Genomic DNA, 254,335 nt, shown 5'->3' with positions numbered 1-254,335 from the left:
TAGCTACACTCAACCAGGCAGTGATGCATCATTCTTCCACCTTTTTCTATCTGAATTAGCCCCTAATGTAAAGATGTCCACTGCAATGTAAAGATGTAAAGATGTCCACTGACACTAAAATTAGTCAGTAAGGCCCCCAATGTAAAGATGTCCACTGACACTAAAATTAGTCAGTAAGGCCCCCAATGTAAAGATGTCCACTGCTGTGAAAAAGACACCAGTCCGGTGCTTTTACCATGTGCTCTTTGGTACAAACACCAGAAAGTGCTGACCATCTTGCATCTTTGACAGTGCCAGCTCATTGGGACATCAGAGGTCTGTGAACACCGTGGGTTCCAGCTGCCCAGGTTATCCAGTGATGAAAAGGCAGAGTACCAGAACCTCACTGGAGGCTGCCAATGGCAGCAAGATACAGACCTGCAGGACACGACAGGTAATGTTCTGCTTACGTGAGCAACGTTGCACATGGAGACTTCATGGCTGAAGTGGCCCGACCTCTGCTTGGTGCAGATTTCCTGTGTGCCCAAGGGCTTTGTGTCATTACCCAGCAAGTTCCCCATGACTTTGGCAAGCGCATGCACCAGTGCATGCAAGTTTACTCGACTGCAGGGGGAATTCCCAGACCCCTCTAAGCCCACATTTCCCACTACAGACACGAACCATGAGGTTGAGCACCACATTCCCACAGAAGGTGCAAAACCCCCTCCCATGGAAAGTAACTGCTATTAGGGATTTCCTCTGCCCCACACTACAAAAAGATACTACAGGAGTTCTTGGGTATGGTAAATTTGTCTCACGTCTTTGTTCTACAAGCTGCTGAACTTCTGCTCCCCTGAGTAGTATGCTGAAAGCCGATACCCCTAATCAGGTGCTAGACTGGTCAGCAGACATGACCAGGGCAGCTGATGATACCAAATGAGCTGTTTCTAACGTGACCCTACTGGCGCACCCATAAGCATTACTGTTGCTTCAGACTATGCTGTGGGTGCTGTTCATGAACAGTTCAGCAGAGGCGTGTGGCAGCCAGCAGCTCTGACACCCGAAAGGAAGTACAGCAAGTTTGACCATGAGTTTCTAGGTCTCTGTTTGTCACCATTTTTGTTTTCTTCCAGATGGTTGGCATTTCACAGTGCTCATTGACCACAAACCCCTCGTGCACGCGATGGCCAAGATATCAGACCATTGGTCTGCATGGCAGCAATGTTAACTGGCCTTCCTATCAGAATTCACAACTGATATACCATGTATCATAGGGAGATGTAATGCCAGTGCCCTGGCCAATGGCCTTTTGCAGCCAACCATTGAGGCCATACACATAGGGGTTGACTATGCTGGCATGACAGCCAACCAAGTTACAGGCTCACCAAACAACAGTCATGGGCCTGTGGCTGACTGATATTAAGTTCGGGGAAGCTAGGGTTTCTCTCCTGTGCAATGTCTCAACCGATCACCCTTGCCCCATCATACCCGCATACTGGAGACGGACTGTTTTTGACTCCATAAATGATCTTGCATCCAGGCCAAAAGGCCTCAAGAAACTGTTTGCTCTAATGTTTGGCATGGCCTCAGAAAGGATGGGTATAATTGGACTGCAGTTTGTGTGGAGCGCCTACAGGCAAAAATTAACTCTCACGTTCAGGTGCCATTGGCACTTTTTGAGGTCCCTGACTGGGTCAATGTGGACCTTGTTGGTCCTCTTTCTAACCCCCCCCCCCCCCCCCACAGTTTCACGCAACTCCTTACCATGGTGGACCATACCACCAGGCGGCCAGAGGTCATCCCTCTGGCATCAACAGCCACAGACGTGACTCGGGTGTTCATCAGCACCTGGGTTGCTCAGTTTGGCACCCCATCTGATATTTCCTCTGACCACGGTCCCCAATGAATTTCAGACCTCTGGGCTGTGATGACCCAAAACCTCAGCGTAAGACTACATCACATCACAGTGTATCACACTCAATCCAACGGCCTATGAGAGCAGTTTAACCACTTCATAAAGGTTGCTCTGAGAGCTTCCCTGACCAATAAGTATTGGCATAATGATTTCCCATGGATTCTGGGGCTCAGAACTGCTCCAGAAGAGGACCTGCAGGCATCCACGGCTGAGTTGGTTTATGGGCAGCCGTTATGAGTGCTAGGTGATCTCATTCCTGATGCCACAATCACCTGGTCGGCCTCTCAACAGCGTTCCACCCTCAGTAAATTCAATTCCTTTCCACCTATTCCTACCTCCCATCTTGGCATACAGCACTCTAGGGTTCCTGTTGACCCACATTCTGCCTCGTTTGTTTTCTTCTGCCATGACGCACATCAACATCCCCTTGGGGCCCTTTCTGCGTTTCGGCATGGGGAGAAAAGGTTTTTATGATGAGAGGGTAAGCCTTAATGTATTTTGGTTGATCACCTGAATACAGAACACCAAGATTTGAAGTATTCTACTGCCATGCCCCTGGCGTCACAACATGACCAAGAACGTGTCAATACAACTGTAGATGAGTCAGAGGCACCTGCTCCACCCATGGAACACAGGAGCTGGGCCAGGCAACTTGTCCAAGCTCCGGGCAGGCTCACAATGATGGTTTTAGTGAATTCTGGGGATCCTATGTGGAGTAATACAATTGGGGGAAAAAAGTACATAATTCACAACCACCGACATTGAGTTGGGGTTTCGCTCGAAGAGGCTGGTCGGGTGTGATTACATTGTTATGCACAGGTTTTCAGGTCATTTTTGTGTTTAGGTTTTGGAGTTCAGTAAAATGTGTTGCAGGTTTTATTAAACATAAAATGCCTCACTTTGTTTCATCTGCGAAAACTTACAAGCGTATTAGAATGGTAACTTTCATTGGGTGTATTTCAGTGGAGGTTGATAGGTTCTCGATTAGTAAGAGTATCAAAGATTGTGGAGAGAAGGCAGGAGAATGGGGTGGTGGGGATGATAAATCAGCCATGATGGAATGGTAGAGCAGACTCAATGGGTCTACTATGTCTTATGGTCTAATATTTTATCTTTTTAAAAAAATTATTTAGAGATACAGCACAGTAATAGGTTCCTCAGCCTAACTGCATGCATGACTAACTAACCTACTAACCCATACATCTTTGAAATGTGGGAGGAAACTGGAGCACCCAGAGGAAACCCACATGGCCATGGGGAGAATGTAGAAACTCCTTACAGAGACCTATGGAATTGAACCCTGGTTGCTGGCACCATAATAATGTTACACTAGCTGCTATGTTACTGCACCACCCACAAAGTTTTGATTCCCACCTTTGTAAAATGCACGGTTGAAGAAGTGTTAATGTCAAGTCACACAGATGTTGACAACTATTCTCCAACTGAAGCCCTTATTATTACTAATACATGGTGCTTCATAAAGCATAGCAGTTCAGGATGGACTGGATGGGCCAAGGGGCTTGTTTCTGTGCCGTAGTGGTGTGAACATTGAACATTACAGCACAGTACAGCTCTTTGGTTCGTGATGTTGTGCTGACCTTTAACCTACTCCAAGATCAACCTAACTCCTCCCTCCTATGTAGCTCTCCATTGTTCTTTCATCCAGGTGCCTGTCTTTTTTTTTAACCTCTCCCTAATGTATCTATTTCTCCTACTAGCCCTGGCACGGACTCACCACTCTCTGGGTAAAATAAAATAAGTTGCCTCTGACATTTTCCCTCTCTACCTCCTTATTCTTTCAATCCCCCCTGTACTTCAATTATATTAAAATTATGCTCCCTCGTATTAACCATTTTGACCCTGGGAAATATGTCTCTGGCTATGCACTTGAACTATTTTCCAATTATCCTGTAGATCTCTATCGAGTCACCTCTCATCCTCTTTCACTCTAAAGGGAAAAGTCCTAGCTCATACAACCTAAAGATAAACACAAAGTACACTGCAGATGCTGTGGTCAAATCAACACGTACAAACAAGCTGGATGAACTCAGCAGGTCGGGCAGCATCCATTGAAAGAAGCAGTCAACGTTTTGGGTCGAGACCCTTCGTCAGGACTCAGATAAAGATTTCCAGAGGACAAGGTACCTGGTCCAGATGGGATACATGCTAGGTTCCTATAGAATGTGAGGAAGAGAATTAGAGATTGTCTGGCCGTAAACTTTTGAATATTTAAATATACCTGTGTTTTGGAAAATTGCAATATCTATCCCTTATTTAATATGTTGAATTAATCAATTTTTATTTTACCAGTTAGTTTGACATCTTGTGTATTAAAACCTAGACACAATCAAGACAGTTTTAATAGTCGCTTGAATGGGTATGTAACACACACAAAATGGGAGGAATTTCTTTAATCAGAGGGTGGTGAATCTGTAGAATTGATATCCCCAAATCATCGGGTATATTTAAAGTGATCTTTGATAGGGTCTTGCTTTGGGGAGGTAGGGCTCATCAGCCTTGGACGGCAGCCTGCCTAGAAGAAGCAAAACTCTGATTTTAAACCTCCACTGCCTTGCGGCCATAAACCACCCATGGGAAAGGCTTCGGGAGTAAACCCCGAGGAAGAAATCTGGAGCCGGGGTCCCTAAGGCAGTTTGATGTTGTTTACAACTTCACTCTGGCAACCTCTGCAACAACACTGGTGCCAAGCTGTATCGGCACTTGCCCTTCCCTTGGACTACATCAGTGACGTGGAGAGGGGGAACCCGCTGCATGGGCAGCAGTCCGTTCTTCAAATCTTCCCGCCCAGGCTTGTGCCCTAGAGAGGACACAGTCCACCAGAGGCGCAAACCCATGAACCCCTGCTATTGACGGCTGCCTACTACATGACAGGTTCTTGTAAGAGTGTCAAAGGTTATGGGGAGAAGGCAGGAGATTAGGGTTGAGAGGGATAATAAATCAGCCATGATAGAATGGTGGAGCTGACTCAATGGGGCAAATGGCCTAATTTAGCTCCTATGCCTCATGGTTCTTTGGTCTAAAATGCTGGAGGAACTCAACAGGTCAGGCAGCACCTATGGAGGGGAATAAACAGTTGAAGTTTCAGGCCCAAGTCCTTTATCAGGTCCCTGGCCCAAAATATTGACTGTTTATTCCCCTCCACAGATGCTACCCATCTTGTTGAGTTCCTCCAGCATTTTGTGTTGTTGCTTAAGATTTCCAGCGTCTCTTGTGTTCTCAGACAGGTGTGGATTGTGTGAGAAAGCTACGGTCTGAGTATGTTCCATAGATTTGTCCAAAGGTAAATCATTAAATGTAAGCTGAGCCAGATTAATAAGGCAATTATTTAATGAGGCAATGGAGGGAATCAATGAAGGAAACGTCGTTGAAAGGATATTCGATAAGCTGCCACATAATTGGTATCTTATTAAAATTGAAGGAACTGGAATGTAAGGGACTCTAACAGCAAGGATGGCAAATTAGCTCAGCAGTGGAAGAAACTAAGATTAGTCATGGAAGATAGATTTTCAGACCACAGAAGAGTACAGTGGTCTCTAGGGATCAGTAACTATATCCTTTTACCTATAAAGGCAAGGATATAATGCTGAAGCTTCCTATGATACTGGTCAGACTACACTTGGAGTATAGTGAGCAGTTTGGTGCCCCTTGTCTAAGAAAGGCATTGGAGCTGGTCCAGAGGAGCTTTATGAAAGTGATCCCAGGGATGATAGGGTTAACATATGCGACGTGTTTGATGGCCCTGGGCCTATACTTGCTGGAGTTTAGAAGAATGAGGGGTTGTTCTCATTGAAGCCTATCAAATATTGAAAAGCCTAGTTAGAGTGAACATGGAGAGGGTGTTTCCTATAGTGGGGGAGTCTAGGACCAGAGAGCCCAGAAGAGAAGGGAACAGAGATGATGAGGAATTTCTTTAGCCAGAAGGAGGTGAATCTGTGGAATTCATTGCCACAGATTGCTGTGGAGGCTGTCACTGAGTGTACTTAAGGCGGTGTTTGATAGGTCCTTAATTAGTAAGGGCATCAAAAATTACGAGGGAAGGTGGGAAAAGGGGTTGAGAGGGATAATAAATCAGCCATGATAGAACGGTGGAGCTGACTCAATGGGGCATATGGCCTAATTTGCTTCTATGTCCATGTTCTATGTCCTAATGTAAACTGGGCCCACCTTAGTGCGAGGGGTTTAGATGGGGCAAAAATTGTTCAGTGTATCCAGCAGGAAGGTTACATAAATCAATATGTGAATGGTCCAGCGAGAAGAGGGGCTGTACTGGACTTGGTGTTGGGTAATGAGCCTGGCCAGGTGCCTGATCTTTCAGTGGGTGAACAGTTAGGGAAGAGTCACCACACCTCCTTACCTTTCAGGATAGCTATAGCTAAGGACAGGTATGGTCCTTGTGGGCAAGTTTTGAGATATTAGGCAGGTATCAAAATGGTGGTTGTGTTGTGTCCAGTGTGGTGGTGTAGTGGGTCGTGCTTGTCACTCTCACTTTTGGCTTTCACCACTAGCTAGCAGTCTCGTGAAAAGGAGAGCTGAATGTGCGTCTCTCCCTGTCAGTGCAGAGCCCCTCCAACAGGAAGCCTCATGTAGTGCCTCCTCGCTGGTGACACGCAGAAACTGAACTCCTTTCGGACTCGAGCTGAACTATGGAGGATGGGGAGGAGGTCCGGCCCCTGCATACATAGCACACAGGCCCACCCAGAACATGTGACGCCCTGATGCTTGTGAATCAGATCCCCAGCTATGTGTAAGTAACCCCACTGCCTTCTGGGCAGCCTCTGGAGAGACAAAGGCTACAGTAGTAAACCAACAGCAAATCTGGAGTGGAGCCCCTAAGGCGGCTGGACGTCATTGAACATCCTTCTGGCAGCCCCTGCAGTCAAGCTGATGCCAAATGTATTGCTTCATAAGCTTTCCTTTGGACTACACTGGTGAGGCTGAGAGGAGAATCTTTACGACTGGGCATCTCAGGATCTCCATACCTTCTGCCCAGGCTTGTGATGATGATCATCACCCATTGTCTTTCAAGACAAACAAGTGCCAACCAGGCAGGATTAAGAAGATTCATTTGGGAGCATAATTTTTTCTGGCAAGTCCACATCAGACATGTGAACGGTGTTTCCAGATCAATTTCACAGAGTACAGGAAGGGTATGGTCCTTTTAGAAGGAAGGACAGGGATGGAAAGGTAAGAGAACCTTGGATGTCCAAAGAGGTGATGAATTTAGTCACGATAAAGGAGAACTATGTAAAGTTTTTGAAATTAGGATCAAACAAAGTATATGAGGAGTATAAAGAAGCCAGAAAGAACTAAAGAAGGGAATTGGGAAAGCTGGAGTGGGGGGCAAGAAAAGTCCTTGGCAAGTAGGGTTAAGGTGAATTCTATGGCATTCTATACATACACCAAGAATAAGAGGATAACGTGGGAGAGGCTGGGACCACTCAAGGATAAAGAAGGAGGCATATGCTTGGATGTGGAGAATGTGAGTGAGGTACTTAATGAGTACTTTGCTTCAGTATTTACCTAGGAAAGGATATGGAGGACCAGGAGATCGGTGTTGAGTGTATAAATACGTCGGGCGTTTTGAGGTCAAGGAGGAGGAAGTGTTGGGCTCCTAATGAGTATTAAGGTGGATAAATCTCCAGGGCCTGATGAGATTTACCCCAGGTTACTGAAGGAGGCAAGAGATGAGATTGCTAACAAAATATAGCAGCTGGTGTGCCTTTGTAACTGCATCAGTATGTTCGGCCCAGGGTACGTCTTCAGAAATGTTGGCACCTAGGAATTTGAAGCTGCTCAGTCACTTCAATGAAAACTACTGTGTGTTCCCTTGACTTCCTCTTCCTGAAGTCCACAATTTGGTCCTTTGTCCTGCTGATGTTCAGTGCAAGGTTGTTGTTGCAACACCACTTGACCAGCCAGTCAACTGTATCTCACTCCCGTATGCCTTCTTGCCTCCATCTGAGATACTGCCAACAACAATGTATTATCAGTGAACCTGTAAATTCATGGGTAACTAAGCCATAATGATATTTTACAAAACACTGTATGGAGAACTGTATTAATTTCTGGGTACCACGCTTTGGAGAGGGTGCAGAAGAATCTTACCAAAGTATTCTAGGGAGGAGAAAATTTAGTTCTGTGGAGAAGGTTGTCTTGGAACAGAGGAGTTGGTAAAGGATTTAAGCCCATGAAGAGTGTGGACAGTGAAGAGAGAGAGAGGGAGAAAAGCTATTCCCACAGAGGAGGCAGGAATCAGGGGACAGAACATGAAGGTGAGAACTCCATGTGACATAAAGAAATATTTGTTTTTACTGAGTGGTTATTCATGTCCAGGGATGATATTAGAGTAACATGCACAAAATGTTGGAGGGACTCAGCATGTCAGGCAGTATCTATGGAGGGGAATAGACAATCAACATTTCAGGCCAAGAACCTTGGAAGATTTAATTGTAGCATTCAAAAGAAAGCTGGATGTATCTGAAGGGAAGGGATGGATGTGAATGTGCAGGGATGTGGGAGAGGGCAGTGGAGTGGAATTTTGCCCGTGCAAATTAAGAGTAAGGATGTGATGGCCCAATGGCCTCTTTAGGATGGCCACTCAGTGATTCTGTGTCTGAAATCATTCACAGGATCTCCATGTTCTGATGATCTATATGATCATCAGAATATTCATTAGATGATCCATACTATCTTCTAGTCGGTGGTGAACTCCCACGCAGTTGATATTGATGGATATCTCCCATTTGGTGATGGAGATGGAAACTTCCCAAAATATTGATGGAGATGGACATCTCCCGGGTCATTGATGGTGATTGAACTGGTAACCTGACAGAATGTTGATGGTGATGTATACATCCCAGGGAGTTGATAGAGATCGAAAGAGAGGCCTTACAGAATTTACAGACATGCACTCAGTGGCCACATTATACAACAGTGGTGTGCAGAAAAACACCTCTGAACACTCAACACATTGAACCTTGAAGTGGATGGGCTATAGCGGCAGGAGACGGTAGATATGCACTCAGTGGCCACATTATTCAGTACAGGAGGTAACTTAGTCACTGTTGAATGTACAGTGGCTTGCAAAAGCTTGGGCACCCTGGTCAAAATTTCTGTTGGTGTGAATAGCTATGCAAGTAAAAGATTACCTGATTTCCAAAAGGCATAAAGTTAAAGATGACACTTTTTAAAATATTTTAAGTAAGATTACTTTTTTATTCTCATCTTTTACAGTTTCGAAATAACAAAAAAGGAAAAGGGCCCGAAGCAAAAGTTAGGGCAACTTGCATGGTCAGTACTTAGAAACACCCCCTTTGGCAAGTATCACAGCTTGTAAACACTTTCTGTAGCAAGCTAAGTCTTTCAATTCTTGTTTGGGGGATTTTCACCCATTCTTCCTTGCAAAAGGCTTCTAGTTCTGTGAGATTCTTGGGCCGTCTTGCATGCACTGCTCTTTTGAGGTCTATCCACAGATTTTCGATGATGTTTAGGTCAGGGGACTGTGAGGGCCATGGGAAAACCTTCAGCTTGTGCCTCTTGAGGTAGTCCATTGTGGATTTTGAGGTGTGTTTAGGATCATTATCCTGTTGTAGAAGCCATCCTCTTTTCATCTTCAGCTTTTTCACAGACAGTGCTTCCAAAATTTGCTGGTATTTAATTGAATTCATTCTTCCCTCTACCAGTGAAATGTTCCCTGTGCCACTGGCTGCAACACAAGCCCAAAGCATGATTGATCTTGTTTAACAGTTGGAGAGGTGTTCTTTTCATGAAATTCTGCACCCTTTTTTCTCCAAACATACCTTTGCTCATTGCGGCCAAAAAGTTCTATTTCAACTTCATCAGTCCACAGGACTTGTTTCCAAAATGCATCAGGCTTGTTTAGATGTTCCTTTGCAAACTTCTGACACTGAATTTTGTGGTGACGACGCAGGAAAGGTTTTCTTCTGATGACTCTTCCATGAAGGTCATATTCGTGCAGGTGTCACTGCACAGTGGAACAGTACACCACCACTCCAGAGTCTGCTAAATCTTCCTGAAGGTCTTTTGCAGTCAAACGGGGGTTTTGATTTGCCTCTAGCAATCCTATAAGCAGTTCTCTCGGAAAGTTTTCTTGGTCTTCCAGACCTCAGCTTGACCTCCACCATTCCTGTTAACTGCCATTTCTTAATTATATTACAAACTGAAGAAACGGCTACTTGGAAACACTTTGCTATCTTATAGCCTTCTCCTGCTTTGTGGGCATCATTTATTTTAATTTTCAGAGTGCTAGGCAGCTGCTTAGAGGAACCAATGGCTACTGATTGTTGGGACAAGGTTTGAGGAGTCAGGGTATTTATAAAGCTTTGAAATTTGCATCACCTGGCCTTTTCTGATGATGACTGTGAACAAGCCATAGCCCTAACAAGCTAATTAAGGTCTGACACCTCGATAAAAGTTATCTAAGAGCTCAACTCTCTTGGAGTGCCCAAACTTTTGCATGGTGCTCCTTTCCTTTTTTCACTCTAAAATTGTACAAAACAAAAATAATACACTAATCTTGCTTAAAATGTTGAAAAGAATGTTTCATCTTTAACTTTATGACTTTTGCAGATCAGTTCATCTTCTACTCACTTAACTATTCACAGTAACAGAAATTTTGACTAGGGGTGCCCAAACTTTTGCATGCCACTGTATATCACCATACACCCCATTGAAATTCATTTTCTTGCAGGCATTTACAGGAAAATAAAATACAATAGAGTTTACGAAAAACTATACAGAAGTAAAGACTGACAATCATTGTGCAAAGGAAGACAGACTGTGCAGATTATGCAGTTATTACATTATTACATTCTTAGTATTATAAATTATACTGAGAATGTGAATTGTAGTGTTTTTGAAAGTGAATCTGTAGGTTGTAGAATCAGATTCGGCATGCTATCTAAAACTTTGACAAATTTCTATAGATGTGTGGTGGAGAGTATATTGACTGGTTTCATCACAGCCTGGTAAGGAAACACCGATGTCCTTGCATGGAAAAGCCTACAGAAGTAGTAGATACTCGCTGGTCCATCACAGGTAAAGCCCTCCCCACCATTGAGCACACCTACATGGAGTGTTGTCACAGGAAAGTAACATTCATCATTAAGGACCTCCTGCCATCTAGGCCATGCTTTCTTGCTGCTGCCAGCGTGAAGAGGGTAAGAGAGCCTCAGGACCTGCACCACCAGGTTCAGGAACATTTATTACCCTTCAACCGTCAAGCTCTTGAAGCAGAAGGGATAGCATCACTCAACTTCACTCGCCCCAACACTGAACTGTTCCCACAACCTATGAACTCACTTTTAAGGACTCTTCATCTCATGTTCTCAGTATTTATTGCTTATTTTTTCTTACCTTTTGTATCAGCAAACTTTGTTTTTTTTTGCACATTGGTTGTCCAGCCTGTTGGGTGTAGACTTTCATGGATTCTCAAGTCAAGTCAACTTATATTGTCATTTCAAGCATAACTGCTGGTACAGTGCATAGTAAAAATGAGACAACGTTTTTCAGGACCATGGTGTTACATGACACAGTACAAAAAACTAGACTGAACTACATAATAAAAAAACACAGAGAAAGCTATACTAGACTACAGACCGACACTGGACTGCATAAAGTGCACAAAAACAGTACCGGCATTACAATAAATAATAAACAGGACATTAGGGCAAGGTGTCAGTCCAGGCTTCAGGTATTGATGAGTCTGATAGCTTGGGGGAAGAAACTGTTACATAGTCTGGTCGTAAGAGCCCGAATGCTTCAGAGCCTTTTCCCAGATGGCAGGAGGGAGAAGAGATTGTATGATGGGTGCATGGGGTCCTTCATAATGCTGTTTCCTTTGCGGATGCAGCGTGTAGTGTAAATGTCCGTGATGGCGGGAAGAGAGACCCCGATGATCTTCTCAGCTGACCTCACTATCTGCTGCAGGGTCTTGCGATCCAAGATGGTACAATTTCCGAACCAGGCAGTGATGCAGCTGCTCAGGATGCTCTCAATGCAACCCCTGTAGAATGTGATGAGGATGGGGGGGTGGGAGATGGACTTCCCTCAGCCTTCGCAAAAAGTAGAGACGCTTCTGGGCTTTCTTTGCTATGGAGCTGGTTTTGAGGGACCAGGTGAGATTCTCCGTCAGGTGAACACCAAGAAATTTGGTGCTACAGAGGAGCCGTCGATGTTCAGCGGGAAGTGGTCGCTCCGTGCCCTCCTGAAGTCAACAACCATCTCTTTTCTTTTGTTCACATTAAGAGACAGGTTGTTGGCTCTGCACCAGTCTGTTAGACGCTGCACCTCCTCTCTGTAAGCTGACTCGTCGTTCTTGCTGATGAGACCCACCACGGTGGTGTCATCGGCGAACTTGATGATATGGTTCGAGCAGTGTGTTGCAGTACAGTCGTGGGTCAGCAGAGTGAACAGCAGTGGACTGAGCACACAACCCTGGGGAGCCCCCATACTCAGTGAGATGCTGCTCCCGATCCGGACTGACTGAGATCTCCCAGTCAGGAAGTCTAGGATCCAGTTGCAGAGGGAGGTGTTCAGGCCCAGTAGGCTCAGCTTTCCAATCAGTTTCTGAGGGATGATTGTGTTGAATGCTGAACTGAAGTCTATGAACAGCATCCAAACGTATGTGTCTTTTTTGTTCAGGTGGGTTAGGGCCAGGTGGAGGGTGGTGGCAATGGCATCATCTGTTGAGCGGTTGGGACGGTACACAAACTGCAGGGGGTCCAGTGAGGGGGGCAGCAGGGTCTTGATGTGCCTCATGATGAGCCTCTCGAAACACTTCATGATGATGGATGTAAGTGCAACGGGACAGTAGTCATTTAGGCAGGACACTGAAGGCTTCTTTGGCACAGGGACGATGGTGGCGGCCTTGAAGCACGTTGGAATGGTGGCGCTGCTCAGGGAGATGTTGAAGATGTCAGGGAGAACATCTGCTAGCTGGTCTGCACATCCTCTGAGCACTCTACCAGGGATGTTGTCTGGTCCAGCAGTCTTCCGTGGGTTGACCCTGCACAGGGTTCTTCTCACGTCGGCCACGGAGAGACACAGCACCTGGTCATTCGCAGGAGGGGTGGATTTCCTCGCCGCCACATCTGGGAGGGAGGCATCACCTGCACAGTCAGGTGATGGTGATGTCCTGGATGCCCTTCCACATGTGCCGCGTGTTACCGCTGTCCTGGAAGTAACTGTGTATTAGCTGGGCATGTGCACGCTTTGCCCCTCTGATGGCTCGGGACAGTTTGGCCCTTGCTGTTGTTAGAGCTGCCTTGTCACCTGCTCTGAAGGCGGAGTCGCGGGTCCTCAGCAGCGCACGCACCTCTGCGGTCATCCATGGCTTCTGGTTGGCACGTATAGTGATGGTCTTGGACACAATGACATCATCGATGCACTTGCTGATGTAGCTGGTCACTGATGCTGTGTACTCTTCGAAGTTGGCAGAGTCGCCATCGGTTGCAGCCTCCCTGAACATGTGCCAGTCAGTGTTCTCAAAGCAGTCTTGAAGAGCAGAGATGGCTGCTGCTGGCCAGGTTTTCACCTGCTTCTGAACTGGTCTGGAGCGCCTGACGAGCGGTCTGTATGCTGGGATTAGTGTAACAGAGATGTGGTCTGAGTATCCGAGGTGGGGGCGGGGCTCTGCCCCGTAGGCGTCGGGAATGTTTGTGTAAACCAGGTCCAATGCGTTCTCCCCTCTCGTTTCAAAGTCCACATACTGATGGAATTTGGGGAACACTGACTTACGGTTCGCGTGGTTAAAATCACCGGCGACAATAAACACCATCAGAGTGTGCGTTCTGCAGTTCGCTAATAGCCCCGTACAGTTCACAGAGCGCCTCCTTGGCATTAGCGCTGGGGGGAATGTAGACACCGAATATCAGGACAGAATGGTCTGCATCGAACTGCCACAAACTCCACTAACGATGAGCAGTGTCTGGAAACCAGCACAGAGTTCTTACACCATTCCGTGTCGATATAAACACAGACACCGCCACCGCGGACCTTACCGGAGACAGCTGCATCTCTGTCCGAACGAAACAAAGCTAGCCCGTCTAGCTGGATGGCAGCGTCCGAAATCCCATCAGTGAGCCATGTCTCTGTGAAGACGTACGCGGAGCAAACTCTGTACTCCCGCCGAGTATTACTTTGGAGTTGGATGTAGTCCATTTTATTGTCCAGGGAGCGGACATTGGAGAGCAGAATGGACGGGAGAGCCGGCCGGCTAGGGCTTGCTTTTAGCCTGGCACGGACCCCTGCCCGTTTGCCTCGCTTCTGCTTTCTCGCACATCGCTTTCGACATCTCCATCTCCATCTCCGGCTCCCAACATCAGGCAAGTCCGAGGATTGTAGGCCCGTTCCCCTCAGCAAGCCGACGTCGCGTAATTCAGCCAGCAGATCTTTGTGGAGGTTTGTTTTTGGGCGATCTCTGTATTGTAGTATCTGGCGATGGTAGATAGCCGCTCTGTTATCTTTGTGCCCTAATCGAAAATTGTGTATCAAACTTAAAATAGAAAATTAAAGTAACACCAGGTCTGAAAGGCCGCCGCTGCCACGCCGCCTCATGTTTCTGTTGTGTTTCTTGAGTTTACTGTAATCTGCAAGAACCCAATATCACAGGATGCTGGTCGATTGGGGGATAGCTAACATTGTTCCATTGTTTAGGAGTGGCTCTAAGAATAAGCCAGGAAGTTATAGGCTGGGGAGCCTAATGTCAGTAGTGGAGAAAATTATTGGAAGGTATTCTAAGGGATTGGATATATAAGTATTTGAATAGATAGTGACTGATTAGGGATAATCAGCAAGACCTTGTGCATAGTAAGTTGTGTCTAACCAATCTTGTAGAATTTTTCAAGGAAGTTACCAGGAAAGTTGATGAAGGCAAGGCATCAAAGAAAACAGAAGGCAAGAATGTTGTCTACATGTATTTAGCAAGGACTTTGACAGAGTCCTGCATGGGAGATTAGTCAAGAAGATTTAATCGCTTGGCATTCAAGATGACGTGGTAAATTAGATTAGACATTGGTTTCACGGAAGAATCCAGAGAGTGATTGTACATGGTTGCCTCTCTGACTGGAGGTTTGTGACGAGTGCAGTGCCACAGGGATCGGTGCTGGGCGACGGGTGTGGAAAAAGGGCCCAAAGGATCATTGGGGACCCGAATCACCCCAACCACAAACTGTTCCAGCTGCTACCATCTGGGAAACGGTACCACAGCATAAAAACCAGGACCAACAGGCTCTGGGACAGCTTCTTCCACCAGGCCACCAGACTGCTTAATTCATAATGGCACAACAGTATTTCTATGTTATATTGACTGTCCTGTTGTGCATACTATTTATTATAAATTGCTATACATTGCACATTTAGATGGAGGTGTAATGTAAAGATTTTTCTCCTCATGCATGTGAAGGATGTAAGTAATAAAGTCAATTCATTCATTCATTCAATTCATCCATTGTTGTTTGTCATCTATATCAGCAATCTGGATGATAACGTAGTAAACTGGATCAGCAAATTTGAAGATGACAACAGGATTGGTGGTGTCGTGGACAGCGAGGAAGACTATCAAAGCTTGCAGTAGTATCTGGACCGGCTGGGAAAATGGACTGAAAAATGGCAGATTAAATTTAATGCAGACAAGTGTGACGTGTACTCTGTGAGGACCAATCAGGGTAGCTCTTGCACAGTGAGCGGTAGAGCACTGAAGAGTGTGGTAGAACAGAGAGATCTGGGAATACAGATCTATAATTCCTTGAGGGTGGCATCACAGGTCGATAGGTTCATGAAGAAAGCTTTTGGTACATAGGCCTTCATAAATCAAAGTATTGAGTACAGGAGTTGGGATGTTATGTTGAAGTTGTACAAGGTATTGGTAAGACCTAATTTGGAGTGTTATGTCCAGTTTTGGTCACCTACCTACAGGAAAGATGTAAATAAGATTGAAAGAGTGCAGAGAAAATATACAAGGATGTTGCTGAAACTTGAGGACCTGAGTTATAGGGAAAGGTTGAATAGGTTAGGACTTTATTCCCTAAGATGTAGAGGTATTCAAAATTATTGGGGGTATACTGTAGATAGCATAACTGCAAGAAGTCTTCTTTCACTGAGGTTAGGTTAGACTACAACTAGAGGTCATGGGTTAAGGGTTGAAGGTGAAATGTTTAAGGAGAACATAAGGGGGAACTTCTTCACTCAGAAGGTGGTGAGAGTGTGGAATGAGCTGCCAGTGGAAGTAGTGAATGCGGGGTTGATTTCAACATTTAAGAGGAATTTGGATAGATACATGGATGGGAGAGGTAAGGAGGGCTGTGGCCATGCCTGGATTGTGGGGATCCTTGATGACAGATGCTGCCTTCTTGTGGCAGCACTCCTTGTAGTGTGCTCAATGTTGGGGAGGGCTTTGCAAGTGAGAGACCGTGCTTATCCACCACTTTCTCTAGACTTTTCTGTTCCTGGGCATTGGTGTTTGCACACCAGGCCATGGTGCAACTGCTGAAGACACTCTTCAATGTAATAGATAGAAGTTTGTTCAAAGAATTGTCAAAGGATGGGAGAAAGGCAGAGAGAATCCATAAAAGGTTCACAGGAATGATGCCTGTACTGGAAGGCCTGTGTTGTAAGGAGAGACTCTTTTCCCTGAAGCATAGGAGGTTGAGGGATGTAGAATCAGGAGGAACATAGATAGGGTGGATGGTCACAGTCCATTCCCCAGGGTAAGGGAATCTAAAACCAAACACATGGATTTAAGAAGAGAGATTAAAGATTTTCTTTAATTGTCACATATACATCGAACCATGGAGGGAAATGTGTCATTTGCATCAATGACCAACACAGTACAAGGCTGTGCTGGGTGCAGCCCTCAAGTGCTGCCACACCGGATCACCCAGAGGAACTCCACTCAGACAGAGGGAGAATGTACAAAATCACGACTGACAGCAGTGGGAATTGAACCCCAATCAGCGATCACTGAAAAGCATCGAACTAACCACTACAATGTCAAAGATCACTGCAGCACAGAAACAGACTCTTCCACCCATGCGGTTCATGCCAACCCGATCTTCTTCCGAGTCCTATCTACCTGCACCTGGACCATATCACTATGAACCCCGCCCGGACATGTACCTACCCAAACTTCTCTCAGCTGGAATCTCGTTCCGCATTCACAACACCCTCTGAGTGAAGAAGTTCCCTCTTAGATTATCCTTGAGTGTTTCACCCTAAACTTACGACCTCTAGTTCTATTTTCACCCAAACTGAGGGGAAAAAACTCTGGGGAGCTGATGGGCAAGTTTTTCACACAGAGGGTAGTGAGTACATTTCTCAGTTTGTTGAGGTGCAGAGGCTTGTGAGCTCCTGAGAGCGATGCCATTTGGAGTTTAACTCCCGGTACGGTCACCCATGGCAGTACGATGAAGGGGCAGGATCCGGACAAAGAGTGATCCAAACAAGACCTCAGAGTCGGAGCTGGCAGAGGATGACACATCGCAATGGCAGTGAAAGTGGAGGAAGGCTGCAGTAGTGACGGGTCCCCAGTCATCTTGCATTCAGTGCCACTGGGCCCTGACCCAGACTGGTCATAGAACATGTAGTGGCTGCCCATGCATCAGCCTCCCCACGTTAAAGAGAATCACACACAGGCATTCTCCATTTTGATAATATCTTGTCAATAGAGCATCATACTCAACTGGAGTGATTGCACTATATGGTCTGTATATGGAATGAGCCCCCAGAGAAAGTAGCAAAGATGGGTACAATTACAATGTTTAAAAACCATTTGGGCAGGTACATGGTTAGGAAAAGTATGTGGATAAAAAGAGGCAAATGGAATTAGTATAGGCAAGTAGGACCTGTTTACTTGCTGAAAAACTTTATGAATCTGTTATCTGGAGGTTGGATCAATTTCTGAGTTTAACTTGAAGTTGAGTTGATTAGATAGATGTGTACAGGATGATAAGAGGCATACTGTAGATTAAGCTGTTAGAGGCTTTTTCCCATAGCAGAAGTGGCTAATACAAGGGGGCATAATTTTAAAGAGATTGGAGGAAAGTGGGGGAAGGATGTCAGAGATGGGGATTTGACACAAAGAATGGTTTTAAACATTGATGTACCATGGAGAGCATTCTAAATGGTTGCATCACCATCTGGTGTGGAGGGGCCATTGCACAAGATTGGAAAAAGCTGCCGAAAGCTATAAACTCAGCCAGCTCCATCGCGGGCTCCCCAGCATCCAGGATACCTTCAAAAGGTGATAACTCAAAAAAGTTGGCATCCATCATAAAGGACCCCCATCGCCCAGGACATGCCCTCTTCTCATTGTTACCATCAAGGAGGGGGTACAGGAGCCCGAAGACACACACTCCATATTCCAGGAACAGCTTCTTCCCCTCCACCATCAGAATTATTAATGACAATGAATCGACCAACACTACAGCACTACTTTTTCCCTCTCTTTGCAGTGCTTATTTAATTTATTTTTTATGTGCTTACTGTAATTTATAGTTTTATGACTATGTATTGCAATGTTCAGCTGCCACAGAACAACAGATTTCATGACTTATGCCAGTGATATTGAATGTGGTTTTGATTCCGGGTCTGAGGAATGCTCTGCCATGGGCGCTGCCAGAGGTAGGTACATCAGGGATGTTTAAAAATAAAAGATTGCCTTTATTTGTCACATGCACATCGAAACATACAGAGAAATATGTAGTTTGTATCAGTGACCAACAGCCTAAACACGAGCTGGCGGCAGCCCGCAAGTGTTGCCCTGCTTCTGGTGCCAACGTAGCATGCCCACAACCCCCTGACCCTAACGCGTATGTCTTTGGGATGTGGGAGGAAACCGGAGCAGCCGGAGGAAACCACGCGGTCATAGGGAGAACCTGACAGACAACAGTGGGAACTGAACCCTGATTCCTGATGCTGTAAGGTGTTACACTACCCTGCCCTCCTCTACATACATAGCACATGGACAATAGGAAAATGGAGGGCAATGGGAGAGGGAAGAGTTGGATTAACCTTAAAGTCGGTTAAAAGGTCAGCACAACGTTATGGACCGAATGGCCTGCACCATGCTGCATTGTGCTATGTTCTTTTGCAACTACGGGTGCATGCTATAGCATAATTAATCAGGGTTATGAGGTGTTAAGAGGGGTAGATATAGCCAGAGACCTTTTCTCCCTCAGGGCAGAAATAGCTACTAGCAGAGGGCATAACTTTAAGGTGATTGGAGGAAAGTATAGGGGTAAGGGGAAAGTCAGATGTAGGTTTTTTACACACGGGGAGTGGTGGGTGCGTGGAACACGCTGCCAGGGGTGGTGGTGGAGGCAGATACATTAGGGACAGTTAAGATACATGGGTGCTAGAGAAATGGAGGGTTGTGTGAGAGAGAAGGGTTAGGCTGATCTTAGAGTAGGTTAAAAGGTCGGCACAACGGTGTGGGCCGAAGGGCCTGTGCTGTGCCCTGGTGTTCTATGTTTAATCGCAGGTGTAGGAGAATTGAAATGAAATCAAAAGGAGCTGGCGCTAATTCAGGCGGAAGACCTTTATTCAGCAGCTCTCGTACCTCAGCTTTTGCATAAATATGATTGTTTTTCCCTGTCGGGAGAACACGGAAGGTAATTCACGTACAAACGAAACAACGTTCCTCTGGACCAAGGCGCGCAACACAGTACATACAGCTCACACACAACACATAAAGTAATATTACCGCAAATAAATTAACAACTAATAAAATATATCCCCGAAGATTGACACTGAGCATAAGGTGCATTTATGACAAAAGTTCAAAAGTAAACTGTATAACAGTACTGGCGCTTCATAAGTGATGAGACTTGGGTGTGCCAGGGAGTTCAGTTGTCTCACGGCCTGGGAGAGAAACCGTTTCCCATCCTAACCGTCCTTGCTACGGTACCTCGTGCCTGATGGTAGGGGGTCAAAAAGATTTGCGTTCATGCAATTATATATAAATGCCATTTAAGCAAACATTTCAGTTTTGTAAATTGAATATATAGAATATGCACTATGATATATAATCAAATATGCATTCACTAAACGGTTCAATGCAGAGTTTGAGATTCAAGATCTTAATTCTGAATTCAAGGTCTGTTATTTTCACGTTTGCACTTTATCCCATTGTAAAGCATTTTGAACCACATCGCCTTTGAATGAAAAGTGCTCCATAAATGGGCGATTATTATTAAGATTGTTTATTGTCATTCTTCGGTACACGAGTGTAAAGGAGAACGAAATGATTGTTACTCTGGGTAAGATGCAGCATAAAAGCGCAATAACTATAAATATCACTCAATAATGCATCTCTGTAATGAATTAGGTGGTTATATAAATGCAGAAAACGCGGCTTTTCGCAGCAAGCAGGGTTCGTCTGCGATCAAATTGTTTGCGAAGGGGGTGTTGGTGTTTGATGTAATGCGCGCCCCCGGTTGACGTCAGGCCGCGTGCACGCGCGCCGCCGGTGGACCACTCGCTGCTGCTGTGGCAGCGGAGGGCGGCTGAGCGCAGCCGGGAGCGGGCCGGAGATGTGAGCGGCTGAAGGTCACCCCCGCGGTCCTGCCTTCCCTCTTTTCCTCACTCCGTCCCGCCCGTCAGACCGAGGATGAAGGCGCCGAGGAGCGAGCTCCGTGCCCTGCTCTCTCTGCACCTGCTGCTGCTCGCTCCGGGCACGGCCGAAGCCGCCGCCCGTAGCCACGGTAAGGCTGAAAGAGAGCCGCGGAGGGACAACACGCGTAGCTCCATGTCAGGGAGAGGGAACGGGGCTGGACAATATATATACAAGGATTGTGCTGGTGCGAGGTGGGGGGTAGGTTAACTTCTATATTTATAGGAATGAATAGGGTTAATGTCTATCTACAGGTACTGAGGGGGCTTAACATCTGTATCAACGGGGAATGAGGGGGGTTAACATCTATACAGTCATGGAGGGCTGGTAATGACTGTATCTACAAGAACTGAGGGGGGTGTTAACATTCTTGCCAACAGGGAGTGAGCGGATTAACCTCTGTATCTGTAGGAACTGAGGGGGGGTTAATGTCTGTACCTATGGAGAGGGTTAACATCCATATCAATGGGGACTGAGGGGGTTAACGTCTGTGTCTACAGTCGGGGATAACATTTGTATCTATAGGAGTGAGGGAGTTAACATCTCTATCTACTGGGAGTGAGGTGGGTTAATGTCTGTATCTACAGAAGTGGGGTGGTTTAACATGGGTATCTACTGGGAGTGAGGGGTTAATGTCTGTATCAACTGGAGTGAGGGGTTAATGTCTGTATCAACTGGAGTGAGGGAGTTAACATCTGTACTGGGAATGAGGGAGTTAACATCTGTATTTACTAGGAATGAAGGGGTTAATGCCTGTATTTACTGCGAGTGAGGGAGTTAACGTCTGTATCTACTGGGAGTGAGGGAGTTAATGTCTGTATCTACTGGGAGTGAGAGAGTTAACATCTGTATCTACTGGGAGTGAGGGGGTTAATGCCTGTATCTACTAGGAGTGAGGGAGTTAATGTCTGTACTGGAGTGAGGGAGTTAACATCTGTATTTACAGAAAATGAGGGGGTTAATGCCTGTATCTACTGGGAGTGAGGGAGTTAACATCTGTATTTACTGGGAGTGAGGTGGGTTAATGTCTCTATCAACTGGAGTGAGGGGGTTAATGTCTGTATCAACTGGAGTGAGGGGGTTAATGTCTGTATTTACTGGGAGTGAGGGAGTTAATGTCTGTATCTACTGGGAGTGAGGAAGTTAACATCTGTATCTACTGGGAATGGGGGGGCTAATGTCTGTATCTACAGGAGTGAGGGGGTTAATGTCTGTATCAACTGGAGTGAGGGGGTTAATGTCTGTATCTACTGGGAATGAGGGGGCTAATGCCTGTATCTACTGGAGTGAGGGGGGTATGTCTGTATCTACAGGAGTGAGGTGGGTTAATGTCTGTATCAAGGGGAGTGAGGGGGTTAATGTCTGTATCTACTGGAGTGAGGAGAGTTAATGTCTGTATCTACAGGAACTGAGGCGGTATTTATGTCTGTGTCTATGGGGAGTGAGTCTGTGTTAACATTGGTATGTATAGGGATGAAGGGGGTTAATGTCTATATAGGGGTGAGGAGATGTTTACATCTGTATCTACAGGGACTGAGTGAGTGGGGTTAAGGTTTGTATTTAAGGGTGTGAGGTGGTAATGTCTGATTCTTCAGCGCCTGTGGTGTAGTTTATTGTCTGTACCTACAGGGATTGAGGGGGTTTGAAAGTCTGTATCTACTGGGACTGAGGCTGTGGTTATCATATGTATCCACAGGAAGTGAGGCTGAGTTAATGTCTGTATCCACAGAGGATGGGGTCAGTTAATGAATATATCTGCAGGTGACGAGATATGTATTTACAGGGGATATGGGGTGGGTGGGTGTTTAATGTCCGCGGGGACAATCTGGGCTCAGGATGTTAGAAGGTCGCCAGCAATCATTTACTATTGGAAGTGAATTTGTGTTGAGAATTTTTCTGAATGTTTGCATGGAGTGGAATTGTTGGCCATGTCTTGCACTGGTCGAGGCATGAGAAGGCTATTCGGAGCAGTTTGGTCTATTGAATTTGACTCGGTTGTGAAGGGGAAAGATTAAATTTGTTGAGGAGATGGCCGGTCAGTAGAGTTTTGGTGTCCCTCAGCAGCTCTGAAGCTTAATGGTCAAGGGTGCTTCGGTAGTATAGCAGTTAGCGTAATGCTTTGTAGCAGTAGTGACTCCGGTTCAATTCCCGCTGTTGTCTGTAAGGGCAATACTTTCCTCACAATGGGTGGGTTTCTTTTGGCGCTCCAGTTTCCTCTCACATACTAAGGGTGTAATTGGGCAGTGTGGGCTGATCGGGCTGCAAGGGCCTGTTCCTGAGCTGCATCTTTAAATAAAAACAAATAAATATATAACTAATATTGTTTGAGCGAGCTAGGGCTTTTCTGTTCAGGCATACAGATGATAGAAAAATGGAGGGCTATGTGGGAGGGAAGGGTGACATTAATCTTAAAGTAGAATAAAGGGTTGGCACAACATTGTGGGCCGAAAGGCCTGTACTGTGCTGTTTTTAAAGTTCCAAAGAAAGATGATGCAGCCACTTAGAAACATAGAAAATAGGTGCAGGAGTAGGCCATTCGGCCCTTTGAGCCTGCACCGCCATTCAGTATGATCATGGCTGATCATCCAACTCAGAACCCTGTACCTGCTTTCTCTCCATACCCCCTGATCCCTTTAGCCACAAGGGCCATATCTAACTTACTGTGTTGTTGCTGTGTTGTTGGAATGATTAAGAATAAATCTCTATGAAGTATACAAAATTATTGAAAGGTTGAACGTAGTACGTATGGAGTTGTCTATAGGATCTCTAGTGCAAAGGGTTAGCCAGTGCTATATAAATGTAATCCCTCTGAAATACACTCTGCTGCATTATACGAGAATTAGAAGTGGTGGGTGTTTATTGGGGCCCTTGGAACTACTGCTGGGAATAATTCTGGTTCATCTTTTGCCTACCCAGTCTTATTAGAACCAGGTTGGCACTGATAGGCACTGAGTGGCCAGTTGATTAGGTACTCCCTATACCTAATAATCTTGCCACTGAGTGGATGTTATTGGTCTTCTGCTGCTACAGCACATCCACTTCAGGGTTTGATGTGTTGTGCGTTCAGAGATGTTCTTCTGCACGTTGCTGTTGTAACACGTGGTTATTTGAGTTACTGTCACCTTCTCTTCAACTTGAACCAGGCTGGCTATTCTCCTCTGACCTCTCTCATTAACAAGGCCATTCAGTAGATTTTTGTTTTGTTTATTGCACCATTCTTTGTAATCTCTACAGACTGGTGTGCATGAAAATCCCAGAAGATCAGCAGTTTCTGAGATACTCAAACCACCCTGTCTGGCACCATCAATCCTTCCACGGTCAAAGTCACTTAGATCATATTTCTTCCGCATTCTGATGTTTGGTCTGGACATCAACTGAACCTCTTGACCATGTCTGCATGCCATGTTGCTGCCATGTGATTGGCTGATTAGATATTTGCATTGATGAGCAGGTGTACAGGTGTACCTAATAAAGTGGTGGATGTGTTGGGCCCAGGATGGGTCCTGAGAGATGTTGACATCCAAGAACTTAAAGCTGCCAGCCTTTCCTCTGCTGACCACTAATAGAATTTAGGATCAAGCTCGGACAGCTACATCTGTGTGGTAGTGACCCTGTGTTGCTCTGCTGTCCAGTCTTCATTTATTGGTGGTGCCATTATTCCTTGAGAAGACTCCCTTCATCCACTTCAGTCCTTCTGTGGGTGGGTTGTTGTTGACAGTGGGTTAGGATGGGGTAGACCCTGGAGGTGTCAATTGAGATGGATGGTTTATATTGTGGTCGAACATCAGAATCAGAACCTCTGTGAGAAAAGCCTGTGTACGTTCTCGCTGCCTAATCTCCCTGCTAATTTTCTACACGTCTACTATATAAGGTCACCCCTTTTGCTCCTATGTTCCAAGGAATAAAGACCTATCCTGAATTGGAATCTGTTTTATTATCAGAATCAGATTTATTATCACTGATATATGTCATGAGATTTGTTGTTTTGCAGCAGCAGGTCAGTACAATACAAAAAAAATTACTGTAAGTTACCATAAGAAATATATAAAGTAGTGTAAGAAGAGAGCAAAATCATGAGGTAGTGTCCATGGGTTCATTGTCCGTTCAGAAATCTGAAGTCCAAGAGGAAGAAGCTGTTCCTTAAACATTGTGAGTGTGTGCTTCAGGCTTGTGCACCTCCCTGATGGTAGCAATGAGAAGAGGGTGGATGGTTGGGGTTATTAATGATAATAAAGGAGCATCCCCTTTTGAAGCTGTTCTCGGCAGTGGTGTGGCTAGTGCCCAGGATGGAGTTAGCCGAGTTTACAATCCTCAGCATCGGATCTGTTATTGATCCTGTGCACTGGGGTATTCGTCCAATGTCTTGTGCGCCTGAGTCTCTGAGTGTGTAACAATCCATACATCTTTGAAGTTAGGAATTTTTTTTTCATCAGACTCTGCATGACATGTGGGGCACACTGTCTTGATCTCCCATTCTACCTCATCGTGCCCCTTGCATTTTGTCAGCCTGAACTACATTCTCTGTAGCTGCAGCTCTACATTCTCTTCGCTGTTCCGTGGATGCTGCCTTGCCTGCTGAGTTCCTCCAGCATTTTGTTTTGGATTTCTAGCACCTGCAGAATTTCTTCCAATCCAGATCGTGAACATAAAACAGAATATAGCATGAGGGCTTTGAGGCCAAGTTTGTGGAAGATAAAGGATAGGTGGAGGGGCAGGTAGTGTTGAGGAGGTAGGAAGTCTGTAGAAGGATGTGGAATGATTAGTAGAATGGGTGAAGAAGTGGCAGAAGGAATACAGTGTCGGGAAGTGTATGGTCATGCACTTTGGAAGAAGGATAAAGGCGTGAACTATTTTCTAAATTGAAAGCAAACTCGGAAATCAGAGGAGCAGAGGGGCCTGGGAGTCCTCGTGCAGGATTCCCAAAAGGCTAACTCGCAGGTTGAGTCAGTGGTAAGGAAGGTAAATGCAATGTCAGCATTGATTTCAGAAAGACTAAAATATAAAAGCAAGGATGTGATGCTGAGGCTATTCAGGGCACTGGTCAGATGACATTTGGAGCATTGTGAGCAGTTTTGGGCCCCTTATCAAAGAAAGGAGGTACTAGTATTGGAGAAGGTCCAGAGGACATTGATGAGAATTAGCGTATGAGGAGCGTGTGATGGCTCTGAATTTATTGTAGAAGAATAAGGGGAGATCTCATCGAAACCTATCGAATATTGACAGAGTAGAAAGGGAAAATATATTTCCAGTAGTGGGAGAGTCTAGGACCAGAGAGCACAACCTCATAATAGAGGACAACCCTTTAGAACAGAGATGAAAAGGAATTTATTTAGCCAGAGGGCAGTGAATCTATGGAATTCACTGCCAAGGTATCAGGAATATTTAAAGTGGAGGTTGATAGTTTCTGGATTTGTAAGGGTGTCAAAGGTTACAGGGCGAAGGCAGGAGAATGGGGTTGAGAGGGATAATAAATCAGCCATGATGGATGGTGGAACTGACTTGATGGGTTATGTGGCCTAATTCTGCTCAATATCTTATGGCTTTATAATAAACCAATTAACGCTGGAATTACTAAATTATCAGGGTTACAGAAGGAGGACAGTTAGGCTGGGTAATAGCTTCTTCCCCCAGGCTCTGAGACTTCAGAATACCCTGCTACCACCCAGTATGCATTGTTTATGACTGTGTCAACAGCATTATAGTTACATACTCAACTATATGTCACATATGCACTTTATGTCAATTTGTACATCTACAAAATACTTTTTATTGGCTAATATTATTGTGTTCATATGATTTTATGTGCTGTATGAAATGTATATATATACACTGTGTTTTGCGCCTTGGACCCTGAGGGATGTTGTTCTGTTTAGCTGTATATACGTATATGGTTGAATGAGAATTAACTTGAAGTGCTGGTGAACAGGATTGAAGTATATAGGTATTTGAAGATTGGCATGCAAAAGGGACTGTCCCTTCTCCGTATGACTCTACAACTGTGAGCATACACAGTGTCTGAGCCCTTACAGACTTCTCCATCATTCAGTGAGTCACCTGCAGGTAAGGAAATCTCACTCTCAGAGCCGCATTGCTGACTCCCTATTCTGAGGCAGAACGCTTCACAAGGATGTGACCAGCATTGGAGAGCTTGCCGCTGTCAGGGAATATTAAATATTCTGGATGTGGTAATCTTCTTCAGGTGCCGTCCTGCCAATGCCACCTTCTCACAACTGCCACTGAGCAGGAAGCTCCACACCATCAGGTTCAAGAACAGCTACTTCCCTTCAACCGTTTGGGTTTTGAACCAACCTGCATAGCACATTTAGTAGCACTATGACTACTTTTAACAATTTTGCACTACAATAGACATTGTTTTCATTCTAATTGTGTTCTTTCTTATAATTGTATGTACCCGCCAATTATGAAGAAGGCACGCTAACAGTTATATTTCATTAGGAGTTTGAGATTTGGTATGTCACCTCCTCAGTATTTAAAGGTCTAGCTAGAGTGAACATGGAGGTGATGTTTCCAACAGAGGGAAAGTCTCGGACCAGAGGGCTCAGCCTCAGAATAGAACAGAGATGTTGAGGAATTTCTCTCGCCAGAGGATGATGAATCTGTGGAATTCATTATCACAGAGGCCAAATCATTGGATATATTTAAAGTGTAGATTGATAGGTTCTTGATTAGGCAACAAAGGCAGGAGAATGGGGATGAGAGGGATAATAAATCAGCCATGATGAAATGGCAGAGCAGACTTGATAGGCCAAACCGCTTAATCCTACTCCTATGTCTTATGGTCTCACCAAAGACTCTAGTGAATTTCTACAGATGTAGAAATTTGTGTACTGCACTGTACTGCTGCAAAACAACAAATTGCATGACATATTTCGGTGATAATAAACCTGATTCTGATTCATCCGGGCCCTGCTATCTTCCCTCAGCTATCACTGGGCAGGAGGTACAGAAGCCTGAAGTCCCACACCACCAGGTTCAAGAACAGCGACTTTCCTTCAACCACTCAGTTCTTGAACCAACTGGCACAATCCTAATCTCTACAGTTTAGCAACATTGTGACTACTTTGACCTCTTTATACTAAAATTGACTTTTTTTGTTCTAATTGTGTCCTTTCTTGTAAAAAAATGTGTATAATTTATATTTAATTTATGTTTTTTCTCTTATGAATGCTAGTTATCTGATGCTTTGTGTGTCTGTGAAGCAAGTAAATTTTCATGGATGGAATCCCTGGCTGCCTTCTCTGTCATAGGGAAGCATTTATTAACACAGGACACTTGCAGATGCTGGAAATCCAGAGCAACATACACACAAAATGCTTGAGGAACCCAGCAAGGCAGGCAGCATCTGTGGAGGGGAATAAATAGACAATGTTTTGGGCTGAGACGTTTCACCAGCATGTTATTTATAAGCAGTTGTGGAGCTGATTTTTTTGAAGGGCGGATCATGATGTCATAGAGTGATAGCATAGTGATACAGGCCCCTCGGCCCATTTAGGCTGTGCCAACATGGTCTTCTATCTACCTACTCCTGGACCATCCCCTCCCTAAGGTGTTGGGTGTCTCTAGGGAAAGGAGCAGGGCATGGGAAGGAAGAGTCAGACCAGTAGAGTACTGGTGTGGAATGCTGGCAGGTATTCTACATTCTCAAGTTAGTCGGGGGATCGAGTTCAAAGTTGCTGTGCAAATTGATAGGGTGGTTAAGAAGGCGTGTGGTGTGTTGGGGATTGAGTTCAAAAGTCGTTATGTAATGCTACAGCTTTATAAAACAGTGGTTAGACCACACTTGGATTATTGTCTTCATTTCTGGTCTGTCTCATTATAGGAAGGATGTGGACATTTTAGGGTGCAGAGGTGATTTACCAGGCTGCTGCCTGGATTAGAGACCATGTCTTATGAGGGTTGGTTGAGTGAGCCAGGGCTTTTTGGAGTGAAGGAGAATGAGAGATGACCTGATAGAGGTGTAAAAATGATATGAGGCATTGATAGTGGACTGCCATTTTCCCAGGGTGGAAATGGCAAATATAATGGGGCACAATTTTAAATTGATTGGAGGAAAGTACAGGGGGGATGTCAGAGATTTTATTTTTACACAGAGTGGTGGGTGAGTGGATCATGTTGCCTGGGGTGGTGGTAGAAAGATACATTAAGAGACTCTTAGATAAACACATGGATGAAAGCAAATTGCAGGACTAGGTAGGACAGAAGGGTTGAATTGATCTTGGAGTAGGCTAAAGGGTCGGCACAAAGTCGTGGACCCATACTCTGCTGTAGTGTTCTGTATTCTCTGTTGTAAGTGTGAAGGAGCCCAGGCTGTTCAAAGGGAGTTGGAGTCATATAGTGTAACAGCACGGGAACAGGCCTTTCAAGCTGACCTCAATCGTGTTACCTACACCTGGACCACAGCCCTCCATCCCCCCCCCCCCCCCCCAACTTTGTACATATCCAAACTTCTCTTAAATCAAGGGCCTCTCTGGTGTGGTAATGTTCTATGTCCGATGTAGTTGTTATCCTCCACGAGGACTGGCAGCTTGTTCACTCTTGCATCACCCTTTGAGTGCAGAAGTTCCCCGTTAAATATTTCTCCTTCCATCCTAGCCGTCTGACTTCTAGTTCTTGTTTCATGTAAACTGTGAGTGAGGGTGAGACTCTTGTCTGGTGTTCTGTGCCACCGTGTGTCTGGGCAGGGGCGCTGCCTCCGAATCCATTCTGACCGCACCTCTGACTGTTCCTGATTTCCGTGCTTGGGAACACACTTAGCTGGATATTCCTCAGCCCATCACAGTAAAGTCCTCACCAGCAATGAGCAGATCTGCAAGGAACACTGCCACACTGTCCATCATCCAGGCCCTGCTCTCTTCTCACTACTACCATCAGACAAGAGGTACAGGAGCCTAGGGTCTCACACCTTCAGCTTTAGGAGCCATTACTACCCCTCAACCATCAGGTTCCAGAACCGGCATGGATAACTTCATTCAGTTCAGTTCTGAACTTCATTCCACAACCTATGGACTCGCTTTCAAGGACTCTTTACAACTCATGTTCTCAGTATTATTTATTTACTTTTTCATTTGCACACTTTGTCTTGTACATTTTTTTGTACACTGGTTGTTTGCCAGTCTTTGTATGTATCCCTGCCAGAAAACTACTCTCAAGGTAATATCTGTTGACATGTGCGTTCTTTGATAATAAATTTACTTTGAACTGTGGATTCTGTTTGGAAACCTGGCACCAGGCTGTAAATTCATAGGAGGGCACGTCTGTCCCTTCCAGAAAGGGTCCTTGTCCATATCCAGCAACTTTAATCCATTATTAAATGGACCAGGGGCATTTTACTGAATCAGAAGCAGGTTCACTGGAATATGTCATGAAATTTGTTGATTTGTGGCAGCAGTACAGTGCAAGACATAAATTTACAAGTTACAATAAAAAAGTAAATATTGCATTAGAGGAGTCCATTCAGAAATCTGATGGCAAAGGGGAAGAAATTGTTTCTAAAACATTGAGTGTGGCTCTTCAGGTTCCTGTACCTCCTCCTCGATGGTGGTAGTGAGAAGGGGGCAAGGCTCCTTAAGGATGGATGCCATCTTGAGGCATTGGTTTTTGAAGGTGTTCTTGATGGTAGGGAGGGTTGTGCCCTTGATGGAGCTGGCTGAGTTTACGATGCTCTGCAGCCTGCTGTGATCCTGTGCATTGTGACCTCCTTGCCAGGCTGTGGTGCAAGCTGTCAGAATGGTCCACTGTACATATAGAGAAATCTGTAGGAGTTCTTGGTGACATACCAACTCCTCAAACTCCCAGTGGAGTTGATATATTGCCTTTTTCATGATTACATCAATGTGCTAGGCACAGGATTGATTCTTTAAAACCTTAGTCACACCACACTTGGAGTACTGGGTGCAGTTCTGGCTGCCCCATTATAGGAAGGATGTGGAAGCTTTGGGGTGCTGCCTGGATCAGACAATATGAGCTACAAGGAAAGGTTGCACAAATCTGAGTTGCCTCCTTGGGGTGTAAGAGGCTGAGGGAAGACCTGACAGAGCTTTTTTTTTTTAATTATGAGAGGCATAGATCAACAGTAAGTATCTTTACCCCAGGCAGAGACTCCCGTAACATTTCAGGGGCATCTCAAAGTTCAAACTAAGTTTGTTTGCAAAGTACATAGATGTCACCGTATACCACCCTGAGATTTATTTTCTTATAGGCATTTACAGGCAAAGAGAAATACAATAGAATTTTACTAAAAAAAAAATTATAGATAAGTGGACAAAGGCTGACAGACAGCCAATGTGAAAAAGAAGACAAATTGTGCAAATAACATTAAATAACACTGAGATCATGAGTTGCAGAGTCCTTGAAAATGAGTCTTAGGTTGTGGAGTCAGTTCAGAGGTGAGGTGAGTGAAGTTATCCACACTGGTTCAGGAGCCTGGTTGCAGAGTAGTAACTGTTCCTGAACCTGGTGGGGTGGGACCCAGGGTTTCTGTAACCCCTGCCTAATGATAATGGTGTGAGGGGATCATGGTCTGGATGGTGGGGGAGCTTCCAGTAAGACGGCAGTAAGATTGGTCACAGCAGCCACTCTGGCTCCAACAAATGGTCTTGAATGTTTGTTCTTGTGATCGCAAGACCCTGTTGGACATCGGTAACATGAAATACTGTGAGTTGGTTCATTGGCAAGACCAGTGGGTGGGGGAACTGTGTGGCCTCAGCTGTTGCACAGACTAGGCCCTCGTGCCACCCAGGGGAGCAGGCAGTGTGGGAGAGAGTAGAGGTGCAGAGGGCACCCAGGAATCCATGCTTGGCTGAGTGTTGACCCTGCAGGCCGGCTCTCGAACACTCGCTCCCTGGAAGGCAAGCTGGGTTGCCTTCATCTGTGGCTGACCCAGTGCGAGATGAGGAACTGCTGTGTGCCTGTTCTTGCAGAAATATGGCTCCAGGCCAACATCCCATGCACCCTCAATGCTCAGGCCATGCCACTCTGGAACTTACTGATGTTATTTTGTGACTATCATAATTATGTGCTGTGTGTGAATATATGTACTGTGTGTTTACACCTTGGCTCCAGAGAAACACGGTTTCATTTAGCTGTATACATGTGTATAGTTGAAAGACAACAATCTTGAACTTGAGTACTTGAAACACCAAGGCAGAAAGGGCTCTGGACCAAATGCTGGTCAGTGGGATTGGCGTAGTTGGTCAGCGTGGACACATTGGGTCAAAGGGCATGCTTCCACACTGTGTGGCACCTACTTCAGAACAACAAAATTGCATTTCATTAGGTGAGTTAGTAGCTGGCATTGTTTCCGATCGCACACTGTATCAGGATGGTATTTAGTTGCGGTACTGTTCAGTCCCCTGTTGTGGGCAGCTAAAAATAACTGAACAAGGATGGTGTTGACTGTAGTGGTAGGAGAGGAGGCTTCAGCTGGTAGATGCATCGGGCTTCATGTAAGAGGTGAATATAAGACATGGTGAGTCGTGGGGCACTGAGAAGTGTGGTAGAACAGAGGCATCTGGGAATACAGGTCCATAATTACTTGAAAATGGCATCACAGGTAGATAGGACCTTAAAGAGAGCTTTTGGCACACTGGCCTTCACAAGTCAGAGTACTGAATACTGGAGTTGGGGGTGTTATGTTGAAGTTGTTTAAGATATTAACGGGGCATAATTTGGAGTATTGTGTGCAGTTTTGGTCACCTACCTACAGGAAAGATCAAAGGTTCATTATCAAAGTATGCATGCAGTATACAACTCTGAGATTCGTCTTCTCCAGAAAGCCATGAAACAAAGAAAACCATGAAAGTAATTCAAAGAAAAGCACCATCCCCCACACAAATCTCGCAAACGGCAACATGATCAATTCCCCACTTCACGCAGAAAAACTGACAGTTTGCATCAAATGGCAACCAGAATGTCAAACCCCTCCCTTGCAAAAAAACTTACAAATCACACCCAACGGCAGCAAGAACATCAAAACCCAAACCCCTCCCTTGCACAAAAACCGAACAGATTGCACCCAATGGCAACAAGAATATCAAACCCCAAATCCCCAACCCCTCCCTCACACAAAAAAAACTTACAAATGGCGGCAGACAGCAACAAGAAAGAACAGGCAAAACACAGAATCCAAAAAAAAACTGAAAGTGATCACTTTGAACTGCCGTTAGTTTGAACTATAGTCCACAGTCCAATCCATAGACCACAGAACTTTGCTAACAATCTCTAACAGCATCGAGGGAGATAGACCTTCTCAGATCATCCAGCAGCAGTGAAAAGTCCATCACAGTAGTGAGCACGAGGCAGGTAGTCAGTGCTGAACACTTGCTCATCTCCGCATTCACCTCGATGTTTCAATCTTCCTAATAAAAAGGGCAGAAAGAGTGCAGAGAAAATTTACAAGGATGTTGCTGGGACTTCAGGACCTGAGTTATAGGGAAAGGTTGAATAGGTTAGGATTTTATTCCCTGGAGCATAGGAGAATGAGGGGAGATTGGATAGAGGTATACAAAATTTTGAGGGGTATAGATAAGGTAAGTACAAGCAGGCTTTTTCCACTGAGGTTGGGGGAGACGACAACTAGAGGTCATTGGTTAAGGGTGAAAGGCGAAATGTTTAAGGGAAACCTAAGGGGAAACTTTTTCACTCAGAGGATGGTGAGAGTGTGGAATGAGCTGCCAGCGGAAATGGTGCATGCAGGTTTGATTTCAACATTTAAGAGAAGTTTGGATAAATACACGGACAGGAGGGGTATGGAGAGCTGTGGTCCAGGTGTGGGTCGATTGGACCAGACAGAATAACAGTTCGACACAGAAGGGCCTGATTCTATGCTGTAGTACTCTGTGATTCTAGATAAGTGCATGGACAGGAGAGTTTTAAAGGATATGGGCCAAATGCAAGCAGATGAGTCTAATTTACTGGGTTAGCATAGAGGAGTTGGGCTGAGGTTTCCATGCTGTTTGTCTCTGTGATCCTATGGCCCTATAAACATTGACCTGTCCTGGGCCCTCCACATTAATGCAATCACAAGGAAGATGGACCAGCATTTTTACTTTCTTACAAGGTTAAGGAGATTCATCTTGTCACAAAAGACTCTAATAAGCTTCTACAGATGTACTGTTCAAAGTATCCTGACTGCATCATGGTCTGGTATGGGAATTCAAATACACAGGAATATAAGAAGCTGAAGAGAGTAGTGGACTCAGCCCAAGATATTACGGACACACCCCTCCCCACCTCAAGAAGGCAACGTACATCAATCACCGTGCCATCTTCTCGCAGCTGCCATTTGGCAGGAGGTACAGAAACCTGAAGTCCCGCACCACAAGGTTCAGGAACAGCTACTTCCCTTCAACCATTCAGTTCTTGAGCCGACCTGTACAATCTCTACAGTGTACTAACACTGTGACCACTTTGAACACTTGGCACTAACATGGACTTTGTTTCTATTTTGTTTTAATTGTGTTTTTACTTGTAAAAATTTATGTTTTTCGCTATTGTTGTGAATGGTGCTCATATAATGTTGTACCTGCAGTACCTGTGTATACACATACATATATACTCACTTTCAAGGACTCTTCACTATTTTTATTTGCACAGTTTGTCTTCTTTTTCACATTGTTTTGCACATAGAAATCTATGGCATTTCTTTATTTTCCTGTACACGCCTGCAAGAAAATGTATCTTGAGGTAATATACAGTGACATATACGGTAGGTACTTTGATAATGAATTTACTTTGAACTTTATAGTAATCTTGACTTTGACATTAAGGGAATCATGGATACTGGGATAATGCTGGAAAATGATGCTGTGTAGAAAGTCAGCCATGATGCGGTACAGTAGCATCGGGTCAGCAAGGTCGCAAAGCGGTTAGCACAGTGCTTTACAGCACCAGCAATCAGGGTTCAATTCCCACCGCTGTCTGTAAGAAGTTCGTATGTTCTTTCTGTGACCGTGCAACTTTCTCCTGTTGTGCTCCAATTTCCTCTCACATTCCAAAGATATATGGGCTAGGGTTAGTAAGTTGTGAGCATGCTGTGTTGGCGGCAGAAGCAGTGCTTGCACGGCGCCTCTCCCCCTCCCCAGCACAGTCTTCACATTTGATTTCACCCAAATGATGCGCTTCCCCATACATTTTAATGTACATGTGACAAATAAAGCTAATCTTCAACCTTCCAACCTTTTATGTTCTTTGATCTTGTATGTGCTCTGAGAATTCAGTTTTCATGTTTGTTGGTAAGATGGGGGAGAATTAGTGTTGTGTAGAGCAGAGAGGAGCCTCGTGCATGGGGAGGTACAGGTACAATGAAAATCTTGCTTGCAGCAGCATCACAGGCACGTAGGTACAGACAGTACACAGGATATAAATTAAACATAAATTGTGCAAAACCATGAAGAGAGAATAAAACGACCATGCAAAACTAAGGCCTTAAAAAAATGTAACCTTATGGGGAAAAGGCAAAAGAGTAGGTTTGAGAGTGAGAATAAATTAGCCATGGTTGAATGGCGGACCAGACTTGAAGGCTAAATAGCCTAATTCCACTCCTATGTCTATAAGACCATAAGACATACGAGCACAATTAGGCCATTCAGCCCATCAAGTCTGCTCTGCCATTCCATTATGGCTGATCCCTGATCCCTCTCAACCCCATACACCTGCCTTCTCACCATATCCTTTGATGCCCTGACCAATTAGGAAACTATCAACTTCTGCATTAAATACACCCACGGACTTGGCCTCCATTACAGTCTGTAGCAGAGCATTTCACAGATTCACTATACTGTGGTTAAAGAATTTCTCCTTACATCTGTTCTAAAAGGCCACCACTCAATTTTGAGACTGTGTCCTCTAATTCTGGATACCTCCACCACAGGAAACATCCTCTCCACATCCACCTTATATAGTCCTTCCAACATTTGGTAGATTTCAATGAGATTCTGCGCCCCCCCCACATTCCTCTGAATTCCAGTAAGTACAGGCCCAAAGCTGCCAAATGCTCCTTATATGTTAACTCCTTCGTTCTTGGAATCATCCTCATGAACCTCCTCTGGACTCTCTCCAATGACAACACATTCTTTCTGAGATATGGGGCCCAAAATTGTTGACAATACTCCAAGTATGGCCTGACTAGTGCCTTATAAAGACTCCGCATAATCCCCTTGCTTGTGTATTCTATTCCCCTTGAAATAAGTGCCAAATTGCATTTGCCGCCTTTACCACAGGCTCAACCTGTAAATTAACCTTTTGGGAGTCTTGTACGAGGATTCTTCACAAGGCAAAGGAGCAGAAGTAAGACATTTGGCCCATCGAGTCTGCTCCGCCACTCCACCATGAGCTAAACTATTCTCCCATCTAGTTCCAATTTCTGGCTTTTTTCCCAAATCCCTTGATACCCTGACTAATTAGATACCTGTCAATCTCCTCCTTAAAAACCCTCAATGATTGGGCCTCCACAGCTGTATGTGGCAACGAATTCCATAAATCCATGACCCTCTGGCTGAAAAAATTTCTCCTCATCTCTGTTTTAAATGGGTACCCCCTAATTCTAAGACTGTGACCCCTTGTCCTGGACTCACCCACCAAGGGAAACAGCCTTTCCACATCTGGATTCATCTGCACCTCTGATGTTTGAACCTTCTCCCCAATAGTCTGCACTATTGCCCCTTTTACCAAAATGCATTATTGTACATTTTCCAACACTGTGTTCTATCTGCCATATTTTTGCCCATTCATCCAGTTTGTCCAAGCCCTGATGCAATTGCGTTGTTTCCTCAGCACTGCCTATCCCGCCATCTATTTTCGTATCATCTGTAAACTTTGCCACAAAGCCATCAATTCCGTTAAATAAATCATTGACAAACAATCTGAAAAGAAGTGGTCCCAATACTGAAGTGGTCTTGACGAAGGGTCTCGGTCCAAAACGCCGACTGTACTCCTTCCTATAGATGCTGCCTGGCCTGCTGCGTTCCACCAGCAAATTTGTGTGTGTTGCTTGAATTTCCAGCGTCTGCAGATTTCCTCGTGTTTGCAGTCCCAATTCTGACCCCTGAGGCACACCACTAGTCACTGGCAGCCAACCAGAGAAGGCCCCCTTTATTCCCACTCATTGTCTCCTGCCTGTCCACTGTTCCTCCTATCTATGCCAGTATCTTTCCTGTAACGCCACAGGATTTTATCTTGTTAAGCAGCCTCATGTGTGGCACCTTATCAAATGCCTTCTGAAAATCCAAGTAAATGACACCCAGTCATATCGTCTTAATGTTAGAAAGCGAAGGGCATGGTAGTGCAAGAGGAGATCTGCCCTGTTCCGTTGTTAGGGTAGAGGGAGAGAGTTGTGCAGGTTGTTCCTGAACCTGTTGTTGTGGGACTTGCATTCTGAGATTTTAAGAAATGGAACAAAAGGGTTTGGGTCTCAGGTCAACATGATGGCACTGTACATTGTGGCAGGATATTGATTTTAATCTGCGAGATGTGTTCATTACTGTAAAGAAGGGCATAAAATCAGTCAGGTTTGATGCAGGTAGTGGTAAGAAACTGTGGCCTACTTTCTCTCTCTCTCTCACTCTCTGTCTCTGTGTGTCTCTCTATCTAGCTCTTTTTTTTCTCTGTGTATGTCTCCCCTCTTTCTCTCTTTCCCCATCTCTCTCTCTCCCTCCCCCCTATGTCTCCCCATCTACCACACTCCCTTCTACCCCACCCATCTACGCCACCCTACATCCACTCCACCTCACCCATCCACTCTACCCCACATCCACGCTACCCAACCCTCTCTTCCCCATGCACACACACTCTCTGTCCTGACCCCCCTCTGTCCCCCCTCACCCTGCCCCCTCTTCCCCTCCCTCTCTCTGCTTCTTCCTCCCCTTCCCTTCTTCCTCCCCCTCTTCCCCTCCTTCCTCTCTTCCCCCTCTTCCCCTTTCCTCTTCCCCCTTCCCCACACCCCCTCTCCCACTTCTCCCCCTCTTCCCCAACCCCTCCCCCTCCTTTCTCCTCCCCAATCTCCCTCTCCCCCTTTCCTCTGCCCCTCTCTCCCACACACCCTGTCCTCCACACACCCCCTCTCTTGCCCCTTCTCCCCTCTTTCCCCTTCCTCCCCATCTTCCCCCTCCCCTTCCCTCTTTCTCCTCTCCCCCGCTCTTCGACACACACCCTCTCTTCCCCCTTCCCACTCACTTCCCCCTTTTCCTCCTCACTTCCCCCTTCCATCCCTCTCTCTTCACCAATCCCCCATCCCCCTTCTCAACTCTTTCCACCCCACCTCTTTCTGCCCCCCCACTTCTTCCCACGTCCCTTTTCCCCTCATTAGGCTCTATAATGAGTCAACCTATAGCTTGGGAAGTGATGACGCCCTCCTGTTAGACCGTTAAGAAAAAATAAAAAATTGTTACCTCAAACAGTGACACAGTAGCGTTACAAGTGAACAAATATACAAATATTAGAAGAGAAGTAAGAAAGAATAAAAAGTAAGTTACCTCAACTTCTCTTCTGATTGTATATCTGTGCACTAGTAATGCTACTGTGGCACTGTAATTTCCTTTGGAATCAATGAAGTATCTATCTCTATCTACAGTGGACAAGGAGAGGGTGCTTCTAATAGTGGGGTAGTCTTGGACCAAAGGGCACAAACGCAGAACAGGACAGAGATGAGAAGACATTTCTTTAGCCAGACGGTGATAGATCTTGCGGAATTTGTTGCCACATATGGCTGTGGAGGCAAAGACATTGGGTGTATTTGAAACGGAGGCTGATAGGTTGTTGATTAGTGAGGGCATCAAAGATTATGGAGGAAGACAGGAAGATGGGGTTGAGAGTCAGCCATAATGGTATGGTGGAGCAGAATAAACGGGTTGCATGGCCTAATCCTCCTCCTATATTTAATGCCCTTATGGATCTCGACCTGAAATATCAGCTGTCCATTCCCCCTCCACCCCACTTCCCAATAGATGCTGCCTGAATCACTGAGTTCCTTCTGTCATTTGCATTTTGTTCCTTATATAGTACAACTCTGGGGACGCCCCAAAGTATGTCATAGCCTTGGAAGAGCCCACTAGTTATAAAAGGCGCTGTAGAGATTAAAATTTCATACCAATATTCTGGTTGCTGGAGGAAGGACCAGTTAGTGGGTTAGTTACAAAACACTGCCCTGTGCTGAAAATAACTTCGGGCTGCTGGGAATGGGGAGGTTCCGTAGCAGAGTGATCCAGCGCTGGAGCTACCAGAAAGTCTTGCCGTGATCACAAAGTACACAGGAGATGCTGAGGGATTTGAAAATGGGCAATACGATCACCTGCTTCAAAGTGGGGGGAGGCAGTGGGGTAAGAAGATTTCTAGCAGAGGGCTAGATCATTTTAACCTGGTCAGGCAGCATCTGTGGAGAGGAATAAGCTGTTAATGTTGTAGTCAACGTCTGTCATCAGGAATGGAAAAGAAAGGAGGAAGAAACCCGGAGAAGGTGAGAGGGGCAGGAGAAGGACATGCTGGCAGGTGATCGGTGAGGGGGAAGGTGGGTGGGGAAAGATGGTGAAGCTGGGACAGCAGATGTGGAAATGGCTGAAGAGGAATGAATCTAATAAGAAAGGAGAGTGGATAACGTGAGAACCTCAGTAAGGATGGAAACCAGAGGGAGACGATGGGTATGCAATGTCCATGCGTAAATCTGTTCTTATCAATGATAACTCCCTCACCTAACCAGATTCAATTATTTTGTAGAATAAACAGAGAACTCCTCCCAACAGGGCCCTTACTTCCTCCTTCACATTTCCAATGGCCCACTTACCATCCCCTCTCTTGTTCTCACCTATCACTAACCAGACGGTCTCCTACCCCTCCCTCATCCCCAGCTCCCCACCTCTGCCCCTCTCCCTCCCACACTCCCACTTCACACACCTCTGCCCCTCTCATTTTCTTTTCGCCACCACACTCTCTCTTGCCCACACAATCTAGTTTGTTTCCTATTCCATTCCTCCTTCCTTCCTCTCCACCTCCTTCACTTCCATTTCTTTGTTCCCCCTCCCACTTCCCCTCTACACAATTTCCAAATGCTCCCCACACCCTACCCTCCCCACCTCCTTTCCCCCTCTTCCTTCTCCTTCCCCAACCCCCTCCCTCTCTACCCCCACTGACCCCTCTCTCTACCCCACCACACCTTCTGTCTACCCCACCGCCCCGTCTCTCTTGCACTCCGCCCCACCACCCTCCTTCGCTCCTAACACCCCTGTCTCCCTCCCACCCCACCTTGATCCCAGCCTTCTCCCTATCTCTCCTGGCCCTCCCTCTCTCTTGGACCTCTCAGACCTCTCACTCTCCCGGCTCCCACTTCTCTCTCCCGGCTCCCACTTCTCTCTCCTGGCTCGCACCCTCTCCTGGCTCTCCCCCTCTCTCTCCCAGACCCCGCTCTTTCTCCCATCCCCCTCTCTCCCAGCCAACCCACCCTCTCTCTCTCCCAGCCGTCACTGTCTGTCTGTCTGTCTCCTCTAGCCCTCACCCTCTCTCTCTCCCCCAGCCGTTACTCTCTGCCCCGCACCGCCCCACTCTGCCCACACCCCCTGCCCCACCCCCTCTCTCTCCCAGCCCCCCTCTCCCCAGACGCCCCTCCCTCCCCCCCAGCCACCCGTCTCTCTCCCCCAGCCCTCACTCTGTGCCCCATGCCGACCCTCTCTGCTCCCCACTCTCTCCCAGCCCACTCAGTCTCCCAGCCTCCCCGTCTTTCTCCCAAGCTCCTAGTCTCTGTACCAGCCCTCCTCTCTCTCAGCACCCCCCATGTCTCTCTCCCAGGCCTCACTCTCAGCTCCACACCACCCCACTCTACCCTGCCCTCTCTCTCTATCCCAGCCACCTCTCTCTCGCAGCCCTCTCTCACTCTCCCTGTTTATCTCCCAGCAGTCACTCTTTCAGTCTCTTAGCCATCAATCTCTCTCTCTCTCTCCCAGCCCTCACTCGGTGCCCCACACTGAACCACTCTGCCTGCACCCCCCTGCCCTGTACCCCCTCTCCCTCTACCAGCCCGTCTCTCTTTCCCAGCCACCCTTCTCCCTCTCCCAGTGCACCTACTCTCTCGCAGCCCTCCCTGTCTCTCCCCAGCACTGTCTCCTGCACTGCCTCTCTCTGCCCCCCAACCCCCTGAGCCCCTCTCTCTTAGCCCCTGCCTCTCCCAGGCACCCTCTCTCTATCCCAACCCCCTTCTCTATCAAAGCCCCCACTCTCTATCCCAGCCACCCCTCTCTCTCTCCTAGCCATCATTCCCTCTTTCAGCCCTCACTCATTTTCTCGCAGCCGTCACTCTTTTCTCTCTCCGTCCTCACTCTCACTCTCTCTCCCAGCTCTTCACTGCCCCACTCTGCCCCACACCCCCTCCCTCTCTCCCAAACCCCCCCTCTCTCTCCCAAACCCCCTCTCTCAACACCCCCTCTCTCTCCCAACACCCCTCCCTCTCTCCCAACACCCCTCCCTCTCTCCCAAAACCCCCTCTCTCTCCCAAACCCCCCTCTCTCAACACCCCTTCTCTCTCCCAACACCCCTCCCTTTCTCCCAACACCCCTCCCTCTCTCCCAAACCCCACCTCTCTCTCCCAACCCCCCCTCTCCCAAACCCCCCCTCCCAAACCCCCCCTCTCTCTCCCAAACCCCCCTCTCTCCAACACCCCTCCCTCTCTCCAACACCCCTCCCTCTCTCCCAACACCCCTCCCTCTCTCCCAACACCCCTCCCTCTCTCCCAACACATCTCCCTCTCTCCCAAACCCCCCCTCTCTCTCCCAAACCCCCCTCTCTCAACACCCCCTCTCTCTCCCAACACCTTCTCTTTGTCTCCCAGCCACCCCAATCTCTCTCCCAGTCACCCCCTCTCTCTCTCACAACCCCTACCTCTCTCCCAGCCCTCACTATCTCTCTCTTTTCCAGCACTTACTGTCTGCCCCACAGTGCCCAACTCTGCCTCATCCAAATCTGCCCCGTACCCCTCTGTCTGCTCTCCCAGCCAGCCCCCTCTCTCCCAGACCGTATCTCTATCCCAGCCCCCCTACCCCTGCCCCCCCTTTCTACCCCAGCCCCTCCTCTCTCTATTCTAGCCTTCCCTCTCTCTATCCCAGACCCCCTTCTCTATCTCCCAGCCCCTTTTTTCTCTCTCTCCCAGCCAACCCTATTTGTCTCCCAGTCCTCACTCTCACTCTCTCTCTCTTTTCCAGCCTTCACTCTCCGCCCCGCACTGCCCCCTCTGCCCCTCCCTTTCCCACACTGCTCCTCACCCCCTTCCTCGCACCCCGCACCCCCTCCCACCCTGCCCCCTCCTCTTCTCCCTCTTCTCCCCTTACCCCCTCCTCCCCTTCCGTCTCCCTCTCTCTCCAAATATCTCACTCTCCCGCCCCCTCGCTCACATTTTTCCTACACCCTCTACCTCTCTCCAACTTCCCCTCGCTCTCCCAATCCCCCTCCACCTCCCCCTTGCCCCCTCCCCCTCTGCCACTCTCACCCTTCCCCTCCTGTTCATTCTCTCTCTTCAAACCTCTCACCTTCCCACTCACCCTCTCTCTCCCTCCCTCTCTCACTCCCCACTCTCCTGCACCCACTCTCTCTCCCACCTCCCCTTCCCTCTCTCCTCTCCCTCCTCTCCTCCCTCTCTTCCTCCCCTCTCTCTTCCCCTCCTCCCTCTCTTCCTCCCCCTCTTTCTCCCCCTCCTCCTTCTCTTCCTCCCCCTCCCTCTCCCCACCTGTTTTTCCTCTGTCACACCCTGCTCATTGGATGACTAGTTTGCATCTTTACTATGTTTCATGCTTTTTCGTCATTGCGTATGTGGGTGTAAATCATTTTTCCAGTTATTATTTCAAGCCAAAAATAAATCCTCCTTTTATAACAAGAGAAAGCTAAATCAATGTCACTTGTTAATTTAAGTTACTTCTGACCTGATAGTGCAATCAAAGGAAAAAATCTAATTCTTAACCATTTGTGGCTCTCTCTGTGTTTTTCCTGAAGTAATTTCCTTTCTCAGCATTATGAATGTTGTGATTTCCAATCTCTCACACAAGTTTTGGCACTGAGGCATATATAGGATAGATAAATATGATGTTATTCTCAGGAGCTGCTGAGAATAAAGAGAGAGTCGGCAGAAGTGTTTAAAATTATGAGGGCTATAGATAGTGTAGATGCAAGCAGTCTTTTTCCATCGAGGTTGGGTGAGAGTAGAGGTGAAAATTGAACTATTTAAAGGGGGATCTGAGGGGGAGCTTCTTCACTCGGAGAGTGGTGAGCGTGTGGAATGAGCTGCCTGCAGAAGTGGTGGACATGGATTTCGTTGTAACATTTCAGAGAAGTTTGGATCTGTAATGGGAGGGAGGAGTGTAGTCCACGTGCAGGTCAATGGGGTTAGGCAGAGTAACAGCTCGGCTTGGATTAGATGGGCTGAAAGCCGTTTCTGTGCTGTCGTGTTTTAGGACTCTATAAACAAAGGCTTAGTTAGAGAGGAAACTTCTGAATTCTCATTAAGACTTACCAGTCACAAACAATTTGGAATTGGTAATTATTGTCCCATGTAGCAAGACAAATTTGCATGCGAGATCATCGAGGCAGTAAGATGAAAACTGAATGCAGAATGAAGCGTTACCGTTATGAGGAAAGTGCAGTGCAGTGCAGGTCGACAAATAAAGTGCAAGGGCAACAATGAGATAGACCAGGAAGGCAAGAGTTTGTCTCTCCAAGTAGCAGAGATCTGTTCAGATGTTCAATAACAGTGGGATTGAAACTGTCCTTGAGCCGGGTGGTATGTGCTTTTACTCTTTGATATCTTCTGCTCGAAAGGGGAGGAGAGAAGGAGGATGTTTGGGATGGTACAAGTCCTCGATTATGTTGGCTGCTTTACCGAGGTAGTGGGAAGTGTAGACAGTCGGTGGAGGAGAGGCCAGTGTGTGTGGAAGTCCAGGCTGTGTACACAACTCTTGTTTTCTTGAGCAGAGCAGTTTCCATACCAAGCTGTGAAGCATTCTGTTACACTCTATTCTGCACTGTTAGTGGTTTAGCTTGTTCTACCTCAATGTACTGTGTAATGTATGAACAGTACACAAGATTTTCACTGTATTTTGGGTTAATGTGATAATATTGAGCCAATTTCAGTTCCAGCCTGGATAGAATGCTTTCTGAAATACACCTGTAAATCTCGGTGAGGGCCGGTGGGAACATGCCAGATTTCCTTCACCTTCGAAGGAAGAAGAGGCACGGGTGAGCTTTCTTGGCTGTGGAGTCCACGTGATTTAAAGAACAGCTGTAGGTTTTGAAAGATGCATGCAGGGTCATTCAAGAGAAATACAGGAGATGGAGATCAGGGGGCTTTAGTTCAGAGCGTGGGGAATCAGGGACATACAGTGCCTATGAAAGGAATCACCCCCTTGGAAGTTTTCGTGGTTTATTGTTTTACAACATTGATGGATTTAATTTGGCTTTTTTGACAGTGATTAACAGGAAAAGACTTTTGTGTCAAAGTGAAAACAACTCTACAAAGTAATCTAAATTAATTACAAATATAGAACAAAATAATGGATTGCATAAGTATTTACCCCTTCAAGCCAGTATTTAGTAGATGCACCTTTGGCAGCAATTACAACCTTGAGTCTGTGTGGATGGGTCTCTATCAACTTTGCATATCTGGACACTGAAGTTTTCCCCCATTCTTCTTTACAAAACTGCTCAAGATCTGTCAGGTTGCATGGGGATCATGAGTGAACAGCTCTTTTCAAGTCCAGCCACAAATTCTTAATTGAATTGAGGTCTGGACTCTAACTTGGTCACTCCAGGACATTAACTTCGTTGTTTTTAAGCCATTCCTGTGTAGCTTTGGCGTTATGCTTGGGGTCATTGTCTCGCTGGAAAACAAATCTTCTCCCAAGTTGCTGTTCTTTTGCAGACTGCATCAAGTTTTCCTCCAGGATTTCCCTGTATTTTGCTGCACTCATTTTACCCTCTCCCTTCACAAGCCTTCCAGGGTCTGCTGCAGTGAAGCATCCCCACAGCATGATGCAGCCACCACCATGCTTCATGGTAGGGATGGTGTGTTTTTGATGATGTGCAGTGTTTGGCTTACACCAAATATAGCATTTAGTCTGGTGGCCAAGAAGTTTGATTTTGGTTTCATCAGACCATAGAATCTTCTTCCAGCTGACTTCAGTCTCCCACATGCCTTCTGGCAAACTCTAGCTGAGATTTCATTAGGCTTCCTCTTTGCCACTCTCCCATAAAGCTGCAACTAGTGAAGCACCCGGGCAACAGTTGTTGTATGCACAGTCTCTCCCATCTCAGCCACTGAAGCTTGTAACTCCTCCACATATATCACAGGTCTCATCCTCATTTCTTGCATGGTCACTTAGTTTTTGAGGATGGCCCACTCTAGGCAGAAATACAGCTGTAACCAAATTCTTTACATTTCTTGCTGATTGACGTAACTGTACTCCAAGGGATATTCAGTGACTTGGAAATTTTCTTGTGTCCATCTCCTGACTTGTGCTTTTCAATGACCTTTTCGCAGAGTTACTTGGAGTGTTTTCTTTTTGTCTTCATGGTGTAGTTTTTGCCAGGATACAGACTTACTAGCAGTTGGGCCTTCCATATATAGGTATATTGTTACTACTATCAATTGGAACACTATGACTGCACACAGGTAATCTCCATTGAACTAATTATGTGACTTCTGAAACAAATTGCCTGCACCAGTGATGATTTGGTGTGTCATATTAAAGGGGTGAATACTTACGCAATCAATTATTCTGTGCCTTCTATTTGTAATTAATTTAGATGATTTTGTAGAGATCTGTTTGCACTTTGACATGAAAGTCTTCTTCTGTTGATCAGTGTCAAAAAAGCCAATTTGAACCCACTGTGATTCAGTGTTGTAAAACAATAAAACATGAAAACTTCCAGGAGGGGTGGGCGAATACTTGTTATAGGCTCTGTAATAAGGAGTCAAGATACCAGCATCATCTTGCATGTGAAAATACATAAAACTACAGAAGCTGGAAACTTGGAACAAAAACAGAAAATGCTGGAAACACTCAGCATGTTAGGCAGCATCTGTGTAGAGCAAAACAGTTAATGTTTCAGGGGCCTGGAATGATCTGCCTGGAGTGGTGGTGGAGGCAAGTACAATAAGAGGCATTCAAGAGGCTTGTCACCAAAGGCTTCTGCAAATTCCCATTTGTGTATGGTTGAGAGCATTCTGCCTGGCTGCATCACAGCCTGGTGTAGGCTCCAACATCGCTGCAGAGGATTGTAGGCTCAACCAGTTCCATCACAGGCACAGGACTCCCCACTACTGAGGACAACTTCAAGATGTAGTGCCTCAAGAAGGCAGTATCCATCATTAAGGACCTTCACCATCTGGGATTTGGTCTCTCCTCATTGCTACCATCAGGAAGGAGGTACAGAAGCCTCCATTCAATGATTCGGGGACAGCTTCTTCCCCACTGGTTTCTGAATGGTCCATAAACCACAAACACTACCTGTTGTTCCTTTTAGCACTGTTTGTAATTTACAGTAGCTTTATGCCTTTGAGCTGTACCACTGCCACAAAAGAACACATTTCATGCCTTATAAGATGTGAAATTAAATCTGATTCTGATAATGTGCAGGAAATGGAAGGTATGGACATTATACAGGCAAAAGGGATTAGTTGAGTTGGGCATTTGATTAGTCTGGCACAGTATTGTTGTGTACCAGCCTCCCCTCTGTGAACTCAGTCACTCAGTCTATACTTCTCACCGCCTCAGTAAAGCGACCAGCAAAATCAAACCCACCCAGCCCAGACATTCCCTCTTCTCCCCCCTCCCATCGGGCAGAAGATGCAAAGCCTGAAAACACGTCCATCCAGGCTCAAGGACAGCTTCTATCTCAATGATCAAATTCTTGTACTGACCTCTAGTACAGTAAGATCAAGAATGAAGAATCAAGTTAATGTGTTTGCATTTATTTTACATTCCATATACATCTACATGGAGTAAGAATTCACTGCGGTGTGCTGGTCAGGGTGCAAAATGCAACAACGTTCATCAACTATAAAGGATAAAGAATTATATATAAATAAAGTTGGAGGTTTAAGTACAGATATTGAATAAAATGTGCATAAATACATAAATGTCAGCATATATTTACAATGTAAACAGCATGATAAAAAAGTGGTTTAAATTATTTACAGTGGAGTGCAGTGACTGAGGTAATAGATAGAGGGGGTGTGGAGGTTACTAACTAGAATGGTTAATCAGATTGTTTGTCTAGCATAAGAAACTTTTAAGATGGAGTGATAGACTCTTGATCTCACAATCTACCTCATTCTGATATTGTACTTTACGGTTAACTGCACTGTAATTTTTAGTAGCTTTTACATGTTAGATTCTGTTTCAGATTTATTTATCACATGTCCATTGAAACATACGGTGAAATGCGCCATTTGATTTAACCACCAAGGATGTGCTGGGGACAGCCCACAAGTGGCGCCACACTTTCTGGCACCAACTTGGCTTGCCCACCAGGTTCAGCAGAGCTACACAGGGCACAGCAAACAGCAAAACAACCCCTCCTCCCATCCATCCACCCACCCACCCACGTACACAGTCCTCTAACCTGCTCCTTTCTCTTGTGACAGTCTTGTTCACAGTCTTAGAATTAGAGGGTACCCATTTAAAACAGAGATGAGGAGAAATTTTTTTTAGCCAGAGGCTCATGGATTTATGGAATTCGTTGCCACATTCAGCTGTGGAGGCCCAATCATTGAGGGTGTTTAAGGAAGAGATTGATAGGTATCTAATTAGTCGGGGTGTCAAGGGATATGGGGAAAAAGCTGGAAATTGGAACTAGATGGGAGAATAGTTTAGCTCATGATGGAGTGGTAGAGCAGACTCGATGGGCCGAATGGCCTACTTCTGCTCCTTTGTCTTGTGATCTTGTGAACCCCAGGACAGGCTGCCTTCTTTGGCCTCCATCCTCCAGTGGACTTATGGATTTGAAGATATTAGGCCTACGACTTTATTCTGCCTTGTTATTGTTTTATCTTATTCTTAGTCAATGTATTGTATAACCATTTGATCTGTCTGAACAGTACTCAAGACAAGCTTTTCACTGTATCTTGGTACATGTGACAATTATAAACCAGTATCATTGTGGGCAGAAGACTCTGTTATTGTGCTGTATGTTTTAGGCCCAAGACTCCCTGTCAGAGAAGGGGAAAGGGTAGGGAGAGATTGCCTGTGGTGCCTGAACAGGACCAGAGTTGGTAGTTCTTCCAGTGAGAGAGGAATCGGGGCATTGCTACATGCTGATTGAGTCGTCACAGGGGTGATGGGTGAATGCTTGAGCCTGGGTAGACACTGGTCCACTGAAGGAGTTTGAGCTAAATGGTTGCTATGATCCTGTTGCTATGACACTGTTGCTAAGCTGCTGGAGGCCTTGAGGCCTATAGTGCACACAGAGGCTCAAAAGCTGTGCATATCTGAAAGGAAACCCAATATTCCTGCTGCCTTCCTCATTCCCTTTCCTTTTTTGAAACGAGAGGGCAGGAAAGGGTCAAAGTCAAATTTATTCAAAGTAAAATTTTCATCAATTTATCACCACATCCTACTCTGAGATTCATTTTCTTACAGGAAAATAAAGAAATACAATAGAATTTATGAAAAACTATACTTAAACACTGACAAACAGCCAATGTAGAAAAGAAGATAAATTGTGCAAATGAAAAGAATAAAAATATAAATAACATGAATTGTAGAGAGTCTGTTAGGTTGTAGGAGTTTATTGACGTACATGTGCAATGAAATACTTGCAGCAGCATCTTTGGCACATAGCTTTCACAAGTTAAATATAAATTAACATAAATTTTGCAATCAGCTATATATTATGATATGAGTTATAGAAAATATAAGTATAAAGATATTGAAAATATAAATAGTTTATATTATAATTTTCTATATATAAATTATAGAATGCTATTAGTACAAAATGCTGCAAAGTAGTGCAAAGTGGTCTTAGTGTTGCAATATTGAGGTAGTGATTAGGCTTCCGCTGGTTGATTCAAAAACAGAACGGTTGCAGGGAAGTAGCTGTTCTTGAGTCTGTTGGTGTGGGACTTCAAGCTTCTGTATCTCCTTCCAGATGGTGGCTGGGAGAAGAAGGCATTGCCTGGATGGTGGGGTCTTACTTTATGTAGATACCTTGTGTAGATACTGCCAATGGTGAGGAGGGATCTGCCCTTGATGATTTGGGCTGAGTCCACTCTCTCTGCAGCTCCTTGCATCCTCACGCATTCAGCTTGCTGTAGAAGACCGCAATACAATCAGTAGGGATGCTTTCAACTGTACATTTCTAGAAGCTGGTCAGTATCAGAATTAGAATCACATTTATTATCACTGACATGTAATATGAAGTGAGTTGTTTTGCAGTATTACTGCAATGCAAAGACATAAAGTTCTATCAATTGCAAAAATAGTGTTCAAAAAGAAAATAATGAAGGTGTGTTAATCAGTTACATAATGTCACAATAAGAAACATATAAAACATAAACACTGCAAAAACAGAGTAAAAAAGTGAGGTAGTGTTCCTGGCTCCATGGATCATACAGAAATCTGATGGCAGAGGAGAAGAGCTGTTCCTAAAATGTTCAGTGTGCATCTTCAGGCTCCTCCACCTGATGATAATAAGATAATAAGAAGAGGACATATCCCAAATAGATGCCACATCCTTAAGTCACTGCCTTCCAAATAAGACTTGATGATGGGGAGAGCTATGCCCAAATCCCCTGCAATAGAGTCAACTGAAAGGTACTGGATGATGCCATTCCAGTGTTCAGGGATGGCATTGGAAAACTCAAACTTATTAAGGGTAAAATAATGTTAAATGAAAATGCCACACCCAAGTTTTACAAAGCTCGTCCGGTTCCTTATACCATCTGTGATAAAGTAGTCAGTGAGCTCGATCGCATTGAGGCTGAAGGAATTCTTTCCAAGGTTGAGTGGAGCTCATGGACAAGCCCAGTGGTCCCAGTAGCCAAGAAGAATGGATCTCTGTCAGTCAGGATCTCTGGTGATTTCAAGGTCACTATTAGCCTAGGACTGAAAGTAGATCAAGACCCTCTGCCCAGGATAGAGAGTATCTTTGCAAACCTTTCTAGAGGGAATAACTTCATCAAAGTGGACTTAGCTGAGGCAGATCTAGTGATGGAGATAGAAGAAGAGTCCAAAGTGTTTCTCACTATAATCACTCACAAAGGGTTTTATCACTATAATAGGCTTGTTTTGGAGTAGTATCTGCCCCTGCACTCTTGGCAGAAAGCTGTCACCGGGTGCTACAAGGCTGCCAAACACCCAGTGTTACCTGGATGACATCATTATTAGTGGTGAGGAGGATGACAAAGAAATCTCCCAAAGCTCAAGACAGTGTTAAAATGATTAGAAGATCATGGACTCAGAGCACAGATCACCAAGTGTGAATTCTTCATACCAAGCATCACATCATTGATACACAAAAATTATACAAGTGTACTGGGAAAATTCAGGCTGTGGTGGATTCCCCAAGACCAAAGGACGTGTTGTAGTTGTGATTCTTTTTAGGATTTGTCAATTACAATAACAGGTTCCTGTCAGACAAGGCTACTGTGCTCCACCCCTTGAACTCAATACAACAGATCAGGAAGAAATTGTAATGGATGAAGCAGTGTGATGTAGTTTTCCAAAAAGGCAAAGGAAATGGTGACATCAGACATTCTACTCGCACATTACAATTCACATTGCCTAGTGAGGCTTGCCTGCGGCACCTCACTTTATGGTGTAGCTGCAGTCATGACACATGTTATGAGTGATGGAAGTAAACACCCCGTAGACTGTGAATCATGTTCCCTTATCATTGCTAGAAAAACTACACACAGTTTGGCAGAGAGGCCTTGAGTCTCGTTTGGGGTGTAAAACGTTTCAACCAGTACCTGTATGAGAGAGAGAGTTTACCTTTGTTACTGATCATCAACCACGAGTGTCCATTTGAATCCACCGAAGGGTGTTTGACTAACAGCAGCAGCACAAGTGCAGAGATGGGTTCTGATACTTGGAGGACACAGTTACAAGATGGAATTCAAGAGGACAATGAATCATGGAACTTCTAACGGATTGAAAAGGAAATACTAGAAAAATTTTCAAAATAGGTCACTCCTCTTGATGTATTCTCCCCGATGCAAATTGATAATCTCCCTATTACAGCAGAGATAATCCAAAGGGAAACCGGAAAAGACCTCACTTGTCAGGAAAGACATCCCACAAGAGTAAGAAATCCTCCAAAGGATTAAATCTTTAAGCCTGAATGGGACAACTGAAAAATTTACTATGTTGTGGATGTCTATATAGTAGTTGTATGATATAGTATTCTGGAGATATAGTATATGTTAAATATTCGAGTTGAGATGTATTCTACACTGAGCTGGAGTTTATAGCCAAGCAGGGAAGAGTGTAGTATATACAATATTTCAATAAATATAGAAATTGGATTGGAACCAGAGTGATGGGGCTGAGGATGGGGTGGCTGGTTTACAAAAAGAGACTGTGTATAGTGAGACTGCTAGCAAGGAGAGGCTGATGAAAGGGCAAAATTGCAGTCAACAGGATGAGTTGCAGTGGTGGAGTTTGTCTGAAGGTGGACAAAATTGAAAAGGTGATGATTACAGGGCTGATGTTATATTTGAATGTATGCAGCATACGAAATAAGGTAGATGATCTTGTAGTACAGTCATAGATTGGCATGTATGATGTTGTAGGTATCACTACACTGAAAGAAGACTATAGCTGGGAGCTTAATGTCCAAGGATATGCATTGTATCAAAAGGACAGGCGGTTAGGCAGAGAGGGTGGTGTGGCTCTGTTGGTAAAAAATGAAATCAAATCATGAGAAAGAGGTTACATAGGATCAGAACGTGTACAGTTGTTGTAGGTAGAGCTAATGGACTGCAAGGGTAAAAAGACCCTGATGGGAGGTTCATACAGGTCCTCAAATAGTAATAAAGATATGGACTGCAAATTACCACGGAAGAGAGAAAGTACAGGGTTACGATAGTCATGGGGGATTTCAATGTGCAGGTAGATTGGGAAAATCAGGTTGGTGCTGTATCCCAAGAGGGGGACTTTCTAGAATGCCTATGAGATAGCTTTTCAGAGCAGCTCATGGTTGAGCCCAATAGGGGATCAGCTATTCTGCATTAGGTGTTGTGCAATAAATTGGAATTGATTAGAGAGCTTAAGGTAAAGGAACCCTTAGGATCACTGTGATCATAATATGAAATAATTCACCCTCCAATTTGAGAAGGAGAAGCTAAAGTCAGATATATCAGTATTACAGTGGAGTAAAGGGAATTACAGAGGCGTAAGAGAGGAGCTGGCCAAAATTGACTGGAAAGGAACATAAGCAAGGATGTGGCAAAGCAGCAACGGTTGGAATTTCTAGGAGCAATTCAGAAGGCGCAGGATATATACATCTCAAAGAGAAAAAAGTATTCTAAAGGCAGGATGACACAACCGTGCCTGATAAGAGAAGTTAAAGCTGAGGTAAAAGTGAAAATCCCGAGAGGCAGGATTTATGAACATTTGGAGAGGCATAATATGATTAGGACTAGTCAGCATGGCTTTGTCAAAGCAGGTCGTGCCTTACGAGCCTGATTGAATTTTTTGAGGATGTGACTAAACACATTGATGGAGGTAGAGTAGTAGATGTAGTGTATATGGATTTCAGCAAGGCATTTGATAAGGTACCTATTGAGAAAGTAAGGAGGCATGGGATCCAAGGGTATATTGCTTTGTGGATCCAGAACTGGCTTGCCCACAGAAGCCAAAGAGTGGTTGTAGACGGGTCATATTCTGCGTGGAGATCAGTGACCAGTGGTGTGCTTCAGAGATCTGTTCTGGGACCCCTACTCTTTGTGATTTTTATAAATGACCTGGATGAGGAAATGGAGGGATGGGTTAATAAGTTTGCTGATGACACAAAGGTTGGGGGTGTTGTGGATAGTGTGGAGGACTGTCAGAGGTTACAGCAGGACATTGATAGGATACAAAACTGGGCTGAGAAGTGGCAGATGGAATTCAACCCAGATAAGTGTGAAGTGGTTCATTTTGGCAGGTTAAATATGATGGCAGAATATAGTATTAATGGTAAGATCCTTGGCAGTATGGAGGATCAGAGGGATCTTGGGGTCCGAGTCCATAGGACACTCAAAGCTGCTGCGCAGATTGATTCTGTGGTTAAGAAGACATACGGTGCATTGTCCTTCATCAACCGTGGGATTGTGTTTAGGAGTCAAGAGGTAATGTTGCAGCTATATAGGACCCTGGTCAGACCCCACTTGGAGTACTGTGCTCAGTTCTGGTCGCCTCACTACAGGAAGGATGTGGAAGCCATAGAAAGGGTGCAGAGGAGATTTACAAGGATGTTGCCTGGGTTGGGGGGCATGTCTTATGAGAATAGGTTGAGTGAACTCGGCCTTTTCTCCTTGGAGTGACAGAGGATGAGAAGTGACCTGATAGAGATGTACAAGATGATGAGAGGCATTGATCATGTGGATAGTCAGAGGCTTTTTTCCAGGGCTGAAGTGGCTAGCATGAGATGACACCATGTTAAGGTGCTTGGAAATAGGTACAGAGGAGATGTCAGGGGTAAGTTTTTTATGCAGAGAGTGGTAAGTGTGTGGAATGGGCTGCCGGCGACAGTGGTGGATGCAGATACGATACGATACGATACATTACCCGGATGGCTATGTGGAGCTTGGAAAAATAGAGGGCTATGGGTAACCCTAGGTAATTTCTAAGGTAAGGACATGTTCGGCACAGCTTTGTGGGCCAAAGGGCCTGTATTGTGCTGTAGGTTTTCTATGTTTCTACGAAAAAGAGGGCATATAGTAGAGCAAATGTAAGTGGGAAATTAGAGGATTGGGAAGCTTTTAAAAACCAACAGAAGTCAACTTAAAAATTCATAAAGAAGGAAAAAATGTAATACAAGGGAAGCTAGCCAATAATATTACAGAGGATAACAAAAGTTTCTTCAGATATATAAAAATGTAAAAGAGAAGCAAGAGTAGATATTGGACTGCTGGAAAATGATGCTAGAGAGGTAGAATTGGGGACAAGGTGGAAAAATTGGATAAGTATTTTGTATCAGTCTTCACTGTGGAGCCACTAGCAGTATGCCAGATGTTCACGAGTGTTAGAAGGCGAAAGAATGTCACTCTATTCTTTAAGAGAGGCAGAAGAAAGGAAACTATAGCCCAGTTAGTGTGACCTCTGTTGTTGGAATGATGTTGGAGTCGATTATAAGGATGTGGTTTTGGGGTACTTGGAGGCACATGACAAAATAAGTTGTTAGCATAGTTTCCTTAAGGGACATCTTACCTGACAAACCTGTTGGAATTCTTTGAAGAAAGAACAAGCAAGATAGACAAAGGAGAATTGTTAATACTGTGTACTTTGCAAGGTGACAAGGTGCCACACATGAGCTTAAGAGCCCATGGTATTACAGGAAAGATACTAGCATGGATAGAGCAGTGGCTGACTGGCAGGAGGCAAAGAGTGGGAATAAAGGGAGCCTTTCTGGATTGGCTGCAGGTGACTGGTGGTGTTCCAAAGGTCTGTGTTGGGACCGATTCTTTTTTACATTATATGTCAATGATTTGGACATTGAAATTGATGACTTTGTTGAAAAGTTTGCAGACGAATTTAAGATAGGTGAAGAGGCAGGTAGTTTTGAGGAAGTAGAGAAGCTACAGAAGGACTTAAACAGATTAAGAGAATGGGCAAGGAAATGGCAGATGAAATACAGTGTCAAGAAATGTATGGTCATGCACTTTGGTAGCAGAAATGAAAGAGGTGACTAAATAGAGAGAAAATACAAACAACTGGGTTGCAAAGGGACTTGGGGCTCCTTGTGTAGGATTCCCTAAAGGTTAATTTGCAGGTTGACTCTGTGGTGAGGAAGGCAAATGCAATGTTAGCATTTAATTCAAGAGGACTAGAATATAAAAGCAAGGATGTAATGTTGAGACTTTATAAAGCACTGGTATGACCTCATTTGGAGTATTGTGAGCAGGTTTGGGCCCCTTATCTTAGAAAGGATGAGCTGAAACTGGAGAGGGTTCAAAGGAGGTTCACAAATAAGATTCCAGGATTGAAAGGCTTGTCACATGAAGAGCACTTGATGGCTCTGAGCCTGTATTCACTGGAATTCAGAAGAATGAAGGGTGACCTCATTAAAAGGCCTTGATAGCCTGGATGTGGAGAGGATGTTTCCTACGGTGGGAAAGTCTAAGATCAGAGGACACAGCCTTAGAATAGAAGGGTGTCCTTTTAGAATGGAGATGAGGAGGAATTTCTTTAGCCAGAGAGTGATGAATCTGTGAAATTCTTTGCCACAGGCAGCTGTGGAGGCCAAGTCATTACATATATTTAAGGCAGAGGTTGATAGATTCTTGATTGGTCAGGGCACGAAGGGATACGGGGAGAAGACAGGTGATTGAGGCTGAGAGGGAAAATGGATCAGCCATGATGAAATGGTGGAGCCAGCTTGATGGGCCAAATGGCCTAATTCTGCTCTTATATCTGATGGTCTTATAATATTTATGTAATATTGTTTAGTTAAGCGTAGTTTGTTTACATAATTCACGATGGGTTTTATATCAGAAGTACATGAATGTCATTACACCACCACACCGTATGTGAACATTTCACTAAAGGAAACCTACGAGGACAAGTTACGGTATCCTGGGCCCTTTTGTTTTTCTTTCGATTAGATTCTGGAGTTACAAAACCATCCTGTGTGTCTTTGAAATGTGGAAGGAAACCGAAGTACCATGTGGTTTTAGGAAGAAAGTACAAACTCTTTCAACTCAGGTTGCTGGCTGGGTGTTAGCATTATGCTAACTGCCATGCTAGAGTGCTGCCCAGAAGCAGGCATTGCATTGGCCATTCAGTCCCATTCTGTGGCTGGTTCTTGAACTCAGTCCCGTTTCCTGTGTTCACTCCCCATAGCAGTTCCTGAAGGACTTGTGTAAGACCAAAAGATATAGGAGCAGAATGAGGCCATTGAGTCCATCAAGTCTGCTCTGCAATTCAATCATGGCTGATGTATTTTCCCTCTCTAATCAATTCTCCTGCCTTCTCCTCTTAAACTTTGACACATTGACTAATAAAGATCCTGTGAATATCTGCTTTAAATATACCCAGTGACTTGGCCTTCACAGCCATCTGTGACAGTGAATTCCATAGATATGCCACCCTCCGGTAATGACATGTAAGCCGTTGTTCAGTCATTTTGATATTTTTCTCTCTCTTTTGCAGGGTGCCTGTTTGACGAGAGCCTCTGCTCACATCAGGAGCGCTGTGTGACTGGTCAGTTTTCTTCCTGTTCCGATACAATTAAAATTTGCCGTTGTTACTGTTTTAATGTTTTTATGTTAATAGGGCAATAGGGCAATCAGACATTCCTAAGTTCTTTGTATAAGCCCTTCTACACTTCCCAAAACGCACTCCAAGGGTCAGATGTCTCTACACCATCTTATCACATACTCAAGGTCACGCACAGATTGAAACTCCCACTAACTTGTCCCATCACACACTCCCGGGGTCAGACACAGAGTGAAACTCCTTTCACACTGTCCCATCACACACTCCTGGGGTTAGACACAGTGAATCTCCCTCCACACTGTCCCATCACACACTCCTGGGGTCAGACACAGAGTGAAGCTCCCTCTACACTCTGATCTGGAATAAAATGTGCGTAAGTACATAAATTCCAGTTTTTTTTTGCACATTTATTCCATGTCGTGCTTTAACTCTAACTCACATTTCTTTATAATTGTTGAATATTGTTGTGTTCTGTTGCTTGTTGTGCCCTGACCAACACACCACAGCAAATTCCTAATACATGTAAATGTATATAGTGAATAAAGTTGATCCTTGATCCCTTGTGTTGTGACCTCTGTTCAGTGGCCAGCGGTTCAAGCCTTGTCATGATGCAGTTTACTGTGTGTGGGAGATATTCATAGTGACTGACACACTCTGCTCCTATATGCCCTCCCAGTCAGAGCTTCTCAAGGCTCTGTGTGGGTCGCTGTGCTGTAAAGGCAGCCCCCACTGATTCCACTTTACTTCAATTAATTCGCTGTAATAGACTTTTAAAGAGCACATCTCCTGGGGAGTGATTTCAAAAGAACGTGAAGGACACAGCACATGGTGGCAGGTTGCTGAGATTTATAGCATAGCAAAAACATCGAACGTGGAACAGTTAACACTGGGCAGGCTGCTCAGCCCAGAATGTTGTGCTGGTCTTGATCCCTATTAGTACTAAACTTCCTTCTCCTGTGTCCATATCCCTCCATTCCCTTCATATCCATAAGTCTACTTAAAAGCCTGTTAACCTCAGGCTTCCACTACTACCCCAGTAACTCACCACTCCACGCAAAAAAAAAAGCCCCTCATGTTTCCTTTAAACTCCCTTGGGGCAGGGGCCTTCAACCTTAAAAGAATGTCCTTTGTTGTTTGATATTTCTATCAGGGGAGGAGATTCTACTCTATCTATGCCCCTCAGGGTTTTAAAAACCTCTGTTAGGTCTCTCCTCAGCCTCCAATGCTTTTGGGAGAAGAACCCAAGTTTATCCTACCTTTCATTTTAGCTCATGCCTAATCCAGGCAGCATCCTCTTGACCCTCACCACAGTCTCCACATCCTCCACATCCTTCGTATAATGTGGTGACCAGAACTGCACACAATACTGCTCGTGTGGTCTGACTGAAATTTTGTACAGATTTCCTTGCTCTTATATTCAACACCATGACCCGTGGAGGCAAACATCCTGTACACCTACTTTCTTTACCAACTTATCTTCTTGCACAGCCACTTTCAGTGAACTATGGACCTGGACCCCAAGATCCCTCTGTACCTCAGTGTTATTAAGGGGTCTACAACCAACAGTATATCTTTTCAAAGGTTTCAAAGGTACATTTAATGTCAGAGAAATGTGTACAATATACATCCTGAAATTCTTTTTCTTCGCAACCATCCACTAAAACAGAGGATTGCCCCCAAAGAATGAATGACAGTTAAATGCTAGAACCCCAAAGTCCCCCCAGCTCCCCCTACCATGCAGCAGCAAAGTGACATACCCCCCACCAGCAAATAAGCATTTGCACCCTCCACTGAGCACTCAAGCGTGCAGCAAAGCAAAAATAAAGACACAGACTTCATTGCAGTACCCCAAAGTCTACTCATTCACCCGGTAATTCGACATACCACAGGCTCTCTGCTCCCTAATAAGAGGAAAAGAGGTGTCTCCGTTTCACCTTTTCCTTTCATTTGATTTTTCAATGTGTAACACGTCACGTTTGCCCAGATTAAACTCCATCTTCCACTTCTCTGCATTCTGCTGTGTTCTTTGATGGTCCTTCGCAGTGGTTTGCAGCTCCACCAAACTTGGTGTCTTCCACAAACTGGCACACAGGCAGAGGCATCTCCAGAGACCCATAACATGAAGCTTGCATGATGTACAAGGCAGAGGCACAGCTTATTGAGAAAAGGGGGCACATTGGAATAACTTTACCAAATCCTCTCCTGTTTATTCCTGGCATACAAACTTCCAAATGCCTCCTCCCACTTACTCCTAATATACAGATCCCCGTCCTATCCAATCTCAATGAACAGATTTTCAAAGGCACTGTGTCTAATCTGTGTTGTCCATCTAAACACAGAGTAGTGGGGACTTGTACTGCACTGATGGACATAGATACGAAAGAGACATTTACGAGGCAGAGAACAGATGGATGTGGACCATGGGCAGGCAGAAGGGATTCGGTGTCATTAGTTTAAATGGTGTGGCACAACAATGTGGGCCGAAAGGCCTGTTCAGTATCCTGTATTGTTCCATGTTCCTATTCTCCCCCAATATATTGCATCACAGTGGACCAAGCCCCATTCACGCCCAACGCTGAAACTCCAAAAATCACCTTTGCCATCTACTCTCAATGTACAGAATTTCAAGTGCTCTTTTCCATTCACTCCAAGTATAAAGAATAATTCATAAGTCATAGGAGCAGAATGAGGCCATTTGGCCCATCGTGTTTGCCTTGCCACTCTATGGCCGATTTATTGCACCTCTCAGCCCCATTCTTCTGTTTCTCCCTGTAACCTTTGACACCCTTACTAATCAAGAACCTATCAACTTCTGCTTTGAATGTATCCAATGACTTGGCCTATGCAGCTGTCCTTGGCAATGAATTCCACAGATTCACCACACTCTGGCTAAAGAAATTTCTCCTCATCTCTGTTCTTAATGAACGTCCCTCTATTCTGAGACTGTGCCTCTGGTCCTAAGTTCCCCCACTACAGTAAAACACCCTCTCCACATCCACTCTGTCTAGGCCTTTCAATATTTGATAGGTTTCAGTGAAATACACCCCCCCCCCACTCATTCTTCTAAACTCTAGCACGTACAGGTCCAGAGACATCGAGCGCTCCTCAGATGTTAACTCTTTAATTCCTGGGATCATTCTCGTCAATCTAATATAAAAGAATGTCTCATGAATGTCAGTAGATTAAACCCCTGCCCATTGATTGGACCTCAAATAGACCAAACATACTCATTAAGTCCCTACATCTGCTGTACACCTAATAATACTGACTGTGCTTTCCCACAATTCCTACTAAATGGGAGGTGAGGATCAATGTTCCCAATAACTTGTAATGAACAGTGTGTGCAAAAAACGTGTGCACACTGAATAATTTCTTCAATAAAAACAGTATAAATAAGCCAATCACAAACAAGAGAAAACCTGCTGATACTGGAAATCCAAACAACACACACACAAAATGCTGGAGGAGCTCAGCAGGCCAGGCAGCATCCATGGAAAAGAGTAGAGTCAATGTTTCAGGCCAAAACCCTTTTGCAGTATGAGTAAGCCAATTCTAAAATGAGTAGACAAGTCATCACAAACTCCATGTTGTCAACACCGTCTGCATCAGAAACTGGAAAAGGAAATGTGATTGTCTACAATTGTGAAATATGCTTAGCATGCAATGAGGTAGAGGGTGACAACCTTTTGTGTGTGGTTTAAATTCCTTCGTGCACTAGTAGCAAAAGATACGTGTGCATGCACAGCCCTTTTCAAAAAAGCTGGAATAGGCTCGATGGGTGGAATGGCCTTCTGAATCATGCCAACAGGTAATGTGAGAGGGGTGAATCGCTGGTGGAGGAGAGAGCTGTGTGTGATGAAAATCATCTTATACTGGAGCCTCACTGGTTAACACAGGAGTAGCCACCCTCTCCATGGATGTGACGTGATTGGAGGCGCCCTGTGGAGTCTCTCAGCCTAACCGGTCCCCCGAATGTGCGTCTGATGATGCCGGGGAGGGGACGGGATGGGCCTTTGTGATGTCAGGCTCCTATTTCTAGGGTGGCTGCCATTGGTTGGCAGCGGTGACGTGGATCTCGGCTACGTCACTGAGGCTGAGTCACCTTGCAGTGGCGAGAGGGAGAGGGGGAAGGGGAGGTGTGGAGGGATTAGTGGGGGAGGAGGCAGTTGATGCTATGTGTTAAGCCAGCTCCCAGGAGGTGGGGATGGAGAGCAAGCAGAGCGTTCCCTTGCGTGAGATGGGAAAAGGATTTAATTTAGCCTCATGGATTCAGTGATGATGAAGATGCGGGCTGAGGTTATATGTGGGCTGTGTCTCCATGACAACAGCCAAGAAACTAGTTGGCAGATTTGTCATCAGTGGGCCTGCCTTGAGCGTGAATTGAGAGATTCAGCCGTCACTAGATGTGTCTCCGTTCTTGCATCAATCATATGATTCAAATCACTTGCCTTTTCATTCATTACTGAAGAAGTTTCATTAAAAAAGAAGCAAAGCACATTTATTGCAAATATTAACAGTGAGCAAATGACAAATTAGAACATAGAACTGTACAGCACAGGAACAGGCCATTCGGCCCACAATGTCTGTGTTGACCATTATGAGAAGTTCAGCTCATCCCGTCTGCCTACACATCATAAGGCTATAAGACAGGAGCAGAGTGAGGCCATTGGCCAATCGAGTCTGTTCCACCATTCCATCATGGCTGATTTATTATCCCTCTGAACTGCATTCTCCTGCCTTTTCCCTGTAACCTTTGACTCCATTACTAATCAAAAGCCCACCAACCTCCGCACTATATGTACCCAATGACTTTGCCTCCACTGAATTCCACAGATTCACCACCCTCTAGCTGAAGAAATTCCTCCTCACCTCTGTTCTAAAGGGACATACTTCTATTTGGAGGCTGTACTCTCTGGTTCTAGACTCCTAAACTTCAGTGAGTGCATGCCCAGGGCCATCAAATGTCCCTCATACTCTTTCATTCTCACAAGTCTCCTATTGACCCTCTCCAGTGACTTGCCCTCCTTTCTGTGGAGGCCAAGTCATTGCTTTATTGGAAGTGGAGGTTATTAGGCTCTTGTTTAGTCGGGGCATCAGAGGTTATGGGGACAAGGCAAGGCAATGAGGTTGAGAGGGATAATAAATCAGCCATGATGGAATGCAGTACACTCAATGGGCCAAATGGCCTAATTATGGTTTTATGGTCTAACAGTACAACACAGTACAGGCACTCTGGCCCATGATGTTGTGCCAATATTTTACTCCCTCTAAGATCAATCTAACCCTTCCCTTACATGTAGCCCTCCATTTATCTTTCATCCATGTGCCTATCCGAGAGTTTCTTAAGTGCCCCTGTTGTATCTGCCTCTACCATCACTCCCTGGAAGGGTGTTTCACACCCTCACATTCTCTGTGTAAATAAACTTGCCTCTGATATCCCCCCTCCATACTTCCCTCCAATCACCTTAAAATTATAGCCTCTCATGTTAGTCATTTTCACTCTGGGAAAAAGTTTCTGGCTCACCACTCTATCTATGCCTCTTATCAAGTCACCTCTTGTCCACCTTTGCTCCAAAGAGAAAAACCCTAGCTTGCTCAACCTATCCTCATAAGACATGCTCTCTAATCCAGGCATCCTGATAAACCTTCCTACACTCCCTTTAAAGCTTCCACATCTTTCCTATGTGGTGACCAGCACTGAACTCCAAGTACAGCAGAGGGAGCGGTCATCCACCCAGTGGTCAGTGCTGTGTTCAATTCCTGTGCCTCCTGTCCAAGACTTTGGCATGGCTGCACTTTGAATATTGTATTTAGCTTTGGTCACTCTGCAACAGGAAGGATACCATTAAGCTAGTGAGAGAGCTATGAAGGTTTATGATGATTTTTCCAAGACTCGAGCAACTCAGTAATAGAGAGAGATTGAGCGGGTCGAGACTTAATTCATTGTAAGAGAGTGAGGTATATAAAATCATGAGGGGCATAAATAGGGTGGATGGGCAGACTTTTTCCTAGAGTTGGGGTATAAAGAACCAGGTGGCGTAGGTATAGAATGAGAACAGGAAGATTTTAATGCAACCCGAGGAACAAATTTTTCACAGAGAGGGAGTCTGTAATGGTCACCTACCTGCAGGAAAGATATCAATAATTGGGGTGCCACTGTAACGTAGGGGTTAGTGCAACACTATGACAGCTCAGGGCGTTCTGGAGTTTGGAGTTCAATTCTGGCACTGTCTGTAAGGAGTTTGTACGTCCTCCCCGTGATCTGGGTGCTCCAGTTTCCTCCCACATTTCAAAGACATTTCATTACGACTCTGTTAGTAGGTTAATTGGTCATTGTAAATTCCCCTGTGTTTAGACTAGGGTTAAATGGTCAGGTTTCTGGGCAGTGTGGCTCACTGGGCCAGAAAGGCCTGTTGTGCACTGAGTAAGTGAATAAATATGGAACAAGCTGCCAGATATGTATGTACAATAACAACAAACAAGAAACATTAATTAAGTATTTGGCTTGGAGATGTTTCGAGGGCAAACACAGGCAGCAGGGTAGTTGTGTGGCGTGGAATTTTAGCGGTTATCATAGTTGCCTTACAGTGAGATTGTGGTTCAACTCCCACTGCTCTGTAGATAGATAGATAGATAGATAGATACTTTATTCATCCCCAAGGGGAAATTCAATGTTCCTCCAGTATGATATCACATAAACACAAGACAGACCAAGACTAACTGACCAAAAAACCACATAATTATAACATACAGTTACAACAGTGCAAAGCAATACCATAATTTGATAAGAGCAGACCATGGGCACGGTAAAAAAAAGTCTCAAAGTCCCAGATAGCCCATCATCTCACGCAGATGGCAGAAGGAAGAAACCTCCAACGTGGCAAAACTTCCCGATGCAGCCTCTGGAAGCACCCGAGCACAGCCAACTGTGAGTCCGTCCGAAAACTTCCGACAACTTCGTGCCTCCGACCAGCCCTCCGACACCGAGCACCGAGCACCATCTCTGCCGAGTGCTTCAACCCCGGCTCCGGCCACCAAGCAACAGGCAAAGCCGAGGATTCGGGGCCTTCCTCTCTGGAGATCTCTCCGATCGCTCAGTAGCAGCGTCAGCAGCACAGGCATGTCAGAAGTTTCGCCAGATGTTCCTCCGTGCTTCACACATCCGTCTCAATCAAATCAGGATTGTGCATGGCCCCTACTTACAGATAACGGATATTCCTTACTGGAGTGGCCGCTGCGCCCTGCGTCGTCGCGCCGCCATCTGTATGCTCTCCTTATGACTGTGTGGCTTTCCTCCAGGTGCCCCGGTATACTTCCACTTTCCAAAAGGGCCTATGGTTAGGGTTTGTGAATTGTGGACATGCCTTGTTGGTGTTGGAAGTATAGCAACCCTTGTGGGTATTCAGAACAACCCTCACTGGTTTGATTTGAGGCAAATGACTCATTTCACTGTATTTTTCAATGTACATGCGACAAGTAAAGCTCCTCTTTTATCTTTAAATGGGACTAAGCTGGTTGGCACCATGTTTGGCATGAATGAGATGACAGTAATGAGAAGAGGGCACGTCCCAGATGGGAGGGTCATTCATGCTGGATGCTGCCTCTTTGAGGCATGACCTTTTGAAGATGTCCTCGATGGTGGGGAGACTAGTGCCCATGATGGAGCTGGCTGAGTTTACAACTCTCTGCAGTTTTTTCCAATCCTGTGCATTGGTGCCATGTATTGGGTCTGTGCATTACGACTCTGTAAATTATCCTTGTTCACAGATTCCTCAGGAGGGAGATTTGCCTGATTACACATTCTGGACCAGATGCACCAAACACTAGGTTGAATTAAACTAAATCTCTTCTGTCTGCACATGATCCACATCTCTCAATTCCCTGCATATTCACAGCTTTAACAGCCTCTTAAACAGCTCTATCATATTTGCTTCCACCACCACCTCTGAAAGCCCATTCTATGCACCCACCACTCTCTTTGTGTATTAAAAATACTTGTCCCACACATTTTCCTTAAACTTACAGACACCTCCTGACTTTAAATGAATTCCCCTGTTACTCGACTGTAATAGAAAAAGATTCTGATTGTCTACTGTAACTACAGTATGCCTCTCAGAATTTTATAATCTTTTCTCAAGTCTTCCCTCAGCCCCTGACGCTCCAGAGAAAAAAAAAACAACCCAAGCTTTTAATGATGGTCTTGGGCCCAAACCGTTGACTATTTATTCCCTTCCATAGATGCCACCTGACCTGCTGAGTTCCTCCAGTATTGTGTGTGTTTCCCAAGTTTTTAGAACCTGGAATTTCACAGCGCAGCCAAACAAAAAAGTGTTACTCTTGAGGCCAAGGTGCAAAACGCAGTACCAGCAGTCACTCACAGCATGACACACACATAGCACAAATAAGAGAGCATCGTGCAAGTCCCTGAGTCCATGAATGTTGCAGCAGTCTGCAGTCAAACGGCAGACGTCTTTTCTTCTTCTGAGTGAACACTGGAGGGCAGTGCTGACTCCAGCACGGACGCTGCACCACACCGTCTCCTGTACTCCGGAGCACACAGCCTCTGCCTCTCTGCTGGGCGGTTGTCAGCAGGCAACACCGAGGGCTGAGTGCTAGTCCTCACTGTGACCGAGGCCGTACACCAATAAACAGTGAATTGGACTTGTAGCATTCCACATTACCAATGTCCAACTGTTCCTTGCGATCACAAAAGGGGCTAAGCCAATTACTTGCTGTTAGACTGCACACCTCCACCAACGCCTCTCTGACGCAGGCAGCAGCACGATTTGCACCAAGTCCAGCTCCTTCAGTTTCTCCACCAACGCGCAACTCGCTGATGGAGTAAACCTGCAGATCTTTAAGATCTTAATGTCCACAAAAGTCTTGTGATCATGATAAAAGACAACAGCACATTTGATTGACCCTGTAGAAGTCATTGCGTCTAAGCGTGCTGCCATCTTACCAGAGGTCACACTATTCTCCAGCTGTTGTGTCAGATTTTAATTCTACTCGTCTTTACTGACCATCGAGCTTTTAATACTCAAAGCCCATTGTTTATCTTCCTCACATTCCCAACTACTCACCCGTGATTCCACCCCTCGCGTACACTATAGGGGCAATTCACATTGGCTAATTAACCTAACCTTTGGGATCTGGGCACCTGGGGGAAAACCCAGTGGTCCCAGGGAGAGCATGCAGACTTCAAACAAACAGCTCCTGAGGCCAGAATTGAACCCAGGACGATGAGGCTGAAGTTGTACTAAATGTGTAACTCCACGTCTCACACTTGATCTCAATTCGCATCCAATTCCCAGTGGAGCAGTATGAGTCTCTACATGTCCAAAACTCTGTTGGCCTGTTTTGGATGCACTTAGCCATAGAGTCATAGAACACTACAGCACAGAGGTAGGCCCATGAGCCATTCCTCATCAGAGGATCAGATGTGGAGAGGGTCAGCAACTTTAAATACCTCAGCTTTAACATTTCAGATGTCATGTCCTATTCACCTTTTCCCAGTAACTCATGTCCTCAAGTCCTGATGGCGTCCTTATAAATTTTCTCTGCATTCTTTCAATCATTTGATATCTTTCCTGTAGGTAGGTGACCAGAACTGTACACAGTACTCCAAATTTGGCCTCACTTCACCAACTTCTTATACAGCTTCAACATAACATCCTAAAGCTGAGCTGTTGTGAGGTCTCTGGAACTGTAAGATGGAGACAATAGACGCAGGAGTAGGCCATTCGGCCCTTTGAGCTAGCACCACCATTCAATGTGATCATGGCTGATCATCCACAATCAGTACCCCGTTCCTGCCTTCTCCCCATATCCCTTGACCCTGCTATCTTTAAGAGCTCTATCTAACTCTGTCTTGAAAGCATCCAGAGAATTGGCCTCCACTGCCTTCTGAGGCAGAGCATTCCATAGATCCACAACTCTGGGTGAAAAAGTTTTTCCTCAACTCCATTCTAAATGGCCTACCCCTTATTCTTAAACTGTGGCCTCTGGTTCTGGACTCCCCCAACATTGGGAACATGTTTCCTGCCTCTAGCACAGGGGTGTCAAACTCATTTTAGGTCACGGGCCGGATTGAGCAAAATGCAGCTTCATGCGGGCCGGATCAGTCGGACGCGTGCGAACGCAGCTTTCGTTGCCTCCGTTTTTGCAGCCTGCTCTCATGTGTCTCAGTCTCTGCTATAACTACAAAGTGTTTCACTTTACAAATTCCGTTTCTTATGAAGAAGACTGCCGAATAAACACTAAAAACCCTGAAAACCTGGTACCTGAATAAACTCAGCATTAGCCATATCATACGCCATAGGCGCTTCGATTACTGGGGCCAGCTTTAATAGTAATTAGATATTATCTCGTGGGCCAAAGATAATTCCACCGCGGGCTGGATTTGGCCCGCGGGCCTTGACTTTGACATATATGCTCTAGCATGTCCAATCCCTTAATAATTTTATATGTTTCAACCAGATCCCCTCTCATCCTTCTAAATTCCAGTTGCTACCAAATGTACCACTGTGTTAAATTGTTACTGCATTTGAAATGTGGAGGCTCACCAATTTTAACTGGTGGCCCCACTGTTCAGCTAAACATCCTGACTGACAGATGGAAAGCCATCCCACAGCTGAGGGAAAGTTCTGTAGCTGATTCCAGGGAGAAGGATAGAGAAGGAAGGCATTGTGTGGACTATCTGGAGATAATTTTTCCGATGGTGGGAGGGAAGTTGCCCAGATACAGGAAGTCATCATAGATCTGCAAGAGGACATCTAGGACAGACATAATTATCTACCCTGATATGACGTGCTCTGCCTGGGAAGGTGATCAAACTCAAAGCTGACTTTATTGTCAATAGTTCCATTTAGTATCAGAGAAATGTATACAACATACATCCTGAAATTCTTCATACAAGAACATAAGGTATAGAAGCAGAATTTGGCCATTTGGCCTATCAAGTCTGCTCTGCCATCTATTGTTGGTGATCAATTATCCCTCTCAACCCCATTTTCCTACCTTTTCCCCGTATCTTTTTGAAGCCCTTACTAATCAATGACCTACAACCTCCACTTTAAAAATACCGAAAGTCTTGGCTTGCAGTGCTGTCTGTGGCAATGAATTCCATGGATTCACCACTCTCAGGCTAAAGAAATTCCTCCTGTCTGTTCTAAACAGAGATCCTTCTAACCTGAGGCTGCGTCCTCTGGTACAGCCTCAGAATACAAGGACATCTCTTTGGTATCCATAGCTACATGTATACACAAGTGCAATGAAAAGCTTGCTTGCTGCAGCATCACAGGCACATAGCATTAGAAATACAAGAAGATATATTAAATACTAATAATATACAGTTTTTACAACAAAGAACACCATTAGAACAAAAAAAATGTCCACTGAAGTGCAAACTGGTCATCGTGTTGCCAAACTGTAGTGATTAGAGTTGTGCTAGATTGTTCAAGAACTAAGTGTTCAAAGGGAGGTAGCTGTTCCTGAACCTGGTGGTGCGGGATTTCAGGCTGCCTGACGGATGCTGTGAGAAGCTGGCATGGCCTGGATGGCGAGGACCTTTGATGATAGATGTTGCCCTCTTGAGGCAGTGCCTCGTGTAGATGTTACTGATGGTGGGGAGGGATGTGCCCATGATGGATTGAGCTGATTCAGCAAGAACTGTCCAGGAGGTGTTCTAGAGTGATGTTTGCAGGGAAACAGTTATGGAAGGAATTGGGCTGTCCCTTCAAATGACATAATTCTCTTATGATTACACTTCATCATGGTTTGTGAGAGCACGCTCCTCCCTTATTTCTCACTTTTTACAAGAAGATTTCTCAGGATTATCTCATTGACACTAAGGCACATGGGAGCAGTGCTACATAAATTCAAGCCTTTCTTTTCGTCTACATGCTTGGTGAACAGCTTCCTAGTCTGGATGTGAGTTTTTGATGTGGTGACTGAGACAATGACCCAGCTTAAAACTAAAGAGAGTTTCTTTCTTTGTCTAGATGGACTCTTCGGGCACTGTCAGGATGCCTTGCTGCCAATCAGGACCCAGTATGACGTGTCCCCTCTGGTCCTGGGCCGACTTCGGGAGGTGCTGAGGCAGCTGCTGCTACAAGGTAGGAAGCAATGGGCTCAGCTCCCACCGTAAATAGCCACACCACTTTCTCCTGAGGACCCTGCTCCTTCCTAGTCGCTCCCCATTGCTCCCATTGTATGGAATCCCTGCAGATCCAGTCCTTTTCCCATTTCTACAGAACCCTGGGATATTGATCCCATTCCCATTCTCTCTGCTTGTACACAATCCCAGGTAATCCAGCCCCTTTCTAATCATTCCTATTGTGTGGAATCTCATGAGATCCAGCCCTTCTCCTATTAATCTTGGGAAATCCAGCCTATTCCCATTCTTTCCACTTGTACAGGAGATCATTTGATGATTCCCATTGTATGGAATCCTAGCAAATCCAGCCCCTTTTCAATAACTTTTTAAGAGTCCCAGGAGATCCGAACCTTCTTATCACTCCCATTGTAGGAAATCCAGACCCTACCCAATAACTCCTGTTTTACGGAATCCCAAGAGATCTAATCCCTTCCCATTGCCTATTCCACAATTGTACAGAATCCTTGAAAATCCAGATCCTTCCCATTCACTCCTGTTGTACATAATCCCAATGGATCCAGTCACTCCCCTTGTATAGAATCCCATCGCAATCAAGTCAAGTCACTTTTATTGTCATTTCGACCATAACTGCTGGTACAGTACACAGTAAAAACGAGACAACGTTTTTCGGGACCATGGTGTTACATGACACAGTACAAAAAACTAGACAGAACAATATAAAAAAAACAACACAGAGAAAGCTACACTAGACTACAGACCTACACAGGACTGCATAAAGTGCACAAAAACAGTTCAGGTATTACAATAAATAATAAACAGGACAGTAGGGCAAGGTGTCAGTCCAGGCTTCGGGTATTGAGGAGTCTGATAGCTTGAGGGAAGAAACTGTTACATAGTCTGGTCGTGAGAGCCCGAATGCTTCGGAGCCTTTTCCCAGACGGCAGGAGGGAGAAGAGATTGTATGAGGGGTGCATGGGGTCCTTCATAATGCTGTTTCCTTTGCAGATGCAGCATGTAGTGTAAATGTCCATGATGGTGGGAAGAGACCCCGATGATCTTCTCAGCTGATCTCACTATCCGCTGCAGAGTCTTGCGATCCGAGATGGTGCAATTTCCGAACCAGGCAGTGATGCAGCTGCTCAGGATGCTCTCAATACGACCCCTGTAGAATGTGATGAGAATGGGGGGTGGGAGATGGACTTTCCTCAGCCTTCGCAAAAAGTAGAGACGCTGCTGGGCTTTCTTTGCTATGGAGCTGGTGTTGAGGGAATCCCAATCAATCGCAATATACACAATTTCAGTGGATTCATTCCTTTCCCATCACTTCTATTGCATAAAAGTCCAGGAGATTCAACCCTTTCCCATTCACTCCCATTGCAAATAATTCCAGTGGGCCCAGTCCATTCCCATTGTGTGGAATTTCAGGGCATCCCTTCCCTCTGCATCCATATCCAATACACAGAACTCCATGGGGTCCTGTCCATTCCTGTTCCTGCCTTTGTATGAAATACAAGTGTATTCATTCTCATTGTACAGAATACCATGAGATCATCCCTCCCTCCCTCTCCCACTGTGCAGAATTATTTAAAGATAAGTTAGAGGTTGAAGGCTGGCTGGTGGCGTAGTGGCATCAGTGCTGGACTTCGGGACGAGAGGTTCCTGTTAAGAGCTGGTGATCTCTTAAAAAAAAACTCACTCGACAGAAGGCAATGGCAGACCTCTGGTGTAACTTGCCTAGTACGTGATTTCCCAATATGTCAGAGCAACGTGGAAGGAAATTGTCTCCTACCTAGAAATAATTCCGGATGTGACAACCGTAGAGGTTGAAGTGTGGACATGGAATAAAATGAACATAAATACCAGCACATATTTACAATATAAGCAGCATTATAAAAAGTAATTTGAATTCTTTACAGTGCAGTGACTGTGGTGATAGATAGAGGGGGTGGGGATAACTAACTAGACTGGCTGATCAGACTGGGGGAAGAAAGTTTAAGATGGCATGAAGTTTGTGTTTTAATTGACCTGGAGTGCTTTTCAGAAGGGAGTTTTTGGAAGAGGCAGTTTGCGGGGTAGGTAGTGTCTGCAATGATTTTGCTTTGGACACATACAAGTCCTGCAGTGATGGTAGGACGCTCTCAATACAACCCCTGTAGAATGTGATGAGGATGGGGGGTGGGAGATGGACTTTCCTCAGCCTTCGCAAAAAGTAGAGACGCTGCTGGGCTTTCTTTGCTATGGAGCTGGTGTTGAGGGAATCCCAATCAATCCCAATATACAAGCACAAGCGCATGGCCACTGTACAGAGGTCACAATAATGCCCCAAAATATCACTGCATACGATTAAAGGAATTATATTTATGAATCTTAACTAAAGGGTTGGTAAAGAATAACAAAAAGAAAAGGGCCCATTTTAATTAGACAGTAAACGTGCACAAGTTGGAGCTCATCTTGAACCTCTGTCACTCACGCACTGGGCCCTCGGTCAACATGAAAGCTCACACCACCTCGTCGCTCGCAATCCACCTCGAACAAATGGGTCTCCCACCGGATCATTTGCTACTCTCTCGTCATCTTCTCTCGAACAAGAGCCCCGAAGCCCAACCTTAGTGTCCCTCACTAGTGAAACCTCCCCTTCAATTCGACCATCCTCATTGGACGGCACACGTTTCCCCTCCTCCCTTATCTTCAACAATAACCCAAACAAGCAGCTCTCATAGAACAGCACAAAATGAAGTACATGGAGCATAACAGTAAAACATATGAGCCAGGGCATTACATAAGTTTATATGTATCAGGAATTTGTTGTGGTGTGTTGGTTGAGATGCGATATGCAACGGAAAATAACTACATTCAATATTTGTGAAGTATAAAGTGGTTGTAGACTGCGTCAGTACGTGCCATGAAAAACTTACAGGCATGCAGCATTAGGACAAGAAAAACACAAACAAAACTATACAAAAGAGAGCACAAATAGAACAAAATTGCCTGGATTTATTGTGTTGCTGCTATTGATGGCTTGTGTTGTTAATGTTGTTCTGCCTCCTTGCTATTACTCAGTTCTGCCTTTCCAAATCTCTCATCCCGCCTGCTCTTTCCTTCCAGGGTTGTCATGGCAGGATGACATCACCCAGTATGTGATCGCCATGGAGATGGAAAAGGTCCCAAAGCTCCACCCTCAGCAGCTCCGCCTGTCCACTGTGATGGGAGATGAGAGGTGACCACCGGCTGTTTGGCAACAGGGAAGGGGAAGGAGCAGGGGCTGTTCCGGGGCACAAGAGCACTTGTTACCTTCCACTGCAGGGATGTTTTCAGGGGCAGACCACAGCCTGGATGTACAGTGGGCCTATAGCACACCCTCTGATCTGCACAAAGCCAAGAGACACCTCAGTGGAGTTTCCGGTCTCAGCCAGGAGAGTACCCAATTCTCCATGCTAGTGCCATCAGAGTTAGCACATTGTGAAAAAAATGTGCTTTTCCCAAAGTCCTGTGGGGCTTTATAGACAAAGCGCCATTCCAGTGTCTGACCGTGGGAGTGGGTGATCGGACGGTGTAGAGGGAGTTTCACTCTGTCTGACCCTGGGTGTGTGTGATGGGACTGTGTTGAAGAAGCTTCACTGTGTCTAACCCTAAAGGCTGTGTGATGGGACAGTGTAGAGGGAGCTTTACTCTGCATCTGATCCCTGGAGTGTGTGATGGGATAGTGTTCAAAGGTTCCTTTATTATTAAAGTACACAACTCCAAAATTCTTCTTCTCCAGATAGCCATGAAACCAAGAAAGAAAAGAAAGGCAGCACTATCGTCAACCCCCAAATCCCACCTCCCCCCCACACACAAAACAAAAGAAAGCAAGGAAGAGAGGGTGAAAAACACAGAATTCAAAAAAACTGTAAGTCCAGAGTCCAGGTCCACATCTAAAGTGCAGAAAACCTGGGCAACATTCTCCCTCTCCGTAGCAGAGTGATATCACCAGCGATAAAAAGGCAGGAATCTCCCTCATCGCTTTCAATGGCGCACAATGGAAGCTTTAACTGGTGAAATGGAGTCAAACATCAACTCATGGCCTTTTTCACGAGGTTCCTGCACACTGCCTCTGCCTTCCGGAATCCTCTCAGAGACTACAGAGCACTGGAATACTCAAACAATCACCAGACAGCAAATCACAGGCTCCAGCAGTTCTAGAATCACATTCCAGATGAAAAGCAAATGTAAAAGACATAAAAGAAGTGAAATACGTATGTGGTTCATGATCTATCCTGACGATGTCAACTAAAGGGCATTGTACACAGGTGCCATCTTGACTGGAAGATTTGAGGGAGGATCTTGAATTATAGAGGGAGCTTCACTCTGTATCTGACCCCAGGAGTGTGTGATGGGATGGTGTAGAGGGAGCTTCACTCTGTGTCTGACCCTGGGAGTGTGTGATGGGACAGTGTAGAGGGAGCTTCACTCTGTGTCTGACCCCGGGAGTGTGTGATGGGACAGTGTAGAGGGAGCTTCACTCTGTATCTGACCCCAGGAGTGTGTGATGGGATGGTGTAGAGGGAGCTTCACTCTGTGTCTGACCCCGGGAGTGTGTGATGGGACAGTGTAGAGGGAGCTTCACTCTGTGTCTGACCCTGGGAGTGTGTGATGGGACAGTGTAGAGGGAGCTTCACTCTGTGTCTGACCCCGGGAGTGTGTGATGGGACAGTGTAGAGGGAGCTTCACTCTGTGTCTGACCCTGGGAGTGTGTGATGGGACAGTGTAGAGGGAGCTTCACTCTGTATCTGACCCCAGGAGTGTGTGATGGGATGGTGTAGAGGGAGCTTCACTCTGTGTCTGACCCTGGGAGTGTGTGATGGGACAGTGTAGAGGGAGCTTCACTCTGTGTCTGACCCCAGGAGTGTGTGATGGGATGGTGTCGAGGGAGCTTCACTCTGTGTCTAACCCTGGGGGTGTGTGATTGGACAATGTGGAGGGTGCTTCACTCTGTGTCTGACCCTGGGAGTGTGTGATAGACAATAGACAATAGGTGCAGGAGTAGGCCCTTCGGCCCTTCTAGTCAGCACCACCATTCACTGTGATCATGGCTGATCATACACAATCAGTACCCCATTCCTGCCCTCTCCCTATATCCCTTGACCCCACTATCTATAAGAGCTCTATCTAACTCTCTCTTGAATGCTTCCAGAGACTTGGCCTCCACTGCCTTCTGGGGCAGAGCATTCCACATATCCACCACTCTCTGGGTGAAAAAGTTTTTCCACATCTCTGTCCTAAATGGCCTACCCCTTATTCTTAAACTGTGGCCTCTAGTTCTGGACTCACCCATCAGCGGGAACATGCTTCCTGCCTCCAGCGTGTCCAATCCCTTAATAATCTTATATGTTTCAATCAGATTCCCTCTCATTCTTCTAAATTCCAGTGTATACAAGCCCAGTCACTCCAATCTTTCAACATATGACAGTCCCGCCATTCCAGGAATTAACCTTGTGAACCTACGCTGCACTCCCTCAATAGCAAGAATGTCCTTCCTCAAATTTGGAGACCAAAACTGAACACAATACTCCAGGTGGGGTCTCACCAGGGCCCTGTACAGCTGCAGAAGGACCTCTTTACTCCTATACTCAATTCCTCTTGTTATAAAGGCTAGCATGCCATTAGCTTTCTTCACTGCCTGCTGTACCTGCATGCTTGCTTTCATTGACTGATGTACAAGAACATCTAGATCTTGTTGTACTTCCCCTTTTCCTAACTTGACTCCATTTAGATAGTAATCTGCCTTCCTGTTCTTGCCACCAAAGTGGATAACCTCACACTTATCCACATTAAACTGCATCTGCCATACATTTGCCCACTCACCCAACCTGTCCAAGTCACCCTGCATTCTCATAACATCCTCCTGACATTTAACACTGCCACCCAGCTTTGTGTCATCAGCAAATTTGCTAATGTTATTGTTAATCCCTTCATCTAAATCATTAATGTATATTGTAAACAGCTGCGGTCCCAGCACCGAACCTTGCGGTACCCCACTGGTCACAGCCTGCCATTCCGAAAGGGACCCGTTAATCGCTACTCTTTGTTTCCTGTCAGCCAGCTAATTTTCAATCCATGTCAGTACTCTGCCCCCAATACCATGTGCCCTAATTTTGCCCACTAATCTCCTATGTGGGACTTTATCAAAAGCTTTCTGGAAGTCCAGGTACACTACATCCACTGGCTCTCCCTTGTCCATTTTCATAGTTACATCCTCAAAAAACTCCAGAAGATTAGTCAAGCATGATTTTCCCTTCATAAATACATGCTGACTCGGACTGATCCTTCTACTGCTATCCAAATGTGTCGTAATTTCCTCTTTTATAATTGACTCCAGCATCTTTCCCACCACTAACGTCAGGCTAACCGGTCTATAATTCCCTGTTTTCTCTCTCCCTCCTTTCTTGAAAAGTGGGACAACATTAGCCACCCTCCAATCAGCAGGAACTGTTCCTGAATCTATAGAACATTGGAAAATGATTACCAATGCATCCACGATTTCTAGAGCCACCTCTTTAAGTACCCTGGGATGCAGACCATCAGGTCCCGGGGACTTATCAGCCTTCAGACTCAACAGTCTATCCAACACCGTTTCTTGCCTAATTTAAATTTCCTTCAGTTCATCCTTTACCCTAGTTCCTTTGGCCACTATTACATCTGGGAGATTGTTTGTGTCTTCCCTAGTGAAGACAGATCCAAAGTACCTGTTCAACTCGTCTGCCATTTCCTTGTTCCCCATAATAAATCCACCCGTTTCTGTCTTCAATGGCCCAATTTTGGTCTTAAGTTTTTTTTTGCTATTCACATACCTAAAGAAGCTTTTACTATCCTCCTTTATATTCTTGGCTAGTTTACCTTTGTACCTCATTTTTTCTTGGCGTATTGCCTTTTTTGTTATCTTCTGCTGCTCTTTAAAAGCTTCCCAGTCCTCCCGCTCATCTTTGCTATGTTATACTTCTCTTTTATTTTTATACTGCCCTTTACTTCCCTCCTCAGCCATGGCCGCCCCTTACTCCCCTTAGGATCTTTCTTCCTCTTTGGAATGAACCGATCCTGCACCTTCTGCATTATTCCCAGAAATACTTGCCATTGTTGTTCCACTGTCTTCCCTGCTAGGGTATTGTTCCATTGAACTTTGGCCAGCTCCTTCCTCATAGCTCCATAGTTCCCTTTGTTCAACTGTAATACTGACACATCCGATTTTCCCTTCTCCTTCTCAAATTGTAGGTTAAAACATATCATATTATGGTCACTACCTCCTAATGGTTCCTTACCTTGAGGTCCCTGATCAAATCTGGTTCATTGCACAACACTAAATCGAGAATTGCCTTCTCCCTGGTAGGCTCCAGTACAAGCTGTTCTAGGAATCCATCTCGGAGGCACTCCACAAACTCCCTTTCTTAGGGTCCAGTACCATTCTGATTCTCCCAGTCCACCTACATGTTGAAATCCCCCATGACAACTGTATCATTACCTTTGCGACATGCCAATTTTAACTCTTCATTCAACTTACACCCTATATCCAGACTGCTGTTTGGGGGCCTGTAGATAACTCCCATTAGGGTCTTTCTACCCTTAGAATTTCTCAGTTCTATCCATACTGACTCTACATCCCCTGATTCTATGTCCCCCCTTGCAAGGGACTGAATATCATTCCTCACCAACAGAGCCACCCCACCCCCTCTGCCAGTCAGTCTGTCCTTTCGATAAGATGTCTATCCTTGAATATTCATTTCCCAGGTCCTGTCCGCTTGAAGCCATGTCTCTGTTATTCCCACAACATTGTACTTGCCAATTTCCAACTGAGCCTCAAGCTCATCTACTTTATTCCTTATGCTTCGTGCATTCATATATAATACTTTTAATTCGTTACTCTCCTCTCCTTTCATATCAATTCCTATTTCACTTGGGCATACTGTATGATCTCTTCTCGAGCTTTCTACTCCATTGATTCTGTTGTCCTTTTTAACTTTTCTTATTTTCACTTTCCCTTTAACTCCATCCTTATATTTCCAGTTCATCCCCTCCCCCCCCCACTAATTAGTTTAAACACATCCGTATTGCAGTGGCAAACCTGTCTGCCAGAATGCTGATCCCCCACCTAGTAAGGTGCAACCCGTCCCTTTTGTACAATTCATCCCTACCCCAAAACAAATCCCAGTGGTCCAAGAATGTAAATCCTTGCTTCCTGCACCAGTTCCTCAGCCACACATTCAGATCCATTATCTCCCTGTTCCTGCCCTCTCCAGCACGAGGAACTGGAAGCAAACCAGAGATAACCACCCTGGAAGTCCTGCTTTTCAGCCTTCTTCCGAGTTCTCTGAAGTCCCACTGCAGAATGTCCTTCCTCTACTTCCCGATGTCATTTGTGTCAACATGCACTACCACTTCCGGCTGTTCACCTTCACCCTTCAGGATTCCCTGCAATCGGTCCGTGATGTCCTGGATCCTAGCACCAGGGAGGCAACACACCATCCTTAAATCTCGCCTGTTGCCGCAGAAACCCCTTTCTGTACCTCTTACTATGGAGTCCCCTACTACCACGGCTCTTCCTGATGTCTGACTCCTCGGCTCTGCTTCTGCACCAATTTTCGGCTCGCAGACCTGTCTGCCTCTCAGACTGGCAGTATCTTCTGTCCTGACAGCTTCCAAGAGGGTGAACCTGTTTACGAGAGGTACATCCCTTGGGGTCTCCTGTACTTCAAGCATCCTTTCCTTCCTCATCATCGCCCCCTTTCTCTCTTCCGGTATCCTCGGTGTAATGACCTCACTGTAGGTCCTGTCCAGAAAACCCTCGTTTTCGCAGATAAACCTGAGATCATCCAGTTCTTTCTTCAGTGCTGCAACATGCTCCTTCAGAAGCTGAATCTGGACACACTTTCCACAGCTGTAGCAGCCGGGGGCACCATCAGTGTCCCTGACCTCCCACATCATGCACATAGCACACTGAATCAGCTTAGCGGTCATGTCTTCACCCTCTCCAATTGTGCCTGGCGTAGTCTCCTATAATGATGGAACATTATAGAGGGAGCTTCACTCTGTATCTGACCCTGGGAGTGTGTGATGGGACTGAATCAGATTTATTTTCACACTGATATGAAATTTGTTACTTTGTGGCAGCAGTAAGTGCAAATACATAAATTTGCTATAAATTACAACATTAAATAAATAGTGCAGAAAAAAAGAATAATGAGGTGAAGTTCATGGGTTCATGAACTGCTCAGAAATCAGATGCTGGAGGGGAAGCTGTTCTGAATTATCAAGTGTGGGTCATCTGGCTCCTGTATCACCGCTTTGATAGCAATAAGGAGAGGCATGGCCCAGATGGTGATCGACCTTAATAACGGATGCCGCCTTCGAGTCACCACCTCTTTAGGATGTCCTCGCTGGTGGGGAGGGTAATGCCCCCCGATGGAGCTCGCTGAGTCTCCAACCTTGCTGCAGCCTCTTGTAATCCTGTGCATTGCAACATCCATTTCAGACGGCCATGCAACCTTTCAGATTGCTCTCCATTGTATACCAGTGCAGCAGCTGTACTCTGAATCCTAAATTCTGAGCTCATGGGCAAGGAAAGAAAGCAAGCAAAGTAAAAACCTTTTTTATTAAGTTAGCAACAGTTATCTCGCTGAGGTACTTTCTTGTTCAGCGCTTCCAGAAGGAGGTTGCATCGATTGACAAGGACACCCATCATCCAGACCACGTTTTCTTCTCACTACCACCATTCAGATGAGACCCAAGGCTTGCTGATTTCCTAGCCTATGGCAGCCCCTGATCCTTTGTTTCAATTGGAATTCCCAAATTCATATCATTTTCCCTTTCAGATTCCCACTGCCCACGGACAAAGGGCCAAATTCCATGAGCATTCCTCTGGAGCAGTGGCCGACGAAGGAGATTCATCGTTACCTGAAGTTTCTTCTCCACAGCAGCAGACCTGAGTTGTCTCTGGGCCGTGGCGGTAGTGGAGATGTCATGGGGCCCTATCCCATCGGCAAGGTATATACTAGGGTCACCTATGTTAAGTTTTCCTCTCTTCTGTCGGGAATTACAGCTGAATCTTGGGTCAGTTGGGTAAGTAGGCCGAGGAATGGCAGGTAGAGCTTAAGTTGGATGAGTGTGAGGTGATGCATTTTGGGAAGCTAAATGGTCTTTCTCAGTAGGTCACTGGAGAGCATTGTAGAGTGGAGGGAGCCAGGAGGTACAAGCCTGTGGCTCTCTGACAATGGCATCACAGGTAGACAAGGCATTGAAGAAGGTTTTGGCATGCTTGATATTGAGTATAGGAGTTGGGATGTAATGTGGCGGTTGTACAAGACATTGGCGAGGCTGCATTTGGAGTTCTGATGAAGGGTCACAGTCTGAGATGACAACGACTTACTCCCCTCCAGGGAGGAAACCCATGTGGTCATAGGGAGAATGTACAGACTCCTTACAGAAAGTGGCAGCAATGGAAACCTGGTCATTGGCACATAATAGCACTGCGCTAACCGCTGCCCTAAACTTCTACCTGTGCTTAGTTGGGAGACATGGTGAGTCAGTGACTGTGGAGAAGGGGTAATGGAGTCTAGGAGCGAGACTGTACAAGTATAGCACAGGTGTGGATAGGATCAAATGTGGAAGTAAAGTCTTTGTGCTATTTTGACATCAGCGCTTGACTCATCTGTCACTAAACTGGTCTAGTGGGGACTGAGGGAAGGATGCAGAAATGTGACCAACATCAACAAGGAAGGGGATGGACCCAACAGAAACATAAGCAGAAATGTCACAGCCTAAAAGGTTGACTGTATACTCATTTCCAAAGATGCACCCTGACCTGCTGAGTTCCTCCAGCATCTGCATACTCTTGTGTTTATGTCTTGGAGTATTGTGTTCAGTTTTGGTTACCTGCTGTATGAACAATACCATTAAGTCGGAAAGAGTGCAGAAAATATTTCTGAGTATATTGCCAGGACTCGAGGGACTGGGAGAGGTTAAGCAGGCTCAGATTTACTGAGAGGTGATCTTATAGAGATATATAAATTCACGAGGAGTATAGATAGGGTAAATGCATAGTCTTTTTCCCAGGGTTGGGGAATCAAGAATGAGAGGGTATAGGTTTAAGGTGAAAGAGAAGAGCTTTAATAGGAACATTTTCACCCAAAGTGGTCAGTATATGGAATGGGCTCCCAGAGGAAGTGGCTGAGTACAATAACAGCATTTAAAAGACACTTGGACTGGTATGTGCAAAGGAAAGCTTTAGGAAGATATGGGCAAAATATAGGCAAATGGACTAGATTAGATGGGCATCAGAATCAGATTTAATATCACCAGCATATGTTGCAAAATTTGTTAATGGAAGCAGTACAATGAAATACATGACAAATAAATATAGATGGAAAAAGAGTTACATTATATATATATATATATATAGTCTATTAAATAGTTAAGTTAAAATAAGTAGTGCAAAAATAACGGAAATAATGAAGTCGTGAGGTAGTGTTCATAGGTTCCATGCAATTGTACGGCAGAGAGGAAGAAGCTGTTCCTGAATCGCTGAGTGTGTGCCTTCAAGCTTCTGCATCTCCTTTCCGATGGTAACAGTGTGAGGAGGGCACATCCTGGGTGGTGGGGATCCTTAATGATGGACGTTGCCTTCCTAAGGCACTGCTCCTTGAGCGTGTTTTGGATACTACGTAGGCTGGTACCCATGATGGAGTTGACTAACTTTACAAGTTTCTGTAACTTACTTCGCCTTCTTTATAGCTGCATCAATATGTTGCGTTCTGGTTAGGTCCTCAGAGGTACTGACACGCAGGAACTTGAAACTGCTCACTCTCTCCACTCCTGATCCCTCTATGAGGATTGGTTTGTGTTCCTTCGTCTTAACTTTCCTAAAGTCCACAATCAGTTTTTTGGTCTTACGGATGTTGAGTGTAAGATTGTTGCTGCAACACCACTCAACTAGCTGGTATATCTCACTCCCTTTCATCCCTGTATGCCCTTTCATAACCATCTGAAATTCTGTCAACAATGGTTGTATCATCAGATGCTGTTTGAGCTACACAATAATGGGTGGAGAGAGAGTAGAGCAGTGGGCTAAACACACACCCTCTTTGGAACACCAGTGTTAATTGTCAGCAAGGTGGAGATGTTATTTCTAATCCACACAGATTATGATCTTCCAGTTAGGGAGTTGAGGGTCCAGTTGCAGAGGGAGGTCTGGCGCCGGTTGTGCGGCATTTTTATGTTCTCTCTGTAACCGTGTGGGTTTCACCTATATGTTCCTCCTGCATCCCGGGCTGATGGAGATGTGAGAGTAAGTTGATCACGAGGAAGTAACTAGGGATTGGAATTTCTCTGCGAGTCTGCATAGACTCGATGGGCTGAATTACCACCTCCCTTGAGGTAAGTAAAGTATGAACTTGAGACCATTCAGTTCTGTTACACAGATGGATAGGGGCAGAGGGAATAACTTAAAGAAATAGTTGTGAGAAGGAATGATTTCCTGAAGTGAAACTTTGCAGATTAATTTCTGGAGATCCTTACCCACCTGTATATCACCAGCCCAACTACATGAGTGGCATTTCTGGATTTGGCTTTAGGTAATGAAGCTGGAAGACTTTTCCATCTGTGACCATTTTGTGGGAATGATAAATTGGTTTCTTATTGTCACATGTACCAAGTACAGTGAAAATGTTTGTTTTCCATGCCATCCAGAAAGATCACTTTATTACACTGAGGTAGTACAAGGGAAAACAGTAAAAGAATGCAGAGTAAAGTGTTACAGTTGAAAGGTGCAAGATCAAAATGATGTCTTGATGAAGGGACTCGGCCTGAAATATCAACTTTCTAGATTCCTCTCTACAGATGCTGCCTGAACTGCTGAGTTTGTCGAGCATTTTTGTGTGTGTTACTCTAGATCTTCAGTATCTGCAGAATGTCTTGTGTTTATAAAGATAAAAATTAGCTTCATTTGTTATATGAACATTGAAACGTACAGTAAATTATGTCATTTGATCCAATGACCAACACAGTCCGAAATGTGCTGGGTGCAGTCTGCAATTGTCACCATGCTTCCAGCTCCAACCCGTATGCCCACAACTCCCCAAACTTAACCGTAAACTTTGGATTTTGGGAGGAAACCAGAGCATCTGGAGGAAACGCAAGAGGTCATGGGAGAGCATACAAACTCCTTACAGACAGCAGTGGGAATTGAACCCTTTCTTACAGCTGGTGCTATAAAGTGTTATGCTACTGTACCACCATTAAATGTGTCCCCCCGTACCTTAAACCTATGTCCACTAGTTCTTGATTCTACAACCCAGGGGAAAGGACTGTGTGCATTCACCCTATCTGTGCCCCTTATGATTTTATGCAGGTTGCCTCTCAGCCTCTTACACTCTAAGGTATAAAGTCCTAGCCTCTCTTTAATTTAGACCCACGAGATATGGCAACATCTTTGTAAATCTTTTCTGTGCTCTTTCCAGTTTAAATGACATCTTTCCCATAGCAGGGCAAACAAAACTGAATACAATACTCCCAGTGCAACCTCACCAGTGTCTTGTAAAACTGTATCAACTTTTCTACTCAATGAAGGCCAACATGCTAAAAACTGCCATCTTGTCTACCTCTCAGGGAACCGCATAGTTGTACTCATTGTCTCTTGGTTACACACAACGATAGGATGGAAAATTGTCAGACTGGCAGAAGGCAAAGAGTGGGGGTAAAGGGGGGCTTTTCTGGCTTGCTGCCGATATCTAGTGGTATTCCACAGGGGTCATTGTTGGGACTACTTCTTTTCACGTTATATGTCAATGATTGCATGCTGGAATTCATGGCTTTGTAGTGAAATTTGATGATGATATGAAGGTAGGTGGAGGGGCAGGTAGTGTTGAGGAAGCAGGGAATTAGCAAAAGGTCTTGGACAGATTAGAGGAATGGGCAAAGAAGTGGCAGATGGAATACAGCGTAGGAAAGTTTTTGGTCCTACACTTTGGTAGAAGGATTACACTCCGTGATCACGTTATTAGGTACAACTGTACACCTACTCGTTAATGCAAACATCTAATCAGCCAATCATGTGGCAACAGCTCAAACCATAAAAGCATTCAGACATGGTCAAGAGGTTCAGTTGTTGTTCAGACCAAACATCAGAATGGGGAAGAAATGTGACTAAGTGACTTTGGCCATGCTTGTGCCAGACGAGGTTGTGTATCTCAGGAATTACCGACCTCCTGGGATTTTCATGCACAACAGAGTTTACAGATAATGGTACAAAACAAAAATCAAAACAATTTCCAGTGAATGGCAGTTTTTTGGGCATGTTAATGAGAGCGGTCAGAGGAGAATGGCTAGACTGGTTCAAGCTGACAGGAAGGTGACAGTAACTCAAATAACCATGTGTTATAACGGTGGTGTGAAGAAGAGCACGTTTGAATAAACAGCACATCGAACCTCGAAGTGGATGGGCTACAGCAGCAGAAGACCACGAACATACACACAGTGGCCACTTTATTAGGCACAGAAGGCACCTAATAAAGTGACTAATGAGTAGAAATTAGTAGACTATTTTCTAAACAGGGAGGAAATCAGAAATGAGAGGTGCAAAGGGACTTGGGAGTCTTCGTGCAGGATTATCTAAGGTTAACTTGCAGGTTGAGTCTGTGGTGAGGAAGGTAAATGCAATGTTAGCATTCATTTCAAAAAGGACTAGCATATAAAAGCAAGTATGTAATTATGAAATACGGTGAGCAGTTTTGGGTCCATGATTTAAGAAACGATATGTTGTCATTGGAGAGGGTCCAGAGGAGGTTCATGAAAATTTTCCTGGGAATTAAAGGGTTAACATATGAGGAGCATTTGATGGCTCTGTGCCTGTACTTGTTAGTGTTTAGAAGAATGGGGAGGGGGAGACTCTCATTGAAATCTGTCAAATATTAAAACTCATTAGAGTAGATGTGGAGAGGATCATTCCTATAGTGGGGGAGGGGGGGGTCTCAGACCAGAGGGCTCAGCCTCAGAATGCAAGGATGTCCCTTTTTACAGAGATGAGGAAGAATTACTTTTCCAGAGGGTGGTGATTCTTTGGAATTCATTGCCACAGACAGCTTTGGAGGCCAAGTTATTGGGTATATTTAAAGTGGAGATTGATAGGTTCTTGATTAGTCAGGGTGTCAAAGGTTATGGGGAGAAGACAGAAGAGTGGTTTTAAGAGGGGTAATAAATCAGCAATGATGTAACGGCTTAATTCTGCCCTTATGTCTTATGACCTTATCGAGATGGGATGCGGTTAGATGTCCAGTACAGACGGGATAGGCTATTACAATTTCTCAGCACTCAGTCAGCAGCTAATGGGTCCCGTGTGTTTGAACAGGGCGGGAACATGTTGGAGCTGGGCGGCGATGAGGAGAGGAGCCTTCAGAGGAGGGCTGGACTTGATGGGATCATCGACCAGGACTATCCCAGTGACCATGGCAACCGCTATGGGCCAGTCATGGAGTACTCACAAGACCAGAACCTGAAAAACCAAAACCGGATGAAAGACATTAATACTGGGCCCAACACACCTCAACCTCTGGCAGGTAATTTCAAAGTTAAAGCTTGATAATTAGATTGGTTTATTGCTGGTTAGTTTATTATCATCACCTGTACTCAGATACAGTGAAAAGCTTTGCTTTGGATACCTCACACAGATCATTCCTGATGTATGAACATTGAAGTAGTAGAAAGTAAAACAGAATACAGAATACAAGGCATAGACTTAAGGTGAGAGGAAAGAGTTCTAAAGGGGATCTGAGGGCAACCTTTTTTTTACACAAGGGGTTCTGGAACATCTGGACAGCAAAGATGCAAACATCAGGATGCTTTTTATCAATTACAGCTCAGTATTTAACACCATCATCCTCTCAAAACTAATCAGTAAACTCCAAGACCTGGGCCTCAGTACCCCCTTGTGCAATTGGATCCTGGATTTCCTCACTTGTAGACCCCAGTCAGTTCACACTGATAAAAGCATCTCCTCCACGATCTTCATCAGCACAGGAGCACCTCAGGGATGTGTACCTAGTCCCCTGCTCTACTTGCTTTACACTTATGACTATATGGCTACATACAGCTCCAACCCATATACAAGTTTGTTGACGACACCATGGTTGTGGGCTGTATCAAAGGAGGTGATGAATCAGCATACAGGAGGGAGAATGAAATCTTGGCTGAGTGGTGTAACAACAACAACCTCTCACTCAATGGCAATAGGACCAAGGAACTGATTGTAGACTTCAGGAGAGGGAAACCAGAGGTCCATGAGCCAGTAATCATCAGAGGTGGAGAGGGTCAGTAAGTTTAAATTCCTGGGTGTCACTATCTCAGAAGATCATTATGTAAATATACTCGCAAAGGAAGCACGACAGCACCTCTACTTCCTCAGGAGTCTGCAGAGATTCAGTGTGTCGTTAAAAACCTTGGTAAACTTCTACAGGAGTGTAGTGAAAAGTGTACTAACTAACTGCATTACGGCCTGGTATGGGAACACCAATATCTTTGAACAGAAAATCCTACAAAAGGCAGTGTATTCACCACAGTACATCACGGGTAAACCCTCTCAACCATTGATCACACCTACATGAAATGTTGCCATAGAACATCAGCATCCATCATCAAAGTTCCTTACCACCCACGCCATACTCTTTTCTTGCTGCTCCCTTCAGGTGGAAGGTGCAGGTGCCTCAGAACTTGCACCACCAGGTTCAAGAACAGTTACTACCCCTCAGGCTCTTGAACAAAAGGAAATAACTACACTCATTCTATTTCTGGTGTTCCCACAACCGATGATCTCACTTTAAGGACTCTTTATCTTGTTATTTCATGCTCTCGTTATTTATTGCTATTTATTTATATTTGCATTTGCACAGTTTGTGGTTCATTGACCCTGTTTACAGTCACTGTTCTGTAGATTTGCTGAGTATGCCCACAGGAAAAAGACTCTCAGGGTTGTAAGTGGTGACGTGTATGTACTCTGATAATAAACTTTACTTTGAACGGTGAACTTTTCTTGATATCTGGTACTTTCTGCCAGAGGAGTTGACGGAGTCAGATACAATTCCTACATTTAAGCTCGAAGTTAATTTATTACCAAATGCTACCAAATGTTACCATATACCACCTTGAGATTCATTTTCTTGCAGGCATTTACAGGAAAAAAGGAAATGCAATAGAATTTCTGAAAAATTATATATAAACAAAGACTGACAACCAATGTGCAAAAAAGAAGACAATCTGAGTAAATAAGTATAATTTTAAGAACATGAGTTGTAAGGGTCATTGTGTCATAGAGCACTACAGCACAGAAATGGGCCCTTCTGCCTATTTCATTGAAGTGAACTGTTATTCTGCCTTGTCCCATCGACCTACCCCTGAACCATAAATGTCCCATGCATGTACCAATCCTTAAAGATGAGTCTCTAGGTCATAGAATCAGTTCAGAGTTGTGGTGAGTGCACATAAGTAAGAGAGGTATGAAAGAATACAGGGAAATGGGATTAGTGGAGATGGATGAAAGGGTCATTGGGGGCTTGGTGATCCGGAGGGCCAGCTTCTGTGCTATATATCTGGTGGGAACACCCTCAAAACTGAGCTGATATGGAGTAGCAACCTCTGTCCACCCAGTGGCAGTGTGGAGCGGTTTTCACTCATTACTCATTTTTAGAGAAGCTTTCCCCTCCAGGTCACCAATGATTCTAGATTGTTTAATGTCATTTCCAGTAAACAAAGGTAAAGCAGAGCAAAATAATTGTTACTCCAGATCTGCTTCAGCTAAAAATCCACAATAAGATAAAGAACACAATAATAATTTTTTAAAAACGATAAATATAAATAACGAGAAAATCTGCAGATGCTAGAAATCCAACATATCCTCCAGCATTCTGTGTGTGTTGCAATAAATACAAATGCTTGAGATGACTTATATACAGTGCCTTGGAAAAAGTATTCAGCCGCCACTGCTACTTTCAGATCTTACTGTCTCGTTAAACATTTATTGCAGTACGATTTTTTTGAGCTAATTTATAAAACATGTCAAATCAAAAGAAAAATTTCAGACCTGTTAGCAATTTACTAAAAATTATAAATCAAAATTGTGAGGCTAGAGAAGTACTCATCCCTTTTGTAATTACTGCACTAACTTTTCTCAGATACTGTATTACATTACCAACTCTCCCAGTTTGTTGATGCAGAGAATTGAAGGATCACCTGTTTTCATTAATTCATAAGAATAAATAACCCCGCTTCCTGTAAGGTCCAACATTATGGTAGATTTTCAGCAGACAAAACCAAAATGAAGACAAAAGGGCATTCAAGGCAAGTTAGGAAAATGATAACAGAGAAACACTAATCTGGGGAAGGGTACAGGACCATCTCAAAGGCGCTGAACATACCTCGGAGCTCAGTACCTGATTGAGCATCTTTGGCAAGACCTCAGGATTGCTGTCCACTGCCGCTACCCAACTAACCTGGCAGAGTTTGACACGTTGTACAAAACTAATAGAGACTTATCCAAAAAGACTACTGCCTGTAATAGCTGCAAGAGGCGAATCAACTAAGTTCTGAGCAAAGGGGGATAAATGTCTTTAAACTGCTGACCTTTCAGTTTCTGAATTTTTAGTTTTTCATGCTTTACAATTTTTCCTCTTTTTAGAGCTCTACTGTGAAAAAGGAGCACATGATTCACAAATAAAAATTCTCAGTTAAATTCATCAAAATCCCAAGTTGTAATACTTAATTATGTGAACAAAGGGTTGGTGGCTGAATACTTTTCCAAGGTACTGTAGGTGGATTGACTGTACGTTCGTAAAGTGACGCTAGGCACAGGAGTGTCTGTACATTAGGTGACTAACAGAAAATGATAAAGTAGTGGTGCTGGGGGGTGTGGAGGGTGGGTTAGTGGGTGGGGGTGTTGATCAGCCTTGCTGCTTGGGGAATGTAACTGTTTTCGAGTCTGGTGGTCCTGGCATGGATGCTGCGCAGTCCCTTCCCCGATGGGAGTGGGGCAAACTCCTGGCTTCTTGCTTCACCCCCCCTCACATCTAACACCACCCAGCTTGTATTCCTTCCCCCCCCCCACCTTCTCTTTCTGGCTTCTGCCCCTTTCCTTTCCAGTCCTAGTGAAGGGTCTTGTCCCCGAACGTTGACTGTTTATTCCGATCCAGATACGCTGCCTGACCTGCTGTGTGTTGCTCAAGACTGAGCATGCTGCACTGAATGGGCAGGAAGGCTCTGCGACAGGCAGTCAGAACTGCCCAATGAATCACTGACACCAGCCTACCCGCCATCAAAGAGCCAGACAAATGCCAGAAATATCATGAAGGATCCCACCACCCTGCTCATGGACTGTTTGTCCCACTCCCATCAGGGAGGTGGTTACACAGCATCCACGCCAGGACCACCAGACTCAAAAACAGTTCCTCTCCCCAAGCAGCAAGGCTGATCAACACCTCCACCCACACAACCACTACTTTATCATTTCCCGTCAGTCACTTTATGTACAGACACTCTGTGCATGGCGTCACTTTGTGGACAGGCAATCGATCCATGTACGGTATATAAGCTATCTTATGAATTAATATTTATTGTGATTTTTAATATTATTGTGTTCCTTATCTTATTTGTGTTTTTTTTTGTGCTGCATCAGATCCGGAGTAACAATAATTTTTTCTCCTTTATACTTGTGTACTGGAAATGACATTAAACAAACTTGTACAAACACGAGAAAATCTGCAGATGCTGGAAATCCAAAGCAACACACACAAAGTGCTGGAGGAACTCAGCAGGTCAGGCAGCATCTATGGAAAAGAGTAAATAGTCAATGTTTCGGGCCGAGACTCTACATCAGTCCTGATGAAGGGTCTCAGCCCGAATCGTCGACTATTTAAACAATCCTGTATCTGCAGAATCTCTCGTGTTGTTCCTAATGGATAGGAAAGGTTTAGAGAGATATATGTCAAACATGGGCAAATGGGAACAGCTTTGAATGGCATCTTGGTCAGCGTGGACCAATTGGGCTGAAGGACCTGTTTCCATACTGAACAACACTATTGTTGGCCAGAGCTGACCATGAGAGACCAAACAGACTCCCTTTATTTTTTGTTGGAAATTGGTAAAAATGGTAATTGATTTCTTATTGTCACATTTACTGAGATGCAGTGAAAAGCTTGTCTTGTGTACTGTTCATACAGATCAGATGGTGCATTAACCTAGAACAAAGTGAAACAATAAGAATGCAGAATAAAGTGTAACAGCTGCAGAGAAAGTGCAGTGCAGGTAAACAATGTGCATGACCATGTCAGAGTAGATTGTGTAGTCAAGAATCCATCCTATTATATTAGGAAACTCTTCAATAGCTTTATAACCATAAGACTATAAGACCATAAGATATAGGAGCAGAAGTAGGCCATTTGGCCCATTGAGTCCATTCAATCATGTGCTGATCCAATTCTTCCAGTCATCCCCGTTCCCCTGCCTTCTCCCCATACCCTGTGATTCCCTGGCTAATCAAGAACCTATCTACCTCTGCCTTAAATACACCCAAAAACTTGCCCTCCACAGCCTCTCATGGCAACAAGTTCCACAGATTTACCACCCCTTGACTAAAGTAATTTCTCCGCATCTCTGTTCTAAATGGGCATCCTTCAATCCTGAAGTCGTGCCCTCTTGTCCTAGACTCCCCTATCATGGGAAATAACTTTGCCATATCTAATCTGTTCAGGCCTTTTAGCATTCGGAATGTTTCTATGAGATCCCTCCCATCATTCTCCTGAACTCCAGGGATTACAGCCCAAGAGCTGCCAGACATTCCTCAAACGGTAACCCTTTCATGCCTGGAATCATTCTCATGAATAACAGCAGGGTAAAACCTGTCTTTGAGCCTGGTGGTATGTGCTTTCAGGACATTCTCCTTACAGTGAACTAGATCCCAACTTGGAAACGTATCACTGCACATTCATCTGAATACCAGGACTCCCTGCCCATCCGTACATTGGGAGCACCTTCACCAAAACTCCTGCAATGATCCAAAATCCTCAGGGATGGGAAAGACCCCATGCTCTTCGGACATTCTCTCCCACCCCACCCCTCCCATCTGAAGATACAAAAGCATGTGCCATCAGACTCAGGGACAGCTGGTTCACCACATTGGAACGGCATGGATTAAATCTCAGTTTAGGCTGAGGTGGCTGGCCCAGCACTGAGGGGGTGCTGCCCTGTCAGGACAGGCCCAGCGTCCAGTCTGTTCCCTCTGTCTGCTGCTGAAAGAGTGTGATGGGACAGTGTGGAGGGAGCTTCACTCTGTGGACTGACCCCGGGAGTGTGTGATGGGATGGTGTGGAGGGAGCTTCACTGTGTCTGACCCTGGGAGTGTGTGATGGGATAGTGTGGAGGGAGCTTCACTGTGTCTGACCCTGGGTGTGTGTGATGAGACAGTGTAGAGGGAGCTTCACTCTGTGTCTGACCCTGGGAGTGTGTGATGGGATAGTGTGGAGGGAGCTTCACTCTGTGTCTGACCCTGGGAGTGTGTGATGGGACAGTGTAGAGGGAGCTTCACTCTGTGTCTGACCCTGGGAGTGTGTGATGGGATAGTGTAGAGGGAGCTTCACTCTGTCTGACCCTGGGAGTGTGTGATGGGACAGTGTAGAGGGAGCTTCACTCTGTCTGACCCTGGGAGTGTGTGATGGGACACTGTAGAGGGAGCTTCATTCTGTCTGACTCTGGGAGTGTGTGATGGGACACTGTAGGGAGAGCTTCACTCTGTATCTGACCCTGGGAGTGTGTGATGGGATGGTGTGGAGGGAGCTTCACTCTGTGTCTGACCCCGGGAGTGTGTGATGAGACAGTGTAGAGGGAGCTTCACTCTGTCTGACTCTGGGAGTGTGTGATGGGACACTGTAGAGGGAGTTTCACTCTGTGTCTGACCCTGGGAGTGTGTGATGGGATGGTGTGGAGGGAGCTTCACTCTGTGTCTGACCCTGGGAGTGTGTGATGGGATAGTGTGGAGGGAGCTTCACTCTGTGTCTGACCCTGGGAGTGTGTGATGGGACAGTGTAGAGGGAGCTTCACTCTGTGTCTGACCCTGGGAGTGTGTGATGGGATAGTGTAGAGGGAGCTTCACTCTGTCTGACCCTGGGAGTGTGTGATGGGACAGTGTAGAGGGAGCTTCACTCTGTCTGACCCTGGGAGTGTGTGATGGGACACTGTAGGGAGAGCTTCACTCTGTATCTGACCCTGGGAGTGTGTGATGGGATGGTGTGGAGGGAGCTTCACTCTGTGTCTGACCCCGGGAGTGTGTGATGAGACAGTGTAGAGGGAGCTTCACTCTGTCTGACTCTGGGAGTGTGTGATGGGACACTGTAGAGGGAGTTTCACTCTGTGTCTGACCCTGGGAGTGTGTGATGGGATGGTGTGGAGGGAGCTTCACTCTGTGTCTGACCCCGGGAGTGTGTGATGGGATGGTGTGGAGGGAGCTTCACTCTGTGTCTGACCCTGGGAGTGCGTGATGGGACAGTACAGAAGGAGCTTTATTCTGTCTGACCCTGGGAGTGTGTGATGGGACAAGGTAGAGGGAGCTTCTCTCTGTATCTGACCCTTTTTTTTTACAAAGTACTTTATTACAAATATCGGTGCTATACAATATATACAAACAGTGGCAAACACAATTACTTCACTACAAATGGACTATAGACATTACACCAAAATGTTGCCATCTCTATCAATGATGGCATTTACACCCCGCGGAGCCCAACGGTCCCGAAACTCCTCTAAGTTCGCCATGGACTGCGCGTGTTCCTTTTCAATATTCACCCGAGCACAAACATACCCCCTAAACATTGGCAGGCAGTCTGCCCGGGCAGCTCCTCCCGCCACCCGTTTCCAAGACCCATGGATGGCTGTTTTCACCAGCCCCAGGAGCAAGTTGACAAGGACATCCTCATCCCTCCATGCCCCCTTCCTTACTGGATGACCATATATAAATAGGGTGGGGCTAAAGTGCAGCCAGAAGGCGAGAAGCAGCCCACGCAAATACGCAAAAAGAGGCTGCAGCCTCACACACTCCTGGTACATGTGGTACACGGTCTCCTCCAGCCCGCAGAAATGACATGCGGGTGGGAGATCCGTGTACAAACTGAAGAACTTATTGCAGGGCACCGCTCTATGCAGCATCCTCCAGCCGAGATCCCCCAGGTGCATGGGAAGAACCCCCTCGTAAAGGGACTTGCAGTGGGGACCCTCCTCATCTCCGGGTGGAAAGACCGACCGCCATGGCGTGTCGGGACGGTGGACAAGGGTAAGGAAGTGGAGGGTGTGGAGCAGCAGCCCATACAAATACCTCCTACTTGCATCCCTGAAAGGGACTGTGGGTGTCGAGGAGAGACGGCTCAAGTTGTGTGGACACGGCTCTCGGAGAAGATTGCAGGGCCTCGGCCCGACAAGCAGCTCGGCCTGAGTCGGTTCACACACCTGAGCCGCACCGACATCCACTGAGGTAGGACAAGGGTCGGCCAGGACTCCGCCCTCTGTCAGAGGACGGGATTCCCGGCCTGAGGCGACCATGTTCCAGACTCTCAGTAGGTCCTGATAGAAGCAGGGCAGACTCCGCAAAGCAGTATGGCTGACGCCCGGTGGCGGTAGCCGCATGTCTTCGTGAAGACAGCAACCCCTCCGGAGGAAGAAAGTCGCCAACACGTGCCACCTGGGAGGGTGCTCGGCGTACAGGAATCTCTGCAGAGTCCTGAGGCGGAGAGCCGCCAGTCGCGTTCGAACGCACACCAGCGACTGTCTGCCCTCTCCCACTGGGAGACTCAAGACCGCTGCAGAGACCCAGTGTTTCCTGTTGCCCCAGAAGAAGTCCACTAACTTCCTCTGCATTCTCGCAACAAACGGGGCAGGAGGGGCCTAGGTAACCATCCGGTACCACAACATGGAGGCCACCAGCTGGTTTATGACCACCACCCTGCCTTGATAGGAAAGCACCCTGAGAAGGCCTGACCAGTGCCCCAGCCGGGCCATGACTTTCATCTCCAGGTCCTGCCAGTTCGCCAGCCAGGTCTCCCCAGAAGGACTCAGGTAGACTCCCAGATAGAGGAGATGTCTAGTGCTCCACTCAAAAGCTCTCATCTCCTCCGGCAGGGAGTCCACCTGCCACTGACCCACTAAGAGTCCAGAACATTTCTCCCAGTTGATCCTAACGGAGGATGCCGCCAAGAAAACTTCTTGGCACTCGCGCATCCTCCGCAGGTCATTGGGATCTGTCATCATGAGGAGTACATCATCGGCGTAGGCCGAGAGGACGACCTCCATGTCCAGTTCACGCAGAACCAGACCTGTCGGCCTTCGCCGAAGAAGGCTCAGGAATGGCTCGACACAGGTCGCATACAATTGACCAGACATGGGGCACCCCGATGTACTCCTCTCCTGAAGGGAATGGGCGCTGCCAGTGATCCATTGACCTTAACAAGGGACTCTGCGTCAGAGTATAGGAGCTGAACTCGGGCTACAAAGTGTGGTCCGAGCCCAAAGGCCTGCAGAGTGCCCACCAGGAAACTGTGGTCTACCCGGTCAAACGCCTTCTTCTGGTCAAGAGAAAGAAACGCTGCCCGGGACCCAGTCTTCTGTTGCAGGTGGATCAGGTCCCGTACTAGGTGGACATTGTCCTGGATGGAGCGGCCCGGGACCGTGTAAGATTGGTCAGGATGGATCACCCGTCTCAGTACTGAACCAAGACGGTTGGCCATTGCCCGGGCGAAGATCTTGTAGTCTGCGCACAAGAGGGAGACTGGGCACCAGTTCTTTAGCCGGCGGAGGTCTCCCTTCTTGGGCAGTAGGACCACAACAGCTCTCCGCCATGAGAGGGGCATTTCCCCGGTGACTAGGCTCTCCCCTAGAACAAGGCTGTAATCAACCCCCAGGACATCCCAAAAAGCCTGATAAAACTCCACACTCAGACCATCTAAGCCAGGGGACTTATCCCTCCGGAGTTGCCGAAGGGCAGTAGACAGCTCCTCCCGAGTCAGTGGAGCGTCCAGACGCGATGCGTCCTCTGGGCTAACCTTCGGCAAATCTTCCCAGACCTCATTGCACGCCTCCGCATTTGACGGATCTGGTGAGAATAAGGACCGATAGAAAGTACTGACTTCTTTGATAATTTTGTCGGGGTCCGTGATGGAGGAGCCATCAGCAGCCAGTAGCTTCACCAGCTGCTTTTGAGCTCCCCGCCACTTCTCCAACGAGTAGAAGGGTGAGCCGCGGTCCGAATCTTGCAGCATTTGAATCCCCGACCTCACATATGCACCTCGGGACTGCTGAAGCTACAGATTCCTTAGTGCGTCCTTCTTCTCCTGGTATTCCTACCACACCTGTTGGCCTCCAGCGGTCGGACCAAAACGGGACTCTAGGTCAAGCAACGCTCTCTCAAGCCGCTCAATCTCAGAGCCCCGCCTCTTTGTCAACCCCCTAGTGTACTCCACCACAGCCGTAGGGAGCAGAACTCTCTCCGTCTCTCTCTCCAGGTGGCCCAGAACGCTTGGAACAAATCTCGGAATCGGCTGTCCTCCAGCAGCCGGTTGTTAAAGTGCCAATACCCAGATCCCACCCAAGGGTGCAGAGGGGTAAATTCCATCCACACAAGGTGATGATCCGAGCACGACACCGGCCGCATGGAGGACGCCGACACGCGGGAGATATAAGCCCGAGAGATATACAGGCGGTCTATCCGGGAACCCCCTCTCTAGATCTTCCGGAGAAGGCGCTAGAGTCGGGGTGAAGATTCCGCCAGCTGTCCACCAAGTCAAAGGAGCTGACTAGCTCCTTTAACTTTTTTGCCGATGCTGGGTCGCGTTAGAGGCCCGAGCGGTCCTCCACCTTGAGGGTACAGTTGAAGTCTCCCCCGAGGATGACGCAGTCCCCAGGTCAGCAAGGTGGACAGCTGACAGAATAGGCGCGTCTGCAGCACCCCGCGCCTCGGAGCATACACGTTGATAAAATGCAGCGGTACTCCATCCAGGCGCACAGCCAGGTGGAGCAGACGGCCGGGCACAACATCTTGGACTCTTACGATTTCTGGCCGAAAGGTTGGGGCCAACAAGATCGCCACCCCGCTAGAGTTGGAGCTAAGGTGACTCATGTAGACGCCGCCCTGCCACTCCAGGAGCCAAGCGGACTCGTACCCCGGGGTGGTATGGGTTTCCTGCAGGAAACTCACCGCATATCCCTGAGGACTGAGAGATTGTTATATCTGCGGAGAGAGCCCCTGCTACCGTTTACATTTAGACTAACTATGGTAAGTTTCATGTCGGGAGCACACTAGGCCTCAGCACCAGTACCCTTCCCGCTGAGAGCGGTGGCGCCCTCAGCCGCACTATCCAGAAGAAAACCAAGAATATTCTTTGCTTTCCGGGCCCGACTGCTACCATCACTACCCTGTGACCCACCATCTCCCGAAGGAGCGAGGCTGCTTTCCACCCTGATGTCCCTCACCAGGTCATCCAGGAAAGATTTCAGCTGCCGTCTGTCATTCCCCAACACAGTATTCCTCTTCCCCTTCCCCTTCCGTCTGAGAATGACTCACAGGGACTTCACCAGCCTCGGCATGCTAGGCCAGCGAAGCGAGGCTAGTTTAGGCCGATGCTTTGCACCCACAGAGGAGTGAATGAACTCTCTGATCTCCTCCACAGGTATCAATGGTGATTTCTCAGGAGGGGTGAGGATGTCCATTGTCTCGCTATCAAAAGAGTCTCCCTCCAACCCCTCACTGCAGACAGATCCCCCATCTTCCTCCTCGTGTGTTGTATAAGGTGGCTGCACTTGTAACCCACACTGCGCAGCGGGTACCTCACTCATATCTTCCCGCTCCACCGTCGCACCAGTCTTATCCACAGTTACCACGATGGAGGGAAAATCCCCAGGGACTCCCTGCAGGCCATTAGTTGATGGGGTCGGCATGCAGGTTATATCACCCTCCCCAGGAGACAGGTATGAAGGGGACCCCAGCAGCTCTGGTCCAAGGGATTCACCGGCAGCTTCACTCTGTGTCTGACCTGGGAGTTTCATTGTGTGTCTGACCCCGGGAGTGTGTGAAGGAGCCTTAAAATTAAAGTCGAGTTTATTGTCAGATGCACGAGGCCATCTGAAGAACTTATTGCACCAGCATCGCAGGCACAGAGCATCAGATAATCAGCAGGTTACAAGGAAAACGTAAATTATGTATAATTTATGTTCCAATTTTACAAGAAAGAAGACCATTAAAACAAAAAAATATATACCTGTACTGTCCGATTTAGTGCAAAGTGGTCAGAGTGTCTCTAAACAGTAGTGATTATGGTTGAGCCGGTTGGTTGAAGGAAAGTAGCTGTTCTTGAACTTGGAGGTGTGGGACTTCAGGCTTCCGTATGATGGTGGCTGTATGAAGAGAGCGTGGCCTGGATGGTGGGGGTCTTTGATGATGGATGTTGCCTTAGTGAGACAGTACCTTGTGTAGATACTACTGATGATGGGGAGGGATTCAGGACTCAAGTTTTTCATTTAGAAATACAGATTCAGAATTACATTTATTTATCACATGTACTTGAAGGCACACAGTGAAATGCTAATTCCATTAACAACCAACGCAACCTAGGGATGTACTGGGGGGCAGCCCACAAGTGTCACCACACATTCTGGCACCAACATGACATGGCCACAACAAGCAACATACAAACAGCAGCAAAAACAAGCCCCCCCCCCTCTCCACGCCGTTCATGATCTAATACACCTTTATCTGGTCATCCCTCATACTCTTGTGTTCCAGGGGATAAAGTCCGTAATCACTTAGCCCACTGAGTCTGCTCCACCATTCAATCATGGCTGATTTATTTTCCCTCTCTACTCCATTCACCTGTCTTCCACCCATAACCTTTGACACCCCCACTAATTAGGAACCTATCAACCTCTGCTTTAAATATGCCGAATGATTTGGCCTCCACAACTGTCTATGGCACTGAATTTCGGAGATTCACCACCCCCTGGTGAAGAAATCCTTCCTTACCTCTGTTCTAGAGGAATGTCCTTCTATTTTGAGACTTTGCCCTCTGATCCTAGACTCCCCCACTATAGGAAGTTTCTTCGTCATGTCCACTCAATATAGGCCTTCCTGTATATGATACATTTTACTGAGACACCCCCTCATTCTTCTCAACCCCAGTGAGTAAGGCCCAGAGCCATCAAACGCTCCTCATACATTAACTTGGTTCCTAGCCTACATAACCTCTCCTTGTAACTCAGGCCCCTAAGTCTAGTCAACATCTTGGCAAACCTTTTCTGCACTCTTACCAGTTTATCGACATCCTTCTTATCACGGTGACCAAAGCTGCACACAATACTCGAAGTGCCTCTTTATGAACATCTTGTATACTGTACGTAACGGCAACGTAATTCACAGCTGCTGTGCTTAGTGCCCTGACTGATGAAGGCCAACGTGTTTAACACTGTCTTCTCTGCCTAATCTGAGATGTCACTTCCAGTGAACCTCTGGGTCCCTCTGTTCCACAACACTCCCCAGGGCCCTACTACTCACTGTATAAGTCCTACCCTGGTGTGATCTCCCTAAATGCATTCCTCATATTCATCTGGATTGAAAGCCATTTGCCAATCTTTCGCTCACATGTGTACCCCACTGATCAAGTTCCTCATAAAACTTCTACACTATCTACAACATCACCTATTTTCGTACTGTCTGCACACTTACTGACCATGCTTTGTACTTCCACATCCAGAGCCAGAATCAGGTTTATTATCACTCACCTGCATCATGAAATGTGTTGTTTTGTGGCAGCAATGCAGTGTAATACGTAAAATATAAGTTACAAAAAGAAATGGATGTGTATGAAAAAAAAATAAAGCTGTTCAAAAAGAGAGCAAATCGTTTGAGTACATGACAAACTAGAAATGTTAATGATGGTACCGTCGCAGTTAGTGTAACGCTTTACAGCTCTAATGACCTGAGGTCAATTCCTGTCGCCGTCTGTTAGGAGCTTGTACGTTCACCCCATGAGTTAGTGGGTTTTGTCCAGGTGCTCCGGTTTCCTCCCACATCCCTAAAGGCGTGCAGGTTTAGTAGGTTAATGGGTCTCCTGGGTGCAATTGGGCAGCACAGGCTTGTTGGGCAGGAAGGGGCTGTTTGTTCTGCCAAGCATTGTGGGCGTGCTACGTTGGTGTTGGAATGTGTGGCAACACTTGTGGGCGGCCCCCAGCACATCCTCTGGCTGTGTTGGTTGTCAGCACAAATGACATATTTCACTGTGTGTTTCGAATGTACTTGTGATAAATAAATCTCAGTCTGGATCTATACCTCTAAATAAAAAGTAAAATAAATGCATTTGGTGTGAGATTTTACACTTTTGATGAAGAGATTGGCTTTGACCCTCATTTCCTGGAGATGGCAGTACCTCTGGACATAACCCTCTGTTCCTTGCTTTGCTCTTGTCAAGATTAGTCAAGATGGCACTGAGTTGTGACCTCCACTGAGGTTGTGGCTCAGTTTTAGTTGTTTTTTAGTGTTTGTGGACAGTGAATGCAGATAAGGGTCAGGATAGGGACAGGGATGTGGGGGATTAGAGGACAGGCTGGGGTCCGCACCATATTTGAAGGACAGTGACCAGGATGTGGGACGTACGTGGGCCAGACCAGGTCGCTCAGCCAGATGTCAGAGTGACAGAGTAGCGTGGACCCCTCCCCCAAGGTCAGCGAGTTGTTACTTTATTTGTCATTTAGAGATTTAGATCCAGATTTGTTTATTACCTGTACGTCAATACATTCAGTGAAATGCGCATCGGAGACGGAGTTCCGTGTGGCCGGGAGGAGCGAGTTCCACTGACCCTGGCTTTGTTAATCAGTGAGACCGGGGTTCGAGGCCTAGTGTCCAGTGACTGGCAGGTCCTGGGATTGTTGCTGAGGATCGACACCCAAGGGTCGAATCAGAAGTCTGGAATTCGAGGCCTATTGGCCGTAGTCCCAGGTCTGCAAATCTCTGAGAGCCTACTGGGGCAGTCGAAGGCGCAATAACTGTGTGTCTGAGTTCAGATCCTGGTCCACTGGGGATAGATGACTGTGTGGGTTCATGGTGGGAGGGAGGAACAGGGCTTGTTTTGCTGTTGCTGTTTTGTTGCTTACTGTGTTCTGTGTTGTTCTGCCGAGCATTGTGGGCGTGCTACACTGGTGCTGAAATTTGTGGTGACCCTTGCAGGCTGCCCTCAGCACATCCTCACCTGTGTTGGTTGGTAGCAGATTTCACAGCAGGTTTCAATGTACATCTGATAAATAAACTTGAATCTTGAGTCTTCCTGTGTGTAGCTTTGTCTGCCATGTTTCCCAGATGACAACAGCATGGGAACTGCCTGACTGCAGGGGGTGGGTCGGCTGTAACAGTGCAGTTTGATTGTTTGATGCCCTGATCTTCCAGTGAGACCCTCCTTGCTTGAGTCACATCTGACGTACTCTGCACTTTCTCCCACACAACCTCTGAACTAAAATTAAACCTGCGTGGGTTTGTACCATTCTCTTCGGCACACTGTTTACACTTCTGTGAAGTGCGTATGTGGTTATTGCTGTCGCAGAGAGAGAGAGAAAGTTTGTGACAAAATTACTCCTGGTGACTCAGTCCATCGGAGCCAACAACCCTACACCTGTTCTCAGTTTGAATGGGAGGAATACTTCCTGAATCAGTCCCACAAACTTTGCATCAGCCTTTGAGTGCTAGTCTCTTAGGGATCTCCCTTGGTTCCCTTTGGCTGTTGGAAGATTCTGATATTATTTATTTATTTGACGATACAGCATGGAGGAGACCTTCTGGCACTTTGTGCCATGCTGCCCCCAGCACCCCCACAACCCCGATTAACCCTAACCTAATGACAGGACAATTTACAATGACCAATTATCCTACCTGGTACGTCTTTGTACAGTGGGAGGACACCAGAGCACTCCGGGAAAACCCATTCATTCCATGGAGGAGATCATACAGAAACTCCTGCAGAACTCTGAACTGTTGACCACCCCGAGCTGTAAGTGTTGTACTAACTGCTACACTGCTGTGGTGGCCATTACCTGTACAGTGAATGCATTGTTTGTGTTAGTCTAAGGATTCAAGTTTATTTATCTCTTGTACATCAAAACATTAAATGAAATACCTTGTTTGCGTTAACAATCAACACAACCTAGGGACGTGCAGGGAGCAGCCGGCAGGCATTGTCACACATTCCGGTGCCAACACAGCATTCCCACAATGCTCAGAACAAAACAACAAGACCACAACAAGCAACAGAACAACAACAACTAAACAAGCCCTGTTCCTCCCACGTACACACATGGACAGTCCGCTAACTCCAGGATGGGGTCCTGGCTCCAGGCTCCGGGCATCCGATTCACTTTCGTGCTCCACCACAGAAAAGGCTGCCCAGTCCAATCCATCCATACCGACCGATTGGCCTTCCTGAGCACGGTGGCGTCCATCACAAAAGACCCTCACCACCCAGAACGTGGCCTCTTCTCGTTGCTTCCATTGGGGAGGGAGGTACAGGATCCACACTCTGTGATTCAGAGTCAGCTTCTTCCCCTCCGTTGTCAGATTTCTGAACGGTTCATGAACATTTAAACAACCTGCTAGGGGAACTCAGTGGGTGGAACAGCGTCTGTGGGAGGAAAGCAGTTATCGATGTTTCAGGTTGAACCCCTCCCCCCCCCCATCAGGACTGAGAGCAGGGAGGCAAGAAAACTGGTATAGGGAGAAAGGGGTAGCGACTCAGTTTGAAGTGGGATTTCAATCCCAGGCAGGAGATGTGTGCAAGGATGTGCCTTTTCAACACAGATGAAGGGGAATTCATCACATGAAAGGGCTTGGTGAACCTGTGTAGTACATTGGGGGCTGTCATTGGGTATATTTAAAGCAGAGGTTGACAGGTATTTGATTAGTAAGGGTATCAAAGGTTACAAGGAGAAGGCAGGAGAATGGGGTTGAGAGGGATGATAAATCAGCCATGGTCCTGGTCCAACCATGTTGACTCCACAGACAAGAATGCTCGCCAGTGCCTCTACTGGGGGCTCTAAGCAATTACAGCATGTCCCTGATGACCATTACCAATTTCCATCGATGCACTGCAGAAAGCATCCTATCTGAATGCATCATGGCTTAGTGTGGTAACTACTCTGCCTGTGACCACAAGAAAGTGCAGAGAGTTGTGAACTCAGCTCAGCACGTTACAGTAATCAGCTATCCCTCCATGGACTCACTACACTTCAGTAAAGAGCTGGAAATCTAGAACAATGCACACAAAGTGCTAAAAGAACTCAGCAGGTCAGGCAGCATCCACAGAGAGATGAAGACAGTAGATGTTCCGAGTCAAGACCCTTCATCAGGACTGGGTGTTGCTCCAGGTTTCCAGCATCTGTAGTCCTCCTTGTGTTATCAGGAACCACCTGGATCAGAGGGTATGAGCCATAAGGAGAGGCTGGACAAACATGGGCTGTTTTCTCTGGAGCAGGAGAGGCTGAAGGGCGACCTGATAGAAGTTTATAAAATGAAGAGAGGTGCATTAGACATTTTGAAGATCTCTTTATTGATAATCGCTTCGCTTCTTTTCAGCAGCTCTCCGTTAAGTTCAATCTGCCTAACGCTCACTTTTTCAGATACCTCCAAATCCGACACTTTACTGCTCCTTTAATTCCTAACTTTCCTGAAATGCCTGCGAAAAATGCTATGGACCTATTTCTTTCCATTAATCCACTAGGTAAAGTTTTAATATCAATTATCCGAGATAAACTAGCAGCCTTACGACGGGCCCCTGTGGATAAAATTAAAATGGCCTGGGAGCAGGATTTAAATATCTCCTTATCCGAGGAGAGCTGGGACTCAGTTCTCAAATCGGTTAACTCAACCTCCCTTTGTGCTCGCCATTGCCTTTTACAGTTTAAGATTGTTCATAGAGCCCATATGTCTAAATCTAAACTATCTCGATTCTACCCTGGCATTAGTCCACTCTGTGATAAATGCAAGAGGGGCGTGGCCTCTCTCATCCACATGTACTGGTTCTGTCCTAGCTTGGAGAAATTCTGGAAAGATGTCTTCACTACATTATCGGGTATTCTGAATCAGCACCTAGAACCTAACCCCTTAATTGCTCTGTTCAGTTTTTGGGGCGAGACAGATTTATGTCTGGCTCCGACCAAATGCTGAATACTATTCTTTGCCTCTCTCCTGGCGAGACGCTTGATCCTCCTTAGATGGAGAGATGTTGCCCCGCCCACTCATGCGCAATGGCTTAACGACATTATGGCCTGCTTGGACCTCGAAAAAATTCATTATTCAGTTCTTAATTCAGATCTAAAGTTCCATAAGGTCTGGGGACCTTTTATCGAGTACTTTCATAACCTTCCTCTTGACTAGGGTTTTTTTCCTTTTTTTTCTTCTTTTCGGTCCCTTGCTTTCAGCTCCCTTTTTTTTTCTGGTAGTAGGCATTATTATCCTCTGTTGCTAAGTGTATTCACAGTCTGGGAGTTTGACTGTCCAGACCTATACTCTTTATATTGTGTGGTGGTTGGTCTGGAGTTGTTTTTTTCTTGTGTTGTGGGGCTTGGGGAGGACACTAAGCTCACTTGTCTTTAATTTAGGTGCTTTTTTGTTAAATTCTCTTCCTTTGTAGCATATTGTTATTGTATGCTTAATCTTGCACTGTATTAATGCTCCTCATTGGGATTTGGGGTTTTTAATTTTGTAAAATGTTTTGAAAAACTAATAAAAAAATTTTTTAAAAAATAAAAAAAATGAAGAGAGGCATATGAAGGGTGAACAGTCAGAATCATTTTCCCATGGTAAAACAGTAAGTACCAGAGGGCATGGATTTAGGGTGAGAGAGGGAATGTTTAATGGAGGTGTGTGGTGCAAGCTTTTTCTTATGCAGAGTTGTGGGGGCCTGGGATGGACGGCCAGGAGTAGAGGCGGAAGCGAATGCGATAGAGGCTTTTGGTTAGACATGTAAGTATACAGGAATTGGAGGGATATGGATCACGTGCAGGCAGAGAGATTTAGTTTAATTTGGCATTGGGTTCGGCACAGACATTATGAGCTGAAGGGCCTGTTCTTGTGCTGTACTCGTCTATTCTTCTGTCCGTGTTGTCCCACAAATACTTATCGACACTCAGAATCAGGTTTAACACTGACATACTTTATGTCGTGAAGCTTGCTGCTTTGTGGCAGCAGTACATTGCAAGACATTAAAAAAAGCTATAGGTTACAATAAGAAATAAATAAGTAATGCAAAAAGAGAGCACAAAGGTGACGTAGGTATCATGGGTTCATGGACCATTCAGAAATCTGATAGTGGAGGGGAAGAAGCTGTTCCTAAAACATTGAGTGTGCACCTTCAGGTTCCTGTACCTCCTCCCTGATGGTAGCAATGAGAAGACCCTTTGATGGTGAGGGTCCTTAATGATTGATGCTGCCTTTTTCAGGCACCACCTTTTGAAGGTGTCCTTGATGTCAGGGAGGCTAGTGTCCGTGACAGAGCTGGCTGAGTTTGCAGCCCTCTGCGTCTTTTTCCGACCCTGTGTGGCAGCCCCTCCGTACCAGACGGTGATGCAGCCAGTCAGAATGCTCTCTGCAGAGTGGAGTAAATGCAATGGAGATGGAGAATTGAACACAGCCATGACAAGAGGCAGGGTGGGGGGAGCTATTGTCAGGAACTCTGTTGGAGTCTGTTGGTTTTAGTGGATATCTGTAGCTAGCTTATCTCCTGAGATGGAGCTAGAGAGATCCTACAATGGATGAGTCAGGGATGGAACATATTCTGATTCCTAAAGTCACTCAATTGGCCATAAAGCCCTTTGTACAACCTGCAGGAGATGACCATAACTAAACTGGAAAGAGTGCAGGGAATTTTGCACTCATGGGGTGTCACAGTAATGTAATGATTAGTGTAACACTATTACAGTGTCAGTGGTCTGGCTGTATGTTCTTCCAGTGACCACGTGTGTTTCATCCGGGTGCTCCAGTTTCCTTCCACGTTCCAAAGGCGTTAGTATTGGTATCATGGGTGTAATTGGGTGACATGGGCTTGTTGGGCAGGAAGGGCCTTTTACTGTGCTGTACCTATAAATAAATTAAAAAAAACAATTAACAAAAGTTACGTGAATGTTGCCAGGACCTGAGAGCCTGAGTTATAGAGAGGGGTTGGTCAGGCTAGGTCTTTATTCCTTGGAACATACCTAGGAGAATGAGGGGTGACCTTATGCAAGAGTTTAAAATTATGAGAGGCATGGATAAGGTGAGTATCAACATCTTTCTCCAGGGTAGGGGAGTTCAGAACTAGGGGGCCATAGGTTTACAGTGAGAAGGGAGAGATTTAAAAGGCTCTGAGGGATAACTCTTTCACGGGGGGTGACAGGTATATGGAATGAGCTGCTAGAGGGAGTGGGTGAGGTGAGTACAACAGTGCTATTTAAGAAGCACAACTGGTGCTAAGTGTTGTTTAGGTGTTTAGAGGGATATGGGCTAAATGCAGGAAATTGAAACTAGCTGGCTGTACACTGTGGTCAGCATGGAGTGGTTGGGCCGAAGGGCCTGTATCTGTGCTGTATTGATCTGTGACTCCATTAACCTGTAGAATGTTCTCTGTTTTCATGCTCTGAGCTGTTGAGGAATAACGTCTCGTTGTTTTTCCCTGCAGCAGCGGTGGATTTGGACCGCCTACTTCAGAAAAAGGTAAGGCCCACCATCTGTGAGTACAAACACAAAATGCTGGCTTCTCACACCTTTTGCTCCTTTCATGGAGCTCACTTGGGATTGGGAGGTGGGTGGGGGGCTTAATTCCACTCTGAAAATTGCTTACAATATTCCAAATGTTGTCATACCCCCACCTTATAAAGCCTCTGCAGTACAGCCTTACTCTTATGTTTGAGGCCTCTTGAAATGAATGCTAACATTGCATTTATTTTTTTCTGATGCTGCCTGATCTGCTGAGTTCCTCCAGCATTGTGTGTGCATTGCTTTGGATTTCCAGCATCTGCAGAATCTCATGTATTTATAAAGTTATCTTTAACTGGTTAGCCACAATTTCAATGTCATATGTCCTGGGGGCTGTAAGGCTGTTGACGGTTTATTCCTCTCCGTAGATGCTGCCTGACCTGCTGAGTTTCTCCAGCATTTTGAGTGGTACTCTGGGTTTCCAGCACCTGCAGATTCTCTTGTGTCTGCTTTCCTTACTGCCAATTCTGTGCCAGTTTGAGGTCCTGATTAGACACCCTGCTCCCTTTGGCCAAGTTCTGCTCTAGTGTTAGAAGCAGACAGTGAATTTCATCATTGACTTGTGGAGAGAGCGCTGTGGCTGTCAGGATATATGACCTTGAAATTGTGGTTAGCTAGTTAAAGGTAAGAAAATGAAAATAAGAGATTTTTCAGATGCTGGAAGTCCAGATAAACGCACACCAAAGGCCAGAGGAACTCATCAGGTCAGGCAGCATCTATGGAGAGGAATAAACAGTGTCATAAGGGGACGTGAGACTGGACCCAAATGCAGGACGCAGGCACTGAAGTACTGGGGGCAGGATGGGACAAGCTAAAGGATAGGACAAGGTGTGGAGACCATGGCGTTCATGGAGACTGTGGAGTTCAGAGATGACCTTGGAGCTCAGAGAGATCTTGGGGTCCAAGGTGGTCTCGAGGCTTGGCTGGAGGCTGGGGTCTCGAGGCTTGGCTGGAGGCTGGGGTCTTGAGGCTTTCTTGAGGCTGAGGTCTTGAGGCTTGGCTAGAGGATGGGTTCTTGGGACTAAGAATGCTGGGAGGATAGCCCCCAGGGTGGGCCGCGGAACTCCTGGGCAGGGCCCGGACCTCTCAGGCAGGACACAGGGGCCTGAGCAGATCACGGGGCACAACCCGTCAGAGGCGAGGGATAGGAAGGGGCAGAGTCCTCCGCCAGGCAATGGCAATCTGGCCTGGCTTACCTGACAGAGGCAAGGGAGGGGAAGGGACAGAGCCCTCCGCCGGGCAACAGGAATCTGGCCTGGCTTACTCGACGGAGGCAGGGGGTAGGAAGGGAGCTCGGTGCGGGGTGACTTCAAGACTCACTGCAGCAGGAAGACTCGGGCAAGCTAAGGAGCAGCCCAGTGCATAACTCACTCACAGAACTCATCGTTAACGGTGGTACTCCAAGCCAAGACAGACAGGACAACACCCCAACTATACTCAATCCCAGAGCCCCTTATATTCACAGTCAACCGATAGGCATCAGGTGCGCCTCCTTGAGCCCAGCCAAGCTAAGATGATCCTCAGGTGTGACTATTTGAGTTCAAGGCAAAACGAGGGACGGTCGAAGGACCCGGAGTCTAGAGTCTGCGGACTGGATCAAGAACCAGAATGAGGACTTCGGACCCGACCATAACAAACAGTCGATGTTTTAGGTCAACACCCTTCATCAGAACGAGAAGATTAGCTTTATTTGTCACATGTAGATTGAATCATACAATGAAATGCATTGTTTGCGTCAACACCACACAGTCCAGGGATATACTGGAGGCAGCCTGAGCTGAATCTCCAAACCTGGAGGATTGGTGGACCACTCTTAGTCTGACCTCTACCCTTTGACCTGCTTGGCATGTTTGACCCTAACAAGTGCCAAGGCATAAAGTCCTGACTCCGGCCAACATAGCTCTCCGGGTCATTGAGGCCAGCAATCCTCTGACAAGGTTGTTGTCCTCTTGGAAGTATCACTGATTTATGTGACGTGAAATCTGTTGCTTAGTGACAGCAATACAGTGCAAAGATGCAAAATTACTATATATTATAAAATTAAATAAAAAGTGCAAAAATAAGGAATAATGAGGCAGTATTTATGGGTTTATAGACTGTTCGGAAATCTGATAATAGAAGAGAAGAAATGGTTTCTGAATCGTTAAGTGTGGGTTTTCAAGCTACTGTAGCTCCTTCCTGATGGTCGTGGCAAGAAGGGAGTACACCATCATTACTGGAGCTAGTAATGCAGAAATCAAATCGCCCCGTGGCAATCAATTCAGTTCATTAAAAATCTGGAATTGTTTAAAAGTAAAAGCTGGTCTTGTTGTTGATGGAAAAGCCTTTTCAGTGGCCAGTAAAAAGTCCAGAACCAGAGGACACAGCTTCCTGATAAAAGTATGGCCCTTCAGAATAGAGATGAGGAGGAATTTCTTTAGCCAGAGGGCGGTGACTCTGTAGAATTCATTGCCACAGATGCTGTGGAGGTCAAGTCACTGGGTATATTTAAAGTGAATGTTGATGGTTCTTGATTAGTAGGGATGTCAAAGGTTATTGGGCTAAGGCAGAAAATGGGTTTGAGAGGGATAATAACTCAGCCATGATGGAATAGTGGAACAGACTTGATGAGCTGAATGGCCCAACTACTCCTCTCTCTTATCATCTTATGGTCTTGGGTCACTGATGCCTGTCACCAGAGAGAATCTCCAGACCTTGCTCAGACCCAGGAACCTGACAACCATCTGGAATGGCCCATTTGGCTGGCTGACACCTTCTCAAGGGTTGTCGGGACAGGAAAAGCCGTGGCAAACTCGAACCTCCCCCATCCCAAAAAAGGAACAACAAACTCCCTTTCTGAAAGCCAATGAGTTCCATTCATTGCTGGAATCTGTCCTAGAAAAAAATCCCCCCATTATTCCAGCTCAGCACAGTGGCACTGCAGGTGGAGCCACTGCTTTACAACGCCAGAGACCCAGGCTCGATCCTGAACTATCTACGTGGGAATTACACTCAGCGGCCACTTTATTAGGTACACCTGTACACCTGATCGTTAATGCAAATATCTAATCAGTCAATTATTTGGCAGTATTACATAAAAGCATGCAGACATGGTCAGGAGATTCAGTGGGTTCAGACCAAACATCAGAATGGGGAAGAAATGTGATCTAAGTGATTTTCACTGAGGAATAATTGTTAGTGCCAGATGGGATAGTTTGAGCACCTCAAAAACTGCTAATCTGGGATTTTCACATACAACAATCTCCAGAGTTTACAGAGAATGGTGTGAAAAACAAAAAAAAATCTGGTGTTAATGAGAGAGGTCAGAAGAGAATAGCCAGACTGGTTCAAGCTGACAGGAAGGCAACAGTAACTTAAATAACCACACATTACAACAGTGGTGTGCAGAAGAATGTGCAACACGTCGAACCTTGAAGGGGGATGGGTTACAACAGTTTAAGGCCACAAGCATACATTCAGTTGCCACCTCCTGTATAGAATAAAGTGGTCACTGAGTGTAGAACAATACAGTACAGGCCCTTCAACCCACAATGTTGTGCCAACCCTTTAACCTACTTCAACAACAATCTAACCCTTCCCTCCCACATAGTCCTCCATTTTTCTTTCACCCATGTGCCTATCTCAGATATCTTTTAAATATCTATAATGTATCTATAAAACCCTGGTTAGACCACACGTGGAGTATTGTGTTCAATTTTTATTGCATCATTATAGGAAGGATGCGGAACTGAGGCAGCTGAGGAGACTTACGGGGATGCTGCCTGGTTTAGAGAGCATGTCTTATGAGTAAAGTTTGTGGGAGTTAGGGCTTTTCTCTTTGGAACAGAGGAAGATGTGAGCTAATTTGCTACAGGTGTACAACATGATATGAGGCATAAAGAATGAGTGGACAGCCAAAGAACTTTTCCCAAGGTGGAAATGGTTAATATGAGAGGGCATAATTTTAAGGTCACAAACATGAGGAAATCTGCAGATGCTGGAAATCCAAAGTAACACACACAAGCTGCTGGAGGAACTCAGGCAACATCTATGGAAAAGAATACAGTCGACATTTCAGGCTGAGTCTCTTCATCAGTCCTGATGAATGGCCTTTGCCCGAAATGTCAACTATTTATTTATTTCCATAGATGCTGCCTGCCTGATAACTTTAAGGTAGTGTGAGGAATGTATGGTGGGGAGGGGGGGGGGAAATCAGAGGTAGGTTTTTTTGTACAGAGTGATGGGCGTATGGAGCGTGCTGCCAGGATCGTGGTAGAGACAGATGCAATAGGGACATTTTTAAAAACTCTTACATAGGCACATAGATGTTATAAAAACATAGAGGGCTATGTGAGAGAGGAGTGTTAGATCGATCTTAGAGTAGGTTAAAAGTTCGGCACAACATCATGGGCAAAGGGCCTGTACTGTGCATACTGTTCAATGTTCTATGTGTTTCACACCTTCCGATGTGCTGGTGAAGCAGGAAATTCAAGTTTCATCCATCACATTCCCAAGAATCAGTTCACTTAATTAATTCTATTCTTTCCAGTCACTTGAAACCCTCACCTTCTCTTGATTCAAGTACGTTGTCACATATACAAGTCCACCTGTGCACGGGTGCAATGAAAAACTTACTCCCAGCAGCATCACAGGCACAGAGCATCAGATACACAACATTCACAAGAAAAACATACATCAAACCTAAATTATACACAATTTTTACAAGAAATCAATTTTAGTGACAAGTGATCAAAGTGGACATAGTTTTGCTAAACTGTAATGATTAAGGTTGTGCTAGTTGGTTCAAGAACCAAATGGTTGAAGGGAAGCAACTGTTCTTGAACCTGGTGGTGAGGGGCTTCATGCTTCTGTACCTCCTTCCTGATGGTAGTTGTGAGAAGATGTTGTGGCCCAGATGGTGGGGATCTTTGATGATATATGCTGCCTTCTTAAGGCAGTACCTCCTAGAGATACCACCGATGGTGGGGAGGGATGTATTGGGTAGAGTCCACTGCTCTCTGCAGCTTCTGTGTAAATCTATGTGTGCTGTTCCAGGCCTCCATGTTGAATGGGCACAGGCAGCGCAGGAAGGAGCTAGAACCCCAGATCCTGGATGCCTCACCTCTCAACCTTGCCAGTGCCTGGAAGGACGGTAAGGAAGGGGGTTTCAGCCGGACCAGGGAGGCGAGTGGGCGGAGAGTCCAGGCGGCAGCCGTGGAGCTGGGACTATCCCGAGAAGAGGTGGATGTGCCCCGCCAGGGTTTTCCAAAATCCAGGGAGGTTCTGCAACCGGAGGGGCCTCCAACTGCAGCCTCGCCCAACAAGGAAGAGTATGCCTACATCGTCACCAACAAGAAGTAAGTTCTGGTTCCACCTCAAGTGTTTGGGTTGCGGTTTCCAAGACATCACAGGGAGCTGGTAGGGTGGATCTATAGAACATAGAGCATGCAGCACAGGCCCTTCGGCCCACAATGCTGTGCTGAACTGCACTCAGTGGCCACCTTATTAGTCACCTCCTGTACCTAATGAAGTGGCCACTGTGTGTATGTTCATGGTCTTCTGCTGCTGTAGCCCATCCACTTCAAAGTTCAATGTTTAGAGATGCTTTTCTGTACATTGTTGTTGTAATGCGTGGTTATTTGAATTACTGTTGCCCTCCTGCCAGCTTGAGCCTGTCTGGCCATTCTCCTCTGAGTTCTCTCATTAACAAGGCATTGTTGCCCACAGAACTGCTGCTCACTGGATTTTCACACCATTCTCTGTAGCCTGTAAAGACTATGATGCGTGAAAATCCCAGGTCAGCAGTTTCTGAGATATTCAAACCACCCCGTCTGGCACCAACAAACATTCCACGGTCAAAGTCACTCAGATCACATCTATTCCCCATTCTGACGTTTGGTCTGAACAACTGAACCTCTTGACCATGTCTGCATGCTTTTATGCATTGAGTTGCTGCCACGTGATTGGCTGATTAGATACTTGCAGAAACGAGCTGGTGTAGAGATGTAATAAAGTGACCATGAGTATAATTTACACTGGTAATCAAATGTGCATCAAAACTAATCCCCTCTGACTACACAATGTCCATATCCTTCCATTTCCTACACGTTTGTGTGCCTATGGATCCTGATGCACCCACGACCCAAAAATCCTTTGGAAGTCAAGAATGAGGCCTGAAACTGATTGCTAATCCATTTTAGTAAGTGTTTACAGAAACCAGGAGTAAACAAAGGAAAAACCAAGAGGACGAAGGGAAAAAAAAGTCATACTCAGACTAGAGATAATAAAAATTTCCATGTTCTAAGTAAGGGAATGAAATTGCGCTGGGAGCCAACTACAGTTGACGGGTTGAATAGCCTTATTTTATTTTGAGAGAATTTGTGACCAGTATGTAAATGAGTTAACATTTCACCAAAGTGACCCAGACCCTCTTTACCCAGTAATGGTGGCAGATGCCTGCTATTAACTTGCTGCTCATGCTGACACATTTTTGCCCCCTCTCCTCTCTCCCCTCTCCCATCTCTTCTCCTGTTTTCTGTATCTCTCTCCTCCATCCCCCACCCCCTCACCTGTACCTCTCCCCTGCCATCCCCATTCCCCCCTTTCTCCCCACTCCCTCTCCACTTTCTCCCTTCTCCCTTCAATCACTCTCCTCCCCCACCCCATTATCTCCCACACTACTTTTCACCTCTCTACCCGACTCCCCCTCTTCTTCCTCCCCTCTCTCCTCCATCCCTCTCATCCCCACCATCCCCTCTTGCCCTTCCTTATTCCCTTCCCCATCTTTTCCCCTCCCTTCTTCCCCATTCCCTCTCTCCCCACTTCCTCTCCCCCCCCCCCCACTGCTCGCTCCCCTCCCCGATTCCCTCCCTTCTATTCCACCCCCCTTTTCTGTGCACAGGCCCCTGACTCTCTCCGATGGGATCAAGTTACTGGAATCCCTGGCTCTAAGGCTTCACCTTGCCACTGTGAATTTCATCAATATCAGGCAAGTGCCCAGACACTGCTGCAGAGATGACAGGGGGAGAAACTGCCGATCTAACATATCCTTGGACAGTTAGTGGTTGTTATCACAATACCACACATTTCACTGTCTGTTTCGATGTACATATGACAAATAAAATTGATCTTTTAAACTTTAAAATTCACAACACGTTCCTCCAGGTCCTATCCATTCCCCTCTCTGTCCTCTCCATCAGTTTTACAATTGACTGAAATCTCACTGGCCCCATCTTAGCCTAAGAGCAAGACTCTGACTGCCTATCCTGCCTATGTCTTTCATAATCATCTAATCTTCTTTCAGCTTCCAACGCTCTAGAGAAAATGACACAAGTTTGTCCAACCTCTCGTTATAGCTCGTACCCTCTAATCCAGTCAGCGTCCCAGTGAATCTTTTCCTCACCCTTCACGTCCTCCTGTATGGGGCATGCGGAACTAAGAGTGGCCCAACCAAGCTGTTATGCAGCTGCAACATAACTTCCTGACTCTGATACTCAGTGTCTTGGGCAATGAAGACAAGCGTGCTGCATGCCTTCTTCAGGGGTGGCATGGTAGTGTAGTGATTAGTGTACAGTTCTAGTGATGGGGCTTCAATTCCTACCCCTGTCTGTAAGGAGTTTGTACGTTTTCCCCGTGACCGTGTGGATTTCCGCCAGGTGCTCCGGTTTCCTCCCACATTCCAAAGAAAGGTGTACGGGTTAGGGTTAATCAGTTGTGGGCATGCTATACTGGTACCAGAAGCATGGTGACACCTGTGGGCTGCCCCCAGCACAATCCATGGACTACGTCGGTCATTGATGCAAAACGATGCATTTCACTGTATTTTTTTAATATACATGTGACAAATAGAGAACATCATAATCTTAAAATTTTACCACCTTCCTTATAGGGCAAGGAGATATGGAGACATAGACTTGGATCCCAAGATCTTAGTGGCATTAACTGTATACATTCCCTTTACATTTGACATCCCATTGCCTCGTTCCAGCTTGGATTAAACTCCAGGCAATCGTGCCCAGCACCAGACAACTAGAACAGGCATCCTTTTCCATGGGAGTTACAGGGAACGAGACTGGGGAGGTTGCACTGTTGACTTTCAAGAGAGACAATGGTCTTCCTTGTCATAGAGGGTTTTACTTTTTGTTCTCAGTGTCATCGGACCAGCACTGACCTTCAGACTCAGGCACAATGATCACAACCTGACCGTCGAAGAAGTGGCCAGTAAAGCGGGTGAGTGGATCAACTGTTTAACATAGAACGGCACAGGAACAGATACACAAGAGATTCTGCAGATGCTGGAAATCTTGAGCAATGCACACACAACACTGGAGGATCTCAGCAGGTCAGGCAGCATCTGTGGAGGGGAATAAACAATTGACATTTCAGGCTGAGACCCTTCAGCAGGGCTAGAAAGGAAAGGGAGCAGAAGCCAGTATAAGGTGGGGAAGGGGAGGGAGGTAGGAAGTAGGAAGTTAGAGATATCGATTAGGTTATGGAAGTTGGAGACCAGTTCCCTCTATGACATGTAAGTCCATGAGAGAGTCAGTGGATGTTGCTCTCTCGGATTTTCAGAAGCCCTTTGATAAGGTACCACACATGAGGCTGCTTAACAAGCTAAGAGCCCGTGGTATTACAGCATGGTATAAGAGCATGGATTGAAGATTGGTTGACTGACAGGAGGCAAAAAGTGGTAATAAAAGTGGCATTTTATGTTTGGTTACCGGTGACGAATGGTGTACCACAGAGTTTGATGTTGGGACTGCTTCTTTTCACATTAACTGTAGGTCAGTGATTTCGATGACAGAATTGATGGCTTTGTGGCCAAGTTTCTGGATGATACAAAGATAGGTGAAGGGGCAGGTAGTGTTGAGGAAGCAGGGAGTCTGCAGAATGCCTTAGACAGATTGGGAGAATGGGCAGAGTGGCAGATGGAATACGATATAGGGAAGTGTGTGATCGTGCAGTTTCGTAGAAGGAATAAAGGTGTAGACTATTTTCTAAACGGGGAGAAGATTCAGAAATCAGAGGTGCAAAGGACTTGGAAGTCCATTTGCAGGATTTACATTGCATTTTGATTCCTTACCAATGACTCAACCTGCAAGTTAACCTTTAGGGAATCTTGCACAAGGACTCCCAAGTCCCTTTACACCTCTGATTTTTAAAATTTTCTCTCCGTTTTGAAAATAAGCTACATCTTTATTCCTATTACCAATGTGTATTACTATACACTATACTCCATCTGCCACTTCTTTGCCCATTCTCTCAAATTGCCTAACTCCTTCTGCAGATTTCCTGTCCCTCCATCTATCTTTGTTTTGTCCACAAACTTGGACACAAAGCCATCAATTTTGTAATCAAAATCAATTGTGAAACAAAACGGTCTCAATACTGACCCTGTGGAACACCACTAGTCACCGACAGCCAACCAGAAAAGGCTTCTTTTTTCCCCATTCTTTGCCTCCTGTCAATCAGCCAATTTGCTATCCATTCTTTCCAGTAATACCATGGTTTTTTCATCTTGTTTAGCAGCCTAACATGCAGCACCTGTCAAAGGCCTTCTGAAAATCCAAGTAACCATCATCCATTGACTCTTCTTTGTCTATCCTGTTTGCTATTTCCTCAGAGAATTCCAGCAGATTTGTCAGGCAAGATTTCCCCTTAAGGAAACCATGCTGACTATGGCCTTTTTTATTATATGCCTCCAAGTACCCTGAAACCTCATCCTTAATAATAGACTCCAACATCTTCCCAACTACTTAAGTTAGGCTAACTGGCCCATCATTTCCTGTCTTTTGCCTCCCTCGCTTCCTGAAGAATGAATGACATTTATAATTTTCCAGTCCTCCGGAACAATTCTGGAATCTAGTGATTCTTGAAAGATCACTACTTATGCCTCCATAATCTTTTCAGCTACATCTTCCAGAACCCTGGGCTGTAGTCCATCTGGTCCAGGTGACTTAACTACTTTCAGACCTTTCAGCTTCCTGAGCACCTTCTCCTTAGTGATAGCAACTACACTCACTTCTGCCCCCTGACACTCCCGAATTTCTGGCATACTGCCAGTGTCTTCCATAGTGAAGACTGACGCAAAATATTTATAAAGTTTGTTCACAATTTCTTTGTCCCCTGTTACTACCATTTTCAAGTGTTCCATTCTTGCCTTTCTTTTACTCTTCATACATGTGAAAAAACTTTTGGTATCCTCTTTTATGTTATTGGCCAGCTTACCTTCATGGTTCATCTTTTTCTCCTTATGGCTTTTTTAGTTGCCACCTGGTGGTTTTTATGAGCATCCCAATCTCTAACTTCCCACTATTTTTTACCATATCGTATGCCTTCTCTTTTGCTTGTATGCTGTTTTTCACTTCCCTTGCCAGCCACAGTTGCCTCATCCTTCTTTTAGAATACTTCTTTGGCATGTATCTATCTCCACCTTTGGAATTGCTCCCAGAAACTCCAGTCATTGCTGTTCTGCTGTCATCCCCTATAGTGTCCCCTTACAATCAACTTTGGCCAGTTCCTCTCTCATGCCTCTAGTTCCCTTCACTCCACTGTAATATTGATACATCTGATTTTATCATCTCCCTCTTGAACTGCAGGGTGAATTCTGTCATATTATGATCACTGCCTCCTAAAGCTTTCTTTACCTTAAGCACCCTAATCAAATCTGGTCCATTACACAACACCCAATCCAGAATTGCCTTTTCCTTAATGGGCTTAACCACAAGCTGCTCGAAAAGTCATCTCGTAGGCTTTCTACAAAGTCCTTTTCTTGAGATTCAGCACCAACTTGATTTTCCCAATCTACCTGCATATTGAAATCCGACATTGCCCTTTTTACATGCCCTTTCTATCTCCCATTCTAATTGTACCCCACGTCCTGGCTATTGTTCGGAGGCCTGTGTATAATTCCCAACAAGATCTTTTTACCCTTGCAGCTTCTTAACTCTCCCCACAAGAAGTCTACATCTCACAATCCCGTATTACCTTTTTCTGAGGATTTGATTTAAATTTTTACCAACAGAGTAACCTTGCCTACCTGCATGTTCTTTCAGTACAATGTAAACTTTGGATGTTAATCTCCTGACTGTGATCTTCTTTCAGCCATGACTCAGTGATGCACACAACACCATACCTGCCAATCTGGAACTGCACTACCTTATTCCGTAAGCAGCATGCATTGAAATATAACACCTTCAGTCCTATATTCATCACCCTTTTCAATTTTGCCCTTATGTTATTAGAAGTTAAATTCTTATCCCTTTCTAAACTTTCTGTCTTTTTATTTATTCTGGAAACATTCGCAACCTCTCCTGCACTCTATTTCCCTTTTATTTTATCCTCATTTTTCAAAAATTTTGAACAGTTGAACCTACTATTTAGTTTAACGACACACTTCATCGCATCCCACTGACTGCAATTTTGCTTTCTCATCTGTCTATCCTTCCTGACAGCCTCACTAGACACAGCATCTACTTGTATTTCAACAGCTAGGGAGATGCAATTTACTTACAACAAAACAATATAGCTACATCTCAGGGAGATTGGGGGAGGTGGGGGCATTCGAACTTCCGCAAGAGCTTTAGACAGTTTCATACTGAAACGAGCCTCTTAGTCCATTGAGGATGACTCTTTCCATCCTATTCATTTGGAGTCTTAATAAAGAATGGTGGGTAATTATGGCACAGTTAGCAACGCCGTCGACTGTCAGCCTTGCATTAAAGAGCGGCTGTGAATGCTTGACAGGGCAGCTTGGAAAAGGGACTCTGTATTCTGTGAATATGAATATGGATGTGACCTTTAGGCTGAATCTGGGTCAACACAAGTGTTAGCATACTCCAGCTCCACCTGCTTCAGAGAGTGCAGAGGATTAATTAAAAATTGCCAGGCTCGGGTAAAGGGGCTGAGACACTCCCACATCAGAGTCCTGCTCTAGCCAGCTCGTTCCATATACCCACCACCTTATGTGTGAAGAAGCTGCCTCTGAGGTCCCCTTTAAATCTGTCCCTCCTCACCGTAAACCTCTGTCACTCTTGTTTTGAACTTCTCCACACTGGAAAAAGGACCATCCACCTTATCTGTGCTCTCATATTTATAAACACTTCTATAGGGTCACCTCTCATTCACTGACATTCCAAGGAATAAAATTTCAGACTGGCCAACCTCCCCCTGTAACTCAGGCTCTCTCATCCTGGCAACGTCCTCATAAATCATTTTTTAAATTTTTGAAGAATTTTATTTAGAGATATAGCACGGTAATAGGCTCTTCCGGACCAATCGGCTAATTGTGGCCAATTATAACCATGTGGCCCATTAACCTACGAACCCACACATCTTTAGAATGTGGGAGGAAATCGGAGCACCCAGCGGAAACTCCTGCGGTCACGTGGAGAATGTACAAACTCCTTACAGTGTTGGGAATTGGCACTGTAATAGTGTTATGCTAACTGCTATACTACCATGCCACTCAAAATACAACTCTTGGTCTAAGAATCCAATGACACCCCCTCTCCCCATCCTCTTCACACCACAAGCCCCTGTAATCCACACGCTCTGATCGTGCCTATCGGAATTCGTCGGGGGGGGAGTGTTGTGAACAGCTGGAGGTCCCGAAGGGGATCCTTCACATTCAGGCTTCAGAACAGAGAAGATTCTCAGCCCGAAACATTGACTGTTTATTCACTTCCATAGACGCTGCCGGACCTGCTGAGTTCCTCCGGAATTCTGTATGTGTTGCTCTGGACTTCCAGCATCTGCAGATTCCTTTGTGTTTACACTCTCTGCAACATGTTTCATCCACACACTTACTGAATTGTTAGGCAGAAAAAGTAAAGTGCTGGTAAATGATAAAGTAAAAGATTATAACAAGGTAGATTGTATAGCCAAGGATCCATCTTATCTTCCATTTCAGAGTTTGATAGCAGTGGGGTCCAAGCTGTCCTTGAGCCTGGTGGTATCTGCTTTCAGGCTTTTGTACCTTCTGACCAATGGGAGGGGGAGAAGAGAGAATATCTGGAGACTTCAATCATGGTGACTGCTTTACTGAGGCAGCGAGAAGTGTAGACAGAGTCTACAGAGGGTATAACAGTATTGAGAGGTGGAGCAGGATCAGGGATGGGGGGGAGGGTGAAATGCCCAATTCCTGCTTCTATTTATTATGTTCTTCTATGAAAGGGGACAGTAGCAGGGTTCAGCCGGTGATCCTGGTGTGAGGGTTTGTGGCACCGTGTGGTTGCCCACAGTGCCACATGTGCACGCAATTACCAGTTCCCATGTGTGTGTGTCCCCTGCGGTTCACACCTCTTCTCCTGTCTTCTCCTGCAGTTGCAGACAAAACCATCTTGGAAGCGGAGACTGGTCTGAAGATCATCCAGACGGGTGTTGGTGAGGTAGGTGGGTCCATCCTTAAGGGCTCAGCGATGGAAGGTTGGGCAGAGCTGGCACCTTCAGGGACCACAGGTCATTTGGACGACTTGGCTGCAATAGCTGGAATTAATGTTGGTTTATTACTGTAACAGATACAGAGGTACTTCTGGATTCTGATGTTCTTGTGGAACTCAGGAAAGAGGCACAATTCACAATTGTTTTATTAAATGCTAATAGAACAAAAAAAATTGAAAACAGACTATGCCAGGAGCAGAGGCTAGTAGCAGAGGGCAGAGAAGAAGCAAAGAAGACGGCTGAGCCAGGTGGTCAGCTCTTTTAATACCCCATTGATAAACAGCCCATTCAAATTCGTCAATGTCAGTCAGCCAATCAGCTGATCCCTATTCAAATAATACAATGCAAAGAGAAGCTTCTAGAATCATACAAAAGGAACCACTAGGGGCCGCACTGAACAATTGCATATACATACTGTGGCCACTAGGAAATATACTAAAAAGTTATATTGATACAAGTAGTCATGCAAAATATTAGCATGTAATTAATTGTAAAGCTGCAAAGAAAATAATTAAGGAGTCTAAACCAACAATACATTGAAAAGTTTGACTTACATACTGTTCATTCGGATTAGATCAAATCGTTATTAATTTATTTAGCAATAAAATATGGAGTAGGCCCTTCTGGCCCTTCGAGCTGTGCCTCCCCACAACCCCCTAACAACCCCAATTTAACTCCAACCTAATCACAGGACAATTATCCTACCTGGTACATCTTTGGAGTGTGAGAGGAAACCAGAGTGCCGGGGAAAATCCATGCATTCCACGGGAAGGACGTACGGACTCCTTACGGATGATGCTGGAATTAAACTCTGACCTCCAATTGTAATAGGGTTGCGCTAACTGCTATACTATCACAAACACTGATTACACCGTGCCTCGAGGTAGAACAAGTTCAAACGAGTGTAGTGGTTAGCGTAATGCTTTACCTGTCAGCAACCCTGGTTCAATTCACTGCTGTCTGCAAGGAGTTTGTATGTTTTCCCCGTGCCCATGTAGGTTTCCTCCAGGTGCTCTGATTCCCTCTCACATTCTAAAAGACGTACAGATTAGTAAATTGTGGGCATGCTACGTTACCTGGCATGGCAGCACCTGCAGGCTGCGTTGGTCACTGACGTAAATGACACATTTCACCATGTGTTTCCATGCACCGGTGACAAATAAAGCTAATCTTTAAGTGTTACAGAGAAAGTGCAGTTCAGGTGTCAGTAAGGTGCAAGGTCATACCGAGGTTGATTATGGAACCAAGAGTCCATCTTATTGTATCATTCAATAAGGAGAACTATAGCTCTCCTTGAGCCTGCTGGTACGTGCTTTCAGGCTTTTGTATCTTCTGTCTGATGAGAGAGGGGAGAAGAGGGAATTTTTAGGATAGGTGAGGTCTTTGATTCTGCTGGCTGTGTACCTGAAGCAGCGAGAAGTGCAGAGTCCATGGAGGGGAGGTTAGTTCCTGTGATGGGCAGAGCTGTGTCCACAACTCTCTGCAGTTTCTTGCAGTCACGTGCAGAGTGGTTGCCCATACCAAGCTGTGATGCATCTGCATAGGATGCTGTTTATGGTGCATTGGTTAGAATTGGTGAAGGTTGAAGAAGCCATGCTGTATTTCTTCAGCCCCCTGTGGACATAGAGGTGCTGGTGAGCTTTCATGGCCCTGGTGTCCAACCAGTGCATCCATATAACCATACAACAATTACAGCACAGAAACAGGCCATCTCGGCCCTTCTAGTCTATGCCGACACTTACACTCACCTAGTCCCACTGGCCCGTACTCAGCCCATAACCCTCCATTCCTATCCTGTCCATATATCCAACTGAAACCTCTGCAAAACTCAGCTGCCTATCAGTCTTTTGTGTTCTGGGAGTTGTTAGCAAGGCCAGTCCTAACTGAAGATCTATCCTGGTCCCAACATATTGATGCAATCATGAAGAAGGCACACCAGCGGCTATACTTCATTAGGAGTCTGAGGAGATTTGGTATGTCACCAAAGCCTCCAGCAAATTTCTATGGATGTGCCTTGAAGAGTATTCTGACTGGTTGCATTCACCATCTGGTATGGAGGGACCCCTGCACAGGAACACAAAAAACTGCAGAGGGTTGCAGCTCCACCACGGGCACGGGCTTCCTCAGCATCACAGCCTCAAAAAGGCGGCATCCATCCTGAAAAATCCTCATCACCCAGGACATGCCCTCTTCTCATTGCTACCATCGGACAGGAGGTACAAGAGCCTGAAGACGCGCACTCGGTATTTTAGGAGCAGCAGCTTCTTCTCTGCCGTCAGATTTCTGAGCAGACAGTGGCCCAAAGCCATGAACACTACCTCTCTATTTGTGGTCTCTTTTTGCACTCTACTGTGCTGCCACAAAACAACAAATTTCACAACATACGTACGTCAGTGATAATAAACCTGATTCTGATTCTAATTGCCTTGAGATGGTGATGGTGAGCAGTTCCTGAACTGCTGCAGTGCTCTTAGTGAAGGAGCTCCCATAGTGCCATGGGGGGGCGGAGATCCAGGATTTAGATCCAGTCATGATGAGCGAACCGTAAAATGTTTCCACATTCTCAGTTTATTTATTTATTTTTAAAATCATTTACACAATTTCTCTTCTCTTGTACATCGGTAGTTTCTCATTCTTTGTTTATGTGTAGGTATTCATTAATTCTATTGTTAGTAAGTTTGCAGATGACACAAAGGTTAGTGGATAGAGTGGAGGGTTGTTGGTAGGGTGCAATGGGACATTGATTGGATGCACAGCTTCCAAGTTGCAGATGAAGTTTAACTCAGAAGAGTGTGAAGTGATTCATTTTGGAAGGTTGAATTTGAAGGCAGAGTACAAGTTAATGTCAGGTTACTTAGTGCGGAGGAACAGAGGGATCTTGGGGTCATGCCCATGGATGATAAGATTGTTCTGAAGGTGCATGAGGTGTGTTGACATTCACTAGATGTGTGATTGAGTTCAAGAGCCATGAGGTAATGGTTTGACCACACTTAGAATATTGTGGTCGCCGCGCTATAAGAAGGATGTGGAAGCTTTAGAGAGGGTTCAGAGGAGATGTACCAGGATGCTGTCTGGACTAGAAGACATGTCTTATGAGTACACGTTGAGTGAGCTAGGGCTTTTCTGTTTGGAGTGAAGGAGGATGAGAGGTGACCTGACAGAGGTGTACAAGATGATAAGATGACAGAGTAAACAGCTAACACAAAGGGGGATAATCTTAAGGTATTGGAGGAAAGTATAAGGGCATATCAGAGTTAAGTTGTTTACACACAGAGTGGTGGGTGTGTGGAACGCCCTGCCAGGGGTGGTAGTAGAGGCAGGTACACAAGGGGCATTTAAGAGTCTCTTAGAAGGGCACATGGATGAGGGTTATATACAAGGGAAAGGTTAGCTTGATCTTAGAGGAGGAAACAACATATGCCAGTGATATGCCAGGAGGAGGAGTATAGGAATCTGATACAGGACTTTGTGATATGGTGCAACTCAAACTACCTGCGTCTCAATATCACCAAGACCAAGGAGATGGTGGTGGACTTTAGGAGATCTAGGCCTCATATGGAGCCAGTGATCATTAATGGAGAATGTGTGGAGCAGGTTAAGACCTACAAGTATCTGGGAGTACAGTTAGACGAGAAGCTAGACTGGACTGCCAACACAGATGCCTTATGCAGGAAGGCACAGAGTCGACTGTACTTCCTAAGAAGGTTGGCGTCATTCAATGTCTGTAGTGAGATGCTGAAGATGTTCTATAGGTCAGTTGTGGAGAGCGCCCTCTTCTTTGTGGTGGCGTGTTGGGGAGGAAGCATTAAGAAGAGGGACGCCTCACGTCTTAATAAGCTGGTAAGGAAGGCGGGCTCTGTCGTGGGCAAAGTACTGGAGAGTTTAACATCGGTAGCTGAGCGAAGGGCGCTGAGTAGGCTACGGTCAATTATGGATAACTCTGAACATCCTCTACATAGCACCATCCAGAGACAGAGAAGCAGTTTCAGCGACAGGTTACTATCGATGCAATGCTCCTCAGACAGGATGAAGAGGTCAATACTCCCCAATGCCATTAGGCTTTACAATTCTACCGCCAGGACTTAAGAACTTTTTAAAAGCTATTATTAATGCTTTTTGAGATAGTGATTTAGATGCATATCATATTTTTTTTTACTGAGTTAAGTATTGTATGTAATTAGTTTTGTTACAACAAGTGTATGGGACATTGGAAAAAAGTTGAATTTCCCCATGGGGATGAATAAAGTATCTATCTATCTATCTATTAAACCTGATTCTGATTCTGAGGTTAAAAGATTGGCACAACATTGTGGTGCTGTTTTGTTATATATTCTATTTCTTTATTTTCCTGTAAAAGCCTGCAAGTTAAATTTTATTGTCATCTGACTACATATATACAAATGAAACAACCCGTTCCTCCAGATCACAATGCACCCACAATAGATATATCACACATGGCACATTAAAAAAAAATTAGCACAAGTAAGTTAATAAAATATAATTCAAAGTGCATAGCAGAAGTTGAACAGTAAACAGAAAACAATACAATAAAACAGCTTGCTGTCCTAGTGATGAGACCTTAAGGTCATTTATTTTGACTTATGTATATGTACTTTGATAATAAATTCTTACTTTGAAATGAGGAATGCCGTAACTGCAGACGGTGGTGTTCTCCTGCACCTCATCCTTCTTGGCGGAAGGTGTGTGAGAGTAGCCTGTGGTGCACTTGTAGATGGCGCACACTGCAGCCACTGTGTACCATTGCTGGAGGGAGTTAGTATGTAGAGTTGTAGGTGAGGTGCCAGTCAAGCCAGCTCTTGATTGTCTAAGCACCCCACTGTGCAACAGGGTGTTGGACTCTCAAGGTCCCAGAACACATCCTCAACTGCCAACAAAGGTCACTGACACCTCTACTTTCTGAAGCACACTAATTCTTATCACCTTCCACAGATGCGCAGTAGAGAGCATCCTAACATGCTGCGTTCCTGCGTGGTACGGAAACTGCACTGTGACAAACAGGAAGCCTCTACAACGGATGGTTAAACCCCCCCCCCCCCCATGCATCACTGGCACCAATGCCAGGAGATATATACAGAAAAGTGCCAGAATATCAGGAAGGCTCACACCCATACGGCTCGTGGACTGTGTGTTCCTCTCCTATCAGGGAAAAGGCTATGCAGCATCCACATCAGGACCACCAGACTCAAACACAGCTACTTCCCCCAAGCTGAACAACATCTCCACCCATTAACCCATCCCACTGTTACTACATGCACATCACCTAGTGTCTCTTTATGTACACGCAATCAGTCAACACTCAGGCTACGTCCACATTACACCGGGTAAATCCGTAACTGAAACTTTTTCTCTTCGTTTTTACCCTTCGTACACACTAAAACGGCGTTTTCGTCCCCCGAAACCGGAGCTTTTCAGAAACGCTCTCCAAAGTGTGTATTTTTGAAAATGCCGGATTGGCCGGATCAGTGTGGACGGGGTAACCGGGGAAATCTGAAAACGCTGTCAGACGGCAGCGCGCTACTTCATTGTTTTCTTGAACACAACCTAACAATTTCAGAACAGACGGCAACGAAACTGACACCAGAAGAGTTAGAAATGTACTCACCAAATACTTCGACCCATAACTTACTGAATAAATAAGTATACTCACTTTGCCCTGTTTTCTGTCCTTGCTCGTATGAAGGTGGTTTACCTATTTATGCAAGTACTTCTCTGACAATAGATGTGTAACAGTCTAATGTAACATTGTATGGAAATACAAGATAACACTGATGCAGACATGTTTTATACATTTAACAAGGTGCTTTATTAATGCAACAGAGTTAGTCAGTTTTTCAATGTTTGTCGTCAGCCGGATCAATCTGTCCGTGAACTCCCTGTCGGTTGCCTCTGTACGCTCCAGTATTTGTTTTTTTTTTAACTTTTAATTTCTCCTGCGCGAAAGCCAACAGCTGTCTGTCGTTTTACGTTTTCCTAGTCTGTAACTACACAAACGCTCAACGTGAGATTCAATACCAAACACGTCGCTTGTTTTCAGTAGATGTGTCCTGCACATGCGCAGGAGGAGGAGATTCGCCAAAATCTCCATTTCAGTGTGGATAGAAATATTTTTTAAAATGCATAGTGTGGGTCCCTATTGTCTTTACGCGAAACCAGCATCTTCAAAATTATCTGGTCTAGTGTGGACGTAGCCTCAGTGGCAACTTTATTGAGTGCACCTAACAACCATCTTGTTAATGCACATATTTAATCATCTAATCATGTGGCAGCAACTCAGTGCATAAAAGCATGCAGACATAGTCATGTGATTCATCTGTTGTTCAGACCGAACATCAGAATGGGGAAGAAAGGGGATCTACATGACTTTAATTGTGGAGTGATTGTTGGTGCCAGACAGGGTGTTTACATCCACAGTGATGAGTGGTGTTTTGAGTGGTTGATGATGAAATATATCAACTCCTGCCTGAAAAGTGACTTGGATCTGCTACAATTTGCCTACTGGCACAACAGGTCCACAGCAGATGCCATTTCTCTGGCACTTCACTCAACCCTTAAACATCTGGACAGCAAGGATGCATACATCAGGATTCTCTTTATCAGCCACAGCTCAGCATTCAATACCATCATTCCCTCAGAATTAATCAATAAGCTTCAAGACTTTGGCCTCATCACCTCTTTGTGATCCTGGATTTCCTCACTTACAGACTCCAGTCAGTTCGGATTGGCAACAACATTGCCTCCACAATCTCTATCAGCACAGATTCACCACAAGGCTGTGTACTTAGCTCCCTACTCTACTCGCTTTACACTTAAAGCTAAGCACAGCTCCAATGCCACATTCAAGTTTGCTGATGACACCACTGTCATAGGCCAAATCAAAGCTGGTGATGGATCAGCATATAGGAAAGAGATTGAAAATCTGGCTGAGTAGTGTCACAACAACAACCTCTCACTCAATGTCAGCAACACCAAGGAGCTGATTATAGACTGCAAGAGAAGGAAACCAGAGGTCCATGAGCCAGTCCTCATTGGAGGATCAGAGGTGGAGAGGGTCAACTACTTTAAATTCCCAGGTGTTATTATTTCGGAGGACCTGTCCTGGGCCCAGCACGTAAGTGCAGTTATGAAGAAAGCAGAGCAGAACCTGTGCTTCCTTAAGATATTGCAGAAATTTAGCACGTCATCTAAAACTTTGACAAACTTCTATAGGTGTGAAGTGGAGAGTATATTGACTGGCTGCATCACAGCCTGGTATGGAAACACCAATACTCTTGAATGGAAAATCCTACAAAAATCCAACACGGGTAAAACCCTCCCCACCATTGAGCATATCTACACAAAATGCTGTTACAAGAAATCAGCATCCATTATCAGGGACCCCCACACCCAGGTCATGCTCTCTTCTCACTGATAACATCAGGAAGAAGGTACAAGAGTCCCGGAACTCTCACCACCAGGTTCGGGAACATTACTACCCCTCAACTATCAGGCTCTTGAACTAGTATGGATAACTTCACTCATCCCAACTCTGAACTGATTCCACAAGCTATGGACTCATCTTCAAGGACTCTACAACTAAAATTCTCAGTATTATTTATTTACCTGCCCTATCATTGAACTGATCCCACAACCAATGGAATGACTTTCAGGGACTCTTCAGTTCATGTTGTTGATATTCATTGCTTCTCTCTCTCTCTCTCTCTCTCTCTCTCTCTCTCTCTCTCTCTCTCTCTCTCTCTCTCTCTCTCTCTCTCCCTCTCTCTCTCTCTCTCTCTCTCTCTCTCCCTCTCCCTCTCCCTCTCCCTCTCCCTCTCCCTCTCCCTCTCCCCCTCCCTCTCCCCCTCCCCCTCCCCCTCCCCCTCCCCCTCCCCCTCCCCCTCCCCCTCCCCCTCCCCCTCCCCCTCCCCCTCTCCCTCTCCCTCTCCCTCTCCCTCTCCCTCTCCCTCTCCCTCTCCCTCTCCCTCTCCCTCTCCCTCTCCCTCTCCCTCTCCCCCTCTCCCCCTCTTCCCCCCTCCCTCCCTCCCTCTTTCTTTCTTTCTTTCTTCCTTCCTTCGCTGTCTTCTGTACTCTGGCTGAACACTCTAGGTGGGCAGTCTGTCATTGATTCTATTATAGTTATTGTTCTATAGATTTATTGAGTATGCCCATAAGAATATGTCTCAGAGTTGTATATGGTGACATATATGTGCTTTGATAATAACATTTACTTAGACCTTTCAGTATCTCAGAAACTGCAATCTCCTTGGATTTTCATGCACAATAGTCTCTAGAGTGCAAAAAAAAATAGTGAGCTGTTGTCGAAAATACCTCATTAATGAGATGGGTCAGAGGAGAATAGCCAGATTGCTTCAAGCTGGCAGGAAGGCAACAGTCACTCAGATAACCACGTGTTACAACAGTGGTGTGCAGTAGCGTGTCTCTGAACACAAACGCAGTGAACTTTGAAGTGGTTGGGCTGCAGCAGCAGAAGACCACGAGCACGCACTCAGTGGCTACTCTAATAGGTTCCTAATAAAGTGGCTACTGAGTGTATCTGCCCAAAGGTTCCACTCCTGTCCCATCCCTGCAAGGAAGGCTTAAATGCCGGGGCCTCTGCACACAAGGGGAGTGTCAGTTGGGTTTTTTTTAATGTAGGCATGACAGAGAGAAAATCCTTGCATTGATCAACAGGAACGTCCACTATCCGTCAGCAACATGTGGAGAGGCTGTCATGGCAACTCTCCTTTTCTGATGTTTGACGAGGCAAGAGAAAACAAATGGTGGTTAGGAGCTTCTAAGGCACAGACTGAGAATGTTACAGGCCCCTCACGCTCTCACAGTCTAATTCTCTCCTGTCGCTGCTTCCTCTGCCTCTCGTACTCTGCTGCACCCTCTCACTCCTTCTCTGTTCCCACTGATTCATTCATTCATTCTCTCTCTCTCCTCTCTCTTTCCATCACTGTCTCTGTCTCTGTCTGTGTGTATGGCCCTCTGTCCCTTCATCCCTTCGTCTCTCTCTCTCTCCCCCTTCTCTCTATCTCTCTCTATCTCTTTTTACTCTCTGTCTCTCTCTCTCTTCTGTCCCTGTCTCTGTTCCTCACTGTCTCACTCTCACTCTTTCTGTCTCTCACTTTATCTCTCTTTCCCCATTACCCTCTCTCTCTCTCTCCTCCTCTCCTCCCTCCCTCTCTCTCCTCTCTCTTCCCCTCCTCCCCTTCTCTTTCTCTCTCTGTCTTTGTCTGTCTGTCTCTGATTTGTTTTTATCTCTTCCCCCTTGCAGCCTGCACCTTTGCTACCTATCTCTGCTGCTCTCGCTGATAAATGAGATCTATTTCTTATTTAGCATATTCTTCTCTTTCTTGCATTCTCTCTCCCTTCTCCTCTCTCCCACCATCTCCCCGTTACGCTCCCTGTATCTGCATCTCCCCCCTCGCTTTCCCCTCCCTCTCCCTCCTCTTCATCCTTCTCTTTATTCTCTCACTTTTCCTTTACCCCTCTCTTCCATCTCTCCACTCCCTACTTTGCCTCCTGCTCCCTCTCCCTCCCAACTGCCCCACCTTCTCCCTTTTCTCTCCTTCTCACCTCTCCCTATCCTTCTCTCCCTCTTCCTTCCCCACTTTCCTGCTCTCCATTCTTCCCCTCCATCCTTCCTCTCCCTCTTTTCCCTTCCTCCTCCTCTTCCTCCTTCCTCTCCCTCCTTCCCCTTCCTCCTCCTTTTCCTCTCTCTCCTCCCCTCCTCCTCTTCCTCCCACCTGCTCCCCCCTCTCTTTTCTCTTTCTGATTTCCCCCTCCCCTCCACCCGCCCACTGTTATATTTGAACTCTATTTTCGAGAGACATTCCTGCTCAAAGACTGCCAGGGAGGTAAGCCAAGCGTTACCAAATATATTTCCTTCAGATCGCCTGCCAACACTTCTTGGTGTTTGTCACTTCGGTGTGTAATTATCTTTCATTGTCTACAAGTGTGAAAGCCTAGAGGTGGGGGTGGGCTGCTGGATGTGCGTCTGGAGAGTAGGGGGGGGGGGGAATGGAGACTCGAGTGTGCAGTCCCTCGATTGAAAACCCGCTGTCCAGAGAAAACAGGGAGAAACCTGAGGTAAGAAGTGAAATTGGATTTATTCCGGGCTTCCGAAGATCTTTGGAAATACAGTCCAAGTAGCGCGGAATTGGGTTAAATGAGCTGGCGTACAGATTTGTGGCAATTGCTGGATGTTGTCAAAGGGGTCATAAAATCTGCAATAGTTTCTGTGAACAACATTGTGACTGAGGAGGATTTAATGCTTTTGTTTAATGGTATTGGTATATGTTACAGGCATAAATTATGTTTATTACTGGACTTCAGGGAATGTATTTAATATATATGCATGTGTGTATTACAGTGCAGATATAGATAGTTCATACACAAGCAATAACTGTTATATATGTATGTTTGCATGTATAATGATTTTTAAAAAATTGCAATTGTTATCTGTAAAATTGAAGAATGCTTGTTCCGTGGGGGTCTGCAATCTCTAGGGCAGAATGCAAAGTGCCATTAGCAAGGCAATAGTTTTTGAATTCCTAAAAATCCCTGAATTTTCCTAACTCTTCCTTTCAATGTATAACTTGCCTACTCTCCCAGTCTCTTTCTGTTCCCTTTGCAAATCTCTCACTCTGGGACAATATTTCCAATTCTTTCAATGTTATAACTTGCCTACTCTCCCAGTCCTTTCGCAAATCTCTCACTCTGGGATAATATTTCCAATCGCTTCTCAGTGCAGAATCTGTTTTTCCCAGTCTCTCTCTAATATACAGTTCCAATATTCCCAGTTCCAGAGTTAATTCCAAAATCTTTACATTTTTTTCAATGATCATTCCCAATGTTTTTCAGTCCTTTCTTAATGACTTAATTATGTCCTTTCTTTATCCCTACCTTACACCTGGGACAATATTTCCAATCCTATTTCATTGGAGAATCTGTTTTTAATCATCACTGCCTATTGTGCAGTTCCAATATTCCCAATTCCAGAGTCACTTCCAATATATATTTTTCAATTTTTGACCCCATTGTTTCTCAGTCCCTTCTTAGTGTGGAGTTTTGAAATATTTATCTCTACCTAACATCTAGGACAATATTTCCAATCCTATTTCAATACAGAATCTGTTTTTAATCATCTCCCTCTCTCTCTTTCTCACTCTCTCACCCCCTCTCTCCTCCCCCTCCCCTCCGCTCTTCCTCTCTCTCTCTCCCCCTCCCCCTCTCTCTCACTCTCTCTCCCCTCTTTCTCCCTTCTCTCTCTCCCCCTTGCCCTTTCTCTCTCCCCCCTCTATTTCTCTCTCCCCTCTCTCTCTCCACTTTCTCCCCTCTCTCTCCTTTCTCTCTCCACTCTCCCCCTCTCTCCCCTTCTCCCCCCTCTCTCTCCCCACTCTCTCCCCTCTCTCTCCCTCTCTCCCTCTCTCTCCCTCTCCCTCCCCTCTCCCTCTCCCCCTCTCTCTCCCCTTCTCACTCCCTTCTCTCTCTCCCCCTCTCTCTCCCCCTTTCACTCCCTCTCTCTCCCCTCTCTCTCCCCTCTCAGTCCCTCTCTCTCACCCTCTCTCTCTCCCCTCTCTCTCTCCCTTCTCTCCCCTCTCTCTCTCCCCTCTCTCTGTCCCTTCTCTCTCTCCCCTCTCTCTCCCTCTCTCTCCCTCTCTCTTCTCTCTGTCTCTTGGTCTTTATCCAGTTCTAATATTTCCAATTTCAGAGCCATTTCCAGTATCTTGTTAATGTTTTTCAATTACCATTCCCAATGTTTCTCAGCCCCTCTCAGTTCTGGAGTATTTATCCATACCTAACAAATTTTAAATATTCCCCTTCCATGGTTACTGGTTTCTGAATGGTCTGTGAAGACTGGCTAGTGCTGCACAAAACAACAAATTTCATGACAAATGTCAGTGATAATAAATCTGATTCTTTTTATGCTTTTTATTCTTGTATTTCTGTTATTTTATGTCTTTGGGCTGTACTGCTGCTGCAAACAACAGATTTCACACTATTTTATCATTTTCTGTCAGTCACTTTACGTACAGAGTGTCCTGTCTAGTGTCACTTTATAGAAATACAATCAATCTATGTATATAAGCTATCTTATGTACTTATATTTAATGTGTTTCTCTTATTATTGTTTTCTTTTGTAGTTTTGGTGCTGCATTGCATCTGGACTAACAATTATTTTGTTCTCCTTGTGTACTGAAAAAGACATTAAACGATCTTGAATTCTTGTATCAATCAGTGATAATGAAGCTGACCCAGACATTGAATCTGCCCGCCCAGCTGCTTTTCGAAGGCTTGCTTCGGGACCTTATTTCCATTCGTACCACCATCTCCCCTGGAAAACTTTCCATTGTAGCCGCTGTTCTCGGGCCTTTGTCTGACGTTGACTTGCTAAAGGCATCATTATCGTCAGTGTGGTGAGATTGCCGTATGCTCCATAACTGCAGAACATCAGGCAAAACACACTCAGTGGCCACTTTATTAGGTACAGGAGTGCAACCCGGTGTAGCCTATCCACTTCAAGGTTCAACATGTTGTGTGTTCAGAGATGCTCTTCTGCAAACCACTGTTGTAATGTGTGGTTATTTGAGTTCTTTATATCATTTCCTGCCAGCTTGGTTTAATCTGGTAACTTACTAACTCAGTAACTCACTGGATTTTTTTCCCTGTTTTCACTTGATTCTCTGCATACGCTAGATAATCTGTCCATCCTTGTGCATTTAGAAGGATTGAAAATCCCAAGAGGTCATCAGTTTCTGAGATACTCAAACCACCCCATCTGGCACCAACAACCATTCTGCAGTCAAACTCACAGGTCACATCTCTTCCCTGTTCTGGAGTTTGGTCTGAACCACAACTGAACTTTTTGACCTTGTCAGCATGATTTTTATGCATTAAGTTGCAGCCATGTGATTGACTGAGTGAATATTTGCATTAATGAGCAGGTGTACAGGTGTACCTAATAAAGTGGCCACTGAGTCTATGTACAGGTTGAAACATGGCTTGGAACATTACATCATAGTAGAAGCTTCTCAGCTCTCACGTTGTGCCAACCTTCTCTAAGATCCGTCTAACCTTTCCCTTCCATTTTCTGTCATAAAATTACCTACCTAAGAGTCTCTTAAATGTTCCTAATGTATCTGCCTCTACCATCTCCCATGCACCCACCACTCCATGTGTAAAAAAAACTTAACTCTGGCATCCCCCCCAATACTTTTCTCCAATCAGATTAAAATTATGCCTCCCCATATCTGCAGCTTTTACAGACAATAAGGTGCAAAGGCCACAATGAGGCAGGTTGTGTGATCAAACACTTGTCGTTATAATATAAGAGGTCTTTTGAATAGTCTGGTAACAGCAGGATAAAGGCTGTCCTTCATCCTGCAAAGTGAATGCATGTGGCACAGCTAGCACAGAACTACTGCTTCAGAGCTCCCGAGTCACATGTTCGGATCCTGACCCCCAGAGTTGTCTGTGTGGAGTTTTCCATTTCTCCCAGGTGCTCTGATTCTTCCCACATTCCAAATCCACGTGGACTGATTGGCTACTGTAAATTGCCCCAAGTGTGTAGGAGAATTACTAATTGGTTTATCATTGCTGCAAGTACTAAGATCTAGTGAAAAACTTTAGTTTGACTTTTGTCATACATACAGATAATTTCAAAATACCAGTACAGAACATTGAGGTAGTAAAAAAGGAAAAAAATAATTATAGAATAAATGTTACATTTATGGAGAAAGTGCAGTCCAGCTAGACAATCATTGTGAGCCGTTTTGGCCCTAACAAAGGATGTGCTGGCATTGGAAAGAGTCTAGAGGAGGTCCACGAGAATGATGCCAGGAATGAAGGGGTTAACATTTGAATGCTCTGGGCCTGTACTCACTGCAGTTCAGAACAATGACAGGGGATTTCATTGAAACCTGATGAATAATGAAAGGCCTTGATAGAGAGAATGTGGAGAGGATTTTTCCTTTAGTGGAGGAGTCCAGGATCAGAGAGCACAGCTTTTAGAACAGAGATGAGGAGGAATTTCTTTAGCCAGAAGGGATAAATCTGTGGAATTCATTGCCACGGACTGCTGTGGAGGCCAAGTCGTTTGGTACATTTAAAGTGGAGGTTCTTGATTAGTAAGAGCGTGGAAGGTTATGGGATAAAAGCAGGAGAATGGGGTTGAGAGAGATGATAGCTCAGCAGAGCAGACATAATGGGCTGAATGGCCTAATCCTGCTCCTATGTCTTATCAGGTGCAAGAGCCATGATGTGGCAGGTTATGAGATGAAGAGTTTGTGTTTATCGCACAACTGAAGCTGTCCCTGAGCCTGCGTGGCACATGCTTTCAAGTTTTGTATCCTCTACATTATGGAAGCGTGGAGGAAAGAGGAATGTCTGGGTGGGTTGGCTGCTTTACTGAGGCAGTGAGAAGTGTAGGTAGCTCCATGGAGGGAATGTACTGAGCTGTGTACACAACAGTCTCAGATTCCTGTGGTCAAGGGCAGAGCAGTTGCTGTACCTGGTCGAAAAGTGATGCCTCTACAAGGTGGCCTCCATCATTAAGGACCCTGTCGTCGTTATTGTTGTTGCTGCTTGTGATTTTCTGCTGAACTTTGTGGACATGCTATGCTGGGGTTGGAATGTGCGGTGACACTTGCGGGCTGCCCCAGCACGTCCTCGGATGTGCTGGTTGTTAACACAAACCACACGTTTCATTATACATTTCAATTTACATGTGATAAAAAACTGAATCTGTGCTGCTGACTGAGAGCTCCAGAGACCTGGATTCGATCCTGGCCTCGGGGTTTGTCTCTGTGGAGTTTATATGCTCTCCCGGGTGATCCAGCCTCTTCCTGCATTCCAGTGCCCCCACAGATACTGCTCAGTTCTTCCAGCAGATTGTCTGAAGTTCCCACGTGTCAAGTTGCAGAGACCTAGAACAATACAGCACAGATACAGGCCCTTCAGCCCAACTAGTCCATGCTGACCATGGTGCCCAGCCAGCTAGTCCCAATTTCCTGCATTCGGCCCATATCTTTTCAAGCTCCACCCCTCTATGTATCTATCCAAATGCTTCTAAAATGATACTAGAGGGCATACATTTAAGGTGAGGGGGTAAGTTCAAGAGGCAATGTGCACAAAGAACAGTAGGTGCCTGGTATATGCTCTCTGAGATGGTGGAGGAAGCCAGTACAATAGGGGCAGTCAAGAGTGAGTTCATGTATGTGCAGGAAATGGAAGGATATAACTAGATATCGTGTAGGCAGAAGGGATTATTTAGTTGGACATTTGATTACTAATGTGAATACATTTATTATGTTAATGTAATGTAATCAGGGTGGCACGGTAGCACTGTGGTTAGAATAAAGCTTTACAGTGCCAGCAACCAGAAGGTCGGGGTTCAATTCCCGACACGGTTTGGAAGGAGGTTGTCCATCCTCCCTGTGATCATGTGGCTTTCCTCCATGTACTCTGGTTTCTGCCCACATTCTAAAGACGCGCAGGTTACAGTTAGTAAGTCGTGGGCATGAGGTGGACACTTGGCAGTTCGTGCAGGCTGTCTCCAGCACATCAGTGGACTGTGTTGATCATGAACGCATTTCACTCGATGTTTCAATGTTTTGGTGTACATGTGGCAAACAAAACTAAGCTTAATTTTTTTCTTAGTTCAGTACAACATTTGTGAGAATGGGCTTGCTGTTGTATCCGCCACTTCCTGTGGCAGCTCGATCCTTCTACGCAACACTGTCTGCATGTCACTTAATTTAAATCTTTACCCTCTTACCCTAACCTATACCCTCTAGTTTAGACTCCCTTACAATGGGAAAAATTATTACCATCTACCTTATCTCTGCCTTGCTTCATTCTAAACACTTTGACAATGATGCCCCTCATTCTCCAGCGATCCAAGGAATAAAGACCTTTCCCTAGAACTCAAGCCCTCTGGTCCTCACAACATCCTTGTCAATCTTTTCTACACTCTTTCCAGTGTAACCAAATCTTTCCATAGCAAGGTGACCAAAACTACATGGTACTCCAAGTACGGCCTCACCAGCAACCTACACAACTGCAAGATGGTGTCCCAACTCCTTTACTCAATGTCCTAACTGATGAAGACCAGTTTCCTGAACGCCTTTTTTTTAAATCATCCTTTCTGCATAGAAAACATAGAAAACCTACAGCACAATGCAGGCCCTTCAACCCCACAAAGCTGTGCCTAACATGTCCTTACCTTAGAAATTACCTAGGCTTACCCATAGCCCTCTATTTTTCTGAGCTCCATGTACCTGTCCAGGAGTCTCTTAAAATACCCTATCATATCCATCTCCACCACTGTCGCCGGCAGCCCATTCTACGCACTCACCACTCTCTGCGTAAAAAAACTTACCCCTGACATCTCCTTTGTACCTACTTCCAAGCACCTTAAAACTGTGCCTCTCGTGCTAGTCATTTCAGCCCTGGGAAAAAGCCTCTGACTACCCACACGATCAATGCCTCTCATCATCTTGTACACCTCAATCAGGTTACCTCTCATCCTCTGTCGCTCCAAGGATAAAAGGCCGAGTTCACTCAACCTATTCTCATAAGGCATGCTCCCCAATCCAGGCAGCATCCTTTTAAATCTCCTCTGCAGCCTTTCTATGGTTTCCACACCCTTCCTGTAGTGAGGCGACCTCACTACTGAGCACAGTACTCCAAGTGGGGTCTGACCAGGGTCTGCTGCAACATTATAAATCCCATGATTGATGAAGGCCAATGCACTGTATGGTTTCTTAACCACAGAGGAAATCATGCTTGACTAATCTTCTGGAATTTTTTGAGGATGTGACTATGAAAATGGACAGGGGAGAGCCAGTGGACATAGTGTACCTGGACTTTCAGAAAGCCTTTGATAAGGTCCCACATAGGAGATTAGTAGGCAAAATTAGAGCACATGGTATTGGGGGGTAGGGTACTGACATGGATAAAAGATTGGATGGCAGACAGGAAACAAAGAGTAGGGATTAACGGGTCCCTTTCAGAATGGCAGGCAGTGACTAGTGGGGTACCGCCAGGCTCTGTGCTGGGATCACAGCTATTTACAATATACACTAATGATTTAGATGAAGGGATTAAAAGTAACATTAGCAAATCTGCAAATTTGCAGATGACACAAAGCTGGATGGCAGTGTGAAATATGAGGAAGATGTTATGAGAATGCAGGGTGACTTGGACAGGTTGGGTGAGTGGGCAGATGCATGGCAGATGCAGTTTAATGTGGATAAATGTGAGGTTATCCACTTTGATGCAAGAACAGGAAGGCAGATTACTATCTGAATGCTGTCAAGTTAGGAAAAGGGGAAGTACAACGAGATCTGGGTGCCCTTGTTCATCAGTCACTGAAAGTAGGCATGCAGGTACAGCAGGCAGTGAAGAAAGCTAATGGCATGTTGGCCTTCATAACAAGGGGAGTTGAGTATAGGAACAAAGAGGTCCTTCTGCAGTTGTACAGGGCCCTGGTGAAACCATACCTGGAGTATTGTGTGCAGTTTTGGTCTCCAAATTTGAGGAAGGACACTCTTGGTATTGAGGGAGTGCAGCTTAGGTTCACGAGGTTAATTCCTGGGATGGCGGGGCTGTCGTATGTTGAAAGATTGGAGCGACTGGGCTTGTATACACTGGAATTTAGAAGGATGAGAGGGGATCTGATTGAAACATATAAGATTATTAAGGGATTGGATACGCTAGAGGCAGGAAACATGTTCTCGATGTTGGGAAAGTCCAGAACCAGAGGCCACAGTTTAAGAATAAGGGATAGGCCATTTAGAACGGAGTTGAGGAAAATCTTTTTCACCCAGAGAGTTGTTAATCTGTGGAATGCTCTGCCTCAGAAGGCAGTGGAGGCCAATTCTCTGGATGCTTTCAAGAAAGAGTTAGAAAAAGCTCTTAAAGATAGCGGAGTCAAAGGATATGAGGAGAAGGCAGGAACAGGGAACTGATTGTGGATGATCAGCCATGATCACAGTGAATGGCGGTGCTGGCTCAAAGGGCCAAACGGCCTACTCCTGCATCTATTGTCTAATGAGTCAACCTGCGCAGTAGCTTTGAGTGTTCTATGGACTTGGACCACAAGTTCCCTCTGATCCTCCACACTGCCAACAGTCTTACCATTAATACTATATTCTGCCATTATATTTGACCTACCAAAATGAACCATCTCACACTTATCTGGGTTGAACTCCATCTGCCACTTCTCAGCCCAGTTTTGCATCCTATCAATGTCCCGCTGTAATCTCTGACAGCCCTCCACACTATCCACAACACCCCAATCCTTTGTGTCATCAGCAAGTTTACTAACCCATCCCTCCACTTCCTCATCCAGGTCATCACAATGAGTAGAGGTCCCAGAACAGCTCCCTGAGGCACACCACTGGTCACCGACCCGCATGCAGAATATGACCTGTCTACAACCACTCTTTACCTTCTCTGGGCAAGCCAGTTCTGGATCCACAAAGCAATGTCCCCTTGGATCCCATGCTTCCTTACTTTCTCAATAAGCCTTGCATGGGGTACCTTATCAAATGCCTTGCTGAAATCCATATACACTACATCTACTGATCAACCCTTCATCAATGTCAACACGAGTGAATCTGCAGATGCTGGAAATAAATAAAAAAGCACAAAATGCTGGCAGAACTCAGCAGGCCAGACAGCATCTATGGGAGGAGGTAGTGACGACGTTTCGGGCCTCTCCTGATGAAGGGTTTCGGCCCGAAGCGTCGTCACTACCTCCTCCCATAGATGCTGTCTGGCCTGCTGAGTTCTGCCAGCATCTTGTGTTTTTTATTTTTTCTTCATCAATGTGTTTAGTCACATTCTCAAAAAATTCAGTCAGGCTCATAAGGCACGACCTGCCTTTGACAAAGCCATGCTGACTATTCCTAATCATCTTATGCCTTTCCAAATGTTCATAAATCCTGCCTGTCAGAATCTTCTTCATCAACTTACCAATCACTGATGTAAGACTCACTGGTCTATAATTTCCTAGGCTATCTCTACTCCCTTTCTTGAATAATGGAACAACATCCGCAACCGTCCAATCCTCTGGAACCTCTCCCGTCCCCACTGATGATGCAAAGATCATCGCCAGAGGCTCAGCAATCTCCTCCCTCACCTCCCATAGTAGCCTTTTCTACAAACTCCAAGATTCTTTTCCGTAGTGAATACTAAAACAAAGTACTCATTAAGTACCTCTGCTATCTCCTCTCGTTTCATACACACTTTTCCACTGTCACACTTGATTGGTCCTATTTTCTCATGTCTTATCCTCTTGCTCTTCAAATATTTGCAGAATGCCTTGGGGTTTTCCTTAATCCTGTCCGCCAAGCCCTTCTCATGGCCCTCCTGGCTCTCCTATCACACTTGATTGGTCCTATTTTCTCATGTCTTATCCTCTTGCTCTTCAAATATTTGCAGAATGCCTTGGGGTTTTCCTTAATCCTGTCCGCCAAGCCCTTCTCATGGCCCTCCTGGCTCTCCTAATTTCTTTCTTAAGCTCCTTCCTGCTAGCCTTATAATTTTCTAGATCGCTATCATTACGTAGTATTTTGAACCTTTCATAAGCTCTTCTTTTCTTCTTGACTAGATTTACAACAGCCTTTGTACACCAGGGTTCCTGTACCCTACCATCCTTTCCGTCTGATCGGAACGTACCTATGCAGAACTCCATGCAGATATCCCCTGAACATTTGCCACATTTCTTCCGTACAATTCCCTGAGAACACCTGTTCCCAATTTAAGCTTCCAAGTTCCTCCCTGATAGTCTCATTTCCCCTTACTCCAATTAAACGCTTTCCTAACTTGTCTGTTCCGATCCCTCTCCAATGCTATGGTAAAGGAGATAGCTTTGTGATCTATAAAGCTGTCTCCTTTTAAGCTCTTCTCACTGTTCTCACTGGCTGACGACCACACGCTTGCGCAATCGTGTGCCAATCAAACCGCTGAAGAAATAACTGATGTTGTTTCCAATTAATTATTCACATACACTCCCAGGTCTCTCTGTTTCATTACACTTTCTAGTGCCCCACCATTCATAGTACAAATTCTACAGGGGTTTGACTTTCAAAAAACCATCACCTCGCACTTATCTGTATTGATGTCCATTTGCCACTTATCAGCTCACTCACTCCCTAACTAATCCAAAATGTCCCCCGGCAATCTACCGCAACCTTCTTCACTATCAATGACATCTCCTAATTTTGTGTCATCCGTAAACTGATCAGGCCTTGTGAGCAGGTGAGGGCGAGTTGTGTTGGGTGAGGGACTGCTGTTCAGTCCGTACGCAGGTGACAACTGCAATCCACGTGAGGCACGGTCGGGTAGCTATTACAGCACCAGTGATCCGGGTTCAGTTCCACTACTGTCTGTAGGGAGTTTCTATGTTGTCCCCATGGGTTTCCTCTGGATGCCCTGGTCTCCTTCCACATTCCAAAGGAGCACTATGTTTCATAGCTGTGGCCATGTGCATAGCGAAACTTGTAGACAGCCCCCAGCGCATTCTCCGGCTGTGTTGGTCGGTGATGCAAAATGATGCGTTTTGCGGTGTGTTTTCGAAGGTTCGGTGTACTGACATGTCACGTGGATTGCTGGACAGTGCAGTTCATTGGGCCAGAAGTTACCATCCTGTGTCTCTAATAAGGATAAATTGTCTACATACCAGCCGGGGAATCTGTGGCTCAAAAGGCAGGGTCCCGATCTAATTTGTTCAGGATGGTGTCTCTGACAATGCAGCACTCCACCAGTACAGGAACGTCCTGGTATTTTCTGCTCCATTCTCGCGTGAGATATCAACCGTAATATTCGTTACCCTGAGGCAGGCGGGAACACTGACAGATAGAACATAAAACACTACAGCCCAGTACAGGCCCTTTGGCCCATGGTGTTATACTGACCTTTTTAACTTACTCCAAGATCCAATCTAACCCTTCCCTCCTACTCAGCCCTCCTTTTTTCTGTCATCCATGTGCCTATCTAAGAGACCCTTAAATGTCCCAAATGTATGTGCCTCTACCAACACATCTGGTAGGGTAGGGTGTTCCACGTACGCACCACTTTCTGTAAAACAAAAAGCCACCTTTGACATCCCCCTATATTTTCCTCCAATCACTTTACAATTATACCCCATTATATGAGCCATTTCCACTCTAGGATCAAATATCTGGCTGGCCTCTTATTATCTTGTAGACCTCCATCAACTCACCTCTCATCCTCCTTCACTCCAAAGAGAAAAACTAGCCCAGACCATATCGCTCCAAACCCTTCCCATGTATCCAAACTTTTCTGAAACGTTACAATTGAATCCACATCTACCACTTCCACTGGCAGCTCATTCCACACTCTCACCTCCCTCTGAGTGAGGAAGTTCCCCTTCATGTTCCCCTTAAACATTTCACCTTTCACTCTTAACTTATGACCTCTGGTTCTAGTCCCAACCAACCAGGGTGGAAAAAGCCTGCAAGCATTCACCCTATTTTTCTTCCCCTAATGATTGTCTATACCTTTATGATGGACAATACAGCGGAGGCATCATAAGGCATTGGTCAGACTGCATTTGGAGTATCGTGAGCAGTTCTGGGCTGATAGTGTGGTGCCATCACAGCTCAGAGGCATCAGAGTTCAGAGTTCAATCCTGAAGTCCTCTGTAAAGAGTTTGTGTATCTCCCTGTGTAATGCATGGGATTTCTTTCTGTGTTCTGTTTCCTCCCACAGTTAAAAGATACACTGGTTAGTAGGGTAATTGATCATTGTCCCATGCTTAGGGTCATTTGGGGAGTTGTTTGGGGTGGCTGGCGGCACAGCTCAAAGGACCAGAAGGGCCTCTTCTTTGCTGTATTTCTTAACAAATTAATCTAAGGAAGGCAAGGGACAAAATTAGTCCTCTGGAAGATTAGAGGACAAATTCTATCTGTGCATGGAGCTGAAAGAGATGGGGAAGATAGATGGGTTTTTTGCATCTGTGTTTACTCAGGAGGTGGATACAGAGTCTAGAATTCAGGCAAAGCAGCAGTGAACTCATCGACTGTGTATAGATTATAGAGGGGGTGTTCGCTGTCTTGAGGCAAATCAGGGTGGATGAATCCTCAGAGCACCTAGTGGGTTGCTAGTGCAGAGATTGCAGGGGCCCGAGGAGAGATATTTTTAAACGTCCTTAGCCACGGCTGAGGTGCCAGAGGATATGAGAACAGCTCGTTGCTCTGTTGTCTAAGAATAAGCCAGGAAATTATAACCGGTGAGTCTGACATCAGTAGTGGGTAAGTTATTGGAAGATATTCTAAGAGACCGGAATATATAAATAATAGGATAGACAGGGGCTGATTGGGATAGTCGAGATGGCTTTGTGTGTGGTAGATCATGTCTAACAAATCTTGTAGATTTAATCAAGGAAGTTACCAGGAAAGGCAAGGCAGTGAATGTTATCTACATTTATTTAGTGAGGCCTTTGATAGGGTCCTGCATAGGAGGCTGGTCAAGAAGGTTTAGTCACTTGGCATTCAAGATGAGGTAGTATATTGGATTAGACATTGGCTTCGTGGGATAAGACAGAGAGTGGTGGTAGATGGTTGTCTCTCTGACTGGAGTCCTGTGACTAGTGGTGTGCCACAAGGGATTGGTGCTGGGTCCTTTGTTGCTTGTCATCTGTATCAATGATCTGGATGATAATGTAGTAAACTGGATCAGTAAATTTGTAGATGACACCAAGATTGGGGCAGGGGGTAGTGAACAGTGAGGAAAGCAATCAATTCTTGCAGTGGAGGCATCTGGACCAGCTGGTAAAATGGGCTGAGAAATGGCAGATGGAATTTAATGCAGACAAGTGCGAGGTGTTGCACTTTGGGAGGACCTCCAAGGGTAGGACTTACATGGTGAGCAGTAGGGCATGGAGGATTGAGATAGAACAGAGCGATCTGGGAATACAGATCCATAGTTCATTGAAAGTGGTGTCACAGGTGGGATAGGGTCATACAGAAAGCTTTTGACACTTGGGCCTTCATAAATCAAAGTATTGAGTACAGGAGATGAAATGTTATGTAGGAGTTGTAGAAGATGTTGGGGAGGCCCAGTTTGGAGTAATGTGTACATTTCTGGTCACCCACCTACAGGAAATAGCAAAAAGAGTGAAAGAGTGCAGAGAAAATTTACAAGGATTTTGCAGAACTTGAGAACCTGAGTTATATGGAGAGGTTGAACAGGTTAGGACTTCATTCCATGGAGCGTAGGAGAATGAGGTATACAAAATTATGATGGGTATAGACAGGGTGAATGCAAATAGACTTTTTTTCCACTAAATTTTCCACTAGAACTAGAGGTCATGGGTTAAGTGTGACAAGTGAAATGTTTTAAAGGGAACATGAGGGGGAGTCCTTGGTGAGAGGTGTGGAACAAGCTACCAGTGGAAGTGGTGGATTCAGGTTTGCTTTCAACTTTTGAGAGTAATTTGGATAGGTACATGGATGGGAGGGATAAGTAGGACTGTGGTCCTGGTGCAGGTCAGTGGGACTGGGTTGATTAATGGGCCAAAGGGTCTGCCGAGTGCTGTAGTGCTCTGTGACTCTCTGACTCTTTGAAGGATGTACTGACATTGAAGACGTTCTAGGAAGGTTTACAGGAATGATCAAGAACGACAGAGTTTACGTGTGAGGAGCATTTGATGGCTCTGAGCCTGGACTCACTTGAGAAGAGTGGGACGGGGAGGGGTGAGTTTAGAACAGTGGGGCGGGGAGGGGTGAGTTTAGAGCAGTGGGGAGGGGAGGGGTGAGTTTAGAGCAGTGGGACAGGGTGGGGTGAGTTTAGAGCAGTGGGGCGGGGAGGGGTGAGTTTAGAACACTGGGGCGCGGAGGGGTGAGTTTAGAGCAGTGGGGAGGGGAGGGGTGAGTTTAGAGCAGTGGGATGGGGGAGGGGTGAGTTTAGAGCAGTGGGTAGGGGTGGGGTGAGTTTAGAGCAGTGGGGTGGGGAGGGGTGAGTTTAGAACACTGGGGCGGGAAGGGGGTGAATTTAGAGCAGTGAGGAGGGGAGGGGTGAGTTTAGAGCAGTGGGATGGGGAGGGGTGAGTTTAGAGCACTGGGGAGGGGAGGGGTGAGTTTAGAACAGTGGGACGGGGAGGGGTGAGTTTAGAGCAGTGGGGAGGGGAGGGGTGAGTTTAGAACAGTGGGGAGGGGAGGGGTGAGTTTAGAACACTGGGGCGGGGAGGGGTGAGTTTAGAGCAGTGGGACGGGGAGGGGTGAGTTTAGAGCAGTGGGGAGGGGAGGGGTGAGTTTAGAACACTGGGGAGGGGAGGGGTGAGTTTAGAGCAGTGGGACGGGGAGGGGTGAGTTTAGAACACTGGGGGAGGGGTGGGGTGAGTTTAGAGCACTGGGACGGGGAAGGGTGAGTTTTGAGCAGTGGGACGGGGAGGGGTGAGTTTAGAGCAGTGGGACGGGGAGGGGTGAGTTTAGAACACTGGGGAGGGGTGGGGTGAGTTTAGAGCAGTGGGGAGGGGAGGGGTGAGTTTAGAGCACTGGGACGGGGGAGGGGTGAGTTTAGAACAGTGCGGAGGGGTGGGGTGAGTTTTGAGCAGTGGGACGGGGAGGGGTGAGTTTAGAGCAGTGGGACGGGGAGGGGGTGAGTTTAGAACACTGGGGAGGGGTGGGGTGAGTTTAGAGCAGTGGGGAGGGGAGGGGTGAGTTTAGAGCACTGGGACGGGGGAGGGGTGAGTTTAGAACAGTGGGGAGGGGTGGGGTGAGTTTAGAACACTGGGGAGGGGTGGGGTGAGTTTAGAGCAGTGGGGAGGGGGAGGGGTGAGTTTAGAGCACTGGGGAGGGGAGGGGTGAGTTTAGAGCAGTGGGATGGGGAGGGGTGAGTTTAGAACAGTGGGACGGGGAGGGGTGAGTTTTAGAGCAGTGGGGAGGGGGAGGGGTGAGTTTAGAGCAGTGGGGGAGGGGGAGGGGTGAGTTTAGAACAGTGGGACGGGGAGGGGTGAGTTTAGAGCAGTGGGGAGGGGAGGGGGTGAGTTTAGAACACTGGGGAGGGGTGGGGTGAGTTTAGAGCAGTGGGACGGGAGGGGTGAGTTTAGAACAGTGGGGAGGGGAGGGGTGAGTTTAGAACACTGGGGAGGGGTGGGGTGAGTTTAGAGCAGTGGGGAGGGGAGGGGTGAGTTTAGAACACTGGGGAGGGGAGGGGTGAGTTAGAGCAGTGGGACGGGGTGGGGTGAGTTTAGAACAGTGGGGAGGGGAGGGGTGAGTTTAGAACACTGGGGAGGGGAGGGGTGAGTTTAGAGCACTGGGAGGGGGAGGGGTGAGTTTAGAACACTGGGGAGGGGAGGGGTGAGTTTAGAGCAGTGGGACGGGGAGGGGTGAGTTTAGAACAGTGGGACAGGGGAGGGGTGAGTTTAGAGCAGTGGGGAGGGGAGGGGTGAGTTTAGAGCAGTGGGACGGGGGAGGGGTGAGTTTAGAGCACTGGGGAGGGGAGGGGTGAGTTTAGAGCAGTGGGACGGGGAGGGGTGAGTTTAAAGCAGTGGGGAGGGGGAGGGGTGAGTTTAGAGCAGTGGGACGGGGAGGGGTGAGTTTAGAACACTGGGGAGGGGAGGGGTGAGTTTAGAGCACTGGGAAGGGGAGGGGTGAGTTTAGAGCACTGGGGAGGGGAGGGGTGAGTTTAGAGCAGTGGGACGGGGAGGGGTGAGTTTTAGAGCACTGGGAGGGGAGGGGTGAGTTTAGAGCAGTGGGACGGGGAGGGGTGAGTTTAGAACACTGGGGAGGGGGAGGGGTGAGTTTAGAGCACTGGGAAGGGGAGGGGTGAGTTTAGAGCACTGGGGAGGGAGGGGTGAGTTTAGAGCAGTGGGACGGGGAGGGGTGAGTTTAGAGCACTGGGGAGGGGAGGGGTGAGTTTAGAGCAGTGGGACGGGGCGGGGTGAGTTTAGAGCAGTGGGACGGGGAGGGGTGAGTTTAGAGCAGTGGGACGGGGAGGGGTGAGTTTAGAGCACTGGGGAGGGGAGGGGTGAGTTTAGAGCAGTGGGACGGGGAGGGGTGAGTTTAGAACACTGGGGAGGGGAGGGGTGAGTTTAGAGCAGTGGGACGGGGAGGGGTGAGTTTAGAGCACTGGGGAGGGGAGGGGTGAGTTTAGAACACTGGGGAGGGAGGGGTGAGTTTAGAGCACTGGGGAGGGGAGGGGTGAGTTTAGAACAGTGGGACGGGGAGGGGTGAGTTTAGAGCACTGGGGAGGGGAGGGGTGAGTTTAGAGCAGTGGGACGGGGAGGGGTGAGTTTAGAACACTGGGGAGGGGAGGGGTGAGTTTAGAACACTGGGGAGGGGAGGGGTGAGTTTAGAGCAGTGGGACGGGGAGGGGTGAGTTTAGAACAGTGGGACGGGGAGGGGTGAGTTTAGAACACTGGGGAGGGGAGGGGTGAGTTTAGAGCAGTGGGACGGGGAGGGGTGAGTTTAGAACACTGGGGAGGGGAGGGGTGAGTTTAGAGCAGTGGGACGGGGAGGGGTGAGTTTAGAACAGTGGGACGGGAGGGGTGAGTTTAGAACACTGGGGAGGGGAGGGGTGAGTTTAGAGCAGTGGGACGGGGGAGGGGTGAGTTTAGAACACTGGGGAGGGGAGGGGTGAGTTTAGAGCAGTGGGACGGGGAGGGGTGAGTTTAGAACAGTGGGACGGGGAGGGGTGAGTTTAGAACAGTGGGGAGGGGAGGGGTGAGTTTAGAACACTGGGGAGGGGAGGGGTGAGTTTAGAGCAGTGGGACGGGGTGGGGTGAGTTTAGAACAGTGGGAAGGGGAGGGGTGAGTTTAGAGCAGTGGGACGGGGTGGGGTGAGTTTAGAACAGTGGGACGGGGAGGGGTGAGTTTAGAGCAGTGGGGAGGGGAGGGGTGAGTTTAGAACACTGGGAAGGGGAGGGGTGAGTTTAGAACAGTGGGACGGGGAGGGGTGAGTTTAGAACACTGGGGAGGGGGAGGGGTGAGTTTAGAGCGGTGGGACGGGGTGGGGTGAGTTTAGAACAGTGGGAAGGGGAGGGGTGAGTTTAGAGCAGTGGGACGGGGTGGGGTGAGTTTAGAACAGTGGGACGGGGAGGGGTGAGTTTAGAACAGTGGGACGGGGTGGGGTGAGTTTAGAACAGTGGGAAGGGGAGGGGTGAGTTTAGAGCAGTGGGGAGGGGAGGGGTGAGTTTAGAGCAGTGGGACAGGGTGGGGTGAGTTTAGAGCAGTGGGGCGGGAGGGGTGAGTTTAGAACACTGGGGCGCGGAGGGGTGAGTTTAGAGCAGTGGGGAGGGGAGGGGTGAGTTTAGAGCAGTGGGATGGGGAGGGGTGAGTTTAGAGCAGTGGGTAGGGGTGGGGTGAGTTTAGAGCAGTGGGGTGGGGAGGGGTGAGTTTAGAACACTGGGGCGGGAAGGGGTGAATTTAGAGCAGTGAGGAGGGGAGGGGTGAGTTTAGAGCAGTGGGATGGGGAGGGGTGAGTTTAGAGCACTGGGGAGGGGAGGGGTGAGTTTAGAACAGTGGGACGGGGAGGGGTGAGTTTAGAGCAGTGGGGAGGGGAGGGGTGAGTTTAGAACAGTGGGGAGGGGAGGGGTGAGTTTAGAACACTGGGGCGGGGAGGGGTGAGTTTAGAGCAGTGGGACGGGGAGGGGTGAGTTTAGAGCAGTGGGGAGGGGAGGGGTGAGTTTAGAACACTGGGGAGGGGAGGGGTGAGTTTAGAGCAGTGGGACGGGGAGGGGTGAGTTTAGAACACTGGGGAGGGGTGGGTGAGTTTTAGAGCACTGGGACGGGGAAGGGTGAGTTTTGAGCAGTGGGACGGGGAGGGGTGAGTTTAGAGCAGTGGGACGGGAGGGGTGAGTTTAGAACACTAGGGAGGGGTGGGGTGAGTTTAGAGCAGTGGGGAGGGGAGGGGTGAGTTTAGAGCACTGGGACGGGGGAGGGGTGAGTTTAGAACAGTGGGGAGGGGTGGGGTGAGTTTTGAGCAGTGGGACGGGGAGGGGGTGAGTTTAGAGCAGTGGGACGGGGAGGGGTGAGTTTAGAACACTGGGGAGGGGTGGGGTGAGTTTAGAGCAGTGGGGAGGGGAGGGTGAGTTTAGAGCACTGGGACGGGGGAGGGGTGAGTTTAGAACAGTGGGGAGGGGTGGGGTGAGTTTAGAACACTGGGGAGGGGTGGGGTGAGTTTAGAGCAGTGGGGAGGGGAGGGGTGAGTTTAGAGCACTGGGACGGGGGAGGGGTGAGTTTTAGAACAGTGGGGAGGGGAGGGGTGAGTTTAGAGCAGTGGGGAGGGGTGGGGTGAGTTTAGAGCAGTGGGACGGGGAGGGGTGAGTTTAGAGCACTGGGACGGGGAGGGGAGGGGTGAGTTTAGAGCAGTGGGGAGGGGGAGGGGTGAGTTTAGAGCACTGGGACGGGGGAGGGGTGAGTTTAGAACAGTGGGGAGGGGAGGGGTGAGCTTAGAACAGTGGGACGGGGAGGGGGTGAGTTTAGAGCAGTGGGGAGGGGGAGGGGTGAGTTTAGAGCAGTGGGGAGAGGGAGGGGTGAGTTTAGAGCACTGGGACGGGGTGGGGTGAGTTTTAGAGCAGTGGGACGGGGAGGGGTGAGTTTAGAGCAGTGGGGAGGGGGAGGGGTGAGTTTAGAGCACTGGGGAGGGGAGGGGGGTGAGTTTAGAGCAGTGGGGACGGGGAGGGGTGAGTTTAGAGCAGTGGGGAGGGGGAGGGGTGAGTTTAGAGCAGTGGGGAGGGGAGGGGTGAGTTTAGAACACTGGGGAGGGGAGGGGTGAGTTTAGAGCAGTGGGATGGGGAGGGGTGAGTTTAGAACAGTGGGACGGGGAGGGGTGAGTTTAGAGCAGTGGGGAGGGGGAGGGGTGAGTTTAGAGCAGTGGGACGGGGAGGGGTGAGTTTAGAACACTGGGGAGGGGTGGGGTGAGTTTAGAGCAGTGGGGAGGGGAGGGGTGAGTTTAGAACACTGGGGAGGGGAGGGGTGAGTTTAGAGCAGTGGGACGGGGTGGGGTGAGTTTAGAACAGTGGGGAGGGGAGGGGTGAGTTTAGAACACTGGGGAGGGGAGGGGTGAGTTTAGAGCACTGGGGAGGGGAGGGGTGAGTTTAGAACACTGGGGAGGGGAGGGGTGAGTTTAGAGCAGTGGGACGGGGAGGGGTGAGTTTAGAACAGTGGGACAGGGAGGGGTGAGTTTAGAGCAGTGGGGAAGGGAGGGGTGAGTTTAGAGCAGTGGGACGGGGAGGGGTGAGTTTAGAGCACTGGGGAGGGGAGGGGTGAGTTTAGAGCAGTGGGACGGGGAGGGGTGAGTTTAAAGCAGTGGGGAGGGGAGGGGTGAGTTTAGAGCAGTGGGACGGGGAGGGGTGAGGTTAGAACACTGGGGAGGGGAGGGGTGAGTTTAGAGCACTGGGAAGGGGAGGGGTGAGTTTAGAGCACTGGGGAGGGGAGGGGTGAGTTTAGAGCAGTGGGACGGGGAGGGGTGAGTTTAGAGCACTGGGGAGGGGAGGAGGGGTGAGTTTAGAGCAGTGGGACGGGGAGGGGTGAGTTTAGAACACTGGGGAGGGAGGGGTGAGTTTAGAGCACTGGGAAGGGGAGGGGTGAGTTTAGAGCACTGGGGAGGGGAGGGGTGAGTTTAGAGCAGTGGGACGGGGAGGGGTGAGTTTAGAGCACTGGGGAGGGGAGGGGTGAGTTTAGAGCAGTGGGACGGGGCGGGGGTGAGGTTTAGAGCAGTGGGACGGGGAGGGGTGAGTTTAGAGCAGTGGGACGGGGAGGGGTGAGTTTAGAGCACTGGGGAGGGGAGGGGTGAGTTTAGAGCAGTGGGACGGGGAGGGGTGAGTTTAGAACACTGGGGAGGGGAGGGGTGAGTTTAGAGCAGTGGGACGGGGAGGGGTGAGTTTAGAGCACTGGGGAGGGGAGGGGTGAGTTTAGAACACTGGGGAGGGGAGGGGTGAGTTTAGAGCACTGGGGAGGGGAGGGGGTGAGTTTAGAACAGTGGGACGGGGAGGGGTGAGTTTAGAGCACTGGGGAGGGGAGGGGTGAGTTTAGAGCAGTGGGACGGGGAGGGGTGAGTTTAGAACACTGGGGAGGGGGAGGGGTGAGTTTAGAGCACTGGGACGGGGGAGGGTGAGTTTAGAACAGTGGGGAGGGGTGGGGTGAGTTTAGAACACTGGGGAGGGGTGGGGTGAGTTTAGAGCAGTGGGGAGGGGAGGGGTGAGTTTAGAGCACTGGGACGGGGGGAGGGGTGAGTTTAGAACAGTGGGGAGGGGAGGGGTGAGTTTAGAGCAGTGGGGAGGGGTGGGGTGAGTTTAGAGCAGTGGGACGGGGAGGGGTGAGTTTAGAGCACTGGGACGGGGAGGGGAGGGGTGAGTTTAGAGCAGTGGGGAGGGGGAGGGGTGAGTTAGAGCACTGGGACGGGGGAGGGGTGAGTTTAGAACAGTGGGGAGGGGAGGGGTGAGCTTAGAACAGTGGGACGGGGAGGGGTGAGTTTAGAGCAGTGGGGGAGGGGGAGGGGGTGAGTTTAGAGCAGTGGGGAGAGGGAGGGTGAGTTTAGAGCACTGGGACGGGGTGGGGTGAGTTTAGAGCAGTGGGACGGGGAGGGGGAGTTTAGAGCAGTGGGGAGGGGGAGGGGTGAGTTTAGAGCACTGGGGAGGGGGAGGGGTGAGTTTAGAACAGTGGGGACGGGGAGGGGTGAGTTTAGAGCAGTGGGGAGGGGGAGGGGTGAGTTTAGAGCAGTGGGAGGGGAGGGGTGAGTTTAGAACACTGGGGAGGGGAGGGGTGAGTTTAGAGCAGTGGGATGGGGAGGGGTGAGTTTAGAACAGTGGGACGGGGAGGGGTGAGTTTAGAGCAGTGGGGAGGGGAGGGGTGAGTTTAGAGCAGTGGGACGGGGAGGGGTGAGTTTAGAACACTGGGGAGGGGTGGGGTGAGTTTAGAGCAGTGGGGAGGGGAGGGGTGAGTTTAGAACACTGGGGAGGGGAGGGGTGAGTTTAGAGCAGTGGGACGGGGGTGGGGTGAGTTTAGAACAGTGGGGAGGGGAGGGTGAGTTTAGAACACTGGGGAGGGGAGGGGTGAGTTTAGAGCACTGGGGAGGGGAGGGGTGAGTTTAGAACACTGGGGAGGGGAGGGGTGAGTTTAGAGCAGTGGACGGGGAGGGGTGAGTTTAGAACAGTGGGACAGGGAGGGGGTGAGTTTAGAGCAGTGGGGAAGGGAGGGGGGGAAGGGGGAGGGGTGAGTTTAGAGCAGTGGGACGGGGAGGGGTGAGTTTAGAGCACTGGGGAGGGGAGGGGTGAGTTTAGAGCAGTGGGACGGGGAGGGGTGAGTTTTAAAGCAGTGGGGAGGGGAGGGGTGAGTTTAGAGCAGTGGGACGGGGAGGGGTGAGTTTAGAGCACTGGGAAGGGGAGGGGTGAGTTTAGAGCAGTGGGACGGGGAGGGGTGAGTTTAGAGCACTGGGGAGGGGAGGGGTGAGTTTAGAGCAGTGGGACGGGGAGGGGTGAGTTTAGAGCACTGGGGAGGGGAGGGGTGAGTTTAGAGCAGTGGGACGGGGAGGGGTGAGTTTAGAACACTGGGGAGGGGAGGGGTGAGTTTTAGAGCACTGGGAAGGGGAGGGGTGAGTTTAGAGCACTGGGGAGGGGAGGGGTGAGTTTAGAGCAGTGGGACGGGGAGGGGTGAGTTTAGAGCACTGGGGAGGGGAGGGGTGAGTTTAGAGCAGTGGGACGGGGCGGGGTGAGTTTAGAGCAGTGGGACGGGGAGGGGTGAGTTTAGAGCAGTGGGACGGGGAGGGGTGAGTTTAGAGCACTGGGGAGGGGAGGGGTGAGTTTAGAGCAGTGGGACGGGGAGGGGTGAGTTTAGAACACTGGGGAGGGGAGGGGTGAGTTTAGAGCAGTGGGACGGGGAGGGGTGAGTTTAGAGCACTGGGAGGGGAGGGGTGAGTTTAGAACACTGGGGAGGGGAGGGGTGAGTTTAGAGCACTGGGGAGGGGAGGGGTGAGTTTAGAACAGTGGGACGGGGAGGGGTGAGTTTAGAGCACTGGGGAGGGGAGGGGTGAGTTTAGAGCAGTGGGACGGGGAGGGGTGAGTTTAGAACACTGGGGAGGGGAGGGGTGAGTTTAGAGCAGTGGGACTGGGAGGGGTGAGTTTAGAACACTGGGGAGGGGAGGGGTGAGTTTAGAACACTGGGGAGGGGAGGGGTGAGTTTAGAACAGTGGGACGGGGAGGGGTGAGTTTAGAACACTGGGGAGGGGAGGGGTGAGTTTAGAGCAGTGGGACGGGGGAGGGGTGAGTTTAGAACACTGGGGAGGGGAGGGGTGAGTTTAGAGCAGTGGGACGGGGAGGGGTGAGTTTAGAACAGTGGGACGGGGAGGGGTGAGTTTAGAACAGTGGGGAGGGGGAGGGGTGAGTTTAGAACACTGGGAGGGGAGGGGTGAGTTTAGAGCAGTGGGACTGGGAGGGTGAGTTTAGAACAGTGGGACGGGGAGGTGAGGGTGTTAGAGCAGTGGGACGGGGAGGGGTGAGTTTAGAGCAGTGGGGAGGGGAGGGGTGAGTTTAGAACAGTGGGGAGGGGAGGGGTGAGTTTAGAACAGTGGGACGGGGAGGGGGTGAGTTTAGAACACTGGGGAGGGGAGGGGTGAGTTTAGAGCAGTGGGACGGGGTGGGGTGAGTTTAGAACAGTGGGAAGGGGAGGGGTGAGTTTAGAGCAGTGGGACGGGGTGGGGTGAGTTTAGAACAGTGGGACGGGGGAGGGGGTGAGTTTAGAACAGTGGGACGGGGTGGGGTGAGTTTAGAACAGTGGGAAGGGGAGGGGTGAGTTTAGAGCAGTGGGACGGGGTGGGGTGAGTTTAGAACACTGGGGAGGGGTGGGGTGAGTTTAGAACAGTGGGACGGGGAGTGGTGAGTTTAGAGCAGTGGGACGGGGAGGGGTGAGTTTAGAACACTGGGAAGGGGAGGGGTGAGTTTAGAGCAGTGGGGAGGGGAGGGGTGAGTTTAGAACAGTGGGGAGGGGAGGGGTGAGTTTAGAACACTGGGAAGGGGAGGGGTGAGTTTAGAACAGTGGGACGGGGAGGGGTGAGTTTAGAGCAGTGGGGAGGGGAGGGGTGAGTTTAGAACAGTGGGGAGGGGAGGGGTGAGTTTAGAACACTGGGAAGGGGAGGGGTGAGTTTAGAACAGTGGGGAGGGGAGGGGTGAGTTTAGAACAGTGGGACGGGGAGGGTTGAGTTAGAGCAGTGGGACGGGGAGGGGTGAGTTTAGAACACTGGGAAGGGGAGGGGTGAGTTTAGAACAGTGGGACGGGGAGGGGTGAGTTTAGAGCAGTGGGGAGGGGAGGGGTGAGTTTAGAACAGTGGGGAGGGGAGGGGTGAGTTTAGAACACTGGGAAGGGGAGGGGTGAGTTTAGAACAGTGGGGAGGGGAGGGGTGAGTTTAGAACAGTGGGACGGGGAGGGTTGAGTTTAGAGCAGTGGGAGAGGGAGGGGTGAGTTTAGAACAGTGGGACGGGGTGGGGTGAGTTTAGAGCAGTGGGAGAGGGAGGGGTGAGTTTTAGAGCAGTGGAGAGGGAGGGGTGAGTTTAGAACACTGGGAAGGGGAGGGGTGAGTTTAGAACTGGGGAGGGGAGGGGTGAGTTTAGAGCACTGGGGAGGGGAGGGGTGAGTTTAGAACAGTGGGGAGGGGAGGGGTGAGTTTAGAACAGTGGGAAGGGGAGGGGTGAGTTTAGAGCACTGGGGAGGGGAGGGGTGAGTTTAGAACAGTGGGGAGGGGAGGGGTGAGTTTAGAACAGTGGAAGGGGAGGGGTGAGTTTAGAACAGTGAGAAGGGGAGGGGTGAGTTTAGAGCAGTGGGACGGGGAGGGGTGAGTTTAGAACACTGGGAAGGGGAGGGGTGAGTTTAGAACAGTGGGACGGGGAGGGTTGAGTTTAGAGCAGTGGGAGAGGGAGGGGTGAGTTTTAGAACAGTGGGAGAGGGAGGGGTGAGTTTAGAGCAGTGGGAGAGGGAGGGTGTGAGTTTAGAACACTGGGAAGGGGAGGGGTGAGTTTAGAACTGGGGAGGGGAGGGGTGAGTTTAGAGCACTGGGGAGGGGAGGGGTGAGTTTAGAACAGTGGGGAGGGGAGGGGTGAGTTTAGAACAGTGGGAAGGGGAGGGGGTGAGTTTAGAGCACTGGGGAGGGGAGGGGTGAGTTTAGAACAGTGGGGAGGGGAGGGGTGAGTTTAGAACAGTGGGAAGGGGAGGGGTGAGTTTAGAACAGTGAGAAGGGGAGGGGTGAGTTTAGAGCAGTGGGACGGGGAGGGGTGAGTTTAGAACACTGGGAAGGGGAGGGGTGAGTTTAGAGCAGTGGGGAGGGGAGGGGTGAGTTTAGAGCAGTGGGGAGGGGAGGGGGTGAGTTTAGAACAGTGGGGAGGGGAGGGGTGAGTTTAGAACACTGGGAAGGGGAGGGGTGAGTTTAGAACAGTGGGGAGGGGAGGGGTGAGTTTAAAACAGTGGGACGGGGAGGGGTGAGTTTTAGAGCAGTGGGGAGGGGAGGGGTGAGTTAGAACAGTGGGGAGGGGAGGGGTGAGTTTAGAACACTGGGAAGGGGAGGGGTTGAGTTTAGAACAGTGGGGAGGGGAGGGGTGAGTTTAGAACAGTGGGACGGGGAGGGTTGAGTTTAGAGCAGTGGGAGAGGGAGGGGTGAGTTTAGAGCAGTGGGACGGGGTGGGGTGAGTTTAGAGCAGTGGGAGAGGGTGGGGTGAGTTTAGAGCAGTGGGACGGGGAGGGGTGAGTTTAGAGCACTGGGGAGGGGAGGGGTGAGTTTAGAACAGTGGGGAGGGGAGGGGGTGAGTTTAGAACAGTGGGACGGGGAGGTGTGAGTTTAGAGCACTGGGGAGGGGAGGGGTGAGTTTAGAACACTGGGAAGGGGAGGGGTGAGTTTAGAACAGTGGGACGGGGAGGGGTGAGTTTAGAACACTGGGGAGGGGAGGGGTGAGTTTAGAGCAGTGGGACGGGGTGGGGTGAGTTTAGAACAGTGGGAAGGGGAGGGGTGAGTTTAGAGCAGTGGGACGGGGGTTGGGGGTGAGTTTAGAACAGTGGGACGGGGAGGGGTGAGTTTAGAACAGTGGGACGGGGTGGGGTGAGTTTTAGAACAGTGGGAAGGGGAGGGGTGAGTTTAGAGCAGTGGGACGGGGTGGGGTGAGTTTAGAACACTGGGGAGGGGTGGGGTGAGTTTAGAACAGTGGGACGGGGAGTGGTGAGTTTAGAGCAGTGGGAGGGGAGGGGTGAGTTTAGAACAGTAGGGAGGGGAGGGGTGAGTTTAGAACACTGGGAAGGGGAGGGGTGAGTTTAGAACAGTGGGAAGGGGAGGGGTGAGTTTAGAACAGTGAGAAGGGAGGGGTGAGTTTAGAGCAGTGGGACGGGGAGGGGTGAGTTTAGAACACTGGGAAGGGAGGGGTGAGTTTAGAGCAGTGGGGAGGGGAGGGGTGAGTTTAGAGCAGTGGGGAGGGGGAGGGGTGAGTTTAGAACAGTGGGGAGGGGAGGGGTGAGTTTAGAACACTGGGAAGGGGAGGGGTGAGTTTAGAACAGTGGGACGGGGAGGGGTGAGTTTAGAGCAGTGGGGAGGGGAGGGGTGAGTTTAGAACAGTGGGGAGGGGAGGGGGTGAGTTTAGAACACTGGGAAGGGGAGGGGTGAGTTTAGAACAGTGGGGAGGGGAGGGGTGAGTTTAGAACAGTGGGGACGGGGGAGGGTTGAGTTTAGAGCAGTGGGACGGGGAGGGGTGAGTTTAGAACACTGGGAAGGGGAGGGGTGAGTTTAGAACAGTGGGACGGGGAGGGGTGAGTTTAGAGCAGTGGGGAGGGGAGGGGGTGAGTTTAGAACAGTGGGGAGGGGAGGGGTGAGTTTAGAACACTGGGAAGGGGAGGGGTGAGTTTAGAACAGTGGGGAGGGGAGGGGTGAGTTTAGAACAGTGGGACGGGGAGGGTTGAGTTTAGAGCAGTGGGAGAGGGAGGGGTGAGTTTAGAACAGTGGGACGGGGTGGGGTGAGTTTAGAGCAGTGGGAGAGGGAGGGGTGAGTTTAGAGCAGTGGGAGAGGGAGGGGTGAGTTTAGAACACTGGGAAGGGGAGGGGTGAGTTTAGAACTGGGGAGGGGAGGGGTGAGTTTAGAGCACTGGGGAGGGGAGGGGTGAGTTTAGAACAGTGGGGAGGGGAGGGGTGAGTTTAGAACAGTGGGAAGGGGAGGGTGAGTTTAGAGCACTGGGGAGGGGAGGGTGAGTTTAGAACAGTGGGGAGGGGAGGGGTGAGTTTAGAACAGTGGGAAGGGGAGGGGTGAGTTTAGAACAGTGAGAAGGGGAGGGGTGAGTTTAGAGCAGTGGGACGGGGAGGGGTGAGTTTAGAACACTGGGAAGGGGAGGGGTGAGTTTAGAGCAGTGGGGAGGGGAGGGGTGAGTTTAGAGCAGTGGGGAGGGGAGGGGTGAGTTTAGAACAGTGGGGAGGGGAGGGGTGAGTTTAGAACACTGGGAAGGGGAGGGGTGAGTTTAGAACAGTGGGGAGGGGAGGGGTGAGTTTAGAACAGTGGGACGGGGAAGGGTGAGTTTAGAGCAGTGGGGAGGGGAGGGGGTGAGTTTAGAACAGTGGGGAGGGGAGGGGTGAGTTTAGAACACTGGGAAGGGGAGGGGTGAGTTTAGAACAGTGGGGAGGGGAGGGGTGAGTTTAGAACAGTGGGACGGGGAGGGTTGAGTTTAGAGCAGTGGGAGAGGGAGGGGTGAGTTTAGAACAGTGGGACGGGGGTGGGGTGAGTTTAGAGCAGTGGGAGAGGGTGGGGTGAGTTTAGAGCAGTGGGACGGGGAGGGGTGAGTTTAGAGCAGTGGGGAGGGGAGGGGTGAGTTTAGAACAGTGGGGAGGGGAGGGGTGAGTTTTAGAACAGTGGGACGGGGAGGGGTGAGTTTAGAGCAGTGGGAGAGGGAGGGGTGAGTTTAGAGCAGTGGGACGGGGAGGGGTGAGTTTAGAGCAGTGGGAGAGGGAGGGGTGAGTTTAGAGCAGTGGGAGGGGAGGGGTGAGTTTAGAGCAGTGGGAGGGGAGGGGTGAGTTTAGAGCAGTGGGACGGGGAGGGGTGGGTCTCACTGACCTACAAAAAGTTGAAAGGCCTAGATGGAGTGGATGTGGCACACACTCGGCAATTCAGGAACAGCGTTTTCCCCTCTGCCATCCGATTTCTAAATGAACATTTAACCCATGAGCACAACCTCATTACTTGTTATTTCTGTTTTTTTTGCACTACTTATTTTAACTTGACTATTTAATTGACATGTTTATACTTAGTGTAAATCAGATTTTTTCTCTGTATTTATCATGTATTTCAATGCACTGTTGCCGCATCGTTAATGAATTTCACGACATACGCTGGTGATATTAAACTGGATTCTGACGTGGATGTGGAGAGTATGTTTCCTATAGCGGGGTAGTCTCGGGCTAGAAGGAATAGGCTCAGAATACAAGGATGTCCCTTTAGAACAGAGATGACAAGGAATTTCTTTTGCCAGAGCATGGCGAATCAATGGTTTTCATTGCCACAGAAGGCCATGGGGGGGGGCCAAGTCATTGGATATATTTAAACGGAAGGTTGATAGGTTCCTGATTAGTCAGGGTATCAAAGGTTGCGAGGAGAAGGTGGGAGAATGTGGTTGAGAGGGAAAATAAATCAGCCATGAATGAATGGCAGAGTAGACTCAATGGGCCAAATGGGCTAATTCTGCTCCTCTATCTTATGGTTTTATGGGCAGTAATTCAGGACAGCTCAGCAGTAGTAAACTTTTCCCTGAGCAGCAATGTCTATAATGAAAGAGCATTGGTTTAAGGGAAGGGGGAAAAAGGGTTAGAAGAGTAAGGAAGAGTATTTTTCACCCGGGGTGGGGGGGTGGAATTTGGACTGCACTGCCCGAGGGTGCGGTGGAAACAGATACTCTCACAACTCTTAAGGGGGATCATTTTAATCACTATGGTCATAGAGTCATAGAACACTGCAGCACAGAAACAGGCCCTTTGGCCCATCTAGTCCATGCAAACTGTTATTCTGCCCAGTCCCATCGGCACACACCTGGACTATAGCCCTCCGTACCCGTCCCATCCGAGTACTTATCTAAACTTCTCATAAATGGTGCAATCAAACCCAAACCCACCACTCTCACCAATAGCTCATTCCACAGTCACACTACCCTCTGTTTTCCCCTTCAAGTTCCCTTAGCTATCCTCTCCATGTCCACACCATCTCGGCCTTTCAGCATGTGGAGGAAATTCGCTGGGATGGTGTCCGGATTGGGGTTTTTAGTTCCCGGAGAGATTGGATAGCTTAGACTTATTTTCCCTACAGCGAAGCAGACTGAGGAGTGACCTGAGGGAAGTATATAGAATTATGAGAGGCCACAAGGTACTGCAGATGGTCAGAATCCTTCTCCCTTGGTGAGGGTATCTAAAGCAGAGGGCTTAGGTTTAAGGTGAGTGGGAGGGAACTTAGAGGGAAGAGCTGAGGGGTAGGTTTCTCATACAGATTAAAGATAAAAAGATTAGCTTTATTTATATACAGTACATCGAAACATTCAGTGAAGAGCGTTGTTCGCACCAATGACCAGCACAGTCTAAGGATGTAGTGGGGGCAGCCTGCAAGTGTTGCCTTGCCTCTGGCACCAACATAGCCTGGCCATAACCTTCTAATCTAATATGTATGTCTTTGGAGTGAGAGAGGAAATCAAAGCACCCGGAGGAAACCCATGGGAGAACATACAGACAGCAGTGGAATTCGAGCCCCGTAGGCTTTTGGCATGCTAGCCTTCGTCAGTCAGGGCACTGAGTATACAAGTTGGGAGGTCATAGTGCGCTTGTACTGGACGATATTGAAGCCACTGGTCGAAGTAGTGAGTGAAAGAGCAATATCTTGCAGGGCGGGAGCCATTTGAAAACTCTCGTTGGGAATGAGCCAATAAAAAGAAAGGTTTAAGCAGCGTGGCCAGCATGGGAATGGGGCAGTGTTGGAATAGTCTAGCTTTAGCTCAGCAAGCTTGGGCAGGCTCAGGCAAAAGTCCTAAGTAAGTTTCTAGTAAACATGTACAACAAGCTAGAGGAACTCAGCAGGTTGGGCAGCATCAGTCCATGTTTTGGGCCGAGACCCTTCGTCAGGACTGAAGAAGAAGGCAGGGGCCCCATAAAGAAGGGCCATCAACTGTCTCAACTTCACCACTCCTCTCTCCTGCACCAACCTCACTCCCTCTGAACACACTGCCCTCTACTCTCTCCATACTAATCCTAACCTCACCATCAAACCCGCAGACAAAGGTGGTGCCATAGTAGTCTGGCGGATGGACCTCTACCTCACTGAGGCCAAACAGCAGCTGACGCCTCCTCTTACCTACCCCTGGAACAGGACCCCACCAAAAAACATCAAACCATTGTCTCCCGACCATCACTGCCCTTATCATCTCCGGAGACCTTCCACCCTCAGCCAAAAAACTCATAATTCCCACACCCCGCACTGCTTGGTTTTATCTCCTCCCCAAGATCCACAAGCCTGACTGGCCTGGTAGACCCATAGTTTCAGCCTGCTCCTGCCCCACCGAACTTGTATCTGCCTACCTGGACTCCATTTTGTCACCCATAGTTCAGTCCCTCCCCACCTACATCCAGGGTACATCCTATGACCTCCATAACTTCCAGTTCCACGGTCCCGCCCGCTTCATTTTCACCGTGGATTCCAATCCTTATACACTTCTATTCCCCATCAAGAAGGCCTCAAAGCCCCCCGCTACTTTCTTGACAATAGACTTCACCAGTTCCCCAACACCACCACACTCCTCCGGTTGGCGGAACTGGTACTCACACTTAATAACTTCTCCTTCGGCTCTTCCCACTTTCTTCAGACCAAGGGTGTAGCTATGGGCACTCGCATGGGCCCCAGCTATGCCTGCCTCTTCGTGGGTTATGTGGAACAGTCTATGCTCCAAATCTGTGCTGGTACTGCTCCCCAACTTTTCCTTCGATACATTGATGACTACATTGGTGCTGCTTCCTGCACCCATGCTGAGCTCGTCAATTTCATCAACTTTGCCTCTAACTTTCACCCAGCCCTCAAATTCACTTAGTTCATCTCAGACACTTCTCTCCCCTTTCTTGATCTCTCGGTCTCCATCTCTGGACGCAGACTGTCCACTGACATCTTCTATAAACCCATGGACTCTCATAACTACCTCGACTATACCTCTTCCCACCCTGTCAAATGTAAAAATACTATTCCCTATTCCTCCGTCTCTGCCGCATTTGCTCCCAGGATGAAGCTTTCCGTTCTAGGACATCTCAAATGTCCTCTTTCTTTAAGAATCGTGGTTTCCCTTCTGCCATCATCAATGACGTCCTCACCCACATCTCCTCCATTTCCTGCACTTCAGCCCTCACCCCATCCTCCCGTCACCACAACAGGGACCGTGTTCCGCTTGTCCTCACCTATCACCCCCACCAGCCTCCGGATCCAGCATATTATCCTCCGCAACTTACGCCACCTTCAACAGGACCCCACCACTAAGGACATCTTTCCCTCTCTACCCCTCTCTGCTTTTCGCAGGGATCGTTCCCTCCGCGACTGCCTGGTCCACATGTCCCTCCCCACAGATCTCCCACCTGGTACTTATCCCTGCAAGTGTAAGTGCTACACCTGTCCCTACACCTCCTCTCTTACCACCATTCAGGGCCCCAAACAGTCCTTCCAGGTGAGGCAACACTTCACTTGTGAGTCTGTTGGGGTAATCTATTGCATCTGGTGCTCCCGGTGCGGTCTCCTCTACATCGGCGAGACCCGACGCAGATTGGGGGACCGCTTCATCAAGCACCTCCGCTCCGCCCGCCACAACAGACAGGATCTCCCAGTTGCCACTTACTTCAACTCTCCTTCACATTCCCATTCGGATATGTCCATACATGGCCTCCTCTACTGCCATGATGAGGTCAAACTCAGGTTGGAGGAACAACATCTCATATACCGTCTGGGTAGTCTCCAGCCCCTTGGTATGAACATCGAATTCTCCAACTTCCGGTAATTCCCTCCCCCTCCCTTCCCCCATCCCACTTTCACTCTGCCTCCTCTTCCAGCTGCATATCACCTCTCTCATGACTCTGCCTTCTTCTACTACCCATAGTGCTTTCCCCTTACATTCCTTCTTCATCTCTCCTGCCTGTCCCCTCCCTGCTTCCCCTCCTCCACCCCTTGATCTTTCCTCTGATTGGTTTTTCACCTGGCACCTACCAACCTTCTCCTTCCCACCTTCCCACCTTCCCCCCACCTTCTTTATGGGGCCCCTGCCTGACGAAGGGTCTCAGCCCGAAACATTGACTGCTCGTTTCCACCAATGCTGCCCAACCTGCTGAGTTCCTCCAGCATGTTGTACATGTTGATTTGACCACAGCATCTGCAGTGTACTTTGTGTTTAAGTTTTTAGTAAGTTTTTTGTTCTGTTAGCACATCGCTGGTGCACTGGTAGTGGTATGTTCCTTGTGTGAGATGTGGGAATTTAGGGAGATCCGCAGTCTCCCTGATAATTACATCTGCACAAAGTGCACCGAGCTGCATCTCCCTGGAGGCTGTGTCAAGCAATTGGAGTTGCAGCTCGATGTCCTTCGGCACAAACAGGTAATGAGGAGGAGATAGGGAGGAGCAACAGAGAAATAGTCACCCCTAAGTTGCTGGAAGCAGGTACCTGGGTGACCGTCAGGAGAGGGAAAGGGAGTAGTCAGCCAGTGCAGAGTACCCCTGTGGCTGTTCCCTTCAACAGTAAGTATACTGCTTTGGATATTGTTGGGGTGCTGGATATTTGATACCAGAGAGAAGTCACAGCAAGGTCTCTGGCACTGTCTGGCTCCGTGGCGCAGAGGGAAGGGGGGAGAAGAGCTGTAGTGATAGAGAATTCGTTGGTTAAGGGAACAGAAAGGAGGTTCTGCAGACAAGAACAAGACTCTCAGATGGCGTGTTGCCTACCAGGTGCCATGGGACATATTGGTAAATGGGAGGGCTTCAAAAGTGAAATTTTGTTCCTGTCAGAATAAAAGGCAAAGAATACAGGTTAACATCATGCCTCTGTGATGCTGCCAAGATGTGAGGGACTGAGGAATAGGGAGAGGTTGGAAAAGCAGAGATTCTTCCTTGCAGCATAGGAGACTGAGTGATGTATAGAATCATGAGGGGCATCGATCTGATCAATGTTGGGGAATCAGAAACTAGAGGGCATAGGTTTAATGTGAGAAAGGAAAGATTTAATAGGAACACGAGGAGCAAGGCAGTATATGTAGTACTGTGCTAAAGTCTTAGACACTCTAGATTTTTCATAAGATTTCAAATGGTAACATCATCGAGACTATCTGGGATTATCTGGAGAGACAGTCAAAGTCTACAGAAGTGTGGCAAGTTCTTCAAGATGCTTAGAAGAACCTACCAGCTGATTTTCTTACAACACTGCATAACAGCGTACCTAAGAGTACTGAAGTAGTTTTAAAGGCAAAGGGTGGTCACACCAAATATTGATTAGATTTAGTTTTTTATTGTTTACTATCCTTTATAACATTTTTTTGATATTCAGAAGTTTTCATTTCATTATTTTTTAAAGCATCTTCACTTTACAGATTCTGTTTACGTGTGCCTAAGACTTTTACACAGTACAGTATATGGAATGCCAGAGGAAATGACTGAGGCAGGTACAAAAACAACATTTATAGTCATTAGGAACCTGGATTGGAAAGAGTTAGAAGTTTATGATTCAAATTCAGATTCAGTTGTTTATCAATAGATAAAGTGAACAGCTTCATTTGAGTTAATGACCAACACAACTTAAAGATGTGCTGAAGGTATTCTGGTGCCAACATAGCATGCCAAACGCTGGCAAATGGGGGCAAGCTTGGATGAGCATCTTGGTCAGCATGGACCAGATGGGCTGAAGGGCTCCTTAATGAATTATGATTCTATGTCTCTCTGACCTTTAACATGAATCAATGTATCTGTGCCTCGTGCTTTTTTGAAGACTGCTTCCAGTGTCCTTTGAGGACGAGAGATCCAACAGCCCTGGCCTTCTGACGGAATATGTTCTGCCTTATTTCTGTCCTAAATCTTTAAACAGTGACTCCACAAGAGGAAAAAATGTTCTCCCTAATCCTCCTGTCAAACCCCTTTGGGATCTGGTGTTCTCCAATCGAGAAATAATTCCGATATTTTTCTTAATTTTCACAAAGAACTTGGCAGATATGCAGAGACCCGGCTAAAATATGTCATTTAATTGAACATGGCAATCTAATTTAAGGTTGAAACTCTTTTCTCACAGAACATACTTACCCTCTGAAGGTTCAATGTTGATATGCAATATTTGAAACAAAATGAAATGTTTTATTAATTTCAAACCCAACTGAATTTGGGAGGAATTTTGAAACTTGAAGCAATATGCATCTGCTTAGGAGTAGGGTCGAAAGGATAAAGCAATGGGACACTTGAACCTTGCCTGGGCCCCATCCTGACCATCTTAAAGGCTCTTGTTATCGACTGTGTGGACTGCACGCTGATGCAGCCAGACTGCTCTCATCTGTCAGCCAGTGAATAGGTTTTCAGCTAGAAACAATAGGCTACATGATCTCAGCAAGGGGACCGACAAAGGCTGGATTGTGGGAGGGAGGGAGGGAAGGGAGAGCCCAATGACAAATTAAAAACCTCCTCCACTGGAAGAAAAACAGCCGAGTCAAAATCTGCTCCGGAGAGTGAAAGCACATTTCCATCTTGGTAAACCTAATCTTTATCGCTTCTCTATTTTGTTAAGCTTTTCTAACCTAATCCCTTGTCCCTGGACTAATGCTTTGATGTCTTCATTGAAGATTGGGTAAAGAATTGTGGGGCTAGTTTACAGTTTTTTCTTTCAAAGAACGAGAGAAAATTCCTAAAGGAATTATAAAGATAAAGATTAAAGATTAGCTTTATTTGTCACATGTATATCAAAATATTGAAACATGCAGTGAAATCTGTCATTTGAGTCAAATCAAATCAGTGAGGATTGTGCTGGGAGGCAGCCCGCAAGTATCGTCATGCTTTCCGTGCCAACAGAGCATTCCCACGACTCAGAAACCCTAACCCATACATCTTTGGAACGTAGGAGGAAACCGGAGCACCCGAGGGAAACTCATGCGGTCACAGGGAGTACGTACAAACTCCTCACAGGCAGCGGTGGAATTGAACCTGGGTTGCTGGCACAGTGATAGCAGTATGCCGCTGAGCCACCACCACAAGGCTTAACAGGGTAAGAGACGTTTTACCTCGCTTGGGATTTAGAATGTGCTGGCATTAGAGAGGGTCCATTGGAGCTCATGAGGATGATCCTGGGAAGGAAGGAGTTAATGTATGAGGAGTGTTTGATGATGCTGGGCCTGTACTCGTTGACTGGAGTTTAAAAGAATGAAGGGGGAATCTCATTGAAACTTATTGAATATCGAAAGGTCTAGATAGATGACGTGGACAGTATGTTTCCTATAGTAGGGGAGGCAAAATAGAAGGATGTTCCTTTAGTAGGGAGATGGGAGGAATTTCTTTAGCCAGAGGTTGGTGAATCTATGAAATTCATTGTCATAGACAGTTGCGAAGGCCAAGTCATTGGGTGTATTCAAAGTGGAGGTTGATAAATTCTTGATTAGTCAGGGCATCAAAGGCTATGGAGAGAAAGCTAGAGAATGGGATTGAGAGGGAAAATATCAGCCATGATTGAGTGACATTGTAGACTCAGTGGGATGAATGGCCTAATTTTGCTTCTATGTCTTATGGAGATGATGGCTGATCCTTATGGCCTTGACACACCTGCCTGTGCCTTCCCTGCACCCCTTGAATCCTGGTGGTCCGTAAACACAAGAGATTCTGCAGATGCTGGAGATCCATGGATGCTACCTGACCATCTGAATTTCTCCAGCACTTTGTGTGTGTTGTCCAGATGGTACAACTGTGCTTCACCTTCAACAACATCTTAAGTGACTTCTGCCTTGTTAACAGTGCCTTCTTGCACTAGGGCTCTGCTTTGGGCAGGAGACTGAGCATGGGTTCATTACGGCTCAGCCAAAGTGTAGTTAACCCCTACACTATTGCATTAGATTCAGAATTAAAGTCATGCAGCATAGAAACAGGCCCTTCAGCCTAACTGGTTAATGCTGATCCACACCTTTCCTCTCTATGTGCCTACTCCAGTAACCTTTAAATGTTGTTATTGTACCTGTCTTGGCCACCTCCTCTGCTAGCATATTCAATATACTGACCACTCTCAGGTCCCATTATATCTCTTAAACCTGATAAAGGGTCTCAGACTAAAACGTCAACTCTTTATTTCTCTCCTTAGATGCTGTCTGTCTTGCTGAGTTCTTCCAGCCTCTTAAACTTATACCCTCTAATTCTCAATTCCCCAATACTGGGAAAGTGTATTCAACTTATCTGTGCCCCTAGTGATTTTATACCTGTTATAAAATTAGCCCTCATTCTCCTACACTCCAACGGAAAAATTCCCAACCTGCTCAACCTCTCTCCATCACCCAGTCCTTCAATCCCAGCACTCCTCTGCACTCCTTCCAGTTTAATCATACCATTCCTAAGCATCTTGAGTGACAAATAAAGGGTGAACGCCAGAAGTGTTGGGGGAAGAGGAAACTAGGAGTATAAGTACTTGGCTTCCTGAAAGGAGTAGCAGGTACAGAGGGTGGTGAAGAAGGTTTTTGCACACTGGACTTCATCAGTCAGAGAACTGGCAATGGAAGTTGGGCTGTTAAATTCTTGAGGCCACATTTGAAGTATACTGTGCAAAGCTGGGACTTCTGTTATTCCTACGGAGCACAGCCTCAGAATAGAAGGTCATCTCTTTAGAACAGAGGTGAGGAGGAATTTCTTTTGCCAGAGCGTGGTGAATCTGTGGAATTCATTGCTACAGTTGGTTGAGGAAGCCAAGTCATGAGGTATATTTAAAGCAGAGGTTGATAAGTTCTTGATTACTCAGGATGTCAAAAGTTATGTGGAGTAGACAGGAGAATAAAATTGAGATATATAGGAATTCAGTCATGATGGAATGGCAGAACAAATTTGATGGGCCAAATGGCCTAGTCCTGCTCATATGTCTTATGGTCTTAAATAGTTGATTTGGATGAAAATAGGGTGGGTGAGTAAGTTTGTATATGATACAAAGATCTGTGGCATTGTGATTGTATAGAAGATTCCCAAATAATACAGTAGGATAAACATTACATGAGGAGAGAAGTGGTGGATGGAGTTTATTTATTTAAACATACAGCATGGAACAGGCTCTTCCAGCCCACAGAGATGTGCTGCCTAGAAACCCATCAATTTAACCCTATCCTAATCACAGGACAATTCACAAGGACCAGTTATTCTACTAACTTGTATATCTTTGGACTGTAGGAGGAAAATGGAGCACCTGAGGTGCACATGGGAAGAACATACAAACTTTCATACAGAGGATGCTGGAATTGAACACTGAACTCCAATGCTCCAGTAGGGTTGTGCTAATCACTGTGCTATCATGCAGATGCTATTCTGTACAAGTGTGAGTTGCTGCTCTTTGGGAGATCTAACATAAAGAGAGGGTACTCAGTTAATGGCAGGATCCTTAATAGCATTGATGACAGGGATCTTGGGGTCTAGCTACTTGGCTGCCTAAAAGTTGATAGGGTGGTACTTCCATTAGTTGATGCACTGAGTTCAAGAGCCAGGGTGTTATGCTACATCTTTATAAAACTCTGCTTAGGCCACGTTACAGTATTGTGTTCAGTTGTGGTCATCCCATTGCAGGAAGGATGTGGAAATTCTGGAGAAGGTGCAGAGGAGCTTTACCAGAATGAGACCTGGTTTGTGCTATGAGGAGAAGTTAGACAAGTTGCACCTGTTTTCTCTAGAGTGGTGGACGGTGAGAGGAGATTTTAAAAAGTTTATAAAATTATGCGAGGCAGAGATGGAGCAGACGGCCAGTAATTTTTTCCCCAGGATTGAGATGTCTAGTACTAGAGGGCGTGTATTTAAGATAAGAGAGGAAATGTACAAAGGAGATATGCAAGACAGGTTTTTGTATGCAGAGGGTGAGGGATGCCTAGAATGGGCTGCCAGGTGTGGAGATAGAGGCAAATAGCATAGGAGTGTTTAAGAGACTGTAAGGTCTCTTAGAGACTCTGGATATGCAGACTAGGGAGTGACATGGTCCATGTGCAGGAAAGAGGAATTAGAATAATTAGGAGACATTATTTGAATCTGGCTTCTTCCCACTTCCTTTCTAGTCTTGATGGAGGGTCTTGTCTTGAAATGTCAACTGTTTATTCTCTCCATAGATGCTGCCAGGCTTGCTAAGTTCCTTCAGCATTTTTTTTTTATATGTGTGTTGCTCTATATCTCCAGCACCCGCAGAAGCTTTTGTGTTTATACTTTGTTTGACTTAGTTCAGCACAACATTGTGAGCTGAAGGACCTGTCCAGTGCTGTACTGTTCTTCGTTCTATTATTGAAATACTTTTGGGATATCTTTATGATGAATTAAGACCTTTTCCACATTTGGACGAGGAAGTAGGTGGCGTGGTTCATAAATATATGTTGTATAAGCACTTTATGCCAACTTCCACATCTACAGAGTACTTTTTAAATCTGTTAATCTTATTTTATGTGCTGTATGTGATATATATATACACTGTGTTTTGCACCTTTGCACCTGAGGAACGTCGTTGTTTCGTTTAACTGTATACATGTGAATGACAATAAACTTGAATTTGAACTTGAGTATTATTTTAGTTCTGGTTCCCTCAGTATAGGAAGGATGTGGAAGCTGTGGAGGGGAGATTTACCAGAAGATGGATTACAGAGAATGTCTTATGAGGATATGTTGAGCAAGCTAGGGCTTTTCTCTTTGGAGCGAAGGAGGATGACAGGCAACTTGATAGAGCTGATAAGAGGCATAAGTAGAGTGGACAGCAAGAAACATTTTTCTGGGCAGAGAGCATAATTTTAAGGTGATTGGAGGAAGTTATATAGGGGGTGTCATAGGTTCTTTTTACACAAGAATGATGGGTGCTTGGAATGTGCTGTTGGGGTAGTGGTAAAGGCAGATTCATGAGGGGCATTAAAGAAACTGTCAGGCATGTGGATGACAGGAAGATGAAGGGCTTTGAAGGGAGGGAATGGTTAGATTGATCTTCGAGTATGTTAAAGAGTCGGCACAATATTATGGACCAAAAGGTCTCTATGTTAATTTCAAGAAGGAAAAACAGTAACAGAATGCAGAATGAAGTGTTAAGAGTTACAGAGAAAGTGCAGTACAGGCAGAAATGAGGTGTAAGTGCCACTATGAGGTAAGATCAGTAGTCCATCTCATCATAATAGATGACCATTCAATAGTCTTGTAACAGCAGGATGGAAGCTGTCTTGTGCCTTCAGGCTTTTGTATCTTCTGCCCTATAGGAGGGTGGCAAAGAGAGAATGTCTGGTGTAGAAGATAGATAGATAGATAGATACTTTATTCATCCCCATGGGGAAATTCAACTTTTTTTCCAATGTCCCATACACTTGTTGTAGCAAAACTAATTACATACAATACTTAACTCAGTAAAAAATATGATATGCATCTAAATCACTATCTCAAAAAGCATTAATAATAGCTTTTAAAAAGTTCTTAAGTCCTGGCGGTAGAATTGTAAAGCCTAATGGCATTGGGGAGTATTGACCTCTTCATCCTGTATGAGGAGCATTGTATCGATAGTAACCTGTCGCTGAAACTGCTTCTCTGTCTCTGGATGGTGCTATGTAGAGGATGTTCAGAGTTATCCATAATTGACCGTAGCCTACTCAGCGCCCTTCGCTCAGCTACCAATGTTAAACTCTCCAGTACTTTGCCCACGACAGAGCCCGCCTTCCTTACCAGCTTATTAAGACGTAAGGCGTCCCTCTTCTTAATGCTTCCTCCCCAACAGGAGCCTCTGATTGTGTTCATAAACACAAGTGATTCTGCAGATGCTGGAAATCCAGAGCAATGGTGCTGGAGAAACTCAGCAAGTCAGACGGCATTTATGGAGGGGAATATGGAGTTGATGTTTTGGACTGAGACCCTTCATCAGGACTCTGATTATACTGGCTACTTGACCAGTGCAGACTGAGTCCATGATGATAGATTGGTGAAGAAGGTGTATGGTATGCTTAACCTAGGCTGACTGAAGTGCTGAGTACAAGATTTGGGACTTGCTTGTTACAGTTGTACATAACTTTGTGTGTGTTTCTTTAGTTGACTTTATTGTATTCGTTGTTCTACTGTGAATGCCTGGAAGAAAGTGAAAAGTATATGGTAACATATACATACTGTGGCAACTCATGTTCTCAGTATTATTTATTTATTATTTATTTGTACAGTTTGTGTTCTTTTGCACATTGGTTGTTTCAGCCTCAACTCAAATCACCAGCAGGTTTCTTTGCCACAGTGTCTGACTGGCAACCGGAAGTCAATCTTGGCAAACAATTAAAGTTCCCTGACTTCACTGCATCATCATCCCAGAGGCCTGACATGGTCATTCTGTCAGAAACTTCCAAGCAGGTGGTCATGGTAGAACTGACAGTGCTTTGGGAAGACTGGATCGAGGAGGTGATTGAGCATTAGAAAGCCAAATACCAGGAGTTGGTAGAGACAGGAGTGAAGGACACAATGTAAACCTACAGGGGTGGGGTGTAGAGGTTTTGCTGGCTGCTCTCTGTGCAGAACCTTCTCTCTCCTTGGCATTGCGGGAGCTGCAAAGAAAAGAACCATCAGGCCCATCACAGAGGCCAGTGAGCGAGTCTCCAGATGGCTGTGGATCAAGAGGTATGACCTGTGGACCAATGTTGCTGGGACACAAGCCGGGGCCTGATCATCCCTGACTGGGTCACCTGGGTGAAGGTGTCTGATGTTGAAAGATCTGAAACACTTGATGATCCCAGGTTACATCACTGATTTTGTGTGCTGGCACATCCTGGGATGTATCTCAGCAGCATGTTCTGTCTTGGTGTGTAGTTTTTCATCAGATTTCTGGATGGACAATGAACCCGTGTACACTACCTCACTATTTTATTTCTTTTTTACTCTTTTTTTGCACTACTTATTTATATTTATATATACATATTATTGCAATTTATAGCTTTTTAAATTACTGTGTATTGCACTGTACTGCTGCCACAAATCAACAAATTTCACGACATATGCTAATGACCTGATTCTGATTGTGATTCTGACTCTATTGTATTTCTTTGTTCTACTGTGAATGACAACAAGAAAACGATCTCAGGATAGTATATGGTGACATTTACATACTTTGATAATAAATTTAATTTCAGCTTTGCTAATAAATTAATTTTCAATGTTTGGAGTTTGAGTGTTGGTTAGGAGCACACTTAGTGAATTTTGTGCAGTTTTGCTCACCACAGTTGAGGAAAAACGTGATCCAGCTAAGAGAGAGTATGGAAAAGATTTACAAGGATATTGCCTGGATTAAAGGGCCTGAATTATGAGTGATCAGATTGGCTGGCTCAGTTTTCACTGGAACAGAGGAGGCTGAGAGGTGACAGAAGGGCAGATGCAATTTTTGAGAGGGATGGATAGGCTGCATAGCCAGTGTTTCTTTTCCGTGGTGGGAGGGCATGGTGAGGGGGGAGGAGGTTTAAAAAGGACCTGACTCACAAAGAGGAGTTGGAGAATGGAACAAGCTGCCAGAGGAGGTGGCAGAGGCAGGGACAGTAACAACATTGAAGAGGCAGCTGGTCAGATATGTGAATGGTCGAGGCATAAAGGGATGTGATACGTACAGAACGCTGGTGGAACTCAGCCAGTTAGAGAGCAGCTATGGAGAGAAATGGACAGTCACATGGAGCGAGAGCCCATGGTGTCCGGGATGGTGGGGACCATGGCAGCTGAAGAGCACCCAGGACAACAATGCCCATTCATTAATTGTATAAATACATCAGTGCAACCTTTTATAAAGAATTAATATGGTAGATTGGTATAAATTCAACACTACATTGCAGGCCAAATGGCCTGTCTATGTTTTATGTTCTATATAAACTGATACAGAGCTTGGTAACACCTTGAATCTTATCAATTCAATTTCAAGTTTATTTGGCACATGTACGTTGAAACATACATGGAAAGGTGTTGTTTGTGTTCTGCTGTTCTCTGTTCTATATTACCATTAGATTGTTACCAAAACTAGTGGTACTCTGCGATCGACACTCAGTGGCCACTTTATTAGGTACACCTCTACACTAGCTCATTAATGCAATTATCTGATCAGCCAGTCGTATGGATGCATCGAGGCCTGATGCTGGAAGGTAAACCTGTGGGTGGCTCCAATACTCCAAACCGATTGAAAGGTTCTAGCAAAATTAAAATCGTCGCGGACGAGAGGGTAAAGCCAACAGGTGTTCAGCGGGTCAACCAGCATTTGACCCGTCTCCCCCCTTTTCTCACTACTAACGTTGGGCAGCAGGTGCAGGAGTTCTGGATTTCTCACCACTGGGTTTGGGAGCAGTTGCTGCACTGCTGATACCCCTGCAGGCTCCTGGGCTGGTTATCTGCCCTGCAGATATCGGGCTCCTGGCCTGGCTTCACTCACCTCAGTGCTGATCTGGCTCCATGGCTCTGGATTCACTTTCGTGAACACTGGGGCTGCTGTTCTGTGTGGTATTTGTTTACTTTTTTATCGTTTACACAGTTTGTTCTTTACATTAAGTGTTTGACAGTCTTTGTTGTGTGGTTTTGTTAATGGGTTCTACTGTGCTTCTTTCTTTTGTGGCTGCCTGTTTGAAGACAAATCTCAAGATTGCATACAGTACACATGCTTTGATAATAAATGTACCTTGAAAATTTATTTGAAAGTAGCAGCATTTGCAACAGTGGAGCATGACACTGAATTATTTGACTGGTTTATGGATTCAAACTCACTTGCACTCTACTGAAACTCACAGGACCAGTTCTCACTAAAGGAAGCCAAGCCTGATCCCACTTACGAATCAGAATCTGGTTTAATATCACTGGCACATGTGGTAGAATGTGTTGTTTTGTGGCAGCAGTACACACTACAATACATAATAATAAAAAACTATAGACTACAATGAGATGTATAAATGAAAACTAAATAAAGTAGTGGAAATAGAGAGCAAAAAAAAGAAAACAGTGGAGGTAAAGAAATTTGATGACAGAGTGGAAGAAACTATTCCTGAAACATTGAGTGTGTGTCTTCAGGCTCCTGTACCTCCTCCTTGATGGTAGCGATGAGAAGAGGGCATGTCCTGGGTGATGGGGGTCATAGGTGCTGGAAGCTGCTCTTTTGAGGCATCGCCTTTAGAAGATGTTCTTGATGTTGGGGAAGCTGGCTGAGTTTACAACTTCCTGCAGCTTTTTCAGATGTGCACCCCCTCCATACCAGACAGCGATGCAACCAGTTAGAACATTCTCCATAGTACATCTGTAGAAATTTGCAAGTCTTTGTTGACATACCGAGTCTCCTCAAACTTCTAATGAAACTCCTCAATCACACACTCTCGGTGTAGTCCGGATTTAGATTCAGATTTATTTATCACAGGAACATGGAAACATATAACTGTGCCGCTTGTGTTACCAACCAACAAACCCAAGGATGTGCAGGGGAGGAGCCCACATTCTGGTGCCAACATAGCATGCCCACCTTGCTCAGCAGAGCAACACAGAATGCAACAAAACAACAGCAGGAAAACAAGCACCTTTCAAACAGTCCTCCAACCCTAGAACAGGCCTCCAGGCCTGATGGTGGCGAAGTGTGGAAGCCCCACCTCCAAACTGTTGCCGATGGCATTGACAAACAGCAAAGCTCTGTCCTGCCCCTAATCTTTGCTGGCTACAAAAGCTGTGCAATGTTCTATTCTTTATTCTTAAATAACCCTAACATTCAGAGAGGATTCAAAACTATCAAAATTGAAAAGGAAATGATTAGTTTTATTTGACATGCATACGTTGAAATGCATCATTTGTGTCAATGACCAACACAGTCCGAGGATGTTTTGGTTACACAAGTGTCACCATGCTTCCAATGCCAACTTAGAATGCCCACAACATACTACCCCTAACCCATGCCTCTTTGGACTGTGGGAGGAAACCAGAGCACCCAGAGGAAATGCACAGTCACAGGGCAAATGTATAAACTCCTACTCACTGATAGCAGTTGGAATTTACACTCAATCCTACAGATAGCATTCCATGCTGCCCAAAACTGAATACACAAATTAGAAACAAAAACAATGATTAGAAACATTTGAATCTATAAGCACAGACCACAGGTCCTGGGGGAAGGTTTTAACCCAAAATATCCCCCTCCCTCCTCACAGATGCTGCTGGACCCCCTGAGTTACTCCAGCACATTACTTATTGCTCCAGATATCAGCATCAGCATCAGTGTCTCATTAAAGAGAACAACTTCTTTATCAGTTCCAATTGGATATCAAGTTTGAAGATGTGTTTGACCTTGAAATAATTTTATCTTGCAATAACTTCAGTATTAGGTTAATTTGCAAAGTAGCACAGATAATTAATAGCTTTAGTTCTTATTTTAGATAAAGTTTCAAGGAAAGGAACAGCATGGCGACATATCGGTCAGTGTAACACTGTTAAAGTCGTTTCCGTTCCTGCCTCTGTCTGTAAGGAGTTCATATGTTCTCACTAGGAGTTCGTATGTTCTCCCCATAACGGTGTGGGATTCCTCCAGTTGCTCTAGTTTCCTCCCAGATTAGTAGTTAGGTTAAGACATGTAGGTTAGGGTCAGTAAGTAGCGGGCATGCTACGTTAAACCGGAAGTTTGCCGACACTTGTGGGCTGCCCCCAGCACATCCTCAGACTGTGTTGGTGGTTGACGCAATTGACTCATTTCATTGTGTGTTTCAATGGATGTGTGACTCCATGCTTGAACTCACGTTGTCATTCAGAGATCAAAGTAAACTTATCAACCTACGTACTGTATATCTCACCTTATATATTCATTTTCTTGCAGGCACTCATAGTAGAACAAATAAATACAATAGAATCAATGAAAAACTAGAGAAAAGCACCAATGTTCAAATACAGTAAAAGCAAATTATAAGTAAATAAATAAATCTGAGAACATTAATTATAGAGTCCTTGAAAGTGACTCCACAGTTTGTGTTTAGTGATCAGTTCAGTGTCGAGATGAGTGAAGTTATCCACACTGGTTCCAGAGGCTGATGGTTGGAGGTAATAACTGTTCCTAAACCTGGTGGTGTGGGACCTGAGGCTCCTGTACCCACTTCCCAATGGCAGCAATGGCATTGAGAAGAGAGCATGGCCCTGATGGTGGTGATCTTTGATGCTGGGTATTGTTTTCCTGTGAAGGTGCTCCTTGTAAATGTGCTCAATAATGGGGAGGTCTTTTCCTGTGATGGACTGGGCTGTATCAACTACTTTGTTCCTGGGCATTGGTGTTTCTATATCAGGCTGTGACACAACCAGTCGGGATACTCTCCACTAAGCATCTTTAGAAGTTTGTCAAAGTTTTAGGTGACATACCGAATCTGTGCAAACTTCGAAGGATGCAGAGACACTGCCTTGCCTTGTTTGTAATGACATTGATGTGCTGGCCCCAGGATCCTCTGAAATGAAAACACCAAGGAATTTAAAGTTACTGACTCTCTCCCCCTCCGATCTGCTATTGAGGGCTGGCTCATGGACCTCCAATTTCTTCCTCATGCAGTCAATAATCAGCTCTTTGGTGTTGCTGACATTGAGTGAGCAATTGTTTTGTGGCACCACTCAACCAGCTTTTCAGTCTCCCTCCTATATGCCAATTCGTCACCACCTTTGAATTGGCCAACAACAGTAGTGCCATTAGCGTCCTGAAATATGGTGTTGGAACTGTGCCTTGCCTCACGGTCATGACTGTACAGTGAGTAGGGCAGGGGGCTAAGCACATAGCATTGTGGTGCACCTGTGCTGATGGTGATTATGGAGGAGATGTTCTATTTAACTCCAGTTTTACTTAACTTCATTCCACGCTCCCAATATCCTTGGTCAACCAATCACAAGGACAGAAAGTGGACGTGTGCACAGACTTGACTTTGACTTTGGAATGGTGGGTTTGTCCTCTGGAACCTGCCTCCAGAGGAGGTGGTGGAGTCAGATACAGTTGAGTATAGTAGTGGGGACTTGATGTTGCAGTTGCATAAGTCATTGTGAGCTGGCATTTGGAGTACTGTGTACAGTTTTGATCACCCAGTTGTAGGAAAGATGTGGTTCAGCTGGAACTACACATTATGACTCAGTCACATTGCCTTTTCTGCTTGTCAGTAACAATTATTTTGTTCTCCTTACACTTGAGTACAGGAAATGACATTAAGCAATCTTGAATCTGTTATGTCCATATATTTTCAAATATCTGCCCATTTTGGTTTAAACTTTGTGTACATTTTTGGTCACCCTATTATTGGAAAGAACTGGGAAGTGTATAGAAAAGATTCATCAGGATGTTGTCGGACTGGAGGGCCTCAGGTCACAGAGAGATGATGGCCAGGCTGCGTGTTTATTCCTTGAAATGTAGGAGAATTAGTTCAAGTTCAAAGTTAAAGTACAGTTATTACTTTCATTATATATATATAAATAAATAAAATATTACCGTATACAACCCTGAGATTCATTTTCTTGGCATATTCAATAGATCCAATAACCATAATAGAAGCAATGAAAGACCATACCAACAGGGCGGACAACCAGCGTGCAACAGAGAACAAACTGTGCAAGTACCAAAAGAAACAAAAATAAGCATTAAATATCGAGAACATGAAATGAAGAGTCCTTGAAAGTGAGTCCATTGCTTGTGGGAACAATTCAGTGATGGGGCAAGTGAAGTTGAGTGAATTATCCATTCTTGTTCAGGAGTCTGCTGGTTGAGGGGTAATCACTGTTCATGAACCTGACAGTGTGAGTCCTAAGATTCCTCTACCTTCTCTCTGATGGCAGCAGTGAGAAGAGAGCATGGCCTGGTTGGTTGGAGTCCTGGAATACTGCTTTCCTGCAATAATGCTCTGTGTAGACAGGGAAAATGGTGGGGATGTCTTTATCCATTATGTACTGGGCTGTATCCATTACTTTCTGTGGGAAATTCTGTTCAAGGGCATTGGTGTTTCCATTCTAGGCTGTGATGCAGCCAGTCAATTCTCTCTCCACTGCACATCTATAGAACTTCGTCAAAGTTTTAGATGACATGCCAAATCTTTGCAACTGCCGTGCTTTCTTTGTGATTGCACTTATGTGCTGAACCCAGAAAAAGTCCTCTGAAATGATAACACTGATGATTTAATATTGCTGACCCTATCAACCTCTGATCCTCTGATGAGGACAGGCTCATGGATCTCTGGTTTCCTCCTCCTGAACTCAATAATCAGCTCCTTGGTCTTGCTGACATTGAGTAGGAGGTTATTGTTGTGGCACCACTCAGCCAGATTATCATTCTCCCTCTTATATGCTGATTCTCCACCACCTTTAATTCTGTCTATGTAAGTGGTGTCATTAGCAAACTTAAATATGGTATTGGAGCAGTGCTTAGCCTCACAGTCATGTGTAAAGCGAGTAGAGCAGGGGGCTAAGCTCACAGCCCTGTGTTATACCTGTGCTGATGGAGATTGTGGAGTAGATGTTGTTGCCAATCCGAACTGACTGGGGTCTGCAAGTGAGGAAATCGAGGATCTAATTGCACAAGGAGGTATTGAGGACAAGGTCATGAAGCTTATTAATTCTGAGGGTTGATGGTATTGAATGCCGAGTTGTAATTGATAAAGAGTATCCTGATGTGTACATTTTGCTATTCAGATGTTCCAGGGTTGAGTGAAGAGCCAATGAAATGGCATCTGCTGCGGACCTGTTGTGTCAGTAGGCATTTTGGAGCAGATCCAAGTCACTTCTTAGGCAAGAGTTGATATGTTTCATCATCAACCTCTCAAAACACTTCATCACTGTGGATGTAAGTGCTACTGGGTGACAGTCATTGAGAAAGGTTACCACATTCTTCCTAGGCACCAATGTAATTGAAGCCTGCTTGAAGCAGGTGGGTACTTCAGACTGCTGAAACAAGAGGTTGAATATCTCAGTGAACACACAGGCCCGTTGATCAGCAGAGGTCTTTGGTATGCCACAGGTACCCCATCTGGGCTGGATGCTTTCCATGGGTCCACCCTCCTGAAGGATGCTCTGACATTGGCCTCAGAGACTGAAATCACAGGATCACTGGGGGCTGTGGGAGTGCGTAATGGTTCCTCCATGTCTAGACGGTCAAAGCGAGCATAGAGGGGAAACCTTACAGAAGTGTTTAAAATCATGAGGGTCATTGATAAGGTGGATGCCAACAGATTTTTCTCCAGGCTAGCGGCGTCCAGAACTAGGGGCTGTAGTTTATGGGTGAAAGAGGAAAGGCTTAGAAAGGGACCTTTCTCACCTTCATGGTGACATTGGTGAGTGTTTGGAACCAGCTGCCGGCAGAAGTCTTGAATCAGAATCAGGTTTAACGTCTCCGGCGTGTGTCATCAATTTTGTTGTTTGTGGCAGCAGCACATTGCCATACATAATAATAAAATTATAGACTACAATAAGAAATATATATAAAACAGAAAATTAAATAAGTAGTGCAAAAAGAGAGAGGGAAATAATGAGGTAGTGTTCATGGGCTCATTTTGGTTGAGGCAGGTACAATAATGTCATTTAAGAATGAGTTGAATAGGTAGGCAGAGGCTCATGGATTAGAGGGATATAGGCTGAATGCAGGAACTTGGGACTAACTGGATGGATTCTGTGGTCAGCATGGCCCTGTTGGGCTGAAGGGCCTGTATCCATGCCGTATTGCTCTATGAGTCTGACTCATAGTCAGTGTGTTTAGACCGGCACTTAAACAGGCCAGGGAAAATAGGATTAGTTGGAATCCTCCCACTGGTCCCCTCAGTCAACCCCTTCCTTATCTCCTCATCACCTCTCTCCTGAACAGCCAACCCCTTATTCAGAGCAACACACACAAAATGTTGGAGGAACTCAGCAGGCCAGGCAGCATCTATGAAAAAGTAAACTGTCACTGTTTTGGGCCAAGAGCTTTCGGCAGGACATTATTCTAAGGCTGTGATCGCTGGTCTAAATATACTGTATACAACCAGGAGACAAATCTCGAGGTTGTACATAGTACACATACTTTGATAATAAATGTACTTTGTCATTTGTGCAGCTCAGGAAACATCCTCTCTGAATGCACCCTGACAAGCCGATAAGAATTTTGTATAATTTAATTATATCATCTTTCATTCTTCTAAAGTCTAGCAAACACAGGTCCAGTTTAGTGCCACTTACAGGACAAACCCACTATTCCAAAGACAAAAGCGAAGTCAAAGTTGGATTTATTGCCATATGCACGACTCTAGGTATGCATAGGTGAAATGAATTACCTTGCATTAGCAGCACAGGCACATAGCATCATGTACAGGAAGTAGCATAGAGCATAGAACGTTACGGTATGGGTCCGTTGGCCCACGACGTTGTGGCAACCTGTATCAACCTACTTCACGATCAATCTAACCCTTCCCTGCCACATAACCTTCCATTTTTCTTTCATGCATGTGCCTATCAAAGAGTTTCTTAAATATCTCTAATATGTCAGCCTCTACTACCACCATTCTATGTAAAATAAGAACTACCTCTGGCATCTCCCCTATACTTCCTTCCACACATATTAAAAGGATGTTCTCTGGTATTGAAAATTGTCACCCGGGGGGAAAATAAGGGTGTCCACTCTTATCTATGCCTGTTGTAATCTTACACACCTGGTAAATCTCCTCTCTAAAACTTTTACATCCATCCTTTCATGAGGCAACCAGAACTGAACACAATATTCCAAGTGTGGTCTAACCAGAGTTTTATAGAGCTGCAACATTTCCTCGCGACTCTTGTACTCAATCTCCCGACTAATGAAGGCCAACACACCGTGCACCTTCTTAACCACCCTATCAATTTGCATGGCAACTTTGAGGGATCTATGGACTTGCACTCCAGATATCCCTCTGTGCCTCTACTATGCTTAGAATCCAGACATTAACCTGTGCTCTGCCTTGAAGTTCAACCTTACAAAATGTGTCATTTCACACTATTCCCGATTGAATATTCACGACAGAAGCATAAAATTAATCATTAATGATACACAATTTTTAAAGAAAATGCAATAAAAACATATAGATGAGATGCCCGGTCTGCTGAGTTCCTCCAGCATTTTGTGTGTGTTGCAATAAAAGCTTAAACTGGGTATATTTTAGTGCAAAGTGGTCATAGTGTTGCTACTCTGTAGTGATTCGGGTTTTGTTGGATGGTTCCAGAACTCAATGGTTGAAGGGAAGAAGCTGTTCTGATAAACTTTCACTGCTGGTATGTATTCCCTTTGATATGAAAACCATGTACGGCTCTACTTTCACAAGCTATTTCTGTGTTTATGTGCACGTGTGCATCTTAAACCAGCCAGTGGGTACGCTTTGCTGCAAGCTTGGGCTAAGGATTCAGCCTAGCTTTGTGCTGTTGCCATGGCGATCTACTCTGGCCTAGGCTCCAGTATCCCACTGCCAGCTTTGTGTTGGTAGTTCCTTTTATTCCTCGGCCGTTTCCACAGTGACCTCGCGGGGCAGGAGAGTGTGGGAGACAAAGGCTTGAGGCCTTCTCCCTCCCCCCCCCAACCTCCTCCCACCTTCTTTGGCCCTCACCCACCATCAATCGAGGCCTTTTGTGTAACAGAGATTAACCAGAAGGTGGCTGAGAGAGACGCCCTCCTCTCTCTTTTAATAGATTTTCATTAATCGTGTACATGGACTAATTAAATATCCCAGGCGCCTAATCATCTTGCACTAATTGTCACCAGTGAAACCATGCATAGTATTTGTTCCAAAATGCTGTCCCTAATTAGGAAGCAATGATTCCAGTATGACCCCACACAAAGACAGAACGTGTGAAAACAAAGCCCATCTCAAAAGCCCACGACCACACACAAGAACCCAACAAACTACTTAAAAAACACACATAAAGCCCACCATTTCTTCATTCTTTTAAAAGGTGTCTTCTCAACTTTTATATATACATCAATATAGATCATGCCAAGCATGCCCCTCCCACCTCTCGAGCCATTTCCCTCAATTAGTCACACACAGATGCAGATGCTAGAAATTCAGAGTAACACATACAAAATGCTGGAGAAACTCAGCAGGTCAGGCAGCATCTATGGAAATGAATAAACAGTCAACGTTTCCCCTCAATTCCTGTGACCCTAAATGTTTCCCTCATTCAGTGCCTCTCTTCCCCTGTCCTTTGATCAGTCTTTCTCTTCCTCTTGAATCACCCCTCCTTTATCCCCTCGTCAGCCTCCTTCCTATTTATTTACAACCTGCTCCCATTCACTCGATCAAAATGCTTCCCAGATTTGGTAACCCACTAAACCTGCTATACTCTCCGCCAAAGAAACATTGTCAGCAGCCACTCCCAGATTAAGATTAAAGATTGGTTTTATTTGTCACATGTACAGTGAAACGTGTGACTTGGTGTCAGATCAAATCAGCGAGGATTGTGCTGGGGGCAGCCTGCAAGTGTCACCACATTTCCAGTGCCTACAACACATGCCCACAACTCACTAATGCTGAACTGTGTGTCTTTGCAATGTGGGAAGAGTGTGGAACACATGGAAGAAACCTACACTGTCACCAGGAGAACATACAATCTCCTTACAGGCAGCGGCAGGAAATGAGCCCTCGTCGGTAATCACAGGAGGGGTCAAGTGATTGCATGAATCACAATGCTACTGAAAACCCTGGAGCATAGACAGGATCATAAGGAGAGCTTTTGGCACATTGTCCTTCACAAATCAAAGTACTGAGGACAAGAGTTGGGATGTTATGTTGAAATTGTATAAAACATTATTGAGGTCAAATTTGGATTATTCTGTGTCGTTCCGGTCACATACATACTGGAAATATATCAATAACATTGAAAGAGTGCAGAGAAAATTTACAAAGACGTTGCCAGGACTTGAGGACCTGAGTATTAGGGAGAAGTTGAATAGGTTAGGACTTTATTAGACCACAAGACCATAAGACATAGGAGCAGAATTAGGCCATTCAGCCCATCAAATCTGCTCTGCCTTTCCATCATAGCTGATATCGGATCCTACTCAATCCCATACACCTACCTTCTCTCCATATCCTTTGATGCCCTGACCAATCAGGAAATGATCAACTTCTGGCTTAAATATACTCACAGACTTGGTCTGCACTGCAGTTTGTGGCAGAGCATTCCACAGATTCACTACTCTGGCTAAAAATATTCCTCCTTATCTCTGTTCTAAAAAGCCACCCCTCTAATTCTGGATACCCCCACCACAGAAAGCATCCACCTTATCTAGTCCATTCAACATTCGGTATGTTTCAATGAGATACCCACACATTCTTCTAAATTCTAGTGAGTACAGGCCCAATGCTGCCAAACAATCCTTATATGTTAACCCCTTCATTCCAGGAATAATCTTGTGAATCTCCTCTGGGCTCCCTGCAATAACAACACATCCTTTCTGAGATTTGAGGCCCAAAACTGTTGACAATACTCCAAGTGCAGCCAGACATGAGTCTCATAAAGTCTCGGCATTAATCTTTGATTTTATGTTCTATTCCCCTTGAAGTAAATGCCAACTTTGCATTTGCCTTCTTCACCACAGATTCAACCTGTAAGTTAACCTTCTGGTAATCTTGTGCGAGGACTCTTAAGTCCCTCTCCACCTCTGATGTTTGAACCTTCTCCCCATTTAGATAGTAATCCGCACTATTGTTCCTTTCACCAAATATGCATTATCATACATTTCCCAACGCTGTATTCCATCTGCCACTTTTTTGCCCATTCTCCCCATTTGTCTAAGTCATGCTGCAATCACATTGCTTCCTCAGCGCTACCTACCCCTCCACCTATCTTCGTATCATCCGCAAACTTTGCCATAAAGCCATCAATTCCATTATCCAAATCACTGACAAACTATGTGAAAAGTAGCAGTCCCAATATTATTTTTGGAGTGCAGGAGTTAGAGGTATACAAAATCATGAGGGGTATAGATAGGGTAAATGCAAGCAGGCTTTTTCCATTGAGGTTGGGTGAGTCTAGATCTAGAGGTCATCAGTTAAGGATGAAAGTTGAAATATTTAAAGGGAATCTGAGGAGAAACTCTTTACTCATAGGGTGGTGAGAGTGTGGAATGAGCTGCCAGCAGAAGTGGTGAATGTGGGTTCTATTTCAACATTTAAGAGAAGTTTGGATAAGTACATGGATAGGAGGGGTCTGCAGGGCTGTGGCCCAGATGCATGCCGATGAGATTAGATAGAATAGTATTTCAGCATGGTCTAGATAGGCTGAAGGGCCTGCTTCTGCGTTCTAGTGTTTTATGACTCTATGACACTATACCCCAGCTAGAATATAAGAGTTGGGAGGTCATATTATAGCTACACAAGATATTAGTAAGACTACACCTGGAATATAGTGTGCAGATCTGGTTACCAGGTGATAGGAAGGATGGGATGAAACTAGAGAGGGCACAGCTAATGCTCACAAGTATGTTACATGGACAGGAGTGTTTGAGTCTGGAAAAGGCTAGGGTTGGGGTCCTCACCTACCACCCCATGAGTCTCTGCATTCAACACATCATTCTCTGCAACCTTCATCATCTTCAACAGTATCTTACCACCAAACACATCTCTACCTTCCCCACTCTCCGCTCTCTGCTTTCTGCAGGGATCGCTCGCTCCATGATCCCCACGTCCATTCGTTCCTCCCTACCAATCTTGCTCCTAGCACGTACCCCTGAAAGCAACCAAGGTGCTGCATCTGCCCATTTAATTCCTCCTTTACCTCCATTCAGGGCCCCAAACAGTCTTTCCCGGTGCAGCAACACTTCACCTGCAAATCTGTTGGGATCGTCTACCGTATCTAATGCTCCTGATGTGGTCTTCTCTACATTGATGAAACCTGACATAAATTGGGGCACTGCTTTACTATTTCAATTATAATCGAAGAATATTGTAAATATATTGTTTGGTTTAGCAGTTTTTGCTTTTCACATAATTTATTATGGGTTGTATGTAAAAGTATGTGAATGGCATATAATATTAAGCCACCACATCATATGTGAGCACCATATATAGTAAAACTAAATGTACACGAATTATCCCTGGCTCCCATGCTTTTCTTTCAATTAGTTTTATGGTTTGGAGTTACAAAACATAATAGGGGACCGCTTTGTCAAGCACCTCAGCTCCATCCATCAAGAGCAGAATTTCCCGGTGATCAGCGATTGTAATTCCTATCCCCATTCCCATTCCAACATAGCCTCTTTTGCCATGATTAGGTGACTCTCAGGATGGAGGAGCAAAAATCTCATATTCGATCTGGGTAGCCGCCAAGTTGATGGCATGAATGTAAATTTCTCTTTACAGTAAAAAAATTCCCTCTGCTTCCCTCTTCTTCTATTCCCACTCTGACTCACCTCATCTCCTCACCTGCCTATTGTTATGTTTTGTAACTCTGAAAACGTAAAACTAATTGGAAGAAAAATAAGGGAGTCCAGAATAGAAGTCTAACTGTGTTTTTAGTTTAAGCAAAGAGCGCACTGTGATGTGGTGGTGTAGGCCATTCACATACATTTACATATAACTATAATGAATTATATACACAACAAAAAATTCTTATTCAAACAATATATTTACAATATTTCTCAATTATTACTGAAATATTAAAAACACAACGTTCTTCTCTGTTTAGTTATAAACGGCAACTCACATAGAATGCATCTCAACGTATATATACGTATATACAGTATACTATATAATACAACTACCATATAGACATCCATGGCATAGTAAGTGTTAAATTGTCCCATTCAGGCCTAAAGGTTTAATCACTGTGGAGGCTTTTTTACTCTTGTGGAATAAAATCTTTCCCGACAACAGGGGTCAGTCCGCTTGGCAGGTGAGACTTGTGTCTGTGAAACAATCCCAGGTTCAGGAGCCTCCTCTAGTGATTGTAGGAGTTGACTCTGAGACTGCAGGAAGTGGTTCTGACAGATCTGGGCTCTTTTCTTCTCTAACAATTGTCTCTACTCTCATCAACTGATCAAGGTGTTGTCTCTAGATGCACCCTCCACCACATAGGAGAGTGGTCCATTTCTGTCCTTAATCTTTCCAAGTACCCACTTTTGGTCACCTCTGTTGTCCTTCACCAGGACTGCTTGTCCTGGAGTGAAACATTGAACCTCCTTGTATGAGGAGCCTTCAGTTTGTCTCAGCTGTTTGTCCTGCATACTCGTTCTGAGTTTGGGTTTGAGGAGATCCAAGCATGAATGACCTGGGAGCAGCATAGCGTGTGAGTTGTTGAATGTGGTGTGTGCTGCATAGTAATATGCAAGGAGGAAATTGTCGAGCTTCTGATTCAGCGTCAGTGTCTTGTGTACTGCAGACGTTGCTTGTAGTACATTCTTTAGACTGACCTCAACACATCAACAGTGTGTGAGGCTGTAGTGGAGGCTATTGGGGTCACTTCTGGACACTTTGTAGCTACATCCACTACTACTAAGAAATTTGTGCACATGAATGGTCTGACAAATTCTATATGAATCCTTTGCCGGGGCAATGCCAGCCATTCCCCAGGATGGAGAGGTGCTGCTCTTGGCATCTTCTGGATGTGCTGGCATCCCGAACAGTTGCTAGTTGCTTGATCTGCTGATCTATCCCAGGGCACCAGACAAAGCTTTGAGCACCACAGAGCCTGACAGACCCATTCATCTTGGCTTCTAGGACCACTGACGTTGCCGTAGGCTCCACTTAACATTGGAAAGAATTTCTTCAGCCTCCATGTGATCTAGCTCACTGGCTACATTTTTACAGATGGTATAAGGAATCCTATGAACTTTGCACTCCCAGTGAAGTGCATTTCATTTAATACTCTCTATCTTTGATATGCTTGAGTTTTCCAAAGCCATCCCTGAACACTGTTGTGGCATAATCCAGTACCTTTCTTAGTTCACTTTCAGTTGACCCTTTTGCATGGGATGTGGGATGCAAATAGTGGATGGATCTCCAATCAATTTGTAGTTGTCTCAGCCAATCATGACAATGCTCGCTCTTGTGCTTTTGTCATGGTTGTTATATTTCGTTGTTGAGAATGTCATTCTCTCAGATGTTATCTTTTCTCCACTGTAAATTCTTAGTCAGATACTTGAAGGCTTCAGTTTTATCTTTGAAATGCCAGTCAAACTCATTTTGTGAAATGACTGAAACAGCTGAGCCAGTGTCCAGTTCCATTTTAAATAATTTGACATTCTCTTCTGGTGGAAGCCATATTGCTTGTCTATTGTAAGTTTTCACATTGTGAATCTCAAGGCTACCTGGTCCTGTGTCATCCTCATCATTATCACTTTTTTCATCAACAGCATGCTGACTAGTGCTCATTTTGAAACTGCAGCTTGACATTTTTTAAATCTGTTTCTCTTCCATGTGCAGTCCATTTATTTTTGTCTGCCCAACATGCTTTTTATAAGTGTTCTACTTTGTTGAATTTTCTCCAAGTTTTGCCTTTAAACGTGCATTTGCCTGGTGTATGTGAGCCCCTGACACAACAGTAACATAATTTGTTTGGCCAGGCTGGTTTCTATTTAGACACTGCAATTTTGTTCACACTCACTTTCATTCCTGACTGCAACTCAATGTTGCCTCTGTCTGCTGTTTCCATTGATACAGCGATTTCAGCTGCTCCTTTAAATATGTTAAGAGCCATGTTTGAATTATTTCTTGTAAGATTGCACAAACTAAATGATTTCTCAGTGCATCATTACACTCATTACTGAACTGACAATGTTCAGACAATCTGTTCAATTCAGCCACATACACTGAAATGGACTTCCCTTCCTTTTGATTCTGCTTATAAAACCTAAAGTGTTCTGCAATCGTCAATGGTTTTGGTTCTGAATGTTCCTGCACTACTCTCATAAAATCAGCAAAGCTTATTTTGGCTGGTTTAGTTGTCTGCATGCCTTTAAGCCCACTGCACTCAGCAAAATTAGCACTCGCTTTTCATCAGCTATTACATACTGCTCAATTTGTTCCAAATACAACAGCCAGTTATCTCTTGTGCAGTCTAGCACATCCATCTTTCTGATGTAGCCAGCCATTTCTACTTATTTTGTATTTATTATTTATGCCACCTAGTACTCACTGTTTATGAACCCATCAATTTGTCCACTTTCTGCCTTTTTTAAAACTTGACCATATCTAACCCTTCCGAAGAACACCTGCTGTGCTATTATTCTTATTCAACCGTTTCTCCCTGTGCTTTTTTTAACTCAAAAATCTCACTGTGCTTCAATAGGTAAGTAGTCATCTCCAGTTCATTTAAAGCTTCCTTTGTCACCATTGTTACATTTTGTAACTCCAAGCATAAAACTAATTGGAAGAAAAACAAGGGAGTCCAGAATGAAGTCTAACTTTGTTTTTGCCTTAAGCGAGATGAATATAAATGACGTGGTGGTGTGATATTTTCATTTTTTTTTCTTGCACATCAGGTGTTGATCTTTTGTTTTTATTTTTATTCTTTTTTTGTTTAATCGGGGTTCTTTCTGGTTTCTTGCTTTGTGGCTACCTGTGAACAGACAAATCTCAAAGTTGTATAATTTATACATTCTTTGATAATACAGTAAATGAATCTTAAATCTTAAATAATGTATGCAATGCACATACTTTTACAAATAACCCATACTGAATTATTCAACCAACAATGAATGCTTAATCAAACAATATATTTACAATATTACTCAACTATTACTGAAATATTAATTATACAACACCTATCACATCCCCCTGGTGTTCCTCCTTCTTTCCTTTCTCCCATTGTTCACTCTCCTCTCCTATCTGATTCCTTCTTCTCCAGTCTTTCACCTTTCCCACCTACTTGGCTTCACCTATCACCTTCTTGCTAATCCTCCTTCCCCACCCCAACCTTTTTATTTTAGCATATTCCCTTTTGCCTTCCAATCCTGAAGAAGAGTCTCAGCTGGAAATGTTGACTGTTTATTCATTTCCATAGGTACTGCCTGACCTGCTGAGTTCCCCCAGCACTTCGTGTGTGTCACTCTGGAAAAGGCTGGGTCTGTTTTCTCTGGAGCAAAGGATCTTGAGGAGTGACCTTGTAGGGATTTATAAATGGATAAGGGGGATGGTCACAGACTTATTCCCCGGGTGGAGAAGTCTATGGGCATAGATTTAAGAAGAGAGGGGAAAGATTTCAAATGTACTTGATAGGCCAGTTTTTCACATGGAGACACAAGGCATTCTGCAGATGCTGGAAATTAAGAGCAACAAGCATAAAATGCTGGAGGAAATGTGCAGGTCAGGCAGCATCTATAGAGCGAAATAAACACTCAACATTTCGGGCCAGGAGCCTGACCTGATGAAGAGTCTCTGCCTGAAACATTGAGTTTATTCCTCTCCAATATTGCCTCCTCAACTGTTTGTGTGTGTTTTTCACACAGAGGATGGAGGGTGTATGAAATGAGGAAGTGATAGAGGTGGGCACATCATAATGTTTAAGGGACATTTGATAGGTTTAGCTGGTTATGGGTCAAATGCAGGCAAATGGGAGTAGCTGAGAAAGATACATCGCTTGGCATGGAGCAGTTGGGTCAAAAGCCTGTTTCCATGATATTTGACTCTGTGATTCTTTGTGATTTTTTTTGTGCACTTGGGACATTCTACAGTGCTTTGACTTACAGGGCTATGTACTTCCACATTAGAGAAGGGTTGCCTTCCTAGCAAACTGTCCTAGATTGTCATTCGGATTCAGATTCATTCATTTAGCACATGTATATCGAAGGATACAGTGAAATGCATCACCTGCATTAACAACCAACACACTCGAAATGTGTGGTGTGCAGCCCACAGTCAGAACTACACCCAACAAAACAGAACAGAACGAGCAAAAAACAACAGCAAAGCCAGCCCCTCCCATCTACTCACCCACCACACGCACACATAATTCTACAACCGCAGGACAGGCCGTCTCCAGACACCAGCCTCCAGTGGGCTCACGGATTTGCAGACATCGGCTTCACCTTCCCCAGTGCTGCACAGCAGACTCAGGAATGGGCCATTAGATCTCAACTTCTGGACTTTTGATGGACCTTCAAGCTTTGCTTTTTGGCATCAACTTAGGACTTGCTGATAATGAGGGATGAGGACTCTGAACTCCAGGCCTTAATGCCAGACTCGTCATTGACTGGGACCCCAAATACTAGTTCTCACCAACTCACGTACCCAGAGGGTCACCATCGCTCGTGCCTCCAGCCGACGTGATTCTGGAACCTGCTGATGATTCAGTGACCTGGGGGGACCACCAGCTCTCATCCTCACTGGTCTGCTGGCCCAGCATCTGACCACAGATGTCTTTCATCCCATGTTCATGTCGCAGGCCTTCGAACACAGAGTGGAGACCTAGACTCCAGCCTGACCTCTAATTCCCCCACATCCCCTTCCATAAGCCCTAACCTGACCCCTAAATCACTGCTCAGTCCCCAAAACTATGAACTAAACACCAGCAAATAAAAAAAAGCAATCAAGACTGAACCACAACCTCAATGGAGATCGCAGCTCGGCACCATCTTGAACAGAATTGTCCTATTCACAATTTTCCATCATGAAAACCCTTTTTTAATCCCCATCCCTACAGGAAGATACTCTTACAAGTGCAATGCTCTTGGTATATGTGACCACAATAAAACAATTTATGGGTGTGTGCTCTACAGGCAATGGGAACTCTGATTGTATTTGAGGCAGAAGTTGATGTTTTATTCAACTAGAAATGGTTGTTATATTGTTTGATAAAGTACCTTTATACAAGTGTCTTCGAAGAGACACAAGAGATGCAGAGTAACGTAGTGGTTAGCACAATGCTTTTCAGTACCAGTAACCTGGGTTCAATTCTGCCACTGCTTGTACATTCTCCCTGTGACACCAAAAATTTCCTCTGGTGCTCTGATCTCCTCCCACTGTCCAAAGATGTGCCAGTTGGTAGGTTAACTGGTCATTGTAAATTGTCCTGTGATTGGTCTAGCATTAAATTGAGTATTGCTGGGCAGAAAGGGCCAGAAGGGCCTAGTCCGCGCTGTGTCTCAATTAGAAAAGAGGGACTGCAGATGGTGGAATGGGGGCCAACCAACAATCTGCTGGAGGAATTCAGCAGGTCCACGGGGGAGGAAAGGAATTGTACACGTTTCAGGTTGAAAGCCTGATTGTGGAGATGTGAGATAGCCAGTATAGAGCGGAAAGGGGAGTGGTGAGAGAAGCTTCTGAGTAATCTGGGGACTTCAGTTGCCTCTGAATCAGTTGCAGGTTGTACAGTACAGTCAGTGTTGTACATAGGAAAAGCACTGGGTATTGCTTTATTGGGTAGCACAGTGGAATCGTGGTAAGCGCAGCACTTTACAACATGCCAGTTGTAAGGCCGGGGTTCAGTTCCCACTACTGTAAGGAGTTTGTACATTCTGCCTGTGACCATGTGGTTTCCTCCCAAATCTTAAAGACCTGTTGGTTGGGATTAGTAAGTCTGAACATGCTACCATGGTGCTAGAAATGTGGTGACCTTTGCATGCTGCTCCCAGCATGTCCCCGACGCAAACAATTCATTTCACTGTATGTTTTGATGCACGTTACAAATAAAGCTAACCTTTACTGTTTTCACATGTACCAAGATTCATTGAAAAGCTTGTCTTGCATATTGTTCATACAGATCAATACATTATACAGTGAATTGAGGTAGTACAAGGAAAATGACAACAGAATGCATAACAAAGTGTTGTAGTTAAAGAGAAAGTGCAGTGCAGGTAGATAATAAGGTAAAGGATCATAATGAGGTACATTGTGAGGTTAAGAGACCATTTACTGCAGCAGGGGACTGTTCAATAGTCTTATTTCAGGGTGAAAGAAGAATCTGGTGATACATGTTTTCAGGCTTTTGTATCTTCTACCTGATGGGCAAGGGGAGAAGAGAGAAGTTTTGAGGTGGGTGGGGTTTTTGATTATGCTGGATGCTTTACTGAGGTAGTGAGAAGCGTAGACAGAGTCCATAGACGGGAGTCTGATTTCTGTGATGTGCTGAGCTGTGTCCACAACTTAGCTGTTTCTTGCAGTAACCAATTTGCAGATAGCACGACTCTAGAAAAGGTAATGTGATAATGGCAGAAAGTGTTGCTTATTTGTCATGTTGATTGACTCCAGGAGCCAAAACATCTCCTGGAAATGGAAGCAGTTTATGGTCGATCAGGATGCAGCCTCGATTCAGCACTCCACCCAGTGGATAGCTCCTTCAGCACTGTCACACTGCCTTAATACCCCACTGAGAGGGTCTGCTAAATTCTATACTCGACTGACTGGCAAGGAGTTCGAACCCACATCTTGCTGACTTGGCTAGTGCTGCCCATCAAACTGGGGCTGGAAAATTGGAAAACAAGGGTTTCATACTAAAGATACTTCCCATTCCAATTTCCATATGTCTGTCTTTGAATTTCTCTACCACCGTGATGAGGTCACTCTCAGGTTGATGGCATGAACACTGATTCTCTAACTTCCAGTAATTTCTGACTCCTCTTCCCCTTCTCTCTTTTATCATCCCCAATTCTGACTCCACTTTTAGCCCTTCTCTCTTGCTCATCACCTCCCTTTGGTTCCCCTCCTCCATCCCTTTCTCCATTGGTCCACAGTCCTCTCCTATCCGATTCCTCCTTCTTCAACACTTTACCTCTTCCACTTATCACCTCCCAGCTTCTCACTTCATTTCCTCCTCTCTCACCCAGTTTCACCTATCACCTGCCAGCTTTTACTGCTCCCCTCCCCACTTCTTCTTATGGCCCAGGAATGAAAGGGATATCATAAGAGAAACGTTTTATAGCTCTGGGTCTGTACTCGCTGGAATTCAGAAGGATTGAAACCTTTCAAATGTTGAAAGGCCTAGACAGAGTAGTTCTGGAAAGGATGTTTCCCATGGTGGGAGAGTCTAGGACGAGGGCACAGCCTCAGGATAGAGGGGTGCCCTTTCAAAACAGAGATGCAGAGAAATTTCTTTAGCCAAAGGGTGGTGAATTTGTGGAATTTGTTGCCATGTGCAGCTGTAGAGACCAAGTCGTTGGGTATATTTAAGACAGAGATTAATAGGTTCTTGATTGGACATGGCATCAAAAATTAAGGGGAGAAGGCTGGGAACTGGGGTTGAGGAGCAGATAGGAAAAAAGGATCAGCCATGATTGAATAGCAGAGCAGACTCGATGGGCTGATAGCCTAATTCTGCTCCTAAGTCTTAAGGTCTTATGGTCTTCTGCTCCCCTCTCTTCCAGTCATGATGAAGGGACTTAGCCCGAAACATTGACTGTTTATCCCCCTCCATAGATGCTGCCTGACTTGCTGAGTTCCTCCAGCACTTTGTGTTTGTTACTCTTTCATCCTAAGGAACTGGAGAAGGAATCCTGTCAAGAAATAGCTATGGATTTATAGAGGAAAGCATCAACTTTGGTAATGGCAAGATGTGAGTGAAATAGCAAGAGGCAATAGTAGCATTCCATCTGTGAGCAAGATCTTTGGTTAAAATGTAAGTTACTTATCTCAGTGTATAAACTGTTTCTAACAAATCAGACAAATTAATAGCACAGATAAATTGATAGGTACAAACAAATTGTCTTTGATCTATGGTAATTGCCTGCAGAAAAAATGAATCTCAGTATAGTATATACATACTTCAATAATAAATTTACTTTCAACTTTGAACTTCCTAGTACAAGTTAACAGACAAGCACATTGATAGTCATAAAGTTATTTAGCAGAGAAACAGGCCCCTCAGCACAACTCATCCATGCCAACCAAGACAGCCTTCAAAAGTAGTTCTATTTGCCTGTGTTTGGTCTATATCCCTCTAAATCTTCCCAATCCGTGTACCTGTGCAAGTGTCTTTAAAATGTCAATGCACCTGCTGTAACCACTTCTTCTGGCAGATTGTTCTATATGCTCGGGGTGAAAAAGCTGCCCCTCAGGTTCCTATTAAATCTTTCCCCTTTCACCCTAAACCTATGCCCTCTAGTTCCACATTATCCAGCCTTGGGGAAAGGACTCTGTGCATTCAGCCCTATCTATGCCCCTTGTGGTTTTATACACCTCTATAAGCTCATTTCTCAGTCTGCTCTGCTCCAACCTCACCCCATAACTCAGTCCCGTGAGTCGCAGCAGTGTCCTCATAAAGAACAGCATGGTAGTGTAGCGCCGGCGACCTGGGTTTAATTCTGCTGTTGCATGTACATTCTCCCCGTGACTGTGTGGGTTTCCTTCAGCTCCCCTGGCTTCCACCACATTGCAAAGACCTTCGGGTTAGTAGGTAAACTGGGCAGCGTGGGCTTGTTGGGCTGGTGTCCTGTTTCCATGTTATATCTCTAAATAATACAAATTAAAATAAGTAAATCTCCTCTGCACTTTATTTCCAGCTGAATAGCACCTTTCCTATAGTGGGGAGACCAAAAATGAACACAGTATTCTAAATGCAGCCTCACCAACAGCTTGTGTAACTGCAAAGGAACATCCCCACCTCTGTACTCCAGCACTCTGCCTGATGCCAAAAGCCTTCCTCACCACCCTGTCAAATGCAATAATTAGCAGAGGGATGCTGTCACACAATGGTTCAGATTGGAACAAAATATCCCAAAAGCAGTGCTGAAGATGATGGAAATAGAACATAGAACAGTACAGCACAGCCTCTGAATCAGAATTTGATTACTGTCACGGACAAATGCGTAACTTGTTGTTTTGCAGCAGAAGTACATTGCAAGACATAAAAATACTGTAAGTTGCAATAAGAAATAGAAAAATTAAGTAAGTAGTGCAAGAAGAGAGCAAAAATAGTGAGGCAGTTAGTGTTCATGGAGTCATGGACCATTCCGACAATGGAGGGCAAGAAACCCCTGAAACATTGAGAGTGGCGGGTATATGGAATGCAGTGCCAGGGCTGGTGGTAGAGGCTGGTGCATTGAGAGTGGTGGGTATATGGAATGCAGTGCCAGGGCTGGTGGTAGAGGCTGGTGCATTGAGAGTGGTGGGTATATGGAATGCAGTGCCAGGGCTGGTGGTAGAGGCTGGTGCATTGAGAGTGGTGGGTATATGGAATGCAGTGCCAGGGCTGGTGGTAGAGGCTGGTGCATTGAGAGTGGCGGGTATATGGAATGCAGTGCCAGGGCTGGTGGTAGAGGCTGGTACATTGAGAGTGGTGGGTATATGGAATGCAGTGCCAGGGCTGGTGGTAGAGGCTGGTGCATTGAGAGTGGTGGGTATATGGAATGCAGTGCCAGGGCTGGTGGTAGAGGCTGGTGCATTGAGAGTGGTGGGTATATGGAATGCAATGCCAGGGCTGGTGGTAGAGGCTGGTACATTGAGAGTGGTGGGTATATGGGGAATGCAGTGCCAGGGCTGGTGATAGAGGCTGGTACATTGAGAGTGGTGGGTATATGAGGAATGCAGTGCCAGGGCTGGTGGTAGAGGCTGGTGCATTGAGAATGGTGGGTATATGGAATGCAGTGCCAGGGCTGGTGGTAGAGGCTGGTACATTGAGAGTGGTGGGTATATGGAATGCAGTGCCAGGGCTGGTGGTAGAGGCTGGTACATTGAGAGTGGTGGGTATATGGAATGCAGTGCCAGGGCTGGTGGTAGAGGCTGGTGCATTGAGAATGGTGGGTATATGGAATGCAGTGCCAGGGCTGGTGCATTGAAGGAATTAAAGAAACTTTCAGATAGACACATGGATTATAGGGAAATGGAGGGCTATGTTGGAGGAAAGGGTTAGATTGATCTTACAGTAGGTTAAAAAGTTGGCATATTAATCTTTTGATCTTTTAATCGTGGGCTGAAAGGCCTGTGCTGTTCTGTAGTGTTCTGTGTTCTATGTTTAAGAGAAAAGGTTATATTGATATTGTAAGATGAGGTTTGGGAGGAACAGGATAAATACCAATACAGACTACTGGGGCCAAATGGCCCGTTTCTGAGCAGAATCAGGTTTATTATCACTGAGATATGTCATGAAATATGTTCTTTTGTGGCAGAAGTACAGCACAAGACAAAAATTATTCTAAGTCACAATAGTGCAAAAGAGGAATAGTGAGGTGGTGTTCGTGACTCGTTCAGAAATCTGATGGCAGAGGGGCAGAGAGCCTCAGAGATTCTTTCAATCTCTGCTGCCAAGTATGACAAGAGCAGCAGGTGCAAGGTTACACTGCCATCTGCTGGTTTCCCTCCTCATTCTGGGAATATAGTATATTGCCTCTGCTTCAACTTGGAACTCCTTCCCCAACTTCATTGTGGGAGCACCTTCACTGGAAGGAGGGAAATACCTCGAAATATTAATGAATGCAATGCAGAGGCTGTATAAGGAATTAGTCAGGCCACATTTAGAATGTTGTGAGCAGCTTTGGGCTCCATATCTAACAAAGGATGTGCTGGCACTGGAGAGAGTCCAGAGGAGGTTCCTAGGAATGGTTTTGGGAATGAAAGGGTTAATGTATGAGGAGCATTTGATAGCTGTGGGTCTGTGCTCATGGGCATTTAGAAGAATGGGGGGTGGATTTCATTGAAACCTATCAACTATTGAAAAGCATGGATAGAATGGATGTGGAATGGATGTTTCCTATAGTGGGGGAGTCTAGGACCAGAGGGCACAACTTCAGAATACAAGGATTTCCCTTTAGAACAGAGATGAGAAGGAATTTCTTTAACCAGAGGAAGGTGAATCTGTGGAATTCAGTGCCACAGACGGCTGTGCAGGACAAATCAATGGGTATATTTAAAGCAGAATTTGATAGGTTCTTGAATTGTAAGAGTATCAAAGCTTATGGGGAGGAGAATGGGACTGAGAGGGAAAATAAATCACTCAAGATCAAATGCCAGCACAGAATTGCTCTTCAGCGCGAGCATCAATTCCCACCACCGTGGTGACTAGGGTGACTGTAGACTCTTGGGCTTCCTCTGGCTGCCCCAGTTCCCTCCCACATTTCAAAGATGTACAAGTCAGGGTTAGTCAGTTGTAGGCATGTTATGTTGGCGATGGAAGCGTGACGATATTTGCAGGCTGCCCCCAGCACAATTCTCAGACTCTGTTGGTCATTGTTGCAAACGATGCATTTCACTGTATCAGCGTACATGTGACAAATAAAGTTAATCTTTCATCTTCGGGATCTATGGGTCAAATGGCCCAATTCTGCTCCTATATCTTATGTCTAAATGAGGGGTTCCCAACCTGGACTCTACAGATCCCTTGCTTAATGGTATTTGTCCATGGCATCAAGAAGGTTGGGAACCTGTGGTCTAAATAAAAAGAATAGGCCCCTTTTATTCTCAAAGGACAAAATTCCAATGGAGTATAGACATTCACTTCAATTGTATAGATCCCTCTGGAATCAGAGTCACTTTACACAAATCCTAGCGGATCAAGCTCTTTCGCATCACCTCCCTCATGGATTTGAACGGATTCTGTCTCTTCCCAGTTGCTCCCATTGCACACAATGTTATTGCACAAAACTCCAACTAGTAAGTGATTTACTATCGTGGAGTTTCCCCACGATTACTAAGGGCCTGTGCGACTGAACTGGGAGAACCACTACAGCGCATCTTCAACATGAGTCTAGATCAGAGAAGAGTACCCAGACAGTGGAAAACATCTTGTATTGTCCCGGTACCGAAGAAACCACAGCCAAAGGAGTTGAATGACTTCAGACCTGTTGCCTTGACGTCGCACGTGATGAAGACCATGGAGCGGCTGATAATACAGAATCTGAGGCCACAAACCAGGCACGCCCGGGATCCGCTTCAGTTTGCGTATAAGGAGAAGGTGGGAGTGGAGGATGCTATCACGTATTTGCTGCACAAATCACTCTCTCACCTAGATGGGGTCAGTTGTGCTGTGAGGATTACATTCCTTGACTTCTCTAGTGCCTTTAACACCATCCAGCCCAAGATATTAAAGCACAAACTAACGGAGATGGGAGTAGACTCTTACATGGTGGATTGGATAGTGGACTACTTGACAGATAGACCTCAGTATGTGCGGTTGGGAGACTGTAGGTCTGACACAGTGGTCAGCAGCACAGGAGCGCCACAGGGAACCGTACTCTCTCCGGTCCTGTTCACCCTGTACACATCTGACTTCCAATATAACTCGGAGTCCTGCCATGTGCAGAAGTTCGCTGATGACACGGCCATAGTGGGGTGTGTCAGGAATGGACAGGAGGAGGAGTATAGGAAACTGATACAGGACTTTGTGATATGGTGCAACTCAAACTACCTGCGTCTCAATGTCACCAAGACCAAGGAGATGGTGGTGGACTTTAGGAGACCTAGGACTCACATGGAGCCAGTGATCATTAATGGAGAGTGTGTGGAGCAGGTTAAGACCTACAAGTATCTGGGAGTACAGTTGGACGAGAAGCTAGACTGGACTGCCAACACAGATGCCTTGTGCAGGAAGGCACAGAGTCGACTGTACTTCCTTAGAAGGTTGGCGTCATTCAATGTCTGCAGTGAGATGCTGAAGATGTTCTATAGGTCAGTTGTTGAGAGCGCCCTCTTCTTTGTGGTGGCGTGTTGGGGAGGAAGCATTAAGAAGAAGGACGCCTCACGTCTTAATAAGCTGATAAGGAAGGCGGGCTCTGTCGTGGGCAAAGTACTGGAGAGTTTAACATCGGTAGCTGAGCGAAGGGCGCTGTGTAGGCTACGGTCAATTATGGAAAACCCTGAACATCCTCTACATAGCACCATCCAGAGACAGAGAAGCAGTTTCAGCGACAGGTTACTGTCGATGCAATGCTCCTCAGACAGGATGAAGAGGTCAATACTCCCCAATGCCATTAGGCTTTACAATTCAACCGCCAGGACTTAAGAACTTTTTAAAGCTATTATTAATGCTTTTTGAGCTAGTGATTTAGATGCATATCATATTATTACTGAGTTAAGTATTGTATTGTATGTAATGAGTTTCTGCTACAACAAGTGTACGGGACATTGGAAAAAATGCTGAATTTCCCCATGGGGATGAATAAAGTATCTATCTATCTATCTATCTATCTATTGTCATGTGTACCAAGATGCAGTGAAAGGCCTTTGCTTTGCATGTCATCTGGGCAGATCATTCCATTTATACTGCACATTGAGGAGGTAAAAAGGAAAACTGAATGCAGAATAAAGTGTTCCAATTACAGAGAAAGTGAGGTGCAGGTAAACAATAAAGTGCAAGGACCAGAGTGAGATTGGCCAGGAGATCAAGAGTTCATCTTTAGTGTGTGAGAGACTTATTCCCTCCCATATACACACACACACACACACACACACACACACACACACACACACACACACACACACACACACACACACACACACACACACACTCACTCACTCACTCACTCACTCACTCACTCACTCACTCACTCACTCACACACACACACACACCCCCCCCCCCCCCCCATCTCCGGACCTCTAGAAGGAAGAAGGTTTTATTAATTTGGAGATGCAGACTGTAACAGGCCCTTCCAGCCCCACGAGCCTACGCAGCCCAATTATTTTTTATTTAGAGACATATAGCACAGTACAGCCTCTACCAGCCCTGAGGAAACCCATGCAGTCACAGGGAGAATGTACAAACTCCTTACAGATGGTGCTGGAATTGAACTCTGAACTCTGAAGCCCGAGCTGTAATACTGTCACAGTAACTGCTGTGCTCCACGACACCCCAATTAACTTACTAACCCGTGAAGCTTTGGAATGTGAGAGGAAACCCACACAGTGACAGGGAAAACGTACAAATTCCTTACAGACAGCGTTGGGTGTTGAACCCGGATTGCTGGTGCTGTAATAGCATTAGGCTAACTGTTACACTGTGTTGCCATGATGAGTGGATTCAGGCTGAAGGGGAGGGCAGAGTGGAGGTAGTGACAGAGGCTGGGAGGTGAGAGGTCAAGGTGACAATGGGCTGCAGGTGATGAAATCTGGTGTTGTGAGGTTTTCCATTTTGCTCTCCACCCTAGTTGGAGCCCTGGGGACTGTATCCCATGGTGTAGATCAATTAACAGTCAGTTCCTGCCACTCACCACTTTCGGGCCTGTCTGTTTTCACAGAGGAATGCCTTCCACCTGCTGCCAAAGCCAGCGAGGCACAGCGACACCTTCCGATTCCTGCTGCTGACGTTCATCGCCGTGGCCTGCATCGCGGGGATTCTGATCGCCGGAGCTGTCATCTTCTGCCTGCGGCAAAATGCCAAGCGGCGTCAGAAGGGGAAGTTGGCTGGGATGGGCAATGAGGGAGCAGCGGACACCTCTCTCGAATATCAGGTACTATCCCTGGCATGATGGCAACTTATCCTCAAATATCAAATATACAGTGTAGTCTCCACCCTCTCCATCCCCCGATAGCACTCATCCCCTCCAACATAATAACCACCCTCTAAATTACCCTCTACCCCTCCAATGTCACTCGTCCTCCCTACATAGCATCCACCCTCCAAATTCCCCTCCATCCCTCCAACACACATCCACTTTTCAAATTACCCTCTACCCCTCCAATGTCACTCGTCCCCATCAACATATCCACCCTCCAAATTACTCTCTACCCCTCCAATGCCACTCACCACTCCAGCATAACATCAACCCTCCAAATTACCTTCTTCCCTCCACTCTATCTACCCAAGGCAAGAGAATGGGCTTGAGAGGGATAATAAATCAGCTCTGATAGAACAGCGGAGCAGACTCAATGGGCTGAATAGCCTAATACTGCTCCTGTGTTCTTATGGTTTTATGATCCTGCCATCCCTCCAATATCACCCATATCCCCTTTAACATAACTTCCACCCTTCCAAATTGCCCTCTACCCCTCCAATGTACCCTCTATCCCTCAATATTTCACCATCCCTCCAAGTACCCCTGTCCAATATAACTCCCACCCCTCCAAAGTACTCCACCCGTCTAATATAAACCCACCACTCCAAAATAACTCCAATATAACCTCCACTCCAACAATTTAACATCCACTCCTCCAATATACCCACACCCCTCCAATATAACCCCCCCCTCCAAGGCCCTCTGTTAGTCGAGTTGCCCATGGATGTTGCAACCCAGCTGTCCATGTGATACCCAAGCCAGGGCAGTGTGATATGGAGAGCAAGCTGCTACCCATTGAGCAGGTATCACTCATCCACTTCAACATAACATCCACCCTCCAAATTACTCTCTACCTCTCTAATGTCCAGGTGCCGCAGGAGTTGCCATTCAGCATTGAACTCAATGTAGGACTGCCTTAGGGACTCCAGCTAAGGGCCTCAAGGAATTTTACTCGGCATTTACTCCTGAAGCTTTCCCCATGAGTGGGCATAGCTGCAAGGCAGTGGAAGTTTGAGATAAGAATTTTCCTTCTTCTAGGTGAGCTGCAATCGCGGCTGACGAGTCCCATCTGCCCGAAGTGCCTGGTTTTAAGGTGCCAATAACCCATTTTTGCCCCTTCTGCTGTCAGTAGAAATGGTTCTGACTGGCTTAATAGCTAAGCCACACATGAAGGCCAGGAGGTTGTCAGAGGCTATTTGAGATGCACGCATTTAATCATCCTCACTACCACCTGCCCTCCCCAGCTATAACAACCTTAAGGAAGCAATATAACCACCTGTCTCTACAATATAGCCTCCAGCACACCAGTATATACCCTACCCTTCCAATATGCATTCTGCCCCTCATATATACACTCTGCCCATCCAATCTAATCCCCACCACTCCAACAGAACCTCCAACCCTCCTAAATAATCTGGCATGTTGCTGATTGTGAGGACGACCAGTGCAGACCATCTTGTGGTAATGATACCAACGGGCAGACTGAATATTTGTCTGCCCGGCAGGAGCTGTGCAGACAGCACATGGCAGCCAAGTCATCCTACACGCGGGCGGAGGCAGCGGATACATCTCGGGTCAGCAGCGTCTCCTCGCAGTTCAGCGACGCACCGCAGGCCAGTCCCAGTTCCCACAGCAGCACTCCGTCCTGGTGTGAGGAACCCGTTCAGTCCAACATGGACATCTCCACCGGTCACATGATCCTGGTGAGTCCCTGCAACTGGGAGGGGTGGGGGGAGTGGCCCCAGGCGGGAGTGGTGGGCTTGGCCTTGGACAGGGCCAGGGGCAAGGGTCGGAGAGCGAGGAGAGAGAACAGAGGGACGAAGGGGAGGGGTCTGAGGTGAAGTAAAGGAAGTCTGAGAAGGGGAAGAGAGATGAGTGAAGAGAGGAAGCGAGGATTGAGGGAGTGGAGGAGAGTAAGGAGAGGTGAGGATTGAGGGAGTGGAGGAGAGTGGTGAGGTAATCAAGGTGAGTGAGAGGTGAAAGAGTGGAGGTTAGTGAGGAGAGGAGGCAAGGATTGAAGGAGTGAGGGGAGGTTGGAGGGTGAAGGAGAAGAGGAAAAGTTCAAGTTTCTAGAATCAGAGGACTACAGCATAGAAACAGGCCTTTCAGCCCATCAACTTCATGTCATTTGCCCAGTCCCATCAACCTGCACCTGAACCATAGCCCATTTATTGTCAAATATACAAGTCCATGTGTGCACAGGTGCAATGAAAAACTTACTTGCAGCATCGTCAGAGCAACAGACACGACATTCAGAAGGAAAACATGAATGTAAATTGTGCAAACATATACAATTAGAATAAGAAAAGCCAAGTCCATTTTAGTACCAACTGATCAAAGTGGTCATAGTTTCGCTAACTTGTAGTGATTAGGGTGGTGCCGGTTGGTTCAAGAACCAAATGGTTGAAGGGAAGTAGCTGTTCCTGAACTTGGTGGTGCACTCCCTTGTATTAGCCATTTCCACCCCGGGAGTTTTCCTGTGCATTCAAAGTGCTGTACCAAACCATGATGCACCCAGTCAGGATACTTTCAACAGAATATTTAAGGAAGTTAATGTTTGGTGACAAGCTGAACCTCCTAAGATATCAGTAAATTTGAAAGAATGCAGAGATGTTGCCAGGACTTGAGGACCCGAGTTTTAGGGAAAGGTTGAATAGGTTTGGACTTTACTCCCTAGAGCACAGGAGAATGAGGGCAGATTTGATAGAAGTATACAAAATTATAAAAGGTATAGATAGGGTAAATGCAAGAAGGCTTTTTTGACTGAGGTTGGGTAGAACTAGAACTAGAGGCCATGGGTTAATGGTGAAAGGGGAACTGTTTAAGGGGAACATAAATGGGAACTTCTTCACTCAGAGGGTGGTGGGAGTGTGGAACGAGCTGCCAGCGGAAACGGTCGATGTGATTTCAACTTTTAAGAGAAGTTTGGATAGGTACATGGATGGGTAGGGTATGGAGGGCTTTGGTTTGGGTGCAGGTCGATGGGACTAGGCGCATTAATAGTTGGGCATGGACTAGATGGTCAAAAGGCCTGTTTCTGTGCTGCCATGTTCTCTAACTCTATGACTCTGATTCTAAGAGAGTGAAAGGAAGTAAAGATGCCAGCTGGTTTGAACACCAGATGGTTGAAGGGAACTAGCTGTTCATGAAACCCCTTATTCTTCTAAACCCCAGCAAGTACAGGCCCAGAGTCATCAAACACTCCTCATACATTAACTCTTTCACCCGCAGTTACATTTCATAAATCTCTGGACCCTCTTCAATGCCAGCATATCATTTCCTGCATACGGGGATCAAAACTGCTCACACTACTCTGTGCCGTCTGACCAATGCCTTATAAACTATTAGCATTACCTAGTTGCCTTTATACTCTAGTACTGTTGAATGAATGCTAACATTGCATTTACTTTGCAAAATCTCCAGAACTTCACCGCTAGGAAGCAGTGTAGATGGCAGGGCTACATTGTGCTCCATAGTGTAACAGCAGATCCTGGCAGCAGTACACTCTCAATGGGCCAAACAGCCTCTGGTAACCACGGCAACACTCCACCTAAGATGCCTATCTAAGCAAATGGCATTTGGCCCAAATCTCTCTAAAACTTATTAATCAAAGCAAATAAAAATAATACTGAAGCAAGGAACTGAGGATGCAGTCTGATAAATCAGTGGTGAGGACTCAGAATGATACAATGTACAAGTCATAAATAAATGCACATCAGTAAACAAATGTAAATAAACAAATTCAAATTCACATTTATTCAGATTTATTTATCAGATGTATTCAAAACATAAAGTGAAAACCAACACAACCTCGGGATGTGCTGGGGGCAGCCTGCAAGTGTTGCCACACTTCACGGCACCAGCATTGTGTTCCCATGATGCTCGGCAGTACATACAGAACACAACAAAACAGAACAACAGCAAAACAAGCCCCATTCCTCCCTCCCACCCACCCACACAGACAGACAGGCCTCCAGTCTCCAGGCTTCAGCAATCTTGTTCCAAGGACCAGGCTTGGGTTTTCAAGTTTATGGGGGGAGATTTACTCGGGTCCGGGGAATAAGGGATTTCGGTAGGAGTCCAGAGGTGCTGAGGAGAAGGGGAGAAGTTCAAAGGGCTTCTGAAACTCTGCCAAGGTTGTGACATATTTGCTTCTTTTCTAGTCGTACATGGAGGACCACCTGAAGATCAAGGATCGTCTTCACAAGGAGTGGGAGGCCTTGTGCGCCTACCAGGCCGAGCCCAACTCTTGCTCCATTGCACAGAGTGAGGCCAATGTCAAGAAGTGTCGTAATCCCGCCTTTGTTCCATGTAAGTGTGAGCCAATCTGTTTTATTTGATTCATCCATGCCTTTTCTTGTAGTCGTTCATAGCACGTGGGATCATTGTCCACTTCCAATTGGATCCAATCCAGTCCTTTAAGAGGACTGGAATATAAAAACAAGGATGTAATGTTGAGGCTTTATAAGTCATTGGCCAGGCTGCACTTGGAGAATTGTGAGCAGTTTTAGGCCCCTTATCTAAGAAAAGATGTGCTGGCGTTGGAGAGGGATCAGAGGAAATTTACGAGAATTGATATCAGGAATGAAAGGGGTAGCATATGAGGAGCGTTTGACAATGCTGGGCCTGTATGCTGGAGTTTAGAACAATGAGGTATGATCTCACTAAAACCTATTGAAAGTGGAATAGCCTGGATGTTGGGAGGATGTTTCCAATAGTGGGGGAATCTAGGACCAGGGTGCATATCTCAATATACAAGTACATCCCTTTAGAACAGTGATGAGGAGGAATTTCTATAGCCAGAAGGTGGTGAATTTGTAGAATTCATCACCACATTTGACTGTGGAGGCCAATTCACTGAGTATATTTAAAGCAAAGTTTGATAGGTTCTAGATTAGTAAGGACATCAAAGGTCAAGGGGAGAAGGCAGGTGAGTGGGGTTGAGAGGGATAATAAATCAACTTTGATAGAATGGCCAAATGACCTAATTCTGCTCCTTTGTCTTATGGTCTTAAGTTCATTGTCCGTCAGAGATTTCTCAGGGAAAGAGTGACTCATATGGTGAAACCTGGAGTTACATGCAGGCTGCATCAGGTCAGAATAGAGTCATAGATCACCATAGCCCAGTAACAGGCCATTTGACCCCTCTAGTCCATGCTGTCCTGTTATACTGTCTTCATATCCCTCCCATTTATGTACTTACCTAAACTTCTCATAAATGTTGCAATTGAACCCCCATCCACCACTTCCACTGGCAGCTTGTTCCACACTCCAAACTCTATTCCCCCTAAATATTCCACATTTAACCCTTAACCCATGACCTCTAGTTCTAGCCTCATGCAACCTCAGTGGAAAAAGCCTGCTTGCATTTAGCATATCTATACCCCCATAATTTTATACACCTCTGTCAAATCTCTGCTCATTCTCCTACGCTTTAGTGGATAAATTCCTAAACTATTCAACCTTTCCCTATAACTCAGATCCTCAAGACCTGGCAACATCCTTGTAAATTTTCTCTGTACTCTCTCAATCTTACTGATATCTACACTTGCAGGGTGGATTCGTTACCAGGAACAGCTAAATCTTCAGGCATCCATTCTCATTACCAATGGATAGCATTCACTTTAAATTGATAAGTAGGTTTATTATTATCATAGGTACCTAGGCACAGTGAGAAACTTTGTTGTACATACCATCCACATAGATAATTTCATTACAATTGTCTTATGAGGCGAAGCTTTTTTCTTTGAGTGAGGGAATATGAGTTTATCAGAGTCATAGAGCCATACAGAAGTGCAGCCAGAAACGGGCAGCCCTTCTGCCCATCTACCCCATGCTGAACCATCTAAACTGCCTAATCCCACCGCCTTGAACTGGACCATAGTCCCCCATACCCCTCCCACCCATGTACCTATCCGAACTTCTCTGAACATTGCAATCAAGCTTGCATGTGCCACTTCCACTCATTCCACACTCTCACAACCTCTTGAGTGAAAAGGTTTCCCTTCATGTTCCCCTTAAACTTTTCACCTTTCACCCTTAACCCATAACCCACTCAACTTCAGTGGAAAAACCCTGCTTGCATTTACCCTATCTATACCTGTCATAATTTTGTATTCCTCCATCAAATCTCCCCTCAGTTTTCTACGTTCCAAAGAATGAAGTCCTAACCTATTTAATGTTTCCTCATAACTCAGGTCCTCCTGTCCAGGCAATATACTTGTAAATTTTCTCTGTACTCTTTCAACTTCATTTATATCCTTCCTGTAGGTAGGTGACCAGACTGCACACAATACTCCAATTAGGCCTTACCAATGTTTTATACAACTTCAACATAACATTCCATCTCCTGCATTCAATACATTGAATTGTGAAAGCCAATGTGCCAGAAGCTTTCTATATAACCACTCTCAATGAATGATGGCCCTGTATTCCCAGATCCCTCTGTTCTACAGCACTCCTCAGTGCCCTATCATTTACTTTGTAAAACTTCTGTGGTTGGACCTTTCATCTGTCTGCATTAAATTCCATCTGCCATTTTTTCAGCCCGTTTTCCAGAAGGTCCAGAACCCGCTGCAAGCCATGATAGTCTTTCCTGCTTCCCACTACACTCCCAATCTTGGTGTGATCTGCAAATTTGCTGATCTAGTTAACCATTTTATTATCCAGATTATTGACATAGGTGACAAACAACGGACCCAGTACCAGCCCCACAACACACCACTGATCACAGGCCAGCAGTCAGAGAGGTGACTGTCTACTGCTGCTCACTGGGTTCTCCCACAAAGCCAATGTCTAATCCAAGTGACACACAAAGATTTTGGAGGAGCTCAGAAGGTCAGGCAGCATCTATGGGAATGAATAAACAGTCGATGTCTGGGGCCAAATCCCTTCATCAGGACTGGAAAGGAAGGGGGAAGAAGCCAGAATAAGGTGAGGAGAGGGGAAGGAGTACAAGCTGGCAGGTGATAGGTGAAACCAGGTGCGTGGGGAAGGGGGGTGAAGTAAGAAGCTAGGAGGTGATAGGTGAAAATAGGCCTGAGATGAAGGAATCTGATAGGAGAGGGAAGTGGACCATGGGAAAAAGGAAAGGAGGAGGGGCATCAGGGAGAGGTGATAGGCAGGTGAGGAGAAGAGAAGAGGTTAGATGGGGCCAGAGTGGAGAATTGAAGAAGGGGGAGGGTATAAATTACTAGATGTTGGAGAAATTGATGTTCTTGTCATCTTGCTGGAGGCTACCTAGTTGGAATATGAGATAGAATTGGTAGCTAGTGCCTTTCTCTCAGGGCAGAGGTTGTTCATTTAAGGTGAAGGTAAAGTTTGGGGAGGTGGGTGGAGGAGGATGTCAAACAAATGTTTTTCACACAGAGTGTGGTGGGTGCCTGGAACATACTGCCAGGGCTGGTCCTAAAGACTGATACAATAATGCCATTGAAGAAGCTCATAGATAGGCACATGGATAGAAGAAAGTGGAGGGCTATAGGTGTGAAAGTGGGAAGGGTTTGATTGATCATGGTGTAGACTTATATACTGTAGGTCAACACAACATTGCGGGCCGAAGGGCCCATATTGTGCTGTACTGTAGTATGTTAACAGTGTACTGCGGTAGTACAAAGGAAAACAATAGCTGAGTACAGAGTAAAGTGTTAAAGTTACAGAGAAAGTGTAGTGCAGACAAATAATAAAGTATGTAATGAGGCAGACTGTAAGGTCCAGAGTCCATCTTACTGGACAGAGGGCCAGCTCAATAATCTTAAAACAGCGGGACAGAAGCTGTCCTTGAGCTTGGTGGTACATTCTTTCAGGCTTTTGAATCTTCTGTCCAATAGGAAAACTGAGAAGAGAGTATGTCTGGGGTGGGAGGGGTATTTGATTATTTTGGCTGATTTACTGAGGCAGTGAGAAGTGTAGATAGAGTCCAGGGAGAAGAGGCTGATTTCCATGATGTGCTGAGCTGTGTCCACAACTCTCTGCAGTTTCTTGCAATCATGGGCAGAGCAGTTGCCAAACCAGGCGTGATCTATCTGGATGGGATGCTTTCTAAAGTAAAGATGAGTTTTATTTGTCACATGTACATCAGAGCGTACATTGAAATATGTTGTTTGTTTCAACAAGCACTAATCCGAGGTTGTGCTTTGGGCAGCCCATGTGTATTGTGGTACCAGCATAGCATACCCACAACCTTAACCAGTATGTCTCTGGAATGTGGGAGGAAACCAGAGCACCTGGATTAAACCACGGGGAGAATGTACAAAGTTCTTACAGACATTGGTTGTTTTTGAACTCCGATCAGTGATCGCTGGCACTATAAAGCATCGCGCTAACCATTATGTTACCTTGCCAGGCCCCCAACCCCTCACCATGCATTGCTAAAAGTTGGTGATGATTAATGGGGGCATGCCAAGTTTCTTTAGCCTTCTGCTGAAATAAAGGCATTGGTGAGCTTCTTGGCCATGGTGCCTATGTGGTTGCACCAGGACAGACTGGCCATGATGTCTATGTGGTTGCACCAGGACAGACTGGCCATGGTGTCTATGTGGTTGCACCAGGACAGACTGGCCAAGGTGTCTATGTGGTTGCACCAGGACAGACTGGCCAAGGTGCCTATGTGGTTTACTTAGAAGCTTGAACTTTGGAAAGTCGACTGTATTCCTCTCCAGCATCTGCAGAATATCTTAAGTTCTGGCTTCCTTCCCAATGCCTTGTACTCAGAACTGGACCCAAACTCCAGCTGGGAGACAGCCAGTTCTTTATACAAGTTGGCTCAATCCCTTTACTCAGGTACATTACTTACTCCAGCAATGATCAATTGCATAGTTCACCAGCCATCTCAGCATCCTGCATTCTTCCAGGTGTTGTGCCTGCACCCTTTGGTTCCTGATCAATCTACCCCTTCAGAAATTCCAGCACTCTCACCTTTACCTCGAAGTTGAAAAGTCCTCGAGGTGCGAGTTTTGATTTTCAAACACAACGTGCTGTTAATTATGAAAGAACATCACAGGAACATTTAGTAACACCAAGGCTGTTGGCATGGAGACAGAGCTGGGTTTGTCCAGTGTTCTGAGTGAATCAGATTAATGAATAGAAGCACACTGAAGTCCAAGGGCAAACACCCAGTGACAACAGACGCTCTTGAATTTCTTGTACAAGTTGAATCTCATCTGAAGAACTGCAGCTGGTTCTTGGCATTCTACTGGGCCATCATCAATCTATTGGAAATGGCATGGTGTGGATTTACTGCAGTGGTGAGAGACTCAGCTTGTAAACTAGTTCTCCTTGGAGTAGAGGAGCTTCTTAAATGGACGTGTTCAAAATTAATGATGGAGGGAATCAGGAGAAGCTTCAGTGGCAGGAGTTGAAGTTCAGGACGTAGAGCAAAGGTTGATCAGCAGGAGTAACAGTGAGGTGGTGAGTTTTCCTATGAGTGAGGGTGAATTCCCTTAATGGAGAATGTTTATGTGTGACTTTGTTTAACATGAGAGGTGGATTCACGGGCAACCACCACACGGTCCTCGGCAGATCAGTGTCAGGATCCAGTGACATGGAATGCAAGACAACTGGGGCCCTTCACTGCTGCAGCCTTCCTCCACCTTCACTGCTGTTGTGACGTGTCATCATCTTCTGCCAACTCCACCGTTGAGGACTTGGTCGGATTGCTTTTTGTCCGGAACCTCCCCTTGAGCTTACCCCAAGGGCCTACGGAGGGCTAAGTGCCAGCTGGCTACACTGCCGATGGCATCTCTCTCGGGATCTCAGAAACTCACAGGCCTGTCCACCACAGCAAGATGATGATCCTCATAGAATTCTCCTTTGTAGAGTTGCAGACCTAAACAGGCCTGTCAGCTCAACCATTCCATACCGATCATGGTGCCCACTCCTCTAGGCCCACTTCTTGCATTCAGTGCCTATTCCCCTGAGTCCCATCCCTCCATGTATCTATCCAAGTTCTCCTTAAATATTATGGAACATACCCCAACTACTTTTGAACAATTTCTTTTCTTCGGTATTCACTAAGGAGAAGGATATTGAATTGTGTAAGGTAAGGGAAACAAGTAGGGAAGTTATGGAAACTATGACAATTAAAGAGGAGGAAGTGCTGGCACTTTTAAGGAATATAAAAGTGGATAACTCTCTGGGTCCTGACAGGATATTCCCTAGGACCTTGAGGGAAGTTAGTGTAGAAACAGCAGGGGCTCTGACAGAAATATTTCAAATGTCATTAGAAACGGGGATGGTGCCGGAGGATTGGTGTATTGCTCATGTGGTTCCATTGTTTAAAAAGGGTTCTAAGAGTAAATCTAGCAATTATAGGCCTATAAGTTTGACGTCAGTGGTGGGTAAGTTAGTGGAAAGTATTCTTAGAGATGGTATATATAATTATCTGGATAGACAGGGTCTGATTAGGAACAGTCAACATGGACTTGTGCATGGAAGGTCATGTTTGACAAATCTCATTGAATTTTTTGAAGAGGTTACGAGGAAAGTTGACGAGGGTAAAGCAGTAGATGTTGTCTATATGGACTTCATTAAGGCCTTTGAAAAGGTTCCACATGGAAGGGTAGTTAGGAAGGTTCAATCTTTAGGTGTTAATATTGAAGTAGTAAAATGGATTCAACAGTGGCTGGATGGGAGATGCCAGAGAGTAGTGGTGGATAACTGTTTGTCAGGTTGGAGGCCGGTGACTAGTGGTGTGCCTCAGGGATCTATACTGGGTCTAATGTTGTTTGTCATATATGTTAATGATCTGGATGATGGGGTGGTAAATTGGATTAGTAAGTATGCAGATGATACTAAGATAGGTGGTGTTGTGGATAATGAAGTAGGTTTTCAAAGCTTGCAGAGAGATTTAGGCCAGTTAGAAGAGTGGACTGAAAGATGGCAGATGGAGTATATGTGTGAGGTGCTACATTTTGGTAGGAATAATCAAAATAGGACATACATGGTAAATGGTAGGGCATTGAAGAATGCAGTAGAACAGAGTGATCTAGGAATAATGGTGCATAGTTCCCTGAAGGTGGAATCTCATGTGGATAGGGTGGTGAAGAAAGCTTTTGGTATGCTGGCCTTTATAAATCAGAGCATTGAGTATAGGAGTTGGGATGTAATGCTAAAATTGTACAAGGCATTGGTAAGGCCAAATTTGGAGTATTGTGTACAGTTCTGATCACCGAATTATAGGAAAGATGTCAACAAAATAGAGAGAGTACAGAGGAGATTTACTACAGTAGTATGTTACCTGGGTTTCAGCACCTAAGTTACAGAGAAAGGTTGAACAAGTTAGGTCTTTATTCTTTGGAGTGTAGAAGGTTGAGGGGGGACTTGATAGAGGTATTTAAAATAATGAGGGGGGTAGATAGAGTTGACGTGGATAGGATTTTTCCATTGTGAGTAGGGGAGATTCAAACAAGAGGACATGAGTTGAGAGTTAGAGGACAAAAGTTTAGGGGTAACACAAGGGGGAATTTCTTTACTCAGAGGGTGGTAGCTGTGTGGAACGAGCTTCCAATAGAAGTGGTAGAGGCAGGTTCGATATTGTAATTTAAAGTAAAATTGGATAGGTATATGGACAGGAAAGGAATGGATGGTTATAGGCTGAGTGCAGGTCAGTGGGACTAGGTGAGAGTAAGCATTCAGCACGGACTAGAAGGGCCGAGATGGCCTGTTTCCGTGCTGTAATTGTTATATGGTTATATGGGCAGCTCGATCCAAATATTCACCACCCTCTGCTGAAAAGTTGTCCCAGTTTACTGCAGGAAGCAATGAAAGAGATAGCGTGGGTGTTGTAGACGATCTTTGTGTCCTCACTGGCTACAGGAATAATACCAGAAGATAGGAATGTCACAAGTATTGTTCCATTGTTTATAAGACCATAGGACATAGGAGAAAAAATTGAGTCTGCTTCACCATTCCATCATGGTGATTTATTTACCCTCTCAGCGCCATTCTCCTGTTTTCTCTCATAACCTTTGGCACCTTTATTAAATACATATCAACCTCCACTTTTAATATAAGCAAGGACTTGGCCTTACGGCCATCTATGACAATGAATTCCACAGATTCACCACCTTCTGCTGAAAGAAATTCATCCTAATCTCTGTTCTAAATGGACATTGTTTTATTCTGAGGCTGTGTTCTCTAGTCCTAGACTCCTCCACTACAGAAAACATCCTCTCCACGTTCTCTCTATCTAGACCTTTCAATATTCGATAGGTTTCAATGAGATCCCCCCACCCCCATTCTTCTAAACTCCACCGAGTACAGATCCAGAGCCATCAAACGTTAACCCTTTCATTCCCAGGATCATTCTCGAGAACCTCTCCAAAGTCAGCACACTCTTTCTTAGATAAAGGGCTCAAAATTGCTCACAATACTCCAAGTGGGGTCTGACTAATGCTTTATAAAGGCTCAGCACTACATCTTTGTTTTTATATTCCAGTCCTCTCAAACTGAATGCTAACATTGCATTTGCCTTGCTTACCACCAACTCAAGTCCCTTTGTACCTCTGATTTCTGAATTTTCTCCATGTTTAGAAAATAGTCTACACCTTTATTCCTTCTCTAAAGTGCATGACTACACACTTGTACATAGAAATATTGAAGCATACAGTGAAATATGATGTTTACTTCCATGAGCAAAACAGTCCAAAGACATGTGGATGTGCTGGGCACAGCTCACAAGTGTCACCATGCTTCTGGTGCCAACATAGCATGCCCACAACTTGCTAACCCTAGCCCGTACGTCTTTGGAAAGCAGGAAGAAGTAGAACAAACAGAGGAAATCTATGCAGTCGTGAGGAGAACATACAAACTCCATACAGACTGCAGAAGATCACTGGCATTATAATGCATTATGCTAACCAGAGCACTAATGTGGGAAAATGGGACTTGTTTGGATGGGTATTGTGGTCAGCATTGACAAGCTGTGCCAAGATCAACTGGGCCTATCAACTTTCCGCACAATGAAAGCGCATGGAATGTTAGCCTTCATTAGTTGAGTGATTGAGTTCAAGAGCAGTTGCAGCTCCATAAACCCTGGTTAGACCACACCTGGAATATTGTGTTCAGTTCTGGTCACCTCCATTGGAAGTATGTGAAAATTTTGGAGAGGGTGCAGAGGAGATTTACCAGGATGCTGCCTAGATTACAGAGAATGTCTTATGAGGAAATATTGAGCAAGCTAGGGCTTTTTCTCTTTGGAGCCAAAGAGAATGAGAGCAGACTTTATAGAGGTGTGCAAGATGATAAGAGGCATAAATTAAGCGGATGCCCAGAGACTTTTTCCCAGAGGGGAACTGGACATAATTTCAAGATGATTTGAGGAAAGTATCAAGAAAATGTCAGAGATAAGACTTTTACTCCGGGAGTGATGGAACCCACTGCCAGGGGCTTAGTAGAGAAACTCTAAGATAGCCACATGGATGAAAGAAAAATGGAGGGAAGGGTTAGAATGAACTTAGAGAAGGTCAATCGGTTGGCACAACGTTATAGGCCGAAGGGTGTGTACTGTGCTCTGTGAAGGGCCTATTTCTGTGCTGTATGACTTGATGGCTTTTGGTTACTTCTACCTGTGTTCCCATGGACAGATCATCTGCACTAGTGGACTGGAGAAAGATGAGATATAAGGTCCACTAGGTTCATCCATGACTCAGGCTCGGTCAGTGTTGGTACCACCAACCTAGTCCTGGTGACAGCCATTGAAATCTCCACCTTGGGGACACTGAATGTGGCAATACAGATAGAGAGGGTGGTAAAGGCATGCAGCATGCTTGCCTACATCAGTGGAGCCACTGAGTACAGAGCCAGGAAGTCATGTTGTAGCCACATAAAATTTTGGTTAGGCCACACTTGGAGTATTGTGTGCAGTTCTGGTTGCATCCGTATAGGAAGGATGGCGGGGCTTTGGAGAGGGTGTAGAAGAGGTTCACCAGAACGCTGCCTGGATTAGAGAGTGTGAGCTATAAGGAGAGGCTGGGCTGTTTTCTCTGGAGTGGCTGAGGCTAAAGGGCAACCTGATAGAACTTTATACAGGCAGAGTCAGAGTGGATAGTCATCTTTTTCCCAGGGTAGAAATGTCAAATACTGGAAGGGCATATCTTTCAAACAAAAGGGGAGTAAATTTAAAGGAGATGTTTGAGGCAAGTTTTTTTAAACCGGTGGGTTCCTGGAGCTGTAGTGGAAATAGACACAATGGATATTTATAGAGTCATCGAGTCATAGAGCACAACAGCACACAAAAAACAGGCCCTTCAGCCCATCTAGTCATGCTGAAATATTATTCTGCCTGATTCCCTTGACCTGTACCTGGACTATAGCCCTCCATAGCCCTCCCATTGATGTACTTAACAAAACTTCTCTTAGATGTTCAAATCAACCTACATCCGCAACCTCCACTGGCAGCTCGTTTCACACTCTCACCACCTGCTGAGTGAAGGCATTCTCCCTCATGTTCCCATTAAATATTTCACCTTTCACCATGTAGTTCTAGTCTCACCCCACCTCAGTGGAAGAAGCCTGCTTGCATTTACCCCAACTATACCCCTCATTATTTTGTATAACTCTATCAAATCTCCCTTCAATCTCCTACACTCCAGGGAATAAAGTCCTAACCTATTCAACCTTTCCCTATAACTCAGCTTCTCAAGTCCTGGCAACATCTTTGTAAATTCAAGAGGCCGTGAGATAGACACACAATTTTGCAGATAATTTTTGGATCTGAATCATATAAAGGCAGATTTAAATTAATTTGGCATTATGTTCAGCACAGACATTGTGGGCTGAAAGGCCTGGTCCGGCGCAGCACTGTTCTATGTTCTATACTGTACTGTGTAATTCTATAGTGTACCAGGGTGTTCTAGTTAGAGATACAGCACAGTAACAGGCCCTTCTGGCCCAAAGAACTCACACCGCCCAATTACACTAATCCAAGCGGCTTTGGAATGTAGGAGAAAACCGGAGCACCCAGAGGAAACGCACATGGACATGGGGAGAACATACTGTATGACGTTGACGGGAATCGAACCTGGGTCGCTGGCACTGTAATAGTGCTGTGTTAACTTCCACGCTACCGAGCCACCACAGTTAAACAAGTAGACAGAGGTAGACAACCTGTTTCATGTCGTAGGCAGGAACTGCTTCCTGCAAGGAATTTTCTTCAACGAGTGATCTTTGGAGATTTCTTCTCTGAGTGTGTCATCAGCTGCAGTCCTCTCCCACAGGCTGAGCTTATTAGGTGGAAACTCCTGCTGCTTTCAGCTGGATACAGCCAGTGGGCAAGGCTCCCTGCCAGACAGTGAATCATTCCCATTTTCCAACTTCAAGCAATGAATAAATATAAATAGAACCATAAAATCAAATATTGAAGTTTAAAGGCAGCCTTCCTTGTAGATCACCCCCAGCGTCGATCTAGACTAGTCAACCTTGTAATGTCCTTACAAACCTGGGCAGACTGGTGTCTGCATGTTGGGAGAACTGAATCACAGATTAGCCCACGAGAGAATCAGAATCGGGTTTATTATCACTGATATTTGTTGTTATTCTTTTACCTTTTACTACCTCAATAGACTGTCCTTATGATCTGATCTGTATGAATTGTATGCAAGACAACTTCTCACTGTGACAATAATAAACTCATTAACCAATGGCAACAGGTCAGCGAGGAAACCTCCTCTTGATTCCCTCCTCCCATCCTTCCTCAGCTAATGATTCATGTGTTCTATGAGTAGTAGTGAAGACAGAACTCTTCTCAATACTACCATCGGGTAGGAGATACAGGAGTCTTAGGTCCCACACCACCAGCTTCATAAGAACATAAGAAACAGGAGCAGGAGTAGGCCATCCGGCCCATCCAGCCTGCCCCGCCATTCAATAAGATCATGGCTGATCTGTCCGTAAACTCAGCTCCATCTACCTGCCTTTTCCCCATAACCCTTAATTTCCTTACTATGTAAAAACCTATCTATATGTCTCTTAAATATATTTAGTGAACAGTTATTATCCTGCAGCCATCAGGCTCTTGAACCAGTGTGCATAACTTCACTCACCATGACTCCAAACTGATTCTACAACCTACAGAGAACTCTTTACAATTCACGTTGTCAGTATTACTTCAGTTTGTCTTCTTTTGCATATCTGATGTTTGTCAGTCTTTATTTACATGTAGTTTTTGTTCAACAAATTCTATTGTATTTGTTTATATTCCTGTGAATACCTGTAAGAAAATGAATCAGAAATTAGTATGTGGTAGCATATACAGAATGTACTTTGATCATATGTATCAATCTATATATCCTATGCTGTAATGTTCTATGTACTGTATGTCTCTATAACTTTCTCTGACAGCTTATTCCATATACCAACCACCCTCTACATGAGAAAGTTACCTCTCAAGACCCTTTTAAATCTTACCCCTCTCACCTTCAACCTCCAGTTTTAGATTACATATTCGGGTTCAAGTTTATTTATCAGATGTACTTTGAAACATACAGTGAAATGGACTCTGTCCCTTTCCTAGCTTTCTCCCTCCCCTTCCACCTGTCTGCCCTCCTCCCCCTCTGCACTCTCTATCACCTCCTCTCCTCCAACCTCTCTCTGCCCATCCCTATCCCTCTCTCCTCAGCTGATGATGGAGTAACGAACTTCCCCACCATGTGACAGGGAACTCGAGGTGCCACTCATCTAGTTTTATTATTAACCCTACAGATGACCATAACCGGATGATCCTGAAAGCAGAGGTTAACCCATCACGGACGGACTTCATCAACGCCAGTCCCATTGTAAGTGTACATATTGTGGCGTGCTCGTGTGAAAAGTATAGGGTTGATTCCAGTCCAGTCCAGCCCCTGCTAGACTGGGGGCCTCTTTTCTGAAAGAGAGGGTTTATTTCCCATTTTCCTTTGAGATTTTTACACATAGTCATCATAAGGACATCGAGGAGCAGATAGGGAGACAGATTCTGGAAAGGTGTAATAATAAGAGTTGTCGTGGTGGGAGATTTTAATTTCCCAAACATTGATTGGCATCTCCCTAGAGTGAGGGGTTTAGTTTGTTAGGTGTGTTCAGGAAGGTTTCTTGCCACAGTATGTAGATAAGCCTACAAGAGGAGAGGGTGTACTTGATTTGGTATTGGGAAATGATCCTGGTCCGGTGTCAGATCTCTCAGTGGGAATGCATTTTAGAGATAGTGATCACAATTCTATCTTCTTTACCATAGGAACAGACAAGTTAGAAAAGTGTTTAATTGGAGTGAGGGGAAATTTGAGACTATCAGGCAGGAACTTGGAAGCATAAATTGAGAACAGATGTTCTCAGGGAAATGTACGGAAGAAATGTGGCAAATGTTCAAGGGATATTTGCGTGGCGTTCTGCATAGGTACGTTCCAATGAGACAGGGAAAGGATGGTAGGGTACAGGAACCGTGGTGTACAAAGGCTGTTGTAAATCTAGTCAAGAAGAAGAGCTTACGAAAGGTTCAAAAAACTAGGTAATGATTGAGATCTAGAAGATTATAAGGCTAGTAGGAAGGAGTTTAAGAATGAAATTAGGAGAGCCAGAAGGGGCCATGAGAAGGCCTTGGCGGACAGGATTAAGGAAAACCCAAAGGCATTCTACAAGTATGTGAAGAGCAAGAGGATAAGACATGAGAGAATAAGACCAATCAAGTGTGACAGTGGAAAAGTGTGTATGGAACCGGAGGAGATAGCAGAGGTACTTAATGAGTACTTTGCTTCAGTATTCACTATGGAAAAGGATCTTGGTGATTGTAGGGATGACTTACAGTGGACTGAAAAGCTTGAGCATGTAGACATTAAGAAAGAGGATGTGCAGGAGCTTTTGGAAAGTATCAAGTTGGATAAGTCACTGGGACGGGATGAGCTGTACCCTAGGCAACTGTGGGAGGCAAGGGAGAGATTGCTGAGCCTCTGGCGATGATCTTTGCATCATCAAGGGGGATGGGAGAGGTTCCGGAGGACTGGAGAGTTGCGGGTTTTGTTCCATTATTCAAGACCGGGAGTAGAGATAGCCAGGAAATTATAGACCATTGAGTCTTACTTCAGTGGTTGGTAAGTTGATGGAGAAGATCCTGAGAGACAGGATTGATGAACATTTGGAGAAGCATAATATGATTAGGAATAGTCAGCATGGCTTTGTGAAAGGAAGGTCATACCTTATGAGCCTGATTGAATTTTTTGAGGATGTGGCTAAACACATTCATGAAGATAGAGCAGAAGATGTAGTGTGTATGGATTTCAACAGGGCATTTGACAAGGTACCCCATGCAAGGAAGGCTTATTGAGAAAGTAAGGAGGCATGGGATCCAAGGGGACATTGCTTTGTGGATCCAGAATTGGCTTGCCCACGGGAGGCAAAGAAAGGTTGTTGACGGGTCATATTCTGCATGGAGGTAACTTACCAGAGGTGTGCTTCAGAGATCTGTTCTGGGACCCCTGCTCTTCGTGATTTTTATAAATGACCTGGATGAAGAAGTGGAGGGATGGGTTAGTAAATTACTAATGACACAAAGGTTGTGGGTGTTGTGGATAGAGTGGAGGGCTGTCAGAGGTTACAGCAGGAAATTGATAGGATGCAAAATTGGGCTGAGAAGTGGCAGATGGAGTTCAACCCGGGTAACTGTGAGGTGGTTCATTTTGGTAAGTCAAATATGATGGCAGAATGTAGTATTAATGGTAAGGCTCTTGGCAGTGTGGAGGATCAGAGGGATCTTGGGGTCCAAGTTCATAGGATGCTCAAAGCTGCTGTTAGGAACAGGAAGGGGTCAATAACTCTACTGGATGCTTTTTATAGACCACCCAATAGTAACAGGGACATCAAGGAGCAGATAGGGAGACAGATTCTGGAAAGGAGTAATAATAACAGGATTGTTGTGGTGGGAGATTTTAATTTCCCAAATATTGATTGGCATGTCCCTAGAGTGAGGGGTTTAGATAGGGTGGAGTTTGTTAGGTGTGTTCAGAAAGGTTTCTTGACACAATTTGTAGATAAGCCTACAAGAGGAGAGGCTGTACTTGATCTGGTATTGGGAAATGAACCTGGTCAGGTGTCAGGTCTCTCAGTGGGAGAGCATTTTGGTGATAGTGATCACAATTCTATCTCCTTTACCATAGCATTGGAGAGGAATAGGAACAGACAAGTTAGGAAAGTGTTTAATTGGAGTAAGGGGAAATATGAGGCTATCAGGCAGGAACTTGGAAGCATAAATTGGAAACAGATGTTCTCAGGGAAATGTACGGAACAAATGTGGCAAATGTTCAGGCGATATTTTTGCGTGGGTTTCTGCGTAGTTACATTCCAATGAGATGGAAAGGATGGTAGGGTACAGGAACCGTGGTGTACAAAGGCTGTTGTAAATCTAGTCAAAAACAAAAGAAGAGCTTACGAAAGTTTCAAAAAGCTAAGTAATGATAGAGATCTAGAAGATTATAAGGCTAACAGGAAGGAGCTTAAGAATGAAATTAGGAGAGCCAGAAGGGGCCATGAGAAGGCCTTGGCGGACAAGGTTAAGAAAAACTCCAAGGCACTCTACAAGTGTGTGAAGAACAAGAACATGAGAGAATAGGACCAATCAAGTGTGACAGTGGAAAAGTGTGTATGGAACCGGAGGAGATAGCAGAGGCACTTAATGAATACTTTGCTTCAGTATTCACTTTGGAAAAGGATCTTGGCAGTTGTAGGAATGACTTGCAGCAGACTGAAAAGCTTGAGCATATAGACATTAAGAAAGAGGATGTGCTGGAGCTTTTGGAAAGCATCAAGTTGGATAAGTTGCTGGGACTGGATGGGATGTACCCCAGGCTGCTGTGGGAAGCGAGGGAGGAGATTGCCAAGCCTCTGGCGATTATCTTTGCATCATCAATGAGGATGGGAGAGGTTCTGGAGGATTGGAGGGTTGTGGATGTCGTTCCTTTATTCAACAAAGGGAGTAGAGATTGCCCAGGAAATTATAGATCAGCAAGTCTTACTTCAGTGGTTGGTAAGTTGATGGAGAAGATCCTGAGAGGCAGGATTCATGAACATTTGGAGAGGCATAATATGATTAGGAATAGTCAGCATGGCTTTGTCAAAGGCAGGTCGTGCTTTACGAGCCTGATTGAATTTTTTGAGGATGTGACTAAACACATTGATGAAGGTAGAGCAATAGATGTAGTGTATATGGATTTCAGCAAGGCATTTGACAAGGTACCCCATGCAAGGCTTATTGAGAAAGTAAGGAGGCGTGGGATCCAAAGGGACATTGCTTTGTAGATCCAGAACTGGCTTGTCCACAGAAGGCAAAGAGTGGTTGTAGATGGGCCATATTCTGCATGGAAGTCGGTGACCAGTGGTGTGCCTCAGGGATCTGTTCTGGAACCCCCTCCTCTTCATGATTTTTATAAATGACCTGGATGAGGAAGTGGAGGGATGGGTTAGTAAATTTGCTGATGACACAAAGGTTGGGGGTGTTGTGGATAGTGTGGTCAGTTGTCAGAGGGTACAGCGGGACATTGATAGGATGCAAAACTGGGCTGAGAAGTGGCAGATGGTGTTCAACCCAGATAAGTGTAAGGTGGTTCATTTTGGTAGGTCAAATATGATGGCAGAATATAGTATTAATGGTAAGACTCCTGGCAGTGTGGAGGATCAGAGGGATCGTGGGGTCCGAGTCCATAGGACACTCAAAGCTGCTGCGCAGGTTGACTCTGTGATTAAGAAAGCATATGGTGCATTGGACTTCATCAATTGTGGATTTGAGTTTCGAAGCCGAGAGGTAATGTTCCTGGTCAGATCCCACTTGGAGTACTGTGCTCAATTCTGGTCGCCTCACTATAGTAAAGATGTGGAAACCATAGAAAGGATGCAAAGGAGAATTATAAGGATGTTGACTTATGAGGATAGGTTGAGTGAACTCAAGCTTTTTTCCTTGGAGTGACGGAGAATGAGAGGTGACCTGATAGAGGTGTATAAGATGATGAGAGGCATTGATTGTGTGGATAGTCAGAGGCTTTTTCCAATAGCTGGAATGGCTAGCACGAGAGGGCACAGTTTTAAAGTGCTTGGAAGTAGGTACAGAAGAGATGTCAGGGGTAAGTTTTTTACACAGAGAGTGGTGAGTGCATTGAATGGGCTGCCGGCGACGGTGGTGGAGGCGGATACGATAGGGTCTTTTAAGAGACTCCTGGACAGGTAAATGGAGCTCAGAAAATTAGAGGGCTATGGGTAACCCTAGGTAATTTCTAAGGTAAGGACATGTTTGGCATAGCTTTGTGGGCTGAAGGGCCTGTATTCTGCTGTAGGATTTCTATGCTTCTATGTTTCTATAAGATTAAAGATTAGTTTTACTTGGCATATGTATATTGAAACATACAGCGAAATGTATTGTTTGCCTCAATGACCAACACAGTCTGAGGATGTGCTGGGGGCAGCCTGCAAGTGTCACGGTGCTAACATAATCTGCCCACAACTTACTAACCCTGACATCTTTGGAAGGTGGGAAGAAATGAGAGCACCCGGAGGAAACATTCACAGTCACAGGGAGAATGTACAAACTCCTTACAAACAGCAGTGGGAATTGTTAGCGCTGTAAACCATTATGCTAACTGTTGTACTACCACGCTGTTGATAAAAAACCTGGCTCTCTGTACCCAGGAGAGGGTAACCTCGCCCTGGAGTCACTGAGGCACAGGTTCTCTGGACGGATTGTCCAGGAGGAAAGGTTGAGGAGGGTTGGTCAATACTCACTGGGGTTTGGAAAGGGTGGAGGTGATTTGTGAGGCTGTTTCAGCAGACTGGAGAGACTAGAACCAGGGTTACACTCTTGGGAGCAACACACTCACACACAATGCTGGAGGAACTCAGCAGGTCAGGCAACATCTTTGGAGGGAAATAAACAGTCAACGTTTTGGGCTGAGACCCTTTATCAGGACTAGAAGAAGGTAGGATATGATGGGTGAGGGGGAAGGTGGTTACACACCCCTCCAGAACTGTCCTGCACTCCCCGTGGTTTGACGATTAATCGTCAGGATGTGAGCAGAGCATTGAGACACACAACTAACAGTTGATCTACAAGAAAGATTTCTTTCCTGGTTTCCTTTAAGATTTTTACAATTAGCTATTGAAAATGATAAAAGGTGACTGGTGTTAACCCTACAGGCCACTATGTCACCACCAATCTCAAGGACATATTCAAGTGCAAAACATGCAGAGAGAATCCCAACAGTCACGCAGCACTGCATGAGAGGCCTGGGTTCAGTCCTGACCTGCAGTGCTGAATGTGTGGAGTTTGTCCGTTTTCCCTGTGAATTAGAAGAGACTGGAGAGGCTGTGATTTCCTGGAGTGTAGGAAACTGAGGGGTGACCTTATAAAGTCATGAGGGACATAGAGAGGTTGGATAGACAGTGTTTTATCCAGTGTAGGAGAGCTTAAAACTAGAACTTAGGTTTAGAATGAGAGGAGAACGACCATGAGATATAGGAGCAGAATTAAGCTATTCAGCCAATCGAGTCTGCTCCACTATTCAATCATGGCTCATGTTTATTTTTGCAACTCCATTCGTTGATCCCTCTTCCCCACCCCCGGCTTACCAATCAAAGGGAGGTAGGTTTTCAATACAGAGGGTGGTGGGTATATTGATCAAGCTGCCAGAGGTGTGTACAATTACAATGTTTAAAATACTTTTGGACAGGTACATGGATAGGAAAGATTTAGAGAGATAGGGGCCAAACACAGGCAAACAGTCCTATCCTGGATAGATATCTTGTTTGGCAGGGGTGTTGGGAAGAAGGGCCTGTTTCCATACTTTGTCTAAGGTAGGATTAGAATATCAAAGTTCAAAGTAAATTTATTATCAAAGTACGATGTTTATGTAAATGTTCAGAAAGCCACATAACAATCACCACTAGAATAGTCTGAAAGTTCCTAGCAATTGAGAAATGAGTCTGCGTGGCTATGTCCATACCTCAGGTTTTACCAGCTTGAGCTGAGAAAAAAATAATAACAATAATAACGAATAAGCTATAAATATCAAGTACACGAGTTGTAGAGTTCTTAAAAGTGAGTTCACCTGTTGTGGAATCAGTTCAGTGTTGGGGTGAGTGAAGTTATCCTCTCTGGTTCAAGAGCTGGATAGCTGAGGGATAATAACTGTTCCTGAAATTGGTGGTTTGGGACTTGAGACTCCTGTATCTCCTTCCTGATTAAAGCAATGAAAAGAGAGGATAGCCTGGAGCTGCAAGAGATGGGGAAGTGGATTTTTCACATCTGTATTTACTTGAGAGACAGAAACAGAGTCCATAGAATTGAGGTGAAGTAGCAGCGACATCATGGACCCTATAAAGTTTACAGAGGAGGAGGTGTTTTCTTGTTGAGGTAAATTGGGGTAGATAAATCTCCAGGACCTAACAATTTGTTCCCTCAGACCCTATGGGAAGCCAATACAGAAATTGCAGGTTGCTAGAAGATATTTAAAACATCCTTAGCCTTTGGTGAGATGCCAGAGGATTGGAGGATAGCTAATGTGTTCCACTGTTTAAGAAAAGGCTCTAAGAATAAACAAGGAAATTATAGACCAGTGGGCCTGAACTTGTTATAGAGTTTTTTGAAGTAATCACCAGAAAAATTGATGAAGGTAAGCAGTGGATGTTATCTACATGGACTTTAGCAAGGCACTTGACAAGGTCCCGCATGGGAGGCTGGTTAAGAAAGATCAATCGCTTGGCATTCAACATGAGGTAATAATTCAAATTGGACATTGGCTTCATGGCAATTGTATCTCGTACGCATCTATTCCGGGGGCCTCGCACACACGTGAGGGATCCCTGACACCTCCAGTTGGGCCAGAACCAGCACAATCTCCGTCTCCGGATTCCCCAGGATGTAGTGTTGTTCATTCTTCCAGTCAATAAAATTGATGCACCATCAATAACTCACGCTGAGACGTAGGAAGCGAGGTATCGACTTTTATTGACTGGAAGAATGAACAACACTACATCTTGGGGAATGAGGCTGGGCATCAGGCCTCAGTCGCCTTTATACAGGGGTCTGTGGGAGGAGCCACAGGAGCAGTCAGCAGGGGTCTGTGGGAGGAGCCACAGGAGCAGTCCAGACAGGTATATGTAGTTCACCACAGCAATGAAGGCAGAAAGTGATTGGAGAGGCCTCTCTGACTGGAGGCCTGTGACTAGTGGTGTGCCACAGGGATTGCTGCTGGGCCCATGTTATTTGTTATCCATTCCAGTGACTGGATGATAATGTGGCAAATTGGATCAGCAAACTTGCAGATGACACCAACATTAGGGGTATAGTGGACAGTGAGGTAGACTGCCAAAGCTTGCAGCAGGATCTGGACCAGCTAGAAATTTGGGCTGCAAAATGCTGATGGAATGTAATGTAGGTAAGTGTGAAGTGTTGGACTTTGGGAGGACCAACCAGGCTAGGTCTTACATGGTGAGCAGAAGGGCACTGAGGAGTGCGGTGGAACAGAAGGGTCTGGGAATGAGGCCCAGAATTCCTAAAAGAGGTCTCACAGGTAGAGAGGGTCATAAAGAAAGCTTTTGGCACATTGGCCTTCATAAACCAATGTATTGAATACAGGAGATGGGAAGTTATGTTGAAGTTGTATAAGACATTGATGAGACCTAATTTCAGAATCAGAATCAGGTTTAATATCATTGACATGCATCATGAAATTTATTATGTTATGGCAGCCCACATTACTATATATATATACATACACATGCCTCCTCTTTGATGGTAGCAATGAGAAGAGGGCATGTCCCAGGTGATGGGGATCCTTAATGATGATTGCCATCTTTTTAAGGCATTGCCTTTTGAAGATGTCCTCAATGTTGGGAAAGCTAGCACTCATGATGGAGTTGGCTGAGTTTACAACTTCTACAGTTTTTTCCGATCCTGTGCGGTGGCTGCTCCATACTAGACAGTGATGCATCCTGTTAGAATGCTCTCAATATTACATCTGTAGACATTTGTGAGTGCCTTTGGTGACATACCAATTTTCTTCAATCTCCTAATGAAATAAAGCCAGTGTCATGCCTTCTTGGCAATCACATCGATATGTTGGGCCCAGGATAGGTCCTCAGAGATGTTGACATACAGGGACTAGAAACTGTTCACCCTTTCCACTTCTGATCCTTCAATGAGGACTGGTGTGTGTTCCCTTGACTTCCCCTTCCTGAAGTCCACATTTAATTCCTTGTTCTTATGTTGAGTGCAGGATTGTTGGTCTGACACCACTCACCCAGCTAATCTATCTCGCTCCTGTACACCACCTCGTCACTATCAGACTTTCTGCCAACAATAGTTGTGTTGTCCGCAAATCTTAAGATGGCATTGAGTTGTGCCTAGCCACACAGTTGTAAATGTAGAGAGAGTAAAGCAGTGGGCTAGACACCAGTGTTGGTTGTCAGGGAGAAGATTTAAGTTTTCCAATCCACACAGACTGTGGTCTCCCTGTGAGCAAGTCAATGATTTAGTTTCAGATGAGCTATATAGAGGCCCCCAAGTTTTGGAGCTTTATGAGTAGAAATGAGGGTATAATTGTGTTGAATGCTGAGCTGTAGTCAATAAACAGCAGTCTGACGTGGGCATTACTATCGTCGAAGCGGAGAGCCAGTGAGATCGCATCCACTGTAGACCTATTGTTGCAATAGGCAAATTGCAGCAGGTCCACGTCTTGCTTAGGCAGGAGTTGATTGACCAACCTCTCTAGCCACTTTGTCATGGTAGATGTGAGTGCCGCTAGACGATAGTCATTGAGTATTGGTCCAGCTTTGGTCACCTACCTGCAGGAAAGATGTAAATAAGATTGAGACACTGCAGAGAAAATTCACAAGGATGTTGCCAGGACTGGAGGACCTGAGTTATAGGGAAAGGTTGAATAGGTTATGACTTTATTCCCTGGAGCATGGAGAATGAGGGGAGGTTTGATAGAGGTATACAAAATTCTGAGGGGTATCGAATGGGTAAATACAAGCAGGCTCTTTCCACTGAGGTTGGGGGAGACGGCAACTAGAGGTCATGGGTTAAGGGTGAAAGGTGAAATGTTTAAGGGACACATAAGGGGATCTTCTTCAGTCAGAGGGTGGTGAGAGTGTGGAACAAGCTGTTTCACACAAGTGGTGGGTACAGTCGATTCCAACTTTTAAGATAAATTTGAACAGGTGCATGGATGGGAGGGGTCTGGGTGCAGGTTGATGGTACTAGGCAGATTAATGGTTCAGCATGGACTAGATGGGCTGAAAGGCCTGTTTCTATGCAGGCATGCTATGTTGGCACTGGAATGTATGGCAACAGTTGCGGACTGCTCTCCAGCACACCTTGGGTGTGTCGGCCATTAACACAAACAGCGTTTCACTCTATGTTTTGAAGTACGTGTGATAAGTAAATTTGTGTCTTGATCCTAAACAGTGTGACGTGAGCAGGGAGAGAGACAACAGAACAGCGGCGGGACTCAACAAATGTCCTGTGCTGTATCTGATGTGCAATCATGGTTCAAGGATGGGGAGGGATGAAAGCAAACAGTGGCTATGTTTCATTAAGGGTTTGAGGAGATTTGCTATTCCACCAAAGACCTGAGCAAATTTCTACAGATGGACCGTGGAGAGCATTTTAATGTTGCTTCACCATCTGGTATGAAATAGCCACTGCACAGGATCGGAAAAAGCTGCAGAACTCTGCCAGCTCCGTCATTGGTACTACCCTCTTCAGCAGCAAGAGTTGTTACCTCAAAAATGTGGCATCCATCATTAAAGACCCCCTCCCCCATCACCCTCTTCTCATTGCTACCATCACCAAGTGAGCCTGAAGACACACACTCAACATTTTAGGAACTGCTTCTTCCCTCCGGCATCAGATTTCTAAACAGTCCATGAACACATGAACCCTACTTCACTATTTTTGCCATCTTTTTATACACATTACAATATTTAATTAAACTTTTCTCATAATATTTCTTATTGTAATTTACAGTGTTTTTATGTCATGCACTGTACTGCTGCCACAAAACAACAAATTTCACGGCATATGTCAGTGATATTAAATCTGATTCTGTGCCTTCGGCTGGGTCTTTATATCTGCACTGGTATTCTGTGTTCCATCTTCCCCTGCAGATCGACCATGACCCCAGAATGCCTGCCTACATCGCTACTCAAGGACCCCTCTCGCACACCATCCCCGACTTCTGGCAGGTGAGTTGATTCTGCACAGCTTCGGGTTTATTTCAGTTTATTGTCACATTCAGTAGTTCAATAGTTCCGTTTAATATCAGAGAATGTATACAATACACAGCCTGAAATTCTTACTCTCCGCAGACATCCTTTAAACAGAAAACCCCAAAGAATGAATGACAGAAAAAAGACATAAGAATTCCAAAGCCCCTCCCACACACAGCAGCATCAACTCTCCTCCTCCCCATGCCCCAAATTATTGTAGCATAAAGCGTCAGCATTCCCACCTCCCCCATACAAACAACAGCAAAGCCCTCAAAGAGAGACCATGGTCTACAGTTCATGAAAAACTCACTGTTCACTCCAACATTCTGACATCCCACAGGCTCTTTCTCGCTCTCACTAACAAGGGAGAGAGATGGGCCTAATTCTCCCCCTATGATTTACCTAATACTTATGGTAAAAAATACAGAGACAAGCTCAAAACATAGCATAGTACAATCTAATAATGCAAACTGAGGTAATGTATAAAGAATTGCAATTTTTTTGCACTATTTATTTTGTATTTTACAGTAATTTTGTGTCTTTGCACTGCACCACTGTCATAAAACTACAAAACAAATACAAGACAGTGAAAATAAAGCTGATTCTGATAAAGTGACAACAATAGAAAAGGTAAAATTAAGGGTTCAAGAATGCAGCACCTCTCTCCCAAGACGGCAATGGCTAATACCAGAGGGAAGTATAGGGTGTGTGTCAGAGGTGAGTATTTTACAGAGTGCTGGGTGTGTGCAATGCCCTGCTGGGGGCAGTGGTAGAGACAGGTACATTAGGGGCATTTAAGAAACTCTTTGTTAGGCAGAGAGATGATAGAAAAATGGAGGGCTATAAGGGAGTCCAAATAACACACACAAAATGCTGGTGGAACACAGCAGGCCAGGCAGCATCTATAAGGAGAAGCACTGTCAACGTTTCGGGCCGAGACTAGTCCTGACGAAGGGTCTCGGCCCGAAACGTCGACAGTGCTTCTCCCTATAGATGCTGCCTGGCCTGCTGTGTTCCACCAGCATTTTGTGTGTGTTGTTTGAATTTCCAGCATCTGCAGATTTCCTCGTGTTTGCACTATGAGGGAGTGAAGGGTTGGATTGATCTTGGAGTAGGTTAAAAGTTCAGCACAACTTTGTGGGCCAAAGGGCCTGTACTGTGCCATAATGTTCTACGTTCACTGGGGAGGGGCTGTGAGAGAGGTTACTGGATCACAGCAGTGGGGAAGAAGCCGTTCTTGAATCTGGTCACCTCATCCGGACTTTCAGGCTCCTGTATCTTCTCCCAAAGGAGGTAGAAGAGAGAAAGGAAACTAGCCAGTGTGGCAGGCACCCTTGGCAATAGTGCTAACCTTCCTGAGGCAATGCACCGTGAAGGTGGACTGGAGGAAGAAAGTGATGAGCCTGTGTTGGACTAGGCAGTGTTTATTTCAGTCTGCAGAGTCCAGAGCAAAGCTGTTGCTACACCATTCTGGTCAGGAGCCTGATGTTTATAGGGTGATAACCTGATGGTGTGGGACCTAAACCTCCTGTACCTCCTCTCTGATTTCAGCAATGAGGAGAAAATATGGCCTGGATGGTGAGGGTCCTTGATGATGGGTGCTTGTGGCAGTGCTCCTTGTAAATGTGCTGAGTGGTGGGGAGAGCTTTGCCTGTGAATCACTGGGATGTATCCATCACTTTCTGTAGGCTTTTCCATTCCTGGGCACTGGTGTTTCCACAGCAGGCCAGGATGCAACCAGCTGGGATCCACTTTGCATCTATAGCAGTTTGTCAGAGTTTAAGATAACATGCTGAATCTATGCAAACAAGTAGAGATGAAGTCGAGCCTTCTCTGTGATGGTACTCACATACTGGTCCCAGTGAAGATCTTCTGATATGTTAAAGGAAGTTTTTTACAGCGACTGACACAGGGATTTAAATGTACACCCACCCACCCACAGACTGGACGCACTAATTCCCAAACTCTGTGTCGTATCAATCGTATGCATGTAATCAGGGTTGGGGGTGGGGGGTGTGGTGAACGTACAGTGGTGGGCTCGGCCCTACTCCCCCAAGCAGAGGAACGTCTCCGCCCCACTGATGGTGGGTCTGTCCTGTTCCAGATGGTCTGGGAGAACGGCTGTACGGTGATCGTCATGCTGACCCCCCTGGTGGAGGACAGTGTCAAGCACTGCGACCGCTACTGGCCGGATGAAGGCTCCTCCCTCTACCACATCTACGAGGTGGGTCAACCCAGTGTGGGGTTGCTGGTAATGGGTTTGGGCAGACAGGGGAGTTGACCAAGATCCCATCGGAGTAGACACGATGGGCTGAATAGTCTAATTCTGCTCCTGTGTTTTATTGTCTTATGGATTGCAGTGTTTGAGCACAAAAGTGGGATTACAGTGTTTGGGCAGAGCGGCGGGATTGCACTGTGTAAGCAAAGCTGGGATCGTACTGTGTAGACTAGGGTGGGATCTGTGCAGAGGGTGAGGTGGCATCGCACCGTCCTATAAACTGATATCGCACTGTGCAGAATAAGGGGATGGAACTGCTGTCTGAGATGGGATCGCACTGTGCAGACTAGGGTGGGATCACACTAGGCAAAGAGTGAGGTGGGATCACTGTGCAGAGAGTGAGGTGGGATCACACTGTGCTATCTGAGATGGGATCACACTGTGTAGACTAGGATGGGATCTGTGCAGAGGGTGAGGTGGCATCGCACTGTGCTATAAGCTGATATCGCACTGTGCAGAATAAGAGGGGATCGCACTGTGCAGACTAAGCTGAGTTAGGCAGACAGCACGCTTGTTCACACTATGCTGCCTGAGCTGGGTTTGGATGTTGGTGATCTTACCCCCACCCCATCCACTCCACCGGCCATGGCTCCCCACATCTCTGCACTTTAATCCTTCCCCTCTACCCTGCAGGTGAACCTGGTCTCCGAGCACATCTGGTGTGAGGACTTCCTCGTGCGCAGTTTCTACCTCAAGAACCTGCAGTCGCAGGAGACGCGCACACTCACCCAGTTCCACTTCCTCAGCTGGCCTGCCGAGGGAATCCCTTCCTCCACCCGCCCACTGCTGGACTTCCGGAGGTATGGAGCGTGGGAGCTGGGGTTCGAAGGGAACTGGGCAAAGAGGGGTGGGTATCACCCTCAGACATAGACCAGCATAGGTGGCAGACTGTGATCACCCTTTCCCAAACATATCAATCATCAGTGTAGTTACTAGACTACAGATAGCCACCAAACTGAGTGTGGACCAGACCGACTTCAGGGGCACCTCCTCATAAGATGAGGAGTCAAACTCCCTCTGCACTGACCCATCATGAAGAGTCAGTTCTGTACAGTAACTTACATCCAAGCAATCTGAAAATTATTCCAACCTACACATACGTTTGAAAAACACTACGGTTTGTTTTGTATCTCACACGTGCTGCTCCTGCCCTGGGAGAGTGTGATGGGACAGGTCAGAGGGAGATCCACTCTGTGCCTGGTGGGACAGTGTAGAGGAAGCTTCACAACATTATCGCATCTAATCTATAGTGCTCCTGCCTGGGGCTGTTTAACAGGCTCAGCTGTAGACTGCCTGCAGTCAATGTTGGTTTTCCAAGTCCCAGATACTCAAACTAACCATCTCCTGACTCAGTGACAGGATTTCATTGGGCCTACCTTGCCCTATGAATCAGTTTAACTAACAATATCAGTAGGGAGGGGAAACAAGATTTCAGCATTTCACTCAACCCTTTGTGACTCCTGTCTAGCACAATGTCTTTCCCCCAAAAGCGTCCAAAAAGCCAATATCCATTTGGTATCTGGGGTTCACACAAAATGCTGGAGGAACTCAGCAGGCCAGACAGCATCTATGATGGCCTGTTGAGTTCCTCCAGCATTTTGTGTGTGTTGCTTGGATTTCCAGCATCTGCAGATTTTCTCTTGTTGGTGTCTGGGGTTGCCTGATCGGTTCGATTATCGCTGTTCAAAGCATCTGGCTAATACCCTCTCTCCCACTGAAAAAGGAGTGACTGGTCCTGGTTAGGAACTAACTGGCATGTGTGTTCACCAACGAGGAGCTTTTATCTGTCTACCTAACCTCTCCTTCCTCCCTCTTTAACCAGCGTTTCATTAACCCTGTGATGGCTGTCACCGTGTCGTTTCTTCCTGATGGTTCCCAGTGTCATTTTTGTGATTTGCAGCTAGTAATGTCAAATCCAGTTGCATAGTCACAAAAGTGATCATTGGTAGCCGTGCGTACCACACAAAGCAGTGGTGGAACCAGCTCTCCATCTTACATCCCTGCACCTTGTGTGACTGGTGCTTTCCCCTTGAGCAAGGCTAGGTGGGGTGGGAGTTACAACATAGAACAGTACAGGCCCTTCAGCCCACAATGTTGTGCCAACCTTATAACCTAAGGTTATAAGGTCTAACCCTTCCCTCCCACATAGACCTCCAATTTGCTATTATCAATGTACCTGTCCAAAAGTCTCTTAAATGCCCCTAATGTACCTGACTTCACCAGCACCTCTGACAGTGCATACCATGTGCTCACCATTTTGCGTAAAGAATCCTGCCTCTTCCAATACTTTCCTCCAATCACATTAAAATTATGCCCCCTCATATTAGACATTTCCACCCTGGGAAAAAAGTCTCTGCTGTCCACACTGTCTTATTATTTTGTACACATCCATCAAGTCACCTCTCATCTTCCTTCACTCCAACGAGAAAAGCCCGAGCTCACTCAACCTATCCTCACAGGTGAGAGGGTGCAGAGGAGATTTACTAGGATGCTACTTGGATTAGAGAGCATATCTTGTGAAGATAGGGCTTTACTCTTTGGAGGGAAGGAGGATGAGAGGTGACATGATGGAGGTTATCAAGCTGGTTGTGTAGATAACCAGAGAATTTCCCCCAGGTGGAAATGGCTAATACAAGAGGGCGTGATTTTAAGGTGATTGGAGGAGAAGGGGGATGTCAGAGGTAGGTTCTTTATATAAAGAGTGGTGGGTGTGTGGAATGCCCTGCCAGGGGTGATGGTAAAGGCAGATACATTAGGGACATTTAAGAAACTATTTGATAGGCACATGGATGATAGAAAGATGGAGGGTTATGTGTGAGGGAAGGGTTAAATTGATCTTGGAGTAGTTTAAAAGGTCACAACATCATGGGCCAAATGGCCTGTACTTTGTTATACTTTTCTATATATGATGTTCTCAGCATAGTGACTCTCATAGGAAAGATGTCATTATATTCTAAAGAGTGCAAGGGAGATTTTAAAGAATGTTGCCAGGACTCGAGCACCAGTATTATAGGAGAGGTTGGTCAGGGTAGGACTTTAGTGCCCAGAATGTTGGAGACTGGGGTGGGGGGTGGTTATGTTATGGAGGTGTATAAAATTATAGGGAGCATAGATAGGGTGAACACTCACTGTCTTTTTCCCAAGGAAACGGAACCAACAACTCAAAGACTTGGTTTTTAAATGGGTGGGGAACGATTTAAAAAGGGACCTGAGGGGCAGCTTTGTCACCAAGAGGATAGTGTGTGAATTGAATGAGCTGCCAAAGGAAGTGGTTGAAGCAGGGTCAAGAAACCATTTCATAGACATTAGGATAAGTACATGGATAGGAAAGAATTAGAGGGAAATGGACCTAGCGTGAGCAAATGGGACTATCTCAAGTCAGCATAGAGATGTTGGGCTGAAAGACCTGCTTCTATGCTGTATCACTCTGTGACTCTAATTCTTGCCCCCAAAGAGCCATAGAGGCTTGATGCTTGAATAAACTTGGATACAGAGTATTAGGGCATTATCTTAATTTATACATTCACAGGATATCACCACCAATGCCAGCATTTATTGCCTATCCCCAAATACCCCTGATCTGCTGGAGACCATTCTCGTTGCTGGTCTTGTGGTCGCCTATTAGCCAGATTGGGTAAGGAGGGCAGACTTCCTAACCAGTAGTTTCTTAGTGGTCTTAATGAGTTTTATAACAATCCAATCACTTTTACCAATGCCTGCCTTTCAGATTCAAATTCATTTATCTATCACATGTACAATACTGTGCAAAAGTCTTAGGCACAGATATATAGCTAGGGTGCCTATAGATTTTGCACACTACTGTACATCAAAGCATACAGTTAAATGTGTCTTTTGTGTTAACAACCAACACAACCTAAGGGTCGGCTTGCATTCCAGAGCCAACATAACATGCCGACAATGTTTTGCAGAACAACCTACAACAAACAAAAGACCAACAACGGCACAACAAGCCCCTTCCTCCCCTCCCCTCCACCCACTCACACACACAGACAGTCCTCCAACCCCAGGACGGGCCGCCCCCTGGCCTTCTGGCCTCCAGCTCCAGTGGACTTGAGAACTCGCAGACCATGGGCCTCGAATGTCCCCTGTGGACTCTCAGACTCATGGACCCAAGATTCATTTTCTTTCGGGCATGTACAGGAAAATGAAGAAAAGCAACCATATTTATGAAAAATTATAAATGACAAAGACTGACAAACAACCAACGTGCAAAAGAAGGCAAATCGTGCAAGTAATTTTAAAAATGAATTAATCCTGAAAACATGAGTTGTAGAGTCCTTGAAAGTTAGTCTGTGAGTTGTGGAGTCAGTTCAGCATTGAGGTGAGCAAAGTTACCCTCATTGTTTCCAGAGGTGTATGTTTGTAGGGTAATGACTGTTCCTGAACTTGGTGGTGTGGGACCTAAGGCTCTTGTACCTCCTTCTTGACGGTAGTAGCAAGAAGAGAGCATGGCCTAGATGGTGGAGGTCCTTGATGTTGGATGCTGATTTCTAGTCGATGACAGGGAGGGCTCTACCTGTGATGAACTGGGCTGTATTCCCTGCTTTTTGTAGACTTTTCTGTTCTTGGGTATTGGTATTTCCATACCATGATGCAACTAGTCAGGATGCTCTCCACTGAGTATCTATAGAAGTTTGTCAAAGTTTTACATAACATATGAGTCTTTGCAAACTTCTAATAAAGTAGAGGAGCTGATGTGCCTTCTTTGTAATGGCACTTACATGCTGGACAGATCCTCTGAAATAACACCAAGGTGTTTAAAGAGACTAGACCTCTCCACCTCTGATCCCCTGATGAGGGCTGGATCATGGACCTCTTGCCTCTTGCTCCTGTAGTCAATAATCCAATGTGGGAATTGTATTTTCCCAATTACCTTCAACTAAGGATACCTAACTTTGTAGCTTTGGGGTCACACAGTTTTAGAAATGAGCGTTGTTTCTCAATGTGGCCATGGCTGATGGGACTGGCTTTACAATCTCTGGATGAACTGCACACAATTGTCTCTGTAAGGTCTGAGCTGCCTTCTCAGGAATGAAGGGTCCATCTCAGCAGGGAGGCAACCACACCCCAGGGGACTGGGGTCCTATACAGAGCACAGGACGCCACGCTGAGGAACTATGGATCTCCCAGATGGGTTTTTACAACAATGATTAACAACTGCCGAGATCTTATTGGTATATTAAGTTCCTAAAATGCCTCAGTCTCCCAGTCACACTAGTTGTGGCCTTAAGTATTTTATTTGTCTACCTGCGTTGCACTTTCTCTGTATTTGCAACACTATATTTTGCATTGTGGGAACTTAGATTATGGAACTGTGACAAACAGAAACAGGACCTTTGGCCCATGATGTTGACCTACCTACTACCTAAATTAGTAATTTGAGGAGATTTGCTATGTCATCAAAGACTTCAGCAAATTTCTACAGATGTATAGTGGGGAGCATTCCAATTGGTCGTATTACCAGCTCATATGCAGGTGCCATTACACAGGTTTGGAAAAAACTGCAAAAGGTTGTACATATGGCCAGCTCCATCATGGGCACCCGCATCCCCACCATTCAAGACATCTTCAAAAGGCAATACCTCAAAAAGGCAGAATCCACAGGGCATCGGTCCCTGGTGGTATACCTGATAGGGCGCTGAAAACTAGTGCCAACCAACTGGCAGGAGTGTTGAAGGATATCTTTGATCTCTCACTGCTGCAATTGGAGGTTCCCACCTGCTTCAAAAGGGCGACAATCAGACAGACAAACAGACATACTTTATTGATCCCGAGGGAAATTGGGCTTCGTTACAGCTGCACCAACCAAGAATAGTGAAGAAATATAGCAATATAAATCCATAAATAATTAAATAATAATAAGTTAATCATGCCAAGTGGAAATAAAGTCCAGGACCAGACTATTGGCTCAGGGCGTCTGACACTCTGAGGGAGGAGTTGTAAAGTTTGATGGCCACAGGCAGGAATGACTTCTTATGACGCTCAGTGTTACATCTCAGTGGAATGAGTCTCTGGATGAATGTACTCCTGTGCCTAACTAGTACATTATGGAGTGGATGGGAGTCATTGTCCAAGATGGCATGCAACTTGGACAGCATCCTCTTTTCAGACACCACCGTCAGAGAGTCCAGTTCCACCCCCACAACATCACTGGTCTTACAAATGAGTTTGTTGATTCTGTTGGTGTCTGCTACCCTCAGCCTGCTGCCCCAGCACACAACAGCAAACATGATAGCACTGGCCACCACAGCCTCATAGAACATCCTCAGCATCGTCCGGCAGATGTTAAAGGACCTCAGTCTCCTCAGGAAATAGAGACAGCTCTGACCCTTCTTGTAGACAGCCTCAGTGTTCTTTGACCAGTCCAGTTTATTGTCCATTTGTATCCCCAGGTATTTGTAATCCTCCACTATGTCCACACTGACCCCTTGGATAGAAACAGGGGTCACCGGTGCCTTAGCCCTCCTCAGGTCCACCACCAGCTCCTTAGTCTTTTTCACATTAAGCTGCAGATGATTCTGCTCGTACCATGTGACAAAGTTTCCCACCGTAGCCCTGTACTCAGCCTCATCTCCCTTGCTGATGCATCCAACTATGGCAGAGTCATCAGACAACTTCTGAAGATGGCAAGACTCTGTGTTGTAGTTGAAGTCTGAGGTATAGATGGTGAAGAGAAAGGGAGACAGGACAGTCCCCTGTGGAGCCCCAGTGCTGCTGACCACTCTGTCTGACACACAGTGTTTCAAGCACATGTACTGTGGTCTGCTGGTCAGGTAATCAATAATCCATGACACCAGGGAAGCATCCACCTGCATCACTGTCAGCTTCTTACCCAGCAGAGCAGGGCGGATGGTGTTGAACTCACTGGAGAAGTCAAAAAACATGACCCTCACAGTGCTCGCCGGCTTGTCCAGGTGGGTGTAGACACAGTTCAGCAGGTAGGCAATGGCATCCTCAACTCCTAGTCGGGGCTGATAGGCGAAAAGGAGGGGGTCTAAGTGTGGCCTAACCATAGGCCGGAGCTGCTCTAGAACAAGTCTCTCCAGGGTCTTCATGATGTGGGAGGTCAGTGCCACCGGTCTGTAGTCATTGGAGCCACTGGGGCGCGGTGTCTTTGGTACAGGGACGAGGCAGGATGTCTTCCACAGCACAGGAACCCTCTAGAGACTCAGGCTCAGGTTGAAGACATGGTGTAGTACTCCACATAGCTGGGGGGTACAGGCTTTGAGCACCCTGGGGCTGACACCATCCAGGCCTGCAGCCTTGCTTGGGTGGAGATGTTTCAGCTGTCTTCTCACCTGTTCAGTTGTGAAGCCCACCGTGGTGGTTTCAGGTGAGGGAGGGGCATAGTCACGAGCAGGGTAGGAGGGGAGAGTGGAGTATGTGTTGGGTGGGGGCCGACAACAGATGAATCATGTGAGGGATGGGCAGTGCCCAGGAAGAGCAGGGGGAGCTGTCTCAGTGACTATCACCCAGTGCCACTCACATCTACTGTGATGATGTGCTTTGAGAGGTTGGTCATGGCCGGAGTCAACTCCTATCGAAACAAAGACCTAGACTTCCTGCAATATGTCTATCGCCACAATAGGTCTACAGCAGATACAACCTCACTGGCTCTCTGCTCGGCCTTGGATCACCGGAAAACAGCAATACCTGTGTCAGGTTACTGTATTGATTACAATTCAGAATCAGGTTTAATATCAATGGCATATATCATGAAGTTTGTTGTTTTGCGGCTGCAGTACATTGTAATACACAGTCGTAAAAACTATAAATTACAATAAGTATATATAAACATAAATTAAACAAGTAGTGCAGAAAGAGAGGGAAAGCACTGAGGAAGTGTTCATTGCTTCATTGTCCATTCAGAAATCTGATGGTGGAGGGGAAGAAGCTTCTCCTAATATGTTGTTAGTGTGTTTTCAGGCTCCTGTACCTCCTCCTTGATGGTGGCAATGAGAAGAGGGTATGCCCTGAGTGATGGGGGTCCTTAATGATGGATGCAGCCCTTTACAGTCACTGCCTTTTGTAGGTGTCCTCGATGCTAGATAGGCTAGTGCCCATGATGAAGCTGGCTGGGTTTTCAACTTTATGCGGCATTTTCTGATCCCATACAGTGGCCCCTCCATATCACTCAGTGATGCAATCAGCTAGAAGGCTCTCCATGCTACACTCATAAAGATTTGAGAGTGTTTTTGGTGACACACCAACTCTCCTCAATGGAATATAGCCGCTGTCGTGCCTTACTTGTAATTGCATCAGTATGTTGAGCCCAGGATGATCTTCAGGGATGTTTACACCCAGGGACTTGGAACTGCTCACCATTTCCACTCACGATGCTTTGATGAGGACTGGTGTGTATTTCCTCGACTTCCCCTTCCTGAAATCCACATTCAATTCCTTGGTCTTTCTAACTTGGAGTGCAAGGTTGAAGTTACAACATCACTCAACCAGCTGATCTCTCTCACTCCTTTATGCCACCTTGTCACCATCTGAAATTGTGTCAGCAATCATTGTGTCATCTGATGAAATGAACCAGTGGTTCTACAGGCCATGGTGCACCCACCATACACATATCACACACAGCAGATAAAGCAAAATATTACCACAAATAAGTTAATAAAATACAATCCAAAATGCACATAGTGTGCAGCACAGGTAATCAGTGAACAGTAAAAGACGCTCTGTCCTAGTGATGAGACATAGAAAACATAGAAAACCTACAGCACAATACAGGCCTTTCAGCCCACAAAGTTGTGCCGAACACATCCCTACCTTTGAAATTACTAGGTTTACCTATAGCCCTCTATTTTACTAAGCTCCATGTACCTATCTAAAAGCCTCTTGAAAGACCCTATCATATCCGCCTCCACAACCGTTGCTGGCAGCCCACTCCATGCACTCACCACTCTCTGAGTAAAAAACTTAACCCTGACATCTCTGTACCTACTCCCCAGCACCTTAAACCTGTGTCCTCTTGTGGCAACCATTTCATCCCTGGGAAAAAGCCTCTGATTATCCACACAATCAATGCCCCTCATCATCTTGTACACCTCTATCAGGTCACCTCTCATCCTCCTTCGCTCCAAGGAGAAAAGGCCGAGTTCACTCAACCTATTTTAATAAAGCATGCTCCTCAATCCAGGCAACATCCTTGTAAATCTCCTCTGTACCCTTTCTATGGTTTTCACATCCTTCCTGTAGTGAGGCGATCAGAACTGAGCACAGTATTCAAAGTGGCGTCTGACCAGGGTCCTATTTAGCTGCAACATTACCTCTTGGCTCCTAAATTCAATTCCACGATTGATGAAGGCCAATACACCGTTTGCCTTCTTAACCACAGAGTCAACCTGGGCAGCTGCTTTGAGCGTCCTATGGGATATCCAAGATCCCTCTGATCTTCCACACTGCCAAGAGTCTTACCATTAATACTATATTTTGCCATCATATTTGACCTACCAAAATGAACCACCTCACACCTCAGTGGAGGCAGGGTATTTATTAGTCTCACAGCCTGAGGGAAGAAGCTGTTATCCAGTCTGACAGTACTAGTCCTGATGCTCCTGTACCTCCTTCCTGACGGTAGTGGGTCAAAGAGATTGTGGGATGAGTGAAAAGCATCCTCAACATATCACCGTGTGTCACATATTATTCTGTTCCACAGGAAAGTCAACAAGTGTTACAGAGGCCGTTCCTGCCCCATAATCGTACACTGCAGGTAAGATCCTTCCCAACTGATGTTTTTTAATCCAAGGTTCTTTCAGAAGTCAGGAAAGAGGCACAAGACCTGTTGCTTCATGATCGTTTTATTAAGCATTCATCGAAGAAAAAAAATCTAATCGTGGACAGTAACAGAAGCAGAGGCTAGCACCAGGAGGGAGAGAGGAAGCAAAAAGAAGAAACAGCAAGAAAGAAGCTGGCGCCATCCTGTGGTCAGCTCTTTGTATACCCACAGATAAGGGACATTACATTCAAATTTACAGATAAGAGTCAGCCAATCAGATAGCCCCTATTCAAATAACGCAGCATCAGAGGAGCTTCCAGAGACTTCCAGAATCATACAAATGGGACACACGCAACAAATGCATATACACACTGTGCCACAAGGAACCATTCCAGCAGTTACATGTGTATGAGTAGTTATAAAAATACTGGCAGGTCATTAATTGTTAACTTGCAAAGAAACCCAACAGCCATTTTAACTTCAGGAAGGGAGGGCAAAAATGAGAGGCCATTTGACTGATCTTGGCTTGTCAAAAGAGTTTGTGGTAAAGACTGTTTCCATAGAGAGGAAGTGGCTAGTCCAAAGAGGCATCATTTTAAGGTGATTGTTGGAAAGTATAGGGGTAAGTTTTTTATTTTACACAGAGAGTGGTGGATGTGTGAAAGACACTGGGATGGTGTTGAGCCAGATACATTGGGAACATTTAAGAGACTCTTAGATAAGCACATGGATGATAGAAAAATGGAGGGCTGTGCGGGAAGGGAGGGTTAGGTTGATATTAGAGTAGATGTTGGCTAAAGGGTCTGCAATGTACTGTAATATTCTAAGTGCTGTAGAATTAGAGTCAGGATTATTATCACTGACATACTGTGTGTTGTGAAATGTGCCGTTTCGTGTCAGCAGTACAGTGCAATACGTAGAAAAATTACAAGTACTGTGCTGTACTGTTCTATGTTCTAAAGCAGGGAGAGACACTGCCTGTCAGCTCCAGGGACCTGGCTTCCATCCAGACCCCTGACGCTGTCTACGTGTGTGGAGGTTGCACATTTTCCTTGTGACTCCACGAGCTTCCACTTCTCTCCCCTCCATCTCAATGATGTTGGAGGTTAAGTGGCCACTGTGAGTCAGCCCCAGTAGGTGAATGAGTGGTAGAATCCAGGAGCAGTTGATAGGAATGTGGGGAGAATAACAGGATTAGTGTGGGACTGGTGTATCTGGGCAGATAATGGTCAGCATGGGTGGTGTGGGCTGAAGGGCCTTTTGCCATGGTCAGTGATTCTATGACCACATGATACAAATGCTATCTCTACTATTGATAGGGACAGAATTATCCAGTCATCTTCGCCATTCAATCATAGGACTATCAGACATAGAAGTAGAAAGAGGCCATTCAGCCCATTGAGTCTGAACTGGTGGAAAGGTCCAGCTCCAAGATCCACAGCCCTGGTTAGACCTGCTGTGGAGCACCCTGGCAGAAGCGCTAGTCCCCACCCCTCAGGAAGAGAGGATTGACCTGGGAGTATTCCTTGGAATTGAGAGGAACAGAGGATAATTGAATGTTTCACAATATTACGGTGGACCATATGTTGGATACCTTGGGAATTCTAGGACAGTGTCAAATTCTAGGACAGTGTCAAACATTGGAATTTGGAAGTAAGTTAGCAAACCTTGCCAGTACCAAAACTTTGGTGACAAATTGACTTCTATAAAGTGAAGGGTAAATCGATACCAGGTGATTATCATTAAATCTGTGATTGATAGATTTTTATTAACAAAACATTTTTAAGTGGGTCTGTATTATTAGGTCGAAGCTCATGCGTGATCTTATTAAACAGTGGGATAGTCTAAATGGGCTGAATGGCTTTCTCCTGTCCTTGTGTTCAGTTAGAGCTACAGGTTTAGCTGAAGAAAGTGTCAGAGAGGCGCCATGAGCCTCCACATTCAGCGTGTCATTCTCCGCAAATTCCGCCATTTTCAGTGACATCCTACCACCAGGCACATCTTTCTCACCTTTGCCCCCACCCCTCCAGTAACTTTCTGCAGGGATCACTCTCTATGTGACTCCCTCATCCCTCCCCACTAATCTCCCTCCTGACAATTATCACTGCAAGCAGTGGAAGTGCTACACCATACCATTCACCTCCTCCCTCACCACCATTCAGGGTCCCAAGTAATCCTTCCAGGTGAGGCAACACTTCATTTGCAAGAGTGTCAGGGTCATCTGCCATATCCAGTGCACCCAGTGTGGCCTCCTCTACATCGGTGAGACCCGGCGTACTTTGGGGGTCCTCTTCGGCAAGCACCTTCACTCTGTTCACTGCAAAAGGTGACCATTCCCAGTGGCCACCCATTTCAACCTGATCTCAAACTTCTGATAACCATTTCTCTCTGTTTCAATACCTGCCTTTTCTTGTTTTTCCTGGTTCTGGTAGCCCTCTCACCCTTTCTCTTCCCCTCCCCTGTCCTCATGACTTACTCATCACCTCTTTCTGATTCCCTTCTCCATGGTCTACAATTCTCTTCTGTTTCCTTCTTCTTCAGCCCTTTATCTCTTCCACCTATCACCTCCCAGCTTCTCACTTCATCCATCCCTTCCCACACCCACTTACCTTCCCCCTCACCTCGTCTCACCTATCATTTTGTACTCCTCCTTCCCCCCCCCCCCCACCTGCTAATTCTGCATTCGGCTCCACTCCTTTCCTTTCCAGTCCAGATGAAGGATCTTGACCCGAAACATTGTTCATTCCCTCCATAGGTGCTGCCTGACCCACTCCAGCATCTTGAATGTGTTTAACCTTCCCACAACTCTGTCCCTCCTGCTTCACAAGATTAGATTATCTTTGTTTGTCATACGTACATCAGAACGTATAGTGAAATGCATCAGTTGTATCAAATCAAATCAGAGAAGATTGTGCTGGCAAGCCCACTGGACTGTCTCTATTCCCCACCACGAGTCCAGACCTCCTCAATAGCTGAGTTCTCCAACCCTCCCTAGGTGGTCTCTTTCCTAAAGGTTTATGTCTAATGGTCCACTTATCTCCTAATACATCACATAGCCATCTACAACATAAGCTTGTTATCCAATTGGTTTAATTTTTCTCCTCTGCTTTAAAAGCCAATTGGATGTGTTCAGAACAGTGCCATGATGGGTTTCACATGGGTCTTGCTTTGGGCCACTGAAAACACTCCTAAACTTGACCTCTGTCGAGTGAGCGATTAACTCAGCTCTCTTTGTTCTGCAGTGACGGTGCAGGAAGAACTGGAACCTACACGTTAATCGACATGGTTCTCAACAGAATGTCAAAAGGTAAATGCTGGGAGGATTTGGCCTTTAACTGTCCCAGTTCTATTACTCAGTGCCATCTCAAATTAGGCCAGAAATCACCCAGTATCTATGTTCAAGAAGGTGGGAAGAACAGCATCCACTTCCTGAAGCATCACAGGGAACCATTATAGGCATCCCGTCCTTTCCCCGGAACTGTGTGATGGGACAGGGTGGAGGGAGCTTCATTCTGTGTCTGACCACAGGAGTCTGTGATGGGATGGTGTAGAAGGAGCTTCTCTCTGTGTCTGACCCCAAGAGTGTGTGATGAGATGGTGTAGAGGGAGCTTCACTCTGTGTCTGATCCCAGGAGTGTGTGATGGGACAGGGTAAAGGGAGCTTCACTCTGTGTCTGACCACAGGAATGTGTGATGGGATGGTGTAGAGCAGGGGTGTCAAACTCATCTTAGGTCACGGGCCGGATTGAGCAAAATGCAGCTTCATGCGGGCCGGATCAGTCAGATGCATGCGAACGCAGCTTTCGTTGCCTCCGTTTTTTCAGCCTGCTCTCATGTGTCTCAGTCTCTGCTATAACTACAACTTGTTTCACTTTACAAATTCCGTTTCTTATGAAGAAGTCTGCCGAGCAAGACTGCCGAATAAACACTAAAAACCCTGAAAACCTGGTACCTGAATAAACTCAGCATTAGCCATATCATATGCCATAGGCGCTTCGATTACTGGGGCCAGCTTTAATAGTAATTAGATATTATCTCGTGGGCCAAAGATAGTTCCACCACGGGCCGGATTTGGCCCGCGGGCCTTGAGTTTGACATATATGGTGTAGAGGGAGCTTCACTCTGTGTCTGACCCTGGGAGTGTGTGATGGGACAGTGTAGAGGGAGCTTCAGTCTGTGTCTGACCGCAGGAATGTGTGATGGGACAGGGTAAAGGGAGCTTCACTCTGTGTCTGACCACAGGAGAGTGTGATGGGATGGTGTGGAGGGAGCTTCATTGAATCTGACCTTGAAGATTTGCAGATTAGAATTAAAGTTTAAAAGATAAAGCAGATGTTTACACCAAATTTTGCTAAAGTTCTTGGAGAATGTAACAGAGTTAATAGTCTTCTGAAGAAGGACTGTTTATTCCCCTCCATAGATGCTACCTGACCTGCTGAGTTCCTCTGGTGTTTTGTGTGTGTTGCAGTAGATTGAAACCTATTGATAGGGTGTGGCTGGATCTTGAGAAAGCAAGTGGATAAGAGCTCATGGTGTTGGGGGAAGTCAGTTTGTAGCCTTGTGAAAAACTGAGTGGGAATAAATCAAAGACACAATTTATTAATGTCATCATAATAAATTAGATTCATTTCCTTTCAGACATTCACAGGAAAATAAAGAAATACAGTAGAATTTATGGAAAACTACATAAACAACCACTGTGCTAAAGAAGACAAATTGTGCAAATAACAATAAATAGCAAGAACATGAGTTGTAGGGTTCTTGAAAGTGAGTCTGTAAGTGGTGGAATCAGGTCAGTGTTGAGATGAGCTAAGGTATCCATGCTGGTTCAGGAGCCTGATGGTTGGAGGGTAATAACTATTCCTGAAGCTGGTGGTATGGGACTTAAGGCTCCTGTACCTCCTGCCCGATGGTCTGGAGAAGAGAGCATGGTCTGGATGGAGGGATTTCTTGACGGTGGATGCTGCTTTCTTGTAGCATCTTCACTCAGATGGTGGTGTGAGAGTGGAATGAACTGCCAGCAAAAGTGGTAGATGCGGGTTTGATTGCAACATTTAAGAAAAGTTTGGATAGGTACATGGATGGGAGGAGTTGCAGGGATATGGTCCAGGACCAAATAGATGGGAAGGCATAAAAATGGTTCAGCATGTAGATGGGCTGAAGGGCCAGATTCTGTGCCGTGGTACTCTTATGACTCTATACCTGATTAATCTTCAATATTGTGGATAGATGCTCATGTTCTAACAGTGGTGAAGTAGCTCAGTAGGGAGAAATATCTACTGTATAGAGTTAATTCTAGCTATCAACGTAACCCAGCACCACTAATCAACTGATGTTCAGCAATCACTTTCATTCCGTTGGCTTTTCTCAATGCTCGCTTGGGTCTGGTCAGTCGTGTTAAGCTTCTGTTGTATTATCACTCTGATCCACATCTTTACTGTGTTTCTTTCATGCGGACGTGCACCGTGCTCCAGGTGTGAAGGAGATAGACATTGCGGCCACTCTGGAGCACATACGAGATCAGCGGCCAGGGATGGTCTGCACCAAGGTACAACTTCTGGGTTGCTTTATATAACATAGAACAGCACACGCCCTACGACTCATGACCTTATCGAACCCTTCCCTCCTCCTGCATAGCCCTCTATTTTTCTTTCATCCATGCATCTATCTGTAAGGCCATAAGATATAGGAGCAGAATTAGGCCATTCAGCCCATCTAGTAGTTCTGCCATTTCATCATGGCTGATCTATTTTCTCTCTCAATCCCATTCTCCTGCATACTGATGCACCATCAATAACTCTCTGAGACGTGAGGCGAGATATCGGCTTTTATTGACTGGAAGAAAGAACAAGCAGCAATTGACCACCATACTACATCCTGGAGACTGAGAGGCAGGGCTCAGGCCCCAATCGCCTTTATACCGGGGTCCGTGGGAGGAGCCACAGGAACAGTCAGCGGGGGTGGGGTGGGGGGGCGTGTCCAGACAGGTATATGTAGTTCACCACACATACCCCCTGTAAGTTTTCGCGCCCTGACTAATCAAGAATCTATCAACCTCCACCTTAAATACACCCAATGACCTGACCTCCAGAACCACCTCTGGCAACAAATTCCACAGAATCACCACCCTCTGGCTAAATAAATTCCTCCTCATCTAATTCTGAGGCTGTGCCCTCTGGTTCTAGACCTCCCAAATATAGGAAATATCCTCTCCACATCCACTGTCTCTGGGCCTTTCAATATTCGATAGTTTCAAAGAAATCCCACCTCATTCTTGTAAATTCCAGCAAGTACGGACCCAGTGTCATTTGATAACTCTTTCATGCCTGTAATTGTCCCTGTGAACCTCCGCTAAACCCTCTCCAATGCCATCTCATCCTTTCTTAGATAGGTGGCCCAAAACTGCTCACAGTACTTCAACTGAGGCACCAACCATGTTTTATGAAGCCTCGGCATTACTCCTTACTTTTATATTCCAGTCCTCTAGAAAGGAAAGCTAACATGGCATTTGCCTTCCTCCCCACCAACTCAACCTGCAAGTAAACCTTTAGGGAATCCTGCACGAGGACTCCCAAGTCTCTTTTCTCCCTGTTTAGAAAATATTCTATGTTTTTCTTTTTTCTATCAAAGTGCACAATCATACACTTCTCTATACTGTATTCCATCTGCCACTTCTTCCAATTTGTCTAAGTCCTTCAACAGACTCCCTGCTTCCTCAACACTACCTGCCCCTCCATCCATTTTCCTATCATCCGCAAACTTGGTCACAACTTTGGTCCATCATCCAAATCATTGGCATATAATATAAAAATAAGTGGTCCCAACACAGACCCCTGTGGAACACCACTAGTCACCGACAGCCAACCAGAAATGACTCCCTTTATTTCCTCTCTTTGCCTCCTGCCATTCAGCCAATGCTCTATCCATGCCAGTATCTTTCCTGTAATACCATGGGCTCTTTATCTCATTAAGCAGCCTCCTGTACTGCATCTCCTTTACCTATCCTGCTTGTTATTTCCTCATGTGACAAATAAAACTAAACTTTAGTCTTGAACATAGTCTCAGCTACAGAAAAAAGAGCAGTGCAAGGCCCTAACCAGGTAGACTGAGATCACAATTCTAGCTTATCGTACCAGGGGACTGTTCAGTAAGATAAAACAATACCACTTATGGTATTATCCAAGGTTGCATATAAACGGCAAAAAAAGGGGTTGAGAGGGATAATAAATCTTTTGTATATGCTACTTGTTATTTCCTTAAAAATTTCCAACAGTTTTGTCAGGCAAGATTTTCCCTTAAGAAAACCATGATGACTTTGGCTTATTATCATGAGCCTTCAAGTGCCCTGAGGTCTCATCCTTAACAATCAACACCAACATCTTCCCAACCACTGAGGTGAGGCTAACTGGCCTAAAATTTTCTTTCTTCTGCTGCCCTCCCTTCCTGATGAGTGGAGTGACATTTACAATCTTCTAGTCCTCTGAAAACCATGCCAGAATCTAGTGTTTCTTGAAAGATCATTGTTAATACCTCCACAATCTCTTCAGCTTCCTTTCAGAACCCTGGGGTGTAGTCCATCTGGCCCAGATAACTTATCTACCTTCCCAAGCACCTTCTCAATAACAATAGCTGCACTCTCTTCCACCCCCTGACACTCCTGAATTTCTGGCATAGTGCTACTATCTTCCACAGTGATGATTGATGCAAAATATTTATTCAGTTCATCCACCATTTCTTTGTCCCCATTACTACATCTACAGTATCATTTTCTAGTGGTCTGATCTCTACAACTCACCTCTTTTTTACTCTTTATATCTAAAAAAACTTTAGGTATCCCCTTTTATGTCATTAGCTAGCTTACCATCATATTTAATTTTTTCCTTCCTTATGGCTTTTCTGTTGTATTTTTAAAAGCTTCCCAGTCCCTAACTTCCCTCTAATTTTGCTCTATATATGCCCTCTATTTTGCTGTTATGTTGTCTTTGACTTCCCTTGTTAGCAACGATTGAATAATCTTGACTTTAGAATACTACTTCTTCTTTGGGATGTATCTATCTATCCTGTGCCTTCCGAATTGCTCCCAGGAACTCCAGCTGGTGCTTAACTGCTGTCATCCCTGCTATTTTCCTCTTCCAATCATTTTCAATCTTTTCTTACTGATTTAAAAAAAATAAGGATAAATACAAATCAGAGGAGAAGTTATATCAAATACATATTTCAGTAAAAGTACAAAGAAAGGAATATACACTGTCAAGATCATGTATAGTATAATATTGACTATTATATAAAAGGAACTACAACTCCTCTTGACAATTCATAAAAAAAGACTCAAAATTTCTATTATTGAAAAGAAAAAATACCACTAAACTAACCTAAAACAAAAAAATGACTAGGCAGTCCATTTGAGGATATAGTTACAAAAAAAGGGAAAAAATCCTTCTGATCAAATCTGAAACTTCACAGAGAACAAAAAAAATTACCTAAAAAAGTCAAAAAAAAAGAAAACTTAAATCATATGAAAATATTGAATGAAAGGTCGGCAGGTTTGCTCAAACTTAAAAGATGTATCAAACGTTCGACTTCTAATTTTCTCCAAGCTTAAACGACATAATGGAATTTTGCTGTTATGTTGTCTCTGACTTTTCTTGTTAGCAATGGTTGAATCATCTTGACTTTAGAATACAACTGCTTCTTTGGGATGTATCTTCTTTATGGAAGTTAGGAATTTTCTATGAGATTTGTTACCAAATTATCCATTTGCTCATTTACCAAATATGATAGATGCTATCATTATATATAAACGACTCATGAATTTACGAATGATGTCTAATGATAAGGTTAAACATGCTTGGGAATTGGAACTTCAGGAGTCACTTTCAGATGATCAATGGAATAAAATCTATCATTTAGTTAACAACTCATCTATCTGCGCCCGTCACTCAGTTCAAGGTAGTGCACAGGGCACATATGTCAAAAGATAAACTGGCACATATTTTTCTAATATAAATCCCACCTGTGATAGATGTAATGCTGAGGTGGCTACCTTAACTCATATGTTTTGGTCTTGTATGAAGTTAAATAATTTTTGGAGAGATGTTTTTAGAATGTTATTCAAAGTCATAGGTTTGGACCTACAACCTAACTCACTCACGGCAATCTTTGGGATCACTCCGAAGGAAGTAGGAAATGTTCCAGCTTCCGCTCAACGTATGACAGCTGTTTCAACTTTATTGGCTGGAGAGCTATTTTGTTTTATTGGAAGGATCCTAATCCACCCACTGTTTTTTTTTGGCTCCTCTTCCCCTTCCAATCAACTTTGACCAGCACCTCTCTCATGCCTCTATAATTCCCTTTATGCCACTGTAATATTGATACATGTGACTTTAGCATTTCCATCTCAAATTGCAGGGTGAATTGCTACTTTTTGGAGTCCTGATTTAACTCCCATCAGGATCTTTTGACCCTTGCAGTTTTTTTAAACTCTACCCACAAGGATTCTATATCTTCTGATCCTTTGTCACCTCTTTCTAAGAATTTGATTTCATTTTTACCAACCCCTCTGCCTACTTGCCTGTCCTTCCGATATCCTTGAATGTTAAGCTCCCAGCTATGATCATCTTTCAGCCATGACTCAGTGATGCCCACAACATCATACCTGCCAATTTCTAACTGCGCTACAAGATCATCTACCTTACCCCATATACTATTGCATTCAATTATAACCAATCTTCAGTCTTGTATTCATTACCCTTTTCGATTTTGTCCTCATCCCATGGAATGCAATTTTGCCCTATCATCTGCCTGTCTCTCCTGACAGTCTCACTACACTGCATCTGTTTGTATACCAACTGCCCACTCTCGGTCCCATCACTCCGGTTCCCATCCCCTTACCAAATTAGTTTAAACCATCCCCTAGCAAACCTGCCTGTAAGGACATTGGTCTCCCTCAGGTTCAGATGGATTTAAAAGAATTGATTAAAAATTCTATCTGAGGCGCCCCTGACCCTGGCACCTGCGAGGCAACAGACCACAGGGTGTCTCTTTCACCTCCACAGAATCTCGTGTCTACTCTTCTAACTGTGGAACCTCCCATCAGCACTGCAGTCCTCTTCTCCCCTTCTGTTCTGAGCTACAGCAACAGACTCGGTGTCAGAAACCCAGCCGCTGTGATTCCCCCCAGTAGGTCGTCCCCACAACAGTATCCAAAGACGTATACTTATTAAGGGGAGTGGGCACAGGAGTACTCTGTACTGGCTGCCTATTTCCTTTCTCTCTCCTGTCAATCACCCAGATACCTGCCTCCTGCAATTTAGGGGTGACTACCTTCCTGTAGCTCCTATTTATCACCTCTGCGTTTTCATGTATGAGCTGCAGCTTGGTGCATCTGATACAGATGTGGTTATCCGGGATGCTGGAGGTCTCCCAGAATTCCCACAAAGTACACAACACATCCCCTCGAGCCATTCTCACTAACTGTGCACTAACAGATGAAGAATGAAAAAGAATCTTACCTCACCCAAGTCTGTTGATGCAAATTCTCCACACTGGTCCATTGTTGTTCCAATGTCCCTACCTTATTTTTATTTGCCCTCACTAACGAATCACAATATGATTTGGGCCATCAGAAAAAGCCAGAAGCCCGTGAATGTTACTTTTTAAATTACTCACCCCTTCCTGTGTGGAACCTCCACTGTCAATACGATTAGGCCACTGGATCCAAGAGTCTCCTAAATCTTCCCAATGTATCTGCCTTTATCACCATCCCTGGCAGCATGTTCTACACACCCTCTAACCACCTCTGATATTCTGTCTATGCTTTCCTCCAATCACCTTAAAATTATGTCCTGTCATGTTAACTATTTCTGCTCTGGGAAACTGCCTCTGCTATCCACTCTCATTTTGTACATTTCTGTCGTCACCTCTCATTCTCCTTGACTCCAACTAGAGAAGCCTGGACTCGCTCAACCTTTCCCCATATGACGTGGTCTCTAATCCAGACAGTATTCTGGTAAATCTTTGCACCCTCCCTGAAGTTTCCACATCCTGCCTATGAGGTGACCAGAACCGAACACAATACTTGTGGTTTGAGCCACAGTAGGTGGATCTGCCCCGTTGGTAAACGTTCAGTGAGGGGAACTAACTGAGCCATTGATTTCAACCCCCACCCATCCCCTCACCTTTAGGAGGCGAAGTCCTGACCATCACCACCAGCTCCACACCCTGATCCAAGCCTACCAACAGCAGATCATGCAGTAACCTGTAGAGAAGCAATTCTTTGCAGCTCCTTTAAAAAAAAGATTAGTCCTACTCTTTCCTTAAAATTCTCCAATCTTCTTATTTAAACTGATAATACTTGAGAAGGATTGAAGAATTGAGGTTGAGAGGGATAATAAATCACCCATGATGGAATTGCAGAGCAGACTCGATGAACTAAATGGCCTAAACCTGCTCTTACATTGTATGGTCTTATAACTATACAGCACATTACAGAACCTTCAGCCCACAATGCTGTGCTGACCTTTTAACTACTCCATGAAGAATCTAGCCCTTCCCTGCCACATAGCCCTCCATTTTCCCATCATCCGTGTGCCTACCCAAGAGTCTCTTAACTATCCCTAATTATCTGCCTCTAATACCACCCCTGGCAGGCCATTCCACACACCCACCACTCTGTTAAAAACCTACCTCTGACATCCCCCCCCACCTATACTTTCCTCCAATCTCCTTAAAATTATGCTCCCTCAAATTAACCAGTTCAGTCCTGGGGAAAAAGTCTCTGACTATCCACTCAATCTATGCCTCTTATCATCTTGTTCTATCATCGTTTTACTGTGTACTAACCCGATACACTATATAATGATTTGATCTGTATGAACAGTTTGCAAGCTAAGCTTTTCACTGTATCTTGGTACACGTGACATTAACAAACCAGTAAAGATTCCTTTATCTTGAGGCTGTATCCTCAGATCCTACACTCTCCTACTAACCTAAAAACCCTAAAAACTACTCTCCTAAAAACCCCTCCACGTCCACTCTATCCAGATCAATACATCAGTAGGTCTTCACCCCCCCACCAACCACAGTCCCAGCCATCTTGGATCTAGGCTTTCTGGCTATCAAAGCAATTTCACTTTGTTGGTTCAGTTTTACTGTGACTGCCTTTAGAGTAACAACACTCACACAACTTTAAATTCTCCCTACATAACCTCCAGACTTTGAACTGTAATATAGTCAGAGAAAAATAAATTGAAAATGCGAGCACAGAGAAAAGGCTTGACTTTCTAACAAGGCCACACTTTGTTTTTGAAACCAGGACCAGTTCGAGTTCGCCTTGACCGCCGTGGCAGAGGAAGTCAACGCCATCTTGAAGGCACTGCCCCAGTGAACTCGCTGCAACCCCAAACTGCCTGGCCCACAAGCTGCAGCCGCTTTGTCCTCCTCCATCTCCCCAAACCGCCGCCTATGTGCCACCTTCTGTGTCCTCCCTTCCCCTTTTGTGTCCGTCAGCAGAAACGCCACCTGTGCAGAGACGTCCACTTCCCGTGAAGAGTTTGTGTCCTCCCAGCGTGTGATGAGCTGAGACTTCATTAAGGGCGCTCCCCACTGGTTGGTGGGTCACTCAACTCCTGGCAGTGGGTTAGACCCTAGCCACTCCCTACTCCCTCCCCCCCAGTAGAATTTCACAGAATCTATCCCACTGGAAACCCCACCTCCTCTCTTGGCCGAAGATGAAACTGTGTGCAAAGCCAGATGAGACAGCACTCCACTCTGGCTGAAGACCCTGTGCACCTGTGAATATCGACATGTTCAGAGGGAAGAGTGAGGCTGAGGATAGCTGGTGACAATGCATTATAAATACAAGAGCTTCTGCAGATGCTGGAAATCTTGAACAGAATAGTACCCAGAATCGGAGAGGGAACCTTTAGATGGGCCACTGGAGTTAGGTAAAAATCAGATCGAATTCAACTCATTAGATTTTGAACATTATGCAGATGCTGGAAATCCAGATATACACACACAAAATGCCAGAGCAACTCAACAAGTCAGCTAACATCAATGGAGGGGAATAAACAGTCGATATTTCGGACCGAGACCCTTCATCAGGATTGGAAAGAAAGGCGGCTGAAGCCAGATTAAGAAGGTAGGGTAAGCTGGCAGGTGATAGGTGAGGAGGAAGGTGGGTGGGTGGGTGAGTGGCTGAAGAATGAAGCTGGGCAGTGATAGGTGGAAGAGGTAAAGGGCTGAAAAAGAAGGGATCTGACTGGAGAGGAAAGTGGATCATGGAAGAAAGGGAAGGAGGGGAACTAGAGGGAAGGGGTGAGAGGGCACCCAAAATGGGGAATGGAAAAAAGAGGGTGGAGGGGGAAAATTACTAAGTTGGAAGGTCACAGCCCAAAATGTCAACTGTTTATTCCTCTCCCTAGATGTTGCCTGTCCTGCTGAGTTCCTCCAGCATTATGTGTCTGGCCGGTGACAGTGGTTATGCCAACCACTTGTACATCTCTCCTGCTAGAATGAAAGGATTGAAGCAGACTTTGTACAGAGGGACTTACGTGTAAGATTCAGGCAGTGGAGTATTCTGGTTCCTGCTGCTACCTCAATTCAATCCTGACCTCGGATCCAAACTTGTGTTTTGTGGGGTTTATATCATCTCTCTGTGACCATGTGGACTTCCTTCTACTTTCCAAAGGAAGGCACGTGGGTGAATTGGCTCTAAATTGTCTCTGGTTTAGGTTAGAGACAGAAAAAAATTGAAAAGTGGGACTTTGACATAGGGGGCAGAGAGGGAAAGGGAAAACAAATGCGAGAGATAAAGAAAAATGGAGAGAGTGAGAAAGAAAAAGAGGGAGGAGGGTAGCGAGAGGAGAGAGAAAGAGTAAGTTGCAGAGTTGAAGGTAAGTATCTATCGAGGGAAGTGAGATTGATGGGATTATCACTTGCGGCTGTCATGGGGCCAGAGAGCTGAGTGGCCTCTTTCTGTGTCATTATAGAAACGAGATAAAGGCACAAAATGCAAGTGAAACTCAGCAGTCAGCTTCTGTGGAGTGATAAAAAGAGTTAACATTTCATGTCGATGACTTTTCACCAGTTCTAAAGGTCTTCAACCTTCTCTTTCTCTCTCCACAGAAGTTGCCTTACTAGCTGTGCATTTTTAAAACTTTTTTTTTGTTCCTAGTGCAAATTTCAAGCAACTTGCAAGTGTTCCAGTGTTTGATGTCTTAAGATGGGTTTTTTTTGGGCACTGTGTAGCTGGAATGCCCCAGGTTGGGCAAAAAGACATCATCCTGATCCACCAATGCAGTGTGAAATGGTGTCACGTGTGCAATCAGCCCCTCTCTACCAAGCTTTCCATCAGCCAAACTGGATTAAATTGCACCTTACAACTGTTAACACGCTTCGACTGATTGATCCGCACACTATTTATTTCCACCATAGTTTTAATAGTTGCAGAACTTGGCACCAGTCGGATTGTGACATGTTTAGCTATAACACCAACACCAGAGAACATAATTTTTAATCAATTCTTTAAAATATATTAAACACACACTTGAACCTTTGCACTCATAACAAGACCTTTTCGGATTTGTGAGACAGTTCCAGTGGATCCTATGGTGGAGAATTTCTCCTCTCTCTCTGTCTACTTTGGTCCATCCCTTGTACAGAACCGCCAACAACAGGCTCCCTCCCCGCGACAGTCGGGCTAATGGGACCATGACACTTCAGTAAAAGACAACAAAGGCAGGCACCACCTATCTGCATCCTCAGCTTTGTACAGGACGAGGGCAGGAGGGTATGAAGGGAATCCCATGCATCTTCCAAAATGGGTGTTGCAACTAACATGCGTCCAAGTCAGTTTCAGCACTTGCTGGGTTAAAGTTCAAGCCCATGAGACTGATGTGTTAATCTGTGTATGTATGGGGGAGAGAAAAATAAAACGTGATATAAATATCCTGCTGCTTTGTGATGTCCCAAGCTTGAGACCAAACTTCTCCAGTGCAGTATCTCATTCCAAAGCTTCAGAGAAAATTTCTAAAAAAAATTAAATTTAATTTTGTATTTTGATGTGAATAAAGTTGTTTGTGAAGTCTGTGCAAACTGCAGATGAAAGTCTCTCGTGTCCTTCATGGGTCTCTGTTCCTTCTCATGATGAGAATTAAAAGCTCGCTCACAGAGTTAGGCAAGAGAGCTGGTGAATGGGACACAAGGAGGTCCTTTCCAGGTGAACAATCTGTGTTTGGAGAAGCAAATTATAAACACAAAAGATTCCACAGATGTTGGATATCAGGAGAAACTCACACAAAATGCTGGAGAAACTCAGCAGGTCAGGCAGCATCTACAGAGGAGAATTAAATGGTTAAGACCCTTCATCAGAAATAGAAGGGGAAATAAGCCAAAATAGGAAAGTGGTGGGGTATGGGGAGGAGTACAATTTAACGGGATAGGTGAGGGGGAAGTAAAAAGCTGGGAGGGATTAGTGGAAGGGGTGAAGGGTTGAAATAGGAGGAATTAGATGAGAGTGGACAATGTTAGTAAAAGAAAGAGCAGGGACAGTGGAGGAAGGTAAAACTCAGGTGCACAGAAGGGGTAAAAGGGGAGCCAAATGGGGAATAGATAAAGAGAAGGTGGAGGGGTAGAAATTACCAAATTGGTGGCCACCAGGAAATCCCACCCCTTCTGGTCAGAGCAAAGGTACTCAGCAATGCAGTTCCCCAATCTACATGGATGCATGATAGAAAAATGGAGGGCTATGTGAGAGGAAGGGTTAGATTGATCTTAGAGTAGGTTAAAAGGCTGGCACAACATCAGGGGCAAAGGGCCTGAACTGTTCTATGTTCTAAGGAAACCAGTGCACTTATGGCAAATTTTCTGAGAACAACAGAAATTACAATGAGGGCAAACAATTTGCAAAGAGATTATAACTATGTAGAGATATACAGGAAAATCTCAGTAAGACAAAGAGTACAGAGAAAACTTACAAGGATGACCCCAGGGCTTGAGGACCCGAGATAAATACAGGTTGATTAAGTTGAGACTTTATTCCCTAGAGCGTACAAGAATGAAAGGAGATTTGATAGAGGTATACAGAATTATGAGGAGTATTTATAGTCATATGAGACAGAGTCAGAGAGAAATCATGAGGTAAACGCAAGCAGGCTTTTTCCCATTGAAATTGTGTGAGATGAGAACTGGAGATCATAGGTTAAAGGTGAAATATTTAAGGGGAATCTGAGGGGAACCTCTTCACTCAGAGGGTGGTGAGAGTGTGGAATGAGCTGCCAGCGGAAGTGGTGGGGTGCGGGTTTGATTGTACATTTAAGAGATTTGGAGGACTATGGTTTAGGCGTGATGGGACTAAGCAGAATAACAGTTCAGCATGGACTGGATAGGCTGAAGAGCCTGTTTCTGTGCTGTAGTGTTCTACGACTCTAATGGTTCTTCTATCATTGTTCTCTAGCCCTTGTGTCAAGCCCCCATGCTCTATATAGAGTAGGACAATTAAACAATGAAGTAGCACCATTGAACAGAAAATCCAACCTTGCCCTAACTCTATCCACTCCTCCCCCCCAACATCATTACATCAGCTTCCAAAGGGAGACAATCCCCTTGATCAGTTAGGGAAGTGGGTCAAGGAGCAGCAAATGGATCTTGTGAGGCGGTGCATTTTGGAAAGTCAAACCAGCAATGGACAAATGAACGGTATGCTCAAGGAATAGAGGAACCTTGAAGTACATGTGTATAGTTCGTTGAAAGCAGCATCACAGGTAACATAGTGGCAGAAAAGGCATTTAGCATGCTGGCCTTTAACAGCATTCATCAGTGTAGGGGTTAGGATATTATGTTGTAATCGTTCAAGATGTTGGCATTTGGAATACTGTGTACAGTTTTGGTCACCCTGTTATAGGAAGGATGTGGTTAAGCTGGAGAAAAGATTTACAAAGATGTTGCTAGAAGAAGAGGGCTTGAATTATAGGGTCAGATTAGCCAGGCTAGGTCTTCATTCCTTGAAACACAAGAATGAAGGGCTACCTTAAAAACAAGAGATTTTGCAGATGCTGGAAATCTTGAGCAACACATACAAAATGCTGGAGGAACTCAGCAGATGAGGGGGAATAAACAATGACCCTTCATCAGTCTTCACTGTTTATTCTCTTCCATAGGTACTGCAGGACTTGCTCAGTTCCTGCAGAATTTTGCAGGTGACCTTGGAGAAGTGTTTAAAATTATGAGAGGCATAGATAAGGTGGATGGTACAGTCTTTTCTCAGGGTAGGGGAGTCCAGAACTGAGGAACATAGGTTTCGGGCTAGAGGGAAAAGATTTAAAAGGGAACTGAGGGGCAACTTTTTCACGCAGAGGGTGGTGAGTGTTTGGAATGAGCTGTCACAGGGAGTGGTTGATGCAGATACAATAGTATCATTTAAGAAGCATTTGGATAGGTACAAAGAGGGATAGGGGGCTAACACAGGAAATTAGGACTGACTGGGTGGGCACCATGGTCATCTTGATCTGGTTGGACTGAAGGGCCTGTATCTGTGTTGCATTGTTCTCTAAGGCTGCTGGCAGCACACCTCACCTCCCCCATGTTCTCTATGCCCAGAGTCCTGCTGACTATTACAGACCTCGTCATGGTCAGTGGGTATACTGTATTTAAAGCGAAGGTTAATAGGTTCTTGATTAGTAATGGTGTTGAAATTACAGGGAGAAGGGTGGAGAATGGGGTTGAGAGGGATAATAACTCAGCCATGATGGAGTAGACTCAATTGGCTGAATGGCCTAATTCTGCTATGTTTTATGGTCTTATGGGCCAGAGTACTAAACATGGAAGCTTCCCAGTGATAAATCAAATAAAGGTTATGGCGAGACCATAATTAACAGATTTGGAGAATACCTGGACCAAGGAATAACTGTAAATCAGAAGATGGAAAAATGAAGAACTGACTAAAGCCTCAGGAAGCCACAGGAGAAAACCAATCCAAAGAGGTTAAGGTGGCAGCTACCTACCTGATCTGCATTTCCGAAACAGATCTTTTCATTATCCCTGGATGTAGTTGTTGCTTCAGTTTCAAACTCCACTACAACACAGGTATACCTCAAGGATGCATGCTTAGCCTGCTGCTCTACTCTGTCCGCATTCATAACTGTGTGGTGAGGCACAGCTCAAACTGCATTTATAAATTTGCCAATTACGCAACTGATGTTGGGAGAATCTCGGATGGTGATGATACAGGAGTGAGACAGATCAGCCCGTTGAGTGGTGTCACAACACCCTTTCACCGAATGTCAATAAGGCCAAGGAATTGATTGCAGACTTCAGAAAGGGGAAGTCGAGGGAACACATCAATCCTCAGAGGGTCAGCAGTGGGAAGAGTGAGCAGCTTCAAGTACCTGAGTGTAAATATTTCAGAGGATCTTTCCTCTGCCCAACATATTAATGTAATCATGAAGAAGGCATTCATTAGGAGTTTGAGGAGATTTGGTATGTCATCAAACACTAACGAGTTTCTACAGAAGTAGCATGGTGAACATTGTATTGCTGTCTGGTATGGAGGGACTCTGCAGAGGGTCAGAAAAAGCTGCAGAAAATAGCACACAGTCAATTCTATGGGCACTAGCTTCCTCGTCATTAAGAATATCTTAAAAAGGCAATGCCCTAAGAAGGCATTATCCATCATAAAGGACCCCACCATCCAAGACATGCCCTCTTCTTGTTACTACCATCAGATTAGGTACAGGAGCCCAAAGAAGCATACTCAACATTTTAGGAATGGCTTCTTCCCCTCCACCAGATTTCTGAACGGTCCATGAACACCAATTCATCCTCTTTTTGCATGAATTTATTTATTTTTAATATATTCTTATTTTAATTTATATCAATTTGTATGTACTGCTGCTGCAAAAACAAAATTTCATGACATATGTCAGTGATAATAAACCCGATTCAGATTCTAATTGCATACTTTCCCCAAATGACCCTGTCTCTCTCTCTCCTGCTGCAGGATTTCAACCCAATGCATTTTCATTCACAAATGCTGCTCAACCCATTGAGTTTCTCCAGCAGACTGTTTGTTGCTCCAGATTCTAGCATTTGTAGGATCTCATATTTGTCTCTCCCTCTCTCTCCCCTCCTAAAACCTACCGATTTAGCCAAGCATCCATAAATCTGAGCTAACATCAACTTGAACAATTCTGTCTCGAGGTTTATTTGGTAATTCCTCTTATGAAATGACAGCAAGCCTTTCAAGTTAAGAATTCGGAATAAGAAACTATCTATTTAAAACAGAGGGATTTCTTCCATTAGGAAAGAGCTGTGGAAGTAGAATTATTGATTAAGCT

General features: G+C 45.8%; 1 protein-coding gene across 5 annotated transcripts; it reads left to right on the top strand.

The window, feature by feature from the left end:
* Nucleotides 1–20,387: 20,387 nt before the first annotated feature.
* On the top strand, nucleotides 20,388–249,621 carry ptprna (protein tyrosine phosphatase receptor type Na). 5 transcript variants are annotated; one of them, XM_073046219.1, is made up of 22 exons: nucleotides 20,388–20,634; nucleotides 55,880–55,930; nucleotides 67,948–68,061; nucleotides 71,169–71,280; nucleotides 77,906–78,077; nucleotides 83,434–83,641; nucleotides 103,793–103,824; nucleotides 108,901–109,202; nucleotides 110,747–110,833; nucleotides 111,995–112,074; nucleotides 117,169–117,233; nucleotides 195,502–195,714; nucleotides 197,265–197,462; nucleotides 199,923–200,070; nucleotides 212,458–212,531; nucleotides 222,877–222,954; nucleotides 225,083–225,202; nucleotides 225,890–226,056; nucleotides 234,942–234,995; nucleotides 238,244–238,308; nucleotides 240,458–240,549; nucleotides 247,315–249,621. In XM_073046219.1, exons 1-22 carry the CDS (start codon nucleotides 20,541–20,543, stop codon nucleotides 247,384–247,386), a joined length of 2,598 nt encoding a protein of 865 aa, XP_072902320.1. In that variant the 5' UTR covers nucleotides 20,388–20,540; the 3' UTR covers nucleotides 247,387–249,621. The 5 variants fall into 5 exon arrangements, with proteins under 5 accessions (XP_072902320.1, XP_072902321.1, XP_072902319.1 ...); XM_073046220.1 differs by having other exon boundaries at nucleotides 103,790–103,824; nucleotides 240,476–240,549; XM_073046218.1 differs by having other exon boundaries at nucleotides 103,790–103,824.
* The last annotated feature ends 4,714 nt before the right edge of the window (nucleotides 249,622–254,335 follow it).

This window comes from Hemitrygon akajei, chromosome 5 (assembly GCF_048418815.1).
Source record: "Hemitrygon akajei chromosome 5, sHemAka1.3, whole genome shotgun sequence".
NCBI lineage: Eukaryota > Metazoa > Chordata > Chondrichthyes > Myliobatiformes > Dasyatidae > Hemitrygon > Hemitrygon akajei.
The sequence above is the reverse complement of the archived record's forward strand: the minus strand, read 5'-3'. Positions and strand labels throughout refer to the sequence as shown.

Excerpts from the sequence above, each read along its gene's own strand:
- ptprna (XM_073046218.1), top strand. The coding sequence starts at position 20,541 with ATGAAGGCGCCGAGGAGCGAGCTCCGTGCCCTGCTCTCTCTGCACCTG. Across the intron at positions 55,931-67,947 it reads TCAGGAGCGCTGTGTGACTG|ATGGACTCTTCGGGCACTGT; the intron begins GTCAGTTTTCTT and ends TTCTTTGTCTAG. Across the intron at positions 71,281-77,905 it reads ACTGTGATGGGAGATGAGAG|ATTCCCACTGCCCACGGACA; the intron begins GTGACCACCGGC and ends TTTCCCTTTCAG.